This window comes from Phasianus colchicus, chromosome 5 (genome assembly GCF_987193195.1).
Source record: "Phasianus colchicus chromosome 5, bPhaCol1.hap1.1, whole genome shotgun sequence".
Classification (NCBI taxonomy): Eukaryota; Metazoa; Chordata; class Aves; order Galliformes; family Phasianidae; genus Phasianus; species Phasianus colchicus.
This window is the reverse complement of record NC_143440.1, coordinates 55,406,716-55,686,036: the sequence shown is the minus strand read 5'-3', so window position 1 is coordinate 55,686,036 and position 279,321 is coordinate 55,406,716. Positions and strand designations below refer to the sequence as shown.

At 44.3% G+C, this 279,321-nt stretch overlaps 6 protein-coding genes and 2 long non-coding RNA genes across 13 annotated transcripts; 4 read left to right on the top strand and 4 right to left on the bottom strand.

Annotated features, from left to right (window-relative positions):
• Positions 1–2,948: 2,948 nt before the first annotated feature.
• SIX6 (SIX homeobox 6) lies at positions 2,949–5,040 on the top strand. The gene is made up of 2 exons (XM_031605314.2): positions 2,949–3,520; positions 4,338–5,040. Exons 1-2 carry the CDS (start codon positions 2,949–2,951, stop codon positions 4,504–4,506), a joined length of 741 nt encoding a protein of 246 aa, XP_031461174.1. The 3' UTR covers positions 4,507–5,040.
• A 21,976-nt stretch (positions 5,041–27,016) lies between these two features.
• Positions 27,017–29,491, bottom strand: LOC116236594 (homeobox protein six1). Its single transcript, XM_031605306.2, has 2 exons — positions 28,822–29,491; positions 27,017–28,112 (listed from the first exon to the last, which is right to left on the bottom strand). Exons 1-2 carry the CDS (start codon positions 29,379–29,381, stop codon positions 27,824–27,826), a joined length of 849 nt encoding a protein of 282 aa, XP_031461166.1. The 5' UTR covers positions 29,382–29,491; the 3' UTR covers positions 27,017–27,823.
• Positions 29,492–45,086: 15,595 nt separating this feature from the next.
• SIX4 (SIX homeobox 4) lies at positions 45,087–52,780 on the bottom strand. Its single transcript, XM_031605320.2, has 3 exons — positions 51,604–52,780; positions 49,526–50,214; positions 45,087–47,062 (listed from the first exon to the last, which is right to left on the bottom strand). Exons 1-3 carry the CDS (start codon positions 52,449–52,451, stop codon positions 46,266–46,268), a joined length of 2,334 nt encoding a protein of 777 aa, XP_031461180.2. The 5' UTR covers positions 52,452–52,780; the 3' UTR covers positions 45,087–46,265.
• Positions 52,781–52,797: 17 nt separating this feature from the next.
• MNAT1 (MNAT1 component of CDK activating kinase) lies at positions 52,798–170,361 on the top strand. 2 transcript variants are annotated; one of them, XM_031605324.2, is made up of 8 exons: positions 52,798–53,251; positions 83,730–83,882; positions 85,551–85,624; positions 94,495–94,598; positions 98,110–98,250; positions 103,784–103,909; positions 133,033–133,154; positions 169,188–170,361. In XM_031605324.2, exons 1-8 carry the CDS (start codon positions 53,163–53,165, stop codon positions 169,306–169,308), a joined length of 930 nt encoding a protein of 309 aa, XP_031461184.1. In that variant the 5' UTR covers positions 52,798–53,162; the 3' UTR covers positions 169,309–170,361. The 2 variants fall into 2 exon arrangements, with proteins under 2 accessions (XP_031461184.1, XP_089997946.1); XM_090141820.1 differs by lacking the exons at positions 133,033–133,154; positions 169,188–170,361 and adding an exon at positions 124,572–124,757.
• A 2,248-nt stretch (positions 170,362–172,609) lies between these two features.
• TRMT5 (tRNA methyltransferase 5) lies at positions 172,610–177,921 on the bottom strand. 3 transcript variants are annotated; one of them, XM_090141819.1, is made up of 5 exons: positions 177,793–177,921; positions 175,538–176,187; positions 175,025–175,149; positions 173,457–174,108; positions 172,610–172,863 (listed from the first exon to the last, which is right to left on the bottom strand). In XM_090141819.1, exons 1-5 carry the CDS (start codon positions 177,795–177,797, stop codon positions 172,799–172,801), a joined length of 1,497 nt encoding a protein of 498 aa, XP_089997945.1. In that variant the 5' UTR covers positions 177,798–177,921; the 3' UTR covers positions 172,610–172,798. The 3 variants fall into 3 exon arrangements, with proteins under 3 accessions (XP_089997945.1, XP_031461183.2, XP_089997943.1); XM_031605323.2 differs by lacking the exon at positions 177,793–177,921 and adding an exon at positions 177,458–177,785; XM_090141817.1 differs by lacking the exon at positions 177,793–177,921 and adding an exon at positions 177,718–177,763.
• Positions 177,922–177,953: 32 nt separating this feature from the next.
• Positions 177,954–216,036, top strand: SLC38A6 (solute carrier family 38 member 6). Its single transcript, XM_031605321.2, has 16 exons — positions 177,954–178,097; positions 178,172–178,293; positions 178,616–178,689; positions 182,329–182,381; positions 185,181–185,220; positions 193,053–193,131; positions 197,891–197,973; positions 198,444–198,502; positions 202,662–202,727; positions 202,944–202,997; positions 204,432–204,511; positions 205,177–205,277; positions 207,964–208,088; positions 208,920–209,064; positions 209,179–209,273; positions 210,469–216,036. Exons 1-16 carry the CDS (start codon positions 177,954–177,956, stop codon positions 210,547–210,549), a joined length of 1,401 nt encoding a protein of 466 aa, XP_031461181.2. The 3' UTR covers positions 210,550–216,036.
• On the bottom strand, positions 197,879–201,802 carry LOC116236610 (uncharacterized). The gene is made up of 3 exons (XR_004168584.2): positions 201,711–201,802; positions 199,080–199,142; positions 197,879–197,964 (listed from the first exon to the last, which is right to left on the bottom strand). It is a non-coding gene; the product is annotated as an uncharacterized LOC116236610 (long non-coding RNA).
• Positions 216,037–235,277: 19,241 nt separating the features above from the next.
• On the top strand, positions 235,278–239,285 carry LOC116236666 (uncharacterized). 3 transcript variants are annotated; one of them, XR_016467365.1, is made up of 4 exons: positions 235,278–235,403; positions 235,851–235,951; positions 236,052–236,226; positions 237,765–239,285. It is a non-coding gene; the product is annotated as an uncharacterized LOC116236666 (long non-coding RNA). The 3 variants fall into 3 exon arrangements; XR_016467367.1 differs by lacking the exon at positions 235,278–235,403 and adding an exon at positions 235,487–235,654; XR_016467368.1 differs by lacking the exon at positions 235,851–235,951.
• The last annotated feature ends 40,036 nt before the right edge of the window (positions 239,286–279,321 follow it).

Below are 279,321 nucleotides of genomic sequence, written 5' to 3'. Positions count from 1 at the left end.
GAGGTTAACGAGGGGCTGCTGGGCGCTGCCCGGTGTTGGCTGTTCTTCCCACCCCCAGCAGAACCAGCGTGGTGGGGAACAAAGGCTGGGAGCTGGGGGGCGCAGCCCCCCGCCCCGCGAGCGGCTCTCGCTGTTCCTAATGAGGATTCATTTATTTAGCCTACAGTGCTGGCTTTCATTGAGGAGCCCGTCTCGCTCTGTCTACGGTCATTAGGTTGCAGCCCGGTTATTTCCCCACCAGATCATGCGCACGCTTAAAAATTAATTAATTAATTAATTTTAGCTGCAGTGTATTATTAATCATCATATTGCCGATTTGAATGTGCTCCCCATCCGCACAACATCGCCGCTTTCACCTCTCTGAGAACGTCTCGGGGCTGTTCCCACCAGCCGCGTCCGGGGATGCTCCAAGGAAGCCCCGTGCTCACCCCGAGCAGCTTCGGGGCTTTTATCCCACCCGACGGGACTATGCGAGATCCCTCCCTGAGCCGTTCAGTTGAAGCTTTTCCCCATTCCCTCGGAAGTGGATGGGGTGGATGGGACAAACATCAGTGTTTGAACCTCAGCAATATTTACAGATGTTATTTTCCCTTTCTCCCGTTTTTCCCTTCCTTTTCCCGAGAGGGTCGGTACACCCAACCCTGGTCCACAAAGAGAAGCCGCAGCGTCCCTCGTTTATTCTTTAAGTTTCTGCGGAGCGTTTCTGAACCCGAGAGTTCTGCGTGTGCTTTTCCATCTCCCCGGCTCTGTCGGGTTCTATGAAAATGAGCAGTATTGAAAGCTGCTCCATCCCGCTAGCTGTGAGCCTCACATAAATGATGTAAATGGCTCCGAGGGTTTTTTTCAAGTGAACTGTGTAGATCTGTGAAAATAATATCAGGGTTTTCCGTCAGAATGAGCTTAGCACTGTACTGAGGCGTACCATAATCTGACCCGACACCTCCGACCATCTGCGCTATCTATCTGCCTTCTGATTTACCAAATCTTCACGAGCAAAAGACAAATTGTACTTGATACTAAAGGAAAGGAGGCGAGCCCAGTGCGGCTCCGTTCTGCGGGGAGGTGGATGATGGGGGGAAAAGGGAATCTGCTTAATTTCGGGCAACCGACAAAGGAGGAGAGAAAGAAAAACAGCACAGTGATAATAATAAAATATTAAATTAAAGGGAAAAAATGAAAGGAAAAAGAGAGAGGAAAGTCAACAAGATATCAAATCATGGAAGCACTCCTTTGACAAGTGTTCCAGAAAAAAAAAAAAAAAAAAAATCGCAAAGAACATATTGAGCTTATTTCCGAATAGACGCTGCCTTTCCGAGCGTGGCCCCTCACGTTCCGAGGAAGGCATCGCCTCTGAGATGCGGAATAAAGAACGCGGCCCCGTGATTTGGTGCCTCCGTTCGGAGCCGCGCTCCGCGCTGCTGCCGTCCCCGCTCCGCTCCCAGCGCGGCCCCGCGTCGGGGCTCGGGGAGGAGGAAGCCGCGGGGAAGGGCTACCTCGGGGTGATCAATATTGCAAAAGATTCCTGAAATCTGCTCCGAGTCGCCGTCCTGACCTAGCGATGACTTCTCACTCCCCGCCGCTGTTCTCTGCGTCTGTTCAGGGCCACTCAGCCGAAAGCAATACGGTTTTAAATGTTAGGGGGAGGAATAAAATGATAAAGCTTTAATAGGGCAGAGAAGGGCGCTGAGCCTTTTGCAGATATTTCCTCGTAGTAACAGAGACGGGAAGTCACTGATAAGGAGAGACGAGGGGCAGTTTTTCCCTAAATCTCAGCCCCTCCTGCACTGCTCTACCCGCATCCATTGTCAGCGGCGCTCCCGGCAGCGCCGCTACAACGCAGCAGCCGATCTCTGTGCGATCCCTCCGCCCTGCTCCATCCCGCAGAGCCCCGAGCTCCGGGTGTGCAGCCCCGCGCCCGGCCCTGGGTTCCCGTGCCGCCCTCCTGTGCCCCGCTCCCTCCGACTTTCCATCAGCACCGGGGCCCGGTTCTCCGCCCAGCACTTTCCCACTCTGCCCGTGGGACCCCAGAGAGAGGGATGGGGACCCCCGGAACTTCATGGGGACCCTCCGAAAGGGACGGAGACCCCCGACAGAAGACAAGAACTCACGGGAGTGGCACGGGGACCCCTGGGAGCAGGACGAGGAGCCCTGGCAGCGGGGCGGAGACATGTCGGAGAGAAACAGAGAGCACCGGAGCGAGTGGGGGACCCCGGGAGCTGAACGGGAACCCTCGGGGACGGGACAGGGTGCCCCGAGAGTGGCACTGGGACCCCCGGGAGCGAGACGGATAGCCCCGGAGCCGATCGGGGATCCTCGGAGCTGGACGGGGACCCCACGGAACGGGTCGGGGGCACCCAGGAGAGAGTCGGAGACCCCTCGGGACCAGGGTGGGGACCCCTGGGAGCGGGGCGGGGACCCGGCCCGGGGCAGCGGGAGCTGCGGCTGTCGGGGAGGTGCCCCGGGCTCAGCGGCGCTGCCCGCCGCCGTGATTGGCAGCGGCTGACAGTGAGTGGCAGCCCCGCCATGGAAACCCGGAGCCAATCTGCCGAGCCCGGCAGCGAATCAGCCTCTCCCGCTGCAGCACGGCGGTGGCGGCGTGGAGCCGGGGTTGTGCCTTTTCTTTTTTCCCTTTTTATTTTTTTCCCGTTTTTCTTTCTTTCTTTTCTTTTTTTTTTTTTCCTTCCATTTCCCTTCCCTCCCTCCCCCCACGCCCGCCCTCCCCCCCTTTCCTCCATCCTCCTCCTCCTCGCCCCTACCCACCGCCCCCAGTCGCCGCCGAGCGCTCCCCGTCGCCTCTCCGCGCCGCGCCGCCCTCCGGCCGCAGCTCCCTCTCTCCGCCGGCTCCGGGCGAGGCAGAAGCGGGGCTCGGGGCGGCCGCCGGGGCCGCTGCCCGCTTCCCCGCCGCGGGGCTGTGCGAGCCGGCGGCGGGGGGCATCGGAGCCGCCTCCATGTTCCAGCTGCCTATCCTCAATTTCAGCCCGCAGCAGGTGGCCGGGGTATGCGAGACCCTGGAGGAAAGCGGGGACATTGAGCGCCTGGGGCGCTTCCTCTGGTCCCTGCCCGTGGCCCCGGCGGCTTGCGAAGCGCTCAACAAGAACGAGTCGGTGCTGAGAGCCCGGGCCATCGTGGCCTTTCACACGGGGAACTACAGAGAGCTCTACCATATCCTGGAGAACCACAAGTTCACCAAGGAGTCCCACGGCAAGCTGCAAGCCCTGTGGCTGGAAGCGCACTACCAGGAGGCGGAGAAGCTGCGGGGTCGACCCTTGGGGCCGGTGGACAAATACCGGGTGAGGAAGAAGTTCCCTCTGCCGCGCACCATCTGGGACGGCGAGCAGAAAACGCATTGCTTCAAGGAGAGGACGAGGCATTTGCTGAGGGAGTGGTACCTGCAGGACCCTTACCCCAACCCCAGCAAAAAGAGGGAACTGGCTCAGGCCACGGGACTTACCCCCACGCAGGTGGGCAACTGGTTCAAAAACCGCAGGCAAAGGGACAGGGCGGCGGCCGCCAAGAACAGGTAGGTGCTGCCCGACCGCAGGGCTGGCGGCCGCGGGGCCGGGAGGGGTTCGGCCCGGCAGGCAGAGCCTCGGGGCGGTCCTGTAAGGGCAAAGCAGCGAGGGAAAGCGGGAGCAGAGGGAAAACCCGACAGCTGAGTTTCTTTTATTATCATTATTATCATCACCGTCATCGTTCCTTTTAAAATATATTATTATTATTATGATTTATTTTATTTTTATTTTTATCCCGGCTCGGGCAGCCCCATGTGCTCTGCAGCTCGGATTGACCCGCACAGAGCAGGGCTGTGCGCTCCGATGGGGCGGGCAGAAGCCCTCCGGAACTGTGCCCGGACATACGGACACCTCGTTCACTGTGTCTGTCTGTCCGGAGCAGGGCCAGCGATGCGGTGTTCCGGCCCAATATCCCCGCTGTGCGCTAATTCTTGAAGCCACACAACAACGCTCCTTGGGTCACTTTTGGGTTGGTTTTTTTTTTTTTTTTTTTTTTTTCCTTTCTCTTCTCTCTCTTTTTTTTTTCTTCTTTTTTTTTTTTTTTCATTTTAACCTGGCACAATCAGGCAGGCGGTGAAGCGAGCGGCTCCCCTCGGTACTCCACGAGCCTGGGGGAGAAAGAGGCAAGCTTGTCACCTGCCACGTCGGGGCGATGGCTTTTATCGGCACCCCCAAAGCAGGGAGAAAAGCCCGAAAGCCTCAGCAGTAGGGCCGGGCTGGGCAGCCGGGCTGGGAGGGGCCGCTGCCCATCGGGGAAGGGGCTGCAGGATGGCGGGGATGCTCCGTGTGCCCCCCGGTGACGCTCGATGTGCCGCTTCCTTGCAGGCTACAGCAGCAGGTCCTAGCGCAGGGCTCGGGGCGATCGCTGCAAGCGGAGGAGGAGAGCGGCGGGGAGGCGGGGGGGGCGGCCTCCAGCCCAGCCGTCAGCCTCTCCAGCAAAGCGGCCACCTCCGCCATCTCCATCACATCCAGCGACAGTGAATGTGACATCTGACACCGAGCGCCATGACGAAGCGGGGGGAGCTCCCCAGTGCCTACCGCTGCGCCCGGAGCCGGGCTACGGAACCCCCCCCGAGCCGCCGGACCCGCAGAGGACTGCATTAAAACCCGTGAGAAAACAAAACAAAACAAAATCGTTGTCGCCTTTATTTCCGAGGATTCGCAGAATTCATGCCTGGAAAAAAAAAAAGAAAAGGAAAAAAGAAAGAAGAAGGAAGGAAGGAAGGAAGGAAGGAAGGAAGGAAGGAAGGAAGGAAGGAAGGAAGGAAGGAAGGAAGGAAGGAAGGAAGAAAGAAAGAAAGAAAGAAAGAAAGAAAGAAAGAAAGAAAGAAAGAAAGAAAGAAAAGAGAAAGGGAAAAATGAAAAGGGGAAAAAAGAAAAAAAAAAGAGGAAAAAAAAGGGGGAAAAAGGAAAAAAAAAATACAGAAAATGTTTTTAAAAAGAAAAAGAAAAGAAAAAGAATGCCAACTGCAAAATGCCCGAGCGCCCTTATCTGGATGGGGGGAGGCTCCGTGTGGAACAGGCGCTGTTCTCGTGGCTGGGTTTCGCTTTACTTTAAAGGGGTTTTTATATATATATATAATGTTTATTTACTTATTTAACGGATGGCGATGGTAGATTTTTTTTCTATTATTATTATTATTAATTTTTTTTTTTTTTGGCTTGTTCTCTATGTGCACAGGTGACTTGTAGAGCATGTGCAGGACGAAAAGTGTATGAAGCAGCCTAAAAACCGTAATAAAATATTTGGTGAACGACCTTCGGATCTGCTTTCAAATGACAGCTTTCGGCCCCGGGCCCGGCGGTCCGCGCAGCGCAGCTCCGGCAGCCGCGGGCACTTCGGAACCAAAGAGCCGCGTCCCGACACGGGGTGAAGTGTCGGCAATGGGGGGGTCGGGATGGGGCGAGGGGAGCGGCCGTAGGAGGATGCGGTGCGCGGGGAAAGGAGGGAGGAGGCAGGGCTGCGGTCTCTCGGGTTAGAGATTTCGGGGGAAGGAATGGGGAAAAGGAGGGGAAAAAACGAGGAGAGGAGAAAGAAGGGGGAATCGTGCCAAGGCGGGGACGCCGGGATTCCTCCCCGGTGAGTGCAAAGGGGCTGGAAATGAGCAGCTCCGTGCCCGGGCAGGGTCGGATCGGGGCGAAGTGACCCGAAATCCCAGCGCCGCGGGGTCACCCCCTTCTGTTTGACGGCTGTTTTTTTCGGCAGGAAAGCAAACGGCGGCTCCGAGGAGCAGGCTAAGCTTTCACCCTCAGCAGAAGGATTTTATATTATACAATTTGACATTGATCTTTAAATCGCCTGAGCTGTGCTTTTTTTGTCCGCTCGCTCTCATCGCGTTCGCCGTCGTGTCCTCGCCGAGCCTCCCGCTAAGCTGATTGCTCGCCGCCTTCCTCAGCCCGAGCCCGGCACAGCCCGGGGGGCACCGCCGCTTTCGGCTCCGTTTCGAGGCGATGTTCCTTTCCCCCTCCGCCCGCACCGCAGTGCCGCCGTTTCCCCGCAGCCGCCTTTGGTCGGTTCCGCGCGTGAGAGCCGCTTTTCCCAAGGACGGGGCCGGCTCCAGGTATTGCCGAGCTGCTTTCAAATCCCTTCCCGAGCCCCGGATTCCCCTCGGGGTGACATCGGCGCATCCTGGTTTGGGGAACGGGCCCAGGGCTGAGGCTCCCAGCTCCGCGTAGCCCACGGGGCTGTGCCCGGTTCCGCCTGCCGTGACCGGAGCCTGGCACCGCGTTTTGCCTTCCTCGGGATTTTTCTTTTTGGCCGATAGAAGCCGAACGGGGCGGCCATCGATGGGTTTCTTAGCCGGGAGTTTTGGGGAAAGCGAAAAAAAAATCCTGATTTCATCCCTAGAATGGAATCGGCTGAAACAAAGCGCCGTTAATTCATTATTATATATATATATATATGTGTATATATATATATATATAATTATTTCTTTTCCGAAGGAATAGGCGCAGCGCGTCGTAGTTTCTCCCTTGGCTTCTGCGGGCGCAGCGGTTGTAGCGCCTGGTTGTGAGGAATTAACCCTTTCCAAAAGACATATAAAGAAGGAGATAATTCCATGAACCCACACAGCCTGCCTCCCTGGGTTAGACCTCCTTCCTAACTACAAAAACCGGGATTTAGGCTCTGGGCAGCGACGACTGTTCGATATTTTCCGACAAAGGGTTGAAATGCCACCAGAGCTGCACGGTGCGCTCCGAGGCCCCTCAGATGTCCGAACCCACGGATGGGAGCACGGGGGGCCCGAGCAGCGCCCGGCCCCGCTTACACCCTCCAGGCCCCGGTTTCCCCCTCCGAAGCTCGGCTTTTCCTCTACGACCCCCGGAGGAAAATCCTACGTGTTTTTCCCCTCTGCTTTTTCCCTTCCCGCACCGAAAGGCAACGCCTTTCCCTTTTCGCATTTTGTCCTTTTTTCTTTTTCTTTCTTTTTTTTTTTTTCTCTCTCCTTTTCGCTTCGTCCCTCCCGAGGTTTCCGCTGTTAGAAAAATTATAATAATAATCGGGGGAAGGAAGGGGGGAGAGGTATTGACATTAAACACGGCTCTCAGAAAAGGGTCGCTAAAAGTCTGCCTTGACCCCTCTCTCTCCGGTTTAACAAAGAAGGAAAATATTGTATCAAAAGTGAAGCGAACGGGGAGGGCGGAGGAGAGAAGCAGCTTTTCCTCTATTCAGCCGGGGAGGGGGGAGGAGAAATGGTGGAATATTTCCGTTTCTTTTGAGAAGAGGGGCAGCCCCGAGCGGGGCTGAATGGGAAAGTCTTGTAAGCGGGCTGGGAGGCTGTCAGACCGCTCAGGGTAATCACCGCTAATGAAGGGAGCTCCGGCCCTCCCTGGGACAAAGGATGCTTACGAGTGCTCGCCGGGGCTGAATAGCTAATAAGTTCGCGAGGGGGAAAAATGAGCGAGCTGTCCGCAAATTGATTTTGAGAGAGCAAAAAAGGAGGAAAGCAAAAGGCTTGCAGGTTGGGGCGAGCCCGGCCCCGATGCAGCTGGGGACAGAAGGCTCCACTTAGCCGGGACGCATTGTTCCAGCCCCGGCCCTACAGAGCGGGCAGCAGGGAGGCCGGGGGGTGCGGGGGTCTCGGGAAACCACTGTGCTGCCCGGCTGCATCCTTCACTGCCCCGTCGCTGCTGCTCGCCGCTCTCCCGACTGCATTATTTGATTTTCAGAACGAAGTAAGGGTGGGCGTCTGCAGCCGTGCGAGGTATTCCCCCAGCTTTCCTCCAGCTCGGCTCGTTGACAAACGCCTTGTGTGGCACGGACTGGTGTGTCTCACAGCCGGGGGAAGCACGGGAGCCACTCGCATTTTGAACTTTTCATGCATCCAATTAAAGGCTTGGGAGGATCAGAGTGTGTCTCACATCCAGTTACCCCCAGATGATGCAGGGGTAATACCATGTGAGAGCATAATACCTCCAGTGATGCTCATACCTCTCCCTTAGGAATGCATTGGCTTCTATATGTATATTCTTATTTATTTCTCTTCCAGGAGATCCAAACAGAGGATGGAGGTGTGAGAGGCCACAGAGTGCCTGTGCCAAACCCATTCTCTCCCCATTTCCCTCCCCAGGACACACCTGGATCCTGAACCTTGGGCTGATCTTGCTGTGCCTCCTCTGGAAGGGGCGAGACCTGGCTAGGAATTAAGGGAAGGAACAGGCAGTGTTAGGCCCCCAGAGGCATGCTGCACTTTGCAATCCATCTGCCTTCATTCTCAGCACGGGCATGATGGAGAAAGCCCTTGGATTTTTGTTCCTTTCTGTTTCAGGACAGGCAGCAAGACCCCAGCAAGAATCCTAGAAATGGCTCTCCTCCCTTCAACATTTTCAGTCCAAGTCCCCTCCAAAACGCAGAAATTCTCTGGGAAGCCCATTTTAACCCTGCTACTTTCTGATCTGCAATGCAGACCCCATAAGAAATCCAGTCTGGATGGCAGTTTCCAACTTCAAACATCGTAAAAGTAAAGTGGGTTCATGCATTTGTTCCCTCCAGCCCTCCTTGGAGGCACAGTGACGCCTCAACTCTAAAAGCAGTGCCAATGCACTGTCCCCTCACAGCCCCTTCTTGACCTTGGGGTGGGATCTGCCCAAACACACCTTCCTGCAATATGGGCTCCTCTGGGAAAACATCTGCAGCACTTTTAGCTCACCATTGTCACAGCAGGATGATGCCACCTGGTCTGATGCACCCTGATTCAGGGGCTCTCCTGCTATTTTAATAGGTTAAATGATAAATCTCTCGTATGTTTTAGTATCTGAGCATGCATACAGCTGTACTAAACCATTTGAGATACTCCAAACAGCCTAAAGGATTTAGGTGCACATCCATATTTCACTTAAAGCTGTTCCTCCCAGTACTTCTCTGAAGTTCTGCCCCTCAGAAGACTTCCCATGGGCTGAATGCAGATTTCCTGCAGGAGATGCACAGCCTGAGCTGATTTCTGCATACCTACACACAAACACATTGATCAGCAAAATGAGCATTTCTTCAATAACTCCATAGTAACCCACAGTGACACATCACTGGGGGCTTCACTAGGGCAAGTGTGGAGCTTTGTTCTGCCATCCCCTCTTCTTTTCCATGACTCATTGACTGCAATGGAGAGCTCTACAGTGGGAGAGCAGAACGTGATTTGTTTCAAGTGAAAAATTTTGCAGTGTTGAATCTTCTTTCGATGTCCATCAGTGGCTCCACTCAGAATAAAGACATTTCTTCTCAAAGGAGTGGTGATGCAGTGGCACAGCTGCCCAGGGAGTGGTGGGGTCCTGTCTGTGAAGATGCTCAAGAACCATGGAGATGTGGCACTGAGGGATGTGGAAAGTGGACATGGGGGAGTTGGGCTGGGGTTGGGCTCAGTGATCCTAGAGGTCTTTTCCAACCTTAATGGTTCTATGATTCTATTTCTAGTAGTTTCACTTGGCTGGGTTACCTACTGAAATACACGGTGCTTCTGCCGAAGCAATTCTTGAAGTGCTTTCATAGCACACTTGCAATGCCAAAGAGTCAGGAGACCAGAATGATGGCTCTTCTTCCAGAACCTCGTACTGGAGGATGACTCCCCATTAAGAACAGTGAAACCAGCCACACATGGGGACACACAGGTCTGGTGTTTTCAGACACTTCGAGAGAACAGCATTTACATTGGAACCACCTCTTCACGCTGAGTGGTTCTTTAAATCAATTGGAAAGATCTGTGGTCCTTGTACCACATCACCTGGGCTCGTGGACACTTTCTCCTGCACTTGTTGCCCTCTGCTTCCCAGCACAGGCAGCAGCCACTGGGGACAGATGCTCCCAGGCTGAGGTCCCCAGTGCAGGCAGTGAGAGAGGGACTGTCCCTGGGTGGGTGACGCACAGCCCCTAATCCCACACAGCAGTAATCCAGCCCTGCCAATCCAGCTCTGTTGCCTGGAGAGACGCTCCCACCTCCTCCCCCTCCACCCATCCTTCCCAGCAAGAAGATCTGTGCAGTGTTAACCAAGATCAGCTTTCTAATCAAGCTCCCCGTCTGCAAGAGCTCATTCCTGCCTATTGACTGCAGAGCTGGATGAGACTCCTGGGGCCAAAGTTGAGCTTCTGTGAGTATTGTTCCCACTCATCTCCTTTTTATCCTTTGACATCACAAGCGTTGGAGGAGCATTGCTTACCAATTTGATTGTTATATTTAAGGCACTGGAGTATTTCCCAGCATCTTTGCTGGGTGGGTCACCCAAGAGTCAGAAGTACTCCCAGGCTGCAGCAGTGGGGTGTCTGCATGGGGAGATCTGCAAGCAATACCAGAGCAATACTGGCTGGTACTTGTCAGCACACAGTTCATGGCTCTTCACAGATCTGCTCATCTCTTTCCAAGTGTTTTTCCCAGTAGTATTTCAGCCTATTACCATGCAAGTGCTCATACATATTCCTACAGAAGTGTTTTAGCTGCACTCTGCCCTTTTCTCCTGGCTTTGCTTCTGCTGGACACTCAGTGCCTCCAGGAGCCAAGAGGTCAACAGAGTCATTTCTTCATCCAAAAGCTCTTTGCTAAATGAAGCCCCAAGAACCCCAAAGCTGAAAATCTCCCTGCTGGTTGCCTCCTTTGTGTGCATGGGACTCAACGGATACGGCAGCCTCAGGTCTCACCCACCCCAAGACTTCACAGCCCATTGGTTTTAGGGGCGTCATCTCCAAACGAAGTGTGTGTAGGCATGGGGCTTTAAACAGATGAAATATAAAAAATTAAGGTTTGTAATGCAGCCCAAGAGGAAAGTGAGAGAGCTGCTCTGTCTGTGGCTTGTTTTGTAGAGACAAGGATTTGTCCTCTTACTTATTGATGTCGCTAATTGCCATCTGAGGGCTGGGAGGGGAGGGCAGACGGAGCCCTTCTGACACCACTGGGCTCTGGGAAGTAATGAGTTTGCTGCAGAGTGCTGCAGTGTTGCACAGACACCCGGCGTGCTGCATCTCTCTGCATGTGCTCAGCCCTCGTATTTCAGAAGCTATAAATTTTGGACGTTGTCGCTTCCATGTGAGGTTCTGAATCTGAAAATTTGGACCTGAGATCTCAGATTCAGGGCATTTTTAAAGAGGAAAAGAAATGAACATGTTTAAAAAAAAAAAAAAAAAAGTGTTTTATTTTGGAAAATCAAATTTAAATCCTTCCTCTCGCCCCACCCAAGAACCCTTTGCTTTCCTGAAGCAAAGCCAAGAGTCTGCACACATCATGCACATATACACATATAGGGAGAAGGGGGAGGAGGAGAGGAGGGAGGGAGCTCTTAGTGTTTGGATGGAAATAAATGTCCATTGCAGAAATAAATGTGCACAAAGGAAAAAACCATCACAGCCACATTAGATACTGAATAAGTTATTTCTTTACACATACATTACGCATCTCTTTGTGTGACTGATATCTCTTGCATTGGAGCATGAACATTAACCTCCTGCAATTCACCTTGGTTGGCAAACTGTAAGAATCAGTCCACCTAAGATGGGTGTTCACATCTAGTTAGCTTCCTGCATTATCTCAGCTGGAGAGGTCACTAAAAATAGTTGTGTAGCACTTTAAATTTTCAACAGGGAGACTTTATTATCATTTAGATCCATCATCGTTACTTTACCTACCCTGGTTCTCCCAGCTGAAATAATGCACAGAGCTGGTAGTGGCTAAGTGTTTTCTGAGTTCATGCACTGATGAGCAGGACAGCTCGGACAATATCTGAACTGCTAGCAACAGCCAAGCGAGCAAGCTGCATGGGCAGTGTAACACTGCTTTAGTAAATCCCCACTGCTTCAGCTATTTCATCAGAAATGCCATTTCTTTGCTGCTTCCTCACACTGCACCGTGTGCAGCCCCGATCCTGCAGTGTGTAACCTCCACGTGCAGCATTCCTCAGCATCCCTTTGCTCCTGCAGGACTCAGGGGGCTGTGTGTGTCATGGGGGGGCTGTGCAGTCACAGCCACAGCACATGAGGCAGGGTGACAGCTGAAAGGCTGTTCTAACCGCGCTGCACTGTGGGTTGCAGTTGTTCTCTTTATTACTCTGAACCATTCCCTGTGCTTTGTTAGGGGTAAGTCACCTTGCTGAGGTTCTCCTGGCCTTCCAGGCATTGGAACTTGCTGCTCACATGTCACCTCTGTATGTCACTGTACATACACAGACGGTTTTTCTGCTTGGTTTTGTTTGTGTTATGAGGCTGGCTCAGCCAGCACAAGGTTCCTGGGTTTCACCTTCCAAGTGCATACATCTGAGAGCTCAGGGAGCTCCCAGTTTCTCAGCCCAGCATTACCCACCCCATTTGCATCTTTTGTCTTCAACAAAGCCACTGGGGCATGGCTCAGAGCAGCCACAAATGCCTTGGAGTCACAGCAAAGGATCAGAATCATAGAACCATAGAATCATTAAGGCTGGAAAAGACCTCCAAGGTCATCTTGACCAACCATCGAATGATCCCATCATACCCACTGCCCACAGCCATCAGTGCCACATCTCCATGGTTCTGGAACACCCCCAGGTAAGCAATCCCACCACTCCCTGTGCAGCTGTGCCACCCTTCTAGAGAAGAAATCTGCTGTGGAGCAGAAGGACTCCTTGGTAGCATTGCGAAGTGGATGTGATTAATAGCTTCATTTCTTTATTCAAAAGGAGTGTAATACTTATTTGTAGCATAAATAAATGATCTTTCCTCTAGCATGGGTTGCTGAGCTCTACGTTGCATCTTGCTATCATTTCACACTGGATCCCAACTCTGAAGATTAACAGAGAGGTTTTTGCTGACTGCAGTGGTCATTCAGCCAGATTCTAATATAACAACATGAAATCACCATTTTCAGGGGATGAATCAGCCAGACATTTAAAAAAAAAAACAAAACAAAACAAAAAAAAACAAACAACCCACCTTTGTAACAAAATGCACCGACCCTAAGAGACATCTCTTTCCATCCTTGCAATTCTCCATTGCAAAGACAGAAGAAGCAGTTCTGCCAGGCATCAGGAAAATCCAAGGATCCCTAAGAAAACCCTCACTGCCCCAGAGATGAGTGAGGTGGGCAGCAGCTTTTCTATGGGAGATGGAAGGGGTCTGTCTTGTGATGGGCACCAAATGGACAGGCTGTTAGCTGTGTCCATAAATGATGTTGGCCCAGATTTCCCAGTCCATGTGGTATGTAAAGCCAAATGACATCTGGTTGTCATGCAGGAGCTTGGGAATGTTCTCCACTGCCATCTTCTTCTGAGTGATGGAAGCAATACACACCTGGCAGTGCTGAGGGGTCACATTCCTTCCCTCATTTATCACATAGAGTAATTTCTAAAATGGAAAGGGCACTGTTGGGATTTGTTGTCCTGCAAATGACCATCCACGAGCAGAATCCTTCACTGAGCACTGCTGACACAAGTCAGGGCTGATTGTGTCCAGCTGGCATCCGAAAGAGCTCAGCATCTCATAGTGTGGCATTTGTACCACTTCTTCAATTCTGCCTCTCAGATTCACTACTGTAAAGCATCTGAGCTGAACATCCCACTGGGCAGCAAATCCTGCACGTCGTTCAAGCCCCCTCTGAGAAAATCTCTGCTCCTCTCCCAGAAGCCAACACCAGTTCTGCCACGGTATGAAAACTGCGCTGAAAATGCAGAGTTTTCCTTTGATCTTCTCCATACATTCCTATGAGTTTTCTCCTGACCCTTCCTCAGTCTGGTGAGTGTTTGGGGAGTACACATGGGAAGTCCCTGGGCACACAGGGTGCCTGGTGGCATCACAGCCTTGATGTCTTCTTGATGGAAGATACACGGGCAAATACAAAGGTCAGCACACATGGGAGGGCCTCAGTGCTGATCACAGCACGTTTTCCATGGAGTTGGTTGCTCCCCATGGAGACACTCCATGGACAATGCCTTTACTTTTTAAGGAGTTCAGAGCAGCAGGTGAAAGATGTAACTCACTGCTGGAGGAGAGCCTACAGCACTGCAAGAAATAGGGAAGGAGAGATCCTCCTAATGAATGCTACGATCTTTTCTACATTGAATTGCCAGCAAAGCCCATGAGGGTGTTCATGGTGGGACAGAGGGTGGGACAGACCCCAAAGCCTTGTGTGCCCTTTTTCCATTAGCCAACACAGTTAAAAATGGGTAATTGGACTGAAAGGAGATGGTACCAGAGGACACACAAAAAAACATCCAGAGGGAGGACTGTCTCTTTGCCTTTTGGGAAGGGGCAGCAGCTCTGTTCCCCATGAGATTAAGGTTAAACGGATTTGTGCTTGCAGGACCCCGGGTCTCTAATTGGTTTTTTCTTTAATTCCTGTAATCCTGGATGATTTGGAGCAGATGCTTCAAGATTACTGCCAGGGCCCAAGGGTGCCTGCAGAAGGAAAACAGCCCCTGCCCCACTGGGAGCTGGGTGTTGGCCATACACTCAGATTTGAGGGACCTGAAGTTGCTTTCCAGCCTGGTCAGCCCCCAGGTGCCAGTGCTGCAGATAGGAAAGATGAAAACATATGGAGTTGCCAGTGAGCATTTGGTTTTTTTTCTCCTTCCTGCTGCTCAGCACGTGTGAAAATCCCCTGGGTGTTGGCAGAAAGCATCGCACCTGGAAGCCCAAGGGGAGGGGAGGCTGAAAACACGCCCCCCCTGTCTGCAGCCCCATGGGTGAGATTTCTCCTTGCAATGAATTGAAGCTGCTGTCGTGTACAAGACCCTGTGCTTGGGCTCAGCACCATCTCACAGCTCCTCTCTGGGGGCTTTCCCAGAAAACACCAAGGGATTGAGTTGGGACAGAGAACCGAGGGTGAGTTTGGTGGATGGAGCAAATAATGATCAAGTTTTCCATATACAAACTGATGATATTTTGAAAAACAGCCTAAAAGCATCTTCTGCATGGTATAAACACACTGGAACAGGTTGCCCAAGGAGGCTGTGGATGCCCCATCCCTGGGGGCATTCAAGGCCAGGCTGGATGTGGCTCTGGGCAGCCTGGTCTGCTGGTTGGTGACCCTGCACATAGCAGGGGGTTGGAACTGGATGATCACTGTGGGCCTTTGCAACCCAGGCTATTCTATGATTCTATGATTCGATGATATAAACATGGAAGACATGTGAGAACACTCAGGTTCTGCAGGCCCACCAGGACTCCTTGCTTTGTGCTCAATGCCCCACGTAGGATGGCCTTTGGAAGGCAGCTGACTGTCCTGATACACAGCATTGTCTGTCCTGATACACAACATTGAGATCTCTGATCCAAAAGCTGACCTCTGTTCACCCATGCGGTCCAGCAGTAATTTTGCAGATCTCCAATGCTGCAACTTCAGGCAGTCATTTAGGCTAAAAACTCTTCTTTGATCTTAAGTATTTAAGAAATACCACGCAATGGTAGGTGATACCTGCACTATTCGTACTCGAGGCTGCAGGTTGGAAACATTGTATGGGATTACGTGAGGTTTTCCTATGGAGGACAGTAGGTTTGTGTCGCTTTGCTCTCAATGAACATCACCGTGCAACATTAATCACAGAACCATAGAATCACAGGATGGTTGGAAGGGATCTTAAAGCCCATCCAGTGCTATTGCTGCTGTGGGCTGAGTGTCCCCCCAGCTCAGGCTGTGCAGGGCCCCATCCATGGCCTCAGGCACCTCCAGGGATGGGGCACCCACAGCTCTGGGCAGCAGTGCCAGGGCTTCACTGCCCTCTGAGTAAAGAATTCATTCCTAACATTGAACCTCAAATCACCCCTCTTTTAGTTTAAAGCCATTCCCCACTGTCCCATCACTATCAGACCCCATACAAAGTCAGTCCCGGATCCTTCCCTTCCTCCAGGCTGCGCACCACCAGCTCCCAGCCAGTCTCTGTAGGAGAGGTGCCCCACCCTCTGAGCATCTTCGTGGTCTCCTCTGGGCCCTCTCCAGCAGCTCAGATCATTTAACCACAGGCAGCACGGACGGACCGACGGAGCCGCACGCCGGCAGCGCAGCCAGCAGCGCTGGGAGAGGCGGAGCCGGGGGAGGGCGGTGCTCGGAGGGGCGGCCGAGGAGAAATGGGGCAACAGCGCCCCCGTGTGGGGGGAGGGCAGAACGACGGGGTCACCCGCGGGCAGCCGGGAGAGGGCGGGCAGCAGGTTGGGTGCTGACGGGACGGGACGGTCTGCAAAGGGGCCGGGTGCCTCTCTGCGCTTGGGGAAGGTGCTCTGAGCAGAGCTGGGAACTCACTGTGGGGACAAGGAGTCGTAGAACCGTGGAATCAAAGAATAGTTTGGGTTGGAAGAGACCTTACAGCCTCTCCATCCCCACCCCTGCCGTGGGCTGGGTGCCCACCATCAGCTCTGGCTGCCCAGGACCCCATCCATGGCCTTGGGCACCTCCAGGTAGGGGCACCCACAGTTTCTTTGGGAGAATGCCCTCAGCATCCCAGTGTGTAATCATGGTTCCCACGGGATGCAGTCACAGTGCTTCTTCTTCATAAAGGGCGGCCCAGGAGGAGCAGAGCATCCCACACCTCCTGGCAGCCCTAAGGACAGCCCTAAGGCAGCAGTGGAGCCAGCAGGTGCATGGAGATGGGATCTATGGAAGGACCCTGGGGTATTGGTTTTGCTGGAGGATGAGGGGGAAGCAACAAAAGCTGCAAGCTGAATTACAATACATCAAATGAGACTCAGCTCCTGTGCCCAGGAGCCCACACAGGCTGGCAGCTGTGGAACTTTCCTCCCAGGGTGTGCAGAGATGTGGCTGCATCCCTACACTTCAACATCTGGCTGCAGTGCAAAGCAGGTCAAAGCTCACCTGTCAGAAATATGGGAATTGAGTTTTCTCTTTCCTGTCTCATCTGTGGAGTTTGCAAAATTGGAGCAGCCTTCCCTGCAGAGGTGCTGGGAGGTGGTGACTGTCACCTGAATGTGACAACGTTCCCCTGCGATGGAGATGCTGTGTCCCCATGTGCCTGCAGCCTCTTCCCAGCATTCCCCTTTCAGGTAGTGTTCCTTATATTGGTCCATGAGGCCACAGGATGAAAAGTAATGCCCTTAAATTGCACCAAGGGGGGGTCAGGTTGGATATTAGGAAACATTTCTTCCCAGGAGGAGTGGTGATGCAGTGGCACAGCTGCACAGGGAGTGGTGGGGTCACTGTCCCTGGAGGTGTTCCAGAACCACAGAGATGTGGCACTGGGGGACGTGGTTGGTGGGCATAGTGGGGATGGGCTGGGGTTGGACTGAACCACCTTGGAGGTCTTTTCCAACCTTATTGATCTTATGAAAAATCCCCCGCCTTCCACTTTTTGATGAAGGCAGTGCACAGGGGTATGGCATTGCGGTTGCACCCTGCACTGGTGGGGAGGAAACCAGATCCTAAGGTATGAGGTGACCTACAAGAGATGCCCCTGCAGACACATGGCCATTTATATGCCTGTGCTTTGTGTGCACCGATGGTTTCTGTGCCATCAGTAGGGCTGGAGCTGGAGCAGGATCCCAAGTATGGGATGTGGTGTCTGCTCCCACCATGAGGCCCAGTGTCCCATGGTTTTTCAACATTCTCTTTCATCCCAGGCCACAAGCAGGCAACACAGTGCCCATCCTCCCTGGGGAATGAAACATTCATAAAAAACACACATGCAGAAAACTGCACTTTATTGCCAGGCTCTTGGATGGGAGGGGTATTCCCTGCTCCCTGCAAAGCTGAGCTCTCCTACTCTTTCTGCTGGACCAGATGCAGCAGGGAGAGCAAATGCACTGTGCCTACATCCCAAATGCTTTTCCTTTTGGTTTTTCTCCCCTCTAAGCCTAAGGCATAATGACTTTGGGCTGTGTACGCTGTTCTTTTCCAATCCAAAACCAACAATATTTTGATACAAAGTTCTCAGCCCACTCTGCTTTGCACCCCCAAGCCTCCTCACGCTGTGTGTGTGGGGATGCTGTCGTGTCCCATGGCACACCTCCACAGATGGAGAGAAGAAAGAGCCTTTCCCTACCTGAGCGCCCGCTCCGTTATTGCACCGCTTTGAAGTCGAGCAATAAAAATCCCCATATAGAGGCACAGAGCTCCCTGAAGCCCTTTAAAGTCCCGAACACAAATTTCAGGGGAAGAGGAATGCAGATGAACCCCAAAAGAAGAAAATAAAGGGAACTCTGTGCCCTTGAGCTGGAATTAAGAATTTAACAGGGGAACCCAGAAGAAATGGGGCGCAGAGGTGGAGGTCCTACCCCCACTGACCCCAGGGAGCACAGCACTGCAGCTCTGGGGTGATGCTGACAGCCCTCCCCACATCCCAGCCAGGAGGCACCTTGGGAATGCTCAAAAACACGCAGGGAGAATAAACATCCGGGCGAGGGCTAAGGAAGGAAAGCAAAACAGTGGGAGAAGCCAGGAATAATAAGAACCAAAAACAAATAGAAAAGAGCTAACGGGAGCAGCGGGTCTAAAAATAAAATGAAAGAACAACATTGGGGCAAAGGGAGGGGGGGCAGTTCTGGGGCTCCTGGGGCTGTGGGGACTCAGCTCTGCTGGTTTGGGGTTCACCCCTCTCTACCCGTTCTCCCTTGTATTGGGATTCCCCAGTGGGGGCTCCCCAGGTCTCAGCCCCTTCTGCTCCCCCCAAGGTGGCATTTCCATAGCAGGACCCCAGGAGGTGCTGTCCAAGGAGATGCACTTGGGTGATCAGAGGTGGTACAAAATAAAACACTTTGAGTATCTCTGAGCCCTGTTTCTGGGGGGAGGAAAGGATGATTTTGGCTGCCCCATGCCAGGTACCAGCACTCAGACCTCTGCTTTCTGCTCTTGGATGGGCACCAGGACTGCAAAACCCATGGCCACCTAATTAAAACCAATGACAAATTTTAAACAGAGGGGAAACATTAATAAATAAATACCTAAATAATGGAAGACGTGGGTCTGAGCACAGGGAGCCAAGGAGGACACATGCCAGGAAAGCGAGACGCCTGCCTGCTTGGCACTGAGTGAATGCTTGGCCTGCAGAGATGCAGTGGTGGAGCAGGGTACGATGGAGAGGCATTTATGTCTTTGGAGGGACAGGAGGAGGAGGAGGGATGGGGGCACGTGTTGTTCTCCCATTCCCAGCTCCTGGCTCACAGCACACGACCCATTCCAGGCTCCATCTCCCCTGGCCCACTGCCCCAGCTCCCCAGAACACAGTGCAGGGAATGTGACTGCTTCTCCATCGGCTGCTTCCTTACAGCCCAGTGAGAGGAGCAGCCGATGCCAAGTTTCCCCTTAGTTTTCCTTTCCTTGTTTCATTTTGACTGAGCCCAGTGAGGGGTGTTCAACCCCACCAGCCCTGCTGGTGCTGTAAGGAAACACCATTCCCAAAATGCCAAATGGTGGAGATGCACCAATGCTGCACATCTCCTCCGGGGAAAAGAGGGTTGGGTTGTTTTGTGGGCAGCTTTCAGCCCTCCTTCGTGCCAAATGAACACAATTCATGCAATAAAAGGTAGAAGGCAGCCCCCAGCCCTGCCCACCCCCCATCTGCATGGCATCAGTGCAGCTCATGCCACGGGGCTGCACAGACATGGCTTTTCCATGGCAACATTCACTCAACTACAAATCCCATATTTTCATGGTGAGTATCTGATTTCCTCCAAACTTTCTGTTGTTTCTACATGCTGCCCATGCAGCCTGGAGTTGGCTCCTACTTGCATTTTTTTTACCCTGAATGTTTATTTTTCAGCAGCTATAACCTCCAACCTCCCTACCCGTTGGGTTGTTTTTTTTGTTTTTTTTTTTTTTTGTTTTTCCCTCTCTTATTTTTTCCTTCAGATTTCCATTCTTTTTTTTCAGTGTAGATGGAAGAACCACCAGAGAACACCAGCCATGAACTCCCCATTCCCTTTGGACAAAGCAGCTCTCTCCTTGACAAGGAGCTGACGGCAGCAGTGGGTGAACCAGGAGTGGATTTGGGGCTTTTTAGGCTGAAAACAGCTTGGGGGAGAGAAGTAGAAGTGGGCCACCAGCTCACCATGTCAGCACATGGTGCAAAACCCAGATTGTTCCTGCAGTGAGGAGCAGAGAGAACCAGAGTAACACCGGCTGAAGCCCCTGCAGGACCCACTTAGGCACAGGGATCATACAGTCACTATGGTCAGAAAAGGTCACTAAGATCACCTGGTCTGACCCCAGCCCACCCCCACCATGCCCACCAACCACGTCCCTCAGTGCCACATCTCCATGGTTCTGGAACACACACTGGGATGGTGACCCCACCACTCCCTGTGCAGCTGTGCCAAGGAGGACGTCCAGAAGAAAACCGCATCCCAGTATCTGCAGCGTCCCGGGGTGCTGTGACAACGTGGGGACATCCCATGGGTAGCTCTCCATCCCTTCGACCCAACATCGGCTTTGCCCATCGCCTTTCATCCGTTCTATTTTCCAGCGGACAAACCCATTCCGAAGCTGGGGAAGGGGCCAAGCCCCGGTTGCGAGGCCGAAAAACCGGCAGGGTCCCCAGCAAAGGGCCGCGGTGACAGCAGGTGGCACTGCAGCCCCGCGAACACCGCAGCGTTCAAGAAATGGAGGTAGAATCGTAGAATGGGTTGAGTTGGGAGGGACGTTTAAGGGCCATCTGGTCCAACCTTCCTGCAGTAAGCAGGGGCACCCACAGCTCCATCAGGTGCTCAGAGCCCCACCCAGCCTGACCTTGGGTGTCTGCAGGGATGGGACAACCACCACCTCGCTGGGCAACCTGTGCCAGTGCCTCACCACTCTTAGTGTACAACACTAATTCCTTATATCCATCCTAAATCTTCCCTGTTGTAGTTTGAAACCACTTCCCTTTGCTCTACCCCAGCTGACCCTGCTAAAGAGTGTCCCCTCCAGAAACCAGGAAGGCAGAGCAGGCAGAGCACCCAGCACCACAAACCAGGGCAGTACAGGAAAGGAACCTGACTTACTGTAAATCCTTGAATGTGAACATAGAATTAAACCAAACCAAAACAAAACGCCCTTCCATGCACTGCACAGCTTTATGCTGGCCAAAGACCTGCCCACCAGTGCTTCCAGCTGTGCCTGCTGAACACACACTGAAGCACATATCAGCATTGCAGAGCTCTCCACGAGCTCAGCCTTTATCTTTAGCCCTTCTTCCTTGGGGCTGTCTGATCCTATTCCTCTGGAGAGGAGACTTTCTGCTAAACGCCACCTTCCTGCTACCAACTCCCATTCTCCCAGCACTGCCCCAGTGCAGGGCCTTTTGGAGTGAATTTGAGAGATGATCATAGAAACTTTAGGAGGGGAGTCAGCTCTTTGAAAGGGTAGATAACAGCAGGACAAGAGGAAATGGTTGTGAGTTAAGGGAGGGAAGATTTAGGTTGGATGTCAGGGGGAAGTTCTTTACAGAGAGAGTGGTGAGGTGCTGGAACAGCTGCCCAGAGAGGCTGTGGATGCCCCATCCCTGGAGGTGTTCAAGGCCAGGTTGGATGGGGCCATGGGCAGCCTGGTCTGGTATTAAATGAGGAGTTTGGTGGCCCTGCATGTGGCAGGGGGTTGGAGCTTCATGATCCGTGAGGTCCCTTCCAACCCTGGCCATTCTGTGATTCTGTGATGCTGAGATCATTAAGGTTGGAAATACAAATAAAACTATTTAGTCCAACCACCAACACACGGGTTCAAGTTTGGAGAAAAGTGGCAGCCAAAAGGAAAAGGGAGAGACCTAAAGGAGCTGTGCAGACATTTTAGGGTCAGCCTCTCATGGGAAACCAGGACGGCTGCAGGAGGGAGAAGAAAAGGCTGTTTTTCTGCCTTTCTCCCTTCGGTTCGGCAACGCTTCCGCTGGAGCACTGCAGGGCTCGTTGTGATTCGCCTTCCAGCAGCTGCAGCACAGAGGAGTCAGAAACACGAGCGGTGCTGCTGAGCTGCGCGGCCCCGTGATGTTGTTTCTGGCCGGCAGTTGGCTGAGCTCATGTCTTGTAATTAGTGGGTGGGCTCGGGGAGACCACTGCGGCTGCTGATCTCCCGGGGAAAGGGAGAAAATGAGCAGGATTAAGGAATTTCAGAAAATTACAGGCGTTCTCATTCCGCGTGAGCTTTGCCAGAAACACTGAGCCCTGGAGAAGGAAGGGCTGCTGAGAGCTGCGTTGGCCGTGGGCAGGGCCAGAGGGCTTTGTCACCCATCACCCAACAACTCCGTGCGCATGTTGGGTGCCCAGTGTCTGTCTGCACAGGGATGTCTTCGTTCTCAATGAAGCCAAGCTGTTGAGGAGACACCACCACGTCCCCATGGGCCGCTGGAGCCTGGCTGAGCTCATCCCCTTCTTGCCTACAACCCACTGTCACTCACTGGGCTGTGTCCTGGTTTAGGGGTCTGGTAGGGGTCTGGTAGGGGTCTGGTAGGCCCTGTGCCCACCAACCTCCCCTGGGGGGCTCTGCGTGCCCACACAGCCCCATGGTGCTCGGAGCTCAGCACACCAAGATACAAGCAGTTCTCTGAGTGCCACCTCCACAGAAGCAGACTTCCCCCTCCAGCATCACCTGACTCTCGTTGGGATTTCCCCCAAACAACCATTTTTTCTAGCTTTTTGTTTCAAGAGGAGCCCAGATCGATGTGCAGAGCAGATGGAGCTGCCCATCTCTGTGCCCACACACGTGTCCTGCAGCTGCCTCCCGAACCACAATAGGCACAAACCCACAATGTTACTTCGACCTAATCCTGCTCTTCTACCCCATGGGGAGGCTTATGCAATGGGTCCTTCCAGTGAGCAGCTCTATCTCTACACATCCACATATCTGGGTGTGACATGTTTACATATTCCATCTCCTGCCCAGTGCAGACATTAATCATGCACTGTTCCACCCAAGCAGCCTTTCAAAGCACCCAACGTCCCACTGGTGATGACTGCTTCCAACATCCCCCACACAAATCCCACACCCCGGACACCGGCCCTAAAATAAAGAGTTTACAATGAAAAACAGCCAAGTTTGGGCAGATCCCTAAAAACCAGCCTGCTTTGGGCACCGCTTTCCCATGGCAGGTGGCAGCTGTCACCCCACTGGGACATCTCACCCTCGCTCTGGTGGCTGGCATGAGTCCATCAGTCTGCACCCACAATGAAGGCACCATTTGCTCCCTCTCCCCCAGCAGCCTCTCTGTTCCTCTCTTGTTATTTCAAGAAAATGGCCCTGTGGTTTCTTTGCCACATGAAAGCACCCCAGGGCTCAGGTGGACACTCTGGCTCCAGCTGAGCTGCCAGCAGTCCCTGCGGTTGGGATTTCCAGGGGAGAACAATTGTACCAGTGCAGATTGGAGGCACAGATACCCAGCTCAGGTGGGGCTGTATAAGCACAGATTGCCCCAGCGTGCACCAGGATGGCTCCGTGTGCTGCATTTGTTTTCCCCCTTATGGGTTTTGGGTTCTCCTGGTGATCACCACTGAAGCTCCTGCCCTGCTTATGGCTTTAATGGCATTAAATCACAGTGCAGGGGCCACGCTGCACAAACTGAGCTCCCCAGATAGGGAGTTACAGCTCCATCCTACCCACACCTTTCAGGTGCTGCTGCTCGTTTTGCCTCTTTTCCTCCTGTTTTAAAGCAACCTGATCAATCTGGAATAGGAAGATCTTCATTCCCTCCATAAATCTCTGATTTGTTCCAGTGTGATGTGACCCCTCCTTCCACTGAACAAATGCTGAAGCTTTGCCCTTCTGTGGGTCCTGCACCCAGCAGTGGGGCTGCATCCCCAGGGCTCAGGAGGAGCGCGCTGATGGTTTGCAGATGTGATTTCATTTTCAATTGTTTCTGATTTCCTTGGTTGTTGATTTTTTTGTTTGTTTGGTTCTAGAAAACAGACTATTTCTTCAGGGAGTGTTAGCCACAGGCCTCGTTGGGCATTGTGTTTTATTCCATTGTTTTTTGTGTTGTGTGATTAGCAATATTGAGTTACATAATGATAAGCCGTGGTGCCTTATTACAAGGCTGAAGGCACAGTTCCTATCCCAGCTCACAGCCTTCAGCCTGAGCAGGTAGCACAGTACAAAGGCAGAGGATCATGGAATCATATAATCACAGAATGTGATTACATTGCTTTGGAAGGGACCTTCAAGAACCATGGTTGGGTTGGAAGGGAGCTTGGTTGGCTGTCCCTCCTCCCCCTGCAGTTCAGGCTGCCCAGAGCCCCATCCATGGCCTTGGGCACCTCCAGGGATGGGGCACCCACAGCTCTGGGCAGCAGTGCCAGGGCCTCACCGCCCTCTGAGTAAGGAATTTCCTCCTAAATCTCCCCTCTTTCAGTTTAAAGCCATGAAAAAGCGGCTTGCGCCCAGCTGTTGGAGGCAAAGAGCTCCTGCAGGTAGAGAAAGGAGCCCCTCTGCCCACAGAGACACTTTCAGGAAGCTGAGGACCAGCGAATACAGGAAACTGTAATTGAGCTAAATCCATCTCTTTAACCTCATTATTAGGATTGGGATTATACACTTTCGAGAACGTTCAGCCCCCATGTAAGGAGCTGGGAGCAAATGCCAGAGGCTGCCCTGGGCTCCCCAGAGGCACCGTACAGACCCAGCACAGCAGCTACAGCTCATCCTTTGTGCACAGCTCCTGACAGAGGAGCACTCAGTGAGGGCTCCCACCTGTTCCCATGCACCACTCCTGCACTGCTCCCTGTCTGCTGCAGGAAAGCGTCAGCAAGGGAAGAGGGCAAAGGTGAAGTGTTATCACGGTGCACGTGCTAAGTTTTCTTTGCAGCTCTGTGGAGTGTTCAGCACCTCAGTAGTAGTCAAACAGCTGTTGAATGGGGCTTTGTCTATGGCTGGGTGAGACTGCCTGTCCTGTGACAGCCGGCACCGCAGAACTGCCTGCAGTATGGATGGATGCCCCATCCATCCCTTTCCGTGCACTATCCCAGCTCCAGTGCTCATCGGTGAGGTGCTGGCAGCCTGGTGCCTGGGCTGCATGAACACGGAGCACAGAGGTCCCCACCTGCACCATCACTCCCACACAGCTGTGAATATCGGTGGCCAGTCCTAAAATTGGTGGATTTAAACACATTGGCTGAGTGAGCATCTGCCATTCACTGCATGACCAGGGTGGTAGGACTGAGAGCGGGGCTGTACCTGCCCTGTTTTGGGAACGGGGATGGGGAGCTGAGCAGGAGCTCATGGCAGGGTAGGGGCAGAGCAGGCATGCTGTTTGCAAGTGCTACCATAGGACGATACTCTCCAAACATGACCTGGGAAATGAAAAGAGGAGAGAGGAGTGGGTGGCTTCCCTGCTTGGCACTGGTTTTTACACACCGAATTTCCTGCCCAGGGAATCTCAGCATAACCCCCAGTGCTCTGCAGGCAGAGGTGGGCTGGGGAGAAGCGGGCTCTCCGTGTGGCTCTGCGGGGCGAAAGGCACTTACGGTAGAGGTGACCTTTCCAAATCCCTGCTTTGGACAGACATTTCCAATAAGGGCTGCAGAAATGCCTGCCAGCCCCAGCCCTCTCAGCCTGCTCTCCATTTTCCTTCCATCCTCTCCAGGCTGAATTTAATCCGAGAAGGTTCCTTTGAGCTTTTGTGTGTTGCTGGGGGAGATGTGGGCGCGCAAGGGATCGCGTTACAACTTTCATTTCCTGAAATGTTTGAGGGAACATCCAGGGTTTTATCCACACATCAGGCAAAGTTGAGGGCTCAGGTTTCAGGTCTTGTCACTCAGCTGTCACCAAACAAATGAGCCTCTCAGAGCTGGAGACGGGGAGAGCTACCTGCTATTCATGACCCCAAAAGCAGGTGATCACTCATGGGAAAAGCAGGTAGAATTAATCATTCTGCTGTTCCCCATTTCCTCCCCTTTTTGGCTGACCTGGACACAGTGTGAAATCTGTCCTGGGAGGTGAGTGAGGGGGGTGAGGGGGGATTAACCCCTTCCTGCCGATGAAAGCAGAGCAAAGTGAGGTGAGGGCGGGCCCGGGCTGCTCCCCAGGGTGGCTGTGCTGTGACAAGCTTACTGCGAGGTCAAGCGCGCCCGGAGGGAGCCGACAGAAGTGCGCCGGGCTCCGCTTCCATCCTGCCCGGCCCCGTCTTTCCTTATGTCCAGCATTTACTTCCAGGGCCTTCCCTCCGGCCCTCCTCACCTACCTGCAAGCTCTCCCCGGTAGGGAATGCAGAGCCGGGCCGTACGCAGGGCTCTGCGGACAGAAGGGTGTTGCGCACGGCGCTGCGCGGCATCTGCGCGCTATTTGCGCTGTCCCGCTCTGCAGCCGACAGGCCTGGCAGCGGCTCTGCACGAAGGAGGGGGAGCTGGGAGAGCTGAACCCCCCCGGCTGCCCCCCGGAAGCGGAGCCTTAAGGCCGCCTGCGCGTAGGAAGCGCCTCTGCGCCGTTTGCTTTGAAAATAGCCCCCGGCTCGCGATACCCGCTTTGATTTGCGCGGCGCAGGGCTGGAGCCCCGCGCAGCGTTTATCCTTCCACTCCAGCGAGCTTCGTGACGGGGCCCGATCAGTGCCCTGCGACGAGCAACGCGGGTCCTCCGGCCGCGCTGCCCTCCCCGTCCCGTCCCCTCGGACCGGCCGTACCCTCCCCGCTTCGCCGCGCCCCGCAGCGCCCGGCCCGTGCGCGAAGCGAGCGGAGGGCCTCGCGGAACCCGTCGGGATCGGCGCCGCGTGCCCGGACGGGGCGGCCGCCGCCACAGCCGGGGAGGATGAAACTCGCTCTGGCGCTGTGACCCTGCGGCCGGAGTCGGGAGGGAGGAGCCGGGGGCAGCCGAGGAGCGCGGCGGGACCCGCTCGGGAAGAAGGCGGCCGAGAGAGACCCTCCTGCAGAGGGTGACATTTCTCCACGGCCCGAGATCCCGAGTACAAACACGGTGGAGCCTTAAATAAACACCCGCTCGATGGTGCAAAACGCGGACGCGGGGGTGTGCGGAAAGCGGCACCATCCGCGCCGTGCAGCCGGGGGCGGTGCCGGTGTGCAGCTCCCGAACCCCGACCTCGGCTCCGTCCCTCGGTGGTGGCACAGCGAAGGGGCAGCGGCGGAAGGAGAGCGGCTCCCACGTCGTGGGAAGGGAGGGAGAAGGGGGGTGTGAGGAGCCTCACAGAGAAGAGCGCAGCGTCGGGGTTCTGCCATCAGCGGTGTTTAATTTCGGCTGTTTGAGTACAATAGAAAAGAAACCTGAAAGCACACGCGAGGTCGGTAACACACACTCGAGGCAGACAGCTGCGGGCTCACTGAGAGGCAGAGCTGGGAGTTGGGGGGGGGCAGACAGAGAGAGACGCTCCTGCAGAAGGAAAGGGCCGTCCGCATTTATTATCGCTGTTGTTCTTATCCTAATGTGTAGCCGAATCGCTGCGTGTCCCGGCCGGGGAGCAGCACCGCCGCGTTAAGACATAGGCACTTGGTAAAACCCTCATACTGTCGCTTCCTAATTATATTTAGATATATTTTTTCTTTTTTAACTACATCGAAATCCTTCTGGTGAAGCTAAATATGAAAAAAAAAAAAAAAGAAAAAAAAAAAAGAAATGTAAACGAAAAGTTCCCCTCCCTCCTCCTGCTGCCACAAAGGGCCCTGCACTCCCTCTGCCTCTGGGCCGCATCAGTTGGGATTTATGGGGCGCAATGGGGATCCGAGGTTCGATTTTTTTCCCCCACCCTCTCCCCTTTCATTTCTCTTTCTGTTATAATTCCCGCTCACTTGAACTCGAAAGGCTGAGGGCTTTCTGCCGCTCTCTGCGTTTGGCTACGTGGAAAAAAATATCAATAATAATAATAATAATAATAACAATAAAAATAACGACAGTAGGGAAAGGAGTTGGGGGGGGGGGGACCGGACCTGGAGCTGAGACCGTGGAGAAGAGCCGAAGTCACGTTCAGGATCACCGTCCGCTATGTACAACCGAGAGTCCGTGTCCGCGAGCGGAGCCCTTTAGGAGCCCAGGTCCACCAGGCTGGAGGTGAGCGGCCCCAGCAGCGAGTCCTGGAGCTGATGGCCCGGGAGGCTGTGCGTGCCCGGGGGGGCGGGCAGGGAGCCCAGCGGGTACGCGGAGCTCCTGCCGTGAGCGAGGTTCCCCTGCAACAGGAGGACCGAGTTCTGATCCGGGCTCTGCGGGGGTGAAAATTCTTCCTCGGAGCTGGACATGAGGGGTTTGCTCCCGTCCAGAGGGGAGAGCTGGTTGGGTTTGTTGGTGGCCGCGTTGTTGTTCTCCGTGTTCTCCCTGCGAAGGCAGAAGCACAGCGGGCGATCAGGGCGGGGGCCTCCGGGATGGGGGAAGGAAGGGAAAAAAAAAAAAAAGGAAAGGAAAAAAAAAAGGAAGAAAGCGCCCAGTATGTTCCTAACGGATCGTCCCGCAGCTGCCGGGCTCGGCCCCTATTTAGACAGCTGCTGCGCATCGCGCGCCCCGGAGCTGCCGGGAACCGAGGTGAGGAAGGACGCGGGGACTCCGCCGTTTCTTTTCGTCCGTCTTTTTCATTGCAAAACCCAGCGCGGCCCCGCGGGCTCGGGAACGGCGCTCGGCGGGGCCGGGATGGATTCTCACCCCGCGGGGCCGCGGGCGGACGCGGAAGCGGGAGGAGATGCGGGCCGGGCCGCAAGAAACAGCCGCCCCGAGCCCACACCGCGCGGAACCGCCGGAGATCCCCTCGGGGCCGGCAGCTGGGCCGCGGCGCTCGCGGCCCGGAAGGCACCGAACAAAGGCGGGGGCGGCCCGGGAGAGCCGCCGGAGAGGAGGGGGTGGAAGGGGGGGTCGGTGTCCCCGGGCAGGTGGGAGCGGGTCGGGACCGCCCGGCGGGGGCGGCGGCTCGGAGCTCCGGTGCCGCGCGTCCGGCGGAGAGCGCGACGCGGAACGGGGCGTCGAGGGGATCGGGGCGGCTGTCCGCGCGGGGCCGGGAGAAAAAGGGAGGAAAGCGGGAGGGGAAGGCACGTACCTCTCCTTGGCCTCCGCCGCCCGGTCCCGCTGCCGCCGGTTCTTGAACCAGTTGCTGACCTGCGTGGTGGTGAGCCCGGTGGCCTCGGCCAGCTCCCGCTTCTCGCGGGGCGAAGGGTAGGGGTTGTGCGCGTACCACTCCCGCAGCACTCCCCGCGACTTCTCCTTGAAGCAGTAGCTCGTCTCCTCGCCGTCCCAGATGGTGCGGGGCAGGGGGAACTTTCGGCGCACCCGGTATTTGCCCACGGCGCCCAGCGGCCGCCCGCGCAGCTTCTCGGCTTCCACGTAGTGCGCCTTGAGCCAGAGCTGCTGCAGCTTGGGGTGGTTGTGGGGCGAGAACTGGTGGCTCTCCAGGATCTTGTAGAGCTCGCGGAAGTTGCCCCGGTGGAAGGCCACCACCGCTTTGGCCTTGAGGACGCTCTCGTTCTTGTGCAGGTGGTCGCAGGCCGGCAGCGACCAGAGGAAGCGGCCCAGGCGCTCCAGGTTCCCCCCCTGCTGCAGCACCTCGCACACGCAGGCGACCTGCTCCTGCGTGAAGCCGAACGACGGCAGCATCGACATGGCCGGGGCCGGGCGCCGAGGGGCGGCTCGGGGCTGCGTGCGGCACCGGGAGGCGGCGGAGGGGCGGGGAGAGCCCCGGGCCCGGGCCCGGGCCCGGTCCCGTCCCCAGAGCGGGGAGGCGCGGAGGCGGCCGCGGCGGCGGAGCGGGGGATGCTCGGCGGAGCGCCGGGGGGAACTTTGCCCCCGCTCCGCCGCCGCCGCCGCGCTTAAAGCGCCCGAGCCCCCGCGCCGCGCTGATTGGGCGCCCGCGGCTCGGCCCCCGTCGCGGAGGGCCCCGACCCGGCCCGGCCCAGCCCAGCCCAGCCCGGCCCGGCGGGCAGAGCCTCGGCACGGGCGGGCGGGGCCTGGCGGCGCGGCCCCGGCCCCGGCGCGGCTGCGCGGGTGCGGCTGCGGCTGCGGCTGCGGCTGCGGGGGGAGCTCCGGGCACGGCGCGCCCCGCACCCCGCGGGCATCTGCGCGGCTCTCCTGTTTCCATTCTGCTTCGTTTGTTAGCTTTTCATTTTTCTTTCTTTTTTCTTTCTTTTTTTCCTTTCTTTACTTTTTCTTTCTTTCTTTTTTCTTCCTTTTTTTTTTTTTTATTCTTTCTTTCATTTATTTCCCTTCATATACTTTCTTTTTCTTTCTTTCTTTCTTTTTTTTTTTTTTAAATTTCTTCTCCATTCTCTAAATTCCCCTCCTCGTCCCGTCTTCCATCACCCTCACTCCATGAATAAATACCGCTCGGCCGCACAGCGGATGCCGAGCGCTGAATAGCAGAGCGGAGGCGCGGTTCCCCCCCCCCCCCCCCCCTCGCACCTCTCCGCCTCCCCCTTCAGCCCGGGGGGGTCCGGGCCGGGACCGCTCAGGTCGGGAGAGAGCGGCCCTTGGAGCTGCCCCCGGGGAAGGGGGAAAAGAAAAAACAGCGGCGGCGCTTTCATTCGCCCAAATCCTCATCTGCACACCTCGCTCCAAAGCAATTATTGCAAAAATTAGAAAGCAATTAGGTTCCCCAAGCAGAGATAAGCTGCCGTCGGGAGCCTGGGCGGGCTGGGAGATGGGGACAATGCGCTGAGATAAGGGCGTGGATGAGGGTGTCTTTATGGCAGCGTTTATACGCGCTGAGATAAGCGGAGCGCTGCGCTTTGAGCACCCTCCAGCCGGCGTTTGGGTTCGCTCCGTGGGTTCTGAGAACAATCGAGGGGCTCTTGAAAACCTGTTTGTCTTCTCCGAGAGCGGGCTGATTTATTCCGCCGTGAGCTCCGCACGGCCGGGCCGGGCCGGGGAGGGCTCCGAGCTGTGGCCGGCTGTGCTCCCGCTGCCCCATCCCCGTATCCGATACCCGGCCCCGAACTCTCCGGCTGGACCCGGCCGGGTCCCTCCCGCCGCACCCCGGCTGCAGGCCCCGCCGCCGTCCCCCCATGTCTCGGTGGTTGTTTTTCCCACGTCTTTCTCTTCTCGGGGCGGTTAAATAAGGCGCTGCCGCCCGTCTGTCCGCTCTGCACCGCTCGGGCACAGCCGCGTCCCATGACCGCGTGTCTGCTAATTTTCCCTTCCATTTTATTTTAGTGCTTATGATGTTGCAGATGAAGTCTTAAAGAGCTGCAGTGTCCTCCCAGAAGGAATGTCTGCTTGGAACAGATCCTTATTGACAAGGCAGCTGCGTGGGGACCGGAACGGAGCCTTAAACCCGGCTCTAACACCAACTAATACCCTAAAGTCTGGAGCAAGTGCGCAGAATTACAGCGGTGGGCTCGGAGCCTCCCGCAGGAGCGGTGCCACGGCCGCACCGAACCCGGGACGCGCTCCCCACCCTTTTCCCTTTATTACGATGCGTTCCTCTTCTTATTTTTCCAAGAAAATTTGGGAAGCACAGACCTGAGGGTTCGTCCTTTCAGGGCTAAGGGGTGAAGGACGCAAAGCGGGGTCGTGGGGAGCCTTTTTTTTTTTTTTTTTTTTCTAACGAGAGCGGCTTCTCCCTGCCAGTCCTTTCCTAAGGCCGAACCCAAACGTTGGGGCTCAGCCCCGAGCGGGGCCGCACCGCTCCGCTCCCCACAGCGCCCGCGGATCGAACGGGGCTGTGCCCGTGGGGCCGCTCCCAGCCCTGTGCTTTACCGCCTGCTTTTCCTACAAAAAAGTTTTCGCTTCAAACCATCCGAAAGAAAAGTAAAACGGCACGGATTTCCGAACCTCACGCTCCGTTTAGCCCCATAAATTCAGACGAGAAATGATTTCGAAGCGCTCGAATAAAAGCAATAGAACGGAGCTCGAAGCGAACGGCCGAACAGCGACCGGAGCGGTTCTGTGCCGTATGGATCGGGCTCAACCCGGCTCCGCTCCTTGCGCAGGAGCGCAAATCTCCGCGAGTTTATTCGATGCGGAGCGGGGATGGGGATGGGGACAGAGCCGGGGCAGCGCTCGACTGTTTTTTTACCGATTTCGCTGGGGAAAAAAAAAAAAAAAGTACAGAAAGCATAGAAATCACGGCCCCCTCTGCCCATCCGAAATAGAAATAAACCTAACAAATAAAACTAAAGATCTCTATGTATTTTTAAAGTGCGGGTTTCTGGGGAAGAGGAGCAGCAGAAGGCAGCGCTGGGAGCGGTGTCCGATAAGAGCCGCGGGCTCTGGGCTGGAGCCGGGCGGGCGGTAACAGAACGCTGCCGATTTCCGAACCTTTCGAAGGCGAAACCCAAAACCGCCCCATTAGTCAATGAGGTTTGTGTTGGAGAGGGCTCCTTTCCCATCCACTTGCTGTTCTGAAAAATAGATCACATTTCGTTATCTTTAGTGAGAATCTGCAACGTGATACCGGATCCGCTCTGCCTTCCCCGCCGAATGCGCAGGGAGACAGCCCGCTGCCGGCTCGCCCCGAACAATAAGGATTTGTGTCGCCTCTCCCTCCCTCTCCCCCCGTATTATTCTATTTTTTTAACGGGGAGCCTTGGGATGGTCGGGGGGTGGGGGGGGTTACGACCCCCTCTCCCTGCACAGCGCTCCCCCGGTGCCCCTCTCGCCGGGACGCACCCCCGGGCCGGGCCACAAAGGGCCCTTTCTCCGTTCACTTCTACGGATTAAAGGGGATCACACGGCCGTGCATCCCCTCCGTCCCCCCGGCTTTTCTCCCGCACACCCCGTTTCCCCGCTGCTGACGGACCTCCGGGGGATGCTGCTGATTTTTTTTTTCTTATTTTGATACGTTTGGTTTTTTTTTTTTTTTTTTTTTTTAAAGCTCCCAAGAATTTCCTCCGGGGAGGTGAAGCCCTCCGGCTCCTCCCGTTCAGAGGAAAGTGCCGGTGACGGTAATACGGGGTGACACTAAACAAACAGTTAAAGCGGGGCTGCAAAGATGGAGTTAATTATCCCGTGAGCTCCATTTAAACCCAGACCAGGAGGGGCCGGTTTGTTTTGGCGCACGGAGCCGAGGAGCAGCGCGGCTCCTCCCGTCCCCGCCGCCGTCGATGCGGGCATACGGGGACCGAGCTCCGCTCCGGCCGTGTCCCCTCGGGCAGCGCCGGGCCGTGGGGCTCCGTGGGGTCCGTTCCTTTTGCTTTCATACGGCTGCAATCACCGAGCGGTGCCCGCGCTCCTCAGGTAGGTGCGTGTCCCGGCAGCAGCCCCGCAAGGCATTTTTCCCCCCTTTAAAGTCCCTTTTCCCTCCTTCTTTCTTTTCTTTTTTTTTCCTTTTTTTTTTTCTTTCTACCTTTCTTCCTTTCTTTCTTTCTTTTTTCCTTTACTTTTCTTTCTTTCTTTCTTTTCTTTTCTTTCTTTTCTTTCTTTTTTTTTTTTTTTTTTTTTTTTTGTTTCAAAGTCTGATATTAATAATCCCTCTATGCCCCTCTTTCCGGGTCATTACGGTACTGCTGGTCTCTAATCAATCCTAATGCGATGGCAATTGGAGTCTCTGATGAATGCATCTCAGGTTTCTTGTAATGGCTCTACCACATTTTCCTGGACCTCCTCCTTTAACCTGAGATGCCAGGGGGACGTCTCCGTTCTCAGCTGCTGATTACTTCAAGATGTTCGGCTGCTGCGGGGAGAGCGAGCGGCCGGGCTGCCCCCGATCAGCCTCAGCTCCGGGATGAGCGCGTTCCTAAAGCAAAAGGACCACGCCGGGGATTGAGCTCGTCGCTCCCGCGCGTGTCCGTGTGCGTGGAAAACCTTGCAGAAGTTCCCCCCTCCCAACACTTTGCGGCTACGGTTCCCCAACGCGACTCCCCCAAAGCTCCCCCCGGCCTCGTGTCCGCCAATACCCACGCGTGTCCCACCGTTCCCACTCGTTTTCTTCCCGTTTCTCAGCAGAACGGAATTTGCCACGACCCGAGGCGATGCCGGCTGCAGTTTTTTGCCCCCTTCTCACGAGCTCCCCCACCCCGAACGGGGCTGCAGGAGCAGGCGATCCCCGCTGCCACCCGCGTTCCCGACACGCGTGGGCCTCCGGCTTCCGCGCTCCCGGTAAATGCGTGTGAACTCTCGGCGGCGATCGGAAACTGACGGTCGCGTTTCCACGCACCGAGATGCGACAGAAAGAGGAATTCCCCGCAGAACGGCAGCGAGGGCTCAGCCGCGGCTGCGCTGCCCACGCGTGTCCCCACCTCAGCAGCGCTGCGGGTGAATCGCGGGCGAAAAACGAAACGAAACAGCGAACGGAGACAGCAGGGCTCAGCCCACGCGGGACGGAGCCACACGAGGGGCTGCCCACGGCGTGTCCCAAACTCACTCGTGTGCGCGTCCCGTCCGTGGCAGCGCTCCCCGCACGCGTGGCCGCACAGAACAGAACCGCCCCACGCGTGTCCCGGCGTGGGGTCGGTAGCCGCTGCTTCTTTAAGGGGTGGTGAGGAACGGGGATGCCCGGCAATGGGAGACTGAGGACAGAGTGGGAGCCGGCCACGAAAGGGTGGCTATGTGGTTGTTTTGCAGGGCCGGGGTTTGGGTTTGTATGTATGTATGTTTGTTTGTTTGTTTGTTTGTTTGTTTCCCGTGCTATGTTACAACGTTTGGTTGTTGTTTTTTTTTTCTTTTTGTGCAAAAAGCGCTGAAAATAATTTTTAAAAAGTGAGGAAAAAAAATGTTTTTTTTTAAAAAAAAGGAAAAAAAAAAAAAAGAATAATAAGGAAAAAAACTCCATTTTGGGTGGGGGCTGCCACTCCTCCCCACGTTGTGGCAGTTCTCAACCCACTCCCAGAACTCAGAACTCCGCTGCTGCTGGGGAGGTGGGGGGAGGACGACGACACCCGCTCCATTCTCAGTGCTTATCCCTTCCACGGTGCCTCATTTCCCCACTGGCACCTATGGGGCAGCCTCGTACACCCTTCCCTTTGTCCCTAGGAAGGCTCCATCCACGCCCCCAGTCTGGAAGATGCAAAACGCAGCATCGCGCAGTGACGGGTACCGCGTTTCCATACGGGGCTGTTTGCCTACGCTTTGCATTTGGGCACTGAGCAAATATTTTCTCAGCAAGGCGACTACACCCGACGTGGCCCGAGGTGCGATCCGCAGCTCTCGGGAGCGTCCCATCCCATCGCATCCCATCGGGTCCCGTCGCATCCCAGCCCATCCCGGTGGGTCGGTGGCAGCGTGGGGCGGAGGGGACCTTTCACCTCCCATTAGCGATGCCACCGAGCAGTGCGGGGCCGGGGTCAGCCCGCAGATGGCACGCGGTCTGCTCAGCGCCGCCAGCTCCAGCTTTGAAATTTTAGAGAGGGGAAAGGTCAGCTCATGTCGAGGCGGGTGCTGGAGGCGGGCGGGTGCCCTCCATCTGCCTCTGCCGCACCGGGGGATGCTCAGCCCCAGGGTGAGCAGGGAAGCACCGAGATGCTTTCGCCTCTCTTTGCCTTTAAAGGGAATTGCTCTGCCAGCACCGCGTTGTTTTTTTCTCCTTTCTCTCCCCGCGTCTCCCATGAGTGATTATCTTTTCCAGCAGCACGAAACAGCTTGCCGGGGGAATCGGCTCTGAGCACAGCAGATCAGAGTGGTGGATCAGCTCACCGCCCCGCACCGGGTGTATGATTTCATCGACCTTCAGCAGTGCCTCGCCTCCATGGAGACCGCACTCCTCGCTTCTGAGCCCTGCTGGGGTACTTCAGGGTTTGTGCTCATGGATCTCAGCGAGGCACATCCGTACAGGTGTGTTTTTCTCATTCCAAAAGAGGAAAAAGGCAAAAGTGTTGTATTTGTGTTTGGGGATATGTTTAGGGATATCGATGGGACAGTTCTCCCAGGTGGGGATGCTGAGCTTTGCCCACAGCCATCACCGCCCATATTAATAGCACCAAATTGAGCTCCTGGTTACCTGAGTGCCACTCTGCCCATTTAAACAGAGCTCACTGTGAGAGGAAGCTGGGTTTAGTCATAATTTTCTGCTGCTCTCGGATTGCTGCAGTCTGAAGGAAGCAACATACATTTAATGGGAGCTGAGCCGCACGAGGGGCAGGAGCTTCCTACCAATGAGGATCACATTAAATAATTAATTGCCTCTTGCCTCCGTACATTAGTGCTCTCGGCTACAAAAGCCATTCAGCTCCATGAGGCCCCAGGCTCTGAGCATGTGGTGTAGCAGCAGCCCCAAAGCCAGGGCAGCAGAGAGCCAGGGCACCAGGAACAGGGCAGCTCTGCCCTGTACTGCTGGCATATCCAGCTGTGCAGCTCTGCTTTGCACCACTTGGCACATCCAGATGTGCGTCTCCTTCCTCCCCCATCCTCTGCATGGCTCACATTTGATGGGATGGCACTGCTTCCAAAGGGTGGCTGAGAAAGCCAGAAATGTATTTATTTTACCCAAAGCCGGGGAGCTGAATGTTTGAGCCTAAAACCTGAGCACACAAAAGCAGCATGTGGGTCCCTTATCAGCAGAGCTCATCAGAGCAGCTCATAAGGAAAGGAATGGATTCCTGTTCCTCCTCTATTTGTCCCCCTTGCCCCGCCTGCTGGTCCCCCAAGCAGCCTAGGGTCAGTCTGGGAGCTTTTCAGTGACACCAGTTATTAGTAGAAACTTAATTCCTCCTATTTCATGGTTGGGTTGGATGGGACCTTAAAGCCCACACGGTTCCCATCCCTGCCATGGGCTGGTTGGTGCTCACCAGCTCAGGCTATCCAGGGCCCCATCCAGCCTGGCCTTGGGACCTACAGCTCTCTGGACAGCAGTGCCAGTCATTCCCAGACATATCTGTGAGCCCACTGTTCCCTTTCTTGAAGAAGTGAGGGCAGAGTTTTTTGCTCAACACAACAGATGGTCCCCGAAGAAGAAGTTTGGCTGTATCATAGAATTGTAGAACATCCCAAGATGGAAGGGACCTCTAAGGATCATTGAGTCCAACTCATTGTGAATGAAGCTCTGAGGTCCCAAAGCTAGTCTGGAGACCTTGTTGATTTTACAACAGAGTCCCTTCCCTTCCCTTCCCTTCCCTTCCCTTCCCTTCCCTTCCCTTCCCTTCCCTTCCCTTCCCTTCCCTTCCCTTCCCTTCCCTTCCCTTCCCTTCCCTTCCCTTCCCTTCCCTTCCCTTCCCTTCCCTTCCCTTCCCTTCCCTTCCCTTCCCTTCCCTTCCCTTCCCTTCCCTTCCCTTCCCTTCCCTTCCCTTCCCTTCCCTGTGGATGGGCACCAAAAGGCAGCAATGCTGCATGAAGGAGATCCTGGCTCTGCCCATCCCTGTGAAAGCTGAGCACTCCTTCCTATAATCCCTTCAGCTCCAATGGCACCACAGTGATTTACAGCTCTAATGCTTTGATCCAGGGCATGTTGCACTGTGGGACACGAGGGAGCTGGGAGAGAGGACTGGAAAGGGAAGAAGTCCATTGGTGGCCATGGCCATTTTGGGAGGATATGAGCACAGCCAGGTGGGGCCTGTTGGAGTTGAGGGAAAACCAACCCAATGTAGCAGTTTTGTGAGAGCGTGAGTGAGAGCACAGCAGCATAAGGACTATTAATAGGATTTACACAGATTAGTAAACTAATCTGTGCATTTCAGGTTGGATTCCTCATTATAGAGAAGAAAATTAATCCACATACCGTGCAGAATTGCCAGGCAGTGCAGTGCGAGCGTGATCTCAGTGCTGGGGAGATGGCTGCGTAGCTCTGCTGGTGACTGAACATTGCATTGTGCCCTCCTGCAGCCCAGCACTGAGAATGGCTTGGGTTGGAAGGGACCTCAAAGACCATCTATTTCCAACCCCCAGGTCAATGACATTTACCTTCAGGTCTCTGCCTGGGAGAACAAATGCTTTGGAGTGCTCGTGGAGCAGGGTTTGAGGCGTTCCCTGGCACAAAGCGTGTGCTGGATATTTCATTTCCCACCACTGCTGGGGTGGGTCTCATCTCCCTTATCAGCAGTAACTCTGCTGAGCACCATTTGTCACCACCAGGAGCCATTTGCTCGTGGTAAACTGATTTAAGGACAGGCACAGGATGCTATAGGGATCCTGCCTGCTTTGTCCGGGGCTGTGACTAAGAATACGCTTGAACTGCTTAAGAACAGAATGAGCCTTAGAGGTACTGGTTTGAAGTAGTACATTTTCCTTTTTGTTTTGTATTTATTAAATGCAATATACCAATATATATATATATTTTTCTTCTTCTTCTTTCTTTTACTTGTCTTTTTCAACTAGGAACTCAATTTTCAGACTAGTAGGAAGCTGTGGCCATAAAACCTCCTTCCTACTTCCTCTCTCTCACCAGTTACTAAATATTGCAGAGTTCATAAATTGTGAAAGTTGGCAAATCAGAACAGTGCTTCATTTTGAGACAGGGCTGGGGCTGTGAGACCCATTCTGTGCTGCCTGGGACACATCCCTGCTGACAGAGATGCTGGGATGTGCTCAGTTCCCCAAACCGTGGATAGGGAACAGCTGGATGTAAAGATGGACTCGTGGGATTGTGGAATCATTAAAGTTGGAAAAGATCATGAAGTTCACAGAGCCCAACCCCAGCCCATCCCCACCATGCCCACTGCCCACATCCCCCAGTGCCACATCTCTGTGGTTCTGAACACCTCCAGGGATGGTGACCCCACCACTCCCTGGGCAGCTGTGCCACTGCATCACCACTCCTCCTGAGAAGAAAAGTTTCCCATTCCTAGAAACAAGGGCCACCCAGGTTCCTGCTTGCTGGGAGCGGGGTGCCCATGCCCTCTATGTGCAGCTGCTGTCGTGACAGCTGGAAATGGGCTGCTGCCAGCAGTGTGCTCCCACATGGAGTCACAGAATGGTTTGGCTTGGAAGGGACCTTGACAATCATCCAGTTCCAACCCCCTGCTATAGGCAGAGACACCTCTCTCTGGACCAGGTTGCTCACAACCCATCTAGCCTGGCCTTGAATTCTTGGTTTGCTTGAATACCCTTGGTTTTGGGGCTGCTGGGTTTTGATTTTGGCAAGCAGGGCCTGCTTCTTTACAGGGTACCTCAAAACAAAGAGGTTTTGTTAAAAAACAGGGCCAGCTGCATGCACATCAATCGGGGTGATGCACACAGGAGCAGCCTCTCCCATCCCACAGTCGGGGTTCCTCCGCTGCTGCTGGTCAGCGTCAGAATGCGGCTGCGAACTCGGGGAAGAAAAGCAAGGGAAGAAACGAACGCAGCAAGCTGAGCTCCGGTAGAGGCAGCCCGTCCTCCTGCTGCTCTCAGGGGGCATTGCATCACGTTTGGCTCCTCGGGAGAAACGGGAGGCAGTGGGCAAAGCAACAGGGGGAGGCAGAGACCTGAGTTTGCTCTGCCACCGGCATCACCGGGCGAGTTCTGCTCTCGGCGCCTTCCTCTTAACGCCGCAGACCGCATGCAGCTGAGGGGCAGGGCCACATCTTACAGCTCCTGGATATAAAACCTATCGGCCAGGCTCAGGTATTCCGAATGGGGTCTTTCTGCCCGAGAAGCGGCAGGATGAGGAATTAGAGAAAGTTGCACGGGAGTTACTGAGTCCCCATCAGCACTGCTAGGTTCCTCGGGGCTGGGTGCAGCTCCTCAACATTTTATCTTTTTCCTTCTCCTTTCTGAGGCCTGTGCCAGCTTCGGCAGCATATAAAGTAGGTGCTATTTTTATTGAATCTGGCTTTAATGTAGTAGATTTTTCACACGTGTGTTGGTTTTTATTGTTGGTCTCGTTCCTGAACTTTCTGGCACCTCTGAGTGTAAAGTCAGTTATGCACACATTGTTTGGCAGATGAATTCCTATTTCTGGGAATCATTTTCCTTCTGAAATGTATTTCTATATTAAAAATGTGATCTGTATCCATCAGTGAGGCTCCAGCCCAAAGACTTCTGCAGCCAGCGATCACCGCGGTGGGGGGACTCATGCAGCCTTGGAAGGAGACCTCCAGTATCCAAGCCATGAACATGTTCATTAAGACCTTGCTTTACTGACCCACACTCTGCCTCTTAGAGCAGAAAAACTCCCCTCTGAGCCATTGCTAGGGAAAATCCAGCCAGAAACAGGGGATGAAAAGCAATCTTCCAGCACTGCCTCCATTCCCAGCTAGATCAGGAGCCCATCAGCTTCCTCCCAGCCGAGTGCCTACTGCTCTGGCAGCCCTGGTCCTCTCTCCAGCATCCTGTGTCCCCACACAAAGGGTCCCAGCTCGGGGTGAGGGCTGCCCACCCTTCTGGAGGTGCTGTCCCCCTTTCCCCATCTGCACACAAGCTGCCAGGGAACAAGTAACCGTGGCTGTGTGTGGTTTTCTCGCCTAGGGTGACCTGGAACACATCTGCAAAGCCCTCCAAAGTAGTAGGAATGTGCTCCGTTAGGACATGATTCATCCTGCATACCGCATGGGTGGCTGCTCAGGGAGAATTTTGACATTTGCATAGGCAGAGACTTTCTGCTTCTCACTTGCCCTCCTGCGCTCTGCCGGGCCGAGCTGGGGGCCGTGCAGCCACAAGTCCCTCCTGTGCCTGTGAGGGATCCCCCCCAAAGTGGAGCTGACCCAGCAGCTTCTCCCCCCTGCACCTACAGGGCAGCAACAGGAGCCCACAGGAAAGCCTCAGATGAGAAGCTGCTCCCAGCCCACTTGCGTTGGGTCAGCCAAGCTGAAGGATGGCTTCAGACCCTCAGCCTTGCCCCAAGCAAAGCTGGAACGGAGCTGCTGTCGGAGATCAATTAACTACTTGGAAACTGCAGCCGTCCCCCACAGGCAGGAAAATATTATTCCAGTCCTACTGCTCAGGCAAAACCTTTGCCATGCCAAAGGTAAGTGATACGAACAACAGGACTGAGTCACACACGCTGCTGCTGGGAAGGAAAAGTGGTTGGGCAACAGCACAATTGTCTCCTTCTACCTTCAGGGAGCTGGATTTGCTGTGGCAGCTGCAGAGGAGCCACAGGGCAGCGAGGGAGGGATGTGCTGGGCTGGGGGGCCTCCAGGAACACTGTGAGCAGTGCTGCATGGGGCGAGCAGGACGTGTGCTGCTACTGGGATAGAATCTCCACAGATTCAGCAAATAGGGATTTACCTACCCCAAACCAAAAAAGTCCTAATGCCAAGGAAGCTGTGAGTAAATACTATCCGGTCCCAAGCTGTAGGTAGAAATGTATTATGATAGTATTTAATTAGGGCGTAAATTTGGTCTGAGGCAGATTTAATACGTGGGTTTTATATGAAATAGAAGATTTATGGTTTTTAATTTAGTATTTTTGAAGCAAAGTTACGGGGAAAAAAAACCACATTTGAATCATAAGAAGAGCTCGTGCTACTTAGGGAGGCTTCACATCAGTTCTATGGTGAGCACAGGGGTTCACTGCTGCCATCACCCTCACAGCAAGCCATTACAAGCACTGATCCTACCTCCGACTGCTCTTTTAACACACAATTCAAAGATATTGTAGCTAAAGAGAAATATTTACACAAGATGTGTATAAATATAAAGTTTATTCAGTATAGTGTTTAGAAAAATAAGTTCACATCATCTCAGAATACAAATAAAACACTTAATTGTCCAGGCACAAACCCCTATTACAGTACAACAAACATACATACTTTAGATCTCTTTGGTTGGGTAATTAAGCACAGATATGTTTGATGATACTCTCTGGGTCGGCATCATCTAACAGTGCAGTAAAGACTTCTGATTATTCCCTCCTCTAACGCGTACATTCCGCTTCAATGTCTCATCTGTTGTAAGGCACAATAAACCCATATCGCAGAAATAACTGGTTAGTTCTGGACAAGCAGTACATGCAGCAAAAGAACAAACGTCCTCTGAATGTGAATCCTGAAAGTCAGAGGATTCACCCCCCTCCTTGAGTTCAGAAATGTAAGAAGCTAAGTTTAAATTATATGAAACATAAAAGTAAGATATAAAACATCCTTCAAGACAGTAACTGCTAGGAGATACAGGAAGACTTCAGGTCTCCTTGCTTGTAAAATGCCATTCATTTTGCTTTTGGAGTTACAAAATTATTACTGTTTTCGTGATTTGAGATGCTGCCGGACCACAGACAACACAGGCTCCATGCCCCTGGGATCCTGCATGTTTGTTTCATGCAGAACCAGAGGGATGTGTCCTACTGGTTGTTTGTCTGTCCTCGTTAAGAAAAGTGCACAGGCACTGGAAATCTACGTACAGGAAAAGTTCCTGTGCACACGGGGCCAAATTCTGCCTTGCTTAATTTAACTGCAAATTATTTCTGTCAATCCATCCATTGTTGTCACTGACCTCATTTGGATAACAACAATAAAGACGGTTCCAGCCTTATTTCTAGAGAAAACCGCTTTCTAAATGCATCTTCCTGAATCCACAGGCAGGGTGAAGTGATAAATGGCGAGAGGTATTTGCTTGGATAGATTGGTGCCGTTCATTGCAACTGTCTGAGCATCGGCCTTGTGAACTGCTTTGTAGTGTCACTGCAAACTGGGCCAAATCCATCCCCGATCCAGCTCCAGTGAAATGAATGGACCACATTCTCAGCTGGTGTGAAATGACACGAAAGTCAGTGAACTGTGCTCGTTTATCCCAGCCAAGGAGCTGGCCGATAGATGTCCACGACTGATGTGGCTGAAATGTCCAATTAGGTAAGACCACAGGGATAATGCTGCAAATAGTCCAGACAGAGCATTTGATTCAGGATATTTCTGGTTCTCTGCAAAAGTCTGGTGAAATAGAGGCAGCTTTAATTAAAGGTAGTGAAGAATAAAGTTTTTTTGTTGGTTTCTTTTTTTTTTTTAGCACTCATGCTTTATAGGAATTTGCTTAAACTTTAAGCGTATTTTTCAAAGCTGAGTCTGGGACCAGAAAAGCAGTAGAATTTGGCAACGTTTCCTGTAAGATTTCCAGTGGACTTACAAGTTACAAACATATATGAAGTTGAAATGATCCTTTATTCTCATCCACAGCGGGGAGGGAAGAGAAGTAGTAGTTGTGCTGGATAGACTTATCTTCCATTGAAACAACAGAACGTGACAGTAAGGGCCGTCCGTGAGATTCAGATGCTCACTGCCATTAGTATCTGTGGGAGATGAGCATCCGTACCCCCTGAACACCATGTAAAATCTTCAGTTGGGAAACAGTGGAGCAATGCCTTATTTACAGCAGCCCCAGATGCTCGATGGGGCTTTGTGTCCTGTCTATGCAGAGCAGTCAGCCTTCTTGCTTGAGGGCCGCATAATAAAAACCGACCCTTAGTTTACAGTAGGAGTAAAACTACTATTTAAATATCTACTTTAGAAACACTGTACCGTGCAATGAGTCTTTATATTGTGCATATGTACCTGCAAAAAAAAAAAAAACCCACGAGGTTCTAACTACATCATCTGGAGGGAATGACACTTATTTTCAGTGGGAGAAAAAAAGAGTAAAACATAATAACAAAATAAGTTACTTGATACCTGGAAGACGAATAGATTAATCTTACTTTGTCCCAAACCACTGCTTTTATGTACATCCTCCGCTCCCACGAAAGAAAGGGAGGTCTCCTATTAGAAGTACCAGGCACCCCGAGATATGCACCACTGTAACAGCATACACAGTTTTCACATCAACTGTGCTGCAAAGCCATGGAATTCAGAGCCTCAGTAACACCACAAATGGAAGGGAGGAGAAGAAAAAAAAAAGGAACATGTACTGGCATGACACCACAGTCTTTTCAGTTACGGAACCTGATGAATTCAACATTTGACAGAGAGCTCTGAAATGTTCTCTAGCTTGCCTCTAGAAACAGTCTGAGCTCCACAAACCAAACGTTAAGCCCTGAACAACTCCCTCAGAGCTACACACAGCTCCTGCTCTGCGCATACGTTCTCCACTAATACAGCAATACAGGATCCTTTTTTTTCTCCAAGAAGTTGAGCAATTCATGCAGATCAGATGCAGATACCGTTATCGTGATCATCATCTTTGTTTTGAGGGTGAAGGAGGGGTGGAAAACAAATTGTTCACGCTGGAGCCCAGCAAGGCACTCAGATAAACCACTGGAGCAGAGTTCTGCACCATCCGATTCCCTGCTCACATGGAGATCCCCTGAATGCCAAGACAAGTTGTGCCAGGGGAACATACAGCTCCATGCTCTGCTTGTGCTAATCTGCACTTTAAAGCACTTGCCTTAAACACCCTTTTTGTTTGGGTGCAGGTGGGAACAGCCAACTGCCCAGGGGCTGCTTCTGTTTGCAAAGCACCAGTCACTCCTGCAAAGTGCAAGCCTCGCAGGCTTGCTCTTCCCTTTCCCTGCACTTTTCCGTGCAACGTTCAAGACTCCAGCTTGCAGTGTAAACTGCAGCATTTACCAGCAGAGCTCAGCTCTGAGATTTCACACGCTGCCTTGCAAAACATGCTGCATCCAATATAGTGCAAAACAACAGCAAGGATGTCTGTGCCGTACGGGAGAAACCTTCATTCCTTAAAGGCTTTCCACAGAACCAGGTAATAACCAAGACAAAAACAGACTGGGATGTGCTCTCTCTATTCACTTTCCTGTCCACTCTTTTTGCCCAAGTGATTTTGTGTAGGGCCTGGCGTGGAGCCCACAGAAGTTTAAGAAAAAATTTCCCATCATCTTCCAAAGGCTTCAGCCCATGTCCCTAATGAGGATGAATACATGCCTTACCTACTGTATATATTCACATTAGAATAAGAAATAAAAATAAAACAGAAACACAAAGATAAACAGCACGTCGTTTTTATACGTCTGCATTATTATTATTATTTTAAAGCTTAAGGATGTGCTTTTCCACGCTACAGAAGTTTCTCTGGAGGAAAGGTAAGGGCTTTTCCACCTGCCCACAGCCTGCCTGCTTGTGCTGTCCCTGAAGGAGAGCAGAAGGGTGAAGAGAGAGGACACCCATCCACACGCAGGCAGGGAGCAGGGCTGCTCCACAGACCTTATGGGCAGCTGCAGTTCCCACCACCGGCCCCCGCCCTGCTTATTCTGGAAGGATTTATAAATCCACGCTTAAGTGCACTCCTGGATGGGGGCCTGTTTGCTGAACAGCAGCTGAAGTCCTCCCACAAGGGCTGCTGGGCCAACGGCTGTGGGGGAACATGGGACTCCCTTCCTTGGTCTGCCCACCAACCTTCCAACTCATCAGACCGAGGCCAGAGCCAAGATCTTTCCTCCTGCACTGCTCAGCCCGTGGTCCCTCTGCACAATCCTCCTGCCTCCAGCTCCCTGCACCACCACTCAATGTCACCCAGCCTGACCAAAAGACTCAACTCTTCCAAAAGATTCAACTCTTCTTACTCGTGCAAGTAGGGACCTGGGGTCAGCAGGGCTACTTGCAAAAGTAAGGCATCAGGATTCGGCCCTGAGGACGGAGATTTGCAAGTCAGTGTTTTTATTCCTCCTGCCACTGTGCTTTAGTAACGAAGATAAGGCCACTAGGAAGAAAGGCACATGGAATTCCATAAAAAATACACAGAGAAATAAGGTTCAACTAATTTGCAAATTACTAACAAAACAAACAAAAAACCCCTGAACACAAAGACAGAGGGGGTAGAGACAGGGACCTCCTGGGTTTGTGAGACTGGGAGCTCATTTTCTAGTTTCAGTGTGATTAACATTTTACTTTTACAGTCTATTGCTTGAAAAACTACAAAAAAGTAAAACCTTGTCAGAAATAACTACGTTTACTTCCTGCTCAAACAATAAAAATAAATTAAACAGCCAGAAAACGTTTTCCTTTTCAATGCATTGTGTCTAAAGTGAAAGGGAACATAAACCATAAATAAAATCCATTGTACTAATTAAAAAAAAAAAAAAAAGTCTCCTTGATAAGAACTGAAACAATATTTACATTCATACTGGAGAGAAAGCTTCCGAGTTGCATAATTAGAGTTTCAGATGATGCTTTTTTGGTGCACTGACAAAATGCTATCTGTAGCACCTCGAAACCTGTCAATGTTTGATGTGAGATTTTTGGTATGAACACAAGCCTGCTGGAAAAAAAAAAAAAAAAAAAAAAAGCAAACACACCAGTAACAAAATTAGTTAGGGTTTTGTTTTGTTTCTTAACCTCCAACAACAAAAAAGTAGCCTGTGAGGTATCGTCTAGAGTTCTTAAAAAATTTTTCAATGCCCACGGACTAGAAGTAAACAGCGAAAACAACTGCATCATTTCTACCTTTCCAGAGCAAGATTTTTGCTTTCTACCTACTGTTAGGAGTGTGTATACTTACTGTTGATAGCATGTTGCACTACAGAGAATCTAGTTACGTTATCAGCGCAGTAGCAGTAGCCAAACCTGTACCCATTTGCTTGGTACTTCCCCTGGCGTTTCCTTTCTCCTTTAATCTGCTTAAAAGAGAATACTGCATGCAAACCAAGTGTGGCAACCGAGACCCGTTGCCAGAGATTCCTCTGTACATCAATTCAGACCATTTAAATGTTCTTCTGCTTTCTTTAAAAAAAAAAAAAACAACAAAAAACCCACTCCACTTGGTGCTTCTTAGGGCCTCAACAGGAGTCTTATCTACTGAAACAGAAAGCAAGGAAAAAAATTATAAGTCTTGCATATCTTCATCCATCTGAACTGTCTGCAGTTTGGCAAGTTCCTTTTTGTCCGTTTCCAGTTCTTCACAAACCGTGTCAACCATGTTACTCATAACATACTTGGATTTCGAATCCAGCATCATTAAGCTGCCGGTTGATTTGCTTTCTGAATTAGGCAAGAAATTCTCTTTGACATCTGGTACAGCTTGCAGAACCAACCTGTGCTCTCGGACAAAATCCTGGTGTACCTGTGCAGAAGGATGGCTCACACGGTCTCCGGTCGTAAAAACGATTTCTCCAAGTGCGGGCTGTGCTGTAGAAATGGACAACAGATCTTGACTGGTAATGAGGGAGCAGTTCTGAAGAGTTGCATAGTTAGTGTTGCTGATAGATATCACGGTAGAGGTACTGGTTACGGGCGATGACATGGACTGGCTCTCAGAGATACCAGAGCTCAGTTCTGCAGCATTTAAAAGAGTCGGTGGCGTGAGGGAGAAATTATGTGAGGGCGTTACATTCACTAAGGAGGAGGCCAAGGACTGGAGTCCTCCGCTGGATATATTTTCAGAAGACATGTTTACATTGAGTTGCGCGTTCTGACCGACTGGCATTAACTGAGAAAACACAAGGCTTCTTTCCAGTCCTTCCTGCTTGACGGATCCCACCGCCTGACCTGAATTGGGAACTGTATAAACGACGGCGCTCGGAGCGAGGGGGCTGAAGAAAACCTTTCCTTGCTGCACCGTTGAAGAGTCACTTGTGAAAGTTCCTCCATCTGATGTGCTAGAATTTACCGAAACGTTATCTAGGGAAAAGGAAACAAAAGAGAAGAAAGTACAGATTACAGCTGTCAGAAAGCTCTGCAGTCGTTTTGCTGAGATGCTTTGGCAGTCCTGTGTTAGAAGGACATACACACAACATATTTCATAGCACTGTTTACTACAGGTGAGAGAAAAATTGGTAGCATGAAACAAAAACTTGTGTTAATAGAAACTGCATCTAGAAAGAGAAAATAAAAGTTGTGGTAAATCAGGTATCTTTCAGACTCACTCTCATTAAGGAGAGCTCCTAGCCACGTGATTAAAATGAACGTGCTTTGGCCCTCACTAGTTGCCACCACTCAATTTCTATCTAAGAATAGAAGCATGAGAAACTATTAAAGATAGTCGAGAGACAGATCACAACTTGTGTGTGGGAAAGCATAGACACGTCACACAAAATACACCATTGCTGGGCAGAACCTACCCGAGTGAACCCGCAGGAGGAAAGTTCAAACAACAATAACTTCTACCAGGATAACTATGCAGTCAGCCAAGCACACAGACTTATTGCCTTTCACCGTGCTTCATCACATATTGCTAGAAGCCTAACCCTCCTACAACCACCGTGTGGTGTAAAGCCACCCCAACCACCCTCTCTGAAAGCCATTGGACTGCTTGGGTGATGTCCTAGATAAGCACAGCAAGAAAATCTGGCCAGACAAGATCTGAATTTGGTTCTACTGGACACACCATGAAAGTGGTCATTGTAACCACCCCTAAAATAAGATATGCTGGCTCTTGTGACAGGGTCCCCCTTTAAACATCTTTCACAATAGGTTTTTACTAATTGTAATTTTAGGAGGCTAAAGCTGGAGATAGTGTGATTTTTCATTACAGCACCGAAGCATATGTCACCTGGGGGAAAAGTTTAGGTCCTCATTCATTTCCACTCATCAATCACGATGATTTTTTGGAAGATGTCACTTGTACATATAAACCAGAATAATAAAGCTGAGGCAACTGGAAGTTACCTGGCAATAACTTATCATTTACTGTAGCTTACTCAGTCTGCAATGCACTTCACTTGGAATAGTGGGAGCTATTCATCCTTTTCGTGTTGAAAAAAGAACAACAAAAAAAAAAAGGAGAGAAAACAAAGCAATATATGTGGATCCTGACTCTTCTCTGCACCAGACACACTGCGGATCAACCTCCTGATATTTTCAACCATGGGGAAAATGTTTAGAGAGTGGCTTATTATGCACTTTGGACTTTCCCATTGTCCCATATTTCAGGAACACAAATTTCTTTCTCACTGCTGCCAGCTGTCAGCTTATGCCTTGGAGCACGTGGATTACACAGCTTTGTAGTTACAGGTGGCATTCAGACCAAATGTCTTACCTTTTTTAATCTTGGTTAAACTAATTGTCAACAACTTCCAGTGACCAAAACTCACTGGAAAAAGTCATATTTTCAGCTCTTATGATTTTCTACCTGTTTAAAAAGCATTTGCACAGCCTCAGTATTACTACCTCTGCTGTTTTAACAGCAAAAAACAGTTAGCTTCCCATAACTGAAATTACCTAACAATATGATTACCAGTGTAGTGAGAGCACTCCTGGAACTACAGCAATTCATTCAAGTTTAATCATTTTCATAACCAAAGATACAGTGGTTAATTAGTAACAAAGTTGTTCAGTTCCGCTTTGCATCTGAGCTGCTTCAAAATAATGAAGCAGAGCCACTGCTGCATTTCCTACGCTTCTTCCTGGCTGGCCAGAAGTCTCAGTGTATGGCATTGTTAAGACAAACTCTGGCAAACTCAGGGAGGAGCCTGCACACTTGGCACATGAACCTGTGATGACATATTTCCCTTGGACAGAGGGCAGTTTTATCCAAATCCCCCTGCACTTTCTATCTACAAGCTATTACATATTCCTATTGTTTCCCTGCAGTTTATTCATTTTTAATTATGGGATAGGAAGTGCATGAGTGCAACTTGGTTTTGTTGTGTCTATGGCCGTTTAAAATTTATTTATGAAATTGTTTGGTTAAAAAACAAAAACCAACCAAACAACCACCACAAGAACAACAACGGCAACAGTTTCCAGCTGCTGCAGTTCTCATTTTTATAAACTTTCTCATAAAAAAAAAAAGGAATTTAATGGCACATGGGGAGTATTTTGATTTACTGAAATGTGTGAAATTTACAAATTTCTGTGAAGACTGATATCATAGGCTTGGGGGAAAAAAAAGCGTGGAATGAAGAGAGTGTAAAGCAGCAGATTTCCTTCCCTGCTCTTGATAAAGCAGTTCAGCTCTCACGTCACAGCCTACCTGTGAAAAGAATCCACACGAAAGGAAAAGGGACAAATGATGTGATGTGCTGCGTGTGGCTGGGGCCAGGACATGAAAGTGCACTAAAGGAAAAAGTATTATAGCTTTGTAACGTGTGCCCAACCCCGATTTTTCCTCACAGCTTTCCCTGTAACAAATAAAGCTTTTACCTTGAGAAGCTGCCACAGAAACAGGAGGCAGCTGCAGAGAAGAAAAACCAATGCTTCCGTTCAGCAACTGGCCATTTGTTCCTGAATTGGGGATCTGGACAATGCCATACTGGTTTATTTGGACAGGAGCAGTAAAAGTAACTACAGAGCCTCCATCTTGGGAAGCAACAGTTTGTGTGCTTTCCCTTTTCACTTCTGAGCTCGGTATCAATCCCGGGAAGGAGACTGGTATGTTGCTGGGGCTGAATGTGTCTGCTGCTGTGTTGGGGACCGAAGCCTGGAGGAGTTTGAAGTCTTTCACATCTTCCGAAGAAGACGACATGATGTCAGTGATGGACACCCCATTGCTCACAGCACTTGAAGTGGTTTTGGGTGAATTTAAAGTCACCGGTTGGGAAGCCCCCACGCTGAGTCCATTGAGAATGACACCATTGGGTCCTTGAAGAAAAGAACTACCATTGAGAAAGACAGGAGAACTACTGGCAGGCACGAGGTTCCCATTCAACAAGACACCAGATGAGCTCAAGGCTATTTTAGTGTTTCCAAGCTGCTGCATGTAGACGGGCTCCATGTGGCTGGGAAGGCTGAGGCTGGTGACTCCGTCGGACGAGCTGGAGAGCGGATGTGGGGATAAATCCTCCTGCCCCTTACTGGACTCATCCTCCGTGCTGGGGTTGCCATCTGATTCACTTTTGGGAAAGACGGAGAGATGACACCGTGTTACCAGAGAGCTCTGGACCAAAGGAACCTCCCTGCCGCGATATGGGTTGTGGGAGTAACCCCTATTTCCTACATTTTGCCTTTAAAGTGAGTCAAGGCAGAGGTTTCTCAGTAAAGAACACATCAAAGCAGGGCGAAACCGTTTTACAGACTCCTCGCTGACCCCAGCCAACCAGAGCCCACCGGGCCGGGCTCAGCCCTCCATCCACCGGACAGAAGGTTGCCCGCACATACGAAAGCAGCAACAGCAGCCATTTGGTACGGCGCTCCGCGGCAGCTGCGGGCCGGGAGGCTGCGGGAGAGGCCCCGAGGGGACACCCGGGGCAGCGCGGCCTCCAGGTGCCACTTTCGCCTTTTGTGCGAGGGGAGAACCGGCGGCGGGGCGGCCTCGGGAGCGCAGCGCTGCGTTTTGCTCGCTGACTCCACCGCCCTCCATCGCATTTTTCGGTCTTTCCCTCCCTTCCCTTCCCCCCCCCCTCCCCTTTGATGTGTCCCGAGGAGAGGAGGGGGGCCGCGCTGCACAATCGCGCCCTTGGTTGAGAAATGCCTTGGGGCCCTCTGCTTTTTTTTTTTTTTTTTTTCTCCTTTTTGTTTTTTTTTCTTTTTCTCCTCCTTTTTTTTTGTTTCTTTTCTTTTTTCTCCTTTTTTTCTTTTTCTCCTTTTTTTTTTTTTTTTTTTTTTTTTTCACTCCCCCTCCCTCCTTCCCGCGGAGGGAAGAAGGCGGACGGGAGGGGCGGCAGCAGGGAGGTCACCTCCACCTGCCCGAGCCCCCGCCGCGGCCCCACGCCCCGGGAGGAGGAGGCGGAGCGGGGCCGCGCAGCGCCGGGCGGAGCGGGGCGGGAGGGGGGGGGGGGGTGAGGGGGGAGGACGGGGCCGGGCGGGAGGGCCGCGCTCCTCCGCCGCTCGGGCCTCGGTGCTTCGCCCCGTTGAAACCCGAGCGGGGGCCGCTCCCGAATCAGGTTTCAAAACAAGAGTGAGCGGCGGGACCCCGCGCGTCAATGATTAACTCTGTCAGGAGGGACGGTTAAGTTTAAAAGAAAAGAAGAAAGAAAAAACAGAAACAAACAAGCAAACAACAACGAAAAAAAACCCAACAAAACGGAGAGGAAACAAACAAACATCGCTGCCCCCCCCCCGCCGCCCCGCACCATACGCACACACACACGCACCTCCCCCGCCTCACGCACGCACAGAGACGGCCGGAAAAGTTGTGCTCGGGGGGGTGCGCTGGGAGCGAGGGAGTGGGGAGGGGGAAGGAGGGAGGCCGAAGGTAAGCGCCATGTTTGCAAGGGAAGAAAGGGCCGGGAGAGGGAGAGACGGCGGCGGGAGAGGGGGCGGGGAGCGGAGCGAGCGCTCACCTTTTGGACTGCGTCTCGGACGGGTTGCGGTCCCGCTGGCGGCGGTTCTTGAACCAGTTGCTGACCTGCGTGAGGGACAGCCCGGTGATCTTGGCCAGGTTGCGCTTCTCGGCCGGCGAGGGGTAGCGGTTCTGCTTGTAGAGCTCCTTGAGGGCGTTGCGGGACTTCTCCTTGAAGCAGTACACCGTCTCCTCGCCGTCCCAGATGGTGCGGGGCAGGGGGTATTTCCTCCGCAGCCGGTACTTGTCCACCGCCCCCAGGGGTTTGCCCCGGGCTCGCTCCGCCTCGGTGTAGCGAGCTTTGTACCACAGCTCCTGCAGCAGCGGGTGGTTGGACGAGTCGAAGTTGTGGCTCTCCAGGATGCTGTAGAGCTCGGCGTAGATGCCCTGGTGGAAAGCCACCAGCGCCCGGGCTTTCATCAGGCTCTCGTTGCCACGTAGCAGATCGCTCGGGGGCAAAGACCACAGGAACCGGGCCAGGCGGTCCAGGTTGCCCCCCTGCTGCAGCGCCTCGCACACACACGCGACGTGGTCCGGGGAGAAAGCCAGGGGGGGCTGCGAGGAGGACGACGAAGAGGACGAGGAGGAGGAGGAGGAGGAGGGAGAGGCGGCGGCGGCGTGGTGGTTCCGGGCCAAAAGTTCCGTGTGGAGCAGGACGGGCTCGGCGCTGCCCTCCTCCCCGGCGGCGGCTCCGTGCTCCATGGGGAACGGGGCGGCGGCGGGGGGGGGCGGCGGCGCGGGGCTCAGCGCGGCCGCTCCGTCCGGGGGCACCTTGCCGGCGTCGGAGAGGATTTCCATCACATTTTCCTGCTTGATCGTGATCTCGTCCGCGGGGGAGGCAGAAGACATGACTTGGTTTGTTTTCTTTTTTTTTTTCTTTTTTTTTTTTTCTCCCCTCTCTCGGTGTCCCCTTCTCCTCCTCTCCCCCCTCTTCTATCTCTCCGGAAAGTCCACTCCTCCTCCTCCTGCTCCTGCTCTCGGCCGGCTCTAGCCGATCAGGTTTCCTCCCGGCCACGCAATAACCATTAACGAGAGCTGCTATAGCAAAGTAGTGTAAACGGGCTCCTCTCCGCGGCTCCCCCCAACGTGACTCCCGGCCCCGCCGCAATACTATATGGCACCGCAGCCTGCTGGCCCGGCCGCGCCCTCCCATTGGCTGCGCCGCCAAGGGAGGGCGGGGACTCGCGCGTCGCCATGGCAACTGTCAATCAAACGGCCCCTCTCTCCTCAGCCCCCCCCACTCCCTCCTCCCTTCACCTGGAGCCGCGCGGCCCCTTCAGCCCGTTCTCCTCAGTTTCCCGTCCCGCGGGGCCGGAGGTGGAAAAATAAAGCTTTTCTCCCCGCGCTGCGGCTCCCTTGAGGCTGGCTGTGAGGCGGGTGCTGTTCGGAGCGGTTCGTACCGGCCCGGCCCGGCCCGGCCGAGCGCCGCGCTGAGAGCCGCTGTGCGGAACGCGCGGGGCGGCGGGCGGTGCCGGGGGGCCGCTTTGGAGGCGCACCGGGCGGCGGAAGGCGGAAGGGAGCGGCGAGCAGCCGGGGGAGGAGGAGGAGGCGGTGGCGGCCATGGACGAGCTGGGCTGCCCGCGCTGTAAGACCACCAAGTACCGCAACCCCTCCTTGAAGCTGATGGTCAACGTCTGCGGGCACACGCTGTGAGTTGAGCCCCGGGGGTTACGTGGGGGCTGCGGGGCTGCCGGGGTGCGCCGGGAGCGCTGGGGCTGGGGAGCGAGCGAGCTCGTGTTGTGCGGGGCTGTCGGGCTGCTGCCAGGAGAGGATTCGAGGTATGGAGAGGAGGGAGGAGAGAAAAACGCGTTTCTGGTCGATTTAAAGGTTTCTCGGTTGTATTTAGCGGCCTTATGTATGTATTACCCCGCGTGTTCTGAATGAGTAATGCTTTATCTGAAGGTTTGGTGCTGCTTTTAATGTTGGGCAATCCTCTGCTGAGCGTGTGTTGGCGGTGCTTCTCCAGTACATCCCTTTTGCAGCAGGGAGGTCCTTACCGATGTTGTTCCTGTCCCCCAAAGCTGAACACGTGGGTAATTCCCGCTGCTGGCTGTATTGATGTAAGCACTGCGTGGTCTGAACACGTGCACTTATGGATCTGGAGGTCTTCCTCAGGTTCTGGGCAAGTTGTAAAGGTGCTGCTCTAAATTCTTTCTAGATACTCATGATAGAAACCCCCGTACTGCAGTAGCAATCCGTTCTGTTTTTTTATCTTTTTAATGTGTCTCTCCATCTGTCCCATTACATAAATGTTAGGATAATACATGTGTTTCAGACAGCCTAAAAAGCCCTGTGTGCTGATGTAATAAGTTACCAGGATGAAGAAACTGGATTGCAACAAGGGATTTATGCTATATTGCTTAGGGGTGAAAAGAAAAAAAGGGGGGTCGTTTTAATCCCTTTCCCTGATCACATCCTCTATGTCTATGCACTCACTTTTGCTGCTACCAGGGAAGTATGTGGGAGGGCAGCAGATGCTCTCCTGGTGGTGCTACAGTAGGAGGAAGAGGTAGCAGGAGTGTCCCTTTGGTAACAGTAATGCTGGCTGTGTGAAAGTGTAGCATTAGCACAAAATTAATTCAGAAGGTAGCAGCTGGTTTAGGCGTGGCTGTGCAGCTTGAAAATGATGATTCTCTCTGTCTTCTTTTCCAATGGAGATCAAAGCACTTCTGCTTTCAAGCTCCTCTAGAGCCACTTCCTCTAGAGCGTGTTTCAGTTTGCTCTCCTTTGGTTCTCAACCTTTTCTGTTATAGCTGAGTTTTTCTTGAGAATATCAGTTATATTTTGTGCTATTCTGGGGTCAAGCTTCCTGCTTGGCTGTCCTTGTTTTCTTCCTAGCTGCTCAGAGACTGCCCCTGCTTTCCTCAGCTCTTGTTCTTTGCAATTCTACATTTGGAATTGTTTTCTCCATGGCCACATTGGTGGTCTGAGCTCTTGCAACCTTGGGCTCGGACAGCCCAAGTGTCTGCAAGTGGAAAGAACTGTGCAGTGCCACCCAGCCTGACCCTGCCTGGATCCATAGAGGTTAGTTCCTCCTTTGCCTTCCCAGGACAGAGGTACTGCAACTTGGATCCACTGCCTTAAAGCATATGTGCATGAGGGTGAAGCTGCAGTCACTGTGTAGGTAGGATTTCTGTATTTCTTTACCTCTGTTGTAAGAACTTTTCATCTTGATGTGATTCAAGTGGGTTGCTTTTCTTCTGTAGTATCCTTCTAGTAACCCCTTTAAATTGGTGTTCTTAGTATTACAAGTACGTATTTCTGTACTATATTATTAAAACCTCCATGCTTGAAGCTGTTTCTTGGTAATGGCTTGCTACATGTTTTCTCTCTAAAATAAAAGGGACTGACTTCTTCCTATAGCATTCTAGGAATCTCTCAGTACTTCAGTGTGTACTCTTTTTTTAGTTTGTATGAATGTTAATTGATGTGTCAGAAGTCTCACAAAATCAAAACTATGTTGCCTCAAGTTGACATTTCTGTCTGCGCTGCTCTGTCATTGAAGGAAATTCTGTTCCCTTGACATGGTTTGTTCTTACACTGCATGTTGGCTCTTAACTGTGTTGTTATCTGAAATATGCAGCAGAAAGGTTGCTTGGCAGCTCATGTATTCCAGCATCATCCTAGGGACTGATGGCAACCCTGACCAACCTGTGCTACCGTGTGTATTTGGTTTCCTGCTTTGTAGGAGTCACTGCTTGTCTCCTTCTTCAGGCTGCTGGAAGCTGACGTGTGGAGCAGAAATAGTCTTTGATAACTGCCTGTGGTGGTTTTTGTAGGGTACACATTGCTATGTTGACCAGATTTGAAAACCATGAAGTACTCTTTTAATGCAGTAATGCCTGAATATTGTCCATAGGTGAAGATTAATAAATTCCCTGCAGCGCTGTATCGCCTTAATTGTCCTTGTTTGATGTTTGCTCAGGAGTTTTGAGGCAATTGCTCTGATGCGTTTCCCAGTTTTGGCTTGTGTTCTTGTCATTCTGTGCTGACAGGGATTTCATTAGCCAGTTCCTCTGACCTCGTGAAGGCTGATGCAACAAACCCTCTGAATGCTTTAGCATTACCTGTTAGAGATCGTGTTAACACACTCCTACTTAACTGCTCTTTCCTTCACTGCATGTGTTCTGAAGGGATATTTTGTTACCTACGGGTTGTTTCTTTCCTAATGTTTTGACTTTTCCTGGTTTAATAATTGTGCTATTCACTTTAAGTCACCTTCAGTTATTTGAAGTTATACAAAAGGGAATACATGCAGAGTCTGTTGAATTTCAAATCACTGAAGAGCTTTTGCCTGCTGTAGGGGCCTGCTTTGCAGGAGGGCTGGACTTGGTGTTCCCTGGAGGTCCCTTCCAGCCCCTACAATTCTGTGATTACACTTGGCTGAGATGGTTCATCAGAGAATTTCAGGTTTTCTGGCTTTCAGATAGCTTCTTCCTTGATTGTTAGTTCACTTTCTTTACTTTGTAGCCGTTCTACCCTTCTGAAGAATAGCAAGTGGTGCCTTTTACTGCTTTCTGTTGGCTCAGGAGTTGGAAATTTCTGCTTTCACTTTCTTAGCTAGTTCCTCCCCTTTGCTTAGAATGAAATTAGAAGAGACTATAGCTTTTTTTTCCCCCCTATTTCTTGTGTAAACAAGGTTAATCTCAAAGTATTTGAGAGCTTGTTGGGCAGTGTGTGTCCTGTTTGCTCCTCTTTGTTTTTTTTTCTTGGCAGATGCCTGCAGTGAAGGTCCTCGTTGCTACAAAAATTTGTGCTTTGGCCATTTTGTTGTTCATCCTTTTCACCTTTCTCATTTCGCTGATGTAAATATCTGGAGTAGATTGTATGTGCTCTAGTACCTAGTTAGCCTCCCATCTCTCTTTTATTGTGACCTAGACCCTGCCAACAGATCTGTTCTGCATCATAGCACCTATGTACACAGGTAGCATCAAGCACAGCGACACAGGCAGATAGGCAGAGGAGGGAGGAGCAGCTTTCTTGTAGCACCATGTGTTTGCCATGCTGAGTTTTCCCGTGGCCAGGGGGCTCTGGAATGTGCTCACATCCACTGGTGGTAGGGGTCAGAATACTGATAAGCACCTTGGTGCTGCAGTGGAGATAAGGGGTAACCAGATGAGTGCAAGAGGATAAGATTGAACATTCAGTCTTTGCTGTAAACATCTTTCAGGTTGAGCTGTCAGTGCAGTTCACTCTGATGGAACCATGCCAAACCCTACAACTATGGGAATACATGGGGGGGTATTTTTTTTAGTATTTTCCTTAGTTATTGCTGCTTGACCAAAATAACAAGAAGTGTAATACCATATGTTTTTGGCATTACTGTAATGTTAAATAAGCCTTTTCCACTATAAATCTTCCCTGTCACAGGGAGGGCAGATGATAAATTAGCAGTTAAAAGTTGTTCTAAGGTGGGACTTAGTATGGAAATGCTCAGTTCAAGAATAATGAATGTCGTTTAAAGTTTATTTTCTTAAGTATCACAGAGGTTCAAGGCATCACATGCTTGGCTTTAAAGATGCTTTTGCTCAGGGGAAAGCGTGTCTAATTACGGAGCAGTGCTTGATTAAAGTTCTGCAATGCATTATTTTCTAAGGTGAAGTGGTGGCTTTGCCTTCTTTTTAAAAGCTCACTCTGAAGAATTGTCATGCGTGCACAAAGGCTTTTGAATGCAGTTTTTGGTTTTTCGGATTCCTAATGTCTTTTCTGAATACATGATGCAGGGTGCGTGCTTGCCAGTGCAGTTGCAATCCACCTGGCTTTGAGACTGAATTATCTTTTATTCAATCTGCTTGAATTTCATGGCCTATGCTGAGTTTTTGGGGGCAGGTTAAGCGTATCCCGATGATTTACTTACATAAAGAGGAAAGGAAATGCGTCCACCAAGAAGTGCATTAAAAGAATGTTGAGGTTGTTACCGCAAACAGGGCAGGGTAAAGACATTTACTGTTGGCTGTAAACTTGGACCATATGGTCTCCCAACAATCAGACACAAAAGTCTTATGTAAAAAAGCAATTAATTGGGGCTGCTGGTTCTGCTTTGTTGTCCTGCTGCCTGCTACAGGGAGGGGGGAAACTGGTGTTTAAAGCTCCTTTGGAGTCAGCAGGGCTGCTCCAGCTACCTGTGACCTATCCCAACTGGAGGGAGGAAGAGTGGATGTCTGCAGACTAACAAAAGCACAGAAACTCCCTTTCCCCCCCAGGCGTTGTGCTGTCTCTGCAAAGTGTCCTTCCCATGCTTGACAGCTCTGGGAGATGGGTGTGGGCACTGGAGCAGCCTCTGCAGAAAGCTGATATCTTGCTTTCTGCTCCTGCTTTCATCCCTGTCCTGTGTTTGCCTTTGTTCATACAGAGCTGCAATATTAGATGGTCGTTAATGATTCTGCTTGATAATAAACTTTTCTGCTGTCGTCTTCCTGTCCACGAGAGCCTTATGGAAAGGTGTCTAGTCTCTTTATTAAAATTGATTTTTTTTCTCCTTTTCCCAGAGGGAGGTGTGTTTATTTCTCAATTAATTTGTTAATAAGGCTCCAAAATGAAGAAAGCATAACAACGCTTAGGATCTCTGGGCCCAGCTTTGTATCGCTCAGGGGAGACATCAATTCATTGGGTTGTGTTGTGGGGATTCTAATCTGCCTGCACCCTGTTACGGCTGTTCCAGGGATTCATTAGGGGGTAAGTGCATCCTCTGAGAACTCTAATTGAAGCGCTAACGGCTGCTAAAATGAAGAAACAGAGGTTTCATTATTTGCTTGTTTATTTTAATGCTAGGAGCACTTGGAGTTTTGCGGCTGTCAGATTCACCAGGAGTTGAAAGTATGAGCATCCCCAGTGAATTCAGCAGAGTGGATCTCATGCCAGCACGTGGGGCTGGAGTCATTGGAAGAAAAAGTCTGGAATCTTTGTGTTTAATCTCCTTCCAAGTGAAAGGATCGCTTGGCCTCCTGCTGCATTCTTCTCTGCAGTGTGGTTCAAGAAAATCACTGTCTTTTAGGGTGGAGGGGGAAGCCCCAGAAGTTGTGGAAAATAACATAAAACTGTACTTAAGCCAAGTTAAGTCTGAAGAAGCCTAATTAGGGGTAGGTAGTGAGGATCTGTCAGACCTGTAATTTTAACCTAAGCATGTGGGAACTGAACGCTTAAGTACATATTTGAGTTTTATTCAGCAAGTTTTTTCTTCCTAAACGAAGGATCTTAAATACAAGATGCACAAACTGTTGTATTCAGGGCTGTTAGTTGTTCCCTAGAAGTTTGCTGTGTGGTTTGTTTGTTTTTTTAAGGCCTCTGGGTTTTTCTACTGAAAAACTAGATAAGATGCTTCATTCTAACTACTACTTATGGATGACCTGGGAAAAACACGATGGAGCTTTTCACTTGGATGTGCCATGGGAGGTTAGGTTGGCTGACACTTGTTTGAAATAGTAGCACAATCAAAGCCTATCTGCGTCCTCAAAGGAAGAAGCAAAAAGGTAATTTATTTTTTAGCTGAGTATGTTCCCTCAGAAAGAGATTTTTTTCCTCCTGAATTATTATTATTATTATTTTTTTTCCTAAGGGTTGGGTTGAAAAGAACCACAATGATCATCCAGTTCCAACTCCCTGCTATGTGCAGGTCACCAACCAGCAGACCAGGCTGCCCAGAGCCGCATCCAGCCTGGCCTTGAATGCCTGCAGGGATGGGGCATCCACAGCCTCCTTGGGCAACCTGTTCCAGTGCCTCACCACCCTCTGAGTGAAAAACTTCCTTCTAATATCCAACCTAAACCTCCCTTGTCTCACTTTAAAACCATTCCCCCTTGTCCTGTCACCACCCACCCTCACAAACAGCCATTCCCCCTCCTGTTAATACGCTTCCTTCAAGTACTGGAAGGCCACAATGAGGTCTCCCTGGAGCCTTCTCTTCTCCAAGCTAAACAAGCCCAGTTCCCTCAACCTTTCTCAGAGTATAAAGATCTGAGTCGCCTTTCTTTGTCTTTTTGGAGTTATTCCTGTTTTATTAATTGAGATTAGAACTGACCCATCCCATGACTCTTCTAAAGCCTCTCCAACTTAGTCATTGGTGGTGGTTAAATCATTGCTGAAATACCCAAGAGGTTATTTCCTTCTGCCATCCAGTTTTGACAGTGAATATCTGCTTTTAAATTTGGCTCTGGATCATGGTCTAAATACTTCTGTTGAAATGATGTTAAAAATACATCTATTACATTATAATTCAAGCTAATAACTCTGTGGGTTTGTGAGGAAGAAGGACATTTGAGTTCTCTGTTGTTGCCTGGGCTTGAAAATGCTAGTAAGTGATATGCATAGGTTGAACAGCTAGGAAATTAAGCAAATATCTTCCTGAGTTGTGAAAGTTAAGTCTCAGATAATACTAAATTGTTGGGAGAACAGAATTGAAAAGACCATCTTAGAACACTGAGAAGTTGCATTTCTGTGTTCTTTGTCTGAGGCATTGGTTTCTGGTTATTTTTTTATTCCAAGGACAAGTGAAGGTGAAGTTTGAAGTAAGGTTGGGTCAGCATTTTGGAAATTGAATTGACTATTTCAGTGTTCAGATCTGCTTAGGAAATTAAAAAAAAAAAAAAAAAAAAAAAAAAGGAACCTTCCCTGATGATAGCAGAATGTGGGACAAGCTGCTGAGCTTGTGTTGTGGGCAGTTAGGATTCACATCTCCAGTTCCCTTTTGGATTTAATGGCTTGCAGGAGGTGGTGGGTATTTCTTCACAGAAGGGCTGCTCTAATAGTTATTACAGTCGTAAGAATTGATGCCAAGGGTGCACTGAGTTTTGTAATGATATCTGCTGGTTTTGGGTTATTTTTTATTTTTTTAATGTTTTGCAATAATTATTTGTGACAAGATCTGATCTAAGAGCTTCACAATAGTTCCTGCTGTACCTGACAAAATCAGACTTCTTTTTTTCATCTTTTGAGGCCCTGGATACGATGTTTTAAGTTGTTCTTCCTTTGCAGTTGTATGCAACATACATGGGAAAGAGGATGTTCATGTTCAGGAAAGAGAACAGGATGAATGATCAGCAAATAATCTGGTTTGATGGCAATTATGCTTCAAACTGGGAAACACGTAGGTAATTATTTTTACTGTTTTACTGCAGTCCTGCTCCAATGAATAGCACAAAGGTTAAATATATGTCTGAGCATTTGCAGAATCCTAGGCTTAATCTGAGCATGTTAACTCCTTAAAGTTACAGAGAAAGATAAGTGGTTCTACTGAGAGCTGGAAAACAGCGGGATGGTGCAGAATGAGGAGCAGGTGCTTTTTAAGAAGCAATGTTCAGGTCAGAGTTCTCAAGTCCTAAGAACGTTCTGCTCCCTAAATTTTAGTAATGCCAAGCAGTGTCAGCAGGCTGTCAGTTTGTGCCCAGGTTACAGAGAATTTCTGATTTTCCTAGACAGCAAAACTGAAGGGAGCGCTTCGGCTGATTCTGACACCTTCAACCTGGGAGTCAGCATGGGAAGTGCTGGGTCTGATCGGGCTGCAGGTTTGGCACCAGGATTTGTTGCATCACAAGAACTGCTGACAGTGCCAGGTTGAAGGAGGAAGACCTTGCTTGTTCCAGGCAAGTATGGGCAGACATACATACAGTGCCTTTGTCATCCTTGCTGGCAATGTGTCATGTGCGCGTCCTATAAAAACTGGTATCTTCATGGGGATCAGGAGCTGAAAAGTCTATATATGTAACTAATGACTGGATAATCTTTAACATGAGTATGAGAATAGCCTTGTGTAAAGAGAAGAGTTCGTGTTGTTCTGGGAGTAGCTGTCTGCAAGCTTAAGAAGATCACAAACCCTTAGTCCTTACGCACCCTGGGTGGCGTTGGGAAGGGCTGTCAGTGCTGGTTGTGTATTCTGATAACTGACTGATTTGCCGTGGCCTGGAGATGAGAAGCTGCCTTTAAATCCTCCAAATCCCCTTGTTCCAGAGAAAACAAACAAAATCTACATCCTGAGAAAGGGGATGTTTAGGACTGAGGGCAATACTAGGATGATGTGGTGTTGCTGTGAATGTTGTGAGCCAGGCAGCATTGGGGCAGTTTGGGAGCTGGAAAGGCCCATGCCAGTTGAGCTTAGTCTAGAATTACTGTATTTGTTTGAACCTCCTTGTTTCTAGTCTTCCAACCAAACCTGGCCTAAAGTCTCATTGCACAAATCCTTGTTTCTATTCTGTCTGTTTGGTTTTGAGGAAAAATGGCACAGGATGGAAATGCGGATGTGTCCAGAGCGAGCTGTCTCCATGTGGGCAGTACATCAGTAGTGCCTGAGTGCGGCAGCCCCCTGCAGACCTATTCCTTAGGATGAAATTGGGGCATGCATATGGGAAACTTTGCTGCTAAGTGAGAAATTTTGGAAAGATCCTTCTCTTCAGCAAAGAATGTGTCTGGGAAACATCTCATAGCTCTGGAGAAACCGCAGCGTTTGTAGAGGAGCTGGAAGGGGAGGGTGACTCCTAGCTCTACCTTGTGACAGTGAACGAAACACAAATGTGGAAAGGGATCTTGGTTGGGAAAGGAGAACGACTGCATGAGGATCTTAGGGAAGTGATGTGGAGCGTGTGACCCCAATACACTGCTTTTCCCTTGTGGGGTTGCAGCAGCACCCAGCATTTGAGGAATGCTTTGCAGAGTCCTGGAGCTGCCAAGTTCCCAAAGCCCCACATTTTCCAAGGGCTCACCTGCTGCTCGGGCTGCCCTGCAGAAGTACAGCCTGCGGAAATTCTCCTGCACTCCCTGGGAGCTGTGCTTTGAGCAGAGGAAATCCTACAGAGCGCTAATGCTAATCGCTCCCAAATCAGAAATGTAAAATTTGGGCGTGCTTCAGGCATTATATCAGCTTAATTTTCTTATCTGGTGATGTGAGGATAATAGTGCCTCATGGTGATTTTTGAGGAGGTCGGTTGCTAAATGCTCACTGTGCATGCCAAGGAAAACTGGAGAGGAAGGAAAAAAAGTAAACTTGTTGAAACAGGGTTTGAATGGGGAGAATAAACAAGGATAAAATGACATTGTCTGCATGCACATTGGTTGAATGTTGTCTCTCTGGAGGGCTGAAAGAGGTGGCAGTCCTGGCAAGCTGAAAAGAGCAGCCCTACAGCTCAGCTCCTGGCAGGCAAGCACATAGCTTGAAGGGGAAAAAGGCAGCGCTCAGGCCTTACACTGTGCAGGAGTGACGTGGCATGAAGCCTCCAGCCACTGCCTGGCTGGGCTGAAGCAGGCTGATGGATGCAGAGGGGAGCAGCCTGAGTGCCTCAGCCTGCCTTCTGAGGGAAGGGGTAACTGCGGGGAGAGATGGAGTGCATTTCTATCAGTGCGTGTGACCACCAGAGGGATCAGACCGCTGGGATTTTCTCTTCTGCAGTTTCATTCTGCATTCTTCCATGCAGCTTGGTTATGGGTGGTTTACGTACAGAGATTTTAATTGTCTGACATGGTTATAGACATGGTCTGACCTATTTATGCTGTGTCACAGGTCGACCTTTTTTTATTTGCTTCAGCCTGGCAAAAAAAAATAAGGCTGTATTTATGACTGCGATGCAGCTTTATATTTCTACTTGCACAAGTAAGACTTGATTTCCAAAACTCGTGGTATTTCTCTAAGTGGGTAGTTCAGAGATAACTGCATCATTAAACAAGAACCTGCACAGCCTGTGTTTTCTGTGAGCTGGGTCAGTTGGATCCCATTTCCAGAGTTCCAGTGGTTCCTTCCTTCTAGAGCTTCAATGATGTAATTGGCAAATGCATCTGAAAGTAATCATTCACTGAATGTAATGGACCTCCACCTCTTTCTCTTACACCTAATTAGTTCAGTATTTTATTCTGATATGGGTTTTAGTGATGGTGGAAAGATGCAAAGTTGCCTGAAGGAGAGTTGCCCCAGCCAATGTCTTTCTACCACACGTCCTTCCTTCACAAATATAGAAGCAGCTTTATCATTGAAAATTTAATGAAGCTTTCATCAATACAGTGCAGTGCCTCCCCTTTCTCTGAAACGTATTCATTTTTAATGAGCTTCAAATTCTAATTTCGGATAACAGGAACAAGTGAATATAACCATAAATCTGATTTGTTTGTGAACTACGTGTCCCATGTCATTTACAATTTGTAAAGCAGCCATCGATGACTGGCGTGGTGAAGCGTGGGAGGGGCTGTGCATCTCAGCTTCAAGCAGCTGCTATTTAAATCAGCTTTGGACTACATTTAGAAGCTGGTTTAAATGGTTTGTTTCAGACCTCTATTTTTTTTTCATAAAAATTAGCCCTGGGAAACAGAAGCAGTGACCTTAAAGCAATGAGGCTGTTGCCTGAGTGATATTTCAAAGTATTTCTGCTTTGTGGCTTTTCTTCCTCCCCCCTCCTTTAGCAAGCCTAAGGTTAAAAAGTACAATAGTGAGAAAATTTTTCATATATGTGGCAGAGCTGGTACTACTGAGCGAAATATAGAATTGTGTATAATGAATTGCAGAAGATGGAAACAGTCTAGGAATAGCTGTGAAAATATCCTGCAGCACTCTGCGCAGTGTCAAACGAAGGATTGCTGTGAAACATCAGGTCTTGTTGTGCTGCTTGGCTTGGCTGGAGGAGCAGCACAGCTCCTTGTGCTCAGCACTTACCAGGAGTGGAGCTACAGAAAAGATGGCATTGCTCTGCATTTGGTATGCAGTGACCACAGCTATGAGTGCATGGTTATATTTTCCATTAGAATGGGAAAACGTTAATGCTAAAACACTGTTTTGATCATGTGAAAATGCTTTACTGTTCTATCTGCATTATTTAATTTATGATCCTTTTATTGTTTCTCAAAATCATAATTGACATTTACCCATTAATATTTAATTTGTTTTGGAGGTTAATTGCAGAAAAAGGCCATATATAATACAATGCTCTCGAGTACAGAAACATAAAATATAATGACCAGAAACATTTGCTACTACACATATTACTGCCTTTGTAATAATACAGAAGGTGATGCAGAGAGTAGCTTCTTTCTCAGCAGTATGCAATTTTGTTTTATATATATATATATATATATTTATATATATATATATTAAAGAAATCAGAGTTATTTTAGTGTGACAATAAATTTATGCATGCATTGCATGTTTGTATCCTGATTGCTCTTGGCTGTTCTAAATTTCTTGCCTTAGTTTATTTGATCCATTGCACTATCAGGGTTAGTTTGGGTGATCTCCCATGTTGTTTTTTTTTCTTAATCTAACATTTTATGCACGTTTTGACAGCATCACAAATGAAACGCACTGATGTCTGCCAAACATATTACATGGATGTTCTTTCAGGTAGGGGTAGCAGCCCCAGAATTTTCTTCTGTCCTTGCTGATGAGGACTGAGAGAAGCTATGGCATCATCCTGCCTTATGCTGCTCGCTGCCTGCCACCAGCACACGTATCAGGGAGCCTTGTTGCTGTCATCCCCAGACAGTGGGGACAGGCAGGGCAGGAGAAGCCTGGCTTCTGCCTCCCCAGCCAGCCTCGTCCTGCTGGGATGCAAGCTTTTGCCAGGGGAAGTTGAGCAATGCAGCACAGCCTGCGGTCTCTGCAAGACCTGGCTCTGGTTGTTTTCTGGTCCCTAGAGTGTATCCCAGTAAGCATCTGGCTTTTTTACCTTCTGAATCCTGCCCTACCAGATTTGTAAGGCTTTCAGAGACTCTTGCTGTAATAGATCTGGTGTGGGCGATCTGATGTATCCTGAATAGGGAAGTAAACTTGCTGTTCCAGTCTGCTCCAGGCATTTTATGGAGCAGCATCAGATATGTATCAATGACTGACGTTTCCACTAGATATTGATTGGTATATTTGCTGAATTTCTGATGGCTAATGAAAAAGTTCAAATTCCTAATGAAAGTTCTTGTTTCCTAGCCATGCAGAGGAGAGCAGTGGGGCAGATGACAGCTATGTGGCAAGGCTGGTGTTCCCGAAGGTGGGCTCAGTTCATCAGGTGTTTGAACACCCACGTGGTCCATAGGAGCAGTGAAGTTCCTTATGTAGCAATTACTTTCCTGATCACTATTTATTTTCACTCCTGAAAAGTGTGCATCTTTTCTGATGGTTGCTTCTCTGTGAAATCATTTACTTAACACAGTTTATTTAAGGTAAATTGATAGCAGTAAGTTAGGAGTTTGTCTTAAGAGTCACTTCTCATATTTGGCTGGGACTGTTAGCAGTAGAGATTGAAGGTATTTGAGAAAGAACAGTGTGTGTTTGTTCTGTTTTTAAACTTTATTACTTCAACAGTCTTAAATGACTCTCCATCATCTTGTCCTGAGTGACACCAGCTATTTTACTTGCCAGTCTCAAGTGTGACCTGTTGTCTGGGTCAACTTTTAGTGCAATTTATAAGAAATATCCTAATGCAACCTCACGTTACGATGAGAAAAATTTGTAGGTTTTTTTGCAAGGTTGGAGGCACTTCAGCAAAAACTTGTTTTTTACTTTCCTAATTTCTGCAGGGTTTTTTTTTTTTCAGATGCTTTAAGGACATTTTGTTTGTTTATCTGGGGGCTCTTACAGTATATACTAATTGCACATACGAACTACGTTCCAACCTTTGTTTTGGATTCCAGAGCTCAGAAGTTAGGAAATATTAGAAAAAAGTTTTCTTGTTCAGTATGAGCTTAGTTCCTCTGTATATATGATAACATATGATTATTGGCATGGAATGCTGTTTTTTATCTTTTAGGGTTTGTTTTGTACCATATTCAGAGAACATTTTCATCTTTATTTGATAGCCAAGTATTTACTGAATGTTATCAAGCATCTGTAATGAATAATAAGGTTGTTCATTTCTTCCTTTTCTCATGGTACACAGTGACTCTGCGTACGAAACTTTTTATGCTTGTTTCTCATGCGATACAAAAGCCCTGATGAGAAGAATCAAGATTTTACAGGGATCTCAGAAGTGTTCTCTGGGGGAATGTTAGAACTTTGCCACTTACCCTTTTATTTTCCAACAAACTTTCTTCTACAGCAAACAAAGATGAGCATTTGAAAGCCTCATCATGACGAAAAGTGTTAAAGTTGGACTGTGTTGATTCTATGAATAGCTACTGGGCATTCCAGGAAAGGTATTTGTGTTCATTAAGGTAATTATATTTCAATTTTGCAGTATAGTTTTTAAGGTTTTTAAAGGTTTTATTTAGTGTTATGACATGGAGCACACAGGTGACAGGTAACTTGTGTAAAACAGTGTTCTGGGCAGCTAATCCACTGAGTCATCTCAGTGCTGCTGTGCAATATTAAAGCTGAAATTTTGATCCTGGGGGAAGGGAAACTAAGATAAAAAGAAGCAGTTGAGTTTGAAAAAGAGTGGGATTACTCTGGACATGGTGTCTTTTTTTTTTTCTTCCTCCCCCCCACCCCTTGTTTCACATCTGTTATGCCTTATGTCCCAACCCCACGAGCAGTTATATCTGCATGTTGGAAAGGCAGCAGGCTGCAATGCTGATGCAGGTACAGGGAGGAGGTGGGGATAAACAATATAAGGCTGTGTTACTACTAGAAAAAATACCTGTTATGTAACTGCCTCTCTGCCTTTTCTGTTGGTCCCCTTGTTTTCTGAGACTCTTTGGCACTCATGCCCCTTCCCATGCAGGTTTTGTCTGTGCATTTTTAAGCTGAATCATGAAGAGAAAGGTTGCACTCTGCCAAGCATCTGTGATTGTGCCCTTTTGGTAGTACTGTTACTGCTTGTGCTCAAAACATGGAGTCTACCTGTGCTCTGCTTCTAGCAAATACAACACGTGGACACACATTTGTCTGCTTTGTGCATGAAGACGTTGTTGACCATGCCTTTTATGTGTAAGGGTGACAGGAAGGAAAAAGTTGAGCAGCAGTTTGGTAAAAAGTAATAAAAGAAATTGCTGGACACATACGTGCTGACTTCCAGTTGAGTCTTCATGGTAAGTCCAGCTCATTGAAGTTCAGATATCCCCATTATTGCATGCTTGTCCTACAATGTGTTCCTGCTGCTTTTTTTTTTTTTGGCATGGAAAAGTGAGCCAGTGCAGGGCTGTGATCCATTTAATGGTTTTCAACTCCCAGGCAGCCAAATACAAGCTTTAGGATGTGAATGAGGGCTGGGAAGCCAGATCAGCCTAGATTTGAAAGAAGGATGAGCTACTGTAGGACTAGACTGCACCTCGCAATTGTAGCCATATGTGATGCTGGTAAAAATAATGGAGAAATCTGTATGCAGTGCTCTTGTGCTTCCTTGATGATGGCTTCAGCACCGCACCAGGAGATCAGCAGTCCTGGTGGTGTTTGTTCAGCATGAATTAACCATGTTGCTATGTGGCAGCCATGCTCCAAAACTTTGGATGTTGGATGATCCCACACAATTTCCCCTTTGCATTCTGTGGGGGTTAATGTGTTTGCTTTAGTTGACAGCCTGAGCATGCAGAGGCTCCGTTTTTCTTTTGCTCGAACGCTGTACAGCTTGGATTTGGATTTGGCTTAAACAAATCACAAGCAACCATCTTTTTGTATTGTGTAAAGCTTATGTTCCTGAGAATGAAAAGTTCATTTGTGGATTACTGGAAGTGCCGCAGTTTGAAAAGAGCTATGCTGGGGAAGATGCAACTTTTTGCTTGGAACCATGGTGAGAGTTTTTTAGGTCTCTTCGTAGGCCTTTCAAAGCTGAAGCAAAGGGATTCATTTTACATTGGCCTCCTGGTGTTGTCAACGGTGTGAATGAGGTGTTTGTGTGCTGTGTTATCCAGGAGGACGATCACTGTGTGGTGCTTTGTGTGAGTGATGATTTTCATTTTGCCTGTTTTTTTCCTACCTAAACGGAAGGGAAGACGATGCAAAGCAGAATCTGTTTTGATTGTGGTGGGACTGACCATGAAGCAAGTCTGATATTTGATGCATCATAGCTGTCATCACAACATGTTACTTCTGCTGACTTTTTTTTAAGCATCTTTCACATTGGTAGCTGAAAAACCCTTGCAGTCTCAGCTCATGAAAGCTTTGCACAGGGAAAGGAGATAGCCTTGAATTAGCTATAGTGTGAAAGGCAAACAAATTTGAGGGTACAGTGTGAACAAGAAAATCACAGTTTCCCCATGACTTGTTTAATACAGCGTCTCTCACTGGAGTGCTTGCTTTGTTACGTGTGTTCTTTTCTCAGTGGAGTGGCAAGGTGGGATGGGGAGCAACACTGAGTTTAGGTGATTGTATTTGTGGTTTTTAAATCTCTGTGCTGTTTTTGTTTCTGTTTGTAGAGTAGAGTAGGGATGGATCCTGGGAGTGTTTTGTGTGCATGCAAGTCATTGCTGCCTGTGGTTGGGAAGCAATCCCACAGCTCTTACCTGCTGTGTGCAGGTGCAGAGAAGGACAAGGAAAAGTCATGCTGCCTTTAGCTTCCTGAAAGTACTTTGTGTCCCTGGAGTGCTAAACTTGGGGTCCCTGCGAAGGATAATAGATGCCTTACAGGTGAGTCAGCCTTTTGTTGGAGGACCAGGTGCATGCTAGGACACACACTGGCATTCATCATATTCGTAAACACTGCTTCAAGTTGAGGAAGGCTTTTGTCTTCTAACCTGTTTTCCTTGGTGCTCTGGCAGTGACCGGCGTGACGCATTTTCCCCAGGTGGCATCAGCAGCCTGTGAAAGCTGCAGGAAGCATTTCTGCCATGCGACCTTTGGAGCAGGGTGATCTTCAGACAGGACGAGCAAAGTCCCAAAAATAGAAACCAAAAATACAGTTATCCATAGTTGTGCCTTTAGGACAGGGAATATAGGCTCCGTGTCTTCAGGCATCCCTTTGGGCAGTGTGGTTCTTCTACTTGTTTCTGCTCTGTGTGAATTTAATAGTTGATAAGTAATTCCCAGCAGCACAGGAAGCAGTGGTGATTTTCTGTTTGTTTGTTTGTTTCCTCAGTGGTGGAAAGACCCTTGCTGGTATTGCTGAGTGGAACAAAGTGGAGTCGTAGCCTGGTGTGCTGAGTTTAGACTCTCACTTCTATGAAGCAGTGCTTATGTTTCCCTTTCACAGAATCACAGAATTGCCAGGGTTGGAAGGGACCTCAAGGATCATGAATCTCCAACCCCTCTGCCACATGCAGGGCCACCAACCATCCCACCTAATGCTAGACCAGGCTGCCCAGGGCCCCATCCAATCAGGCCTTTAATATATATCATTCCCTTATAGCCTTTCTTTTTGAATAAGACTCGAATACTTATGTCTGCAGCAAAGAAGAAGTGAAAAGCAGTTCTTGATCAGTTTCCCTTCTTACTATGCTTTAGTGTAAGTATAGCCTCGCTGCTAGGGTTGCTTGCAGAAAGGAATGCTGGGCAGCCCTAAATCCACACTGGCTTCCTAAGTAAAACAAAAGCTCCACAGTTACATAGAAATTACTCAGTGCATCTAATAAGAATTTTCTCAGTTGTTTGAATCTATTTCTTGATTTCTCTCCTTTTTGTGTAGTGTGGATATTTGTGCTTGCTCTCTGGAGGCCGTTGTCTTGCGGGGCTTGAGTTTGTGAATGATAATGAAGTCTGGTTTTAAGCACTGATGTACCTGTGGGACTGTTCAAATGACGAGTATGGAGTGGAATCCAAAACCCTGAAGCTCACCAGAGGTTGACATTTTGTTTCCCCTCCTTCCTTGGCCTCCTCCATTCCCAGTGGGCTATGAAGCAAACTCCAGCAGTTGCCTGAAGGATTAGACCAGATTTTTTTTTAAGTAGCAAAATAGATCTGAATACAGTCAACTTCTGACATGTTATGTCTGAGAAAGTTAAAATGCATCTATAGGCTGTAAACTGTAGCGTAGCCAATGGTGAAGTATTGAGTTTTAACACGCCTCTTGAATGGGTACCCCGGGGATGGAAAAAGTGACTGAACCATATTGTCAAAAACAAAGAACAACTTTTGGTTTGGCCGCTCCGTGGACCACTTAGCTCCACTTGAAACTGGTTTTGCTATAGATTGCTGCTGCAGGAGCAGTTTGTCCTCAGTGTCTCAGCTGTTTGCTGTGTGGGTGGGGGCACGGTGCAGGTGCTGCTGGCACTTGGGGCTGTTTGTGCCCTCAGTGAGAAATTCCTGCCTCGCCAGCAGAACCAAAACATGCTATTATCTTATTAGTGCGTTCACTCTTAATGCATTAGCCCGCATTACACTTTAAGCTACCTTTATTATGTACGTTCCCACAGTTTTAACTCTTTATCATTTAAAGCTCATGAGAAATTGAGTGAGACTTAATTCCACCTGTGGAGTCTTGATAAGAGTTCGGTGTGATTGTATCTGTGTGATTGCAGGCTGAGAGGTGTGAGCATTAACGTCAGGTCTTCAGCAGACAAGGAGAGGCAGGAGATTCCTCCTGCTGCCCCTTCCTCCATGAGAGCACCTTCAGATAAAAGGTGAACGTTGACCATCAGTGATATTATATCTATGTAAGGGCTGATCAGCTAGGAAGTTTCCCCTGCCCTGTATTTTAATAGCTCTAACTTCTCTTAAAGAACACACGGTGTGCTTCAGTTCCATCATTTGAAAGTTTTGCAGCCAACTCTTTGGCAGTTTTGCCGACTATTGTATAAATTGCTATTAGAAGTGATATTTTTGTGGGTTATTTTTTTGTGTAAGCGTATACATCCTTAAACCACCTGAGTCATGCATTCTATTTTTAATATACAATGGTTTTGAAGACTCAGTGTGCCAGGATTGGTGCTGATGTAGTGTGAATGAGGTGACATGTAGAGGCCTCCTTGAAGGGCGGAAAAAGAAGGGCCAGTTACATACTCTGTAGGATCACTGAATTCATTTACACGTATATATATATTTTTTTCTAATGAGCACGCCAGGCAGGAAATTGTTTTGGGGTTGACACCCCCTGCTTGCACCCCACTGAACTGCATTGCTGGAGGAAGGTGACCATGGTGGGACAGCAGGTTTGGGTTTGTCTGTGGGTAACACCACTTGGGTAGCACTGTGTTGCTTCCCACCTTGAGTTAAGCCACTTTGGTAATGTGACCTGTCCTCTGTGTTGTTTTTTTTTTTTTTTTTTTTTAAGGCCAAGCATTTTTTTACAGGAGAATTTTGTTCAACTGGTTAACTCTGTATGTTAGATTCAAGTCATGCTGCTGTGAGTGCCACCAAACTTGTTTTACAGGGTTCTCCAAGAAAGCCATCCAGCCTGGGATTCCAGTCTTTGCAGCTGATCAGTAATGTAACAGTAACACAACAGTCTGCATGTAGCTGCTCTTCAGATTCAGCTGTTGTGCAACAGCCCCATAGTCACCAACTGCAGCTCCTGTACTGGGTTCTGCTTCTTGGGGTCTGCACAGCTTCTGTGTGAGCTTTGAGATCTACAGGCAGCCTGTGCCTTCCTCACGTCTGGATCCCTTTATGATTTGTGACTGGTAAACCTGGCTATGTCCTCTGTGGAAGTAGGTAAGATGGAGGATTTTCTGGAGAGTGCCGCAATGCAAAGCTTGTGCTTCCAGGTTTGAGGAGAACAGAGGTTTGTGTGGAGAGAGAACCTCAGTCCTGAAGCAGCCTTGTTTGCCCAGGATGTACCTGTTGGACATCAGTGACAAATTGTGCTTAAAGTTTGCAGGATTGAGCCCAATAATTCAGACTCATGTTATAATTCTCTGAAATGATGATAGTAAATAATTCACGATCTGGAATCTCCTTATAGATTCATTTTGTAGTCAAGAAAACTTCATGCTTTGTGTACACAGTTTGCTCTGGCCCGCTTTTGGAGTGGGCACCTCCACAATGTTAGAAACTGCTGAGATCCCTCACTTCTAAGAATCCTGTCCTTTGTGTTTTGAGGTTTCTTTACTGGACCCCCAGCCTCTTGGTCACAATTTAGAGGGCTGTAGCTTTTCTGAAGGATCTGCAGAATCCCAGATTTACTTGGAAAATGACTTACTATTCAAATGTCACTGGGAGCATTTGAAAACCATAAAACTGTGTGTTCAAAGGCTTCCAGTCTTTCTAGGGATATGTGCTCTAGGCTATATTCTCCTGATTAGTTTTAATTTGACTGCTTTTAGCCGTGCTAGATAGTATCAAGTGTTTATTGTGTGCAGTTTATATGGATAAGGAAAGTAGTAGTGGCTGTTTCTCAGACTGGGAACAATGTTTTTAATGCAGCTGTTGTGATCCCAATACAAAATAGGTGCACATTGTGGTGTTTATGAGAAAACCTGCAGCATTGTTGAATGCTTTGCAGCTGATGTTTGGGTGAAACAGATAAGCTCAAGTATTGTCTAGAACCGATCATCTGTGTCTTGGGGTATTTGTTTCCTTATGTATTTTTGACAGCCCTGTACTCAATCAGTGGGGACCTGTGGGGTGCAGAGCTGTGCTGCCTGGGTAATGATGGCTATAGGTTGGCTTTGAGCCACACAACCACCTAACAGTTCTGTCCTCCGACACGTAAAGAGGAACAGATTTATGGATATTTGCCTCTCTTCAAAGTTTTGGCCGAGAATTAGAATGTGAAAAGCTGGTAAATGTGAGGGGAGATGCAGCTGTGTGCCACCCTGCTCGTGTCCTGGGTTGTCTCTTGTCTGAGTGCTTGCATCCACTGCAGGGGAACAGCTCTGCGTGTGCTGGTCTGTGTGCTTTGTGGCATATAGTGTGTGTGGATAGAAGTACAAACAGGAGTATAATGCATCGTGCTGCTTTTTCTGTGCCACTAAAGGGAATAGAATATATAGCACATATATCTTATATATAGCACATACATTTTCATCCTGATTTAATAGATAATGTGCTGCAACTTTGGGAGAACAACTTGTGCTACCTCTTTGGTGAGTAAAATATTTACTTACTTTGTCATGTTTGATAACCTTTGAAGGTACCTCCAGCTTTATGGAGCAGGGCTGGGTTTTTGTCCCCTACAATCTTTAGGAAATGTTTGAGATGCCAGTGTAGCTAATGAAGGCCTGGCACGTGTCCTCCTTGTTTATATTTAATACCTTCCTCTATGAAGAGTTGCTCTGAATATGACCACTTTTCTTACTTTCAGAAAGTTTTGACTAGTAATACCAAATTGGTATTGACCAACTTGGTTAATGTATTAGAAGAGCAATTGCTGTTTGTTTTTAAGCTCAGAGTCAGGGAAAAATATGTGCTTTTCAAAAACTTTGATTTGATTTTAAATGATTACGTTTGCAATGCAAAGAAGTGCTTCCTAGCTGGCTTTAAGTAGGTTAGGATCTGTGCCACCCTTAAAAGGGAAATTGCAGACTGATCTGCTTGGTGGCCAGCATGGGGGGAGGCTTTGCTCTTTTCTCTCTATTTAAACAGAAAAAACTCAAAATGTTTATTTTTGAGATTGTTTCACACATTGTATATGATATATATTACATAATGCTGTATATATACATTGCATATTGTAGGGTTTTTCAAGACATCCCTGAAATATTTATCATGCTGTGTCCCACTAAGAATGTAATCTTAAGGTCTCTACTGTTTACGAAGCACAGTCTATATTTTATCTCATGCTGAGTAAAGATGTGATAATGGTTGTTTAGGGATTATGTGAAAATGAAGTGAGGAATGACCCTTAAAAATTGGTCGGAAGTAGGAGATTCCCAAATGAGAGGAGGGAGGGGGAAGCAGTTTGAATTGCTACTGCTGGGGTTTTCTGAAGGATGCTCCTTTGCACGTATGCAGAGGAAAATGGAGTCTGGTGAGATTAAAAAAAAAACAAAACACTATTTTCTTTCTTTTTTTTTTTTTATTTTTAGAATAAAATCTGTTTGGTTACAGATAGTAGAGGAAACCTGTAAATCTAACTTGCCTGTGGCATTTGGGGCAGATGTGCAGATATCGAATACTCAGTGGAAATGCAGGGAATGACCCCAGTGGGTCCTTCCAGCCCTGGCTGCGTGTGGTTATTTTGAAGTGAACTTGTTCAGCAAGCTGTGAATTGCTTGTTAGATTTTTTTAATGGTATGTATTTGGCAAGTCAGTCATTTCATCTTACATTTTTGTCTACGTTTTCAAAAATGGAAGTACACAAACCTTTCACTCTTCGTCATTTTTTTCCCTATTGCTAACCTTTCACTTGAGAAGATATTCACCCAAACCTGTCAAGGATTGAGTCTCGGTATGGATGCAAGATGGCAATAAAATGTTGGTCCTTTTTATTTTCCTTTAATGAACTTTTCTGCAGCTTTCAATATTAACCATAATTTAGGTTCAGCTCTGTCAGCTGTTTAAGGACTGTAAAGGTCATTCTTCCTTCTCTCGCATTCTTTCACATTGTTACATTGGTAGAAGCAAGAAAGCTTTAGCAAGCCCCTCAGAATATGGCTGTATGTCAGGCAATTAAGAACAGCCCAATCAATTGGAATTCCAGTAGAGAATTGGGATGGAGTTACCTACACTTACCTGGCAGACCTGAATCCTTACTGTTGGAAGGGTGCTGCTGCCTTTGACCTGTCTCACCAAATGGCAGCAGTCTTGAGAAGTGGTTTGTGCACTAAGTCCACAAAAGGCTGATGAAGAGGAGGGAATGACGTGGCTGAGGCATTATCACCACCTTTTGCTGCACAGAAACCATCTAGACTCATTTTGCTGAGACGTGTCACAGTGCAAAGTGTACAGAAGTAAGCATCAGCTAATGTATATTTGCTAACAGAGATTTTTTTTTCTATATGCTTGAATATATATCTGTTGTTTATGTATTAAATTGCTGTACTATCTGAAATAAGACAAGCGAAGAATACTTGCTTTCTCTCTTTGGTGCTGTTTTATCAGCTGCTAAGGTCAGACAAATAGAATGGTGTGATTTTTACTCTCTCTCCTTTTCCAGGTGAAAAAATTGACCCAAGTGAATCAAGCTTGGATCTCTGTGACATTCACATATTGTGTTTTATGCCAGATAAGATAAATGATTTGGTTATTGATAGGAGAACATGAATCTGTGTAATTTAAGAAAGAGTGCTTCAGTTTGACAGTTAGGAGTTCTGTTAAGAGCAGATGCTAGAACATCTGTGCTGTGCATGTTGTTGCTTTAAAAACAGAACTAGAACAAGCAGCTAGGACCATAGATAGGACTGGATGACCTCTTCTTCATTAGTAATTCAAATTGTTTTCTAAACACAACCAGGTCAGAAAGTCTTCCTCATGAGCTTACTAAACTCCATTGTGATTTTTGCAGTGCTCCTGCTCTACTCTCACTGTTGTGGATGGTAGAGACTAAGATTTCCAGTATGAAGCTTCTGACAACCGATTAGACCTGCTAATTCTAACTGTTATTTAATTATTTATGTAATTAGTATTCTTTTTTTAATTAGTGTACAGAGGTGTCTTGTCCACTCGTTGGTGCTTTAAAAAAGATGATCTCCCACAGCTTTGTGACTTTTTTCAAATGCATGAATTTGTTTGTGTTACCTTCTGTTTCTCTTGTGAAAGCATTTGCCTGCAAAGTAACCTTGCGTGCTTGGTTTAAGATATTCTGCAATAATATGACAGAGCTCTGGATCTTTTCTTTTTATCAGTTTTGATGAATAGTTGCAATCCTTTATCTGCTACCCTGTCTATTCTTCTTGTATTGCTTGTGGTAACTGTGCCTTGAGTCACCTTTCAGGAGGGATATTGATGAAGCAGTCGAGGGTACTCGCAAGTAAAGAAGATGCTTACATCCTATTCTCTTTCCTTATGTTTCTGGATCAAGCTAAAAGAATGTCAAGAAAGCTCTGGGAGAGGGAAGGGAAGGACACATTTTAATAGACAGCATTGTGTGCTCTTGAATTCAAAGCTTAGGAAGGAAACTTTTCGTGCTGCTTCCCAGAGGCTCTCTCCAGTACCTTGATGCTGGGTCCTGTTTGATCTCAAACAGCATCTCCTGGGGCCTGGCTCTGCCGGGCGTCTTCCACTTCAATTTGCTGTGGTTACTTCCACGGGCACTTGTGAGGAAGCCTTTTCCAGGGGAAGTATTCCTCCAAGGGCTGAGATGTCGCATCTCAGATAGCTTCAAAAGTGTGCTTCAGGCTGCCTGGAAATGTTGTTGGGTCTTCTCCTTGGAGACCTTCAGAAGCTGCCTGGGTGCAGGCCTGGGCACCCAGAGGGCCCTGCTAGCCTCAGCCATGCTATTGATTCCATGCTGGACACTGCAGAGGGCCTTTTATTCTCAAAGCTTTCAAGGCTGTGCACCTACATCAGCTGCAGTTGCTGCAGTGCCATCCTTGTTCTTTGCAGCCCAGCTGTTCTGCTGCAATGCTTGTGTTCCATACATGGCCTCAGCCAAGGGATCCACGGCTGTCAGTACCACCTGTGTGTAAATGCAGTGATGCAAGCTGCCTGAATGTGAATGCTGTTTGTGGGATGTCCTGACCTGTCTGCAGGAAGTCTGCCTGCCAGACTTCTTGGGGCCTGGAGCTCGTTCATGGGTTCTTCTTGTTCCGCTTGGAGATGGGATCTGCCAAGCTATTGAGGTACGTGGCATTACTCATACAGCCCTTCACCATCCTTCTGGGCACTGGCATCCTCTGATGCTGAACACAACTCCCCTTCCAGCTTCAGCCTCCCCAAAGAATGATTCTGAAACGTGTCTACCTTTTGAGACCTCTGGGCATAGCACGATATACTTATTGCTCTGACTGTGATTTTATATTTGGCAACATCCTGCTTAAGTGTTCTCACCCTTGTTGCTCGTTCCTGTTTTCACTCTGCCCTTTGCTATGTGCTGGTATAAGCATTTGTGAGCTATGCGGTGAACCAAATGGGGGACTTTGTCTGGCAGGAAAAAAACTCAGCAAATAACCGTGTGGCTGCACAAGTGTTTGTTTCTGGCCTGTGAGACATGGCAGCAGGGGAAGGATATCATGCATCAGGGTGAAGGGAGATGAACAGCTTCTTTGGAACTGTTGCTGGCTCAAGACATACAAATGCAAGTGTTGGCTTCCTCTGCTGAACATACAAAATCAAGGTTATGAAGACATTTGCTGCTCACAGGAATGGGAGTTGGTGTCTCACAACTTATTTGGTCACTGGTTTTTGGCAGCAATGAATGAAACTATTTATCTGTAACTACTTATCTAAAAGGAAATAGTTGATTGCTTTCTGTCATAAAACAGGAGCTAGCACAGAGCACTTTGAAAGCACAATCTGCTGTGACTTTCAAGCCAAGGAAACCTAATGGTTCTTCCTTATATGCTGCTCTTTAAGCACCAGCGGTGTTCTCAGTGCTGTCAGGACCATGGAAGTTGTCTTTGTTCCAGTAGACCATTCTGTTTAGCTGTTATATAGTACATGTGTCCACTGTGTTTGAATAGTTCAAGGAAACCAGACTTTTTTGTGTAGTTTTTATGCTAAGGGTGAAATACAAGTCAGTGCTTTTGGCAGAAATTTGGCTTGGTTCCTCCTAAAGGCCAAGAGAGAAGAGCCAACATATGCGGAGCATTCAGCAGGTATGCCTGCAAGAGATTGGTAAAGGTTTTGATTTTGAGAAATCTTACTTTTGAGATGGTTTTTTAAATGTCTGCATGCTTCCCATTGAGACCCCAGACCACTGTTGTTTTTATGGAAAACCTTGGGCATGTGCCCAGTTCTCTTGCAGATGTGTGTTTTATCAACTTTATCTTCTTACTGTCTGAGATTAGACATGAAATGTGGGAGTGTCTTGTGACAAGCCCTCAGTATTGTGGTCAGGATATCACATCATGCCTTTAATACCATTTTATTTTATTTTTTCCACTTTCTACTGTACAGCCTTATTTCCTTGTCTTGCTTCTACGCGCTATTGTTGCAATGCAAATTGCGTTGCAAGGACAAAAGGTAGAAGCTTTGTTTTAACTCAAGCAAAATATTTCTTATGACTACTGCAGGTCCCTAAAGTGCATATTTTCTATTATGAGTTTTAGTTTTTAGTGAGATTTCTGATATTTGCAGGTATTCTATAAGCCAATGCAAGTGAGCCAGCAAGGCCTGCCTTGGTGGTGCAGGAGCTCCTCCCGTGTCACAGCTGTCTGGGGCAGCATGTCCTGTATGGAGCTTGGTGTGAGAGCCTGAACTTGGGAATGGGTGCTGTGAGCCAAGGGGTGCATTGAGCTGGACCCCATGTGAAAGGTGTGTGCTTTGTAAGTTTAAGGCAGATGTGGAGAATTTCATAATTGTGTCTTAGGGTCAGGTGTTCCGTGGGCAGCTCCTAATCCTGGAAGCAACCAAGCCTGATGTTTATTGAGAGCCTGAAAAACTTGCGAAAGTTCTTACTGAAAGAGAATGAAATAGAAGAAAAGGGTTATTGACATAGTTGAATTATTATTTTAGTGCATGTGTTTGCCCAGTCGACTGTAATGGATTTGAAGTCGTTATTCTGGTGCATTGGGTAAATTCTCTATCGATTTTGGAATGCCTAGTCATTGTGAAAACATTTATTTCTCAATGCCATGCAGCTGCTTGTGAATTGTCAAGAATTGGCCTTTCAAGTATTGGCTTGTCATCTCGACTCAATTGAGATAAATGTGCCATAAGATATGTTTTCATTATTGTGTGCTTAACTGATTATGCAGCAGTATCTCATGAAGAACCACTTTTATTTAAACATCAGTGGAAATATTTTCTATGTGCTTGAGGGGTCCAAAAAGAAAAAAAAAAAAAGTCTCATGTTCTGAGTTAGTTAAGTTTCAGTTTGCTGCAAAACTCCCTTATCAGGTCCAAACCACTTGAAATGGTTTTGTAATGGAGATGTTGAAACACAATGGCTGGTGGAAGTGTTTCTGTTTATCATTAATTCATGCCCAATGTCTTTTTTTTTTTTTTTTTTTTTTTTTTGCTTTCAATGCCACTCATTCAAGGCTGTAGTTCAACCACAACCTGGTCTGCTTTCTGGTAAGTGCAGGTGGGATGAGCTGGGCTGTAGTGTTTGCAGAATGACCTGGGCATGTGTCTGGGTGTTTGGAAAATAGGGTTAACTGATGCTGAGTGTCTTTGGAATTTTTGAGGTATCTGGGTTCATTTCACCTCCTTCTTTCTGCAGGGGTAGAAGTCGTCTGACAGAACAAAAATGAAACAAAAGTCTATGCATGCATCCTTTTCCCCAAAGATATAAATAGTCTAAAAGAAAGATGCTGTGCTTGGCAGATGATGCTGAGAATTGACATAATACAGATATAGACCAAGTACCAGAACCTTTTTTTTTGTTGTTATACTTTGTTGTTTACAAGAGGGGTTAAGATCAGCTCTCTAGGGTCTCAGTATTTTTGTGAGGGGAAAAAAATAAGTTGGAAGTGGTTTCTGAAGTTCAGGCTTGCAGTGCATGTTACCGTGGGCTGAGCAGAGGGGGGCTACAGGCAACTGAATACAGCTCATAAAGTGTTACATTCTCACCTGTTGGTGGATAGGACTGTGATTTCTCCCCATAACCTGAGATGCCTTAGTGCCATAATGAGCTCTCTGACGTGTGACATTGCAGTCACGCTTCTTTCTCTTTTCTGTTTTTGATCCCTAACCTATAACGTAGCAGTCAACAAACCAATTGCTTTCATTTGGATCCCAGAGCTGCTTGGATCAATGAAAGTTCATCATTGCTGCAGACTCCAGGAAGAAGCTGCCTTCTAGGATGTACCCCTTAGTCCGTCAACTTGGTTTTGGAAAACAAACCTGCAACGGCCAATTGCAAATAGTAGATGAGCTCTTGGCTATGTGGTAGAAACCTCTGTGGGTTCTGAGCACTTGCTAAACGTACTGGAGGTTGTGAAACAAACAGGTCTGATGGCTGCATGCTCTACATTGTGCCATTTATGTCCTTACAGGACTCAATATAGTCTAATCTGAGCTGAACAAAAAGCCTGTGAATGTTCTTAGAAGCCTCTTTGATTTAAGAATGGGGATGTCTCTCTGTAAGCTATCTCATGTGTAGTTTTTTTGTCCTGTTTGTTTTTAACATTCCCTGTCCATAAATCAAGGATCATTCCAGTTCTGTAAGTAAATTTCCATCTGACATTAGAATTGAGGAACAAATGAAAACACTTTTTTTTTTTTAATTTTTGCTGATACTTTCCATTTGATTTGTTTGGAGTTCGAGTCTTGGCTCTGTATAGAAGTCTGTATCATTATGTTTTTAATCTAAACTTTTCCATAGTAGAGAGGATGGTTTGTTTTGCCTGTTAGTTTAAATTGCAGAAACATCTTGGTTATAAAAGCTGAAAAAGAGGGCCTTAGAGATTCTAAATACTTGATTCTGTTTAACGAGAGTATCTACTAAAAATAGCCCTTGTGAAGAAGGTCAGTAACTCATTCTTTAATATTCCCAGTCAACAGCAACAGCAATAAAGATTTTCTTTCTGAACTGATTAATGGCTGCGTATCAAAGCCCTGAAAATTTTTTGCTCTGGTCAGCAGAATCTAAAATTTAAAAAAGGAGAGTATTTAGTGCTCTGCTTGTGAGAATGGCTCTTCCTTTATTCTGTTTTGTTTGCTCTCTTGCCAGCCAAGCTAGGAAAATAAGCAGTGCTGCAGAGCTGCACTTGCGTTGGGCCATCACCATCTGTTTGGATGTGCCAGGGGCTCCCCTGCTTATCTCTTGTCCTCCCTGCACGATGTTTGCATGGAGGAACTTCTGCTCTTTTTCTGCAATGCATTTAAAACATTTTTAGTATGATCCTGAAGCCCTTGAACACCGAGATGTGTGTCAGGCATGCTGTGCTTTGTGCAGCCGTGCTGCCAAACCACTGAGCTGCTTTATTGCTTGCTGTCCTCAAAAATGTGCATCGCTGCAGACTGCTTAGGCTGAGCCATGCCTTCATGGGGATGAAAGGGAAGGCAAATACAGAGCAAAAACAAGGTCTGGTGTACTGCTATTTAGTATCCTGTCGTGGCTATTTTGTTTTTCCAGGAGGTGAGGTGGGCTCACTTGCCTGGAGTTCCAGAGATGGTTTTTCTCCTCCAGGAGCGAGGAGTTGTGGGACCCATCGTGCTTCCATCACTGGGGCATAGACAGCTCTGCTGGGACTGAGTTTGGGTCTGAATGGGTGCATTAAACCTATGGGGAGGTGGGGAGAAGGCAGGGCTTGGGCTTGGTCCCGTCCCAGCCTGTATAACCACTACTGTGTTCAAAAGGAATGAATATAAGCATGGATGTGTGTGAGTGAGAAAGAACTCAATCATCTGATACGGGATTCCCCTTGTGAAGTTTGCACTCATCTTTTTTTTTTTAATTTATTTTTTAAATTGAATTTTTATCGGAAAGCAGCTTTCTAGCCTTAGGAGCACTGCTCCCAGTTTGGGCAGGCACTGAAGCACTTGGATGGAGTGCTTGTGCAAGGAGGGGTGTTTTCCCTAGCTGGGTCCTGCGTAAACTTGAAATGTCTTTGATTTGGGGAAGAGAGGGGGGAAAAAGGTGAAGTAGTTTCAGGTGCTACTGTCTGTGCATAACGTCTCGCACAGGGAGACCCTGTTCTGTTGGTCCTTAGGCAACACTGTGATAAAAACAAATCAAACACCTGCGCTTGGATCCTCTTGCCAAGTTCTGGAGCTTTGCTCACTCTTTTTTGTAACTTAAAAATAGGAAGGAGGAGACAAGGTTGTTTTTTTTTTTTTTTTCTTTCCAAGTGCTGTGATTGCTGTGTTGAAAGATGTACAAACAGTGCTGGCTGCCAGAATGAAGGAGACAGTGAAACTGTCCTTGTGTGCAGGGCTGCTGCAGGCATGGGCCGGTTGTGGGAAGGAGAAAGAGCCTTTCCTCTCTCTCTTCCATTTAGTGTTGCTTAACAGTGAGTTAAAATACCTCCCTAAAGCAGCCTGAACTCATGTCCTCGTAACTTCTGACTTTCAGACATAGCTTGCTGAAAGGTTTGCTTTTTTTCTTTCCCAGCTAAAGTGTATTTAAATGCATTTGTTTCTCTAATCAGAGGAATGCCAGGGCAGGAAAATCTCTAGGTAAATCCAACATTTGCTCTTTAGTGCAGTCAGCTGCAAGATGCATTACAGAGCTGGAGTTCTACTTCTGTTAACAAGCAAAATAGCAGTAGCTTTTTGTTTTTTGTTTTTAAATTGTAGGATACAATCACTTTTGTCTTATACTTTCTAATCTCCCAAACAGCAGCTGGGCAAAACTGGTTGGCAGTAGTCAGCTCTGCCTCTGTGTGTACTGGAACCAGTCTAGTTAGGAGCTGGTCCATGGGGTGGAAGTTCTGTTTAAGATCCTTTGCAACCATGTCAGTATTGCTTCCCTTAACTTGTTTAGATTTTGTGCTGAGTTGAAGGCACAGCACAGCCCTTAATGTATGACTGTCTTGGCTTCAATATGCCCAGGTTATAAATAGACAGCCCTTACCCCCCTTGGCAGTAGGAAATGACTGCAGCAGGTGTTGTCCTCTGCTAGAAATTTGCACTTATTCATACCCAAGTACTTTTTATACAATAACTTAGCTCCTAGTGTGCTCTTCCTTTCTTAAATACTTGCTGACTTGCTAGTCAGTGTCATGCTGAAATCTTCATTAAGATAGAAGAAATAAAGCCAGATGGTATCTTTATTGTTGTACGCCTCTTAAGGCACTTATTTATGTGCAATTTTGAAAGTATTAACAGAAAGTGTAGGAGAGGGGCAGAACAACGGGTACAGGTAAAAATGGTATAGGGATTCCTTTGGGTTCCTTTCTTTGTATTGGGCTGGAGTTCAGCTGAGTTTTTGCAACAGTTCCTCCACAGTAATGCTGGTAAGGGCTTTGGAAGGCTCTGGGCAGGATCTGGTATCCCTCCTCGTGCTGAGAAAATAAACGGGGTTTTTTGTGTGGCAAGGTAGTGCTCAGAGTAAATAAGGATATTGCAGCCTGCTTCATGTGAAATGAGTTTGGTGTCAATAAACAAACTTCCTCGTGACACAAAACCCATCATTGTGTTTGGATTAGCTTTCAGGCTCAGCAAGGAGGTGAAGCTGTTTGGGCAGGGTGAGTGAATGCCTTTGTGCTGCTGAGGTCCTTTCCTTCCAGGCATGGTGCAGAGCCCCTGCTTCTGTGCAGGCGTTGGGTGCTTTGGGGGAAGAGCAATGGAGTTTGATGTGATGGTCTGCGAAAAGTGAAAGAAAGAGGAGATGTGGTGCTTGTTTAGAGAGTGTGTGCAATAAAAAAAGGGGGTCCATCAAGTCTTTCATCTTCTGTTTAACATGTATGTGCCTCTACATCCTTCTCCCTCAGATGTGAGAGCTGCGTGGAGCTGCTGTTTGTGAGAGGGGCTGGGAACTGCCATGAGTGCGATACACCGCTGCGCAAGAGTAACTTCAGGGTACAGCTCTTCGACGATCCTGCTGTTGACAAGGAAGTGGAAATTCGTAAGAAAGTGCTGAAAATGTGAGTGTCACCAGTTAAAAGATCAGAATATGGATCTGTTTCATAGCTCCCATTTTCAAAAATTGTCTTATTTTTCCAGTAGCTATTTAAAAACAAACCAATAAAAACTCCTAAAACCGAACACCATAACTTGACTCCATTTAACGTTGAGGGATTATAGAGAATCTGACTTCATGCAACAACTGAGGAATGAAGTCTCAACTTAGCCTGGAGGAATTCCTGCTTAGTGTTAGAAAATTTGGGTGTTTCTGTGTGGGGTACTTGGCGAAGACCTGCCTCCCAGATGGAGATGATTTCATGCTGAGGACCACAGCTGCTTTCCCTTTGAGGGGGTGAACATGGGAGTGGGGCAGAATTAGGACCTGGATTGTTTTGTTGCCTGGGGACCTGTTTGGAGAACTGAAGGCCAGTTCCCTTCCAAATGAAAATGGGCAAAAGAAAGGCTGTGTTCACACTGTTTTCCACACAGCAATTGTTAGCGGAAACCATTGCTTACAAGCATTGTGTTGCGAGACAATCATGTGGATTTGAGAGCTCTTGGAGTTGAGATAAATTACATCTCAAATTGCATCTCATGTCTTGTGGCCATGAAAAAATATTTTACGAGGAAAAAAAAGTAGGCCACTTGATGAGTGCTAAAAGAAGGGCTGATGGAATGTAGCAAACTTGGACAGAGGTGTGCAAGAGGGAACACACAGGTAAATCATAAGCTTGGCAGCCTTTGTCTAAGACTTAGTGAAGACTTAAACTAAATGAATCTTATGATATTGCTGAGATGTAGAAAAATTGCTTCACTGAATACCAAGATGCTGATGTGGAAAGTAATAATTTTGAGGTTTGATTATAAAGTCTACTGAAGCTAACAAAAGTTAAATTGGAATAAAGTCAACTTGGTTGACTAAAGACAAAAAGAAGCATAGTTAGCACAGAAAATGTTGTAAAATACTTGGCCTGCTTGGGTTTGCCAGATTAATTTTTAGTAGACAGAAAAAAAAAAAACTCTAAATTGGAACTGTGCCTGAGTTCTCAGAATTTGGTTTCTGTATTTTTAGGTGTCATGTGTCTTGGTCTGCAGAGCAGGCAGAATCTCAGTTATTTTCTTGTGAAAGCCTACGTATCTTGATTTTGAGAGCTTGTCCATGTTCTAGCCAGACTTGTTGTCCCTTTTTTCCAGCTACAAAGAGTTGGATAAATGAGTTCTGGAAGGATCTGTTGATATGGAGTAAGATAATCATGTAGCACTTTGAGTTTGCTGCTGACATAAGCTTTCTTTTGTTGGCAAAAAGCCCAACTCTGTTTTCCGATACTTGTACAAAAAAAGTTTTCTTGTGGGTGTTGCTGTTGTTTCTGCCTTTAGCAGGTTTTTTCATGATGACAGGTTGGCTTGGAATAACAATGAACTAGGTTTTGTGCTTCTGTTTACCTGAACTGCTGAAAAAGGAGCCTGCAAATAGTAGGGAAAGATAGCACTGATTTATACCAGACCGTCTCCTTTCCAAGCACTTCTGTCTCATTTTAAAGACTCTGTACGTTGGTCGGTTGTGGGAGCAACAAAGAACACTGTTGATAAAACTAGGTCAATACTTAATATGCTTGCAGCAAGAGCCTTGCTGAATTGAAATTTCATCTGTGTGCATTATATAAACGATTGTTTCTCCTTTCTCAAAGATACAATAAAAGAGAGGATGACTTTCCCAGCCTAAGTGAATATAATGATTTCCTGGAAGAAATAGAAGAAATTGGTAAGTCTTTATGCTTGCATTTTTGATGTGCTGTGCTCATGAGATCATAGGCCTTTATCTTGTCAAACTGCCTATGAGAATGTCTATGTTGGGTTCCTGTAATAGGATTTATTGTAGTCTCAGATGTTTATCTAATTACTTTTTTTCCTGTATGTTTTAACCGTATTTGCTGAACTGTAGGGCGTTGTGAAGTAAAAACATTTTATCTTCCAGAGGAAAAACACAATTCAAAGTGGAAGTAGTGCTTTATAGCTAGAAAAGGAGGGCTTGCAAGCGGTTGTCGGTGCTGCACTGGGAAAGATTAAACAGAAGAGAAATTCAAATTTTCATTATACGCCTCCATTAGCTTTATCTACCATGACAGAAGCCATATGGTGTCTTTCATCAGTTTTGCTTCTGCAAGTTACAGTAGTTGAAGCTGCTTTGAAGCTGATGACCTTACATACCACTGTGGTAGCATTTTATGTTGCTGTGCAGAAGAAGAAGGTTTAGGAACAGACGTTGATTTCTTTTTCTTTGGTTTAGTTGAAGTAGAACTTTGCCCTTTGGAAGGGGCCTATGTTATCAACAGAGTTTATTTTTTTTCTTAGTTAGGGTGACTTGTGATTTATGGTGGAGTGATGGATTTTGCTTAGAAAAACATGGATGTGTTCAAAGGAGAGGCTCCTAAATGGTTTGCTTCTTGATTTTATATACTTTTCTGTCCTGGAGGATGGAGGGGTGGCTTAAAATGTGCAAAAAAGGCAGTGAATGCCATTTGAAGGAAGTCATGGAGATGCTGCTTTTCAAAGGAGCCCTTGCTCCTTTTTGCACGAAGGCTTTTTGTAGAAACATATCCAGTACACTTACTGCTGTGAGCAATGTGTCATGTTTTTGTTGGCATCAGAAGGCTGAGGCTGGAGAGCTAAATCGTGTGGCTGGGGAACACCAGGCACACTCATGGGTCCAGATATCTGGAGGAGACAATGTGGGTGTAGTTCTGTTTGTATGGATGTTTGGATGGTGTAGAGGAAGGAGAGGGTGAATAGAAAGAATGATTACAGCTTAGCCAAAGGATCCTGGAAGAGTCTGTGCACGCACAGAAAGGAAAACTGCTTTGTATTTATGTAGTTTTAAATACAGGTTTCTCACTTACTGCTGTTATGTGATATTTTGGTACCTCCAACAAGGGAACTGAAGTTTTGCCTGAAAACTCCTGGACCTTGTCAATTTGTGCAGCATGTTATGATTCCCCAGCTCTTGGGATTAGGTGGTTAAATTTCAGATGATTCCAGAGCCACTGATAGCAATTTGCTTTAGAAGCAACAGAACTCGCAGCTGGTCCTCGTAACCTTGTGAAGAAGAGTGAATTTGTCTGTAATTGTGCTGGACCTGCAAACATATCATGTAGGAACTCAGTAAATGCATGCCAGGAATTGAAGTTAGTTGCTGGAAAGGGACGCCTAAAACACCTCAAAGATCTAGAAAGATGAAATACCTCTTTCCTTCAGCCAGGGTTGTGTGAGGAAGGAAGGGATGCAGTCAAAAGGCTCTTAATTTTCACAGTCACAGGAGTAATTTATGATCTACTAATGTACTGTAGATCCAGAATCCAGATGGCTTGTTAGATTCAATAAAGCATCCAAGAAGAATTCAAGCCCCGTTCTTTCCCATAGTCACATTTTGCTTTCAGACTTCACTGATTGTTGTCATCTCCCCAAACTTTCCTGCCTGTGTTCCTGAGCAGAACTCTCCAACTGACTGCTGTCTGATACGCAGCAGTAGCGTTACTTATTCAGCATTTTTTTAGGGTATGTTGTGTGTGGCATGGCAGAACAATGTGTTGGAGGCGCCTGCAACTCTATGGGTATTTTAGATTTAACTGGTAAGAGTAGTTATTTCCTTTTTCTTTGTATATGTGAATTGCCTGCTCGTTTGTGCACGTGGGAAACTGGGCTGTGGGAAGGGAAAGAAAGAGTGTAGTCATGCGGAGCAAAGCTCTGCCTCATGGGGCCAATGTATGGCAGGTTGGCAGTGGCTGCTGGTGATTGTTAGAGCCACCAGGTTGGGAAGCTAGGGTGCAGAGAATCAGATCTTCCCCTTTCTTTCTCTTGCCCCAAATTTCCAGTTTTTCTGTGAGAAGGTCAACGTGTTAAAAAGCACAGCTTTACCCTGTTTGCTCTTTGCTGGTAAGTTTTGGTTCTTAAGTTGAGAGGGGGTTTCAGATAAAGTAGTTGCTTGGCAGAGAAAATATGTAAACATGCTGTGTAAGTGTGCTTGTGTTACCCTGGCATGATTCTGATAGCTTTTCCAAATGTTTTGGGTAGATCATCTCCAGCATTTGTAGTGACTGCAATGGTTTATTCCATTGATGTGACGTATGGCCTCACTTGAAGCACATTTCCCCCTTTGTATCAGGAGTATTATAACTACAAACTTTTCTATTTAAAGAAAAGCGTTGGGTGGCACAGCAAAAGAGGTGGGGGAAAAGGTCAAACGTGGGGGTAGTCATATCTTCAGATCGGTGTTATAAAAAGCAAATTTTTAGTGGTTTAGAATGTAGCCACTAAATAATGCTTTGGGCTAAAATGTGTTATACAAGGCTTTAAAATAGAAACCACATTTTAATGCAGGCTTTCTCCAGAAGAAAAATCAGTTTGACTATTTGGTAACGTTGTTAACAGTTAGTTGTTATTAGTAGGGAGTAAAAATGAAGTGAACAGGTTAAAAGGTATCGTTTGGAGCAATGTGTGCAACGTCTATTGAAATAAGTCAGGTCTGCGTCCTGCTGAGAGGGGCAAGGTTAAACCTTAGAGTTTGCCACCAGGGTTGCACTCTCTGGACATCATACAAACTTTTCGTGTGCTTTCTACAAGATCTTCTACTTCCCCAGGGTATCTTCACAGCCAGTTCTTGAAAACCAGGTGTGTCAGCTTTCCAAAGCAGGGCCCGCCTCCTATCCTGTGTGTACACACTGCTTGGCACTGCTCTCATCATACCTGAATGAGGCCTCTAGGCATTACCACAACACAATTGCTAATAGCTATTATTGCTTTTTAAAACATTCAGTACATTCGTGTTAGAAGGAGGCTTCTGTGTTTGTGCCCCTTGGGTTCCAGGATCTCGTTACTTCTCTGGGACTTTGTGCAATACCAGCTGCCTGATGATTTGTTTGCTCAGAACATTTATCTAACAAGAGATCCTTGGGTAGACAGGATTTTATTATCTATGATCGCTTGTAGGTTATGTTGTTTATTGTTTGAGGGTTTTCTTCTGTGTGTAAAAAGATGGTGCTGCTGTTGCTAAGAATGGAAGGAACCTAATATGAAATAGGGTGGCTTTATCAAAGATCAGTTGCAGTCATCTCATCTGAACTGAGATTTCAGTATCATGCTGTTCCAGCCAAAGTGATCCTTCTTGGATCTGATGGGGATTAGTGATTCAAATAATTCAATTCTATACAAAAGTGTTTTTCTGGAAAATTGTCACAAGAAAAGACAACTGAAAATAAACAGAAATGTCTAATAATGCCTAACTAGATTTTTTTTTCCTGGCTTAATTTTGCATTTTAGTTTTTCTGATAACTTTTTTTTTTTGTAGTAATGTTGGTGGAAAGAGACCTTAAGATTTTGTTTCTCTCTTCTACCACCAAACTGCTCCCATCCTCATGAAAGGGTGAGGCCCCACACGTTTGCCCAGAGATGGAAAGCACCAAGCAAAGGTGCCAAAGCAGCTCTGGTCTCCTTGTGCAGACTGAGGATGTGGTCATGTCTCCACTTAGAGTGCTCTGCCCAAAGCACTTCTGCCATTCTCAGTCTCTAGCTGGCTATTTACAAAGATGATCATGGAAGAGTTCTTGTTAGTAGGGTAGGAGGAATATTCTTTATACCAAACCAATATTTTCCTTAATCCACAAATTTCTCTTTCAGAAAAGAGTTGGATGTGTGGCTGTTTTCCCACTAGCTGGGTTCAGCTAGAAGCACAGAGAAAGGAAGGTGAAGATTTTAAGAGGATTGTGGATGAGGAAAAAAGGATCAGAATAGGAACTGACTTTGTAGATCATTAAACTAATCACCTGCTGTCTCACCAGAGAGGCACTGAGCCTAATATTTGAATTACAAATATTTTAACATGGTAACATTGGTGTCTCTTCTAGGAGGAGAAATCTCAGATAGTTTTCAGTATCTCAGACAAGGGTATTTTGATGGATCAAATTTAAATTCTGCAGTGGAGTGACATACAGTGCTGCGTCTCTGCACAACTTACTGTTCCATATAATCCAAAGTTTTGGCTCAAATCTTGAGTTCCTTTTATAACAAGAAAATACTTTCCCATTTGTTATAGAACTGTGGAATAAATGTTGCTTTTTAAAAAGCAGTGAAAGTCTCCCTGCAGAGGCTGAATTTCCAAAGGAAGGAATTTTACCTAAATAGAATGAAAAGTTTCAGGAAAACACAATAGTCTTCCTGTTGTACTTCAACAGATGTCTCAAGGCAAGTCAATTTATAAACGAACCAGTGTGAGATGGATAAGTAGATAAATAATTGTTGCATACAAAACAGCTTCTGTTTCTTTTCCCTGAAGGTTTCAGACCTCTTATATCAGCTTATGCTATATTTTAACACAGACAAAAATAAGTCTGTCTTCTCTTTGAAACCTTTTCAAACTAGCCATCTGCTTTGCCAGTCATATTCAGACCTGTACCAATATTTTTTCAGGGGATATATAGCATTTGAGCCAGGGTTTTGTTTTTTTTTTTCTTAGCTCTTTCTGTTCTAGTTCTATAATTTTTGTCTTTTTTTTTTTAAAAGGAACATTTGGAAGAATTAAGTTTAAAAATAAATTTCTGACAAAATGCAAATAAAACCAAATCAAACAATGCGGTGTAGTTCTATATGTGTAGAAGGTAAGATGCTGAGTATTAGTTACTGTATTCTTTGATTTGATATTTGCTGGTTTTTAAATGCCAGGTAAGTAGTGGTGGGGGCATAGGAGAAGAGAAGGAAGTAATTGTGACCTAGTCCCACTTACAAAATAAACCTGACTATTGTGATTATAGGAATAAAATGACAGGTCTACATTCTGTAATTATTGATGAAGAGATGTTTGAAGCCCATGAAAAATAAATTAGAAAATATGTTGGAAGGTATTTAGGCTGACAGGTTGGCCACTGATAACTGCACAGTGTCAAAGAGCTCCGTTTGTTTTGCTGCTAGGATGTTTATGTAGGAGGGAGGATATTCTTTTCATTTATTCAAGGACAACTGTTGATGCTGATCTTGATATAGACACAAGCAGGTCTTCACACTGCTGCAATGAAACATAAATCTCCAGTATGTTAAGTGTTGAAATGAGGACCCCTTGGTGTTGAGGAGCAATAGTTAAGGGTGATTGGGACCAAGACAATGTTTCTTCTCAATGACAGCAAGGCCTGTTTAGTGGGAGAGATGTGTTCTGGTCTTTGAGGGTATAGGAGGTACGAATCTTTGCGATTGCTGCCCTACCACGTCCTCAGGTGATGAAGTAGAGTAAGATGGGCAGAGAAGAATCAGTGCAAGGAGATTTGGTTGCAGACAGAATTCTTCCTATGGTTTCCAGCCACCACAGGGAGGCAGATTAAGAAATAAACACAGCACTTTGCTGCAAGGTGATATAAGGTGATAGAAAGTATAAGGATTACTCACTTCTGTAAGTAGTTACAAATAAAGGCAGTAATCTGCATATGTCTAACATTTGCTTTCTTACCTGTTTTAAATCTTATGTTTGGTGTTTCACAAACTGAAATTGTGTATTGTTGACTCCATTAATAACTGAGGAAAAAAACAAACAAAAAAGCTCACTTGAATGTTTCAAGCAGCAATACTTGCAAAACCCAGGTCATCTGCTTATTGCTGGATTATTTTTAGAGGAACAACCAAGATGTTCAGGAGCCTGAGGCATTTTGGCATCTCATCTTGTTCCTCCTCTTGCACCTGAAGGTGGCATCTGGGCATCCTGCTAGCACAGCATGGCTCATGTGCTATTTCTTTCTTGTGTCGTCATTGAAAAGTTTACAGAGCTGGTGTGTGGATTTAAGTTGTAGGAAGTGCTGACATTCCCATGCAGCTGCTGTCATTGCAGAGCCTTGATCTGATTGTATGCCAGCATTTTCACATGACCATTCTTCTATGGTGTAATACTCAAATGTGAAGCTGCTTGTCAGCTGGGGACTGTAGACTAGAAACTGGAGGTCAGATCTTCCCTAAAATAATAAAACTTAGACTGAAATAGCGTGTTTTATTAAGGAAATGGTGCCAGGTCTGGAAAGCAATATGTAATTGCAATAAGAAACTGGAAATGTTCTTATAACCATTCTGGAGTGGGGAAAAAATACATTGAAATGAGTAATTTGCTTCCAAAACCCAAGGAGCTGAACTTTGAAAGTCAAAGAGCTCTCAGAGCGACGTGTTGGTTTGTCATAATGTCCAAGGCTCCACCTGAGGTGAGATCAAGACCCTGAGATAGGTGCTACATGGAGCTGTAGTAAGGAGACACAGCAGAATATATCCAGGAGAAAGGAAGCTTTATCCTCCTGCTTATGGTTTTCATATATGGGAGACCTCCAGTGTAGAGGTCAAGCGATCTGCCCTGGAACAGCAGCAAAGCTGGAACTTGAACCTGGGTTTTGATTCCCAATCGAATGCTTAGCCCACAAAACCAGCCTGCTTCTCTGATCCCTCCTGAAGTGAGGAGGCTGGGACAGGGCTGCAGGAGTTCTGCTGCCTATCAGGAGCCAGACTGAATTAAAATGTCTGTCCTCTTGATAATGCTTATTATTTAGAAAAGGGGAAAAAATAATAAATACAGCATTTTGTTTGTTTGTTTAAGGTTGTGGATTTCTTCAACTATATCCTGCCTAACCCTTTTTGCTGTGGTTCAAGGAAGGACTGAATGCTTCTGACAGAAATAAAGTGTTAGTTCTGTACTCCTGGAAAGAGAATGTTCTTACATTTCTATTACTTCCCTTACACCATCTCTGGCACTTGTCCATTGACTGCACTGAGCCAGTTCAGGTTACTGGAAGGTTTCTGCAGACACCATGGAGCACCCGGAATTCTGCAGTCAGAACAGGAGGAGAGGCAACTCCTGTGCCTGGGAGAAGTGTAGTCTGTACTGCTGGGTTAGTCCAACAGTAGCCAATGACTGCAGTCCTCCCCCTTGTACCCCCAGTAATTGATCTCTTGCTTTGATTTTATAGAATCACAGACTGATAGGGTTGGAAGGGACCTTAAAGTCCATGCGGTTCCAAGTCCATGCTGTGGGCTGGTTGCCACCCACCAGCTCAGGCTGCTCAGGGCCCCGTCCAGCCTGACCTTGGGCACCTCCAGGGATGGGGCACCGAGCACTTCTCTGGGCAGCAGTGCCTTACTGCCCTCTGAGTAAAGAATTTCCTTATAAAATCTAACCGAAATTTCCTCATTTTTCTGTTTCTCTAATTGCTCTCAATGGTCTTGCAAGTCGAGGTTATTGGTGATTTGTCTTATCTAGAGCCCTCCTGAAAATTGATTTCTGCCATGTTACCTGTGGAGAGAAGAGAAGAATAAGGGATGTTGATCTTTACCAAACTGGGATGTGTGCTGTTCTGATGGGAAGCGACACAGATATCGTTCTTTCCCCTTCTATTTCTCTCAGTCTCGTTTACACAAATGATTTTGCAGTGGTACCCATGCACAGGGTTCAGTTAGCTCTAGTCACTTGAGAAGACTAGGAACAGAGAACTAAATAAAATCTTCCAGTTCCTGTGCTGGTGTTTTCACTGGACTTCCTTCTCTTGCTGATTGTGCAATTGCTGTGTTGTTTTTCTCTTGGAAGGGACTCATCAGTGGCTGTGTAAATTTCTCTGCTGCTCTTGTAAGCTTACAGTGGATGTGTGACAAAGCACTTAGAGATCTTTGGGGAGAATGCTGTACATTTATGGTCTTCACAAGCTTTAGGGCTGTGGACGTGAGCCCAGCATCCACTCTTGATATCGAACACTGGGTGACTTCCCGGTGATAATGGCCTTCTGTTGGAATTCACTTGACCCCCAATTGAACTAGCGACCTAGAGGTGAAAGACTCAAGCACTGTATTGAATTACTGGTCATCCAAACCATCTCTCAAGCTGTTGATTATAGAAACCAATCAATTCTTGAGGTGTATTCCGTGCTGTATGTAGATAGTCAGGAATGTTCTGCAAAATTGTGGAGCTTGCTGGCCAACTCTGCTTGCTCATAATTATGAGATCTAGCCTGTCACTATCAAGAAGCATTGAAAGAATGTCATTTTAGCCAATTAATCTGGATGCATCTGCAGATTTTTCATAGTAAAGGTAATTGTACAGTGGTGCCTTTTAACTCATTGAATTGTGAAATTGATCTGCGTACCTGAAAAATCTGATAATCTCTGTAGTCCTTGTGCATTAGATAATCCTATGAAATGGAACAACTTAATTTCCAACCTTGCCTTAATATGTATGTGTTTAGTCAAACTTCATCTAGATGGAACTGCTTAACTAGCTAATGTCATTTAACTGGAACGTAGCTGCAACTGCTACTTAAAAAGGTCAGTCTATTACTGACAATATCATGATAATTTACATGCATCATTATCAGTTTCATAAAATAGGGTGCAAGATTCAGATCTGTCTCTAGTATGGATGTATAAACCTAAAGAAACTCTATTGGCTTCTGTTGAAGTTTGCGGGGATTTAGCAGGCTGCATCTTGCTCTACAAGGCATATCTAAATTCTGTTATTGTGATGATTGTGTCTGTTCCTGGAAGTGATGGAGTGCGTAAAAATAATATTTCTTTGTGATAGAAATGCGTGCTGATCTAATACTTTTACTTTCTGTCTTTCCAATATTTATGCAGTGTTTAACTTGACTAACAATGTGGATTTGGAGAACACCAAAAGGAAAATGGAGCTGTACCAGAAGGATAACAAAGAAGTCATTCAGAAAAACAAGATAAAACTGGTTAGTTTAACTTCTCTCCCTTACAATTCTTATTCATTAGCAGAAGAATTAAAGGATTTTCAAAGCAACATACTTTCTAAAATATCTTAAAAGCACGCCAATCCTGAAGGCACTATGCATACTTCACTTTGCATTCAAAAACTGCAATATGTTAATATTCTGTGATAATGATACTTAGTGCTGCTTAAAGAGATGAAATTGATAGTTGAAATGCAATTATCCTTTATTTTGGAAAGCATTTAAAAAGAGGGACAGGCAGTGAAGTCTGCATTTAATACATCACCACTACATTGTGCTGGCAGTCTCATTGGACAATATCCAGGAGAGACCAGCTTCATTCCTGTACTGGGACAATCGCTCCTTTCTCATCTGAATGCTAAAAAGAATCCAGATGCAGACATTATGAAGCTCCCAAGAGAGAACTGTAAAACTGAAGGAAAGCACAGGTCTGGCTTATGCAAAATTTAAAATGAAAGATGTTGAAACAAACATTTAAACTTTTGTCCAAGAGCTGATAACAGTAACATCGGGAACATTGTATATATGATCTATATGCAAAACACACAGTTCTTTGAAGATGCATTTGCTAAAATATGGCTCAGGTATCATTTTGTTCTTTAAAAATAAACTTTCAAACATTTCCTTCTGTAAGAAAAGTTTAATCTGTTAAGTACTTGTTCGGTGTAAAAATACACATTTTTATTGGTTCTTGAAGGAAAATGTCTGCCCAGACTGTGACTTAACAAGGTTTTGTGTTTGTATTCCAGTCGCACTAAGGACTGGCTTTCAAATCAGTAGGGGTGAAATCCTCACTCCCCTGAAGTCTGTGGCAAAACTCCCAGTGATTTCTTTAGCACTAGGATTTCACAGGAGGAGACTGGAATCTGAAAAATGTTTGTTTGAACCTCTTCCTCTTAAAGGCAAGGAAATTTCCCTAGGGGACCATCTCTCTGATCTGTTATCCTGTGTGTGACACTGTGCGATATCCTCTGCTTCATTGCTGGAAGAGACCTTGCAAATATTTGGATCTTATTTTATAATGTAGGCACAACCTCTAGCGTTGCCATAAGAATAGTGTGCTTTACCTGCTGCCCATCTTCCTGTTCATGTACTTGACTTGCAGACAGCCTGTGCACTAGCAGTGTGATCACATCAAGCAGCACAGTAATACTCTGTACACACCTAAACCCTCTGGGTCTTCTGTTTCCTCTGTCGAATGGACTTGTTGTGCTAGAGGCTGTCTTGTGGAAGCTGGGCAAGTCTGCATGTCTGCAGGTCTCCTGTAAATCTGGATTTTATTATTTAGTTTCAATTGTTCAAAAATAAAAGATTTCACATAGTTGCTATTACAAAAACACACAGTCTTGCCCATTAATTTACCCCTCTCCTGAAAGCTGAATTTTTTTTTCTCTAGCTCTTCATATCAGATTTTAGAATGCCTTTTCTCCTTGAATGGGAAAAGATGTTGTAATTTCAAGCCTAAACTTCTTATGGTTAGTCTTTGTCCCTTTGTTCCTGGACTGACAAATAAGTGTCCACTGTCCTGTTTTGCTTCTGAGGAAATGTTGATGTTTTCTGTCACTCTTGATACATGTTATTTTATTTACTTATTTATTTTAACCCTTATCCTGTTCCAGTTTGAATTTTTGTTCGGCAGGCAGAAAGGACCAAAGTTGAAAGCCATATTGGACCCAAGACCTCAGCAGTTTTTCTCATTTCTACTGGAAATATGTTGACATGAGTGTTCCTAAGGTTGTTTTTCTCTTGTAGCACTGTCGTACAAGAAATTCAAAATCAGCAGTGATCAAGTAGCACATCTTTTTATCTCTTCTTTTGTTTTGACTTTGCCTCGGGCCTTCACCATGATTGTCTTTATTTCTTCAGAGCATGGAACTGTGTCTAGACTAGCTTTAAGCTTGACACAACCCTTGCTGCCTGTTGAGCTCTCTTGTTATTATTGTTTTGTTTGGTCTTCCTTTCAGAAAGAATTTTATCTGACTCGTTTTTCTGTTATTGCTGTAGCCTGATCTAGTTTAGGTTTGTATATTAGTTTACTTATTCCTGGCTCTGATTATTCTCGGCTGGTTTTTCAGATCTGTCAGCACTTTCTTACAGTTTTGCTTTTGTTTCATTGCAAAGTCCAGGCAGTTTTTATGCATAAACATAGAAGAGGCTTGGAGTGTTTATAGACCTTGAGCTCTTAGTTCTGTTGACTGAACTAACTAGATGTATTAATTCTTCGAAATAACCTCAGTTAGCAGTGGGAGGATTTTTTATTATTTTTTATTGTTTGTTTGTTTCCTTTCATTGAATGTGAAGAGAAGGCATCTTGTTGACCTTCTGTTCACCAGTGTCACTGCTACTTGCAGAATGAAGCCATCATTCATTGACTCAGTGGCAAGCATTGAGATCTGTCAGCTCTTGTAACAGGGAGTAACTGGGCCCATCTGGGACCCAGCAGCCTGATATTCCTGCTAACAGGGTGTTTTTCAGCATATTCTGGCCTATGTCATATCACTATGCTTTATGATACAACTTTGGGTTGTGTTACAGGAACAGACTTTTCTAAGCTCTTAGCTGCAGAAATGTTCTGCTTAAATCCTTTCAGTGGATTAATCAACCATTTAAACTTCATATGATTTTAGTACTCTCTGCGTTTATTTTGGATCTCCCTTTGCTTCATTATTTTTGGGAAGGAAGATTTGGGAAGATGTTTTCTGTATGTAATTGTTCTATATCTTCTTCCCTTCAACTGGCATTCTTTTGATTCTCTTTTCTATATGACGTTGTTCACCTTGAATCTTTTTTTTCCCTTTCAGTGGTTGTTATTTTTTCAGCCCTTGTCTTTTTAGTTCTATTGTGAGTTTTAAATACAGTTGACTCAGTAGTTTTAAAAAGCTTTTTTTATCTTTAGAAGTTAACCCTGAAACAAAAACTCAGTCATCTTTGTCCTAGTAAGCTGTTTCTGTTCTACTCCTGTAGCACACAAGTATTATTCAAGTTGTAGGAAAAATACCTCACTTATCTTTACACCTGTAAGACGTTCATTCTTAAATATGTTCTAATTCATACACTTCTTCTATGTCACTGATAAACACGAGTTTGCATACAAGATGCAGCTGGTCTAGAAAGGGGTGACGAGGGAAAGTTTTGTGAAATTATATTTTCTGACACTTTTTTACTTCTCTTGAGAAGTAGAGTGTGTGGGAGCAAAGAGGAATGCCTTCATTTTACTTCTAAAATAAAAGAAAAAGCCATTGTCATTCTCTATCATTTAGAGTCAAAATCTAGACGGATGCTTTTTCTACTGCAGCAAAGTGAAAATCTGTCTTTGGGCAGTAAGAGAAGGTAGAATCATCATCCATGACGACCACTAAAAGGTAAAATTTGGCTGCTTTCCCATTGGCTTGGTCTGCCCTACGTCCTGTGATGGGCAAAAAAGTTGTAAGAGATCTCAGTCCATGCAAGGATGAAGATTGCTGAGAGTCAATTTCTCATGTTTCCATTTCAGACCCGGGAGCAGGAAGAGTTGGAGGAAGCTTTAGAGGTAGAACGACAGGAAAATGAACAGAGGCGACTTCTTGAACAGAAAGAGGAACAGCTACAACAGATGATGAAAAGGAAGAATAAACAAGCACTCTTAGATGAACTGGTGAGTAACAAAGCTGGAGGCTTTGAATGCTCTGTAGCAGAGCAAATACCAGATGGGTTTATATACATATCTTTCAGTTCACTGTGGAATTAACCCAGCTGCCCCTTTCTGTTTCCCTGCCTTACATGTTTTATACTACTGTTCTGTCTTCTTGCACTTATTGCAATGCTAGAAAAAACTCTGAACAGTTTTGGTAACCCAAGTGCTAGTGGGAGTGTGCTTCTGAGATATTGCAACTAGCTCATAGACTGAATGGACTCATTTGTCCAGAATTTCCAATGCTGGTCAGGAATTATAGGGAGAGCATTCTTGGATATTTCAGTGCCAAATTGATTCTTGATAAGTTGCAGAAGGCTTATTTGGATATTTAGAAGGTTTTTATTTCAGAAATGTCCTTAGTGAGTATAGCCACTGAATCAGTTTCCTTAACAGTTGATACTGCACTATGTATCTGAAGAAGAGATAGTATAGAAGTGTAGATTTCCGTTCAGCTTGACAATGTGAAAGCCACAAGATGCAGGTTTGCACTTAGATAGCTGATGCAGTCACTACTCCACCTCAAACATGATGTACAATGAATGAGTTTTGCTATGGTGTAGCGTGTGCAATTGCCTACTTCTGTTTCCTTCAGCTGAAGATAATTCCTTCTGCTGTGGTGTATGTCAGATCAGGCAATTTGCAAAGAGGTAGAGAGGAGCTACTTAAGTTGGTTCAACCATAATATGAAATCTTACCACTGTGTTTGTTAAGCAGTCGTGAATATCTGTGGCTGACAGTCTGGTATGCTGAAGCAAAGCAGTAATCAGGAGCTACTTCATGAGCTCAGCTACTTCTGCAGTAGAAAAATAAAGAACATGTATCAGTATTCTTGTGATTTAATTGAGCATTGGTCAATCCATTTTGAGTCAGAGCACCTAAGTAATAGGCTGGGTATGGATCACACAGGAATCTCTGTATTGGATCAGAATAAAGACTTTTTCATTCACTGTCTTCTGCTCAGCAGTGATGAGGGAGTGCCTAGTGAAGGGCATAAAGGCAGTGCTAGTCCTGAAACACTTTCCCGGGTTTCAAGGAGAGAGTTTCTCACAGGGAAGCTTGGAAAGAAGACCGGAGGCTTAGCAGCTTCCTGAACAGCTACTAGAAGAAGAAGGTTTCTTGCTCTGAATGTGTCGTGTTCTCTTATGATGGGCACTTTGTGCATGAGATGCTGCTTCTGATGTGAACAAATGTTGGATTTGAGGGGTGTATAGACTTCTGAAGAGAAACTTAACTCCTTCTAGAAATGGTCTTAATCTTGTTTTTGGCTTGCTTTGCTATCATTTCTTGTATTTGAAATGCATTGATGATATTTGGCCATAGAGAAGCTCAGAAAAATATTTGCTCTTCAATCAAGATTCACTTCTCAGTTTTTTTTTCCTGTATGTGTGTAGACATCCATGAACAAACATTCACACCTTCTATCACACCCAAAAACAGTCTGTGTATAACATGAAAAAAGAAATAAGTATGTGTGCATGTATTTATAGAGCATGCAGTTATGTCCGTGGGTGGTTTAAAGCTTCTTGGTAGATTTTAATTCAGAATTTCTCATTTCAGTATCTTATGTTAGTGTAACATTAATTCCTGCTTTGTACTCTTGATTTTTATTTCAGATGGAGACACTTTTCTGATTTTCCAGGAAAAGCAGAATTCTTGTTTGAGCCAGGGCATGGAGAGAGACTGTCAGTGTGCAATTCAGGGGTTGTGGGAGCTCTCATGAAGAGCTACTGTTTTCAAAGCCAGGGGTTGTGGAAACCTTTCCCTGGATTGTTTAAAGGAGCTGTTATTTCATTGTTTATAGTATGGAGCAGAGAAGAGCAGAAAGGTTCCCTGAGAGTCCTTCAAGCCTGTAACTTTGCATCCAGTAGTCTCTTCTCACTTTCAAGGTATAAGTGCTTGCAATCCCCATGATTAGGAATAGTTTGAGTAATGGATCAATTCATAAAAGCTGTACTGCAAACTCAAATTTATTGTCTCAGAAAAGGGATTTTGAACTGGTTTCTGACTTAGTTCAATCTTGCTCTAAAATGAAGTCTTAATTTACTAGAGACTAGTGTTGTTCTTTTACACAGCAGTTGGTTTTACTGGAAACGTACTTCACCAGATGGCTTGAGGTAAGAATGGTTATAAATAATCCTTAAAACATGACCCAAATAGGTAGTTTTAACTGTGATTGCATATGTACTGCTATTAAAATACATCTTAATATTCTAAAAACAACAGAAAGGTGATTTTAAAGACTGATGAGGGAAACTGGGCAACTTTAAGTTGTTTAAAGTTAAGTTCTGTCTCTGTTTGTGAAGGGGGCACTGTCAACTTAAATTTGGATCAAAACTTATTTTGTAATACTAAAGGTTTATAAAACCAGCATTAAGGTGTTTGTACAATGACTTATAAAGTCTCTGGAAAACCAGCAGTTGTTAAACAAATAAACATTTCCTGTGGTCTCTTAAATCCCTCTAATGCTGTGCTACGTATCTGAAAATGAATCTGATCATGCTTAAAATTGAAATGTGTGCTCTGCTGAGAAATGTGGCAAAAGCAGGAGCAATGTAAGAATTAAATTAAAAAAAAAAAAAAAAAAAAGATCTGTGGTGTTTGATGGTACTGTACCAAAACCACAAGGGTTAAGCTCTGTCTGCACTGATACCCTGGTATCAATGGCAGAAATGCTGGCTTGGCAGGGCTGTGAGTAGAGGGAAGTGGGAATGCCAACATTCACCCTTTGATTTCAAATGCTCTGTTCTGAATGCATCACCTGGTGTTTGGAACCTGCAGCCGTGTGACCTGGCTCTTGTTGATTTTTTTTCCCCAATTTTTTCTCTACCTTTCCTCTTTTACTGGATGTTAAGAGAACACTTAAGGCATATTTCTTGTGCAGTGTGTGCTCTCTTCCCTCTGCTTTGAGTGACGGACAGGTTTTGGGCTCATAAGAGAAGAACACCTGAACTGAGCGTGCCCGTGAGCTTTCAACAGGAGAATTTTGCATACAAGTATACTGCCCTGTTTTCAAAGAGCTTATAATTTAGATAGTCCAGAGGCAAGGAAAAAGGCACAGAAATGCTTGGTATTTAAAATGTTGTGCAGCAGGCTCTGGGTTGCTCAGGTCTTGCAGAAAGGTCTGGCCTTGAGGCCGAACCTTCAAGAGCTTGGCCTCTGCTGGGAGCAGAGGGAGGAAGGCTGGCATGGTTTGGTGCAAGGAAGATCAGGTTTTGTGTGGCTCATGTTCTGCATGCTGATGGAAGAGCAGTCGTGTGCTTCAGCTCCAGTGCTGCTCTGTTACCTGTTGCCCATTTTGCTTCCCACTACTCAGTGAAGCAGATTTTATATAACCTTCATTACAAGTGACCTCTTTTGCCATAAAACCTCACACTTGAAAAGCACAGCACCTCGTTGTAATTTAGGCTTGTAGTCTCAAATGTATTTTACATTTTTATTAGAAGAGATGTGTGGTTAAGTTTTTTTTTTCCCCCCTCTTTTAAAGCCTCTAAACTTGGGCAGTCAGGGTTTAATAAAATATTAAAGCACTTCCTTTATTTACTGCATAAACTCATCTGTATACAGAGGTTTATAGTGGAGCTCTTAGATGTCTTCTGTGATGTGGGACTTGCACTTACCTCTTCAAGAGCCTGCACTCCGCAGGTAGGAGCAGAATGGCACTACAGCACTTGGCAAACAGGCATCTTCCCCCTGGGCCATGCAGTAGTTTGGAATCACACAAAGGTCAAGGTGTCTTAAAGATGTCAAGCATCCACCTTTTGCCAGAGCCTCGGGCTTCTTTAAACATATTTCAGAAACTTTTACATGTAAGTAGCTTACATGTTGTTTTTTTTTTTTTCCCATACAGAAAATTGCTAGTGTGAGTAAGTGCTTACTTTGATTTCTGTTTCTGTGTTAATAGTTAACAGGAGGACTATGTGCACGTTAGAAAGGACAAACAATCATGAATGTGGTGGCTTGCTGGCACTGTGGTGATTTCCCACAGTTGTGTAATCTGGTTACCAACCATTGTGCTGATGTGGAACTGTTAAGAAGTTGGTATAAAAATTGGTTTCCTTTATTGTGCCAGAAATGCAGTGAATGTTTAAGGAACGTGATGTGGTCAGATGAGCTAGAGAACCCTAGAATGTCAAATCTGGAGATTAGAAGAATCTACAATCCTTGAAGTCCGAGAGCCAGCAGCAGACAGGGTCTGCAGGATGGCTGTGGGTGTGTGAAACGATTTGGAGACATGGGCTGTCAACTAAAGTTTTTGTGGTCCAGATTTTCTCCCAGCTGTACAAAAATCTTATCGTTACAATTTAGATTTTTAGATCTCTTCCACCTTGGGAACTGCTGAAATATCAGGAAGGTTTCGTGTCTGATGTTTGCCGTTCTGGAGACGATTTCCTGTGAGATTTTTCTGCTTTTAGCAGTTGCTACCTTGTTATGAGATGAAGTGAGTGTAAGAAAAGAGAAGAAAGAGGAGGGAGAGTGATGGGGGAATAATAGGTGTAAAACACAACCTTTCTTCATGAGCACTTGCAGAGATTTCTTTAGGTATCAGCAAGGCATCGTGCAGCTTTAAAAAGCTTCCAACTTCTTCCTCTGAACTGTTCTAAAATAAAAATGAAAATCACAATTCAGTCTGCTGCAGCATGGTTCACGGTTCAGTGTTTGCTTGGTTTGAGTGCTGTGTGAAGAATGGTACCCTGCAGAACTCTGGGAATAATCTATTCTGAACTTCTTCACTGCTTTCAGCTTCACTTCTGTTGTAGCCTGGGAGCCCAGGGGAACTCGGTGTGCATGTGGAGAGTCACATTAGTTTATTAGAAAATTGGCCAATAATTTCTGACTCTCTCCATAATGTAGTACATAGATGTATGTTAATAATCATTCTGTTGTAGCCTAAACATGAGAGTTTTAGTAGCTAATTTGCTTAACTATTCGTTTTATTACTTTTATATATTTTTAACAAAAATTGGCTGGCTTCCCTAAAAATAAGTTGGTGAAGGAGAAAATAAATATGCTGTTGGTTGCACTTACAATAGTGCCATTGTGCAAAGCAGAGCAAGGATCATTTCCAAACGGCCTCAGGTGAAATCTAATGGGAAACAATTTCAAACTGGTCTGAGTTCATTGGTAGAAAGAATGTGTCTTAGATAAACATCTGATCCAAGTTATACTGCTTTGTATTATTCCTTCTCTGATTAAGCTTTTATTTTTATTTTTTAATTTTAATAAATACGGTCACTTTGGCTGGTTGGAAAAAGAGCCTGTTACGTTGTCTTTAATGTGGATTCTATAAAAGTGATTGTTTGCAGGTTACTCTGATTTATGGCGTTACTGCAGCTTTTTCTTTCTGTAAACTCTTCTTTTGTATAGAGGATACTTAGCATTACACTGCTCTGCTAAGGATGCCCTTTCAGATACAGCTTGCAGTTTTGAAGTGTATGCAGCGTTAATTAGTATTTCTTGTGGTTTAGTATTCAGGTGTTTACTCTTATGCTTACAGGAGAGCTCCAGTCTTCCTGCTTCGCTGCTTTTGGCTCAGCATAAAGACAGATCTACTCAGCTAGAAATGCAACTGGAAAAACCCAAACCTGTCAAACCAGTCACATTTTCCACTGGCATCAAAATGGTAAGTTTCTTCCTTTACTGTTTTTAAGCATTCTTTAAAAATCCTTGTTTCTGTCTTTTTTTAAAATGCCTTTCAAAAGACACAGTATTTCCTGATTTGAAATTTGAGATTATTTTCACCAGAGTGGCATATTGTATTAAATAATTGAATCTCTATTTATGTAATTGGAAAAGAACAGTCTGCGTATTTCATCGTTCTGCTTCTTGGAATACATGAAACCTTTTCATCGCACAGTTGTCTAAAAACAAGCTGTACCTTTTCCTCAGCAACGCTGTGCTGTATGTTGAATTATTTTGCCCTCTCATTTGTGTAACAATTCTGGAACTTGAAATATTTAAGCAAAAGACTGCACTCTCCAACTTTGCTCTGAGCACTGAAATAATCTGTGAGTATGGATAGACAACACTGAAAGTGATGCTGAGTGGTTTGGCATGCTATTTTCATTGCTACTGAAGTCTAGGAAGCAGCAAGTTTTTTTTTTTCAAGTGTTACTGCTGTAGTCACAGCTAAAGATCTGTCTTCATTCCTGCGTTTTGTCTCAACATGATACAAAGTTTGCATCTAGTGGTACGTGAAAATGTAAGATAAATAAATCTAGTTTTTGGGACAGAGGAGGGCTGTAGGTGGAGAGCGAATTGTTATTCTTTTTTGTACCTGACTGGTTTCCTGCTTTTTACAAATTCCTGCTCTTCTCTTAGTCTTTGTTTTTTAGAGTTGATAATGCTAAATGATGAAATGATGGGTCTTGAAAATAACCAACACTCCCTACCCTCATGGCAAACCAGAAAGTAAACAAAGCAAAAAGTAAGCCCTGCAAACTACTCTCCCATCAATTAATCAGTTGGATTTGTCAAGGATATCTGGGCTGTGTTCGTTGTCTGTTTCCTCCAAAGAGTTTGCACTGTAATAGCATTTGCAGCTTACTTTGCTAAAAGCAGTGTCAGCTCTTGCAAACTCATGCAGATTGTTCTTTTGCATTTCTGTAGTGTGAAGCTCTGTCATCTTCCTTTTTCTTCTTACAGTCTAAGACTTCAGGGGTAGACAGGTCTTCTTTGTGGGTTTTGTTCTGTGTGTAGAAAAGCTGGTAGGCAAAAGTGTTTGTGGATGCTGCTTACAAAATATTCCACTGGAATTCCTACACTTGCTGTTAGAACATATTCTCAGACATTTTTAAGCTGTTTGTATTTCCAACTTTGCTTAGAGAGTTAAGTTAAGCTTCCATGTAGCTTAACTACATGATGAGGACAATGGAAGTACTTTACGATTTATTTGTAGATGGATTTTAAATAGTATTAAGCAATTGCAGACGTTTCAAATCTGCAGCCCTAAGTAAACTTCATTCAAAAATGGTAAAAGACTTGGATGAGGAGATTTCTAACATTGTGACACTTAAATCTTACCATTTACAGTAAGAAGAGATACTCCTCTGATCGTTGTTTTGTCTGTGTTCAGAAGTGTGATTAGATGACTGCTTTTATTTGTTCAGTTTCAGCTGAATGAACAAAACCCTCCACCCTGATTGATCTTACATATCTTAAAAAAAAAAGAAGTGTAAGTACAGTTAAAGTGAAAGATAAAAAAGTGAAAGTTGAGGATATTTGAAGTTAGTGCCTCGTGTTCTGTGGAAAATGGATTCATACTGATTAAAATTACAGATTTGCTTGAGAAAGTTGCCTATCTCCATATTTTCTTCGTAGGATGCCTGATCTAATCATGTAATAACATTACTTAGAAGTTTATAGAACTGACATTGGACAAAAAGAAAAATACTGATACTCTGCATGGTAAATGAATTATCTGGCTGACTTGTAACGCCTGTTGTAGCTGTTGGTTACCACACAATGGGAATATTTCTGGAAGGGCTGTTCTGCAAGGACATAGTGCAGTGCTGGGAAGCAGATGTTGCATTTCTATGGGTGACATGCAAGTTGGCAATTTTCAGGGCAGTTTTGGCAAGCTGGCCTCCTCTGAATGACCTGTGTCTTAATATGGCTAAATGCAAAATTATAAATAGAAGAATAAATATTGGGCCCTGTGAAGAGGACTTGGAAGTTTAACTAACCATACAAATGAATCTGACCCTCAACCACAGCACTGCACGTGAACCTTGGGTATATAAATAGTACTGCAATAAAATATGAAGGGACTTCTCTTGAATGCATTGTTGGGAAGACTCATACACTGAAGCATTCTGCTGACAGTTTTGAAAGCAAGAAAGTTCATTCAAAGGTGGTAGGTTATGCTTTGTGCTGAGTTCTGCCTGTAGTTCATGAGAAGGTTATGCTATGACTCAGTGAGCAATAGGCACCTCCTCGCTGCAGAAAAAGCCAGGTCTGAACAGCCCAACAGCTAGTGTAGCAAGAACTGGTAACCTTAGTTAAACAAATAGGAGCTTAATAGAAACTGGAGAAACAAATAGACCTCAGAGTTCACAATGTTCCAGTGGTTAATTGGCCTCACTGTTAAAATTGACTGTGGAATGTGATGAAATCTCTAATTCTTGATGTTTTCAGATCAGGACAGGGATGCCTCTTGGAAAGTTACCGTTGTCAAATGCAAGTTTTTCAGCTCAGAATGAGTTCATTTTGTAAAAAGCAGTAGTTGATTATGTGTGATTTGGTGCAGCTGATGAGGTACTGACAGCACTGGATGACATCCTACCTTGAGACTCACCTAAGATACATAATGTGTTCCAGGTCGATTGTTTTTCTAAAATCCTATGGTACACAATCTGCCTGCTTTCAAAATTCTGTTCTGGGCTCGCCATTAAAGGTTCTTGCAGCATGCAGATGTACATTCATCTCTTTATTTTTCTCCACATGACCTTTTCTAGTGGATGTTGTCTTTAATTTTGTTCAAAGGAAGGGAACCTGGGTAAAGCTGGCTGAGATGCTGGCAGATCTGGAACTTCTATTTACACAAAGGCTTTACAAACATGCCAGTTGTGGCAGTGCATTTTTCTTTTTCAGCTTGAACATGAGTGTTTTTCCTGGGATGGTCATGGTCAGAACTGTTCTTCAGCCTGACTGATAATTGGATGAGTTTCTTGGTTTGTGAATTAAGAGGCATGCCCATTCTAGTCTCTTGGGCTAAGCTCAAGGAAGTTGGCTCATTTAAGGTGTCATATAAGTGCTGTGGAGTTCCTGTGCTTACAGGAGGGAGGGAATGGTGTCCCTGGTAAGCTGAGCAAGAGCATCCCCTATAGCACAAGAAAGACAGTTAGATCAGGGGATAGAGTTTCCATCTTCATTTTTCATTTTATTAAACTGTTGTTTTTCTCCTTTCAGGCAGGAGTTGCTTTTTTATTTGCATTCTACTGGATCTCATTAATATTTTAAATTGATTTCAGTACGTTGTATCTTCCATGCTTGAAGCACAGCCACCTGTCAGTGTGATTTGGCCTCCCCAAGTGGGGATGAAGGCTCTTCAGAGTTTTCTGCTCATCACACTTATCATAATAAGGAACAGGATTTTAGCATATTTGAATATGTAAAATATTAGTCTCATTATATCTAATCTCATCAGTATAAGCTGCAAGAGAAATTATGACAATTATACTTAGTGCAATAATGCTGAAAATATTGCTTACCAATGCATGCACTTCAGATTTTAGTACCAGACCAAAGAAGAGCAGTGGTGTTACTAGAAATGAATACTGTTTCTAGGGCTTATCAGGGTGTGCAAAACAAGTGTCATGTTTGGGAACAGAACCATTCTTCCATTTCTTGGTGTGTATAGTGACCATTTCTGGTTGGGAGATGGCTTTAACTAGTTTTTAAAGTGGGAGAGGTGCTCTTATGCATTGTATGTTAATGGATTCCTGCTTGCATTTGTACATTGCCATTACACTACAATAATTTTTGTGAATCTAGTGTTTACAGGACTGTGGGAGCCTTTTGGTGCTTGTAGTTACATGCTTCACAGTACTTCTGGGGTTAAAAACACATGAAAGTGTGGAGATATTCAACTCCTTTTTAATTCATCATGAACTGGGAATGTGCAAACCTCCGAGCCTGGGACCCAGCTATTGATGTGTTTGTAGTAAGTCCAAATGAATCCCTTAGACTGGCCTGAGTGCATGCTATCTTAAGCCCATTTCAGGCTGCGTGTCTTCTTCCTTTTCTGTTGCTTTTTGTTTTACAGTGTCTTTGCTCCCTTTCCCAGGTCCCTGGGGATGCTTAGCCTCCAGTGATAGTATTCTTGAAGTAAATTCATGTAGTTAAAAACTCAGTTTCCTCTAACTGGATTGTCCAAGTATGTAGAAGAGCGTGGGTGTCCTCTGGCCTGTTACCACTTGAGAAAGCTTTCCTTCTGCATTTCGTATCCAAATACCTCCAAAGGACTATAACATCTAATTGATCATTCAATATCTCTCAGGATTCCTGTTTTATTACTTAATGGCAGTGGGAGGATTTATTAATAGAAGTATTAGTGCAGAATACATGCTTCGTCATCACCAAGATGGTCATTATGAATTTGCAGTTCAAATAGAAGTGTTGGGGAGGGAGGGAAGCAGATGCCCGGAGGCGATGTACTCGCCCAGGATTAGACAACAGAGCAGCGGCGGAAGGAGGAATAGGATCCAGCCCTGCTGAATTCCTGACCTAGTGTCTCTTCCGCTGAGCTGGGCTCCATCTCCTGTCAACAGCACCTCTGAATGGCAGCAAATTAAGAGTGAAATATCTGCTTCGGCTCCTTTACTGTCCATATCACAGCAGCGACGTTGCATTTAACTCAGTGCCTGAATGTTATCAGGGTTTTATTCCAGTCGCCGTAGTTTCAGACTGTTTGTAGCTGGAAGCCATGAGAGCAGCATGCAGGCTGAAGCAGTCAGAACTTGCAGGAGGCAGCAGTCAAATCAGTATTTCGTTGAAATGAATCTTTGTCAGACACAGGATGTCTAGGACACCTCAGGAATGCATGTTACTACTAAACTGAGCATAACATGTGCTAAGGAATGGATTTCTTGTGGCGTTACACTTGCTGTATTATTCTAATGGGAAATAGCATTCTTATTTTATATTATGTGGAGCTATTTCTTTTAAAACGTTGACCTCATCAGCTCAGGTCAAATTAACTGTTCTTCATTATTGCCTTGTCCCACAATATTGCTTCCTGTGCAAACAACTGTTCAGCAGCGGCTCCTGCTTTTCAGTCTGTTTCTTTTATAGCTCATGGAGCAATTATCCAAAATCCTGTTCCAAACACAAAAAAAGTCTCTCAAAATACCTTTTTAATAAGTTGTGCTCTTTCAAAGCTGCTTAGACAAATGCCAGGGACTCTGAGGTAAGTGAAGTGAGTGCAGCACTTCTGTTCAGGCTGCGGCTGTTCTCCAGCTTTGCCATCCCATCTGTGTGGCAGGGAACTGTTTCGGCCTCCCGGTCTTGCTTTCCCAATTTTTACTGCTCTGTTTTGTTTTGGGTTTTTTGTTTGTTGTTTTGGCTTTATTATATATTTATTATTGATGCTGTTAGAATTTGCCTAAAGTTTAAAATAAAGTAAAATCCAGCCGTTTTCCTTCCTTTGCTGTTAGCTCAGCTGTTGATCTTCTGGCTGAAACACTTCAGATGGAACTGATTTCTTTGAGATCTGTTTGATTGGTATTTTCTTTTTAATCTTCATCGGGCTTGTGTGCCACGCATGGCTTTTTTTGCGGCTGGGCGGAATATTTATCTTTTCATAGCATGTAGTTGTGATTCTAGGCAAAATTGCAGCACATTCTCAAGTGAGAGTAATGTGTTCAGACATACAGATTCTCTCAGAATAGGCACGCTAGTTTTAGGAAGCATGCATGTAAGGGTAACATTTTTCAGCAGCACTGAACGTTGTCTAGAGCTCCATCAGGAGTCAGCTGTTGAATCTGAACCACGAGGCTGCTTCGTTCCCCTCGTGGCGTCGGTGCCTTCACACACATGGCTGTGTCCCAGCTTAGGCACAGTGTGCTGGGCAGCAGCCCCGTGAAAGAGAATCCTACTGCAAAGGAAATAGGATGTGTCGGTGAGGGGATTTGTTTTGCAGTGCTTTCCAGCAGGTCTCTGGGTGAGATACTGAAAGAAACAGCACTTCTTTGGAGTGGACATTCAAGGGTTGCACGTTTGGTGAGCAGGTGCACACGTGTGTGGGAGTCTGCCCTTCCTCAGCACTTCATTGTAACTTCTAGAAAGTGGCTTTAGCTTTGACTTTTTGCCATCGTTAGCAGTAACTTGTTTTCAGCAATGATCATTGCATTGATCTGGTGGGAAGGATATCTATTTCTGATAAGTGAAAAAGGAAGAAGAAATGGTGACTGCTGGATCTCTGATAATACATATAGAAGTCAAATGTATGAATGAAGGGACACAAAAAATGCTGAATGGCAGAACTCAGTTTAGGGCTAACGTGCTGGATTTTGAGTGCTGTGACCTATATAGTGCTCACTTCAGTCCCAAAGGGTTATATATACAATGTACCTGTAACTTCAGAGTGGTGTGATGGAGAATGATTAGCAAATATATTAGTAAATATATTTGTTTCACCGAATCTCTAGCCTGCTATTTAAAGATGTGATGTTAAGCTTTGAATGCATACATGCAGAACTGTGCTTAAATATTTGAACTCTGTTTTTGAAGTGTATGCCAGGTACACTTTATTTAAAGCTGTTCTATCATCAGAATGCTTCGTGTGCACTCCAACCCACAAACTGAGTCTAAAACATTTAATTGGGTTCTGGACTTGCTGTGTAATTACTATTATATCAAAGTGTGTAAACATTAAGCACATTATATTCACTTAATGAGTGTTTTTCTAAATGTAGGTAAGAAATGTTTTTGGGGAAAGAAAAGCAAAGTAAATGATAGTATTTATCATTTCCCTTCCTTTCTTTTATATGGTGTTGGCCTTGGAAAAGGAGACTGGATTTAAAAAAATGTGGTTCTATGTCTTGCTGTATCTCTTTGCAGGATTATTGTTTGGAATGCCTTAGGAAAGATGCCATAGTCAAAATTAAACAGTTTGGTGCACAGGCATAATCAGAACCACTTGCCCTGATTCTGTTTTATGGCTGGGCTCTCTTATACTGCTCTGTTAGAATAAATATTTGTACATTCGCTTTAAGGCTCCTTTCCATGGCTAAATCAGCACATGTTTATATACACATACAGTATAAATACGAATTCAGCCCAGAAGTTTGCACAGCTGTAATGAGTGGAATTTGGTGAATGAAATAATGCCAAAGCTGTTAATTGTACAGGAGCAAACAGTGAGACAAATGTATATATTAGTGAAGTTAGTGGCTCTAGCTAGTGGTGTAGTGTATCTACCCTTTATCGGATGCTTTTTGAAATGGAAGTTCTTCCCTTACTTATCTATTTCTCCCTCTTCCTCCATATTTAATTTATGGAGTTGCTCAAGGGTTCACTTGCCTGACTCTTCAGTATGAAATTTCAGCAGTACATCTGTGTGTCTCAAGCAACAAGTACCTTGCTTTAGTCACACAAAACAAGTGTTTCTTAGGAAAAGGCTCACAGGGAGAAGGCTGCTGGGGTGCTTTGGTCAGTCTCTGCTCTGTTCCTTTGCCTGAAGCAGCACTGAGAGAAGGCAGCAAGAAATGGCCTCTGGGTTCTACTGTAGGATGCCAAGTTCCATCCTGACAACCAAGCAGAACTAATGCTTGCAACAATTGCACAAAGACACACTGTAAACTGATCTGAGGAAAATACCATTTAAATCAGATTGAGATGTTCCCATTTCTGAGTCTTACAGCTCTGAATAAGCTATTGCTTGAGTAGGTGTTACTGTGAGCAATAAGGAGAGATCTGACTGAAAGAAAGAAGGTGGCTGAGAGGGAAGTCCAAAAAAACAGCTGGCAAGAAAATAAAGAATAATAAAAAATTTCTCAATCATTGTTTGTTTTGGAAAGATCATGCTTTAAGCACATGGAAATACTTTACACTTTGAGAAGTGCTGACTTCCTACATGCCTTGAGAAGGAACAGCAAATCATTCATATAATGTAAACACATTAATAGATTGTTCCAATATAACTTTTTGGTGCTGCTGTTCTTTTTAACAAGATACGATTTAGTGTATGTATGCCATTTTGATGCTCTGCTTTGGCCAAGAGTTGCATGCATCATGAATACCCAATATTAAAGTGCATGTTAAATGAACAGCACAAAGGTATCGAACCACATTTTTTAATGCAAAAGGTTGAGTAGTAATGCTTGATGCTTACTTAAAAGTACGCATGCCGGATGGTAGAGAGAGATTCAAGGAGAGGTAGATACCTTTAATGAAAGCATGGTTGTAACCTTCTCATTGTATCCTGAGTTGGAAGGGAGCCGCAAAGATCATTGAGTTCATCTCCTGAAATCTTGCTGGAGATGATATTGAAAATCAAGAGAGGACGAATTCCCTCATAAAGAGTGGAACTTTTGGCCTAGGAAGAAAAATGAATAAGATGCAAGAGTTTGGTACCAAAATTGCAGATGTTACTTGTGGAATTGCATAATTGCTGTGCTTGTCAGAGGTCCTGAGGTCGTGAGTCCTCACTTCTGCTTTGAGGATTGGGTGATACTTAAGTATTCCTGACAGGGACTTGTCTAACCTGTTCCTAAAGACCCACTGAGGTGGAGGCTCAGCGGTCTCCCCAGGCCACCTCTGATAGCAGCTCATGGCCCTTGCCTTTACCTTTTAGGGCAAACTTTATTAGTGCATTTCCTTGACACAACGCAGATTCATTAGTTTGTGTTCTGTCTTCACAGATGAAAAAGCACGTTGCTCTCCGCCTCTGTATAGAAACTTCTTGTGTACTTCAAGGTGACGGGGTAATAGGACTTCACAGAACTAGATGTTTTAGAATTTACATCTAGAAGAGTAGTTCAGATGTCTTAATTGCTGTTTAAAAATCAAATACTTGATTTCTTTTGCAGTTCTCTGCTAGTTTGCTTTACAGACTACATTTATCAAGTGTTAAAGGACTCTTCAGAATTAGGAAAATTAATTTACAGAGAGAAGTAAAAATATCGAAGGAGCTGTACTAAGAGCAAAGAAAGATTTGGAGGCAGTTAGTCATGTTAAAAGATTGAATTTGTGTACGTGCACAGAGAAATGTGAGCTCTTCTTGCCATAGTCCCATTTTCTTAGCACTTGTCTGCATTTTTGAGAACGCTGCAGGTTTTCTTTTAATCTTCTGTTTCTGCTGATCAAAGCAGTTTTGTGTGATTCCTTGATCCTTTCTATTGTTTACCTGAGGGAGGGCTGACAGCCTGGAATGGCAGAGCTGGGGAATGGGCTCACAGATTCCTCTGAGTCAGCTGTCAGCTGGATTGCATCTGTCTTGGAGACACTTGCCTCTTAGGCATGTGTGAGACTTACCTCACAGATTAGTTTTATTCTTGACTACTCCCATTTCTTATAAAGACATAGAGCTGTCGCTATTATAGAGCCTCCAGAGGGCTATGAAGAGGAGGGCTACAAACAGGAGGGGAATCAACTCTTTGAAAGGGTAAATAACAGCAGGACAAGGGGAAGTGGTTTTAAGTTGAGGGAGGGAAGATTTAGGTTGGATGTCAGGGGGAAGTTCTTCACAGAGAGAGTAGTGAGGTGCTGGAACAGCTGCCCAGAGAGGCTGTGGATGCCTCATCCATCCCTGGAGGTGTTCAAGGCCAGGTTGGATGGGGCCATGGGCAGCCTGGTCTGGTATTAAATGGGGAGGTTGGTGACCCTGCCTGTAGTAGGGGGTTGGAGCTTCACGATCCTTGAGGTCCCTTCCAACCCTGGCCATTCTGTGAAGATGGGGAAAAGTCTGGAGGAGAAGACGTATGAGGAGCAGCTGAGGCCCCTGGGTTCGTAGGGGCCAGAGTGGAGGAGGCTTGAACCCTCTATCTGACTATGTTGTAAAGCCTGTTCACCTTTGCAGCATTGTTAGAAGGTCTCTTCTTTGCCTGTGTCTTCTTCCTTTTTTGTCTCTTCTTTGCTTGTATCTTCTACAGATGAATTTTGCCCTGTGTTGTCTTTGAAATTTGTGGAGAGTTGAAATGTTGTGCAAAGAGAATCTAAAGGACAAAAGGAGTGACTGTAGTGGGAAATGGTCACTGGAAGATACATGGTGGAAAGTTCAGTATCCAGTCCTGGTAGCGGTAGCAATGGTGTCAGGATGGAGCATGGGTTCAGGGCATTTTAGGGATGGGGGAAGCACAGGGCAGAAGACGAGGGATGGAAGAGAAGGAAGGATTTTGATAGGAGATGCTTTGGAGAGAACAAAGAGATGGGAAACGTGGAGTTGTCACTCTGGGAGGGAATGTGGGGCAGTATGGCAGAAAGGTGGGAGAGTAGAGTAAGGGGGAGCAGGAAAGGCTGAGGAGTTCCTGTATGGGGTTGGGAATTTTAAGAAAGCTCAGTGATGGAAGGACTTGGGGATTGGGGGTGGTTGTGGTTTACTTGGTAGACAGCTAAGCATCACACAACTGTTGCTCATTACTGTACTCCAGTAAGATAGTGGAAAGAACTGGGAAAAAAAGTGTATGAGAATTCAGGGATTGAGATAAGGACAGTTTGATAAGATAGAAAGGAGGAAAAAAAGAGACCACAAAAACAACCAAACCCAAACAAGCAATGTACAGTGCAATTGCTCATCACATGCTGGCTGATGCCCAGCTAACCTCCAAACAGTGGCAGCTTTCCTGGCCAACGTCCCCACTTTTGATGTTCAGCATGACACCATATGATATGGGTTATTCCTTTGACCAGTTTGGGTCAGCTGTCCTGGTTCTGTCCCACCCAACTCCTTGTGCACCCCCAGCCTTCTTGCTGGTAGGGCAGCACGAGAAGCTGAAAAGTCGTTGACTTTGTGTAGGCACTGCTCAGCAGTGACTGCTATTATCGTTACTATTTTCTTTTTAAATCGAAACCATTGCACAATACCAGGTGCTATGAAGAAAATTATCCCAGCTGAAACCAGGGCAAGTGTTCTGTCACACATCTGGCTGGAGAAGTTCCTGTGTAAGGTCTGATCTGGGAGGGCAGCAGGATTGTGTGTGCACACTTGGGCAGTTTTGAACATGACATCCCACTCACATTCTAACAGGGATTCTGGCTGTAGACAGGGGTGTATATGCAAGACCTCTTTTTCCCCACAGCATCTTCTGTTTTGATTTTATCTCTGAGATGCACCATCTTTACTAATACCTTAATTTCCTACTAGGGAAAAAATGTTCAGCATGTCGATTGAGGCCATGCTGGATGTGCTGTGTAGCATCCACTTCTTTCTGCATCTATGCTTGCATGTAAGGCAGCACCGTAGACAAGTTACTCAACTTCTGAAGTTTAAAATAGCATATTAACAAAATAAAAATAGATTTAAAAATATTTTTCAAAGGTGTACTGGGGGCCTGAGTTTCCAGTAGTCAGCCATATAGGATGCTCTCATATTGTACTAGGATATTTGCAGTGAAAGATATTTTGGATCAAAGAGACGATGTTCTGTACCAAGAAGACTTCAATAATAATTTTCCTGTAGAATGTTTGTTCAGGTGCAGAGGGTGGGAGAAGGGAATATTGTTTTAGGCAATCAGTGTTGGACATGAAAAGGTAAATTTCCCTGTGCATACCTAGTCTGGATTCAGTGTGTCAGTCAGGGTGTTGCTGGAAGGAATTATTGACATCATTGGCTGCTAATGAAAGAGAAGTCATCTTCCTGCAGGAGCGTGTTGGTCTCTGAAAGTTTTGCTTGCGTTCATTCCTCCTAACTTTTTGAAAGAAGAAAATCCTAAATACAAAATATATCAGTGTAAAGAAGTTATTGTCTTAGTTTATTTGTTTTACTTTGTCTAAGCATAGCTGCTACACAGGTAACTGTATTCTGGGGAAGTGGGAGAGCCAGGTGTAACCTGTGACGTGTTACAATTCCATCAGAATGTGTGGCAGAGCAAAACATCCTCAGCTTCTTACAGAGAAGTCACTAACGAAGTATAAATGTTGCATTTTATGTAGGTTCTCTTTAAAACTGTAGGATAATTAAGAATATTTTGGAAACAAAGAAACCTGCTTTGACTCACTCAGACAAATGTGAGTAGTGGTACGGACAGGAAATGGGGGGACAGAGAGCACATATGGAACAATCCCTCTCAATTATCTGGATGGAGGCCAGGACACTGGAACTTGCAACATTTGCAAGGATTAGTAGAACATGAAATGATGGGTTTGTGTCAGTATAATGATTCTTGTGTTACTCTGGGATGTTAAGAAGATCCTGGGCAAGGTAGATAGTGCACCGAAGGGTTGTGCACGGGGAAGTGTTACAGTGGTACAAGGAAGGGCAGGTAAGTAGGTTGGAGGGAGGAACAATTCGGAACCGAAGGCTGTGGGCAGGAGTGAAGAATCATGTATTTTTAGATCTGAGGACAATTCTCTTGTTTCATCTCTTGAAAGAGAGGCACGAATAAAGGCAGTGCTGCTCTTTTCTCCAAAGCAGAGAATGACAGAAACGTGATCCCCTGTAAGACTGTCACAAGCAGTGCTCAAGTAAACAAGACCTTTTGCTCTGTGCCGTGTAGACTTGCTGACAGATCTAAACGGGATCGATGTGGGCATCTGATCCTTGCCATCATTAGGCACTCTTTGGCACCAGGGTTTAGGGCTGCCTGTATTTGTGTACCTGTGGGCATGCAGACACAGCTAGTCGGGGGGAAAAAAGCCACATCCATCCAAAACTATGTATAAAGCTTTCCAGCTGTAATGCTGCCCCTAGAGCAGTAGGATCTTAAGGCTCATGCAAGTGAAGTCTGAGGAATAATCCATCAGTAAATATTCAAAGAAGTTTCTGCCTTACCAAAAGGGCAGCAGTTTCTGTGAAAGCTTGATGGTAACGATACTGGGAGTGGCACCATTTTCTTTGCTTTCTTTTGGAGCAAGTTTTGAGCCGGGTCATAACTGCAGTTCAGAAAAAGCATAATCCAAGGAGCTTTATCGTAAGGATTTCCCACCGGCCACTGGCACACTGTCATATGGATGAAGTTGGAGGGCTATCATGTGGTCTGCTTGACAGAAAAGAACTTGGCACAGAATTTCAACATCTATATCCTGGTGTTTAATGTCTGTTGGCACTATCTTAGCTGTGCGTGCATACCAAGGATTCCCTTTTGCATTTGTTCCTACTAGTGCATTATTAGGGTTTTATTCATTGCGTGGGGAGAGGAAGATGGCTTGGCTTCAGAGCTGATGGAAGGATGTATAGGGGATTACAATGGAAACTATCTGCCTGCTTCATCTTCACCCATTCAGTTTTCACTTATTTACTATGTATTTCTTTGTGAGATGCCATGAGCTTGAATTCCCATTTTGATTTATGTGGAACCTAGAGCCTAGACAGGATTAGTCCATTCAAGAAATTGAAATGTTTGGAATAATAATAATAATAATAAAAACACAACAACAACAAAACCCTAACACAAAAAAATACCTTTAAGCATAATGTTGCATTAGTATAGTTTTACTGAAAGTGTTGTGTACAGCTTCTGTTTTATGCTGCTTTTTAATACAACTTACATCTGGTTGGTTAATTTCAAATACAAAATCAAACAGATGTGACTCTTAAAGCAAAAGAAGTGTTCCTGATAATTGTTGTACTCATTTAAGTGTTGGTTGCTCTTAAACCTTGAGTAAAATAATGGTTGTAACTGGGCCTCGTTTGTTTGTTTTTGTTTCTATGAAGAATGAAGTATAAATACAGCTGAATATTTATTTTTAATTTATTTTTGTTTATGGAAAGCTGCACGACCTCTGCAGCTTTTCAAAATGTAGAAATTCTTCTGTAGGAAGAAACCTCTCATTAGCACTCAGGATACTTGATTCTTAAGTACAGCACTGCATATCATGCTGGTTTATCTTCTATTATCTTCAGCCTATCTCTAAATCCATCTTAGTGGTATATTATCAGGCTTGGAAATCCATGATAAAGTAGCAGATGGGGACCTACAGAGGGAAAGCAAATTTAGTTGGTGAAAATTCTTGCTGCATGTTATGTAAGGAAAACTGCTGCAGCTCTGAGGCTCTGAAAGTGCAATAGGAACTTGGGAAAGATGGAATGGTTGGCTTTTTTTTTTTTTTTTTTTTTTTTTACTTTTATGGGGAAATCTTCAGAATTGTGCACTGTTGTGTTTGATTTTGCTGATGGAAAAGGAGGAGGAAGAAAGCTAAGGAAAGGCCAGGGGAGACTTTAGGAAAGCCATACCTGATGATCTGTGGGTTAGTGAATGTGAGACGAGGAGAGGGACATGGGCTCAGGCTGAAAAAAGCAGACAACTGCCAAGGCATTGTCACTTGTTTGTGGCTGCTCCCACTGCAGGGGAAAGGACCTTTTTAGGGGAATTCAGAGATTTAGATAAGAAAGTGTTTGTTTCAATCAAAATACTTCGAGTTGATTCCACGAGGCTATCAGATGAAGCTAGTTTGAACATGAGTTTTTGGAATAGAGTATTAATGCAGCTTTGAGTGGTTTTTGTTTGGGTTTCACAGTCTTCCCTAACAGAATGTGTTTTGTTGAAAAATGAATTAGGAAATGCTAAGGAAGGGTGGATAATGTGAATGATACACTTTCTGTTCTGTTTTAGCAGGTTCATTGAATTTATAAAATTTGTCCCTTTCATAATTTATACTTACGATTTACATTTTAAAATTCAATTAATCTTCTATTTTATTTTGCATTGGGCTTGTGAAGTATTAAATTGAGAGCAAGGAAAATAACTTTGTCAGTGCTTTCCTACTCTTCTGAAATCTAATTAAAAAGCTGCAAATGTTGTCATTCATCATTTTACCATAGGAGTGTGTTTCCTATGGAGACAGTCTAATATCCTGCAGCAACTTCATGGCATTAGAAAAAAATAATTAATGTCCCCTTTTAAGGCAGCGTGTGTTGCTACAACGTGGAATAATACTTCAGTGTTGTAACTGAATGGTGTGCTAGGAAACACCAGTGCCTCGTGTATAGTAACAGGAAGTATGAATATTATTTATTAATGACAAGAGAAAACACCTTCGCACACGCTTTTTCCGGGCATGTCTACATTTTGGTAAATGACAATGAATTTTAGTTGCAGAAAATGTGGATAATAAGATCATTTTAGTGTTTATTATGTATATTTAGTGTAATAAAGAAAATCTGTTTATTTAAAAGCCTTTAGAAGTTGTAAGAGATAGAACTTCTCTGTATGAGAGGGATGACTGTTGTGCAATAATGCCCCTTCATTCCCCTTTCATAATAAATCTCAGCAGAGTATTCATCTGAAGGGCTGGATGCCAAAAAGAACAGGTTCGACTTGTCTGTGAGGATTTACACCACACTAAAATGCACAACTGCTTTTGTAGAGGTCATTGTGAAGGTCACAGAGCTCACATGCACTGCTGAATGAGAGCAGCCTGTAACAATAGCGTGAGCGATTGGTCTGTGTGAAATCAATATTTAAAACTTCATATGAAATGTAGCAATAAGCTGGAGTCTTTAAAACACAGCTTCAAAGCCTGTTTTGCAAGAGCGAGTGGTCTTTTCTTCCAGGAGTTTGCATCTCGTACCCTCTGCTGATTGTAACTCCTAGATGAAAGTGTAAGATTTTTCTCAATTCTTGCCAATTAACATTGAAATAATTAAGTATTTTTAGTACAAACACTCAGATTACTAACAATTGCATCAGGATACTTTCTCTGTCCACTTAAAAAAAAAAAATCAAATAAAGCCAACTCGTTATTGCAGTGGATCAAGTTCCCTGAAACTGGGAGCAATTTGTTTTAAAGTAAGGTCTGGGATTGACCATAGGGTCACTATGTCTTTAAATAAAAGATGATGATCATTTCAAATGGCAACCAGCCATTGGTGTGGCTTAGTGTAGAGATTAATTAGTAAAATTTGGAATGCGCTACAGCAAATGCAGCTGATTGGCAATAGCATGTGGAGCAGCAACTGGTGGAAGCCTTGTGCTGCTGGGCAACAGAGGTATTTCCAAAAAGACTTAAGAGCACTGTGATGTGTTATTCTTTAAATGGAACTGAACTGATTGCATCAAACGAGCGTTTATGCAGTTTAGTAAATGCAGAAATTAAATAAATCTGATGTAGATTGCAAAAGAAAGATTTTCACGTTCTTTTGATGTAAGGTGCGTTACATATTGATGCCCCAAATGTCAGTTTACAGAGGATTGTGATTTGTCTGCATTGCATTTTGTGATTTTGTGATTTTTTATTTTTTTTTACTATGAAGACAAATGTTAGATGTACTGTCCAGCACTGAGGTATGATTTATTCAAATAACACACTGAAGTAAATACAGTTAATTCAATGACTATTACAGTGAATTGCTTCTTCTACTTCTTAAAATAGCATGGATTACTGCGGCTGTGTGTTTGTATGATTTATAACTGTCTGCTATCTTCTTTTGAGTGTTTTAAAGACATAATCAGAGAAATTTGGAAACTGTCTGTATAAATTAGCTTCTTAAGGATGCTCGATACAGTTGTTCTGAGTAATGGACCCAATTATACATAATCCCTAATGAGACCGTTTTCTCAATTTGTGTAGGCCTTGGAACTGGGGCCCAGATAATAAAATAAAGATGTTTTATGTAATGAATTACTACTCTTAAGGAGGTACTCGGAAGCCCTGTCTACTTCTTAAAATCTCTCTTGCTTTGTATTACTCTCTTGATGCCCACCTGCAGTTAAAGTAAGCATCTGTTTTAATTAGTTTCAGAAGTGGATGTTTTGTTCGAAACTGGCCCAAGCAACTTGAATATTCTCGTAATATTCATCTTACTGTAAGCTTCCACAAGTCTGCCTTAGTGGACAAGCCAGCCTGATCACGGCGATAGTCATGTTAAAATGATGATCTAAAGCTGGAAGAGGATCTTGATCACATAAGATGCGGATCACCCTGGTTCTGACACAGAAAACCCTTAAGCTATGAAACGAAGCAAGCATGTCCTCATGCTGGCTTCACTCTCAGCTCCGTTACTCCATCCTCGCTGCATGCTCAGCCCTGAAGGCTACCGATGGCCAGCGACACTCTGTGGGCCCAGCATGGCCTGAGTGAGCTGCTTGGCTTTCAAGCAATGTCCGTGGGCTGCCAGGGGACACAGAGTGGGGATTGGGGCTGTCAGAGTGCCGGCTGCTTCTCTCAAGGCCTGTTTCTGCAAGCCCCTGCTTCCTAGGCCATTGTGTTTCCTGCCATCGGTAATTGCAGCCGAACGGATGGGCTCAGTTTACGCAGTCACGTTTAGGCTTGCTGGGCTTTGTTGGACTGGACTTGCAGGCCGCCATCCAGGCGAAGCGATCAGCATGGGACTGCTTCTTTTGCCTTCTGTGCCTAAAATGAGTAATTTTCGGTAATGTTGATTCAACTTAGCATCTGTGTCTAAGCCCCAAATAAGCATCTGATGAAATTTCCTCATAGCAAATAGATTTGTTGGCTTGAAATGCTTTTGACTGAAGCCTGTGTGTAAATGCTCACAGGATGGGGCACTATAGGGTGTTGCAAAATGTGCACTGATAGCATTCGTTAAGAACTGTGTAATTATTGTGCTGGATTGCTTGTGTATTAGGGGAGAGACTTGGTCTTGGACTTGTATTGAGACTTGGTTATTCTTTAGACTAAATAAGCAGTGTGCACGTACTCTATAAACAACCGAGTACATTATAGATTATAATAAAAAGTAAACTGCAACATCTGATAGAAGCAAATGTAGGTAAGTTCTGTGGTGTGTTATCATGGCAGAACTGCTGGTTTGCTGTGACTTATCTGGCTGTATGACTTAAAGAGTATACTGGATGGTTTCCTTTAGTGTGTATTTAAATCTAAGATATGGAAGATTAAACAAAGGCTGAATTTCCTTGTCTGGATAGCAGCAAGCAGTTGCTGTGACTCCCAGCTTCTGCTAACGCCCCAGGGCAGGCTGCCACAGCCACTTGTGCAGCTGGGTCTGGGATTAGACAGCTTCCTAAGGTGAGCTGTTTTCCTTGCAGATCTCTCAGATGCTGCAGGTACCAATGCTCTATCCTAGCAAGGGACGTTTCAGCAACACAGTGGTGGCTGTGAAAAGGAGATGGAGAGAGAAAACTTGATACAGTATTGTGGTTTAACCAGGACCCTAGATTATCAAGCCAAAGGCGAAAACATGGCTTTCAGCTCATTATTGATTAGAAAGGTGTATGCCCAGAGTTAGGGCAAAGCTAGTTAAGCTGGTGGTGATTTAAAAAAAAAATTTTTTTAAAGCTATCTATTGTTGAAAATACAATTTTCATTACCTTTCTTGGCAGATCTTGGAGACTTAAATAAAAAAAGTAAAATCCCGCTCTGTATAAAAACAAATGTGCTGAGAGCTTCTTAAGCAGCTTGCAGTGAAATTGGGGCAGGGGAGAGGAGGAGAATACTTTATTCCTCCCTCCCTTACCCCCCACATCCCCCACCAACTGCCTGCTCTTGGGAAAGGAAACACAACAAAATATCATTATTCACAGTACTCAAGGCTTTCTGATTTGCTCCCATTAACTTCACTGATACGGTATCAGTTACCCCATGCCGGTAAGGAAGGGTTAGTATTTCGTGTAATGGAGTGGAACAGCAAAGTAGATGTACAGCAGCCCAGCGTTGCTGGGTGGATGGCTTCCAGGTAGATGGAGATTTGGGCTGATAACTCAGAAGGCAGTTCTTCGTAGCTGGCCAGAAAATCAGCTTGGCTGGTGAGTCCAGAATTGCATGTGCGTGTGCTTAGTCAGTCTCTTGTGTACCTGTGTGATTGTACCGCTGATTAAACTCAAAGGGCTTGGCAAATCCTGTTTGAGTGGGAAGCTTGAGTGCAAAAACTTGCCTAATTTACTTTATTTAAATCAATATAATCCTGCTTAAGGCGTTTTGGAAGGCACATCTGAGTGAATGGTGTTTTAAGTTAACACAGTGTCTTTCGTGTTCACAATAAAAGCTAGTTTCATTTGAAAAGGGTGTGCTTATGGTTACCTTACACAAACTTTTGCCATATTAAATGTAGAAGGACTCAATTCTCCTGCATGTATGCATTGTCTTTTGTGAAATTTGTACTTGGAAGATTTAATATCTTCAAGTTTGCTTTATGATCGGCAATTCTTTGAACTCACAAACAAGAAAGTGTGGATAACTTCAAATGGATATTTGAAGTCTGATTCTCAGGAATGCATATGTTGATTTTTGACCTTACAACATGAAGTTTGATCTCTGTCTTAAAACGGAGTATTCTAGAGGAAGTGTAAATAGAAGCTGAACTTTTTAAAGATACCTTTAAAATATATTCTGTCTCTTAAAGACGGGAACTTTATTCCAGTTTCAAACCACAAAGGTCCTGATTCAGCAGCTGATCTCTAATCAGCAAAGCTCACTTCTGTCCTGTTATTTTCCTTTGGGGGAGACAGATCTGTAGCGTGTTTGACATGAATGTAACGTTTTTGGTAGCTGTGAAGCCTCCATAGAATAGAGAAGGGCTAAGGGTGGAAGCTGGCTGAGGTGATTTAGAGTTTTATATAAGCACGTAAAGCTGCAAGTTGTCTTGTTGTGTTTGGTTTTGAAATGCTCCTATTAACTACTTTGACATCTCGCTTTTATTCTCAAACATCTGCTTTAGATTGTTTGCCATAAAAGTGTAAGAATTAATCTTGCCCACATTTTTGTTATTGCTACCAGAAACCAAACTATTTTTATTATTTCTTATGTAGGGATTCGGACTTAGTAGTTCAGAGTTGAGGAGAAAAGGAGCTTGAATTTTTTTTCTCTCCTGCAGGTAAAGTTAAATGATAATTTTCAAATGCACAGAGATGTTAGATGTGGCTTTTTAAACCGTGCAGTAAGCTCTGCTTTGCTTTATTTGGCTCAATATTTTGAGTTTTAAGGGAATTCAAATGATCAGCTCATTTTGGTTTGTTTCTCAGAACAGCAGCTGCCCTGAGCCAGAGTTGGACATTTGCATCGTGTGTGGAGAGCTCAGTGCCTATTTTCCTGCATGGAAATAACATACGGGAAAGCTTTCATTTTTTCTTTCATATGTTTAGTCCTTTGATTAACAAATGCTTTAATATTTGTTCTTGGAGCTTCCCTTTTCTTGGAGTACAGCTATTTTGTGGTGCTTCCTTGAGAAGAAAGAAGAAACCACGGCATGCGATTGCAGTGAAAGCCCTCATCTTTGGTGTGCTGCATCTGAGTGGTTTCCCTCTGAATTTCAGGGCATCCTGCTGGTGTGGGTTCATCCAGTACTTATTTCAGAGCTTATCGCTCTTCCTACAATGGAGGTGTTGTTTTTAAGGCAGAACTGTCTTGTTACGAGCCTGGAGCAGGAAATACCCACGCAACCTCTGTAACTCGCTGGAAATGTGATGTTTGTGCTGCAGTTGCTTTCACAGCAGTCTCCTCTTTCAGAATCTGTGGCAACACTTGTTTGTTTTTTTTTTTTTTTTAATTTGAATACAAGTGTTTTAGCTAAGGGATTTACAAAGGAGCCAGTGAGCGAGATAAAACAGATGAGGCATCTCCTAATGCTTTAAATAGATAAATAGGCTTTTTCTAGGGCTAAGTGAAATAAGCGTGTGACTGTGTTGCTGTTCTGCTGCCTGCTTCTCTTTTCCTCTGAGTGAGCCTGTAGATTTTTCACAGCAGGAGCTGTTCCTTTTTGCTTGTTCTAGGGATGCTTTAGATGTTTCTGGTTGTTGTGCTTCAAGGAGCCACAAAGCTGCAGTCCCTGGAACCACATGCAGGGCTGTGCCAGTATCTGAGTACAGAGGGACTCTTCGTGCAGCGCTCCTAGGAACAGCCAGAGCTTGAAAATGGAGCTGCTGGTCCTGGGAAGTTCTGGGGATCCTGTGCAAAGTTCTGCTAAGATTCAGGTGCCACGGGAAGTATAAACCACTTGGAAAGCTGATACTTCTCTGTAATTCGGCTCCAAGTGTCATTTTGCTACACGCAATTAAAACAGAGATAGAAAATAAACCTCTCAAAAAGGACGAAAGAGTGAATTTTGTGAGTATTTATGAAAAAGTTGCTTCTGCCCCAGAGTGTTTCATTTAATTTGTTAAAATTAACGTGCGTTTACAAAGAGGTTCATGAACTGTGTACTACAGTGCTTTCTGCATGCAAGTGAGAAAAAAGGTTGGAAAGAAACTCCTTCCCACTCTCTTCTAAAAGCAGTAATTTGTAAATATGTTGCTAAGAGGTTTCAGTTTTCATTTAAAATTTATAGCAAATGTATAGCATAAATATTTTGAAGATGGCTCATGTAATGCTAATGCCTGGGGATGCTGTCTTCATTTTTCTGCTGTGGGGCTGAAGTTGTTCTGAGTGTCTCCTCCCTGCTGATTGTTCATTCAGACTTTCTCTTCTCCTATTTTTCCTATTCTTTCTTGCTTCCCATCTGCCTTTATTGTCCTTTCATATTTCATTCCTTTCTTTGTTCCCATTGCTATAAAAACTTGCATGCTTACTTTTGCCAGAGAGTTATCAACTTCTAGCAGTCCCTCCTTAAAATCTAGCTATTCAAGGAATCTCACTTTATTTCTTTATCAGTCAGACACAAGCTATTCTGGTTGTGGTGTTCTGCATCTTTATCAACCTTTATCTGTGGCTAGGCTGTACGCTCAGCGAAATAGGGAATATGTCTCAGATTTTCACACATGGAATTTCTCATCTTCTCTAGACTGAGGTCAGCTTTCTGTTCAGTTGTGTTATTCTAAGCAGTGTTTCTTTAAAAATCATCCTTCAGACCCTGCATTCCTTAAGAATGAAATTGTGTAGCTGGGGATATTTGCGGTTGAGGAAACTGCTGCAGAGGATCCCAGGAAGGAGCAGGCGATGGGTACAGTGATATATGGCTGCTCATGATCTGCTGTCATGTTCACCAATAAAGCAGCTATGTTTTGCAAGTTCCATTGTTCCCAGGAATTCACAGAGTTACAGTGCTAAATTATTTTCTTGCATAATTGAGGCATCGTATCAGCCTAACACTCAACTTCACGGCAACCCACCAGGAACAGCAGCAGGTTCAGCTGTGCTGAGGCTCAAGCAATTGTTGCTGGCTGGTGAGTGATGTGTAGCTATTGCTGTGCTCTGATCCCCATTGTGTGCCTTTTCTTCTCTGAAATTTACGTGTGGTGATGCACAAAGTGGCATTTGTCAAATTGACTTCTATTTCACATCCCTTGAAAAATTAGGCCCTTCATGTGAGTATTTAAAGCCGTATAATATTAAGGCCTATAATCCTGTAATTAGACTGGCTACTGCAGAACTTATGCTGAGTTGAGAGCCAAATCAAAATGATTGAGGCTCCAGAAGTCTGATGGTAGAAATGTAACAAAAGTTTGCTTAATTCTGCTTAATGCTGCAGTATTGACATAGCACACTGGGAAATAGCACAGAACATTGACACCAAGTCACCCTCCACGAAGCTTGCCTCTGGGCTATGGAAAGAAGATGCTGGTGTGCCATGATAAGCATGATGTGTTGCACTAAATGGAGTATATGCACGGAGAAGCTGAGACCAGGTTGGGAACAACGCTGAGCAAGATTGAGAAATGAGCCCTGAAAACCAGGGTGCTGACCTGTTGGCTTACGAGTTGCATGAAAATGTCATTGTGTTTTAATCCTCTCTTTCCAGAAACGGTGCTGTCTTGTGTACAGTGCTGTCCTTTGAGCGCTGAGAGATTTTGAGGAAAGCTTGCCAGAGCTGTGGAGTCGCTGCTGAAAACGAGTGCATGACTCTGTCCCACAAACATCCAGCCTATCCCCTGGGTTATAGCTGTGCTTGACAGCTTGCTGTGAGATGCTGGTGGCACACAGTGTCCATCCACAGATGGAAAAAGGGTCAGAAGACTTTTCTGTAGAGAGTAGTCACTAAATCCTGATGCTGGCACCGAACCAGAATTGTATTTCAGCTTATGCAATGGACGTAGACTTTCTTCCAAGAGATTAGAGAAATGTGGCTTTTTGGCAGGAGCTTAAAGATAAGTCTGGTCAAGTAATTATTTATGTCAGAAAGTTGTAAGGAAAAGCTTGGAGGCAAGTATAGCTGAGCACATGCAACTATGTGGTTAATTTCCCAGATACAGATTTTCATGTAACTGACCACATATGTGACCGTCTTTGGTAGCAGCTTCTTCTGTGCTGATGATCTCTTACTGTGATCTTGCCATTTGTAAAGAAAGCACAGCTTTTAAATCCATTTTGGCATTCAAAATGAAATTACTGTGGGGGAAGGGGGAGAAAAAAAGTCTACATCTGGTCATATTGGTAAGAGGCATCTGAAATCATGGGCTCCCAAGGGAAGTGGGATGTGGGTCCTTTATCTTTGTCCTGCCACACATGGTCACATTCTTCATTTTGGGATCAGTAGCAAAAATTGCATGGATTTTGATGGTTTCTGTGTCAGATCATTTGTTCTCTTTCTGCTTAGCTACTGGGTATCCCCTTAGCACTTCTCACAATTGTGTAAAGGAATTGAATTTATTGTTGGTTTTCAAAAGCAGAAGAAAGAACAGTTGGTTTCAGATATTTGAGTGCTCAGAAAAACCTCACTGGTGTAGGAATTCTAGGCTAGGGAATGGAATTATGCATTTTAGTTTGACATTTTTCTTGTTTATTTAAAAAAGCTGTGGAAGACAGGGAGGGTAAAGGTTAAAATAATATTAACTGAGCCCTCCAAATCTATCAGTTTCATTCTCCTTTTCCTGAGTATTACTGTAGTCAAACAAGGTAGTTAATCAGAATCAGAAAGCCACATTAGCATTGCTGACATGGATTTGTCAATAAAGTGGGGAGGATGGAAACTGAAAAACCAGCTCTTGGCTCTGACTGCACTGCTTGGGATATTTGCATTAATGTTGTTCTGAAGGAAATTCTATTAACGTGAAAATACCTCCAGAAAAGCAGAGTCGTGAGTTTAAAAATGAAGTAGTTTTCTAAGATTGCTCATGCTGAAAAACTGCAGGAATTTCAAGTATTGTTTTACCATTCCTTGCAAGCATTTGGATAATGACAGGCTCAAGTGCAGTTGCAGCGAGAGGAGTTTGAGCTGAGTTCTGCAGTGCTATGTATGGTTGAGCTGCAGCAGTCGTGTCCTGGCACCCCGTGCTGTGCAGCTCCATCCCTGCTTGCTGTGAGATCCGTCTGTGCAATCCAGTGGGCAGAGAGCCTCACCCAAACCCAGCACTGCTGTGAGTTGAGCCAATGAGACTCAGCACATAAATACTGCTGTTGCTGTTATCCGTGTGCGTGGTGCCTTCTGTTAGTGTGCTGATAGCAGCCCTGGGGACGTTCTTAAGCAGAGGGAAATGTAAAAAGCAGAAAGATTAGCCACACCATCTCAGCCAGCCACCGCTAGTACAGAACCATGCATTGCCCAGACAAGTTTTAATGACCCCAATCTCTGGCTTCTGTCTCTTGCCTGGGGATGTTTTTGTGGCATAACTGTTCCTCCTCTTTCCCCTACTAGTGCGTTCTTGGTGTTGTCATTCTGCTTTCTCCTCCTCTTTGGCACTTCAGATTTCTGAGAAGGCTGCTGCTTGTTTTTCCTTCTGCTGCAGAGGGAGGGAGGTGCAGGAAGGCAGTGTAATTCTGGCACCAGGGAGAGATGAGAGGATGGGAAGAAGTTGGAATGCTGCACCTTGAGCTGCAATTTCTGGACTTGGTGTGTTAAAAAATCTCTTTCTGCAAGCAGGCAAATGCTGACACCTGGCATTTGCCAAGCCTCCCTATTCAAACTAATGCTCTACTAGACTGAAGTGGGCTGTGATGTTTCCTAGAAGAGCATTGTTTGGTTTTACTGTTTTTCTTTGAGATAAGCTTCTTGCCACTCCAAGGGCAGCTCTTTGCATCCATGTATATAATCTGTGAATCGGTGTTTTTGTTTTTCTTAATGCCATGTTGCACCACAGTCTGAAACAAACAAACAAAAACAAATTCCTGTTTTAAAAAATTACAGTTTAAAATTAGAGCTCTCAAACAAGGCATCTCAAAGAGCAAAAAGAAAATCAATCCTTTTTATTTGTAGCACAGAAACATTATTTGACACACCCCTCACAACTCAGTCCTCTATTCGTTCAATCTAAAACCATACAGTACATGAATGGAAGTCAGTTGCTCACAAATCCGTTTCTGTGCAGTCTTCTACATAAGGTTATATGGATAACAAATGGCTTAGTTCTAATGAGCAGTGTTTGGTGGTGATGGTGTTTTTTTGTTTTTTTTTTTGAGGTTCCATACATTCCAAGATGTAATAGGCAGCTACAATGCCTAGAATAATTGCAGAGAAAGACTTCTATGCCATGAAGATAGAGGGTGGGAGGGAGAAGAGGCAGGAAAATCTGTTGTCTGTGTTCTTGGAAGCCTTCTCTGTCTCCGTTTGGATGCTGTCAGTTTCCTTTACACAAACATTACAGCATCCAAAGGGAATTAGAAATACTTACCCATGACCACAACGTCAGTCTTAGGTTTGTCAGGAGAAAGTAATGCAAAAGCAGAATCTTGAACCTAGTGCCTTTATTTTGGTTTTAGCATGCTAATAAATGTCTGCTGATGCTGGAAAGAGGTAGGTCTGGCTGTCTAGGTGGAATACAGGAAATTTATAAATCTTACCTCATAGATGCGAAATGGTTTGTGGATCTGTAAAAGTGCCTTCTAAATCCTAAGTAATAATTACTGTGTCTTGTGATGTCTGAAGTTACACAACAGACATTTACACACATCAGTATAGCAGTCATTTGTGCAGTGGCATGGGACAGAGACACAAAAAGGGGATGCTGCTGGTCAGAAGGATTTTAGCTGCCTGTATTGGTCATACTGAACCTTTTAACTTCAGCAACATTTACTGTAAATGTATCTTAGCCCAACATCAGTGCAGAGATAAAGGGCGATGTTTTTTATTGGTAAACTTTTACTGACTTCTATTGCAGCCCCTCTGCTCAGTGTGCAGTGCTCGGTGTAGGGCCCCCCATGTAATTGTGTGGGGCTGCACAAGCAGGAAGCAGCCTGCCCTGAGCTGCTGTACGTCCAAAATACCTACAGAGTGATGTGCTTGTGGGGTTTGGCTAAGATTCAGCTGGGAAAATATGTCTTGTGACTCCTGTCCTTCCCTCAAGCCCATTCCCAAGTCAAGGAAGATGAAAATCCAGTTTGTAGGAAAAAACCTATACCTAAAGGCCAAGCAGCTATAGGGCAGTTGCAACAGGCAGTTGTGTATTTTTCCCGTTGCTAAGTGGAATTTAATCCATGTTGCCAAAGCCCATCAGCTAAAGTTGTGATTTTTGGGAAAGGAAAACAAATGAGCTGTGTCATACAGCTGCACCATCTCCTTGGGGTAAATGTGCTGGCCAGGTCCAAAAAGACACAGTCACTTTGCCATGCCAAAGCACACGGCGCTTCCTAACACTCACACCTTGGCCTGGGATGGGAATGAGGAAGTCCAAGGAGAGAAAGAGCGCTTTGAGACTGTGCTTGATAAACCAGAAATGAGCTGCCTGTGTTTAATGGTGAAAGTAATTGCCTATTGGAGCAACTCACTGACGGGATGTCTGAAATCTGTTAGTCTGGATTGGATGCTGTTCAAAAGGAGCTTTGCCTAAGCTGCCAGTTGCAGTCCTTGGGCACCACAGAGGAACATGCTGGCAGCCCAAGGATGGATGGTGTTTGTACGCAGCCCTGCTCTCTGGGACAGCTTGGTGTGTTGTTGTTGCAGTATGCATCTCACTGAAGGATCCTGTCGTGGCTCTGTGTCTTTCCCCTGATGTTTAGACCAGTGCCTGCCATGCAGTTGGCACGCTGACCTGTCAGCCTCTCAGTGTCCAGATGCAGCTCACCTGTGCTTAACCACCGTGAGAGCAAAAAGACACTGTGATCCCTTGCAACCTCTGGCACATTGGGAATCCCACAGAGGAAGATGGATGAAATATTTTCATCCTGTCCTACCAGGATTTCCCAGACAGAGATGGACATCTGCAGCAATATGAATGGTGAGGAAAAGGACTTGTGATGAGCCCAGTCCGTTTGTCAGGAGCCTTCCTGTGCCTCTTGGCCAATGTCAGCAGGAGTTGCTCTCATTAAAAAAGTGTTAGGAATGCACCAATGGCAACTCTGTGAGCAGCTGTTCTGGTGATGCCCTCCAGAGATGTGGCTCCTGCAATCTGAGCTGCTCCCTTTTTCCACACACAAGTAATTTCCGAAAATATTTATCAAGGTTTTGATCTTTGCCTGAAACTGAATTTTCTTTTCTCTGGCTGGAACAAAATTCCTCAGGATTTGGAAAGAGTGAGACTTTTCACTCACCAGATGAGGATGTACACATGTAAAATGTTGATGTGTATTTCCCATTCACTTTGGTTGGAGATGCAATGATTGTTAAATCTTTAAATCTGAATGTCTCATTCAAACGTTGGTTTCTTACAATGGATGTTATCTGCCCACATCAAGATAGCTACAGAGTATGCTATTTTCATGAACTTGAATGGATTGGAAATTGACAACTTCCAGCAATGTAAAAAGAGACCCTGCATTTGTATCTCAAAACAAACAAACAACAACAAAAACCAAAAAACAACCATGTAAGAATATTGAAGTTAAACTGTTAACCTTTCTTGTCCTGCTTTCTAAAATGTGTGGTTGCCTGGTTCTAATGCTGTGGCAATATCTTGTGGCACAGAAACGAACGTGCTGTGACTGCGAATGTTGGAGTGACTCATGGCTGACTTGAGAACTTTCTCCACAACACTGTTTTGTTTCCAACACTGGCACACCACTACCAGGAGCTCCTCCTGCCTTGTTGAACAGTACAGAAAGGCCACAGCTATTGTTTCCATCACAAGCACAAAGCCTTGTCAATGGAAATCTTGAGCCGTAGAGTTCAGCCTGGATCCACGATAGGACATCTCAGGAAGGTCACTGCCCCCAACCACAAATCTAATTAGCAGCTCTCCCTTTCTATTGCCTTTTTTTTTTTCTTTTTTTTCCTCCTGTTTAGTTAATTTTAACCCAGTGTCCCACATGAGGAATCTTTACTTTGCAGTTGAGGGCGTAGGTGCATCTTGAGGAGCCCCAGGGAACTGAAGCTCAGTAAGTGATCACCAGTGGGAGCCTGGGTTAAACATGGCATTACACCATGGAAAGTTTCCAATCTCCCATTGCAGACAAAATGTCTACACGAACAATACTGCTACTTTCCTAAATTCCTGCATTTTGCAGATGTGAAGGTCAGTTTCTGTAGGGGAAGCCAGGCTATTTTGGGGGAGTTCACAGTGCTCTGTCTTTCTGCTGCCGCTGCTAATTTTTGTGAGCACCATAGAATACAGTAGAAAATTGAAACTGTGTGAAAGATCAACAAATCAGTGTAGAATGTCACGCAGCAACATCTGTTAACTTTGGCTCTATCTCATATCCTCCTGACCCCTCCTTTGCAGCCACAAGTCTCCTGTTTTGTGAGAGCTTGGAGTGATAGGGACTTGGAGAGCAGGGGAAGGAAAGTCTAGCAGTTTCTCAGTGGTCTGAAGGGCTTGCAAAAGTACCGTGTGGAATTAAAATTTTATGCTTGTGTGTTTCTGTATTTTTAGTTATGAAACAAATGGGAATTTGCTGAATGAATTAATTGTATTGTACCATAAAAGTCCTATCTGGAGAGCTGTTATATACTGTAGCTTACAAAGTCTGCAGAGAGAAATGAAAGAGGCTTCCCTTTCTAATGAAGGCTTTCAGGAACTCATTGATTACAGAATCTAATAAGCTTGCTCAGAGACATTTGTTTGATATTACTTCTGATAAATGAGATTTTTTTTACCTACTGGTAATTTTACCAGTGACACTGGAGGCAGCTGCTCTCTCTAACAGTAAGTTTGTCAGCTATAAAACTTTATCCTTTCCTTCCTATCTTGTCCAAATAGCTACATATAGTGAAACATGAGTTCCAAACTGTAGATCACAATAAAAAGTTCAAATCTTGAAGAAATGAGTGATGTGATAGACACTGTGTCTTTATTGGGGATGGTCTTTGTCCAGACCAGCTAAATGCTGTACGCTTGTTCTTGCAATGCATTTAATAAACAAGACTTTGACCTGCTTTATAGACATTTATTTATCACTGCTTTTTTCATTTTTTATTTTTTTTTTAAACAGGGTCAGCATGTTTCGTTAGCTCCCATTCAAAAGCTGGAGGAAACTTTGTATGAGTATCAGCCTTTGCAAGTGGAGACATATGGACCACCAGTTCCAGATCTTGAAAGTTTGGGAAGACTGGGGTAAGTAACACTGCAGATTTTCATTCCCATTTCACAGCATTAAATCTGAGATGGCTACTATCTTTACTTTCCCAGCACGTAGGTATTTTTACATATATATATGTATGTGAAGGATCTTAATGAAATGTTAGACTTCCTGCCCAACCAACCAACATTTTGTTTGGGTGGATAAGCTAAAATTTTTGGTCTTCAAGCCTTTATAGATCTATTGAGAGCTGGACTGGATTGCATTAGTGTTTTTAAGGTTGTCCTTGGCAGTCGCAGTGAAGTAGCTGTTCATTTTCAGTTGCACGGTATTAAAAAAGAAATAAATAAAATTCTGGGGCTTAATTTACCCAGCTGTAAGCCAGTAAAAATATTAAAGTTGGGCCTTTTGCCATGGAAAAGGAGTAGATTTACTTGTCGACTGCTGTCTACAGTCGAACTGCATTTGTGAGAAATGAAGCACAGAGCTTAACTATGTCAAAAAGTATAATGCAGGGCTGGTCCAGCAGCTTGGCAGCACTGTGGTGTGCAGCCATGTTTGGAAGTGAGTTTGGGAGCATGCTGTGCCTGGGTAATGGAAGCTTGGAAGGCCAAAAGTGACGTGTCTGCCCTCTGAAGAAGTGTTAGTAGCTGAAATGCCACCTGAAAACGTGTCACTGTGAGGATAGGGAGTATCCCCAGACTGGTTGTTCTGACTTCCAAGGTCTCAAGCACTAAGAGCTGCTGGAAAGTGATGTGGCAGAGTGAATGAGAGATCAGCAATGCAAGAAAGTATTTAAACAATAAAAATTAGCTATTTACCTTCATGCTTATGGGAAAACTGAAGCCGGAAAGGACTGAATAAAGCTGAGACACTTCAGTATGCAGATTCAGACAGCACTGAAATCCAAATAGGGATTCTGACTAGTTCAGTGGCACAGACAGAATTTCATCTCACCCAGACAATGATAGAGGTAGATTGACTTTTTAAAACAAATATGCAAAGTAATGGTGATGTAGAAAATTCAAGGCTGTCTGGAATTGAGGTTGTCTCCATTTTTATTGTTTCTATCCTTATGGTGCCTGTAATTTTTATTATCTGTTCCCAAGCTTCCGAGACCAAATATTAATTAGCAGTTTAAATTTGGGCAGAGCCAGATTCAACCTTCACCACCTGTTTGGATGGAGCACAGCTGTGAGGGACCTCCAGTGTGATGGGAGCCTTGGGGCCCTCTCAGCCCTAAGCCTTATCACAAATGGAAATGCTGAGGGGGAGAAAAAAACTTACTTGTACCATGAGGGTTTTCAGTGTCCATCTCTGTGCTCGTGCCCTGTCAGGTGAGTGCTGGCGTCCAGGTCCAGCAGGAACACTGCTGTCCACATTCATCTCATCTAAATATCTAACCCTATACCTTCGGGTGTCTGAAATACCTTAAACTATGCAGGGCTGTTCATTTATGTATTTTTATTTCTGTGTTTATATGAACTCATGTGCATTTCCTGTTGATGATGAATGCTTAACTAGTGTGCTTTGATCCCAGGTTTTTGTTATTTTTTTTCTTCAGGCAGCTGTTTGCAGCTGCCTCAGTGAGGCAGAATTGCTGGGCACGATGTTATCTATTCCTGCTAAAGACTGCTAGTTTCCTCTTAATTTGGACTCATATAAAATCAGGTTCAGTCTAAAAGTATTTACAGTTTTTATTCCTTCATCTTTGGCCCATTTCCATCATCTTTCTGTGAGAAAGAAAGCAGTTTTCCACAGTCCTTCCAAATTTGTGAGTATTTGCTCAGTTTGTGCTGTTGTTACTCATAAAGTATAGCAACATTTGTTGTTCCTGTTAACAATTTTGCAGATTAAAGTTTGGCCATTTATTGCTGCTAAATAATTCCCTCAAATGTGCAGGCTGTTATCATCTGAGTTTCTGGAGCTGGAATTATTGCAAAGATGCTGCCAATCTGGAGGCTTTGAGTTCACTTCTGTTAACATAATTAACGTCTTTGTTTTAATTTATCTTCAGAACACTCAACAGAATGAGTGTTTTAAATATTCCGACCTTAACCTTTTACATTCTGGAAGACTTACTTCAGTTGTCAGAATAAGTGTTGCTTGTTCTTTCTTAGTAAGCTGCTGTAATGAAGGAGACAGCTGGCAGGGAGATTTCTAGCAAAACTGGAAAAAGGGTGAACCTTTAAGAGATCATTCAGAACATTTGTTAGGGATCTTTTCTAACTAAAAAAATAAATATCATGTTTTAAGTTGACTTATATTATTTGCTCTTTAGACTAACAAAAATTCCAACAATCCCCACCAACTTTGTACAGTCCAATAACCTTGACTCTGCATCATCCCTCTGCTCTTCTGTTTGGACTTTACTTGTTTTGCAAATAACAAAATTATGTTCCAAGTGGCTTTTAGAAATCTGTTTGTAGTTTCTTTTAAGACTGTAAATTTCTTTAATTTTATTTACTGTAGGAAAGCATTAACATCCATTTGATGCATATTTTTTTTTTGCTGTTTTATTTGTGGTTTGACAGTAATGAAGAAACAGATTTCTTTTTTTTCTTTTCCCATACAAAGGATTGGTAGTAAGTACAGGACAAAATCCTATCTGCCTTCCAAATCATTGTTTTAATAAAAGACTTTTTTGAAAGAACAACATATAAGCAAGAATCCTGACATACATGACTTTCTAGGAGCAACATGTATTACACTAACTTGTAGACAACATTTAGCCTTTAGGCAGAGGAAGTGAAAGAAACTTTCTCAGATAGTGGTGCCCTTGACTCCATAGTGGTGGGGTTGCTGCAAGGAAGTCCTGTGTTGTTTCCATGAATCCCTCTGAACATGCTGTGGCCAGATGGAGATGATTTGATCTTGGTGGCAGAGAACACTTCATGTGCGTAACGTGGCTTAGAATAAGCAGGGAAGACTTGCCCGTGAAGTTCACAGAATCACAGAATGGCCAGGATTGGAAGGGACCTCAAGGATCATGAATCTCCAAACCCCCTGCCATGTGCAGGGCCACCAAGTTAAAAAAGACAGGTGTAGAGTCCTACAGGTGGGGAGGAATACCTACAGGCACGTTAGGGGCTGAGTTGTGTTGAAGAACCTTGGTGTCCTTGTGGAGAGCAGGTTGGCCATAAGCCTGCAGTGTGCCCTTGTGACCAAGAAGGCCAGTGGTAGCCTAGGGTGCATTAAAAAGAGCATAGCCCAGCCAGGTCAAGGGAGGATCTCCTCCTCTATTACTCTGCCCTGGTGAAGCCACACAGAATCGTAGCATCTCATCTGGAGTACTGTTTCCAGTTCTAGGCTTCCCAGTTCAATAAAGACAGGGAACTTGTTCATTTTTCAGACCAGTTACCTCCAGCTTGGCTCCATCCAGCAAGCCTTTGGCAGAGTGCACCTTCAGGCAACCAGGGGCTTGAAGGAGCCATCAGCAAAGGGCAGCTTGGTATCAGGTGCTGAGATACTGACACGATTGGCACCTGCCTTGAGATTTGCTTTGTGTGACATTCCAGTGCCAAAAGGAATTTTGTGTATCTTTTGTCAATTCTGAATTTTCTTGTTAAAAAAAAAAAAAAAAACCACATTGGCCACTGTCATCTCACCCTTCTGAGATTTTACTTCTGTTTCTCCTTTTTTACCTGGTGTAGTTTCAGAGATTAGTTTTGTTTCCTTTGAAAGTATGCTCATTCAATATTTCTTTTTCAATATCCTATTTGGGAGCCAACATTTCTCCATTTCTTCCTGTTCCAAATGAGCTTCTGTCGATTTTGTTTTTGGAAGTTAACTTGGGACGTGCCACACTAGGAGCAGAACATCCATGGGCCACATCATTTGTTTTTGAGACTGTTTGGGTTGGTGTCATTTGTCTGAAGTGGAGAATATCATCTCGTGGTTCAAATCAGTCCAAGTCTGTTGAACTGCCTAAGTCATGCAAGGCAGTCAATCTGGGGATGAAGGATGTGTGGCTGAGAGAGCAAGAGTGCCCAAATGCTAGGGCACTTGCTGCCATTACTTTGCCTCTGGGTATCCTAAGAGGAGCCAAAAGGATCTGTCTTTTTTATTTTTCCTTTCCTTTTTCTTTTTTGTTAATGTTCTAGCTGAGCACACTGAATTTGTCTGTGCGGTTAGAGATCTGGAATAGATAGAATTTTTCTTACTGCAAAACAGAAGAAATGAAAAATAAAACAATCTGTCATGCCAAGTAGTGAAAGAGTGAAACAGAAGGGGGATGGAAATCAGTTTCCTTTCACATGTGAAGAGCTTTGTTGATTTAAATATGCTTGTTTCGTAGTTTTGATTTTAAAGAATAATAATAATAATGCAAGGATAAAAATGATGGTTTGTTTGAGGTCCTGAAAAATGTAAATTCATTCTTTGGATGGTCCATGGGGTTAGCAGGAGCTGCAGCACAGCAGTCTCACCAAGTAGTTACAGCTGTGGGAGTGCCACGCACAAGCTGCATACAACATAACTGTACATTAAAAACCTGCTTCTGCAATTAACGTTTTGGATAAAGAATTCTGTGTCTCAGAGTTTAAAAACAGTCTCTTGTAATCCAAAATAGCTCTTACTCTAGCATAGCACAGTCCTATTGATGCCATGCTCACAATATAGAGGTAATTTACAGATATGATTAATTATGATTTCTGTTAGCACTCAACTACAAAATCCTCAGCATTAACAGGGAACTTTTGTGCAGATCTTGTAAAGAAACCAAGCCTGCTCTGCTTAAAATAAAATGGTGTTTGCCTACTTAACTTGGTCTGCAAAGGTGCATCCTGAGTATTTATATCTGCTTGTAAAAATTGAGTTTGCTCCAAAAATATTTGCTTTTCTTTAGGGAAAAATTGGTCTTCCTTTTGATGTATTGACTTGTTTTCATCTATTACCACACTGCTAGGAGTTCTCCAGTCGTTTAGTGCCTTGTTTAAGTGTGATGCAAAAACAAAGGTCAGTGGCAAACACTGGTGAAGCTATTAATACACCTTCGTAGTTAATTTAGAAGTTAAAATGAATCAAAATGTCATTTTAAGAATTGAGGTTCTGAAGGAAAATCAGAGTTTGGGGGAATTTTGTACATAGAATGAATATGTTTTAGCCCACTGTGCTTTTTGTAACGAGCAACTGGATTGATCCATTCCTTTCTTCCTTAGTGTGCAACATCTCAGTCATTTTAAATGTTGAGTGAAGATGAGTAGGCTGGATTTCATATCTGTTACAACTTTGTTAGCATTTAATTTTTAGCCTTCATTTCAAGTGGAAAATTTCTGCATATTTCTTTGTTGTACAGTGTTGCAGTGTAATTTGAAACACATGTAGAGTTCTGGCACTTAATCTAGAGATGACTAGTTTAACTTCTTTGCTGTCAATCACAACTGTGTATTTTGTTTTATTTAATTGAGGCAATAGTGAGAATGCTCTCCAGACTGTTCTCAAACTGGTCAGTTTCTGCACTGCATTCAAGACAGGAAAATAACAGAATTGATTTTGAATGGGTGACAGGACCACTGAGTGTTAAAAGTTCTAACAGGTGATTTTTCACATCTGCTTGCTTTGTGATTGAAGTATGCAGATATTTCTTGAAAAGCCAAAAACTAAGGGCTTATTTGATCTTGACCCATTGATTTTGAACACTGAATTCATTCTGCTGCTTCGAACAGAACACAGTTTCTCATTAAGCTCAGTAGTCAGAATCAAAAGATTAAGAGCAAGGGGAGCTTGTCTTGCTTTGAGGGCACTGAGAGCACTGCACTTGTTCTTACAGGAGTTCTCCTGGCTCTCAAAGCATATGGTCTGAGTTTCCCAGTGCCTCTTGATGCAGGGTATCATGCTCTGTTTTCTGAAGTCAACAGAAAGGTTTCTGTTGGCTTCGAGGTACTCTGAGTCAGACGCTTAATGAATGAGAATTGGCAGGTAAAAAGTGATTATTGTTTTACTGACACCGTTCCTTTTACATACAGCCTTTAAAAGTAAATTGTTTGTTATACATGAATAATTGAATGAAAGCTTATGAGTAATGGTGTTAGGCATCTGTGGATACATTTTTTTTTTTTAATAATGAATAGGGTCAAATGTGTTGTTTTTCAAGAGAGGCTGGAACAAGGAAATACACCTATGTGTACACTATCTATCTGGTTTGATGTGGAAGCTACCTTACACTGGTTTAGCATACTGCAGATTTTTGCAGTAAGGTTCTGTAATGATGCAAATTCAATATATGGGAGGTATATTAGCACCAATTTTTTCTCCACCCAAATGGAAATCGAGGAAAGGAGCACAGCCTATGTTAAGTCTGAAATCTTACTGTTTAAGAAATCAACTTTCTGGCAAAAATGTCCATGAACATTTCAAACGACACCCTGTAGTATATGGCGTTTTGCATGGAGCTCTTCTGTCAAGGTCATTAGCCATTGAATATATTAGAAGTGGACTGCTTATGAAACAGAGTTTTACTTCCTGCCCGCCCACCTGTGGGTATAGTGTGGGTTCTGTAACTGTAAAATGTCTCGGGAGGGTTATAAAAGCAAAGAATATGGAAAAAATATAAAGAAACAAAGAAGGAAGCATGCATACACCGTGTTGTTTCTTACATTTAAAGTTGGCTTTAGTTATATATGTACCACTAAATTAACCTCAAAAGCTGGCCATGACAGCAGAATGTCCATGGTAATTGTTTTTGTTGGCGTGTGGCTTCAATATTAACTCATCGATCTAACACGAGTCTCTGTGCTCAGAGTACTGGTCTGGTAATGTTTTTTTACTTTTTTTCATGCAATCATGGAAAAAATATGTTTCTGCTCGAAGCAGTTGTCAAACAAGCTTCTTTCATCGACAATCAGACACAGGGCAGCTGAGTAAGGCTGTTTAGTCTAGAATAAATACTCGAGAGATTACAAGGTCGCTGTAGGAAATGTAATTATACCATTTATTCCAGAATAGTCTTTTTGTAGTGTGGGCTTGCAGAACACTAAACCGTGCTGTTTATTAAAATACATGTAATATATAAAAAAAATAATAAATCAGAGCCTTAACATATGGAATGAAGAGCTAACTGTCTGGCAAACCGTACAGCGGTAACCTGGTAAATATTTAAAATTGCTTCAAAAATCAGGATGGTAGCATTGCTTTTATTGCTGCTAATTGGTAGGAGGCAAACCCTGAACCCTCTCTGCAGGTGTAGAGGCAATAGTGCTAAGTAGGCAGCTGAAACACCATCAGGCAAAACTGTCTGATGATGGATTGTGATGTGACAGGAGGCATCCTGCAGATGTGTGGGCCAAATGCACTGTTTTAAGCACTCTTTTGTGTTTCACCAAATCAAAGCATTTTATTACCAGCCTCTTACATAGCTGATGGTCTGTGATCTGTACTAGCTCTTATATGAAAGCCCGCTGCTGCTTTCATCCTTCCCTTCACCCCTACATTGTTGTCACATTCTGTATGTGGTTCTTTGGTGACTTCATGTCCACAGACTTCACTCTTTACTTGTTCTCCATCTGCTTAGAAAAATATATTTTTTGTGGAAGTTATTTTTAGCTTTTTCACTGCATCTCTGAAACTGTTGTAGGTTTGAGGTCAGTATTTTTTGTGCTCCGTGCTTTTATCTACACTTTGTTTCTCCTTCCTTGTTTCTCCTGCCCTCCATTGTGTTGCTTTTTCGAGTCCTTCCTTCGACTCCTAGGCCAGATGGATTGAGGACTGCAAGTTACCACAAGAAAAATAATATGTTTTGCATGGGCAAGCATGATCTTTCCTGTAACAGAAGAGCCTCAATGCCTTCAGCTTTTGTAGCTCTTTCCAGGACAGAACCACAGAATGCTTTCTTGAAGACCAGCGATAAACTGCAAAAGGAATGCCTTAGTGATAGAGGAGCAAGAAGAGCAAAGTCATTTGGATGATGGATGGAGAGTATGGGAGGGCAAGGCTCAATAGCTTGCTGAAGAATGAGGGAAGAACCACCCAGCATCTGAGAATCACTCTTGCTTTGCACTCTGACAGGGGGATGTCATGACAAGGAGTTGTTTAGGGAGATCCTCAGCAAACACTGCTGTGGCTTTCTGAATGGCCTGTTTGAATAGACTGATCTTCTAAATGAATTATTTAGTCTCAGATGCAGTTGAAGCACAAAGGTGAGGAGCATCCTGTTTTGAATTTGCCCTCTAAGGTATTTATGGAAATCCACTTTTACCACTGAGTGGTAAAAATGCAAGAAGGATGTCTGAAAAGGGGAGCGTGAGTCTTCCTAGACCCTTCAATGCTGCTGTTTCAAGAAGGATGGGTATATAATGAAAATTACTAAGACTAAAAGAGGCAGAAAAACAGACCCCCAAAAGAGGAAAATAAAGCCAGAAATAATGCATTTTCTTGACTCTAATGGTGATGAACATAGTTGTAAAACAAAAAATGCGGTATTCCAAATGAAAATATTTGGTTACGTATCAAATGGCTAAAAAAAATGATAAATTACAAATCTTCTGAAATGGCAGAGAGAAACGCAAGGGAGATGCGTTAAGATTCAAGCAGCATTTCAAGCTGTTGCTCGTGATTCTTCTTTTACCTTGCTACAGATAGCTTTGTTCCAGCATTATTCTTGAGAAGAGGTGTCAACAATGTTTAAAGTTTATGTGAAGGGTGCAAAGAAGTTGGATTGAAGAGTCTCTTCCCAGAGGAGGATACCACTAGCCAAAGTCAGTAATCTCATTCATTAAGTTGATTCTGTGCGTATAACTGATTTCACACCCAATATTCTTCATTTTTTTCTGGTTTCCTTTGAAGAAAAATTAAATGCAGGTCTTAAAACTGGAGAGTCTTAGTTTGTATCTCCCTCCATTGCAGCAGTTTTTGCATCTGTTCACTGATTTCAGTCAATGCAACAGCAGAAATTTCAAGGGTAAATAGGCCCCAAGCTGCTGCATGAAGAGGTGTTGGGTCTTAGGGGTGACTCTAAAAGTGCATCTGCTGACAAAAAGGCTGCATGGTGAGTTTAGAACTTATTGGATGTCTAGAATGTTGCATGGGAATGAGACACCGTATATATGTCCTGTCTGCTGATGAACAGCTTCAGTCAGAGCTTGCAAGCACCCATGAGAGCCAACGGTTGGAAGTCAGGCTGCATGAATCGTGGTTCTTATGGCACTTCTTAAAAAGAAAGGAGAGGAAAACTGAAGCTCTTTGGAATTGAAAGCTGTCCAAGGACAGGTAAAGGGTTATTAGCTCAGATGTATTTTGTATCTGGAGACTTGTATGTTGGGGCAAGGGGTAGAAGAGGAACCCAAAGCTTTGAAAAACCAGCAGCCAACCAAAAAGCTCACAGCTGTTCTTAGCTTTGTGTTTCAGATACCTTTGATTCATTGTGAACGCTGAGGACACGAGGTGCTTTGAATTCAGAATCTCTTAAATGCCGGTGTTTGCAGCGTGGGGTACAATCAGTGGGAACTAAAAATATTAGTCATGTATAAACATCTGCTGCTTTTATTCCAAATCACAGAATCTGATCAAATCAGCCTCTGTGTTCCATGAATGAAATGTTACTCGGTCACCTCACACCCACTTGCATGCTGTGTTACCCAGAAATCTCACTGGTGATGCTGAAGTTGGCTCATGGCGTGGTTGCAGTGATTTGCCTTGACCAGTAGACTCCATAACACGACCAGGGAGGGTTTGCCTTGAGCCCTGAGCATACAGCAATCTTCTGAGGACTGGTGGTACTTAACATACAGCTAGAGAAGTGCTTGTTAACTCAGCATTTTTGAAAATGAGCCTTTTCTTTTTCTCTCTAGGGTTAGGGTCATGCTCTGTGGCTTTTTTTGTGTGTGTGGGGCTGCTTACAGTGGGTTGAGGAAAGTACCTGCAATTAAGTTGGTTGGCTGGAGTTTATATATACACATTTAGGAGCTGATTTTCATCATTTTGTTTTTTTGAAGCATTGGTCATAGTAAGTTGAGATCTGTTCCAGGTAAACAAACCGTGCAGTGTCAGGCTTCCAGAAGGAGCTGAGTTGTTCACTTCTCATTCTTCAAAACTGAGGCGTTCAAGTTAGGCCATGTTTCTAATAATGAAACAGCGGTTTGAACATAATCATCCTTCACAGATGAACTATTGCTCAGGCATGAAGGTAACACCACCGTATTTTCATTTCTTAACCCTAACTGGTATTAAATGTAAAAACATAAATCCTTTCCAGTGAGAGAGGAGAAGGGGAGATGGTTTTCATTTGGCATAATTTCCTGTGAGACGTAGTTCTAAACAAGGCCCATATTTACACGAGACAATACAGTTTTACATGTACTAGTGTATCCAGCGCATTTTAAAATTGTTTAGCCAGTCCCAGGTATTTAATACTTTCACAATAAATGTGTTTAATAAAAGTAGATGAAGTTTGAAATAATTTTTGAATAATTTTACAGTAGAAACACCAGTTAAATCAACTCCATTGCAGTAATAAATGTCACAAAAACAATTAATTATACATGCTTGCCACTGCAAAATCAATTGTGTAACTGTTCTTTTAAAACTGACTTTTACATTACTAAATCCTAAACACTACACTTCTGTAACTTGTCAGAATCAGGTTTTGGTTAATAGATATTTTCAGTGATGTAATGGGAACTTCTGGCATGGAGTCAGAATATAATGGACTGTGATTAATGTTTTAATAAGCACTTTTCTTCTACTTATGATGCAGCAGTGAAATTGTTTCCTGCTTAGATTGATAGAACAGCAGGTGTGCGTGTACTTGTTTTTTCTTTAAGAATGAGTTTTTCAGTTCCTCTTCTTGAAAATATTTAATGTTTTTCCTCAAGTAAAACTCTGCTCATTTGGGTTTTTCAGTTTGTTTGTTTTAAATCCAGCTGATATTTGTCATTTGGATGTGGAGGGTGCCTTGGAAACGTTTTTGGTGCTTTGAACGATTGCTTTACAAAAGAGGAACCTCACTTGTTTTAAATAGTTCTGATATATTGATATTCTCTTTACTAAAAGAATTTGTTTAGAAATAGTGTTGGAGTAATTCAAAAGTGTGTGAGAACCAAGTATGGTGTTGAAAATATTAGCAGGTTAGATTTGTTATTGAAGCTGACACAATGTGCATGCTACATGCTTGGTTACTTTTGCATTGGAAGAGATTGTGGTGTTCTGTATCTTAAATATTTCTGTTAAAAAAAAAAAAAGTTCATTTTAGGCATTCTTTGTAATGACCCATCTGTACAGATTTGTCAGTGCAGCTTTTTTACTAGGAATTCAGAATCCTGATGGAACAGCAGTGTTTCCTCTAAGCCAGGTGAGCTTGTTCCTTATGCTTTAAATGCCTTCCAGATACCAGGTGATGGTTGTCTGGCTGTTAGTCCTGTGTGTAGCACAGAGCACAAGGATTGCCTTCTGTTGGGTTTGAAGTAGTCTGTCTTCCCTTCTCCTCTGCCCTTGCAGTTAGTTGCTGACAATATGCAGCTATTTGAGAGGCATAGGACAGCTAACTGGGATTTGTCAGCTACCTACAGGGCAGCCAGGTCAGGCTGCTATTGGTGACAGCCCTGAATAGCTTCTGTCCTAAATCACAGCATGGCTGTGGCTGTTGGCAGCACATTATGGTGTCAGGCAGGGAGAGATGGCTAATCCCTTGCTCCTTGCTTGTTGATACCCCTTCAGCTTCCCAAGTGCAGATATTGGCAAGGTAGCTCTGGGGCCGTGCTGCAGAGAGCTGTGCTAAGGACGTGCTAGGAAGAAGGGGCAGTGACTTTTCATTCATAGAATCACAGAATGGCCCCGGTTGAAAGGGACCACAAAGATCATGATGAAGCTCCAACCCCACTGCTACAAGCAAGGCTGCCAACCTCCATATCTGATACTAGACCAGGCTGCTCAGGGGCCGCATCCAACCTGGCCTTGAACACCTCCAGGGATGGGGAATCCACAACCTCTCTGGACTTCTCCAGAGAGGCAGGATGTCCCTCCTGGGTAGGGGGCTGGGAAATGCTCATAGTAGGGAGAGATGTTGGCTGGTAGCAAGGCATGTACCTGCGCTGAGAGCCAGGAGAAGGAGTCCTTCTTGGAGATCTGATTCTAAAGCTGCCCAGACGTGGATCTGGGTACCCTGCTCTGGGTGGTGCTGCTAGATGGACTCAGAAGTCCTCCAGAGTAAACCATTCAGTGAGAAATGGTGTAAAGAGACAGTCCTGTGTCTTGGGTATTGGTGGCTCTAGCCCCTTAGGCATGACTCCAGGCACCTCTGCTTTCTTGTTTCAAAATGATAGGTGAGCCTTTCTGGAAGGGCAGAAGAGGTGCCGTGGTCCTGGTTCTAGAACAATGACTCTTTTTCTGTTGTCTATTGACATTGATTGGGATTCAAGAGAAGAGGTAGTTTATCCATCTTTTCATTCCCCACTCCACTCTTGGGAATCTTATTGGTCTCTTTATTATTAGGAGTGTCAATCTACGTTACAATTTTTCTATCAGCCTTGGAAAAAAATGTGGATTTTAGCATATTCATGTTTTTAGTATTTATTGAGAATTTCCCAGAGAGCCTCTATACGTTGGTTTTACGCCAGCTTTGCACGCTGGGGTAGCATCTGTCTTGAATAAAGTATTTGCATTTCCTCTTTTTGCTACCACTGCATTTTAGTTTTCCCTTAAAAAAAAAAAAAAAGAAAAAAAAAGATTGAGAGGTGACTGCTGGCTGCTATCTTTATTTCCTGATACTCTTCCAGAAGTCATGAGGAAATGCTCATGAATAAGGCCAAAATAAATCTACACTTCTTCTCCCCTTCCTGTCATTAGAAGCTTTCCTCTCTCCTCCTCCTCCTCTTTTCACATTTAGGCCTTGATCGATTGGGCAGACTTCATTGCTCTGTGGTCATTGATTCTGTTAATTGTCAAAAATTATTCCAAAAATGAGAGAGCAGAGCTGTGCTCTGAGGCCATCTCAAAACTTGGAAGCGGAAAGGCTCTGCTGTTCCAGGCTCTCCAGTGCACAGTTAATTTTGGAATGAAAAGCCCTACAGATACCGAGTCTGTGAACAATCTGAAACGAGAAAAGAAAATTCTGCTGTTATTTTTTCTTATTCCATGTTCTAGGTGCATTCTGCTTTTTTTTTTTTTTTCTCTCACCAGAAGAGAAGCAAACCCAGTAAGTATTATGGAGAAGGTGAAAGTGAAAGTTAGGCTGGACATCAGGGGGAAATTCTGTACAGAGAGAGTGGTGAGGTATTGGAACAGCTGCCCAGAGAGGCTGTGGATGCCCCATCCCTCGAGGTGTTCAAGGCCAGGTTGGATGGGGCCCTGGGCAGCCTGGTCTAGCATTAAATGAGGAGGTTGGTGGCTCTGTATGTGGCAGGGGGGTTGGAGCTTCATGATCCTTGGGGTCCCTTCCAACTGTGGCCATTCTGTGATTCTGTGAAATACAAAAGTTTGCTTTCAGGTCTACTGTGAATGAGAGGGTACTGTGCCTAGAGGAGTCCAGGCTGTAGGAGCTGCCTTGATCTTTTGGCTTTTGAGTAAGGTAGTCTCCCAATGACTCCTTTACAAAATATCTGTTCACTGGGGTAAGAGTTTGACTAGATTACTGGGAATGGGGTTTTCCTGGGAGTTGTTGCTGCTGGTTCACCTTCCCACATTTCAAGGCAGAAATGTTGAAAAACCAACTGGAGCTATCTGCTCAGATCAGCTGCCCACCCGTACTGCGGTAGCAGGTTTTGGAGGCTGAGACTTTTAGATCAGAATCTGCCGCTCTTAAGAAAATCAGTATCTTTTAATACTATTTTTATCCCCTTAGAAAAATAATTCCTGAATGAAGCTCAATTTGCTGAGATCTAAGTACTATTTCATACTTTCCTCATGCACGTGTGCACCTCTTGTGTCAGTGGGAATGGTGGTGGAGCGCTGCAGTTTGTTTCAGATGTCAGGCTGTGCCCAGCATCCTGCTCAGCAGTGGCAGTGACACCGGAGGCTCTGCACCAGGCCTCAGGAGAGCTGATTTCACCACTGTGTTGCTCTTTGTAAGCTTGAGAAGGTTACCAAGGTCAAATCTTCACTAAAATGTAGGGTGGTTGTATGCCTGAGCTCCTTATGGGCTGTCCTTTGACTTTCCCACTGGTGTTTTGGCTCATTATCTGCAAAACTGGAAAACTTGCTTTGGAATATCAGTGTTAGGAAGTGCTGATTACAGTAGAGGAGACCACATAAGCTGGAATGACTGAGTGGAGGTGGTAACACAGACTACTGGTATTTTCAAAGAGTAGTGCATACTGTATTTGGACTGCTTTGAAGGATGGTTAGTTGCAACAAACCTCAGAATTTTGTTGATTCATGACTTATATTTTGTTTTTATTCAGCATTTTTTGCCCTTTCTGAGGGCTCCAGCAGCTGAAACAGCACAGCCTTGCCACACAGCAGTTTCAGCTGAGTCTGGTGTTTGAAATGGCAACACTGCTAAATGTTTGTGACTTGGTTTTAGAAGAGCATTTTTGCTGCCAATTTCCTTAAGAAAGCAAAAACAATATGTAAAGCAAGAAATACAAATAAAGGAGAGGTTCTAAAATACTTTTGATGTTTAAAAAAAACCACAGCAGAACAAAGCAAAAAAAACCCAAGCCCAACATGCTAAACAAAAATGGTTCAGAAGACATGCTAAATTTAGCAAACTTTTTGGAGTAATAGGGAAAATAGTAATTTGGAGTAATAGGAAAATAACATTTAAATAAACACGTACTCCTGAATTCCCATCACCTTCTTTCATTTCCACTTTTTTACAGTGCACATCTAAATTCACAGATTGCCTTTTCTATTAATGAGTTGTTACCAAAAGTTTTGCTTTTCCTCTGGTCAGAGGTTTGGATGCTAGCAGTGGAGCAGCTAGCACATGGTAGGGGGAGCAGAGGGACAAGGAGAGCTCCCCAAAAGGCTCCACTTCCTGGCAAAGTGCTGACAAAACTGCAGTGACACTGTTGATTTCCCAAAAAAAGAGAGTTGACCTCAGGGCATCGAGAGTAACTGCCTTGGAATCGTGCTCTGTGCACTGAGAAAAGCTATAATTCCTGCTGGTATTACTTTATATATAGAAATGTGTGTAGGTGCATATATGTATGTGTGTATATCATTTTACATATCCAAAATAATATTGCTATTACTGCTGTTGCATTATTAGGTGTTTCTGTAGGCATGTCAATGCATTAAGTGTTTTAGCAGCCACAGATTAAGATAGGTGTCTTGCCCCAGAAGAGAGACGCTAACACTTACTGTACAGCTTCATACAGAAGAACGGTTTGAGCACTGAATAGACAAAGGTTACATTTTCTGGGGCAGCTAATTGAATGAGGAGTCTGTCTTGCTGGTTTTAATGAACTTGAGGCTTTGGCTTGATTTGAAAAACATACTGGCTAGGGGTAAATAGGCCAGAGTATGAAAGGTGTTGGAGACGTGGTGTTAGTATAAAGGGATGTGCTGGTGCGTGGGGCTGAGCATGCTGTTTGGGAAGGTGCAGCAAAGGCAGAGGTAGATGGCCATGCTGGGAGAGGGATCAGATCTGTTCCTGTCACAGATTCCTGTATAGCTTTTGTTAAATCAGGTGGGCCAACGTCTTCAAAGGTGACAGCACCAAATACCTTCGGATTTTGGCTTCAGACCTTATGTAAACCTCTCCCTTTACATTCCCATGCTTGGCACTAATTTGTCTATGTACCCACCTCCTAGGCTGCGGGAATAACTAGAGCTCAGGTTCTGTAAGTTGGCCACTGTTATCTCTGTTGTTTCCAGTATTCATTCATTACGTACAGCTGTGTCTCATGTGCCCTGTGTTCGTTACTCCTGGCTGTATGACCTTTGCTATTAACGTGTCTTTGGTTGGAAGCAGTCAGTGTTAGGAAGCGCTATGGACTAGTCTGAAAAACTCATCTGTTTTCTCAGTGCCTTCAGATTTTGTGACAGCTGCACATTTTACAAGCAGCGATTTTTATATTTTCTTTCAAATAGTAGATGAAAGCTGGTGAGTATCACTGAGATAAAACGAGATCCCTGCAGGGAAAATACCTCATCAGATGATGAATCCCCATTCACGCTTATTTTTTGTGATCTATTGGTGTAAGCTGTGCTTAAATCTATTTTGGTGTAGCACCAAGGAAATAATTTTGAATGCGGTCCTTTAAAGAAAAGCCGCTGTGTTTTTGTTAGAAACCTAAAGGTGAGCTTGATCTTTCCTTTTTGTTGAGGTGAGTGACTGAGAGGTGTGTTAGATCTTGGGGGGAAGAAATTGGAGAGCTGTGTTGGCTAAACAAACACGTAGGTCAGTGTGGAACATATTCAGGAGCAGTGCATTAAATGGAGTCGGAGCTTTTACACTCTGGTGGAGTTAAAGGACAGTAACTCCAATGAGAAAAGATGACATTGTCAGGAAGATGACTCACAGCATTTCTATTGAAATCTTAGTATATCTTTTTTTTTCTTTCTTGAGGAAAACACCATAGAGTGGTTATTATTATTTTTTAAGTGAGGAATTTGCACAGAAACAGATTTAACCCTTCTGAAGAGTTACAGAGAAATTGTCTAGAATTAAAGTCATGGTAAAGTATGGGGGCTGTGTTTGAGACAGCTTCCAGAGCAGCTTGGAGCACAGGCATGGCCAGAGTGTGTTGGAATACCAGAGGTGGTCTGGAAGAGCCAGCTCTGCTTTTGCTGTGTGTTTTCCTTCTCCATGGCTCCCGCTAGCAGAAGTGATGTACTATGAGAAATTCTTCATCATTAATGGGATGAGAGCCAACATCACATTAGCCTATAGTGGATTTGTGCGCCAAACTATTACTTAAGCCTCTGAAAACCTCCTTAGCTTGTCCTGCTGATGGGAGGAATCAGTATGGTCCTGTGCCTCTCTTCCCTTAAATCATGTTAGCAAGCTGTCAGATGTGATGGACTACGCTGGCTTGACCAACCTGCTGGAAATCACTACCTTCCTTCTGCTAGTAAAGTGATTCTGTTCAACCCTTTTTCTCATCAAAATGTCAGAGTGGTTTTGGTGCACAGAATACCACTTTTTACTGCAGAATAAATCCAGGTGACTGTTTTCCTTCTGTTCTGCTCTGTGGCTTCAGAGCTGAAACGTGGGGTTCCACAGAGCCTCTGATTCTGCATCCTATTCTGCTGTGTATTCATTTATGTTTTAACTGAAAAAGTGCATTAAGCACACAATATTTGTTATTTTCCTGTGCTCTTCTGCATTTAATTAGGAGGTCTATCCATTGATATACGACAAACACAGACGTTAAATTGGGGCTAATGGAAAATAAGTCTGAGCAAGAATTGCAGTGAAACAGAATGTGATGAGATCTGGCAGCTGGTCTAATAATGCCAAAGTTTGGTATGATCTGTAATCTAATGACATTGTGTTGTATGATGTTGCATAAAGCACTAATATTTTTGTGTAGTCTTAACAACAAACAAACTTGGTTGTAGCATCCAGTGTGCATATTTGCATACAAACATAAGTACACCTGTTTGTGACTGTGTTAAAGCTGTAAGCCAGACAGTTTCTTTAATTTCTCCTCAGTAATGAGGTTTTATATCTCAGTGATATGGGAAATTAAGCACTCCAAGAGCACAAAGTGGGGAAATTATTTCACTTACCTTATTTGACTTCGCATACAGGTGTTTATGATAATACTCGAAGACTAAAGGATCTTCATAATGAAATGGCAAATTGCATTAATAAGTTAAAATGAGCTCAAGTACAAAGATGTACTGTATTTCAACATTTTAGGCGAATGTATCTTACTAATTTAGTAATCACTCACCTCCTGTCTTGCAGTTTTTTGAGTTAATGTAGCCAGAGAACTCCCCTTCAAAGCACAGTAATTTCTTTAAAACCTGTTTGATCTGTCAAGTAGGTGTAGAAGTTTGTGTCAGACCCAGAAAGATAGCAGATTCAGCTCTGACAGACTGTACAAATACAGCAGAGGTAATTGACTTAGCCAGGGGAGAAAATTCTTCCTCCCAATTATGTCAAATACCAGACAGCCTTTCAGAGGTGGAAAGAGAAACGTACCTAAAGTACAATACTGGCATAGTCCTTTACCAGTAGTGCTTTTAATGTGCTTTTAAAAAAATTATGATTATTTAAGCATTTAAGGGTAGAATAACAAAATCAATCACCTCAACTGCATCTTTGTTTTGGGGTTCCCAGTCCTCATATATCCACTGCCTGTCTGTGGCCCTGTGATTTTCTGCCTGAGGTGTAAAGACAAACTTTCAGGATTCTCTGTGAGGCAATGAAGTCCTAGATTTTGTATTCTGCTGGGTTTTAGTGGTTGTTCTTCTCTTGACTTCATATTGGTATGATTTAAACCTCTTCAATGTCTACACATTTCTGTAACATTTTAAGATTTTAGTATTTGGATGGCGAAGGGCTTCTTATTTTGTTCTTCAATCCCTGGTCTGGACTACAGTCTGTGTCATACCTAAAGCTTTGCTATTTTTCTGTTCCAGCAGCATGGGATTCTTTTGCAGAAATTTCCTGCCAGTGGAGGAGGAGCTAGCAAGGCTGCCATGGTAGGGGTTATTGTTTGAGGAATGTGACTCTTTTCTCCCCACTCTGACACCTTTTCTTCCCACAATTCATTTTTTTTGAGAGAGGAAACCTGAGGAGGTTTTTCCACTGCAACTCGTGATAAGCGATACTGCCACAAAATGATGATGCCAATAAAAAGGGATTCATGTAAATGACTTTTTATTCTGTATCCTCCTTCTGCTATTGTGATGCATGACAGATACTGGTGATAGGCAGCATTTACTCATGCATGTTTATGCACGCTTACATTTATATGCAAACACACAGCACATCCAACAGGCTATCTGCAGAACTCTAAAAAGGGTCTGTGTCTCTGATGTATCATAGCTCGTGTTGTCAGATTGGGTGACCAGGCTGCATTCCATCTCTCCACTAAGTACTACAGGTGGCTGCACGCTGCCGCAGACAAAGATAAAATTGTTGTAGGAATTAAGGTTTTCACAGGCTAGGGAAATACTGACTACTCTGTGAGCTTTCTGTCCGCTGCTGCAGGAGCCCTTTAAGTCACCAGGGCCGAAAGCGGATGCATTACTAAAGCTGCAGGGTGATGAGTGTTTTTCAGAGATTGATGGGAGATCTGATTATTATTATACTTTGAGGTTATTTTGTTTGGTTATTTATTTTGGCTAGTTTTTGCTTTACAAACATGCTCAGGAACATTCAATACAAGCCCACGGTACTCGACACCGTGCAGCGATTAAAAGCTGTGTGGAGGAACATTCCGTGCTGCAAACTCTCTAGAGATGGAGGTTGCCATCTTTAAAAGAAGGAAATAAAATAGCACACATAAATAACAAACTGCTCTGATCAGCTCCTTCTTTCTCTTGCACTTGACTCTCTCCTTGCTAAATGTGGCAGCGCTATCAAAACATTACGTTTTTCTGGCTTTTCCCTGTCAGTGTCACTGTTCCAGTCCTTTCAGTGGAACTCTATTCAGTTTGTGGATACCAACATTTCCTCATTCTTGCAGCTGGTTTTGCTGCCTTAAAAACAGAAACACAGATATTTTCAGATTGACACAGTATTGATCATAGCTGCATTTGGTTAAATTTGGGATTAGTTTACACAAGTTGGTGATGAAACTTCACGTGATGCTCTTTTGGACATCAGGCATTCATTATCTCTAAAATCATTTTTTGAGAAACTTTGTACTGTCACTAAATGTACTTCTATGAAAACGAACTCCTTAGTATAAGTAATTTAGATTTGAAGTCATGGTAAGTTTGTTTTTTTCACACTTCTTGGAATATGCTTTCACTTCAGCTAAACAACGTTCTATTTAAGGTATAAATTCAAGAATAATTTTTCTAGTTGTGGCAGCAAATGCTGTAACACTGCACACATCCAATATTTATTTTCAGCAATAAACTGGCTATACTCCTAGATCTTGGATGCAGCTTTCTTGTTGCTGTCATCTCAAGTGAGGGTGAAGGGAGTCTGTTTCTCCTTTTTTGAAGGTGGTAGAAGCCAGCAGATACCTGTTTAGGAGTAAGTTCATGTCCCCATTAACACAGCACTCTCATTTAACCTACATCAAATTCAAAATGGGAACTAATTAAACCAATCCAGTCTGTTTCCCCAGTGCAAGAGGGGGACAGGAAGGGGAAAGGAATGTTTTTATTATGAAGGAGATCAAACACTGGAACAGGTTACTGAAAGAGATGGTGAAGCCTTCCTCCTTGGAGATCTTCCAGAAATTGACTGCCCTGACTCATCCTGCCCTGAACAGACTGATGTGCCTTGCAGCCTCAGTGCTCCTCTATGGCCTTTCTGCCCACCTTCTTTGCCCTCTGCGTGAAACAATGATAACATTTCACCAAACCTCAGCATTAAGGTATGCAAAATATCTCTCTTTATAGAAAAGAGAGTATTTCAATCATATCAAAGACTTCTAAACCGGAATCTATCTGACAGTGTCTGTCGGCATTACGTTCTCAGTTGCTTTTTGCAGAGGCCTCAGTGGTTGTCCGTGGAATTTCACCCCCAAGTTTCTGAAGTGGTGTTGTGGATGTTAGTCACCATCAGGTGTGGCCTTGCTGGTGAGAAACGAGAGGAGTTGCACTGGGGGGAGGAATGGTGAGCGATATAGCTGAGTCAACCTGAGGTTTCAGAGAGATAGCACACTTCTAAATTGGCTTTTTGTTCGTACACCACAATCAGTTTCATACTTTCCCTAATGGGTTTGAATGTTCCCAGAATCAAAAAGTGAACTTGGATTTTATCATGCAGGCAGGTATTTATACAGTTGGCTTGTCTATTGCAAAGTAAATTGTGCTTGCTGCTTTGTAGCAAAAAGCAGTGGTGTTTGTTGTGCCTTTGATCTCTGTAAAGTGCTCTGATGTGGTGAGATCACCTTGATGAAGCACTAACAGGTCTTTCCTTCTATTTTTTTTATTTGAGTTGATGTAAAAGGAAGAAGGAAAAATGGAATTGAATGCAAGCTTATTGTGATAATTAATTTCAGAAAACAATTAGTGTGTTCTTCGAAGTTGCTGTACAGGAATTGGTATCGAAATAAGATATTAGCTGATTACTTTGTTAGTTTTCACTGAAAATTAAAATTTCAACTTCTAACTATAGGGCAAGTTTTGTTTTCCAAGACAAATAATATAGAGCACTGACTTCCTTTTCAGAACTAATTCCCTTCCTTGGTGTATCTGCCTGCATGTTTTGATTATCCTTCCAGATACTACTTCAAAAGATGTGGGAAGGAGAGTACTCGTTCCCTGAAGGTTGCCTTAAAACAGTCCTTGCTTGTGTGATACTCAATGAATGGAGTATTTCCATACGCCGTAAAACTTTATCTCAAAGTCAGTCTTGAGAAGTTAAAATAATGGTAAATATTCTGTAGTCTAACTCTTGCAAGGGCTAAATAGCCTGGCCTTGATCCAGGAAGGCACTTAACAATGTGCTTAATTTTAAGCGCATTGAATATTCTTACTGGCATGAGTGAAAAATCAATGGCACTGCTCACATGCTTAAAATAAGACATGTGCTTAAGTGTCTTTCTGGATCTCAGCCAGGGCGTTCGATGTGAGAGATGTGCTGAACTCTAACTGTGGGCAAGAGCTAGTAGCGTTTCATTTTGCTTGTCTTGTGTGTTTCTGAAGAATTCATTGATATTGTCTGTGTTTATTTTAATTGGCCTCCATTTCCCATCTAAGCCCTACCAACTCCAAAGCACTGGGAGTAAAATAGATGTGCAACTTAGGGTTGTCAAACAGCTTGTCAGGGATAGTACTTAGACTGTATATATTGCTATCAAGCAGGAACTGAACTTCAGAAAAGCTGGGAAAAGATGAGGTGAAACATGATTGTTTTCTTTGGTAGCTGAGGTTTTAATATAGGAAAGAAGATGAAGAGGAGAGAATAGAAGGGATGGTGACACATCGCACCTTTTCAGTTGATATAGTTGCTGCTTAGGAAACATTAAAGAATGCAGACAGATGCATTAATAATCTGCTGGCAGTGGCTCTAGCCTTGGCAGGTAGGCTTTCCTACCTACTACTGTTTTTTCTGACTTTCAGGCAGCAAATTCCAATGGGTGGCTTGCTCTTTTACCCTCCAAATGGGCAATCAGATGAGTTGTCGCAGCCAAAGTAATTTTTACTTTCTAACCAATCCTTCCTGTTTTTTCAACAGCATCTTTTACTGCTTAGATGACAATTTCCACTGCTGACAAGTGTGAATGATAAAATACACTATATTTAAACACTAAGAGCCTCCATGTCTAGAGGTGCAAAATAACCCACTGCAGTGCTACCAAGCTCTTCCTTCATTGGCACCAGCTACTCCTGCAGAACCCACTCCTCCAGCACTGTAAATCTGGGAAGTTACTGGTTGGCAAGTATAAAAGCAGTGGAGCCACAGTGATTTGGAAGAAATCTTTGCTCTCAACTCTTACTTACTGTCAGAGGAAATAGTGTAATTTTTCCTCACGTCTTTATGTTTTTGAACACCTAGGCTTTGCCTGGTTTTCACTTTTTCTTTCTGTGTTTAGAGCTTCCTGCTCACATCTCACGTTGACTTTTGCTTTCTTTTCTATCCAGGTTGCTAGAGCCCACAGTAAATTCTTCTTCATTTACTGCCTTTGAGTTGTGGTTGCTGATATTTTTTGCCTTTTTGAGCAGAAACTAAACGTTTTGTTTCCATATTTAGACTAGATGAGAAAGAAACTTTGAGCAGATAATAAAAAAGTGGCCAGAACAGACGAAAATGAAGCATGAGCATTTTTCAAAGGGCAAATACATAAAAATAAACTCGTTAAACTGTGGAAGGTCATATGTAATTATAAAAATATCTCCTGAAAATGTTTCCCCATTAATGAACAGCTGCCACTTTTAGGAGACCTCCTTAGCACGGAGTCTTGAGCAGTTTGAATGATTTTTGTAGGCTGTTGGTTTTTCAGCTGTGGCAGTGTGATTGCTGTCATAATCCAACCTTGGCTTCAAGTTATCTTTCCCAGTAACTAGCTGTGTATGTTTTTATTGTGGTGTTGTCCTTGTGACCATTTCTGTCTCCTAAACTGTGAATTTTTCTTCTACTTGCATAAAATCTTAACAGAATTGCCTGTCACTTAAAGAATTTCACCTAACTAAAAAAGATGCAGTTCATAGTTCAAGTGCAGAAAGTGTGCCCAGGTCCAGGAGTAGCCAAAAGTCTTAAGTCTAAAAGTGAATCTGTTTGCAGGTGTCTCTAATGTGACAGAGGCTTCTGCCACCTAGTGTTAATGTGAGTTTTTTCCTCGGCAAGGTATCACCAGATAATTTATTAAATACCATTATTTATGAATGATGATCCACCCACACAATTGCAAAGAACTCCTGCAAGCATCCAAAGATGCAATTTCTTCACCAGAGGGTTTCAGAATCAATTCAATCGGTGTGCACAACTTCTTAGACATGTTTAGTGAAGCTACAGTTTGCAAGGTGGGTCAGATTGCTGTACAAATAATCCGTGGAGAGTTTCAGTAACTTTGAATGTTGCTCATGTGCAACAGCTCTGCTAGCACTTTTCTTCCCCAAGTAAAGCTGGTGTATTCTGCCTAAATCACTGCTCTCCTGCTTTGATGTCTGTATTCCTGCTGGTTCAAGAAGTTGTATTAAACCTTCCGAAAGTAGCAGTAAGGTATAAAAATTAATTTAACAGAAATTGTGTAGACATTTAACTCATTGCCTGTTTTAGAAGAGTGAAATGCACATCTCCCACCATCACGGTTTTTTTTCCCCTCTAGAAATTCCACTGGGGCACAATAGAGACAGACAATAAAATCCAGAGAATTACACCCAGATTTCACAATAGAAACATTAAACTTAAAATAGAAAAAGAGGCTGAATAATGTTTTGTACTCAAGCCAAAAAATAATAGCTCCTACACTGCATTGACAGAAGTTGATCAGAAGAGGCAAGTCAAGGAGAGCGTACCCCCTCTAATAAATGAGAGCTGACTTAGTAGATATGGGGAGGGCTGAGGTACCTAACACATTATTTGCCTCAGCATTCACCGGCAGCCGGGGTTCCCATGCCTCTCGTGGCCCTGGACCTGTAATCTGGGGTTGGAGGAGCAGCATCACTCCCACTCCGAGACTACTTCATGAGACTGAATCATACAATGGTTTGGGTTGGAAGGGACTTTTAAGATCATCCAGTTCCAACTACCTGCTATAGGCAGGGACACCTTCCTCTAGTCCAGGTTGCTCACAGCCCCATGCAGCCTGGCCTTGAATGCTTCCAGGGAGGGGCATCCACAGCCTCACTGGGCAGCCTATTCCAGTGTCTCACCACCCTCACAGTAAAGAATTTCTTCCTCATATCTAGTCTGAATCTACTTTCTTCCAGTTTAAAGCCATTTCCCCTCATCCTGTTGCTTACCTGCCCTTATACAAAGTCCCTCCCCAGCTTTTCTGTAGGCCCCCTTCAGGTACTGGAAGGCCACTATAAGGTCTTCAAGGTCTTCTTGGAGCCATCTCCAGGCTGAAAAGCCCCAGCTCTCTCAGTCTGTCCTTGTAGGAGAGATGCTTCAGCCCTCTGATCGTCTTCCTGGACCCACTCCAACAATTCCATGTCCTTGTGTTGGAGGCTCAAGAACTGGACACACTACTCCAGGTGGGGTTTCATGAGAGCAGAATAGAGAGGCAGAATCACCTCCCTTGACCTGCTGGGCTCAGCAGTCTCTTTGCAGGTTGTTGTTTGAGAGCTCAGCCAAAAGGGTGCACATGGCTTAAGCAGATGCTTGTAACTCTTGGCCCAGCTACGTTTTGCAGGATAAGCCCTTGTTTTACCTCCTGCCCTCCTCTCTTTTCTCCCTCCCACTCTTCCAGCCTTCCTGAGGAGCTAATGTCAGTATGGCTGGGAGCTGTAAGCTTGATCCTTGCCATCAGTTTGAAGTGCTGACTTGATCAACTGCACCCAAAAAACTCAAAGACACAAAGTCTAATGCATTTGAGCATTAGTCAGCTGCAATACCAGGCAGGCTGTCTTTTTCACCTTGTTTTGACCTGAGCGGTCTCAGCTTCTTGAAGTGGTGTCATTCAACCTACAGGATTTTTGCTTTTGACATACATTTTTTTAAATACTGCCTAGAGAAAATAACTTTGGGTTATTTTTTAGCTTGCTTTGTGCTTGTAGTTACTCATTCAAGATAATTATTAGGTTTGGCTGCTTACTTATCTGATCAGTATCGGTGGTTAGAAAAGCCTCTAGAAATTCTTGTGCATCTTGTACTGCTTTGTTTCTGAGTCATCTTAAACTGGAAGTGGCATACAATGCAAATGTGTTGTGTTCTGTTGGAATGGAGGATTCTGCATTACAGTGAAAACAGAACAGCTGACCTGGGGAGACAGCATTTTCAAGGTTGAGATCTTAGACATTTTTTGCTTTGTTCAGATGATTTTTTTTTTTCCCATCAGGCAATTTCTGCAAATCCTGTAGCAGGGGTAAATGCATTTTCTGTGTCATTTGCAGTCCTTTATGCTGATGGGAAGAAAGGGATGCTTTTTAATTCTTTAAGTCCATCCACAAAAGATATCAAAAACAGAAGGGAAAAGTTGCAGTATGTCCTGTTCTCTTCCTGGAGGTGGTAGTGGCTGAGTGCTCTGCTCACATAGGGTTCCAGTTTGCTTCATAGCTGCATAATTTGCATGGGGCTGGCTTGTTAGGAATCTCTTTCATGTCTCCTGCTCAAAAAGAAACGTGGTTCATCAGTATGGATTGCTGGCTGTGCACTGGGGGATTTATGGTATGTGCTGGCGTGTGAGGAAGTCAGAGAAAAAGGCAGAGAGTGAAGGAACAGCGGGGGATTTTGATCTTAAAGAAGAATATGTATATACAAAAAGGACTTTCAGAATAAAAGTTGTGTTCGCTCTTCTTGCCTGCACTGGAGATGCTATATTCCAGGAGCTGAACCCGGGGAAATGTCTTCCTGGTCACAGGGATGGTGAGGTGATGACTTTTAGACTGAACTGACTCCATCCCTAAAAGATAGGTCTGTGAAAACGACCCTGACTCAGGTAGCAGGCTTCAAAACAATGGTTAGCATCTTCAGAGTGATAATAGTTACTTAAAGATATGCATGTTCTTCTGGTGCCCTTTGTCCTAAGCACAGCCTGCAGGAGGAAAGCACGATTTTGAGGGCAAGGGGAAGTGAAAAATCTGAAGATCGAGCCATGCTGAAACATCTCCACAGTGTGTTAAAGCTGGTGACTTTGCTGTTATGGATGCGATGGCTTATTGGTGCTTTTAGCCTTTAAATGGGAAAATATGAAATTATAGCTGAGAAAACTCCCTCCATTCAGTGACATTCTTCCCAGGGTCAAGTATGAGCGGAGCCCGACTTAGTCATAGACTAAATGTAGCTGCAGTTCAGCAGTCCCTGGGTGAAATCCATACCAGCCATGCAGAGCGAGCGCTTTGCTGGATTCCAGCTGGGACTGCAGTGTCCTTGTTACGCGGCGAGGTTGCTCAAGGGTGTCAAACTGCTTACTTGCAGTTGTTGGAGGAGTTTCTGCATTGGCTGATTGATTTACTGGATCTGGAAGTTCAGACCTGGAAACCTGAGCGAGGGAGAATGCCTGGGTGGTGGTGGAGGGGCCGGGTGTTGAGAGGACGGACAGCTGGCAAGTGACCTCGGGGGGGTGACAGATGGGGGACCAGGTGCCCCTCGGAGCCCTCCTCACTGCTCCACTTGCGAGGGCACGGCCTGCGGAAGTGGCTTGTGCTGAGGGAAGGCTTCCTGTGAGCAAGATAACCCTTTCTAGAAATAAACATTAACCATTTGTTCCCGGTTAGGTATGCAGGGGTGATTAATCCGGGTGGCTGCTTGGGAAAGGATTTAAGCAGAAATCAGTTCAGTTGGAAGAAAAAACGAATCATCCAAATGGTGGTGGTTGGGTGTGTTTTGGGGATGGCGTTTGGATGCTGGAAGCAGTGTGTGGTGCCAGGATGTGTGGTGAGCAACGTGTTTGCACAGCATCATCAGTGCAGGTTTGTGACCAGTGTGGAGCCATTATGAATGACTGAGAGTGATACAGAGAGGGATGTGGGTGTAAGGAAGCCCCCAAGCCATTGAAGAATCACAGAATCATAGAATGGTGTGGGTTGAAACAGACCACAATTGTCTTCTAGTTTCAGCCCCTCTGCTATGTGCAGGGTCACCAACCAGCAGACCAGGCTGCCCAGAGAAGTCAGCATGTCACTTCCAAACAAAAAGAAACTGGGAAGCCTTTAGTTTCCCTCCGTGCAGAGGCTTAACGTGTTTGCAGGTTCTGCTTTCCATTTCCCATTTTTATTTTAAAACACTGTGTGCTAACACGAGGAGAACATCAGAATAATCACTGTCTTGGATTTGCCCTGTAACAGCACAGAAAGCTGTAAGCCGTGCCGACTTAATCGCGCTGGGAGTGTGGTCCTTTTCTCTCAGTTTGGTAAATGATGGCTGTGGGGTACTCTGCCAGCTTCAGGCTTTTGGGTTGTTTGTTTTTAATTTAGAAGAAAAAACAAACAGCAGTGTGACCTTTATCAGTGCTTTAGCTTTTGAAAGTACTTTCAAGATTTCCTGCATAGGCTCAAATGCCCGAGTTTACCGCAAAGACAGGAATGTGCTAGCTTGCACTGCTATTTACGTAGGGGTAAAACAGTGTTACACCTTGTCTGAAGTGAGGCTGTCTAGTCACATATTAAGAGAACCTGATTAAATGTGGCATTTGGTTATTATCAGAGTAATTACGGTGACATCTGTGGTGCATTCTGTGCTCACATGAAATGCAGGATGGTTTTGTCAAGCCAGCTCTGGATTTACATATATGAATTCTTGAATGTAAATCTCTGACTTGTGTAACTCCTCAATGGAATATGAGGTTAATTGTGCCTTAACATTTTTAACATACCGTCCACAGGTGTAATTGGATTTGTGGTTTCTTTGAAAGTGAGACTGGATCAGCCTGCGCTGTTTAAGGGCGTTATGTCCCATGGCAAAGTGCTTGAAGTCTCTGTACAGTCTTTATGTCTATGGTACTTGATGGCTGCAGTCTTTCTCCACGTGAAATGGTGACACTAAAGCTGCTGCCTTTGGGTCAGGACTCTGCGGTGGGACTCAGGTCTCTAAAAACAGCTGTAGCAGCAGTACCTGCAGCAACCAGAAAAATTTGAGATAGCCTTTCCATCCCCACCAACTATTAGCTTTTCAGTGGAGATGTTTGTTATCTGGAGAGTCTGGATTTCATTGCAAAAAGAGGAAGTGCTCAGGGAAAATGATGTGGGAAAACCTGGTTCTGTTCTCTTCCTCTCTGCCATGCATTTGTGTTGTGATGTGTGAAAGAGGCTGCCTTCTTTGACTTTGTATCTTGGAATCTAAAGATATTTCTGCTGCAAGGTTCACTGTTGTACTCACCAATGCCATAGATAATTTGTAATAAAACCTCTGATAGAGGTCAGTGGATGTCTCCTACAGTTTATATGTGTGCTTCACCATTAAAAGAGGAAACGGTTTATGTGAAACATCAAATTAAAGTGCCTTAGTTCCTATGTTAAACACTCCAGAGATCCTTTTATAGGCCCAGCAGCAGCTTCCTGATGAGGAGGAGGAGGAGCAGTGAGCTCTGTAGACCTGCTGCTGGGTGCTGCAGGGCTGGCTGATGCAGCAGGGCACATGTGGATTTGGGGTCTGAAATGTCTGCCCTTTGATCCAAGGGAGGAAAGAAGTGTAGGCAAGGAGGGTGGAACAGCTCAGTGTGGATTTTAGCCTTTGGAATCAGAACTGCTGTTATCACAGACAGCTGCTTCGTGGCTGTTCTTTCCAAGGCTTTGCCTTTCCTACCTGTGTAGGCAGCAGAGCCCTGTGCTGTTTGTGTTAGCTGAGATGTGCTGTGGCAGACCTGTTGAATTTTAAAGAACTGTCTTGCCACCTGCTGTTAATGTGCAGCTTCTCATGTCTAGAAACACAGCATTTGTAGCACATTGCCATTTAGAGATGGAAGATAATCAAATGAATTGCTTGAGGTCCTAGATTTCTTCTGTTGATTTGGTAGGTTGGATTTTTTGACATCTCTGCTAGGAAGAGCTACTTTTGTAGAAAAGACTTTTCAATCTGAGAGACTGAAACTCCAAAGTGTTTTTTCATAATGAAGGTTTAACAAATGGCAGTGCAGTGGAGCCGGTAGGCATCTGATTCTGTAGGGTTTGTTGCAAGATGAGGACTCTGATTTTAGCTTGTTACAGAAGTTGGCTGGAGTTTCTCTCCTAGAGTAAAGGGGAAAAAATACTAAACAATCTCAGTAGAGAGATGTTTATTTCAAAGCAATTCATAAAATCACTAAGGTTGGAAAAGACCAGTAAGATCACCAAGCCCAACCCGTCCCTCAGTGCCACATCTCCACAGTTCTCGAGCACCTCCAGGACAGTGACCCCACCACTCCCTGTCCAGCTGTGCCACTGCATCACCACTCTTCCTGAGAATAAATTTTTCCTCATATCCAACCTGAACCTCCCCTGACTCAAACTGAGACCATCATCTCTTGTCCTGTCATTAGTTATTCAGAGGAGTCCACTGAAACATCATCGGGGCACCAGAAGGTCTGTCTGCAATTCAAGCATTGCATTCAGCAGTAAATTTCGTGGGCTTCAGCTCCTAAAGAAGAGAATTGCTGCTCCTTTCTCCCTGTTGGAGGCACAGCGGTGGCCTTACAGCCAGGAACAAGGCTGCTACACTGGTCATGTTCTAGTCTGGATGAGAGGAGGCACAGCTGAGTCACGAGGAGCAGGTGACAGCTCTGCAGCCGTCCCTGGGGCACAGCCACTGTGGATGGGCTGAGCCAGCTTGTGGTGTGGAAAAGACAATGACTGTCATGTTCCTTTCTTTGTGCTGGGCCTAGCGTTCGTCTGACACTGCGGTAAGCAATCTCAGCTCCCTCAGAAAACCAGCTTAGGGCAAACAGTGTTATTAATAATCAGCAACCAGACCAATTTACCGAGCTGAACCTGCACTGGTGGAGCTGCTGTCTGCAAATGGGATTGAAGTCTTGCTGAGGTTTCCTGGTATTTATGGTAGCTCGCTGTTGTCCGTGGCCATTTTTTTTTTCTGCAGCCAAATTTGTATTGTGGCATTTAGGCTGACTTTTCCTTGTACCCTTGTGCTACAGGCTGCATTTGGTCTTGTCCTGTTGCAGGACTAACAGGTGACATAATCTGGTTAAAAATACGTTTTCTTCTGCCTTGGGATCTGCTGTATTTGGACCTTGTTGCACTTAGCAGTTTTTAGACATTCACACTGATGGCTGCAATGCTGTAAACAGAGCAATCCAGAGGCATTGAGAAACAACAGAAAGCTGTTGGCTTTTGCAGTGGGTGGCTGCACGCCTGCTCACTGGTGCTTGTAGCAAACCCCACACCACAGTAATTCATTGTCCATCTTATTGTCTTCATACTCACATTCCAATTGAAGTAATGAAAACTGTTAATTACACCGCATTGATCAACCCAGTGACATCTTGGTTCCTGGAGACAACTCAGGACCTACTCCTTTCTGGTGAACAATTTTCCTCATTGAGCTCTACAAGAGATTCCTCCCTTTTGGTCCTTGTTGTCCTGGGGGGTCAAGGAGAAGAGCAGCTGATGGAAGCCTGACCCTGGGGGTTGTGCAAGGCCTGCAGCAGAGATGGAGCTGGGCCTGCAATGGTTGCCTTCCAGCTGGGTTCTACATTGCAGCAGGCTGAGTACAGGCTGGATGTTTGTGCACCAGTGATAGCTTGTTTGTTTATAAAATCTGAATGTAATGGCAGCGTCCAGAGAGTGTCTGTTAAAATAGATGAAAGACGGCTTTTTGACTTGTGAGGACTTGGGATCAGGCCTGCACTGAGTCTGTGCATGGTTGAACTGCAATTCTAGACTGCTTTTTTGATCACCAGCCTTTCAGGTTGTGTTTTTGTCCTCGGACGTTATAATTTCTGAGATAGGGAGGGCAAAACTATTCTGTGCTACTACCTAGCAGGGGCCTGTTCCTGAAAGAGTTTCCCAGGCCTATTTAATGAAGAGTAACAATGAACCTGGTTTATTTTGTCAACAAATTCTGCTTTGGCTGCATAAATCACGTCCTAGAACCGGTTCAAGCCAAGACGAAGGTGAGTGAAGAGCTCAGTTTCTGTCTGCTCAGAGGCTGCAATATAACCCAGGTCACACATCCCTCAACAAAAAAACTGCCCAGAGAAAATCCAGTTTGTGCATCTTCCATCTGATAGAAACCACTCTCTGAAAGAACACTCTGAATAATGCATTGACAGCTGATCTTAGAGACTTGATAAATCTAAGGGAAGTACTGTCTCAGGAAGAGTCAGGAATGCAGCCTATGTTACTTCGTTACTCATGCTTTACACAGTTTTCCAGAGTAGTTTTTTGCTTGCTTTCATGCAACCAGTATTTATTATTTAAACGATGAATCTGGAAAATATCCCAGATCCAATGTCTGCACCATTACTTTCTCTCTTGGATGCTGCACATAATCAGATGAACAGTAAATCTATTCTGTGGAATAGAATTACAGTATCTTTTCTTTGTCAAACAACTTGTCAGTGATTTTTCTTTTCTCCATCTCCTTAAAATGTCTCACAGATTAAAAAGAAGTGAAATCTGTGTGCCAAATACGCAGTGCTGCACACATACCTCCTGTAAGGCATCTGCAAATACACCAGTGGGAGTATTTTTATCTTGGTCAAATGGGAGTGATTGTGTGAAATAGCCCCATGTGCTTACGCATAAGGGGTTTCTGACTGGTGGGTGGAGGGAAATACTGCAGGTTTTTTTTTTGTTTGTCATCTGGGTAGTATTTTTAGCTTGATTTGCTTATTTGATTGCACTGTCTCCAACTTTCCTTGGACACTTCTGAAGCCTTTAACGAGTTTCAGTAAGACAAGTGGGAGAAGAGCCCGAGAGATGCTCCCAAAGGCTTTCTGCATGCCAAGTGCCACTGGGGAGGAGAAGGGAAAGCCAGAATGTGTGACCCCACAGAGGACGATGCAGGCAGAGCGCAGCAGTCCTTTAGTATGGAACGTTCCAGGTGAACCCTTCCACTCGCACCATCCCCCAGAAGAGCATCAAAACTTGCATCCTGGTATTTGGGGGCCGCATCAAAGTGTCCATAGCTGTGTTCAGCTCAGATAAATGGGCCAAGCTTATCCTTTTCTTGCTCCTCTAATGGTGAATGGGGAATGATGCTTTGCTGGTTCCTGTGGTTTCCCTTTCTTTGGGTTACAGAGCAGGATGGGTCAGACCAGGATGGGAAGAGCAGCAGGAGCTGGTCAGCAACCAGCACCATGTTTTCTCAGCAACCTCCTCTGGGGAGTGAATTGAGAGAGCTCCCATTTCCACTTCAGGTTCAGTCAAGAACCATTACAGAAGGTGTCTTCCTTGTACCTTACTTTCACATATAGAATCATGGACTGGTTAGGTTGGAAGGGAAGAGAAAATATGATGCCCCATCCCCAGCAGCATCAGTTGGCTTGAGCTGTATGGGAACCACATCCCGGAGCGTGGTGAGGATAGAGGAGATGCTGAGGTGATGACAAGGACGATACGGGGTGACACTGTGAGGCTCTTGGTGTGACTGGTGAGCAGGGCAGGAGGAGGCATGGCAAAGGCTGCTCAGACTGGGACCACTGAGTGCCTGCAACATCTCAGCCTGGAAGAGGCAGCCCAGTGAAGGCAGCCTTTGAGCAGTGAGGGTGTGTTGCCAGTGATCCCAGGTGCTGCTGTGTGGTGTCGGGTCCCCCAGCCTTCTAAAGCAGCAGTGCAGGGAATGCAGCTTGCTGGCATGCTGAGTGCTGCTGTGTGGTTCTCTGGCGGCTGCAGTTGTTCCTGATGAAGTGATGGTGACAAGGCCCTGGGAAAAGAGAGAACAGAAAGGAAGCCCAACCCCAGCAACGACCAGCTTGGTGCTGAGGCTGAACCAAGTGCAAATTACACCTTTTTCCCTGAATACAGGAGACTTTTTTTCACGTGGCGATGAGAAGCTGAAGGTCAGGAATGAAAACCCCTTAAGGCTCATGAAGAACAAAATACGATGTGTTTTAACTGACGTGAAAGGTTAATGGGGAAGATCAACATCCAAGGGCTGCAGCGAGGGGAAGGGGCCTGCTTGGGCAGTGTGACACAGAGCACCAGCTCTGCAGTGAATGGGAAGTGTGAAACCGTGGAGCAGGGAGCACACGGCTGGTGAGCCTTGTTCAGAAATAATAGCACAGGCTTTTTTTTTTTAATTTTTTTTTTTTTTTTAAACTTCAGAGCTTAGTCTGCCCTCGGTAAATACGAGTTACATTAAAAAACTGCGCACCAGAAAAAGCAAACCTCTTTTTCCTGGTTTCTGCTTATAAGATTTACAGGTACTTAAAATAAACCTATGAAAAACAGACCCAGTGTGCTGGAATTTGCTAACTAGTCAGAGCAATTACCTCCAGCTCCCAGGACCTAACTGAGCTTGACTTTTGGAAACGAGACTTGGCAGCCGCTTCTTCCTGGTGCTGTTCTAAAGGTGCAGATGAAAAGAGTTGCTGACCTCTGCCAGAAACCCCAGGAATCCAGTTCAGAGAGACGCTGCAGCGATGGGCATGGCAGGATTCAACAGCACAGATGGGGATCGGCGTGGAAAAGCCGGCGAAACATTCCCTGCTCATTGTGCGGCTGCAGCGTGGCACATTCTTTGCAATTGCCTGGTGCACCACAGTAATTAAATGGGTCAAGAGCATTAGGTTTAGATACTTAACAGGAAAATAAAGATCTCACTTGTCAGCCAGCAGCGCGTCGTGCTTGTGTCACGGGAGCACGTTGCCCTAGGAAAAGCTGATGGGAGCCTTTCTGGCAATAGCAGTTCTGTATTGCTTTGCGGAGCGTGTGCCAGTTAACTGGAAATGCTGTAATATCTGTAAATCAGGGCTTGTTGTTGTTAATACCCCAATTTTGGCTGACCTAAAAAAGGGAAACAGTAAACTCTGCCTCTCTCTTCCTTCAGCGATGTATTAGAAAAGTAACAAAAAATGCACAACCAACCTTGGTTAATATAGAAGGGTAAAATAATCCCTGTTTTCTCTGGACTGTTCTGTACAGGAGTGGAAAGTAAAGCTTGTGTGATGAAATAAACATGATAGAAGTGCAATCTCTCTGCGATGGGAATTGGTTTTATAAGACTCTCTGGTTTGGAGGGTGGAGGTAGTTTCACACCAGTGCTTGGGAGGAAATTGGTACGGTCAGGATCCTTCATCATTCCTGGCTGAGGAAGGAGCTCCTGTTTCCCACAGCAGTTGTAAAAGGCCTTTGGGAAGGATGAGATTTTCCTCCAAAAATACTAAGGGACAAGTAATGTTCTTTTCAAACATCTATTAAGGCAGAATGCACTCTCCTACACAACAAGAGCTCTCTGCAGACTGCCTTTCCTTACAGAGTAAGAGATGACTGCTGTATCTGTAGATTCCACTGTCAGCACAGGGTTTGTGCCCTGATGCCAAGCAGCAGAGCTCATCTCACTTCAGCCATTATGGGCAAATTGTGCCTTGGTTTTAGCATCTTATCAACAATAGCTCAGCAGTGTTGCTCGTGTCGGTGTGTTGTGGTTGGTAGGTGCAAGAAATAGTTTTTAACTGTAATTAATCATTTTTAAGTAACCTCTTTTTCTACACATTTATGGCATCAGTGTGTATGACTGTTTATTATGTCTTACCTATAAAACCTGACCTGTTTTATATACTCTTTATGGAAACAGTGTATAGTCGTAAATTAAAAGATGCAACTGTTTTGGATATTTTACTGGTGGTCTTGTGTTTTCCTGCCAGAAGTGCAGCTGGTTTAGGTTTCTCAGGATAGCATTATAAAGGGCTGTATGTGTTTTGCAAGTCGATGCTTGAATTGCCAAGCCAGAGGTGGAAGGACTTCCCAGGACCAACGCTTACTGAGCGATGAATCACAGCAGCTCTCTGAAACTCAGTGACTTACACTGCAAAGCAGTTCTCGTTTGTGATATTTTATCTGGTGTTTAAAATGTGAGATATTCTGCTAATCGTGCTGGGCAGAGCCTCTGTCTTTTATTATTTGATAATTCATTTGATGCAGTTTGGGTGTAAAATGCTGAGAATCTGTTCTGATGTTTTCTTGTGTGGGATGCAAGCACTGTAGGGTTACAGCACTGAATGAAAACACGCAGCCTGCTGAGCAGATGCCTTCCATTGCAGCTCTCAGTGTGTGCAGCAGCTGCATTTGGGCTCTCAGGAAGGAGCTGAGGCATCTGCAGGTCTGCCTGGTGTGGGGCAAAATCTCATGGCTCTGCAGGCTGGCCATGGTGCTTAATGAAGGGTGAATTTTAGCTGAAATGTTGACAACTGCCTCATCCTGATGCAAGTTCCTGGTGTCCATAGGCTTACTTCAGAGACCCATCAGACTGAGAGCAGAGTTCAGCCCTGTTGTTGTCAGAGCAGCATGGCTGGATATGGGAGTGCCTGGCATTAACTGCACAGAGCTGAAACCCCGTGACTGCTGTGGGGAGTGTAGGAAGCCTTGTGCTGGCCTTGTCACGGTTAGAAGGAACTGCTAAATGGGAAAAAAGATGACCTCTTCCCTAATGAGCACAGGCACTGCAGACAGGCAGCTTCTTCCTCTTTGCTTTCATAGAATGGCCTGGGTTGCAAAGGAGCACAATGCTCATCCAGTTCCAACCCCCTGCTCTGTGCAGGGTCACCAACCAGCAGCCCAGGCTGCCCAGAGCCACATCCAGCCTGGCCTTGAATGCCTGCAGGGATGGGGCATCCACAGCCTCCTTGGGCAACCTGTTCCAGCGCCTCACCACCCTCTGTGTGGAAAAAGTTCCTCCTAATATCCAACCTAAACTTCTCCTGTCTCAGTTTAAGACCATCCCCCCTTGTCCTATCACTATCCACACTTGTAAACAGTCTGCTTTCTCCCAGAAAAACATACCCAGCCTCACCACTGGAATTACGAAGGTGTTTGACAAGTTTCTTTCTGTGCTAACATAATGCCTCTCACTGTTTCAGGTACTTGAACCACGTACGAGCCGCTTCTCCACAGGATCTTGCTGGGGGCTACACTTCTTCTCTTGCATGCCACCGAGCCTTGCAGGATGCTTTCAGTGGTCTCTTCTGGTTCCCCAGTTAGCCAGCGGACACCAGCTGCAATAAGGGGATGCTGGACGAGATGAGGAGCAAGTTAAGGTGGCAGAGGTTGGTTAAATTGCTGCCATTGCACAATGGCTAAGCTGCAGTCACTTTTCTGTGTAAAACCAGCTGTGTTTAAGTGCTAAAGGAAAAAAAGAAGACTGCACAAGGGCTTTGTAAAATGGTAGATACATTTTTGTGGAGTGGGAAGCTCGTTAGTCATGTGGCACTTTGCTGAGGGAGGCTGAAGCAATAAGCCACATCTAATGGAAGATGTGAATAACTCAGCTGTGTATGTTTGAGGTTTAAAAAAAAAATACACTTGTAAATTTCTTTAAATAAAGCCAGACTTTTTTATTAAAGTTTGTGGTTTAACTCTTATTGCAGGGTTTTATTTGCACAAGCATTTAAATGCCATTTTGATTATAACATTTAGTGTCAATATTCGAGCCTACATTGTATTCCCATAAAACTGGCTTCCCCAGCTCAGACAAGTGGGTTTTTCCTCCTGCCAACTGGATGAGACGGGAAACACAGGAACTGTGCTGACACGATTCCTGTGTAGGATCCTTCCTGATGTCACTTGGTTGTTACCTTTGTTTGGAAAACAAGCAAAGTTGTAGCTGAAAGTCTTTCTGCTGTGTTCCTCTAAAGCAGTCAAGGAGACCTGTATATGCTGCTGGTTCCTCCAAGTAGTCACAGTTGGTTTTGTTTCCTTAGCTATGTTTGCACCTTCTGTGTCAAGTGTGCAGGAGCTTCTTTTGGCAGGGGCATCCTCTGCTTTGGCTGTGGGATGAACCTGGCCACTCCATTTGCTGCTTTCATGTGTCCCTTCCCCTCGCTCAGGCTAATTGCAGCAGGAGCAGGGTGCTGTCTTGGGATGTTTTTTCCATGGATGTGTATAAATTGCAGGAGACTGGAAACCATTCGGGGCAATGTGTGCCTCTAGAGTAAAGCCTGGACCACATTTTATAAGTCATCCATGAATACTTGTTGAATACTGCTGTGAGCAGCGTACTGACTGAATGTATTTTTGTCTGAGTTGTAATAAAGAGAAGAATAAGCTCCGTTCCAGACTCAGTGCTTCCTTTATTAAGGACGGGGGAGGGAGGTGCCAACATTTTCTCTTTAAGTCCTGTTGTACTGTGCAAAGTGCTGTCAACAGGTAACGCTGAGGTGCAGAAAGGCACAGCCTGCTGAGTGCTGCCTGCCCTGGAGAAGGGAGCGTTTGGGCCGGGTGCTGCAGACCTCAGCTGTGCAGCGCGTGTTGGAAACCACTCGTACTCTTCTTGTAGTCTGGCCTTTTCAGCCTTCTGTCCCTGGAGGTTCTGCTTCCTTTCCTCTCATCTGTAAAGCCTAAAAGTTTACATGTCCTTGATTTATCTGTTCCTCATCTCACGGCAGATGGCTGCCACTGCTGCCAGATCTGTTTGCTGGTTTCCCTGGCAGCCAGAAGCTCTGGCAGTTCCTTTGGGATTCAGCTCAGGCTCCTGGCAAGGAGAGGCAGCAGCCAGGGGCACTGTGCTGTTCTGTGCTCACCTGGACCTGAGATGCACCCTACTGAAGATCCAGTTTCCATTCAATCTGTACAGCCTCAGCTTCTTAACCTAATGAATGCAGAACTGCACTTGTGTACTGATGTGTACCATGTACTTCTGCCATTTGGCTGCACGCTGGCTAAATTTTGCTATTTAAATGTGCAAGGTTTATATGCAAAAGTTGTCGCTGCACACAAACATGAAAAAAACCCCTAATTTTAAGTGTAGTTAAATGTAATCCATTCACCTGCATGTAAGCTCATTCTGCTATAGCATATAATCCTTAAGTGAAAAAACTGCTGAGCGCTAAAACCCTCCCTGCACAGGGAAATTTTGGTCACATACTGAAAATCAGTGTAATGTAGCCAGCAAAAAGGTGATCAAACCCTTGTTTCTCTCACTGCAGTAGTGCCAAGAAGCCCCAAGCTGGGATTGTGAAGTAACAGACACAAAGGGCTCTGCATTCTGTCAGTTACAGGTCATGGAGTTAGCTCAGCTCAGTGGGTGACTGCGTCGTGCCAGGATGGTCAGCACCCTTATCACCGCCACGGTGTTTATGGAGAGCTCTGAAAAACAACAGCAGCTTTGCAATGTTTGTGAGAAATGCAAAGAGAAGCTGGAGGAGAGCGTGCTGTGGTGGTAGAGAATGTATCAGACAGCAGAGATAGCATCGTGGCCTGGAGGCAAGAGTCCAGCTCCTGCTCTGAGAGGAGCCGTGGCTGGTAGGATATGATGTGACTGACACTGACAGAAAGGACAAATAGGTTAAAGTCACTGTGATACCATTTTAAGGCCAGTGGAGGAATGCTGGGGCTGGAGTGGCAGGCTGGGGAAGCAATCTGTACAGCTGCTTTCAGATAGCATGAGTGAGTCATCATGGTTTTTCTTCCCCCTAGTTTGATAAAAGCAATCTAGCAGTAACCAGGCTGTATAGCCAGAGGAAAAGGAATGTAACAGAGCCACTGAGCAGGCTGGTGAGCACCAGGACATCAGGGTATGGGCTCCAGGGAGGAGGATGAGGGACATCTGGTAAGTGTTGCTATGAGTGAGCTTAGGCTGAAGGAAAGTATCCGAAACCGAGAGCGTGACGTGAGTTCTCTGCCCAAATAAATTGTCTGCGGTTGACGTTGCCCAACAATAGTTTGGATAAGGAAGAAAAGGAAATTAAGGGCAATGCTTTATTGAATCCCTGCAGAATACTAGCAGCCAGTCAGAGATCATCCAGAGGCTGCATCAGAAGTAGGGGACAGCTTGGAGAAAGCACAAACGGAGAGGAGAAAGGCTCACAATGAGAGGAGGACCCATCAGCTACGTACTGGTTTTCAGTCTGCTGCTTTAACCAAAACGTGTACAAGTGTGCAAATGGCATTAGAGTAGCTCCTAACCCCAACTCAATCTCCTAGTGGTAAAAAGCATTTATTACTCCAAAAGCCCAGGAGCTATATGTGGCTTCTGCTGCCTCTCTGTACCTTAGGTCAGCCTCTGAAGGGCTGCCTTGCTTTCAGTAGAGCTGTCTGTGCCAATGCTAAGAGTAATCCAATATTCCTAAAGACCATTTATCAAAGAGAATCCTGATCTGTGCTGTAAATGAGGGGGTTACACAAATCATCCTGCTTGGTCCTACAACATGCGCAAAGGTGTTCTCACTGCAAACTGTACTAAAGTAACACTGCAGCACAGAACTGTCCCAGTCTGTGTCACTGAATCATGACAGGGTGTGAAATAACAGAGTATGACAATACATTTTTGTACAAAAACAGTGAAGTTTTATTTATTGCAGTAAGAACAGTATCAATCTGGCAATTGATCCCACAATTGAAAAAAAAAAGAATGCAGGAGGCAGTGCTCATAAAGGAAGGTTATAGCACACTGTGCACAATTGAAGGGAAGGACTAGAGGTAACCTAAGCACACCTTATGCAAACTAATCAGGTCGTTACCAGAACTCTGGTTTTCAGCTCTGTATGTCTTCTTCAGTAGAATCCTTGCAGGTACGCAGGCGCTTAGGGGCTGGTTTTTCTAGAAGAAAGTTGGAAAAGTTCTTTAACATGCAATAAACAGACGAAACTGAAGCACAAGCCATGCAACACATGGGACTGAACTAGAAGCAATGAGCCCAAGAACAAATGAAGACTGTTACAGCAATAAAGGGAAGTCATTCCTTCATAGACTGCTGAAGATGACCCTAAAAACACCTGCACTGAGCTGCATTTTGACCTACATCTCAGCACTGCACATAACAGCATAAAACTGTTTTGTGGCAAGAAAACCTTACTAAAACCTCCTTCCAGTTCATGTAACTGCAGATGGAAAGCTTCCCTATCCCAACTTGTCACATTGTGCCAAGCTCAGTGTCACTGAAACAGCTGGTTTCTACAAGAAACAAATGACCAATTTGTTGGTCACTGAGGATATGTAAAGGCAAAAGCTCTGCTTTATGGCTGTGGGATGATCCTATGCAGTTCATGAAGGCTCCTGCTGGGATCAGAAGTTGCTGATGAAGCCCTGCAGCTGTGGCACACACATGTTTGTGGCACATGTGGCCCATGGACTGATGAGGTGGGACAATCTCAAACAGCATAAGTACAGCATGAAATCCACGTGCCACTTACCTCCAGCAGGGCAGGGCCTCTTGTACAGCACGTCCACTGGGATCTGGAAAGTTATGCACAACATCTCCTTATTTGGAGCAACGTTTCTAACCAGGTAAGTAGAGCAGCGTCCCTCTAGGGAGGCTCCCAGCGCAGCCTCAGCCCGTTCCTGGATGTCTTTGGTTGGGTTTTCGTGTTTGGAGAAACCATAGCAGTGCACTGTGGGGAGGACAGCAGTACTGCAGGGCTCTCCAACTAAGAGATGCCTGAAAACATCCAGAAATTCAATAGCCAAAGCTGGCAAGTTCATGACGATATGAAAAGCTGCTTTCTGCTCTTTTACAAGTGTGAGCTCTTTCCTTAGCTCTTCTCTCACTGGCCCCAGGAGGAAGTCCCTGCCATCCATGTTGAATGCTTTTATTTTGTTGTCTACTTTGTTTAGCTTGCAGTTGTGCAGCAGCCAGTTGTAGGATTCTGGATTGAGATCATTTGCAAATACAACACACTTTTTCTTTGCTGCTGGAATAGCAAAAGGTCCAATCCCAGCAAAGACATCAAAAAGGACATCACCAGGCTTTAAAAGCTCAACGATACGGCCGTGTTCTGTGGAGAGACGGGGGTTCCAGTAGACTTTAGCAAAGTCCAGTTCATATGTGAAATTATTTTCTTTGACCTGGAAGACAGAAACCTTTGGTTAAGTCTCTGTGTTCAAATTCCAGACACGTTAAAGCAAAATCAGTAATTAAGACAGCTAAAAAACAAAAGCTAATGTGTAGATTGACATTTGTCCCATTGATAGTGTATGTGCAACGTGTATAAACAGGTCTGCTCATCATAAATAGCCATAAGGAATGTTTCAGCTGTCAATGCAGATGGCTGACTTATGCAGTTCTTCATCACCAGGTGGATGTGAAGCAACAGTTTAAAATGACCATACAAAATAAAATCTGAGGCTTTTCATGAGCTTTGTGGCTGTCTGACAACTCCATTATTGAAAGCAGATCTTGGGAAGATGCCTCAAACCCTCCTTAGCACAGAGTCTACACAATAAATAAGTGTCTGAGAATGATACAGTACGAGAATGGCAGCAGTCAGCCAAATCCAGAGCCACTGGGAGCCAGTTGTGCTGTCTGCAAAAACACCGCATTTTATCTCTTTAGGTGACAGAGTCTGGAAACAGATCCAAGCCCAAAATTCAAGATGACCCTTATCCTACCAACAGAACTAGAAACAAACTGTTTATTCAGACAGCAGTGCAGTGCAATACAGTGCTCTCTTCACACCACTACACTGAATTGTGTGGCTCTGAAGTAACTTATTCCAATTCACTGCAACGTTTGCTTTGCCAGCAAGAAACATACTGACGTGGATTGGCATCCTGTAGTGTGCACTCAGTGCTGTACCAGATGTATGTGTAATGAGCTAATACCATCTGCACAATATTTGCTTGTCACTTCTGACTTGACAATTCAAATGCCTTCCCTGTGCAAGGGAATGGCCATAACGGTGTCTACCCACCACAGCTCTCCAGTAGATGGCTTCAGGTTTTAGCACGTGAAGTTTACAGTAAGAGGGGAAAAGTCCTGTACCTTGGTTACCAGGTTGCTCTCTCCTGCAAGCACTTCCATTTGAAAATTTCTGTATGTGCTGTCAATAATATTGGTTTTATTCACCACACAGGTGATTCCTGGATTCTTGTCAACTATAACCTGGCCTGAAAAGAGGACAGGAGATATTCTGGTTAAGGAACTACAACCTCTTAATGTTATATAAAAGATACAAACAGTGCAGTATACTTTTACATTTATAAAAGCAAACATACATTACAACAGCCCCCCCCAATGACTGCACAGTGCTGGATCTCACTGAAGCACACACTTATCCCCAACCCAATGCTCAGTGCAGTGAGACCACAGTTACTGTTCAAAGAGTTGTGTCTTCTGTGTACAGGTAAAGCATCAGCACAAAGCAATTTAATGCCAAAATATAAAAGACTGGAGTCGTTGTGAGTTCTCTTAGTACATGTGGTAGTTTTGGGTAGAATAATTGTAAAAATATCTTTGGAAATGAAATAACTTCTTTGATGAGGGTTGTTTACCTACCAATCAAATGTCTGTAAGGGAGCTGATGGTCTCTCAGATTCACGTGAGCGATGTGACCAACACGGCTAAAGCCAGAGGTGACATCCTGGCCTTCAGGAAGGACTGCTCGTAGGATCTCCTCTGACTTGAAATTCTTGTAAGTCAGCTCCAAATTGTACTTGGACACCTCAGGACTAATGTGAAGCTGTTTTAATACCTCTTTCTCTGACTCTCCCAATGAGAATTCTGGTACTTTATGAGGATCCAATATAACAAGTTTGCTGTCTTCATCTTCTGGATCCTCAACCACTCGCTTCAGTCCGGGTCGCTGCAGTACCGTCTGCTTTAGGGACTTCAGCAAAGTATGGACAATTTCTTTCTTTACTTTAAGAACTGGAACAACGAGTGTCCTTTTAAAAGCCTCTCGGTTGAGCAGCGTCATCCCACGCACTTCAGGATGCGGCGAATACAGTCCTGGGTTTGTGTCATCCTGCACTGTTTCAGGCATTGTGAAAATTCTCCTCTTCTGAACTACTGCAAAGAGTGCAGGTATTCTGCCAGAACGCTGTGCCAATAGCATCCAAACTGCTGGAGATGATGTATTTGATGCAGCTGGCCTATAATGATTAGTTTTCAGTAGTCTGGCAGAATATCCAAATCCCCATAATATCCTAGAAAAGAAATCATTCATTTTATAGACATTATGTAACCATTCCATTAAAAAGGCTGCAAATCATATGGATTTGCTGTTCTCTTTAACTAGAATTTCCATGTGTACCAGGGAATCCACAATAGTTTTGTAAACCTCTTTATTATCAATTATACACGACAAATTTCTGTCCTTTTGCAAGCATATTTTTAAACTTAACACACTAACTGACTTTAAGCAATGAGATAAGCATCTCTTGCCAAAATACAGCGGGCTCTCTTTATTCTAATAAATGCAATATTAATCCCAGTAAGCCAAATAAAAAATTTCTACCGTCTTGATCCCACTGCCGGATCCCTTCTGCCTCTGATAAATGCATTACCAAGCAGTGGTTGCTAGAAAACAACTATTAGCAACAGTGGTCACAGCTGCTCAGTAGGAATTCCTGCCTCCATCTCCCAGCAGTACGGGTTGCACACAGTACTGCCTTTGCTCCATGAACCGCATGAGAAAGGCAAAGGATGAAATGGAGGATTCTCCTAGCATTACAGAGAAGCATTAGTAATGTCTGCTCAGATGGCTGAACCATCCTCCAGAGCTTGTTCATAGGATGTGGACTTGAAAAGGAGCTCTATGCTTCTTCAAGTGGTTTCCTCTACTAGAGACAGGCTGAGGGGTCTTGGCTGCTCCTAGACAGGAATGGATGATGCTGGTAGCATTGGAGGCTGACGCTGCCCTGGCTACTCAGGCGATTTGCCTTAAGGCTGGTGGTTGAGGAGAAGGCAGCTGCTCCACTGGCCTGCACACTATAAGATGACAGTTGTGCCAGACGAGGTTCTGGTTGGATATTAGGAAAAATCTCTTCTCAGAAATAATGGTGATGCAGTGGCACAGCTGCCCAGGGAGTGGTGGGGTCACCCTGGAGGTGTTCCAGAACCCTGGAGATGTGGCACTGAGCAGTGGGCAGCGGGCATGGTGGGGGTGGGCTGGACTTGGACTTGGGATCTTTGTGGTCTTTTCCAACCTGAATGGTTCTGAATCCATAACACAGCTCCCTGCTCCTGCCCTGCAGACCCCAGTGCTCCCCACATCTCCACACCAGCTCATTTTCCTCATCCAAGCCTTTTGGCACCGCACGGCTCCCTGCCCTGCTGACTCAAAAATGAGCACTGCACGTAGGTGTGCTCAGCTCGGTGCATCCCATCGTCTCCCTTCGGCTCTCCCCTTCCCTCCAGCTGAAGACCGCCGACCCAATTAGCACGGATCCCCCGTTACCACGATTTAATATCCACCACGCCGGGCCCAACTGGAAGTCATTACAGCGGCACCGTCGCGAGAGGAACGACAGCATCGGCTCCGGCAGGCCTGCCTTCCCGCCGCTGCCCCAGCGAGGCCTCTCCTCCCCTCCCACAGCCACGAACGGAGCCGTGGGGATTCCTTCAGACCGAGCCGAGAGGAAAAAGGGACGGGGGAGGGGACACGGCCTCGGCGCCCCGAGAGGCACCGGGCTCAAAGCACACACGGCCCCTCGGGCTGGACGCGAGCCTCCCACCGCGGAGTGCCGGGTCGCCCCGCACGCGGGCCGCGCGTCGCCATGGTTACCGCCCCCCTTCATTCCCGCCCTCACCTCATGCCGAGCCGCTCCGCGCGTCGGCACCCCGTTACGTCATCAAACCGCGCCGCTCCGAGAGCCGGGGGGCGGGGCTCGACGTAAGCCACGCCCCCTTCGCCACGCCCCCCTCCCTCGGCGACGCCCCGCTCCGCTCAGAGCCGCGGCGCTGCGCGGCCATGGAGGCGCCGCCGCGGGGGGCCGAGCGGGGCTGGTACCTGTCCGCCCGGCGGCAGCGGGACTGCGGCCAGGGGGAGGACGGCGGCGGCGATAGCGAGGAGGACGACGAGACCGCGCCGCTGCTGCCGCCGGCGTCGGGCAGAGTGCGTGTGAGGGCGGGGGGCGGCGGGCAGGGGCGCCGTGCGGGCACCTGGCGCTGAGCGCGCTCTCCCCGCAGGGCTCCTCGCAGCGCGGCTCCTCCTTTGGCCTCTCCGTGTTCAACCTCATGAACGCGATCATGGGCAGCGGCATCCTCGGCTTGTCCTACGCCATGGCCGGCACGGGGGTCCTGGGCTTCAGGTGAGGTCCGGCGGGCGAGGAGCGGCCGTGGAGCAGCGGGGGGAGCAGCGAGTTGTGCTGCGCGGCCCGGCGGGGTGCGGGCGCGGCGTGCGGGGCTCGGCTCGCTCAGCGCTGCGTGGGGCTGCCTGCGGGCTCTCTGCTCGTGCCTCGTCTCGCCCCCGTGTGCGCACCGTACGGCCGCTGAATGGAAGGCAGGAAATGAGGAAATCCTGTCTTGTGATAATTTTTTTTTTTTTTTTTTTTTGCAAACGGAGCGTTTTTAAAGATAGAAAAAGCGCGTTGTTCTGCGGGAGTTCCTCACGTGAATGCGTTGTGCTTCCAGCGCCCTGCTGCTGATGGTTGCCGGCCTCGCGGTTTACTCCGTGTTCCTCCTGCTCAGCATGTGCACGCAGACCGGTAAGTGAGGGGAGCTGTCCCACAGCCGTCCCTTGGCAGCCTTCCCTCGCCTGGTCACAGAATGGCCCGGCTTGAGAAGGACCTCAAAGATCATCTAGTTTCATCTAACTGTTCCCATTTGTCATTAAAAAACCCCACAGATTCAAAACGCCTTATATGAAAAGTAAACACCAAACAAACTGATTTATTGCCAGTACTGCCTCGCTGGCTTCTCATTTATTTCTCTCAGAATGCACCTGGCATATTCCCAAGAAGATAAGTCTCCTATTTCTCCACCCAAATAATTTTGGTGTGAGCTAGACCGTGCTTTTTTGGTTATCTATATGCAGTCTCAGTGTTGCTCTCAATAAGCAGCCAACTGCCATTATTCTAATTGTAACTCATTTATCCACTGTTTGGAGTGAATACTGGTCAGATTTTGTTATTATGCAGACTTCATAGATGTGTGTTTTCACAGCGTTTCTGATAGTGAGAAGTGCAGTCCTTACTTAGAAATTACACTGCTTTGAGAATGTCCAAACAGGAGATCCTAACATTTGAGCTCTAGTCTGCTGCTAATATTTTAATTCTTGCTTGTTTTAATTGTTACTGAACACCTGGCTGCTTCCTTGAGTTCCAGCACACAAAGGCCTTGTCTCAGTGGGAAGCCTCCATCTCTTCCAGAACCTGGTTATTGTTTCCATCTCATCTCTTTTCCCCTCTTTTCAAAGGTGATGGGAGAAAGCTGCATTCCATTCCTTACAGGCTGTGCTTTCTGTAGCTTTGGGCTCTCTGATCTTTGCTTCTCGATTCTCCTTAGATCTGCTGCTCCTGTCTTCAGCTATTGAGTGATCTGCCTCGTGCACTCCTTAAAAATCTTCTTCGGAGGTAGGGCTACGTCTGTGTGTGATGTTGGCTGCTCAATGACTTGTGACTCACTGGCATTCTTTTTTCTTTCTGAAGCTTTGCTTGTTAGAGAGGAATCAAAACCTGGGATAAATAGCTAGAAAGATACATATTAAAAGAAAAAAAGATCGAGATAAGGGGTGAATCTTGGTGATGTTTGCTCACCTCTTAAGTTCTGCATTATATAGGCACTAGATGGTATTGTGCTATTATCTGGTAAAGTAATAGGAAGATATCCTCACAAAGAACTGCTGGGGGTGAAGGAGGGAGAGGAGGAAAACATGGAGACCTGATACGCCAGCATAGTTTAACTCCTCATTTATTTATTGTCAAAGGCAACGCATCACTTCCAGAATGCATTTTGGAAACGCACACGGCCAAAAGCAAGGAGTAGCCCTAAATGAGGGGGTGAAGTACTCCCCTAGTCTGAAATGAGCACCGTGTGGTCAATAAGTAGTTAGCACCTCGTGCTGATGGGCATCCCAGCTCTGAGCTATGCCCAGGTATCTCTGCTGCATTTATGGTTGCTGTTTTGAAGGGTGATGGCGGTGATTTTATCGGCCGTAGTTCCTGTAAACTACTGAAGTAAGTTCACATTAAATAGCATCCCAGGCTTTTCCTTGGAATATTCACTTGAAAAAGGGAGATGTGTGACCAGTTGTGCCTTTCCAAAGTGAACTTTGTGTAAATACTTCCAAAATAGATCACTGAGCGTTTTAACATTAAGCATGCGTTCATTTGTGAACAGTGTTACGGTATTAAGCTTAATCTGTGGCAAGGAATGGGAGAGTGGTGTTAGTAGTTTTATATTGAAAAAAGTGAGCTAGGAAAACTTGAAGGGGAAAGGGTAAAGAAAAGCCTTATGGGATTGTTGGAAAACTGTTCACTCAGGTATTTAAATCATAAAAGTAATCCTAGGAAAGAGCCGACATGTAAAGCCCCTTCTGCAAAGGAAGCTTTAATATTAATTCCATTTCAAACAGAGCAGAATTTAAGTGCGGGCACTTAAGTTGTAGTTTGAAAACAAGGAAGTGCCTTGAGTTTGTAAGTGATGTTGGTGTGGGGTGGCTTTGTCCTGGTCAAATGATTTGTGAGGCCAAATGACTTAGAAAACAAACAGTGCCGTGTGTTGGGGTTGGGTTGGACAGGGTTTTCTTCTGGTGTTAATTTGGTGCTACAAAAGCTGTATCAGGGCTTGGGGTGGCAAAATGCTGTAAGTGGAGGAATGAGGAATTGAAGGGGGATGTCCCGTGAATTTTCATGGCTTTTTGCTTTTTTCCATTTGGAGCTGCTCATGAGTTTTGCCTGTGCTTTTTTCACCAGTTTAACTTTGGGCTGAAATGATTTCCATTAATAATGCACAAGAAATGAACCCGGGCAGGCAGAATGTATTTCTGGCAGTAGTGCTGGATATTTTGTTCCATATACTTTTTGAAAGTACCAAAGTAATTGATTAAATATTAACGCTTCCTCAGTGTTCACAGGACTAAACTGATTCAAAAACCAGAATAGCTACAAAAACTCTTCCAAGGCTTTGTGTTGCTGGTTTGAAATTCTGTGGAAAACACTTTTTTTCTTGGTAACTCCGTGTGTGTGTGCGTTGGGTATTTGTTCCCATGCAGTACAAGCAGCTCTCAGACATACTAAACACTGGCCTTCTAAAATGCTATTTATCTGCTGCTAACTGCTCTACAAATGTAAATCGAAGAAAAGAAGAGGGTGAAATCTAGTAATAGACAATGAAATGTATTAAATATTTAATATTGCAGCCCAGGGGTGCCCTGGTACGGAGCCGCCTCCTCCCCCAGGCCTCATGAGAAAGGAACAAGCAGCAGGAGGAGCAGCTGTAGTCCACCAAGTGGAACCAAGGAAGGGGAGGCGAGAGTTGCATCAAGAGAGCTGTGTACTCTGGAGGTTAATTTTACCCTTAGAGGCATTTACAGCTCTGGGCCGTTCTCTGGAGTATTCATGCTTTTGGTATCGCTAGAGCTTCTAATAGCTGAATGGAAAGCAGCACTGGAAGACTTTAATATGATTTCCTCCTTTCTGAGAAGGGATGGTTCTGAGTTGTTTTGAGTATTAGAGGTGAGCTTTGCTGCTCAGGAAACCGCAGGCTGTTGTGGTGTGATTAGTTGGGAAGGTGCGAGTAAGGGCAGGCTGCTTGCTTTGCTTTTGCTTCTGCTTTGGTTTGGTTTTGTTTGTTGTCGTCTGCTTTTTGTAACAGATTGCAGCCCAGGAAGGTGTTTACCTTCAGCAATGTTGGAAGCTTTGTTTTTGAAAGCTGCCACGATGGTGATTGATTGGTGTTTATGTTTGGGGAAAGATGAAGGCATGTTTCTCTTATTGTCTTCACTTAAAAGCAAGCATACACTTAAGAAATAAAATCTAGAAATAGCTTGCCTCTAATTCTTGAGACTAATAGCAAAATTCTTCATCTGTAGTGTTGCTTGCAAAACTCTTTGGGAAAAGGCAGCCTGCTCCTAGTGTAGTATTTTTACTTTTTATACAGCTATTTTTAATGGTACACTGAATTTCTGGTGAGTCTGAGTGGTCGGGCAGATATTTTGTAGCAAGAATACAAGTATATCCTAATGCTATTTTATAAGTAGACTGTATTATAAAATTGTCTCTGAATTGGATCCTGAGCTTAAAAAAAAAAAAAAAAAAAAAAGAAAGAAAAGGCAAAGCTGGAGCTCTTGGGTGATTTTTGCAGTTAGGAGTATTTTAGCTTTTTTATTTCTTTCTTATCAACAGCTGTCACTTCCTACGAGGACCTCGGCCTGTTTGCGTTTGGATCAGCTGGAAAGGCAAGTGTTTGTCAGTGCCTGTGTGTTTCTTTTCTTGCTCTCCTACTTCTGATATACAGCTGTTAATTACATAGTAAGGATATATGGATGCAATCTGTGTAATTGGTAAAGTTCTGATATTGTTAAAAAAAAAAAAAATTTAGTTCCCCAAACCAACTTTCAGCCAGTGTGTTGTGCTGTGAAGGTCAGCAAGCTGTATAACAGACGCTTCTTACATACAAGTTTTTGTGCTCCTTTCCTGCCACTGTGCTCCTCTTACTGTCTTTCCCAGTGTCTGCTCGCTGGCTCTGCACTCAGGTCAGCTCAGCCATCCATTCCAGGTTGCTCTCAGTCCCGTTGCACCATTGCTGTAAGCTGTTAAGAGACACCTGGGTGATTTACTGCTGCTCTTGGAGGTTCTCGTAGAGCTCGACGGTGTTTGCCTTTCATGCAGTTTCTACAATATAAATAAACAGGAATGTTTCATGCATGTTAAGTTTTTGGTGTAAACATACTCAGCATGTCAGTTGTGCCATTTTAGTAATGGGAATTGAATCTGCTTTTCTTGATGGACAGTGTTGTCCAGTAATGTGAAATACTAATGGTAAATACTGTGCATGTAATACTGTGACTCTATGCTCTGTTTCATTTAAGTGATTCTAAAAGCAGGTTTGACCACACAACTGCAATTTCGATAGTTTTCTGAAAAAAAAAAAACAACTCTTTAAATGAGTTCTGCTTAACAGACTGGAGTCTCACTTCTATTTTCATGTGAGAATTAAAACTGAGCTATTAGGTATAAGCTGCCATTAGCATTAATGAGCAGATAGCGAGTGCAGTGTGTGAGATCAATATCTATTGAGCAGAGTTAAGATGTGATTGCCCCCAGCAGATGATTTCATACCATTCTAACATCAAAATTTATCATCTTATTTTCATGAGAGGGGCTGTGGGTACGTTAACCACACGCCATTAGGTGCAGCAGTCATTGAAACACAGGGCGTAAGGGGGCATTAAAATGTGATTCTCCCCTTTTCTGCAGCATAGGGAGAAACACAGGGAAGCAATTCATGGCAAATTTGTTATTTGGTGGATATTCCATGTTATCCAATGAAGGAGGTATCACAGCTTTACCGTGGTGATTTTATTATTCTCCCTAAATGTGACTGTTTTGTAGTTTACTATTATAAGTCGCTTCTTCTGCTAAAAATCATCAGTTTTTGGTGTGTATGGATTGAGGTCAGTGGTTGGGATGTACCTGGGTTGGGAAGCTGTTTGGATTAAGCAGAAAGCTGGAGGTCACCGAGCCTTTCTGGAGGAACCCATGTTTTTCTGCAGCACTGACCTTTCTCTGTGGAAGTATCTGTGATGTTTGTACATCTTGATCAAACAATGGAATGCAGGACGCTGGCTGAGAATTTGCCAGGGATAAACAAGGTTTGCCATTGCTGTGGCTGCCACTAATTGTTTTATCTCAGGCTCTTTTCTCCATTTGCAGTCTAATAACTGTAAACCCTGCATTTGATCTCTGCTTCCTGAATGCATTGCTTTTAACTGGTGCTATTGATTTTTAGACTCTCCTCATTTATCACGGTCATTTTGAATTCCAGTGTTCTCTCTGAACTTCTCTCAGCTTGGTCAGGCACAGATTGCACAGTTTTTGCTTCTTTTGGTTTCTTTGTATGTTGTGTTTATTTTTCCCTCATCCAAGCCATCCACTAATGATAGTCGGAGCATTGTAGGATGGTGCTTGAACTGGCACTCTGGGCTGATAGTGAACTGCTGGTAACTGCTCCTGGAGTAAAGCAGCTCTTCACCCATCCAGTGATCTCATGCTGAAAACACTGGTGTGATTTGTGAGGCTAGGGATCTGCAGATGGAAGCTTGCTGACTCTCCCTCTCCAAAAGCACGGAGCGTTTCTTTCCGTCTGTGGCAAATGACAATACGCTGACGTTCAGCTCATTACAGACCTGGTGTGCTTTTCTAACTGATCGGCTGGGAAAAATGGCAACTCTGCTTCCAGAACTTATTTGGTTTTCTTCCACAATTGTGGTTTGATTTCATTTTTTTCAACGTATTTTCCGGGCTGATTTCTGGTAGTAGAAAGGTGCTACTATGTAATGATGTACGGCACGAAGGACTGTACTGTGTAGATGAGGGCACTGTTTCAGATCTGAGCTGAAACTAAAACAGTGGGAAAACTTCACATACGGCTGCCCGGGTTTTGTCAGTTGGAAGTTAACAACTGTTTATATTCAGTCAAGTATTTGTTTGCCCTATGATTGTCTCTATATTTTATATTAGTCCAATGTGAATAATAGCAATCACAAAAAGAATTGTCTGTCTAGTTTATAGGCTTAGAAAAAACGATGCTTGTGACTGTTAATATTCATAGTTATATGGAGTGAGGAATAGTTTGTGTAGATCATCTCTGCTGTCTGAGTGCCTTTTCAGAGGCAAAGGATGATTTTCCTTTCTACCTGCCTGATATCGATTGAAAAGCACTCATGTTCTCTATGATTTTAAACCTGATCTGCAAAACAAAGCTTTGCCCTTTTGCTACTCTTGTTTTGTCATCTCAGAATGAAAATGCTTTTTTTTTTTTTTTCCTTCAGGGGTTGCTTTGCTTTTATATTCATTTGAGGTTGGTTTCCATGTGTTGAACTCTTGGTGAAGCAGAAGATGCCTTTCCTTTCAGTACTGGTTGCTGCTTTTGCATCTGGTCTGTTTAAGATTATACGTATGTGTTTTTATGACCGTTACAGGCATACGACTCCAGTTATCCTTACCCTTTCTAAAGAAATCAATTTTTTTTATAGGTCCTTGTTGCAACTACAATAATTATCCAGAATATAGGAGGTAAGAAACTTCATACGCTCGATTTTAACTGAGTGGGGTATAATCTCTACAGTCCACAAAACTCCAGAAATGCCGAAGGCAGTAATGAAATGAAAGCGTTCTTAAGGTTGTGATTAAAAAGATGTAAGATCTGTGTGATCACACAGAGCTGAAGTGCTGTGGTCATGGGGTAGGTGGGTGTTTCCTGGGGGGCAGGTTGTATGCCTGCTCTGCATCCCATGGTGTGGAGGACATCCGTCAGTTGGCACTGCTGGCTGGAAGGGGGCTGCAGAACTGTCATCTCCTCCCTGTTCTTCTGGACATTTGTATCTTGGAAGCTGTATTTTTTTTTTTCACATCGTGTGTTCTCTTGGATTTTTTTTTATTTTCCTTTGGAACTTGCTGATACATCTTAGTGATACATGTAACAATGGAAAGCTCAGCCGTGACATTCCAAATGTGCTGTATTGTGATAGGTTTTTCCTTGTTGGTTCAATACCTTGGATTTCAATACTTTCAGTATCTTTTGTTTTCCTTAATGCGTAACAATACAATAACACGAGCTGTCTCTGCATTAAAATAATCAACTAAGCACTTCAGGTATGTTTACATACTGGAGTTCGAAGTAGTGGAGTCCTTAGAAGTAAATCATCCAAAAGCCAACAGTGTTTAACGGAACTATTTTTATTTTCTTTGGCTGATTCCTTTGGATGTTTTGGATTCTTTCATTTAGGTGAGGAAACAGTGTGAAGGTTCCCTCCTTCCCATTCTCTCCTACGCCCTCGAGACACACATGTTTACCTGCAGTGCCAGGAGGAAACAACATTCCAGTTTTGTTCTTCTTTCCTTTAGTTATCATCTGTCAAGTCCAAACAATTCAGTGATCTCTTGTTACTCCGTTGTGGCTTAGTGCTAGACCAACTAACTGCTCGTATGATAACATCAGAATTTTTTGTTATACTGGAAGCTCCTGTAATAAAAACTGCCTGACTTCAGCAGCTATTAAAACCCCTTGCATTAGCTTCAGACAGGAGCGAACATTTTAATTGCAAGATTAAGGATTATTTATTCACATGGTTTGTAGAGGATATTCTGTATCAGTGAACAAATGTTTTAATTTCCTTTCCCGTTCAAGTGGACCTTTTAATAAATAATACTGGGTGAGGGGGGGGTATGCAGTGCAGGTTCTGGAGATCTGGGATAGCACACAGGGCTCTGTGGTCAAAGGAAATAAGGCTCTCATTTCTTCCTCCTAGCAGTTCATAACTTTCTCTGTGTCATTTTTAATAAAATTCACTTCGGTAACTCTAGAGGCCTGTGCTGGATACGAGTGAAGTGCTTATTCTGTCCTTTGCAGTGGGCCTCTCTGCCAGCAAGTGGGGCCTGCTCTGCCAAGCACTGCTTTTCTGTTCAGCTGGTCAAGGGGGAGGGTTCTGCAGGTAGGAAATTCTCTTTTGGATGTATTTGAGCACCCTCATTTTGGTGGAAGTGTTCAGAACTCTCTCGATGCTTCTGTTTCCAGTGGCAGTGTTTTTCGTGTCAGCGTTTTGTGGATCCTCAGCTCTTGTGTGCAAAGATTTCAAGGAACTCGATTTCAAATACTGAAAGAAAGCAAGCTGGCCTTTCTTTTCTGAGCTAGCTGAGGTAGGTAAAACGAAGCCAGGCCCCAGACTTTGAGGAAGCGCGCTTGTGGAACTGTGGGTTTTCACACACAGCTTTGGCACCTTCCTCCACGCAGAACACGTACTGTGCTCTCGTTGCGCTATTGGTGTGAGGAGCTGCCTCAGATCCTGTGTAGCATTCGGATTTCTGTACTGTTTCTCTCTTCAAAAAATGCCTTCTGTGCTTTGACGCAGCCCGGGTTGGGGATGAAGGGCTTTGTGCATCTCTCGCTGAGCCTGGCTGCTTGAAGAAAGAAAGGAAAATCTCTTGTTTTTCTGGCTCCTATGTATTTTAAGTGGGAGTGATGAAACTGTGTTTACCCTGAATGGGAACCGTGCTGCAATGAAGGATGAAGCTTCAGTTCTGCCCTTTTACCTTTGTGCAATGAGGTGTTCCCCTCCTTTTGTTTTATGGCTGTTTGAAGGAAGCACTGTGTCTGGCGGGCAGAATTCCAGGCTCTGTCAACATCTTTAATTCCAGAATAAGGCTAAAAATAAACATTGTTTTCTGCTACCTCCTCCATCATCAGACCTGGGTACATTGCATCATGTGGGATCTGATTTCAAAGGTGATTGGGGAGCACTAGATAATGAATAATGATTTGTGATTAAAATAAGCGACTGCGCTGGGCTCACTGTCACTCGCAGCATTTTTAAAGTCGGTTTGATCACTTCTAAAAATAATTGAAGCTCGGAAGTGATTTACATTCATTTGTGGCAGAGAAAGCTTTTAGCACGCATGTAAATACAGCTAGGCTTTCTCATTTGTCATCTTTGCTCGCTTAGAAAGAAAGCCTGAATTGCAGATTTGCATTTGACATCCTAATTGCCCATTAACGACTTTGCGGAGCTGATTTCTCTACCAGCGGATACCCCGAGGCAAAAAGCACGGCTTGGATTTGTGGAGCTGCAGGAAAGCTGTCGTGGTACAAATGCAGAGCGAGGTGATCTGAAAGGTCCCTTCCGACCCAAACCATCTCTAGGTCTGTAAGTGGAGCAGTTTCCCAAACGCACATTTCTTGCCGTGCGGAGGGTTGTAGGACCAGAGGATGTCCCGTGCTGGAAGGATCTTCGAGCTTCGCTCTCCGCAGCGGCTCAGCTCCCGGGCGCCGCGCGGGGCTGCGAGCCGCCTTGGGGGCAGCAGCGGCGGCGGCTGAGGGCTGCTCCGACAGCGCCACCTGCTGGCCGCCCCGCGCTGCTGCCCCGGGGCCGCTTTTTCCCGCCTTTCCCCCCTTCTTTTTTTCACCCCTTTTCCCTGTGTGAGGAATACGCGCGCTCCCTTTCATTACATGGCTAACAACAAAGCGAAACAAGGAGCTTGTTTTACCAAGTGAATAGAGCATTTTTCTTTTCTTTTTTTTTTCTTTTCCTCCACTGAGGGTTCCTCGATTCTGAAGTTTAATTATAAATGTATTTAACAAAATTCATCTTGAACGTAGTGAATATTTTGAGAGAAACGAGAGATAAGACGGAAACCCTTATTTTTCTAACCGGAGTACAGTACTCTGTACAAAAGTTTGAAAATAAACAAACAGTGCAAATCGTGGAAGAAGAAAGCACACCTTGTCACATGCTGATACCTTAAGAAATTACTGAGCTGCCATTAAGGATGGAAAGCCTCATTCTGTTTTCAAGCAAACTCAAATGTTTGTTTTCACAGCGCAGTTTGCTTTTGACCTGACAGCCTAATTACCTTCATTGTTTCTCAGTGAGGATTTCCAGTGCAGAGCTGCCTTAATTAAGGGCAGGTTTGTGTGCTCCCGTGCTGTTTTCCCATTGCAGTTGGTGGTTGTCGGGATGGTTTGTGCTGCAGGGAATGCTCACCCTGCTTTAAAAACAAAACAGCAGAACTCCTCACCTGCAGCTGTGCTTTGGAACATGAATAGCTATACGGAAAACACTGCAGTTCTATTAGCATAAGTGCAATTAAGCTAATGACATCTTAGTAAAAGAAATCTGCTGTCTGTGTGTCCCCAGTGAAAGAAGAGGGAAATAAGGTGCAGCTCACTTTAGCATAAGTGTGCTGTGAAATAGGATTTATTCTGTTATTTCTGTCCTTCAGCCTCTGATCTTTTCAGTATTTAGGGGAAAACAAGGATCTTATTAATGGAACTCTTCAGAGGATTAAGAGTTGCAAGCATCTTGATTAATCTCCATCATCTCTTGGCACCTGGGAGGAATCTCTGTCTCACCTAGATGAGAACCAGAATTGCTCTGCTTGTTCCTGGTTCCCAAACCAGCATAGCTCTTTTTCAGTAGAAGCTGCAGAGCTGATGCATTTGTGTGGATAACACCCATTTTCACAGCTTGCCTCTCCTGCTTAGGGAGATTGCAGCCTGGTTCCATTTTTGCTCAGCACTTAATGGTGTGAGATGTCTTAATAGCGATCTAATGTGATCAGCCGTGCTGGTAGATTAGGAAGACTGATCGGGAGATTTAGAATCCTTCCCTTGAGTGAAATTATATGGAGGACTTTATTACCAGCCATTTTCTAAGGAAGGAATGAATCTTATGTTTATGCATAAGTTTAATGTATATATATTCTCTTGCATTGTTACCGTGGATTTCAGCAGCTGATCATTTTTTGATAGGACAGTAAGGAGACATTACTAGTACTTTTCTGGTAACTAAAACACCAGTCATGCTCGGACTGCCCCTAAAGAGGGGTTTGGGGACAAACTTAAAAACAACCTCAGTTTCTCTTCTCACTAGCAACTAATGTTTTGTTCAGGTAGGGGCCCTCGTGGTGAGTGTGAAGCAGTATTACAGCACAGTGAGGGTATTTCAAATAATATCTTCATGGTACATACAGTTATAGAGCTCAGCAGGTTGTAATGTAGTAATGAAAGTGTAATGCAAGTATCCTTTTCTATATGACAAACTTTTTTTCATCAAAGAGTCAATGCCAAATTTCAGAATGTGACAAAGTCATATATGTATGTATTTTAAGAATGTAATTTGCGGCTTCCAAGGCAGTGCTAAGTCTATTGAATGACAAAGTAGTAAAGTGATTTTGATTCCTGCTGAATACTGTTCTAGTATCTGAATATTGATTTTCCTGAATACAGAACTTCAGACTCACTTAGTTTCCATCAAATAGCTCTTGGTGCATATTGAAAGTTACTGTAAGGCAGCATCGCTGCTGCAATATCAGTAGCTAAAAACGAAGAAGTGAGCAAATTGAGGTTGCTCCAGTGATGGATATCAGCACCTGCGTGCTGCCAAAGCCTCAGGTTACAGCACTGAACGCCCTTTGTTTTGCAGGAAGCCTGCCTCACCCAGTGCTCAGACAGATGGCTCATTCTGCAAAGAGGTGATATAAGGAAAACAGGCTGCTGGCTTTGAATTCAGGGGATGAAGTGGGGTGCAGGAGCAGTAAGTTCTGCTCTTGTACCACATGTGTGAAAGGGGGACAAACTGAAGGGAGTGTTACTACTGATAGATTTGAATGCTTGAATCCTAAGGACTAATGTAGACCTGCCAGGCTTTTTATAAGATGCCTTAAAAGTTAACCTTTAAAACATTACCCTTATCTTGCAAGTGACAGGATGCAGGTTATTTCCAGAGTGGAATAAACCAGAACCCAAGGTATGCTTCATGTTGTGCTCACTTGTGGCACAGCGTAGCCGTGTGACTCTGGCATCTCTTCCTTCTGCTTTAATCCCACTACCAAGGGTGACTGATATTCAGATGTTCCAATACTACTTGGCACTGATTTTCATTGCAGGCATCAGGAAAGTTAAGTAAAATGTCATGTTTGGATCAAAAGATGAGCAACTCTTCCTCAGCCACAGCACATGCCCTTTATTTCTACCTAAGTAACTTCAGCTTTGAGAAACAGTCTTCTGCACTCAGTTTGTAGTGGGACATGTAATTTGTTAACGTCTGATCTGTTCAGAGTCATTTATTCAGACTTCGTAGAATGCGATACAGACGTTTCTCTCTTTTTCTTCTGTCATGCTGGGTAAAACTTCCAGGAGCTGTTGCTTGTGAGAAGCATGAACTGCACTACAGCTACATTTGTAAACTACAAAGCAAGCAGGATTTGTTCTGTTAAACTGTATTTAGTGAGGGTGTCCTGCTCAGGTTTATTTAAGAGATTTGTGTTGTATCTGAACAGCAGGATCTAAATAGAATTGTTATTTATTTTCTCCATCTTATAGAACAAACGGGAGGAGATAAATTGGCAAAAAAAAAAAAAAAAGTCTTGTCCCATGAGGTTGTTTCTCGTATGCACAGAGAAAGGAAGAGAGATGGAGACAAATGTTCAGCATGTGCAAGACTCGTGGTGCATGATTGGTTCCCAACTCCAGAGTGGAATCCAGTGAAATTGGACTCCTCTTTAAAAAACAAAGAGTGAGTGCACAACAAAGGATAAGTGATCAAATGATTAGCCAGAGGCTAATAGGAATGTGAGGGAAGAGTGACAGATTGCATGGTAGGAGGAAATCTGATCTGGAAATTGAAGCTTTCTGCAGCTGAGCTGCAAAAGAACTAATTTTTAAACCTTTCTGAGGTGCGTAAATATATCAAAATTCCAAATTGCTTGTGTACAAAGCATTGTGCAATACAAGAAAGGAGGCTAATGGGTAAATAAATTTAATTATACTTTAGAGGAAGTTTTCTTTTTTCACCTTCTGATTTTTTTGACCATCTCTCTTTGCTTAGGATGAAACACCCACTCCCTCCTAGCTTAGTGTTAATTTTCTTACAAATTCTGGTGATTTAGAAATGCACATGCTGGAAAGGTCTTTGATCTTTGCAGATAGGAGAGTAAAATGGGGCAATAGGTAACACACCTTGCCAGGTGTAAACAACAGCTACACGTCAACAGGGAAATACAGTCAAATCCTAGAAAAATCAGAGCTTTTAATTACGAAGAAGCGAATATTTCCTTATTTAGTGACCCACCAACTGTTTTTAATTTAACCTTGCGGTAGGTAGATGTCACTTTGCATTAATGCAATTTGCTTTCTTTATGGAGACCACATTCCCTTTCTTCAGATTTAACACTGGCTGCTGCAGTACAGCAGTGTCAGAGTCCACGCATTTTCCAGGGTTCAAAACATCCACTCTTAACTCAGCATATGGAAGTTTGCCGTCATACATTTTTCAAACAAATATTATTACTGGAGAGCATCAGAAAAGGAAGCACAGTGTTCTAAACTACCAAACAGGTCAGTAAGATTTGAATGCAACAGATGAATTTTCATCAAGCTTTGTATATGACTGAAGGCGTTTGCAGGCGCAGTGCTGACATCACTTGGACAGATGGCAGTCAGTTCCCAGCAGGCTGTGATGTTTGCTGGAGCTCTTTGTAATGCCTGATGTTATGAGTAATTCTCTCTTGGTTGCTGGGTTGTACAAACGTTTGCTGTTTGTGTGAAAGCAAAAAGTGACAGCAGCAATATGTGACGTTATCAGGGTAATAGAAGTTGTGATAAAAAAATGTAAGAACTCTTCTATATTTATGCCTTTTTTCTGATTAAATGTGCCTTTGATCATTTCATTGAGCAAAGCAGAAAAATGGCACCATGAAGTAGTGCTTGGATTTACTTGTATGCATCATGACTTTCTGATGAGTACAAATATAAATGCTCTATTTCAAATCATCACTCCTGCAGGATTAACTAACACTTTCTCTTCAGATTTGTAGTTCTTGTAAATACAGACATGCAGTATATAAAGAGCCTTTCAAGTCCCATTCTCGTGTTTAGATTTGCAGTGCCTTTATTTGGTGTAACAACAATTGAACAACAACAAATAGAAAGTATTTTAAAAAGATCTGTTGTATTGATAGAAGCAAATCTCATGAGTTACTCTCATCCTCATCAATGTCTACTACAGAGCTGGGAAGAAGTGCTGCAGCCCCAGTCTGTGCAGATCTATGTTGCCAGGTAAAGGGTCAGCCTGCTGCTCAGTATTATTTTGTTAGCCCTTTGGATGATGTTTTCCTTGCTTCAGGACTCACGTCATAACTGCCTCTCTGGAAGCATTAGCCAGCATCAGCATGGTATTCAGTGATTTACAGCTATTTTTAAAGGAAGCATATGAGAAAATAAATGTTGATTCCGGTGCCACAGTGTCTAATATACAGCTGAGATGTTCCAGTCATAACTGTGCTAGTTAAGCCATGCTGGCTGTTACAGTACTGCTGTTCCTGTGCTGAATCTGCTCTGCTTCTGTTTGCAGCTATGTCATCTTATCTGTTAATTGTGAAGTCTGAGCTTCCTGGTGCTGTTGCAGGGTTCTTAAGTGGAGATGAGAGCGGGTAAGTAAAAATGCTGCAAGTATTGTGAATTTATCTTGGTGAAGAAAGCAGCTCAGGACTGCTGGAGGAGATGGGTACTGACACTTCCTTCTGATCTCACATGCTAAAAAGTTACTTATTTACAGGCATTCTTGGAATATGAAATATTTGGTATCTGTAAACCTTCTGCAGCGCACACACAGAGTGTGATTCTTTCCCATCAGACAACCTTAAAGTCGGTGGCAAAACTCCATTCAAAGAAATCTGTAAAAATTTGAAAGGGAAAGCAGGAAGGGATGGGAGGGAGGGGAGGAGAAACATTTAAACTGCTGTCATGTTATCACTTAAAATATTTCAAGACCACAGTATGAAATCTGGCAGACATTTAAATTTAAATATTTTGTTGTCTTGCTCCAGTAATTGGACTTGTCTTGGGAAAAAGGCCAGGTTTCCAGGCTTGGTTTATAATTCCATAACTTGGCTGCCAGTAAAGAAATTATTCTTCACAACTGAGCTATAAAGCTGTATGTAATGTGTGTCCCTCAGATTCCTATTAGAGCTGTCACAAGGAATCTGTGCCTGCCCTAGGGCAAGTGCTGCAGCTTCAGAGCTGAAATCTCTTATTCAGGTTGTTGTAGTGCTGCTGTTATCCCTGATGGTGTATTTCACACTGTTACTGCAGTTTTTCCAAGCTGATTTTTTTAGGTGTTTTGAGCTCAAACTGGATTGAAAACTCTGTAGTTTTCTAAAGGCTGTGTGATGCTTCTGCTATGCTTTCTAGGTTGAAATTGTTTTTTAAAAAGGCACTTTAGTTCAAGTCCTATTTTTTCTTTATTTCCTTCAATTTTATAATGTGCTTTGAGAAATTGTGTGGTGCTAACCTCACTTTCTGTCTTCCTGCTCTCCTTTTGCCCTTACAATAATGCATATTTAGTAAGGGCCTAATAATAAATGATTATGTTTTATGTGCATGTCATTTTTGCTCTGTTAATGCAAGTTTTCCAGCTGTGATAGTCATCAGCTTTTCATTTGGGCTTTATTACCTTCTCCTTCCAAATTGTGCTTTCAGCTCTCCTGTCCCATACAGAGTGCTGTTGAATCTGCTGCTTTATCTGCTCCAATCTGTTCATTGCCATCGTTTGCACGTAACATCACTTATGTTGTTTTTTTTTTAATTTGATGCCAGCTCTGTTTATGCAGATGGACTTTTCCCAACAACGACACAGTTTTAAGCAGCTTATGAGCACTTCTAATAGGTAGAATCTGAAAGTGCCCTGTGTGTGCATACGTACATATGAAGGATTGTTCTGTCTAAAGAAGGCAGTATAAACAACAGATGTATTATGCAGATAATGCTCTTTATCAAAGGTCTTTGTGCAGCTAGCGAGCAAGCAAACAGGTTAAAGTAGCTGAACCAGTTACTACAAATGGGCTGAGCCACAGTAATTCACACTGCACTGTCAGCATGAGTACCACCCAGGCTTTTTCCTGAGGTGGAATTGCACTTTGGGAATGAAGTTCAGTTTTGCCTTTGGAAAGAGCTGAAACTGTCCATTGCAATGCCAGCTGCAGCTCAAGTGGTGCGTTCATTTTCAGCTAGAGCCTTGCCTGGTTGCTGAGAGCTCTTCTGCTGAATGGTGTTTGTTTGACACAGTTTGACTCCTCTATTCTTTGCCCTAGCAGGTACTTGAGATGCAGCAGTCAGTCAGTATTCCAGCTTTGTGGACACAGCTGGCCTGTGTGTGCCCACTACTGTATTTTGTCTATATTGCCATGATGGATCATCATCTGTTGCTGCAGTACACTTCTGATTTCTTAACTGGAACAGATTGCCCAGTGAGGCTGTGGATGCCCCCTCCCTGGAAGCATTCAAAGCCAGGCTGTGTGGAATTGTGAGCAACCTGGTCTAGAAGGAGGTGTCCCTGCCTATAGCAGGGAGATTGGAACTGGGTGATCTTAAAGGTCCCTTCCAACCCAAACCATTCCATGATTATCATAACACTGGAGTAGGTTTTGAGTAACAGAATGTAAATCGTAGGGAATTTTTCAAGACAAATAGGCAATCAGTTATCAGGACCAAGTAGCAACTTACGTATGCAAAGGGCATAAATATTGCCTCATTTGATTAAGATCTTTTAACTGGGCCTCTTGCTTCCAGATGTGGCTGCACAACTGTTCTGTTTCTGTTCAGCCCCTGTGGCATCTGATATGCTGCCATTTGGGTGCAGGATTTATCTTTAACTGGAGTTAGAAGCTGTCAGATGTGTCAGTTAAACTGTCTGTGTGAAATGTTTTCTGTGCATATACCAACCCAAGGCATGTTCACAGGAAAGTCATTTTGCAAATTGGATTATTTTTGTAGCTAAAGGTAAGCAGGTGTGCGTGCATTGGAAAGGATCAGAGCCAGTGTTTAATATATTGATGTGTTAAAAAACAAAAACATGCAATGTAAACACTTGTTAATTGCAAGTTGAGATGTTTCTGTCTGTCTGCGTAAGAAGAATTCCACGTAGTTTTGATGACATGAACATAGCTTCCAATGAGGATTGTGTTAAAAAGTTGTAATTCGTGAGCCCTCTGTTAACATTTAATGACCCTGTCAGGAGGATATGATTGATGCAATTAAGTTGTCTTGCTTGTGTGTTACATAATTGGTATGGACTGAGAGTCAGATCCTAATGTAGAACATATGAATCCCTTGTCCTGTTGCATTCAGGAATGAAATTAAAGCAATTTATAAATGTCTGCTTTCAGTTAAAACTGGGGGAGGGATGGAGGAGGAACATCTGCATGCCAAAGCATTTTCAGTAGAGGCAAGGATTTATATTCCGTATTTCATACTTGGAATGTTTTTATCATATGGGATTATATTTGTGGATTAACTGATTTTAAAGGAAATATAGAAACATTTATTCTGCCTGTGGAAAATAAGTGTATTTCTACAGCAGTATTCTGGGAGAAAACGGCCGCGTTTTTTGACAACTGGTGGTCCAAGATGGTTCTCTGCTTTCTGTTGATCTGTTTGTTATTTTAAATTTTTTTAGTCAAGGATATTCTGAAAGTAAACACTTTAGAAAATTATTTTTTCTCCTTCACCTCACCTCACTGCAGTTCTGCTCTTTTTGTTCCCTTCGCCCCCCGGTTTTTTTTTCGCTTACCATGCAGTAACCAAAGTACTTTCTTCCTTTGGCCTGCTGAGCTGCAGTGGTGTGTATGGTGTTGTTACTTCAGGGTTACTTTGGTTTGGAAAGGGGAAGGATTCCCTCAGCACTGACATTTCTCCATTCATTCGTATCACGTGTAATTTTTTGATGTTAAGTGATGCAGCCAGTTGGCCACAGCGCACGACGGTGCTCCATATCTGTCTCTGGTAATTCTTCAACACAGGTGTTTGCTGCTTTCCGTATGATAACTTGAGGTGCTGCCTGTTTATTAGGTGCTAACCATATCCTGGACTAAATAAACGTGGAGGTCAAAGGGCAGGGTGTTTATAGGTAGTAAAGTCGAGGGCTGATGTGCAAGATGTTTATCAGTACAGGATATGGCCAGTGCCAAGTTCGGGGAGCCACCCTCGAGATGTTTCTGTTTCTTAACAGCTTACACATCTGTGCTTCCCTATGCTTAGGAGATGAGATTTTGGTACTGAATAGATTTTTTTTTACAGCATCAAGACTTCATATGCCTCCATGGTGCTTTTTACATCTGTGTTTTTATATGAACATTACAGCAGTTTCCATCTCTTTTGTGCTTTGATGGTGTTGCAATGAGGATCACTCTGTGCTATATTAAAGACAAGAAAGTCTCCCTTTTTGCAGTTCTTTGTTATATTGCCTCTGGACAGCAAACGTTACTTCAAATTAACAGCAAGCTGATTGACTTGTATGTTTCCTCTAATATTTGACCTGTGCTGATTGGAATAGCAAAATTTGGGTGAAAAGTTGCTGTGTTTAGAAAATTTAAACAGCCAATCGATTGGCTTCTGGGCTGCTTGACTTCCTGTTTCACACCTCCTGGAAATGCTGAGAAGCAGAGGACACTCAGAGGGTGGTGAGGCACTGGAACAGGTTGCCCAAGGAGGCTGTGGATGCCCCATCCCTGGAGGCATTCAAGGCCAGGCTGGATGTGGCTCTGGGCAGCCTGGTCTGCTGGTTGGCGACCTGCACATAGCAGGGGGGGTTGAAACTAGATGATCATTGTGGTCCTTTTCTATGATTCTGTGATGATATGACATGTAGGAACGATGAACAGGAGATTGTGCAGTAAGTGGGAATGAGAGTTGCATCTTTTTCCAGTTGTGGAAGTATACAACTCAGTGTCACCCAATTTGAGATGCATGGAACACTGTGGGGATTGGACTTGGTGATCCCCAGAAGATCCCTTCCAAACCCTGTGGTTCTGTGATAGAAGTACTTCTGCTGCAGATCGGCATGGACAGAATGCCCTTGCACTCTCATCACTGGTTTGAGTGGAGGCAAAGTTTCACATATGGAGCTGCTGAGAAGAAGCTGTACACACATCAGAGCCTTGATCCATGCAGATGGAGCATTGCCAGCATGGTGGTTAATTATGGGATGGTGCTCTGCTTCTCACTGTCTGGGAGCTCTATTTTATATCAGTACAGACACCGGGAATACAAGCGCATGTAAATAGCATGTGCAACTGAAATTATTTACTGCTTCTGTCCTTAGTGGTTATTTTGTCCAAGATGGCAGTTTTAAAGTAGAACATATTTTTTAGGCCTCGTGAATTGTGGATCAGTCACAAGTAGCTTTTCCAACAGGTCCTGGTACCTCGATGGGAGACTGCTGCTACTCATTACTTGGGTCTGCATTGTATTTCCCCTCGCGCTTCTTCCTAAAATCGGTGAGTAATTAAAGGAGAGAAGCAAATATTATTCTACTTTAGTAGCAATTACAGTTGAAGACTTTAAAACCTTAATGGGTTATTTATTTATTTAAACTGGCAGGGGGCTGGCCATTGTGGGGGCTGCTTAAGTTGTTGTACTGTGTTCTGCCTTCCAGCCCTGCCTAGTTAACCTATTACTTGGGTTGCAGTAGTATTTTGTCTGCAATACTAAAATAAAATCTTTACAGCAGAACATTAAAGAGCTGCATTTACTTACAGCATGCCATTAGTGGTAAGCCAGTTCTAATTCTGCCCTACAAAACTGCATAAATGATCTGTGACAGGCAGTTGGAATGTTGTTATTCTGAGTCCTAAGCCCCAGATACCAAGCACTGTAATAGAAAACATGCCTAAAATGTAAAGCTTTAGCTGTACATTAGGATCACTTTCCTTATAAATTCTCTTTTATTTTTACTGTTATTTTACAGGCTTTCTTGGCTACACAAGTAGTTTATCATTTTTCTTTATGGTGTACTTTGTGCTTGTGGTAAGTTAAAAATCAGAGCAGAGCTTATCTATTTTTTTTCTTATTGTTTAAATGTTTTCATAAGACTGTTTTGAAATGAATTGTCTTCCTCTCTTCTCTTCCATTTTATGTAGCATTTAGTTTTCTTGGAGTTCAGTATGTGCTCACTTGGACAGACTCTATTTGTTTTGCTGAGGCATGGAAATGTGTATGAACTTTCAAACATGTGAAAAGATTTAAAATAATTATATTTTGGACTGGCAAATGCAACAATATTTTTGTTTTGCTGACAGTGCACTGAAGGGAGCTGGCACACACACTTTTGTTTCCCTGCTAGTAACAGAATGGAATTTTGTTTGCTTAGCTTCTAACTATTACTTACTGCAACTAGTGCAGAAGAAAATTTAATATACTCCAAATAAATTAGATTTACATGTATGATGGAGTGACTGGGTTCAAAAAAAGGCAAGGAAAACTAGAACTTCATTAAGACAGTTTACAAGATTCATTAATACGTCAATGACCTTATTCTGCTTTCCTGCTGAAAGGAAAGGTTCTTTTCTCTAAGCCATATGGGTTTTTTGACCCTGATGCTCACCCTCTCCAGGCCCTTCTGAGGTAGATGTTTCCAAATATCTCAAGTGAGAACTGCTCGGCTGATCTGGGAGGAAAAACATACCTTTAAGTTGCACCATTTTTTCTCCTTACAGTGAATATTATGTGAAGGCACACGTGTAGTAAATGGCACAACCAAGCTACTTGCACTCTGTCATCCAGGTAGATCAATGGGAATCTTTCTGGGGAGCCTGGAACAATGTTCCCCCTCTCCCTCATCATTCTGGCTTGCATTGACTTGCTTTTAATACCTGCTTTACAAAGGGATAAACAGAGTTGAAGGCAAGTTGAACAAACATGCCATCCGGGAGACCAAGGTAATCCATTAGGAACTAAACCATGTGATAAAACCAAACTTCAAAGCTGTCAAAACATCACCCTGGGGTATCCCTGGAGAGCTGCAGTGTTTGGAGGACCTTGGGAAGTATTCTTCCAAAGCTTAGCATTGAAGAGCAGCCACAGCCTTTCAGAGCTAATGGAAATGCATTTGTAATATTTATAAATTACCTTAACTTTTGACCTCTTCCCTAAAATTTATCTTAAAAGAAGGAAAAAAAATGCTGGAATAGGTCTCAGGGTGAAGCTACTTGCAACAGTTTCACAACAATTTCAATTCCTATATTTGGCTGTGAATTTGTGCACATATCTGAAGAAAGCTTTTCTAATGGGGGAGAGCACTGAAAGTAATTTGGGGCTCAGATAAACAAGACTTGCATGCAGCTGTAACTGTGATGATTTAAGCTAGGATTCAGGTGTGTTTCTTTGTAACAGAAAGGTGTGTGGGAAGTTCTAGGTAAGGAGCACACAGTGATATTTAAGGAGAACTAATACTCTTTGCACAGTATTTTCTCTGACTTCATCAGACATTGAAACTCAAACGCATTGAAACTCAAAGACATTAGCAGTGGTTTGGTTTCCACATCTAATTGCTTTGAAGTAGATGGCATGTGCTGTTGAAATGCTGTTTTCGTTTGCACAGTGTTAATTTCTGTATGGCAGATACATTTTAATTTATTCCAGAAGAAAGCTGTGTTAGTCATATGCAAGCTGTACAGTTATATTTTACATACAAAATAATTCTGTGCATTTTCAAGTGCATGCCATCCGTGAAGCCTCTTGCCAGCAAGCCACAGTTTTAATACAGCATGTGGAAAAGATAGGTGTGATAGGCAGTGTGTCCTGATCAGTAGGTCTGCAGATTCTGCTCTGTGCTCTGCTATGGGGCCTTGGCAGGTCACACACCTCCTGTGCTTTGCTGTCTTTTCCTGTAGAGTTAATGCACTGCTTATAGTCCTCACTTGGAAAGAATGAAAACACCAAGATGAACTGATGAGGGAGAAAAAATGTGTATGTATTCAGTTGTTAATTGAAAGCCAGATTCTGTGAGGTCCTGAGCACTTTCTCTTGTTTCTCATTGTTGAATACTTTCCCGATGTGAATCCTAAATGAAGAGAAATGAAACGTGATCATTGCACTTTTTTATTGCCTCTTCTTGCTGTATTGAATATTGGTGAAGAGTAAAACCAGATTTTTTGGTGGGAACAGCCCTATTGGTAGCTTGTTCAACAAAGGTGTTAATGATTCCTAGTGGTATTTTTCTGAATCTCTTGTTTATGTTCCCAGAACAAAATGTGATGCAGATTGGGAACCTGCCACATGTAGTGAATGATGTTATACACACAGCCCGCCTTTGCTGAGTGCTGTCAGGACTGCTGGAATAAAGGGATTCCTGTTTCCATCCACAGGATAATAAAAAGCAACATCTATTAGAACGTTCTGAGAACTCTGAATCACAGAATGGCCTGGGTTGAAAAGGACCACAATGATCATTTAGTTTCAACATCCCTGCCATGTGCAGGGTCAACAACCACCAAACCAGGCTGCCCAGAGCCAGTGACTGACTTTATTTGCAGCAGTGTTCGTGCTGTGGATTTAAAATACTTTGTTTTCATCAGAATCTGCCTTTAGGTTTTGCTTTCTTTCTAAGTTACAGCCAAATGTTTGTTACTCTCGAAAAACAGTGCTTATTTGGATCAGGCTGCACAAACAATGTAAAAATCTCTTCCTGTTGGTGGCTTCGTTAGAGATATGAAGTGTACTGCATTCAGTAATCCAAACAGATTTGAGCAATTAAGAGGGCAGGGAAATAAAATTCTATATTTAAAATGCATTTAGTGCATTTTCTATTGTCTCTTTTTATTTCCGTTTCAATTTGTTGAAAATCTCTATTCATGTCCTTTTAGAAGAATGTTCTCCAGTTTTTGTTGTTGGCTTTTCTTTCTTCCCCCTCTGCAGTATTTCTACACAGTGTTGCCCTTTAGCAGAAAGCCCTGTGCCTATCCATTGCCAAGCACAGATCACTTTCCCCAGAGTTTGCCTTTTAGCTTGTGCACCTTCACGCTGCTTAGGAAGCCTGTTCAAATCTTAGCCAGAGCTCTTACCGATCCTTTTACTTTGGAGCCCTCCAAGTCTCTCCTTTATTTCCCTTCTCTGGGTACCTTGCAAGTATGCAGAGATCTCCTTGAAAAACTTGTTTCCTTCTCATAGAATCATTCAGGTTGGAAAAGACATCCGAGATGCTCAACCCCAACCCACCCCCACCATGCCCACTGACCATGTCCATCAGTGCCACATCTCCATAGTTCTTGAATACCTCAAAGGAGGTATTGCCACTGCAGAAGCAGCATGGTGGGTACCTGCTGTTTCCTTGTCCCACACAGGCAGGCTTCTCTTGGCCTTTGTGACACAAAGTTCTCTGGGAAACACCACTTGGCTGTGAGCAAAAAGTGGATTCCTTGAGCCAGAAGAAACGCTCTCTCCCTTGTTATTCTTCTTGTGGATCTGAGTCTTTAATTAAGTTTTTAATTATTTGCTCTAGGCTTCAAAAGAATTATAACCTCTAAAGCCAGGCATCTACAATAGGAAATTAATTAGGGTGAGAAGAGCAATGCCACTATCATTTTAAACAAGACTCCTGAAAGAGGAGGTAACATTGCTTACTTTAATTTCCCTTTGATTTTCAGCCCTGTTACTTGGCAGTCCCTAAAGCAGCAGGGTGTAGCTAAAGCCCCAATGACATTCCGGGACAATAATTGCATTTATTGTTTTTCCTTTGCTTTCTAGTCCACACCATATGTTTCTGCCTTTTAAGATTAGCCCTAGGCTCTGCTCTATATCTGTTAAGGGCTTGTCTGCTTAGGGAAAGGGCCTGGGACAGCTAACACAGCAGCTATTCTGTATGGGAGGTGGTTAGCATGGGGCACAGAGAGAGTGAATGTGGAGCACCGGTTGTATTTCAGCTAATGTCATAGCTCATTTCAGCACAGCACCTCCAGACAGGCAAGCCATAAGGCTGCCAGCTGTGCTTAGCCAGCAGCTGTGTGGAATGGCACTGACAAGCTTTGCTGTCAGGCTCCCCTTTCTGTAGCCTATCTGCCTACCAGTCAAGTTAGTTAATTTACTGTGGGTTTAGCTTCCTGCTTTGTGTGCCAACTGTCTGATACTTTAGCTATGTGCATCTAAGTGTAACTTGATTTTGGGGTTATAATCCGTGCTGTCTTTGCAGATTATGATTAAAAAATGGTCCATCCCTTGTCCTCTACCTCTGAGCAGTACAATAGAGACTTTACAGGTAAAGTGCATGCTGTTTGGAAGTTCTAACATTTTATTATTAACTGTAATGCTTTTTTTACATTAACACTTTCAGAATTACTTGTTATTTAAATTCCTTCTTTTCTTAGCTATCACAATTTTACTATCAAGAAACCAAAACCTTTCATGTCTGTGGCTTGGGCTCATTCTTTCCTTATGTTTTTTTTTTTTTTTTTTTGCCATATATGTCTTACAGGTTTCAAATTCTACTGCGGATTGTAAAGCAAAACTCTTTCATCTTTCAAAAGAGGTAATCTCTATTAACAATAAGCTAACTAAAGGCGGGAGGTGTTAAAAAATTGGGGTTTAAACTCTATCCAGGGTAAGCTGAACATCTGTAAAACTAGTTACAGGCTGTGGAAATATTTCCTATACCTACTGCCAAGTGTTTTCCAGTCTCGCTTTTTTATGCGACGGCTGGGTGTCCAAGTTAGCATTTTATGAAAACGTTTTGCAAATGTGAACAAAGAATGAAGTGTAACAGATGCAATGGTGCTGAGCCTCAGGATGCAGTCGGATCTGGGCGCTATCTTTGCCCTCAGCTGGAATGCAGTGCTGTTTGACTGTATGCATGCATTTAGATCCTTAAAGAACAGGTTTCCTGAAACTGCCTGGACATAAATTTCATTTTTACTTACTTGGAGCTAATTCTTCAGTTCTCATGCAATCTTATGCATTTCACTGGATGTCAGCTCTCGTATTTGTTAATTAATGTGGCTTTTAAATTACGTCATCACCCAACAAGGCTTGCAGAAGAAGAGCTATCAGGTAGAGCTCTGGTTAATTTGGGGTAAAGAGAATGGGGATAAAAGAGGAAGAAGTTTGAGATAGGTCTGTAGCATATTGAAATTCAAGTGGGCCACGGTTGGTAACATTTGTCTGAAAGAACAAAACTCCAACCCCAAAAAACTACCCCAATGTCAGACAAATGTTAAATGCAGATCAAAGAAGAAATTTTGCTTTGGCCAAAAACAAGCACCATGAGGATCCAGCTTTTTGTCTGGCCTTTGTGCTTTGTAGAAGTTTGGAACTCATCTATGTTGCGTTTTGCCTTTTTCAATTTTATCAATTGAAAGTGGCATATTTTTACCAGCATGGGCCTTGTTGTAGTTTAGCTTATTCCACTTGGCAATTGAAGCAGGCTATACTAGATGATTCATCTCTTCTAATGTAAGTTTTTGAAATAATATACCACTAATTGTGTTTGATACAATCCTAGTTACGTAACTGTCTTAAAACTTTAGATGGTAAAGCACATTATGTTTTCTGGAAACTGTATCCAAGTATTTAAGAAGTGGTGAGAAAATAGGGAAGTCAGGGTAAGGGAGACAGTAATTTGACAGGTAGCTAAGAAAACTTAGAGAGTTTCATGGATAATACACCAGCCTTGGGGAAATTCCTACTCTTTTTACTTAATTACTTGCCTTCTGTTGACGTGCTGCCCAGTGACCTCTCCTGATCATGAAATACTAAGCTAAGAACAATGCCAGAAGAGATGCTTGTTCAAGAGATCCAGTTCTACATAACAACTCAGAGGCACCATTCTGTGTTACAGAGATTTCTCTTGAAGCATTAAATTGAATGATTTCCACCGTCTTTCAAGGCTTGCACTGAATTCATCCAGATAATTTCCCACCCATCTGTAATAACAAACAACTTACAAGGTGTTTATCTTCTCTTTTAGAGTGCTTATGCAATACCAACCATGGCCTTCTCTTTTCTCTGCCATACCTCAGTCTTACCGATTTACTGTGAGCTCCAAAGGTAATGTGTGAGAACACATGCAATATTCAAATATAATGGGAGCATTCTGTTCTATCTTCCTAAATTAATCTTGAGTATTATATTTTCAAGTTAATGACATCAAAAACTGCAGCCTCAATCACACTCATGTTTTTTGAAAATGTACAGTTCTAGTCTGCACTGGCTTATCTTCTTTAACTGGAGAGAAGAGTAGCAAATGTGGTTCTATCACCAATGTCAGTACATTGTCTTGGCCATCTAGGGAAAAAAGGTCATTTACTAAGGTGCTCAGTAGTTAATTTTTTTTTCTTTATTATCTGTATTTCACCAGATTCAGTGCTTTTTTGGCCCAGATCCTGTATAAATTGCTTTTTTTATTTTATTAAAAATCAAATAAATGTACAAATAAATCTCACTGGCAGGCATGGCAGAATTCCTTTCCACCTGGGAACGGTGCAAGATGTCTGTGACAAGTGAATCTTCACTAGGAGATCAAAAATACTTTAAAAAGAACCATGTTACTGAGAGCACAGTCTTCAACAAATACTGTGTGTCCCTAAATTACGAGGTTGCTTTCTCATAAAAGGCAGGCTCATAAAAGGTTTTCTAATAACGTAGCTTATGTTGTGTTGAATGGTCACAATGTAGATGAATCAACGCTGCTTTTTTTTTTCCTTTCCTTTCAGTCCATCCAAAAGTAGAATGCAGAATGTAGCTGTCACAGGAATTGGCCTGAGTTTCATAATTTACTTTATGTCTGCTTTGTTTGGGTATCTGACATTTTATGGTGAGTATATTTTTCAAGTATTCTAGAGTGTGATAGTAAATGGTACATGCGTTGTCTTTAGTGCTTCAGGCTTGCTTATGCATTAATACACTTGGATCCTCATAAATCTCAGTCCCATGAAGAATCTTGCAAAGTGTTACAGTGCCATTGACTTCTCAACATGTAAGTGCTGGGTTTATGCTCAAAAATACTCTGCATACAAGATATGAATGTGACCCATGACAAGCTACGCCTAATGCTGGGGAGACATGAAGTTTTGCAGGCATGCTTACCTTGTCTGATACAGCTTGGGAACAGAGCATGTATTGCTTCCTTGTTTTGCTTTTCTAATCTATCAGAACTAACACTAGCTATTTCACTAGAAATCTGCTGAAAGGAAATTTTAGGAAATCCTTTCCTAAAATGAAGCTTTATTTTAAAGGATTGCACAAAATGAATTCTTCATTATGCTTTTTTTTTAACGTGTAAGGTAAAGGCAGATAAGAATTAACTGGCAACAGGAAACTTAGGAGGACTGAAACAGATGAAGGATCAATCTAATTTTGTGTCTTGGCTTCAGAGGAGTGACAAAAGGCTAGGAAAGAAATTAAAAATGTAGAGCTCTAAGCTTTGATCTGGGCTTCCCAGCACATGCTTCCTATCTTCAGTAAATTGCCTTGTATACATTTCCTGAGTCAGAAATGGTGTTTGTTTGATGCACATACTGAACCAAGAAAAGCACATTTCTTAGAGATATCATCAACACAGCACTTGAAGAATATACCTTTTTATTTTCCAAACAGAAGAGTGGGATATAAAACTCCCCTGACCAGTTCCATGGATATCTTTCAGTTCCATTTGCTCTAGAGCTGACATGACAACGTACTTCAGTACCGGTGTTACAGCTGTGTTTGGACTCTTCAGTGCATCTGGGTGCAGTTTTACAGTTGAGTTCAAACAAAAGTGTGGGGTGGTGTTGCATTTTGCCAACACTCAGATGTCACAACACTTATCTACATAGTGGCTCTTGTTTTTTAAAAGATCCATCATAATTTTGACAGAAGTAGGTGAGTGCCTCTTTTAAGGGACAATAAGACAGCAATACTACAGTAATGTTACTACAGTATACAGCAATAATTTGTCTTTTAGCAGCTAAAAATTGCAAATTTGAGAGGAATTTTGCACCTTGTTTCCCAAGCATTACTGTATGTCTGACCATAACTTCTGAAAGCATTCCCTTGACACAGAATCCTTTGAAATATTAAGTGGGGAGTTTTGAAGCCCCTAGTAGCATACAGGCCACCATTACCATTGCTGTTTCCATGTGACTTTGTAGGGAATTCAAACTTGAAGCATCACTCTGAGAGATTCAGCAGTCAGTCTGGGATTACCAACTGTCTCCAGGTCACATCTCAGCAAAAATAAAATATAAAAATTCATAGAAACTGACCCAGTTCCTATTACCTTCCCTGCCATCATTTCTTTGAGGCAAAGCCCTTTGATGGCAGTCTTTTAGTCTGTGTCACCGTGAATATTTCTGGTTTTCTGCAAGGAAGATTTCTTTCAGTAATTCTTAGACTCAAGAGCCCAAAACACCAGAACCAACAGTGAATGTCTGCAAGAGATTACGTTTTTCCCTTCCAAGCTTCTGCTCCTTTTTTAACTTTCTGCTTGTCTTGTTTAATTCACTTAGTTCTTTAAATAGGGGGAATCTGTTTTCTGTTCCTAAAATACCAGTCCAGGAAAATGTAAAACATTTTATTTTAAATTGAAAACAAAGAAGGAGTTCCTTCTTTGAAATGAGTCATATTTCATCGTTCTGTGGCTCAGAAGTTTTGTACTGTTTTCTGTGAATTTGAAACTCAATGCAGCGCCTGGACTTGCGTGGAAATTTGGTCTGTTCTGAAGCCCAGCAAAGCACTCTGAGTGGGAGGAGCATACAGACCACTTCCAGAACTCTGACTTGCTCATTGGAGTAGTAGTGCTGCTTACAGCATTGCTAGAGAGTTGTGATAGAAAGCTTAAGCAGTCCAGATGCATTTTCTTTGTTCATTAGTGAAGCCCCTTCTTAAGTTTCAGAGCCTTTGTCAAGGCTCAGTCAATCCGGTCATCCTGACTTTAATTAAAGCTACATTTTAATTTGTGAATAGTGCTTTTTGTTGTCTGTTTAAAATACTCCTATAGGAATTGCCTAAGGCTTCTGGATACTGACATCTGTATGTTTTCTTCAGTTCTTTGAGATATTTTCAGCAGTTTTCTAGGTTTTACCTCTGCTGTTTGCTCATCCCTTCAGGCCACTGAAACTTGTCTTTTATTTTAAGCCTAGCTAACATGGTAAAATTCATATAAGGTTAAAAATTACCTTACTAGTGAAAGGATTGAAAGTTTCAGAACCTGTATCTGCAAGCTTGGAATTGCTTTCTTTTTAAGCCTTCCTTTTCCATATTTCCTTCATCTTCTGTTAGATGGCTTTTAGTTCAGCAGAGTCTCTACAGGATCTTGCCTCTTGCACAGATTGTTTTCTGTTTTCTCCAGGTTGCAAATCAGTTTGAGCTGGTTTATCAGTAGTGCTTATATACAGTCTCCTCCACTGTGTGTTAGTCACAAGCAGATCGGTCCGTTTGAATGCAAGCTTCATACATGTTGCTAATTATTTCACGTTAGTTCTCAGATGATTTAGAGAATAATTCCTCTTTCTGCTTCTCAGACAAAGTGGACTCTGAATTGCTGCGAGGTTACAGCAGTTACCTGCCACATGATACTGTCATCATGACTGTTAAACTGGCCATACTGTTCTCCGTGCTTCTGACAGTCCCTCTAATCCACTTCCCAGTAAGTACTCCTCTCTGGCATAAGCAATGCTAACACTAATGCTTTGCAGGCTGTAATATCTGAGACACATCTAGTCCTGTGTATCTTATTCACTTGTCAAGTGATTGATCAAAGACCACATATTTGCATATGTTCCACAAAAGCTCCAAAATAACAATGAACCGCTAAGCTGATTTGTGCTCTAGAGACAGATTTCAGATTAAAACTAGCCCACAGCATTGTTTTTAATTTAGAGAATTCAGAACTTCTAAAGTTTATTTAGTTTGATTTTTTTTTTCTCCTAAATTGAGTTTTGCTGAGTTAGGTTTTCATTTCTGCCTGCACGCACACACACACAAACACACACACAAACACACTTATACTTGAAAACTCAATTTCATCGTAAATTGAAAACACATATTGATTTATTTCACTGCAAGAATACTGCTTTAGCTTATCAATACCATGGAAGATTTGAGAGAATTCATTCAGTTATGACAAACAAACCAAAAACAATAGTCAAAACTGCATCTAGGTAAGTACCCTGGATTACATACCAGTTGGCAGCACGCTGTTGGCCCCCAAACCTTTACTTGTCCCAGCAGGAATTGTTCTCAGGACCAATGGCCATGTGATAAATATTGCTTCAATTCTGAAGTTAATTCCATGCAACAGAGAGGAAAAAAAACGTAATTTAACTATTACTAAATGATTTTTGCATTTTGAATTAAAATGCTCTTTTGTATCTGGTATGGTAAAATTCTTTATTCAATTTGTGAAATTGAAATAAGATTAAAAAAGAAGTACATGTGTTCATTTACCCATTCAATGTTTCTTTTCATTTTTATGTAGGCGAGGAAAGCTGTATTGATGGTGTTTTTCTCTCACCTTCCCATGTCTTGGATTTGCCACATCCTTGTCACTTTAGTTCTGAATACAATCATTGTTTTGTTTGCAATGTATGTGCCAGACATTAAAAACGTATTCGGAGTAGTTGGTAAGTTGTTGTGGGTTTTTATTATTATCTTTCTCTTTGAGAAGTTCAGAATTACACTGAGTTGGTATGTTTCAATCGTGCTCTGAGTAAAGTCTTACTTTCTGGTTTTTATAGGTTCAACCACATCGACGTGTTTGCTTTTTGTGTATCCTGGACTGTTTTATCTTAAACTTAGCAGAGAGGACTTTCTGTCACCACACAAACTCGGGGTATGCTTTTCCTGTGCATGTGCTAATTGTATTTAAAAAAGCTCATTTTAGATACATTTTAATGCACTGGAGAGAATGTAATCTAATGGGCAAAGTTCCAGCTTTCAGTGCAGTTCACAAAATCTGTGAGCGTTTTCTTTTATTGTTCACATTAGCTCTGCTGTGTCTGAAACTCCTTTTTTACAAGACCTCTCCAACCAGCAGAGTGTCTGTATTCTGGACTGTTGATCTGAATACATGCTTTTCTCTATAGTTTTCAGATGTCATTTTTTAATCCAGTTTCTCCGCGGTTTTTACGCATTACTCTGATGTTGTTTGGGCAGCTGGAACAAAGCCAAACTGTGTTTAAGTGAAACAGTGTTTATACTTGTTTTCTATTTAAGCCTTCTCAAAACCATGTTGGTTTTTTTCCTTTATGGTTTCTCTTTTGGCACATTTGGTTGGGTTCTAATTGGAATTTGTGCAGCAGCCTGCTTTTTGCACTGCAACTGTGCTTGTTGTCTTTTTAGCCATTGCTCAGCCCAATGTCATAGCAGTGTCTCAAATCATCCAGGTTGGAAAAGACCACTAAGATGCCCAAGTTAAACCCCAACCCACCCCCACCATGCCCACTGCCCACATCCCTCAGTGCCACATCTCTGTAGTTCTTGAATACCTCCAGGATGGTGACCCCACCACTCCCTGGGCAGCTGTGCCCCTGCATCACCACTCTTTCTGAGAAGGAATTTTTCCTAATATCTAACCTGAATCTTCCCTGGTACAACTGAAAGGTATTACCTCTCGTCTTAAAAATGGTGACAAAGTGCCTATGCTGTGACCATCTGCCATCTCTATGACTCATAGGACTGCTCTCGTGTGGATGAAATTGGGAACCTGAAAGAAAATCCAGTGATGATGCTCTTTCAACCATTTTGAGTAAAATACAAATTAATTTTCTTCATTCATTCACAGTTGTGTTTATTCAAGCAGATCTGTACACTTCTCAGGTGAACAGTGCAAGTGAACCAAACCATTGTGAGAATGCCCAGTGAAACTATCCCTGAGCAGACTTAGTTTCATTTCATTCTAAGCAGACATGTTATGTTTGAAGACTAATTAATTTGCAGCATGAAAGATTATTTTAAAACACACTGTTTAACCCTGTTCTTACACACTGTTCTTCAGTAATACAGATTTTTTCCTTCTTTCTTCACAGGCATGTGCATTGGTTATTTTTGGTGTTTGTGTTGGTCTGCTCAGTTTAATTCTAATAATCCTCAATTGGATTAATCAGTGACGCCATGTGGTTACTGTCCACAGTGGACTTCAGGAGGACAGCAAGACCCAGAGATACGGGCAGCCTACAGAAAGCACTGACAGCAACCATCTTCAGAACAAATAACACTTTTTCAGCCTGTTGTTGATGTTCCTTCATTACTCTTGAGTCTAAAATACTACTTCTTAATGATGCTGTTATGGCAGGTAAAAAGATCTCTTGATAATTCCTGCTACACAAAGATGGTTTGGTGCACGTGAATGAATGAGAACCTTAAGACAAGTTTTCTTTTAAAGAGAATGAGGTGGATTTTAAATCAGTTGTGATGTGCATATAACGTATTATCTTAGCAGTAGAAGACTGCTGCTACTTCTATAATTTCCAAAAGTTCAGCCAGTTGAAATTAGGAACTGACTGATTCCAAATGTTTACCCTAATCTATCCTAATACAGATTCAGAGACCGACCATCTTAGCCCAGTTTAATGGGCACATCATGATAATTGTATTCTTGTTTATTACCTCCTGTGTACTTGAATCATATTGAAGTAATTTTTAAATTAGCAGCTTTTGCCCATCCAGCATAATAAGTTCTTGCAGCATTAGTGATTTTGTTTGTAGTTAATAATAGATCACTTTCAGTTAATTCAGTATTATTCAAATTACCTCAGTATTCCTGCCAGTGGGAGACTTTTCTTTTTTTCTCTCACTCCTATTTCTACCAGCATTTCCTATTTGAAATACAACATATCTGTGTTTTATGTACTGCTGTGTGTTTGGACTTGAAAGGTGGCATTCTGCTGTCCTAAAGGCAAATGAAATTTTATGTTTGTGGACCCTTGATTTTACCCCAAATCTCTAAACATTCACACACCCTTTTGTAATTGTAATTTTTTTCTGTCTAAATGAATCGTGAATGCAGTTTTCAACACCAGCTGGGCTTTGTTATGTATGGTATGGGGTGCCCACCACAAAAGTTCCTCATATCAGCCACTGCTTTCATTCTACTAATATCATGGTAAGCTTCCTTAAATTTCTACCATCAGATGGAATCTGATGTCTTTAGAATAGCCTAATCTCTTTAGAGACTATACCCTGAAGAAGTCAAGCCTCCGTAGAAATGCCTTATGTAAAGTTCAGAAATCAGACCTCAGACCCGAACTGCAGGATTTAGAGAGTGGGAAAGTTCTTCATTATTTCCAGATGCAGTATTTCTTTTAATTTAGCTTAGCACTTTTACATCTGAGAATTGGAATGAGATACAAATGAAACATAGTAAATTAATCATCTGTGTAACATGAAAGAAGTTAGTGTATGACATTTATGGAAATGTTTCTGTCCGTAAGGTGAACAGTAAATTAGTTGACTCTAGCTAGAAAATCCTGTTGAAACAGTTCTGTTAATATGTTGACATATGTTTTCTCATTTGAGATAGGGAAGACGCCCTAGAAACTGACATTTCTAACCTCTTAGCAGCAGGTCTGTCTTTCTTAAGCTCCTGTGCAAAACTGGGGCCAGAAACTAAAAGTGAGAAATAAAGCTACAGCAAAATCATAGCTGTGCTGTTCCCAAAAGCACTTCTGCATAAAGAGTCGTATTTTCCAGTGATGCAGGAGAGGCAGCATTCAGTCTTTTAAGTATTGATATTTTATTTTTGTTAATGTTGTCACAATAACTGGTAACTCAGCTCCTCACTGCTGGTGGCTGTAGAACAACCTGAAAATTGATTTCAGCTTGGAAGGACTTCACTTGTAAGCTGACAGCCTTGGGAAAGCGTGGCTGCCTGTGCCAGTGGCTGCAGGGAGCACTGGGCTCTCCAGAAAAGGATGTGCCAAATTCAACATAACCCAGAGAGAATGTGCTTGATCCTTCCCTGTGTAATAGGGAGGAACGGAAAATAGCAGAGTTGGAACCACCATCTCTGTTCCTGAGCTGGCAAGCTATGCCTTCTCTGACTTCAGTGCCAGCAGATCACTCAACTCTTGGGATCCGTAAGATGTTTTTCCCTTTTGATAGATGGCCTGCAGGCACCCAGGTGGTGTTGGTGTGCAGTTGGTACTGCTTCAGGAATCCTTTTGCCTGAGGAACGTTCTTCTGCTTAGGAGTTTAATACAGAAATAGACTCGAGTGATGAGACATAGGAACTAATTCAGAAGTTTTGTTAGGATCCCCTTTCTTTATAAGTCTGTACACTATATTCAGAAAAAGATTACAGGTGTTTTTATCACAAAGCTTCTTTATCACAAAGCTTCTACCTGGGGTTCCATGACACAAGGTGAAGTCGCCACCAGAAACAGCATGTCCACTCCTGGGTAGACGCTCACAGCTTCTTCCTATGGCACTGGCATGGTGGTGGCTCCTGCTCAGTTTCACTAGCAGAAAACCTGGAAAGATGATGAATTATCTGCCAAAAACTGAATGAAGTGAGCTCTCTTGGGGACAGGAAAAGAAAGGAGAATGGAATTGGATTGCCTTTTTAAGGCCACAGCAGCCATTAGATCAGTGTTTTTCTCACAAACTTCACTCTCCATCTTTTGTGCACTTGGGATGCCTCTAACTTGAGAGCTCTCTGGCCTCCTGTGATCAAGGGGTTGGTCAGACAGTTACTCAGCACTGTGTGAATATCAGGGATTGGGGCTGTCCATCTTGCCTTTGTCCTTGCAGTTCACCTTTCCTTTTCAGTTCTTGATAACCAGGTGTAGTCCCTTCTGCCTGTGGCTGCCCTCTGATAGCTGTGTGCTCCCAGGCTTTGTTGGCTGTGGGGATTCTGCCAGGCAGAGCATCTCTGGCAGCAGTGCAAAAACCTGAGTATGTATTTCATATGAAGTGTACCTTGAGAAACCAACGATAGCTGCAGATCAGGAAATGATTTTCTAACTGAACCAAAACTTAGGAAAACAGGAGACCTTACATTCACATCAGTGAATTGTAGGTATATTTTGTAAGATGCTAGAAATTAGGAGGAATATTTCTTAAAATTGTGAGGTTTTATGAAAACCATTTCTCATATATCATGGTCTCGCAGCTTACTGTTGAATAGTAGTTGTAAGACATCATTGCAGGCACTTTATTTTAAACTCTGAACAGCAGGACTTAATGTGGAAGATTTACATCATCTGTGAAGGTGCAGAAAGTTGGCAAGATTCTGCTGAGCTTTTGCTCTTTGTTTCTCCCAGAGAAAAAAACTGAGTCTGCCCTGCACTGCAATCCCCTATGCCTGCACAGTTGGGTTTGTGTGCATCATGTTAAAAGATGGAGCTGAGAAAATGCTTGAAATAAGGTGTTGGTTTTACAGCTGATTCCTGTAATGCTATGGAAATTACTGCATTATTATTTTTAAGCTCTGGGTACATGAGTCAGGCTGTTAACTGACTGCCCTGGTAGGTAGCATTGGGCTGATGAATACCAGCGTGTGAAGTTAATGTTCCGTGAGGATGAAGGGAAGCAATTTGCACCTCTGCTGGAGCTCTATTATTACATTTTGGCTGTGGTGCAGAAGGGATGGAAGCACATTGGTTTGCAGAACACTTATCTTCCATTCGCAAAAGAGTTAGAAATGCTGCTACTTTTAAGAAGGTCCTATGATGTGTGATTTAAAACCTGAGGAGAGGGGCAGAAGGAGAGAACTGTTGCTGCTAAATTTAGGAAAAGGTGCATGCATTTTCCACAATTCAGAAACAGAGTAAGGACACTATTTTTAGTCTCAGTTTTCCCCAGACTGTTTGTGCATTATGTCCGTGTAAGGGTTTCACTACAGCAGTACACAAGCATGAGTTCTGTTGAGCTCCACTCTCACACTCACATGCTTCTAAATTTATTTTTCTTTAAACTTGTATACAGATTTGTTGTTGTTGTTGTTGTTATATTTCCAGATTGTGAATTTCAATGGTTATGCTTTATCATGTGTATACCTTTTTATTTTCTGAAGCCTTGGCTAGAAGGATCCTGTAGCATTTCTGACCTCACTTGGAAAGGTTGCTTTTCCCCAGCTGCACAAGGAGAACAATGTAAGAGATGAAAATGAATCAGTAGCTTTTGATTTGTTTTCTCTTGTTCTCCAGTTTCCATTCCGTGCCCATGTAAAGGCTGCTCAGGTTTCAGATGCACTGTGGTTAGCTGGGCTGGAGGTGTCTCTTATAAACAGCACTGAAAAATGGAGTACTGCACACAGAATGCTTACAGCCTGTGTGTGCATTGTGCTCTATGCTCATTGTTTATTCCCTTGTTCTTAAGCATCTTAATTCTGATTTTCACTGCAGTTTGTTTAAAATTCTCTCATGTCCCTGTGCACTGTAAACTGAACCTTGGTGATGCTGTCTTCTCTCTGCCCCTCCTTTCACCTTCCCCTGAGCACAGAGACACAACGGTGCAACAAGATCTCTGAGCTGCTAGGGCAGATGCTACATCCCACCCTGCTTGTAAACGAGTTGTTTGCATGGGAGAGGATGCAGGCTTGTTCTTTATTGCTGTATTTCTGACTGTGCACAAACAGTTGTCGTGGTAAGGATCTGGAAGTCAGTGCTCTGAAAGCTGCAGTTTGTGGAGGCTGAGAGGACTCAGAGGAGCCATCTGCCCGCATGTACCTCCATTAGGCAGCAATAAAGCAGGTTATAGACCTGGGTGGGCCTGATCCAAAATGGCCAGTCTTTTTAAAAATAATTTCACAAAAATAATTTTTAGGATTATCTCTATGGAATGTGGCAATTTTCATTAGCATCATCATGCAGATTCAGCAAGGCATACAACATGTGAGGACAGAGCTGTGCCCGTTCTGGATACAGGTGATCATTTCACCTTGAACACAGGTGTGTTGAGCTGGCTCCAACGCTTTTACAGAGCCAGAGTGAGGTTCTGAATTTGGAATCCTGCAAATTCAGCAGCCTGGCTTCTTTATTTTGCTTCCTACAAACAGTAGGAGGAGATGGACATTGTACCAGTGCATCCCTGCAAAGACATGAAGATTAATCACGTTGTTTCCAACTGTCCCTACATACCGAAATGAAGATTAACGTTAGCTTAGTAGTGGGCATCCTAATGCACTCTTAATTAAAGCTTCAGCTTCAGGTCAGTCCAGGATTTATAATAATGTTGATTGCTGTAGAACTCCTCTCCTAATTAGATTTAACACTTAATACAGAATCATTGCTTTACATTGCCTTTGATGTTGAAAGCATTCATTATAGTTATTCTGCATTCCATGGAGCTTTGGGACACATCTACTTCCCAATGACTGCCACTGTCAGGCAGTTTCCACTGTTGAAAAAGAGCTGCCTAATTTTTACAGTTTGTGGTGATGTTTTTAGTATTTGTGTTTTAAAAGTGATCATTCAACTGTGCTTCATGTGGAATTCGTTTTTTAAAAAAAGTCATCTGTATGTAAAAAATACCTCGCGAACGTCTGATCTCTGTGCCATGCATTTCCTGTTTTGAGTTCTTCCTCCCACAGATTTCTATGGAGCAGCGTGGTATGTTCCAAGAAAAACAGAAAATAAAGAACAATGTTTGCATAACTCATTTGCTGCTCATCTTTGCTTCCTGTGCATAGTGTGGAAAGCAAAATGAAGCCGGCGCTGTGCTCTGCTGTTGGTTCCAGAAGTGCAAATTTGTTGCTGTTACCCCAGCTCAGGCTGTAGCATCTCCACGGCCAAGGAAAGATGGACGACTGCTTGAGGAAACTGCCTGGGAACCACGGCATCATGGAAGGGAAGGGCCTTCTGTGCTCCCTGACAGCTGTCCTGGCTGCCGACCTTTGTGTTACACACCGCTAAACCCTTCAGTATGAGGCAGTGCTGAACAGGGTAGTTACATGGACCAACCTCATTACTCTGCTACGGACTTGATTCCAGAGGTATAAGAATTGAAGCGTGCTCATTGCATGGAAACGAGCATCAGCAAATTTGTATCTCATTTATAAAATTCACCCCAACTAGAATTGGTACAAATGGCCCCACAGCTGCATTTTTCATGTGTGATGCAGAATTTGGTGTTGCCCTGTAGCAGCTGTTCATACTTGTTGGTGCTGCTGAATGGGTCCTGTCCTGGCTTGGCCTTCCTCTCGCCTCCAGCATTGTCACTTGCATGCTCGTGGTTCACGCAGCAGCCCTGGAAAGCCAGGCAGCTCGCTGCACCTGGTTTAGATTTAAGGCTTGTTTGCACATGATGTCACACTCCTATTGTCAGTACAGCAAACATTTTGGGAAGGTTTGCATTGTTGAGTCTTCACAGTAATGCCTTAACCATCTGACTTGCATTTCAGTTTTCTGGCATGATGTAATAATCAAAGGCACTAGATTTATATGATCTATGGGAGTCTGATTGGCCCGGATTGTAGAACTACTTTTCTGGAGACCAGTGTGGAAATTAGGGCTCCATTTTGTCATGTAGCAAATGAAGGATCTAGCCAGAGGAGAGCAGAGAAATTTGGAGACTGGGTCCATGCTGGAGCCTCCATCCCAGGTAGTTGCACTTGATATTGGGATTTTCACATTTGGTGGGCACAGCGAGGATGGGATGACATTTGAACTAGATGATCTTAGTGGTCTTTTCCAACCTTTGTAATTCTATGGTTCTATGCATGGGGATGGTGGAGGGATCTTGGATGTAGGGCTCAGATCCTGCAGGGCTGGAGCCAAGGGCCAGGGAAACCTCAGGTCCTGCTGCCCTCTGTTCTTCCCTGCTCGGTTTGGCTCTGTCCTCTGTCCTTTCATTTCATGCCTGATCCAGAAGCAGGGCATTAGTTGGCATTTTCCCAGCTGGTAGGGCATGCTGATGGAAGAGCTGTCTAGAAGCCATTTGCTGAAATGAGGTTATTAGAAAGTGTATGAGCTGCAGTGCTTCTGCACATCTTGATATTCCAGAGGTTGATATTTCACAGAATGAAATCCCTCGTCTTTGGAACCCATCTTTCCAGTTTGAATCGGAACCACGGAAATGCCCAGGCTGCTGGGAACCTGCAGAGCAGCGGTGTCCTTCCCTGGAACTGCTGAACACAGAGCTCAGCACGACTTTCTGCATCCATTCTCTGCAAAAAATGTTAAAGTGCAAGAGAGAGCCATTTGCTGAACCTGCACATCTATTTTTACCCCCCTTCTCTCTAATGTTCCTAGAATAAATTTCTTAGTGCACAGCAGGTTGGGAAAAAAATAGTGCTGATGGAATCCATGCTATCCCCATTGTGCTGCGAGGAGAGATATCAGCTGCTTTGCTGACCTGTCAGTTGCACAAAGCTGCATTCCAGGTACTAAGGCCATTTGCTCATCATGCTTTGCTTGACGAAATGGCCACTGGGGTTTATATATAGACCTGCTTGCCCTGCCAAGTTGCCTGGAATTCCTGCAAACTGAATGAAAGCTAGAAAGGCAGCTTGAAAAATAGAGCTGCTAATCTGCCGGTGCCTCTGGGAGAGCCAGCTGGGATGTCCCAGGGCTCATGGCCTGGTGTCCTGCTGGGGGTGAAGCAGGTGGTGCCCCACTGCAGATTGGGGGGTGAGAAGGGGCTGGGGGGATATTTATAGTGGGGATGAGTAGCAGCTTCGGGGCTGTGAGGGGCATGAGCAGTCAGGGCAGCTCCCTAGGGTGCAAATATCTCCACCCCAATACAAGAATCTGCTCTCATACTCATGAGTGGCATGGTAGGAGGTAGCAACACCTGATATCCATTTAGGCTGTAAGCTTGTGCCAGTAGACAAAATTGCATCTTTGAAAACAAAAATTCTTCTTTTGTGGTTGTAGAGCAGACCTTGGTCATACCAAAGCAAAGCAAAGCAAAGGTGTGTTCAGTGCATTGCTCTGAAACACCACGCACACAGACTGTGGGCCTGACTCAGGGTTTCCGTGCTTGGGTTTGGTGATGCCATAGTGGTTCTTTCAACTTCATTTGCAGATGAACTTTTGAATGATGAGCCAGTGAGGGCAAGGAGATGGATGGGCTCTCCAGTCACACGTATCTTGTTTGCTTTGTTTTTCAGCCTGCCCTGCTGGCAGCTTTTCATTCCTCCCAAGAATGTTGATGCTGGAGGCATGAAACTGACAAAATGAATCCTTTGTCTCTGCAGTGAAATGTACTGATCTCTGAGTGCATCAGTGGGCCCCTACAGCACAGACTTCATACGTGTTGAAGTGGGCACACAATTCCCTTGAGTTTGGCCATGCTCAGTCTTCATGCTGGAAGAGGTTGGTTGCCACACTGCAGGCATGCCTTAATTTTCTCTAATCTGCTGTTGGCCCAACCATTCAGTAGATTATGATATTGTTAAAGATGTGAGTAAAACACTCCTTTTTCATTAGGCTCTGTTAGTTGGACAGCTTCCCATGGTGCTTTTAAAGGTCCATGTGCTTCTCTTGTTGACCCGAGCCGACAACAAGTTCTGCCCATTGGTGAGGAGAGAGCTCTGTGTGCACCCCAGGGTTCAAGGAAATGTTATTTACATCTCTCTGAAGAGTTTAACCATTGGTAAAACCTAACATCAACAAACATCAAGCTTGGTAAAAAAACCATCCCAAATATCCTAGGTAAATGAAATCCATGGGGGATGATGGGAGTTTCTCTTGAACCAAAAGGCTGTGGTGGGATATTGCTGCTCTTCTAACACCAAGAGCAGCAAGTGCCAGAGAATCATTCAGGTTGGAAAAGACCTCCAAGATCCCCACGCTCAACCCCAGCCCACCCCCACCATGCCCACTGTCCACATCCCTCAATGCCACATCTCCACCGTACTTGAACACCTCCAGGGATGGTGACCCCACCACTCCCTGTGCAGCTGTGTCACTGCATCACCACTCTTTCAGAGAAAATATTTCTCCTAATACCCAGCCTGAGCAAAGACAGTAAGAACCAGGTGTCCTTAACACGTCTCCTTGGATGTCTGCGCTGGCAACAACAGTGTAGATTATTTTAAGGGATTTCCATTGAAATTCATAGTAGTTATTATTCTAACAATTAAAATACATCCAAGTAATAAACTTCCATGAGGTGGCCTCAGCTAAAACCTCTGCTGCAGTTTGTTTGTCTGAGCTGATACATCTGCAAGAAACTCCTGGGGCTGTGTTACACTTTTAATAGATGATTTAATAGAAATTGTGAGGTTTACTCACAGATGGGCACGCTGTGCATTGGTGGTGTGGTGAAGTTGGTGCCCTGCAACTGGCTTGTTCAGCGCAATAAAAATATATTGGGTTCCCGAGATGTTGACCAATGGGTTTGGGAAACAGATGATTGATTCCCACAGCTGAGAAACAGGGATTGTAATGTGTTTTGCCAGAGGAGACCAGTTTGACGGATGAGTTCATTTAAGGATTATGCTATAGATAGAGCTGTTGACAGAATAAATTTGTTTTTATTTTTCATCAGTAGGTATAACACAAAGCAGAACTAATTGGAAGTAGTTTCCTTGTGGCATCTGGTTGTGTTTCTTGCTTTAAGTCTTTCACACGCTGTAAAATTACACCGAAGGCTTTTCTTCACTTCGATTCGCTTCCCAAGTTTTCCATCGCTGCCTTTCTAATGGGTTCCCAGTGTGCAGGACATGGTGAGAATCAGTGAGGAGCAGAGCCAGGGGTTTGTTTCTGCTGATTGCACAAATGTTCTGGTGCTCATCACCCACCCAACCTCAGCAGACACTCCGAGGTGTCCTCACCGCACCGCTGATGGCAGAGCCCAACCCTGCCTGCCCTTCCAGATATTTCTGATGGCATTTTAAGCTGTGACCTGCACTAAATACCATTCCTGCATACGGCCCAAACCTGGGAGGTGGTTATGTTTACTTGGGGAGGTGCTCTGAGGTTGAAGGAAGGTATTGAGTTAAGATCTGGAAATAGCTTTTCGGGGCGACCAGAGAACAAACCCCGGTGTTTGCTAGGGGATATGGCTGGCTGTGGGCTGCTCATCATCCCCTGGCTCCAGCTGGGTGCTTGCAGGGGGGTCCCAGCCCCATGAGCCCCCCAGCTATTGGCGGTCCTTGTGGGGGCTGCTGAACTCGTGCAGGCTGCTGGTGTGGAAATCTAGGCTTTGTGGTTCCAACCAGCCTGACAAATTTGATCTGTGGGTTTGGGCTGGGATTTTTGTGTATTTTTATGTTTTGTTTTAAGTTTTTTTTTCTTTTCCAGTTGTGGTCAAATAAGAGTTTTCCAGAACTGACTCGTATAGGGCCAAAGAACAGGAATGCAGCAAGCACTGCAGCGCCTGCCAAACGAGCAGGGTAGTGGTTGCAAGGGAGAAAATATCCCTGGGTTCCACCGGGTCCAATACCTGAGGAGACGAGTCCATGTGATTTCAGGATTATGTTTCAGGTTAAATTCTAGCCTTCGTTTGGCCCCAGACCTGAACTTTAAGTCCCAGCCAAAACATAATCCAGATCTGAAAGCCGGCTATTGGCCTATCTTCTGCTCATCATGTGTGCAGTCATTCAACAGAAGCTGAAATGTGTTTTCTCTGCCAAGAGCCGTTGGTTTCCAAACAACTACATCAGCGCAGTGAGTGATGGAGTTTCCATCAACTGCTGTAGGCCAAATTCAGTCATCTGCATTCAGGCCTTGGCAGGTACGGAAAGTTGGAGTTGTCACCAAGTTTTATATAAGATCCTACTTAACTGCAATTTTTTGTTCTGTGATTTGGTTCTGTTAAAGCTCGTGGAATGGCAGACGGATGGGAGCTTTTCACCTCTTTGCTAGTGAGATTTTCTTTTCTTTAATTGACCTTTACAATAATTTAGTCTAAGCTTGGATGTGGGTTAAATATAGCTGGTTATTTTCACCCCGAGTATGTAATACACGAAAGAACCTAGGTATCCTTTGAATGTGTTTTGACAAGAGCTGTGTCTGTGTGCAGGTATGTATTTATAAACATTTGCACTGGGTGCACTAAAATGTCACTTCCAAAACCAAGAACTTTCTCTCCTGTAGCAAAATATTTGTGCAGAATGCAGTGTTAGGTTTCCAAAACCTGGGCAGTCCAAAGAGAGAAAGACACTTCTTGGAAAGAAGCTACCAAGGAGGGGAGCTGGGCTGAGCCCTCAGTAGCTGAGAAGTGAATGTGGGGTCTCTGTCATGTCATAAAAGCACAACTAGAAGATGCCTAAAGGCATTGCCCAAGAGTGTGCTCAAAGCAAGCAAGAAGCAGCCTTTCCCAGCAGGCCCAGGGCACTGCAGAATGCCTTGCTGGTGAATGTTGTGGTGCCTAAAGCATTGGAAGGGCAGGACTAACCAAACTCACAGGGAGCAGAGCAAGCAATGCCTGTTCCCTTCTTGCAGAAGTGCAGATCCAACGTCTGGTTTCTTGGAACTAAGATCCCAGAAGCTTCCTGCCAAACCAGCACAAGGACACCAGTCGCCAGGAAAGCCAACCCTTGGTGTTTTGAATGCATTGATGAAAGGAAGGCCGTGAGTTCTAGGGACAGACTTGGAGCCTAGGGTGAGATCCGTGCTCCAGCGATGCTCACTGTCCTGCAGGTTGCACTGCTGGAGATTTGTTGGAACACATGCTGCATGCAGATATGTACCTTGAGGAGATAAAATGGGGGGACTAGAGCTTGGCCAAGTCCATTCTCAGACAGTAAAACATAACCCCTGGTCATTTCATCTGACAGCCTATGATCAGGGATGTCAAATTCCCTCCTCCTAGGACTGCTGCTGCCTCTTTCCGTGGGGTGGAAAGCCCATTAGCTCAGGCTCACCGGTGCCATTTGGCAACTGTGATGATTTACAGCAGAAAAGACTCACTGCCTGCAACTGTCAAGGCAGGTTCTCCAACTTAATTTGAAATAGTTCTGCTCCTGCAGATGATTTACTGCTCAAGAACGAGGCTTTCATTTTCTGTCTCTTTTCTTCCCCGTTTGCCTGTGACAGTCTGGATCCCAGCACCAGAGCCATGATGTCAAGAGGATGAGATGAAAGCCACCCCATTTTTCACGAGCCCTCACAGGCAGCTTGTAAGCAGATGACTGCGTGGCCAATTGCTGTGTCCATTTTGCTGGCACCTCCAGCATTTTATGTGGTGTCTGAACCTCAGCAGGCACCTCACGCCTGCTAATGGCTTTGCTAGTCAGCCAATCAATTGGTTATTTATGGCAGGCGTGTCTCAAATCTGTCAGGTCAAGTTTTCCCACCCTGACGTATTTTGTTCAGAGGAGGACATAAATCCTAACCTGCCATTTGCAGCTTAAACCTTCAGAGTGTGAAACCAGTGGGTTAAAGTTTCCAGTGATAGCAGCAAACGGTGTTTTAAAGAGTTGTCCTCCTGACTCTTGGGGACTTGGGCACTTGGGCTGAGTCATGAATCAGGTGGCCTTGAAGGATTTATGGGCATTAAACTCTCTTTTTGGTATCGTTTAGCTCTGAAGTTTGAAGTCATAAATGTGGAAATTGAGACCTCTCTGCTGTTCCAGTGTTTTCCTATTTAAGGTGTTCTGAACAATCATAGCAACATCTTTACTGGGTGCTCTGAAGTGAGAAGCAAGAAGAGGTGCAGAAGGCCATTACTTGCAGTTTGATCCTGCAGCTCCAAACTTCATAAGCTCATGCATGGAAGGATGAAGCACTTGTGCAAAGCGAACTCTGGATCTCATTATCAAGCCTGTAAGACCGTAATGGCCCAGTTATTTGCAGCTGCATATGTCTGGGTGCTACAGGAATACAGTTTGAAGTTAACCAGAAGAATTTCCAGTCTTGAAATGGTTTGAATGCAAACTACCAAAGAACAGCTATGGATAGAAGCACCTACTCTGCAATGAGGGCAATTCAGTCAATCCTGAGGAATGGAGCAGTTCCTGGGCATGCCATGATAGCATGTTGTTATTCATCTTCGTCCTCTTTGCAGAGCTCTCAGAGGCGCGTTGGCCCGCTGAGCAGCAGTGAGCCTGTTGTAAGCACAAACATGAGGACGTGAATCCAGCCCTAGGAGTTAATGGTTCTGGATCCTTTTCCCCAAGAAATTCAAGTCTTCATAGAATCACAGAATGGCCTGGATTGAAAAGGACCATAATGATCATCTAGTTTCAGCCCCTTGCCATGGGTAGGGTTACCCAATCACCAGACTAGGCTGCCCAGAGCCACATCCAGCCTGGATGAGTCAGCATCCCCTTGACACTGACTCTTCCACCCATGCAGTGTGATCTGGGGTACAACAGCTCCGTAGTTGCCATGTGATGGACTGAGATGCATTCATTTAGATCTGTGCTCCGGAAATGACAAAGGTCCACATTCTTCATGGCATGGAGGACTTCTGCAGGTAAGAGGAATGAACTCCAACTAGAGGTGACTCAGTATCTGCAAGGGCATTCTTCTGTTTGCAAATGGAGACCACTTAAACTCAGCCAGTTTTTAAGGCATGGGCATTTGAGAGCCCACACACTGAAACCAATGAGAAAATATAAACACCAAAGTGTTAACCCATGAGTGACCTCTGAAACAGCTGCCCAGGGAATGAGGAGCTTGAAAAACTTCTTTTCGAGGCACTTCTGTGGGTGATTTGTTTGCAAAGAGTGGCGATGCACAGATGTACAGATGCCTGTGCATGTTTATAGCTCTGTAATGAGAGTCATGGCACCTGAGCAAGAGCTGGTGACCAGAGGCTCCTTGGCTGTGCTGTTGTGTTATCAGCTCCTCGGCTGGGCAGGGAATGGCACTGTGTGTGGTGGGAAGTTTTGAAAATGATTTTCATCAGCATGATTAAATACTTATTACATGAGTCAGCCATACGGGCTTCATTAAGCCAGTGAACTCAGAGGAGCCTCCTCATCTGTTTATGAAAGCCATCTGGAACCACGGGTTGCTCAGAAGAAATAGGATGGATGGAGCGCAGTGTGACAGGAGCTGAGCTCCACTTGCAGAAGCCGCACGAATCCAACATGCTCTCTTCTTTCTGTACAATTCTGGGCAAAGAATCGAGGCCTGAGATGACTCAGGCAGCAGAACCTTAAATGTACCCTGTCGGGATGTGACACAAACACCTTTTTCTGGTGGCAGAATGTTATGTGTCTTTAAAAATACAGACGTGAGCATGGGAGGGAAATGTACCTTGAAAGGAAGAGCTTAATGAACTTTAACCGGCCTTCCAAGATCTTTATTAGTTGCCCCTTTATCAAATTAAATTCACACTGTGCTAGGCAGCTTAAGTGCTGCAAGCTGATGTCGTGTGCTAAGTGCCAAAGTAGGCTTTAATTGGCTGTTTAAAGGAGGAGTGGGGCCCTGCTGTGCAGCACATGCACGTGTGCACTCACATGGAGCCAGGCAGCCCTGAAGGAGCCTGGTGTACATCCCCATGGCATCACAGGATGCCCTGAGTCGGGATGGACCCACAGGGGTCATTGAGTCGTGACGCCTTTGGTGATGCATTGGAACAGGTTGCCCAAGGAGGTTGTGGATGCTCCATCCCTGGAGGCATTCAAGAACAGGCTGGATGTGGCTCTGGGCAGCCTGGTCTGCTGGTTGGCGACCCTGCACATAGCAGGGGGTTGAAACTAGATGATCATTGTGATCCTTTTCAACCCAGGTCATTCTATGATTATATGAGTCGAACCGCACAGGACTGCCCAAACTTGATGTTTCTGAGAGTGGTGTCCCATCACTCACTGAGCTCTGGCACTCAGAGCCATGCATGCCCACTGCCCTGGGCAGCCTGTTCCATGCCCACTGCCCTCTGGGGCACAGCCTCTCACACTTGGGGTGGGATGCTCACTCGAAAATGTCACCCGTGGAGATAGCCAGAGGTGGCTGCTTCAGGGCAGCTTACCTAAGCGAGGCCGGGGAGCCTGCTGGTGAACCAGACAGGGCTCTCATCAAGATTTTCTGTATTGGTCACAGCTTAGTTTCATAGATCACAAATTAGTCACAGATGTCAGCACGAGTATGCAGAGCAGTAAAGGTCAGGTGAAGACGAGCAGGTCGCTTGTCCTTCAGAAGAATTTTGATCTTAAAAATACACTCCAGGGGTACCAGCAGCAACTGTAGAGTGGAGATGATGGAGCTCTGCCGATAGATGGGGAGCCCTCCTGGGCAGGCGGGGGCAAATACCACCAGGATGACCCAGGTGGGACCACGCAAGGCAGCTGCCTGCATGGCAAACTGCTCTGACCCTACGTAAGAGGAATGGAGATTGAATCACAGCGGTGTTTCTCACTCCTGCAGCGTAATGAGGGTGAGAGTGGTGCTGGAACTTGCTAAATTTGAACAGTTGTTTTCTGTTAACACACGACCTTAAAAAACACGATTTGAGAAGCTTGTTAGGGAGCGAATGTTAACATCTCGTCCCTGTGCAATTGAGTCCATCTGGGCCGCAAGCTGCCAGCCCTCTGTGTGGCTGCATCCTCCCAGCCTGTTCCTCTTCCTCGCTCTCCAGCACTGTGCTCAGCCTTAAATCCAGCTGGATTGGGGAAGAGGGTCCAAAAATCAATGCCCCACAGGCTGAGAAGCAGCTTTCAGCCCGTCCTCCACAAGGCCCTGTGTTTGGGGGGCAATGGCCTTTGAGCATCCCTCTGCTCCCAGGCAGCAATGGTAGGGCTGGAAGGGATTTGCACTGTGCCAGCAGCATCATGCACCACAAAACTATTTTTTTTTTCACACCCTTCTTCATTCTGAAAGCAAGAATTTGTCCTCTGCCAAGAAGCCTTGAGGCAGATCTGCCATAAAATCATTAAGGTTGGAAAAGGCCTCTTAGATCATCTAGTCCAACCACCAGCCTACCACCAATAGTGCCTGCTTCCTCTCCGTCTCTCTTCTCTTTCCTTGCTTCCAGTGCCAGCCCTGCCCTGCTTGCCTCCCACCTCCTAATCCCTTCCCTCTCCTACCTTCTTCCTCCCTCCTCTTGGGGCTGCCTGTCTCCTCTCTGCACCTCACAGCTGATTTTAACTGCCCCCAGAGGATGGTTTTCATGCAGCACAGAGGCACGGAGGCTTCCGGCCCTTGCACCAACCCACGTTCTGACATTAAAGATAACGGATACAATGGAAAATCAATGGAGAATATGTAACTTTATCCCCTTCATAGCTTCATATTGCATTACACTGTGGCCTTCGGATGCATAAAAGTGATATATGGCTGAACTCAGCAGAAAAAGAGAACAAGGGAAACAAATATCTTCAGTAGGGATCACAAACTGGGTATAACCAAAATGGCCAAAAGGCCCAAATATCTTTACTTTCCGTGTGTGTGTGAGAGAGATTTCTCTATGTAATTATTTTCCAGTAATTTGTGAGAGTGTAAAAAATAAATCAAGGCTTTGTGCATATTGCAGATTTCCCTTGAGCGAGATAAAAGAGAGAGGGAGAAATCGATAAGGACTGCTTGAGTTTCCAGCCTCAGCCAGATGCCAGACCTGTCAGAAATACTGCTTTTTTGTATTATATCAGCGGAGGAAATTATTGCTGCTGTTATCTGCCCTTTGGTCAGGAGCATATTCTGCACCTTGGCTAATGTGCCTTTGTGGTGCAGCCACCTGCACTTTTTCGAGGAGTTCATCTAATTACGGGGTAGATGAGTCAGGCTGCATTTCCTATGGGCTGTCTTCAAACATAGGAAGTTATTAATACCGATTAGCTGAGAAAGTCCAGGTCTTCATCACGACGTTTCCTGGCTAATATTAGGCACACCTTTTATACTTTAAGGTGTGATGGCTGATAAGAACCAGTAGTGCTCCGGATGGGGTTTTACAGGAGTGGGTGCAGCATGGGATAGGCTGCCCAAGGATGTTTTTTTCCTAGAGCTCTGAATCAATTCTAGCAGATGGGATAGAACAAGAGCAGAAAACTGAAAGTTGAATGCATAGCCTGGGATGTGTGAATCCCTGGGGAAATGATGGGAGCACAGCTCTGCGCTGTCTCTGGTCACGGTGCCTGGAAGCAGCAAAGTATTGTGAAATTTTCCCTTCAATAGAAAGAAATATATCGCCAAAGGAGAGCTGATAGGTCCTGAGAGACACTGCTGTAAGTCTTAAGCTTCTTGTTTTGGATGGAGTTTAAAGGAAATTCAGCTATTTAATGGGAATTCAACAGCCATAGCTGAGAACTTGGGTTTGGGCCTGCAGCAGGACACTGAGGGGAATAGATGGGACTGAACAAGGCTGGGCACCAAGGGCTGTTTTCAGGTTTTCCAGCAATTTGCAGACCCACACTGGGCCACCTGCCCTTTGCCTGCCTTGTCTGTGCAGATCGCAGAGCTGGGGGCTGCTGGGGGCATCTGAGCTCCATGCTCAGGTTGTGGTGGCTCCCAGGTCTCCCACACCAATCTAAGCAATGCTACTTTTCATTGGCGTGGGTGAAGAGATGCAAAAGGGGCTATACCATGGCACAGGGGGTGAATGGATGGGACCATGATGGCAATGGTACGCTCACCTCATCGCTGAGCCATGGGTGGTGGGAATTGGGGTCATCCATCTGCCCCAATGGAGTGACCATGCCTTGGTTGGAGATGAGTGGCATAGCCCTGACTATGGGCACTACGGGTGGTGGGTGTAAAGAGGAGGCATGGCTGGCCCCACTGTGACGACAGGGACTTCACTGGTGTGACATGGACATTTTCCTGGTAATAAATCAGAAGGCAGAAAAGAGAGGAAGGTGGACAGATGGGCAGCACCGTGGGAAGTTGCCCATGCCATGCAAAGGGGAAAACACACCAATGAAGGAGAGCAGAATATGGAACACAGCCAGAAAGCACTTGAGATACGTGTGATTTTACCTTACAAAATAAGTAATAAAGCCCTAGCAAACAACATTGGAAGCCACACAGATGGTGATTAAATGCTTTAAACATTCACAGAACAAATCTTGTATCACAGATGTCTCGCTGTCTTACCTTTCTGATTCATTTGACTTGTGCAGGCCGCAGAAAAATTGTACGTGATGGTTTTCCCTTCTCTGTTCCCTCTCCTGAGTTTACAAAGCCTGCCAAACCTGGAGACCTTCACAGACATCGAGAAGGAAAAGCTTCCTGCCTGGCTGGATTTTGCATTGCTTTCTCAGCTGTGCTCTGTTTGTTACCCAGGTTCGTTCTGCGACCAGAAGGTACCACTGCACACGGGCACACAGCCCCATGTCTGCTCTGGAATCTAGGGAAAATTGATCTTATGTGAAAGGATCGCATTCTCCTCTCACACCGCGCAAATGCCTTTGTTAAGGACCGTGGCATTGCATGAGCACAGCCTGGTGAAGGCTGGGAACTGGCTGAAAAAGCCTTTTCTCACAGTGTCCCCCAGCTTTATACTCCTCAGAGTGCACCATGCAAACAGGAAATTATGCTTCCTTTCCCCCTCAGTGTCCTGGCTTAGATTTCAGCTCCTCCTGTCTAATATCAGCCAGGGCAGATAAAGTTATTTTACAGGAAGGAGTCGATGCTTCTCCAGAGCGTTTTTACAAACAGTTTAAGTAATGTTTTTAACATTATCTCCTGCTAAAGGGATAAGTATTATCCCCCTTTCACAGGTGTGAAAGTCAAGGCAATGAGGTGCAGCAATTTGGTCATGGTGTTGAAAGGAAATTATGTTGAACTGGCAGCACCGAATTCATGTAATGTATCCCACTTCTTGACTGCAGATGAGAGCTAATGCTGTCATGCTCTATAAATATCTGCCATGCGGGCTTCATGTGAATGCAGAGAGCCCTACCCTTCCCTCAAACTTTGATTCAGTGTCTGAAGGTATCCTGGTAACTAGTTTTACTGTATTTGGTCTGAAAGCCATAACATGAATCACACACACTGATCTGGAGAAGAAAACTGCCAGAAATGGGGCTTCTGATGTTGGCGCTGCTGCCCAGCCCTAACCTGTGCCTGTTGTGTCTCAGTTACAGATGGGATGGAAAATCTGAGCTGGTCTGGCCTGAAGCCTATCCCAGATCTGGATTCTCCTTTTCTCTCAGCTGGCATGTGAAGTTCTGCACTGCCTTGCAGTACAGAAAAACAAGATACTCCACTTCTGATTGCTTGAGCTGGGATAGAGCTGATGCATAAAGCAAAGCAGCGTGCACAGAAGCAGACCAGAAAGGGAAAAGTTCAGTGTGAAACTCCTTCTAGGGAATCAGGAAAAGACAACAATAGAGGGTAGCAAATTGGTTTTGCCCAGAAGCATTTCAGTCCTAAAGCAAATCCAGAAACTGTTGTGAGTATATGACACATGACTATTAATAGCAAAGTTTACAGCAGATTGTGACAGATTGAGGTGACTTTTAGGCATCTGAAGCCACAGTTAACTTTCACAGAGCAAAATGGGCTGCCTAGTGGAAATATTATGGTGTAGTTGGGTGGCAGCTTGCTGCATTATTAGAGATGCCAAGGGTTTCTCTGCTGTTTGTGCTTGAAATGAGAAATTTTGGGCAGCTTGAAGCTTATGGGCTGAGCATTTCTTTGTTTGCTTGCTTTTGTATTGCTGGGGTTTCTGTATGTGCATATTTTAACTAATGCAAAAATAGAGACTCTTTTATTGCAACATCTCACAGAATTTTCCAGCTTAGCTGAGCCAATTTCCAAATCAAAAGGATAAACCCTGATGAAAAATTGGCCTCTCAATGTGAAATTGTTCGTTGTCCACATTCCATTGGTTTTGAAAGGAAAAAGTAAAGTATTTCTATTATGAAAGAAACACACACTTTCAGGGGGAGTGCAGCCATCCTCTATGACATGGTTAAAAAGACCCATGTCATGGGTGTCAAATTGAGGACTGTGTTTTGCCACCAATTTTACTCACTTCTCCTTGCCTCTTTTTGTGTGCAGAATACAATCATATACACCCAGTAGTATGATGGAAATGCAAGGGAATTAAAAACGTCTTTGACTTCCAAACCTCCTCTCATCTTTGAGAAGATGCCAGGTCTTGTGTTACTGGTGACTATGAAAATAGAAGCAATATGCTGCTGGAATCCTGGAAGCAGAACCATCCTGCACAGCCTACCAGTACTTGTGAGTACAGCCAGCTCCTGGCCTTGGCCAACTCTGGTGGCTTTTCTGCTGACACAACATGGCATCACTAGGTCTGTTCTGACCCATGTGCCATAATCCTACCAGCACCTTGTGCTGTTATTGGCTGCTGGGGGATCACCAACAAAACCCCTGCAATCAAAGACATCCCAGAACAAGGTAAAGGTGACCCAGGAAAAAGGCATCACCCACTCCAGTCTTGCAAGAAGATTCTGCCACCTCATCATCTTGTGTGATGGAGATTGAGAAAGCTGGCTCTAGGGTGTGGTGTGGCTGGTAATGGGAATATACCTGTTCCTTCTCTCCCTCCCACAGCCTGCTCGCAGCACTATGGCCTTGGTCCCTGTGAGAACCATCATTCTTGGTCCCATGAGTATGTTGTTGATATAGGACCGGTCTTCCAGTTCAGAAAGGACAGGGATCAAGTCGAAGGAATCCAGCATGGGGCCACAAAGATAATAGAGGGCCTGGAACATCTCCTGTGAGGAAAGGCTGAGAAACAAGGGTCTGTTCAGCCTGGGGAAAAGAAGACTGAGAGGGAATCTGATAAATGTTGTAAATATCTAAGGGGATGTGGAAGGCAAATGGATGAGGCCAGGCTCTTCTTGGAGGTGTGTAGTGATAGGTCAAGGAGTAACAGCCTAAAAATTGAACAGAGGAAGTTCTGTACAGACATGCAGAAGAACTTTTTTATGATAAAAGGTTACCCTGAGAGGTTGTGGAGTCTCCTTCTGTGGAGATATTCAAGACCCATCTGGACGTCTACTTGTCTGACCTATTGTAGGGAGCCTGCTTTAGCAGGGGTTGGATTTGATGATCTCTTGAGGTCCCATCCAACCCCTGCAATTCTGTGACTATGTCTTACATCATCTTCCATCAGTGGGGGAAAGAGGGCTTTAGCCCTTTGGGATGTCACCTGGGACATCGTGAGATGCTCTGGAAACAAGCAGGAGATGTTCAAAATCCCAGCAGCTCCACAAGATGCCCCATAGACAGGGCAAGAGTTACTTACAGAATTACAGAATCGTATGACCTGTGTGTGTGTGTGAAGGCACTTAGGACCCCTCTCTCCTCCTAGTAATACTGATTCCTTCCAGCTTGAGCCAGGGTGATTCAGAATTTTGTAAAATGGAGCCAGAAAAACTACTGAAGGAGTCTTAATTATAAAGCATGTGTCTACCTTTGCACTGATTTATTTTGCAGGTGACACACACTAGGCTCTGTGACAGGGATGGGGGAAGCCCAAAACCCCACAGTGTTTTTATGGTGTACATATTCCCAATCAGGTTCTCAGAAGGAAAAGAGCAAAGTGGGCAAGTTCAGATAAGCAGTGTTTGGATCGTGTCCCAAAGGGAATAAAAGACTCTAAGGACTTTCAGGAAAGAACAGTCATACAATATCCCAAGTTGGAAGGGATCCATATGGATTATTGAGTCCAGTTAAATTGATATGGACAGAAATGTGGTGGTTTCTGGTTCTCACCCCCCTTTGCTATGGCTTGTATATGCTTTCCTTACTATGGTTTTTCCCCACACACAACTTCAGCATGAATAGCATCAGGTTTGAGGGGGGATGAGAGGCTGCCCTGCACACTCATTTCTCAATACAGATTGCGTGCATCTTCAGTCCTGCTGCTGCCAGGACAAACCAGCAGAAGGTGAGTGAAAAGGTTACAGTTATTTAGTCTAAGAATAGCTTGATTTAACCTGAAAACATCTACAAATGTGGCGTTGAAAGGAGACTGGTGCATTTGGTTATATTCCTCAAACTATGTGGTGCTTAATAACGCAAAAGATGATGCAGCAAATTCCTGCTTCTGCAATTGCTTTTTGGGAACTGAAAGATTTCCTGACTAAGGTGACAGAAGGTCACAAAGACCAATGAAGGTCAGTCTCCTTGGTGTGGGAACTGGGCCAGCTGGGGAATTTGGCTAACACAGGACATTTGCAGTGTGTTTCTGTGCCCATCCATAATTCAGAAGTGTAAATAAGGGAGGTTTTATCTTTTCAGATAATGCAAAAAATCCTCAAAGGTTTTTCAGTTTTGCTCAACACTGTCGTCTAAAAAGCAAGAAAGCTGAATTGCACAGACGCTGTACAAGTTCTTAGTACATAAACTAGCACTAACCTGGCCTGGCAAGAGCTTAAACTGGAAGAAAAGTAGATGGATACCCTGCTTGAAAGTGTAGAAAAACAGAAGAAATGGGTGTTCTTGGTACAGTGAGGTCTGCCAGGATGAATGTGCAATGGATTTATTTACGTGGGCTTTGACACCCAGGAAAACAAACACACACACACAAAACCAACCAACAAAATACCCAACCACGTGGCTGCAGAAAAAGTCTCCCACCATACAAAATAACCCAGAACAGAATTTCAGAAGCATCTGATAGGAGCTGCTCCCACGTGCACAGGACAGAGGAGGAGGTGACACAACGCTGAGGTGTCAAACTATGGAGGGTTATGTCATGAGGTGTGCTGGCAACTGAATGTGACTTTGGGTTGGAAGGGACCTTTAAGACCATCCAGTTCCAACCCCCTGCTAAAGGCAGGGACACCTCCCTCTGGAGCAGGTTGCTCACAGCCCCATCCAGTCTGGCCTTGAATGCTTCCAGGGAGGGGGTATCCACAACCTCTCTGTGCAACCCGTTCCACATACGAATACAGCTGGGATTTCCTTATGAGATCTGGAAATAGGTGTTGGAAAATAGTGGTGAATACAAAAGACAGGAAGATAAATCCTTACACTTATTGCAGGACGAGGCTTGCACTCGTTCAGAGAGATGGCTTTCAGCTTGAAAAATCCCCATTAATAAAGAAGCTGCAGTGGGGTATGTGCCTTTCTTCCAGCTTCTTGTATCTAGCTGATATCCTGATGCATGCCAAAGTCTTTGAAGGGAAGCTCATCAACAATTTATAAGTGGTCTGTGGTAAGTCCAAGACAGCCCATCTGAAACATAAAGAAACGTGAGGTGCCCTCATAAGAAGTAATTTACTTTTCACACATTGTGAGGCAGCACACCGGGGATGGAAAAGAGCTACTCAGGTTAAAGCATGGAAACAACTGGGTATAAACTGCCCAAGAATAAAATTAAATTGGAAGCTGGATGAAGTTCTGTCCCGGGTATGTTTTTATAGCAGAAGTGAGAAAGAGTTTATGAAAGAGACAGAAGATTCCAAGGAAAGAATAAATATTCCTCGGGGACTTTCTGAAAAGACAGATGGAACAAAAACAAGTGGGAAGATCAAACATCCCCCAGGAGACTTCTTCAGAGGAAAGCTTGGACTGAACTCGCAGTATGGAAACACCACGACAAAGAAATACGGCTGCCTGGTCATGCTGTCACTGTTTGTACTCTGTCCATGCTCCTTTTCCCTGCTTGGTGTGTTGGCCCAACAAGAGACAGAAGACGGGCAGAGCATTCTGTTCTCTGGGAAAATAGGCCCCCAGGGAATGTATTCAGTCTCAGGTGGCGGTGGTGGCACGGATGGGGCCTTCTCTTCTCTGAAGGGGCTCTTTATTTAGTAGTGGCTGAAAAACACCCATTTGCTTTCAGAAAATCCCTTCCCCCTTGGTCTCATGTCTCCTGCTGAGTGCACAAGGTGCCCCATCGCGTGGGATGAGAGTTTCTCTTATGGCGAGGCAGGTTTCCAGTTATAAAGGAGGAAGACAAATCTCACATATGCAGCACAACGTGGTTTTCCTTCGGTTCCATACCCCTACTCTCATTCTTTGAACAGCCACCTCTTCTGATCCCTGTCTGTTCCCGCTCTCAGTCCACGCTGAGTTTAAGGGACTCTTCTGCCATCTGAGTGAGACCTCCCCAGCACTCTCCTACCCCCTCCCAGATGCTGAGCATGTGGACAAAGCCTTTGGTGCCTCAGTAAACCTGGGGTCAGCCCACACCAAGCCTTGCGTGTGTCCCTAGGAGGGGAAAGGATGATAGCTGCTTGCTGGGATAAAACCCAAGCATTGCACGTGCAACGTGAACAAATGCACAATAAAACTCTCACTTGATCACAGAGCTGTATCTGATGTTAGGAACCAGTAGAGCATGCAGTATAAACAAGTGACTTTATTTCATAGCACGTTCTCTACGTCAGAGCACAGAATAGTGGTGAAGGTTTTTTATTTGATTCCAGAAACAAGATTTGCTGATAACACAAGATCTAGCTCTCACCAGTATTAGTTTCTGCTTCTCCTTAGAAATTACTGTGACTTCTGAGGTTCACGTGCCTTGAGAATTTGGCTTAGCATGAAGAGCTGCCCAACAGCTGTAAACCTTAATGCAGCCACAGCCCTCCATCAGCAGTTTGAAGAGGAACTGGAGCCCATTTCAGGAGGCAGCAGAGGGTTTGTCACTCATGAAAGCCCCATGCCTTACCCAGCACTTGCTGAAGGCCTTGCTGGCCTTAGGAAAGAATATATGTCATCTTTAGTTTTGTTTTTTAAACACCACTGGGGTTAGCTTCTGAATGCCCTTGTAATCCATAGGCAAGGGCTCATCTGTGGGGTTCTATCAAAACTGACAGGCTGCAAGCAACTGAATTAGCAATAAAACCTTTTTATGGCATCAAATCTTCTGCTCCTCCTTCAAAATGGTCAGGGAAAAAACTCTAAGTTGTTAACATGCATTTTTTTTTCAGCATCCCAAGCCTATAGCTTGGATGGAGCAATAGTAGGTGTGGAATTACCATCATTTTTCCTAGGGTGCCCCTGGGCTCAGGCCACCTGTACAGCACCTGCAGACAAATTGCTGGAGGTCATTAGCCTGAAGGCCTCCATCTGCTGTCAGCTTCCCCTCCTCATTTATATCAGATCCTGAGCTCTGGGAGAGGGATACTGCTGGGCATTTTGTTCAAATGCAGGGTTCTTATGTTTTTGTCTGGAGTGGTATTGAGGATTTGCCTATGCTTCAGCTGCTGCTGTTTGCAAGATGGGCAGGAGCCCCAGGAATGCTACCAGCAAATGCTGCATCTCAGGTAACACTGAAGTGCTGATATTCTGAATGCTCCCTTGTTTTTTTACTGAGCTACACTTGCTGTATTCTGTGGTCAGCCCTTAAATCTGGTCAGTTCCCACCTGTGACACCATGCACAGAACATAAGTATGTCAAAATAGAGGGAGTAAAGTAGTGTGATGTCAAGAGTCAGCAAAGGCTGGGCCTCAGGGGCTGGTTACTGACTAGGGCTTGTTGCTTTGATCTTGCTGTGCTATGTGCTGTGGGGTGTGTGTGAGTAACAGTGGGGCAGCTTTGGGAGATGCTCCTATGGGACAAGCCCATGGGAGGGGCACAGTGTACATGGGGATTAAGTGGTGCAGGATGTTGGACTCGGTGTTCTCCATTTGATCTTCTCTCTTAAGCTGTGGCTTGGGGAGCACTCATAATCCCTTGGCCCTCCTAGAAGAAAAAACTTGAATCCTCACAGGTTTTTAGACTGATGGGACCTGAAATAAGGAGCTTCCACACGTCCTCCTGAGCCAACCAAGGGCGTATGGCCTTCTTGTGAGATCTTGGCCGTGGCTCAGGGTATGTCTGTCCTGCATGAGGTCCCAATGGAGTTGCTCCTTGCTATCAGCTCTGCTATGGGCTCAGTCAAGGACACTGTGTGCTGTGCCTTTTATTTCAGAGGTGATACTGAGGAAGAACAGCTTCCATGAGGAAAGGGGCTGCACCCAGCTGGCATCCTGCAATGCAGTTTGCTTGGAGGGGCTTGCTCAGAACATCGTGGTCCTTGTGCAGGAGGGTGAGGAACTGCTCTGGTGTGTCAATTGGAAATTGAACAACCTTCAGTGTTTTCAAAGGTTGGCTTTCCCAATTCTTCTGGCTTTCAGTCTTGTATTTAGCAGCTATACCTTTTATCAGGGAAAGCATGTCAAGGCAGATTCCTGCAAGAAAGCAGAACTCCGGTGTTATTCTGCAGAGGCTTACCATAGGATGGCTCTTCCTTTTAGTAAGGAAAAGTTCAGGAGCAAGCCCAAGCCACAGGTTTCAGATCAGGATCCAGGCTTCTTTAAAATACCCTGAAGCTGGGAGGTGCTTGCCCTGGAACAAGAGCTGGCATATGGTCAGCTTGCTAAAGTAGTCCTGCCCAAAATCCAGGCTTTGGACCCCACCCTCCAGGCTCATGCCTATTTCTTAACAAAAGTACAAATAAAAGGTCAATCTCATTTTGCCTGAAATTTTCACTTCACCACACATTCTGTTTTTCAGTTTAGCTTTCTTAATTCTTCCTGGCTGCTGCAAAACTGCTCTTCTGACCTCTCGTGCCCTCTCACCCAGCAGCTTTCCAAGCATTGTCCTTCAGGGGTTAAGCAAAGGAGCCCTAAGAGAAATTGCCACTAATTAACTTTGACAGTTGAAATCCTTGAAATTGCTATTGAACTTGGAACCTTGTGTGCTATTGTTCTTTGCTCCTCTGTTGGAGCTCTGTGTGATGGTGGTTTGGATGGAAACATTTTTGGGCAGGTCCTTGGAAAAACAATGGGAAAAAGCCCTTTCAAACAACCCCATGGAAGCCAGCAATGGCAACGCTGACCAGAATTTACAGATATAATGTCATGCATCTGGAATCAAGGGGGAGATTTCCTCCCACACTGGTGGCAAACCTCCACCTGTCCCTTAGGGCTCAGGGAAGGAGGGAGCAAACTCCTTCCAGGCCTGAGAACAAAGTGGTGGTGCAGTACCACCTATCCAGGTGACAGCTGAGGGTTGGAAATATAATTGAAGTGAAACTGGTTGTTGCCTTCAGCCTAGCAGTCAGCTGCCACTTATAATCTTGAAAGTGTGACTTATGGCAAGGTACCCTCCTGAGGTACTTTTCCAGTCCTTTTCCTTGTATACGTGATGTGCACAGCATCTGCAGAAAGGATGCAGCACTCGCTCTGAGCACTGAAATCTGCTTCTGGTTGGCAGCTTGCAACTGCTCTAAGGATGGCACAGAGAGAGTGAAAACAGAAGATGATAAAACCATACCAGTGTCAGTCACTAGCAAGCAATATTGGCTTTGCTGCATTTTTATTCACTCAGTGCAATAGAGCAGCTTCATAAAATTCCTGTGCCATATTATTTCAGCTGATGAAGGCTGCCATGCTCTGCAGAAGCTAGATCCATAGCAGCACCCCATGTCCTAGCATAGAAGTGTGCCTGGGTGTGAGACAGACAGACAGACGTGACTTCCCTTCCACAATATTAGGTCTTATGTTGCCCATTGCAGTGGCTAACACAGCTTTGGTGAGTTTTGACATTTCAGCTGGAGCTGGATGAACTGTGTAATAAAATAATAATAAAAATAATAGAAGAATATGAATCCTGTAAATCACTACTCTTTTTTTTCTTTTAGGTTCATTTAGCTCTGTGTTCATGGCCAGCTTTTGTGCTGCAACAGAATGCCTCACTCTTCAGCTCCCAGAGGTTCCACTAAAACTGTTGTTTCCTTTTTGATTTACGACCACCTTTGTAAGACAGTTCCTGTGCTATTTCTGTTCAGATGAGGAGTTCATGGAAGTTGTTATCAGAGCGTATTACAGCACTCAGTTTCCCCTGACTTTGGAGACAAATGAGGAAGCAGATACTTGGAATCCTCTTGTGTTAGATTGATGTACTTTTATTTCTTTTGAGCCTCTGACTTGCAGCTGTGGTTGCTCTTGCAGGTTTATCAGGCCTCTTACATTAATTTCAGTGAGTCTGGATTGCTGATTTTACTTGCTTGCTTTGTGATTAAAGCTAACAAGAGTAGATCACAAGTTCATGCTGTGCTTCAGGATAGCAGAGTAACGACAGTTCAGGCTTGGAAAATGTATTTCTGAATCAGTTTTGTACTGGAGGATACACCCATTTCTTTGCATAATTGCTTTCCACATATTTAGGAAGCTGATGAGATTTGCTCATCAGGAAGGAAGCACATGTCAAACTACCTCTTCTGCTCTTAGAAGTTAATTCATTGTCTTGCCATCTGTTAACTTATTCTGAACTCAAATTCCCTCTTGTACTTGATATAGATATATCTATAACTGGAAAATTTAGTTTTCTGTGAGAAACTTTAAAATAGACACTTCTGATGATGCAAGTGCAATGGTGTACAGCTCTGATTCTAACTCTCTGGATGCTAGAGGAACTGGGCATGGGAGCAAATAGGGAAAAACAGCAAGAGCCTGGAGCTGCAGTCAGACACAGAACCTGACCTTGGGAAAATAACACAGGAGGGCAGAGAGAATCCTGGTGGGCAGGTCGTTTGCATAGGAGCAGGTGATGCCCCACCTGTTACTTGATGCCTGCTCTGTTCAGGGAAACTACATTTGGGTAATAAGGAGGATTTGGATTTACAAGGAGGCTTTAATTATGCAGTTAAAAGAAGAAATTCATTTCTCTTAAAATTAAGAATGACTATTGTACACTAGCAAACTACTGGTATATAACACAGCAAGGACCAGCAGTAGGAGCTGAGCAGTACAGAGCTGTAGTGCAATCTCCATAGCGTGAGATGACTTCACTTTTGCTCTCTCAGACCTCTTTTAGGAGAGCAGCATTACAGAGATGCTGAGAAATACAGCTGCTCCCCTCTCCATGCAAATCCTGCTCGCTGCATTAGAAAGCAAGAAGTGAAATTGGGAAGCCAGCTGCCTGGGGTCACTGTGCTGCTGAGCCAGCATGCAGCTGAACCAGTGTGCTGCTGTGTTTTGACATGTCCTCATGTGCAGAGCATCAGCCAGGATCACTCAGGGCATGTGTCCTCCCACCATGATGGTCACATCATGAAGCTGTCCAAACCCATGGAAAAGGAGCATCAGCCTTTGGTCCATGGTTGTTGTTAATGGCTAGAAATGTTCAATCTAGCAAAGTGAGGTAAGTGTAAAGTTGCTATATGGTGGAAAGCTTCCAAGTCTGATCCTGCTGAGTGCCCCTGCTGCTCTTCGGCCCGAGCCCAGGCCCTGGTGGCAAAATCTACCCCACAGCAAATATTTACTGTGATGTTGTAGCCCCTCAGGGCAGAAAAGGGTTTATGATGGAAATGATGATGGAGCATTAAATGCAGCGGTGCTCGTGAGCAGCACAGCTATAACAACAACCCCAAACCAGTAAATAGGAAAAAGGCCTTTTCTGTCCAGATGGCGAGGCAGGCAATACAGCCCTACCGTAAGCAACACCAGAGACTTTCCAAATCCTACTCCAAATCTTTTAATCCCTTCAGTCCTTAACGGTTCAAAATTACATCATCATTTCCTCCATTTCGGATGGGGCTTTGCCCCTCCTGGTTCGTAGCTGCAGTCTAATAAGGCTCATACTTATTAATCTTAAATGGAAAAATGTACGTCAAGTCAAAACAAAGCACAGTTTCTAGATCTCCACAGGGGTGTGGGGGGCGTCTCATAAATCTGTGTGTGATTAAAGGCAGCTGCAGATTGACATGGACATTCTGAGCCTGTCAGTCCTCTGTGTGATGTATAGCTATTGCATCAAGCCAGCAGCAGCAAGCTGAAGACAATGAACCTCCCACATTTCCTATTTGTATTGCCAAGGATTTGGAAATTGATGCCTAATCGACCTTGGATTGGTAAGGGTGTAAGGGCCCTAACCCCTAGTAGTTCTAGGCCTGGTCATTTATTCTGAGATATTTTGGTCTCTTGTTTCACTAGCAGGGAAATATGGCGAAGTACAACAAATTCCTTTCTGGTAACCTGAGAATCTTATTTAATGGAAGAAGCAAGAAGTGCTCTGCAACTATATTAAATTTTCAGGGTGTTTTTCACTCCTGCCCCCAACTGGCTGGTGTTAACATTTTTTTTCTAATGTCCTTGAGATTATAGCAAATAGCTTGCAGGGGGGGAAAAACAACAACCACACTCCCCAAATGGCTTGGACCACATCCTCAGTTGGTATAAACCAACACAGCTCTCCTTTTTATACCAGCTGAGAAGCCTGGGTACTGCTGCTTTTATTTTCGGCTTTACAATAAAAGAGATGAATTTTTGCTCCAAGTGACATCATAAGTCAGCAGGGAGCAGGGAATGCATTGGCAGATCTGCAGAGGGTGCTGAGCATGGGGTCCAGCTGGCACTAGCAGCCAAGCATCAGGGTCCAGGAGATGAATCCAAGGGCATGGCCTTGCATTTTTTTCTCCTGTTTTTATGAACATCAGAATGCTCTGTGTCCTTCAAAATGGAAGGAGGAAAAATGAGGAAAATATGTCTATAGCATGTTTCATTATAAAACTTTTGCCCCATCCTTGGAGGTGTTCAAGAGCAGGTTGAATGGGCAGCCTGATCTAGAGCTGGCAACCAGTCTTCAGCAGGGGTGCTGGAAATCAACAGTCTTTAAGGTCCCTTCCAATCAAAGCTATTTTATGGTATGATATAAAACTTGAATGATTTGAGAAGCATCTCTTTGTCTGTGAAGTCCTGCCCATGCAGATATTTCTAGGCAAGCACTGATGCTAGAGACAAGTAACAGGTATGTGAGGAAAGGAGAAATATGTAGCTGATGGAAATTATCATGTTATACCTCCAGGGTCAGCACCACTCTTGCAGTCAAAGCTTTGGCTTGGACACAAGTAGTTCAGATGTTTTTAGTTCCCTGTGGACACAAGAGCAGCTGAAAATTGGGATAAAACAAAGCATCTCGCACAAGCAGTGATTACATGGCTGAAAACTGGCTCAGGTCATCATCCCTCAGCCCTCTTGGAGAAATCTTCCAGCTGGAAAGATCTGAGCAGCTCTCAGCAATTCAGAGCCTTCCCCACAGCACAAACAGGAGAGAAGATCTAGCTTAATTCCAACTTTAAATCTCCATGCTTTTGGTAAAGTCACAGCAGTAGCACAGCCTTATCTATACCCTCTGCAGGACAATCTCATCTCAAGAGGTAACTAGGGCCAAGGTCAATAATTCCTTTATCAGCACAGTATTGAATTTGAAGGATGGATCAACATTTGTCACTTTTTCTCCTCAATTTTAGGGAGGCAGTGAGATTTATGTAGATATTGCAATGCTTTAAAGGAGTATGGAAAAACCACAAAGCTAAGCCAGTTAGTCAGACTTCCTTCACAGCTTATGAGGAAACATGGATCTGCAAAGGGTACACACAGGGCAAGGAGTCTGAGAGGGGAATTCTGTGTGAACTGGTCAGCAGGAGAACCTGAGGTGGTGTTGTAGCAGGCATCTCTCCCTGACTTTGTTAAATACGCCTGAGTTTCAGAGAGATGTTTTCCTCTGTCAGTGTTCTCAGTTCACACACTCCTTTGGTTGTGCTGGTTATGGTTAATACTAAGGATAAGGTGGCCCCAAATCTGAAGGATGAGTTTTGATGTCCAGCGAGCTTCGCTGGTGGGTAGTAGGAATCCAAGGCACTTACAGGATACAAAGCGCAAAGAGCTCATGAACGGGAGCCTGGAGATCAGATTTGGTTTTAAATGCAATATGCAAATCTCTCAAAGGTCATGGTAAGGACTTGTTTGATCAGAAAAAGAGGTATTTGGAGGTCAGGGGCTTAGACGTTATGGTGGTCCCAAGTTAACAGACATACTGATGTTAACGTGAGATAAATGAAATGGCCCCAGTCAAGTCAGAAGGACTCCAATGTGCTCCAGAACAACTTCTGGAAAAGCTGACTCTAGGTTTTAGTATTTGCTAACTGAAAGACCTCACAGTTTACGTGTTTGTGGGGGTGAAAATTACTGCATAGAAATTGGAAGCAATCTTTTCAATGGTGAGTTTTTCAGAGACAAAGCAGAGGTGGAGAGCCTGAAGTTCACAGTCACCTTGTTTAAAATGAGTAATTGTTTTTTGGGCAATTTCCCCACACTTTGACAAAACCACAATGCGTATTTCAAGAGGTTGTAGTATGAAAACTTCTGCCTGGCCCTGGTTACCTGACTTGGCAGCAACTTGCCTTAGAACATCGCAAGTGTGATTAATGAGGAAGAAGGTGTTGAGAAAGGGAGCCAGGGAAGATGGGGATTGATAGCTTTTTAGCATGGACGTCCTCATAGCACTTACCAACATTTCCTGCTTTTAATTTATCCTCACATTATTCACCTGGAAAGAAAGTTCTTAGGTTTATGCACTTCATTGGAACATGCTCTCTCCAAGAGATGTTAGCTATATTAATGTGGGAATGGTTACCACTTGGCATCCATTTTAATTCAAACACATTGGTTTAATTCATCCTTGTTGTAGCCTTCCCAGATCATGGGGTTTCCAGTACGGATGCATTTGGCCCAGAGTGCTCAACCCTTTTTGGCTCCAGTACAGTCTAAGATTGTTAGTTTCATATCCCCTAAAGGATAATATTCTTCCTTGGGCACAAAGCCCATTTAGGTCTTGGTGTACCCCTAAAATAGGCTATAAAGGGTAGTTGTGAACCCTGCCCAGGGCCTTTCCTGATCCTGTCAGTACCTTTTTGGGCAGTCCTTTGAAATGTTTTATTTAGTGATGGGATTGGTGTGCCCTACTCAGATGTGAAAGGTTCAAGGCTTGAGTCCTGCTGCACAGCTACCCTTCCTTAATTTTGGAAAAAGAATTTAGCAAAAAGGATAAAATCCTGCCAACCCCTTCAACACATTGCTTATAACAAAAGTGTGCATTTAGCCACTGTAAATTAAACACCTGGACCATTCTGCTGCCTGGAAAATGTCCTGCATGGCTAGATCTCCAGCTTGCCCAATGTTTGGGTACAGTTGGGAAATCTCCAAAGTAAACTCTTCCCTTCCCCTTTGCAGCTGCCATAGGTTCCTTGTTCCTTAGCTGCACAAAGCTCAGATACTGCTTGCTCTGTAGCTGCTGACAGTGCCCTTTATGGACAGAGGTTTTGGATAACATGATGTGGATCCATTGCTGCAGCTTCGTATGAGTCTGAACATCACCATGTAGGTCTTTAGCACAGTGCTATGGATGACTGTAGCCAAGGAGGAGAAGGGGAGCAGGAGAAAGGGTCAGGAATGTGTGCAGAGTCTGAAATGACTCTAGGCACAAAACACCACAAAAAACTGCCTTCAGCCATGTAAGTCTGAAGTGACTTTGGAGCTTTGCTGTCATGTTTTGCTGCTGTTTGGTGAGATGTCTGTACCAGGAACAGACACAGAACCTAGCATGACTGGGTCTACAGACTGGGATGTAGGAAGCATATGTGATGTCTTGGGGCATGGTATTCTTACAATGTTGAGTTAAACACTCATTTCTCATTTGCAGAAAGGAATTGCCTTGCTCTGGTTGTCACGTAAGTGCTTTGTAAAAGCCATGGTTTTGAAAATGCTAAGCAATTTTGGCCAATACTCTTAGGTGCAACTATAATACAAGGTAGGAAGAGCAGCAGTACTTAATGGAAGTCTCCTTCAGGAGGGGAGGGAGAGCCTTTCTTGAGCAGAAAACTGCTGTAAGTCTGTATTGACTACAAAACTAGACTGAGGTTCAAAGTAAATATAACTTTTGTTGTTTTTACTATGGGCAAAAATATCCATTAAGTTCTAATAAATATTAAATGCAAGTCTAAATGACTTAAGATTCAAGAGAAAATCAATCTCCCAGATGAGAGCAGCCAGTGCAGCTCTCACCATAAGAGGTGGGCCATACGCCCTCATAGGCAACACAATTACTCAAATGATAAAACTGCGCTAAGCCAGCGCTGATGATAATTTCAAGGGATAAGTATAGTTATTCTGGCTCACAAATAAAAAACAAAAGTAGTTGAAAGTTAGACAGAGCAAATGGATGATATTGAATCCTCCCTCTATTGTTAAACTGTACAAATCTATTGCTTTTCTAATAAATAATCCCAGCACAGAGCATTTTCTTGCCAATATTTTCTGTGGTGGAAGCCAAGCCAGAAGGTTCTGAAACCAGCATATTGGCATGGGTGTTTTTTTTCTCCTTCTCCTAATATACCATGGAATCTAGTTAAATATTTTTCCACTCCTTGCTTCTCTCTGCGTCTTCTGGAGAAAATGTGAGTCCTATTTCCTCATAAAAATATCTTAGCATTTGACAGGTTGGGTGTCTTTGATCTTGAAATGTTTTTGGATGATTTTTCTCCCCCACTTTGACTTTGTAATATAACGCTCCATAAAAAGTATATGCATATATGCAACTTTAAAAGGGGATCCTTATTTGAAATTAAACTTTTACACCAATTAACCTCCTCCCAGCGCGCTATAAAGTGCAGTAAAAACAGTGCTCTTACAGAGACCCTTGCAACTCTCAGACCGATGCCTCACTGGCTGTGGAACCCAAAACATCTGCTTTAAATTAGCTCTGATGGAAGGTCTACTTGTAAATGCATGACTTAATCAGCCTTACTAAAGTAAATGGCACATACTGTAGCAGAGGGTGCTTCAGAGTCAGACTCAAACCTGTCTTTCTTTTGAAGCAGAGAAGGGGAAGAAAGGGGGGCACAGAGGGGGCAAACTTAAAACCAAAGGCGATTTCTTCTTTTTTTCTTTTATGAGCTGACATTACCAGACGTGTGGCTGTACCATAGCCAGTCTAACTCCCAAGCAACATGTGCAGCTGTATGGGGTAAGGCTCCCTCGCTCCTCCCCATGCTCGTACATCCTTATTTTTGGGCTCTGCATTTGTGTAGGTGTGCTAGATAGTCCTCTGGTTTGCCTGCAGGCTCTTTCCAAGCCTCTCTGAGAGCCCAGCTTGTCCTGAGAAGAGCATAACAGCAGCTCAGCCAGATGATTTTGCTTGCAGATGAGTTTCTATGCAATGTTCAGGCTTTGATAACCTTTCCTAAGGGAAAGGAGCAACAGGTTTCCTGTTGGGTTATAATGGTGAGGCTTGAGAAGGGTGATCCATTGCAGAAGGTCTTCATGAGGCTGAGTGAGTCGATAATAAAAATGACAGATTAAATTCAGAACAAATATAAAGTAATGCATTGGAGGGTGGAAAACAATCCTACCTTTATCATAACTCAATGGGCTCTCAGCTGACTTAACTGAATGCTGAATGAAAATAGCAGTTTGAGGTTTGGAAAACGTTAAAAAAAAAAATTAAAAAAAAAAATTGAATGATTAGGAGAGGAATAGAAAGTAAAACAGTAATGCCTCCTGCACTCTGTGGCCATGGCTCGTCCACATCTCAAATGAGTGTTCTGTCCCTTCATCTAAAAAGGGATACAGTAAACTGGGAAATGTTCAAATTAGGGCAAAAGGGATGATCAAAGGGTTGCAGTTACTTTCAAAAGAGAAATTATTGAATCTGGAAAAGAGACAGCATGGGGAGCTTAGAGTAAGACAGAGGTCTGCAACACCACCAATGGATGGAGAGGTTGAGCTCATGGTCAGCTGCTCACAGTCTTCAAGACAAGCACTACAGGCCGTTACATGGAGCTAGTAAGAGCCAGGTTAAAAATGAAAGGGTTTCTTCACACAGTGATGTGTTTTCAAGGGGAGGATGTGTATGAACTTAGAAGAGATTAATAGATCTGGAAACCAGGAGATGGCACTAGAGAAAATGCTGATAACTAGAAAATATCTAGAAAGGAGCAGAATATCTAAGGAAAAATTTGAAATGAGAGAAGAGAGCAGAGAGACAAGATCTGAGCTGGACAGGAGCTGCTTGCACTCATAAGGAGATTAATATAGATGTGGAAGATGCAAGGATTCAAAGTGAAAAAGATAAGAGAGGCTCAAGGGTAGCTGTGGGGGAAGATGTCAGGTATGGAAACTGCAAGAGATTGGAGATAGGAAGAAAAGATAGTTTGTTCTTCAGAGACTTCTTGCATGTGCTGCATAGGGAGATTTTATGGGCACAGAAAAAGTCACCTTCCAGTACTTGCCAGCTCTCTAAGCTGAGGAGCACAACAGCTATTCATCAAAAGGGCACTAGAATTGTTTTAACACAGACCTTGTTTCTCCCAGTTCTGTATTTGTTTGAAAGAGACTGTTTTGAATAAATATATTTTTAAAAAAACACCCACAACACAAACCTGAGGCTTTTAGAAAACGTAGAAAAACTCAACGCGTTTAATTGTATTTTCATAAGTTACAAGCAATCAAAATAATGACATTACAGTGAGAAATGATGAGCAATTGTAATAAGAGGCTGTTCGACTGGTCCCGTGTAATACAATTAACATCAGCATTATTATGACTTTTTCTGTATTTTAGAAATACCTGTACTTAGTAAAAGAGAAGTTCTCAAACCGTAACTGGATAAACTACAAACACTGGAAAAGAAAGGTGAAAAATGGGGATCTATGATACCAACAGTTCTACGTTTCTCTTTACATGGAAATCTTTACTGTCTGCAGCATGCTTCATGAATGTATGTTATGATGAATGAGATTGGGTCCTTGTGGATTCAATGAAACTTTAACATATGCTTAAGTGCTCCCTTAATTCAATTTAAGGCTTTTCCAACCCAGAAATCATGCATTAATACAGTTTTCAATGTTAATTTAACATTACCATTGATATCCACATGTTATTGAAGTGGATAGATAAAGACTTAGAGACTGAGACAATTAGGGTCAGAGAGGACCAACAGTTTATCTAGTCTTGTTTAGCAAAGAGTAATCCACTTATGAGGGGTAACTCTCTTTTGAGACCAATAATTTGTGCCTGGCACAAGACTAAACTGGGTTTGGCTGAAACCTCTTTTCCAGAAAGCCATCTTGTCCTAATTTGAGCACACAAAGAGACAGAAAGTCTCTCGTTTTCCTTTGTGATAAGTCCCTTCAGCTGACTATGCTATCTGTTCAGTCTAGTTGGACTTCATGAGGTCTCTTCCAAACTTTGTTTCTATGATTCTATGAATATTTCCTTCCAAGAGTTAAAAATCTTTCTTCTACCAGTTGGTTTTGTGGTGCAAAGCCTTTGTTACTTGGCATTTTATGGAGACACAAATGTACTCCCATTAAGAGACTTCTTGGTCTTCTGTTTGGTTTTGGTGAACCAAACGTGCCAAGCTGTTTAAGAGTCTATTTATTCTCTCCAGCCCTTGATCAGCATTTTTAGTGCTAAAACAAGATCACAAAGTGACCATTCCCATTCACGTGACTTACTGTATTTTAGACTGCATGTCCCACCCCATGCAGCCTTGTGACAGCCCTGCACTCTTGTTCAGTAATCCTCTTGATAGGATATGTGAATAAAAGGCTTAGTGGGTTTTCTTGTTTTTGTTTTTTTTCTGAGAGGAAAGCAATGAAACATAGCTAGTGCATGTTGGCAAGCAGCTTTGTCTTCCATTTCCTCTGCTGAGATGCTTAGGACTCTTTTCTGAACTGCTCTATGCTTTATCATACAAAAACATGGTTCCTCAGGAAAGCCTTCTCTCCTTCTGCAAGTTCCATTCAAAACAGAATGAAACCAGAGTTAAATGGGAGCTTACAAATGCCACTGTATCCTGGGGGTCTGCTCCTTGCTATCAATCCATCATTTCTTTACAGTTCATTTCCAGATGTGTTTATTAGGAGCTATTCTCTGGTTACACCCTTCGTTATGCAATAAATCAGTTGCTTCTGGCCTGCTTGGACACTGCCCAGTGCTCCCAGTGCCATTCCTGCCAGCCCTCACAAAATGCAGCGGGCTGAGCCATACCTCAGCAAAAGGTCTCTAATTGCACAATTTTGTCTTTTTTTAATGATATTTTCTATGAGAGAGCCAAGCTAGGGGTGACCATTTCCATTTTTGGGGTTATAGATATTGTAAATAATGCCCTGTTGCTGTTTTCTTTTCATTCTCCTCCGTGTTGTTTCTGTTTTATTCATTATATGTGAATCTAAAGAAGTATTTATTTAGCGTTGGTCTTTTAGCGTTAGAAAGTGGGAGACACAGATTGCTTGTTGCTCATGTGAAGTTGTTTAAATAGTACTTTAAAAGACATTAAGCAGCGTTTCACATCAAAAACCACTCAGACACATGTATGTGGAAAGATACTGACTAGACTCATATTTCCTGTATTAAAATACTTGTATGAAAATGTGTACTTTTCTGATTTATCAAGCAAGAAAATGACCCTCTGGAGAGTTTCTGGTTCAGACACGAATACCTAAACAAAATCTTAGTGAATCATTTGAAACTGCTAGAATTTTCCATATGAAGACCATTATAAATGTATCGATAGTATGGTGTGTGCGTATTCAGTATATGACCAAAACCTGTATCACTGCACTGTCAGCTCTTGAGATATACAAGTATAAATGCATACAGGAAAGCCAAGAAGACGTGCAGAGAATATCAATTCCTGACTCACATTTGGTTTGCTACATGCCGACAAAATATTTAGCTGAACTTATCTCCTCAGCTCAGAGCCATAAATTTCAGCTGAAGTAGGAGGAACTCCTTTTCACGTAATTGTTTTGCACATTTAGAGACAAGAGAACACCAGAGTAAGACCCACTGAGCAGATTTTAGCAGATAATTTGACCCATCTGTAGGATTTAGTAGTAGGTTGAAAGATGCCACAATGTTTTAAGCAATTTAAAAGTCACGTGTCTATTTCAGCCCTTAGATATAGATGCATAGAAAAGCCAACCAGATGTTATAAGGAAGACAGGGAGTTGTGGCAGATGTGGGAAAATCAGATTGAAAAGAGATAGGGCAGCACACAGATTTTGGCATTCAGGTCCTGATCTAAAACTCAATGAGGCTGATATAAAGATTCCTATTGTTCTCAAAGGCTTTTGGTAGTATATCCTAAAAAACATTAAAGGCAGTGAGGCACAGAGATGACAGCCAGAGCGCCTGATGCAGTTACCAGCGCTTTGACTTAGGCCTTAAAGGAGCTGAGAGACAAACATATGGACAATAAATGTGTATGTGAGTATGCATGTGTGCATGTGTTCAGTCTGGGCTTTATGGAATTACTCTCTGGCTTTTCCAGTTCAGATGAAGTTCACTTCTGTCAACCACCTTGCTGTCCCTTCCAACAAACTGCCATTGCCTGATTGTTTATCTCTCTGTGCTTGGAATGAAGCCTAGGAGGAGATGCTTCGACCAAAAAGTGGCTAGGATGCTCTGAGAAAGCATGATGGGCTAGGTGTGCTGCTGGTCCTGCAGTGAGAGCTACAGCTTGTTTGGCTTCTCAGATGTAGAACTTCCTAAACTGTAAGTAGAAGAATTACAAGAACAAATAAATCATAGAATTATAGAATGGCTTGGGTTGGAAGGGACCTCAAAGATTACCAAGCTCCAACCCCCTGCTGCATGCAGGGCCACCAACCTCCATATCTAAAACTAGACTGAGGTAGTTAGATATGGAAAAGAAATATTAATTAGGCACAAAAGAAAGAAAGCTATGACTGTCTGGTGGGCTGAGGGCTTGGCTTGTGTAGGAATCTCACTGTATTAGCCCTGCTTACAGATACCTTCTGCAAGAAAACTGAAATGCTTTTGTAGTAGGAGAAGAGCCTGCAAGGAGAATCCAGCTGGGTACGGCCATATTTAGACCTTCTGGTACACACCACCAACAAATGTGGCCTCTGGTCAGCAGGATGAACATGTGGGATGTTCTGGAGATGGCTTGGATGAGGGGTTCCCCAGAAAGTCTAGATGAGTCCAGCATCAACCTTGCAGTAAAACTAAGTGGGAGGAAAATCTCCTTGTCTATGTGGTTTAAGTTTTCATACTGCTAAAGTTTTATTGTATTCCAAGTGTTTGAATACTGGTTGCTTTTGGACACTTTTATAAAATCTCTCTTTTAAAACTAATTTATTCTAGGATGCTAAAGCAGACAGCACAGGAAACAGCTTCTAAGCAGCCAGAGATGCAAAACCAGATGCAGTGGTAGTGCTACCTTCATGGTAGGACTTGATGCAGAAGGGGTTTCTGAATATCCCCATGTGCTGGGACATGGCAGAGGTTAGGGGAGAAGAAGGCCTTTTGCTTGTCTAGTTTGAGGATGGGCTTCGCTGGTGGACTGTCCCATGTGGAGACTCCTGATGATTTATCTCTGGTTGTGGGTAGAGACACTTCTCTGTGCACGAAACTCTGGTCAGTTTTCATGGCAGCCATGGCATGGATGTGCAAATGGGATGTACAAAGTGACAGCTGCCATCTTGTCTGCCTCTGTGTCTGGTGATGCTTTGTGGCATGGCCTCCATGAGGAGAGCCCACCTGTGCTGACAGGAGGGGATAAGAACAGCCCCCCTGGTTGGTTGCCCAGCCTACAGGAATGCTTTTGGTGGGTCGGAACAGACAACCCCAGGTGGTGAAAGGGAGATCAGGGTTTCCAAGTGGGAAAGTGCCATGAGTTGTGACTGCTGTGTGGGGTGGGAAAAGCTGATAGGGACTGGGGTGCATGGGATGCAGTGGGCTGTAGGGATGTGAAGCAGTGCCTGGAAGGGTTGGGTTCTTGTGATTTCACTCAGGCAGACAGATTTAGCTCTCCTAATAAAGATATCAATGTCTTACCTTACATTCAAATTGTCTTTCAGCAGACACAGCTGAGTTGAAGATAACCAATGCCCAATTCAGGTAGAATCATTGTTTCTCTTCCCTCAGGTTGTCAAGAGACCCGGGCAGGGAGGTCATCCCTCACAGCATCAGAGCAGTTGGTGACAGTCATCAGAAATATGCAATCCCCTTCTGAGCGTCTCATGGAGGAACTCATCTCTCAGGCTTGTTTGAGTGCCTGTCCCATCACAACAGGCCTAAACTGGCAGCTTTCTGTTTCTCACACTTCTGCAGCTCTCGGTAGGAGTGTCCACATCCAGTGAGCTAGGGAAATAGCACCAGGAATTATGTACGTTTTCTTAGTCAGTAGTGAAAAATATTCCCTGATGGACCCTCAGATTTCTAGAGCTGCATTAAGACAAGGCTGATCGGCCACTGCTGGAACAGCAGTGAACCGCAGGATTTCACTCAGGCTATTTGTAATGGTGAAGCACTGCAGGCTAAACATCGTAACAAGTGACATCGTGCAAAAGCGTGTCTTTAACTAACTGTTAGTGATAGAAAGTGAAGAGCCTAGCTAAAAGGTCCTGTGCTTCTCTGTCAGGCACGAGTGGCTCTAGATATCCTCCTTCAGTAACTTCAAGGTTTGTAGACCTCATTACTGTGTTTGTTGTTCCATATTTGCCTTCCCTTACATATCTCACCACTTCTTCCTTTTAGTTGTTAAAATGTACGCTAAGATAGGCCAGGATGAAATATGTAGACCGTATTTGCATGTGGGATAAGCTATAGAAACTCCTCCACAGTTTCCCTCTCAGTAAGTGGGCTTTGTGACATGCACATAAATCTTTGAAGTATGTGTTGAGCCAGCTGCTACATCATTTAAAAATAGTTAGGTTGGTGCCAACAAGACAGATCACTCAACTTGGGGGCCATAAACAGAAATCAAAGGCATGCATTAGCAATGCCCCAGTGTTTGCATGGTTCCACAAGGAACCCTCTGCCCTTTCTAGCACGTATGTGATGGTGTTACAGAATTTTCTGCTGTCACTTCTATAATGTATCGATGCCATCCATGCTCAGCGCGGTGTTTTGGAGGCTGTATGAAGGCAGAAGACATTTTCTAACTTTGTATGTTAGAGCTGCAGTTAGTTTTTTTGGCTTCACAATAAAAGAGATGTTTTGAGAGTACTTGTTCTTATATCCCCAGCAGCTTGGGTGATGTGCCATTTGGGTATTAAATACTTGAAAGGGTCAAAGCTTATGAAGTGGTCGAAGGGAAAAGGAACAAGGTCAAAAGTTTAAGCCATGATACACGGTAGGCAAGGAGAACTCATATTTTAAGAGTCTAGACAGCATATTAGCAGAGAAAGCTTACTGTGTTGTACTGTTTATGAGAGTTTTCCATAAACTGCAAAAAATATTAGGAATGCAGCATAACCAAAGCTTTGCCTTTTCCTGCTGAGAATAAATTGTTGTGCAGTTTATGTTCAAAGAGAACGACACCTATATAGACTTAATTTGAGTGGAGGGGTCACAGGGCTTTGGGGGAAAAGATGAAAAAAACAACAACAAAAACAAACAAACAAAAAAAAAACAACCCTAAAACACGGCTGTTTAAGATGATTTTTTCCCCCTTCAAAAAAAAAAAAAAGTGATTTATGTATCTCTCTGGAGAAAAGTGTAACACAGCCATTCGTACTTTATAGCAGATTTAGGAGGCGACTGCAGTATTTAGGCACCTGTGTTTTTTATGTTCATATGTATATATTTTTGTGTTTGCAGAATGAAAAATATAGTCTTGATTCATTTACTTTGCTCAGCTTGTTTCAGGCTTTTTTTTTTTTTTTTTTCTCACTGAATAAAAAGAAAAGTATGTGGCATTTTCAGTCCATAAATCTTACTTGCTGTGGGCCAACTTCTGCTCACAGCTCTTATTTAGAGTAAGTTAATGAGGCCAATACATACCCCAGGGCAGATCTTGGACCTCTGAGGCTATCTAGGTAAAGCTGCCTAAGTGGAAGGATGCTTGAAGCACTGCCTTGGGATTTGATATACTTGGGTTCAGTTCAGCTCAGCTCAATGATGTGACCAGGGGAAGTTGCTTCCCCTCTTTTAGGCTCCGTGATGGGTTTGAATTGCAAATCTTTCTTTCCTAAGGTCACATCCTCATCTTTTCCTTTGCATTGCTGTGGAAATGGAAACTGTGGATATTGCAACAGAATCATTACGGTTGGAGAAGACCACTAAGATTATCTAGACCAACCATCCCTCCATCACCACCACAGCCTTCATGTTAGATGATTCTGGTCTGACATGAATGCTAATTCTTTTGGGACAGGGACAGCTTTCTTTTGGTTTGACTCCTTTCTACAAGCAAGTAAAATTGTCTAAAATGGTCTGTTAATAGCAGTGCCATTAACAAATCTCATTATTGATGTATCATACTTTTAAAATTTATTAGCACTATTCAGGTAATCCTTACCAAAACTCACTTGGGAAACACTGCCCTTGCCCTTCAAGTTTACCTGTAGACTCTTAAGTAAAAACAGAGTGCTGAAATTCTGTGAAGTAGCTGCCCACATGGGTACATATCTGAAATATGACTGCCATTCTATGCGAAACACCTCAGCTGTCCCAGTTCTGCCTTTCACTCAGACAGATTGACAGCCTAAATTGTGAACACGTTCATTGTCTTCATGAAGAAGATGCCCCAGTCTGGACTCTTCCCTATAGAACACCATCAATTATCTTTTTCAAGGAAACAGTATTCTCAGGGGATTGTTTCTGAGCTCTAGTTCAGGAGTTTAAAATATTGCAGTGGGGTGTTGAGAAGCTCCCTTTGGAGCACAGAGGAATTGTACCATAAGTATTTTGAGTCATGCTTCTACTTACCTGCAGGTGTTTCATGTATTACTGAGCAATTTGCTTAATCTTCTGTGTACGTTGACCTTGTAAGGTTATCAAGTTCAGTTTGATTGTGGCTGGATTTGTATTTCGTAAAGTTGAGAGCATGAGAATAAGGATAAAAATCAAGTGAAACTGAGAAAAGAAAGCAAAAGGTGGGAAGAAATGAAGATGTGGCAACTATATGAAAGAGTAGAAAGCGAATAGAGAAAAACTATTAATAAGCAAATATCAGCTATATCAGGTATTTAACAGTCCAGCCAGATCCAGCCTCATGAGATGCGTCTGATCTTATACAGATGTTTTGATGCTGTGAAAGTGTTCTAAATTTGAATGAGATGTTCTTATTGCTTGTGTACGTGTGTGATCTTGGAGCTTCATTGAACAGGGGCTGAGAGGAGGCAAAGCAAGCAGCAGTTCTCTGCCAGGTAGCTGGGATTTGAATCCCAGATAGGATTGTAGTTTACAGTGGCCCTTGTAGCAAAGTCAAGACACCTCGGGCCTTGTTAATGGTTTATCTATCTCAGAAAGAAAAGGGAAGTTTTCTTCTCAAGAAGGTAAAGATGCCTGAACTTCTAGTAAGGTAAGCTGAGGAAATTCACATAGAGTAGAAACCTTACCGAGAAGATGAGACAGGATTTTTAGCAATGTGCAGTGATGAGTCATTGCAACTTCTATTAATGTAACTGGCACGTATGTAAATAAATTGACATGTGCTCCTCTGAAAAGTTAGCTCATGAGATCAGTCAGCAATAATAAACAGAGAAGAAATGTAATTTCATAAGATTTCATAAGAACAGTGAGCCATGGCATTATTTTCCAGGCAAAAAGGAACAACCTGGTCATTTCCAATGGAAGAAATTGCTCTGAATCTTACAGATTGTGTGTTAGCTCTACGTAGGTATATTTTATGCGCTTCAGAAAACATGTTCATTTGCATGTGGTTCCATAGAAAGGTTTGCCAAAGAAATCTGTGCATTCTCTCACATTTTGAGGACAATGTGGTATTTAGATGTACGTTTGGAGCTGGGGGTGTAAATCAGCACAGCTTCCTGGAGGTCAGTGGAGCTTCACTGTATAACAGCAATTGAGGATCTGGCCATGTATATAACAGGAGCTGGATGAAATCCTTTCATGTTTCAGGTGGTGTTATACATTAGCACCATAATGCAGGGCTGCCTTTCTCCCTCCCCTCATAAAACCCTGAAACCTGTTGCCTGTTCTGCCCTTAGCCACCCATTCATAGTTCAGGCACCCCCGAGTCCAACAACGTACAAGAAGAAACTTGTGTTTGGTGAACAAAAGCTGCTGCTGCTCTTAGGGGGGGGACTTCCCAGATTTATGGGTTATCCTAATAAAATCCAGGAATGTTTTAAAGGCAGTAGCGTGAGAGACCACCAACTATTTTGTTGTTGAAGCCTAAAAGAAAAATCTATTATACCTAAGACTGACCCTGTAGCTGTTTCTTTTTGCAGGCTTCTTAAAAAAGTAAAAGGGCTGAGTTTTTACAAGGGTGCTAATGGATAATTTTAAATTACACTGAGTTTGGACGTTTATACACAAGTATATAGCAAACAGATAAGAAAATAATCTGACTTTGGACACTTCACATCTCCTTTCTAACAGAGACTGCAGAAGCATAGAGTCGTGGAATGGATTCAGTTGGAGGGGACGTAAAAGATCACGTAGTTCTACCCCCCTACTCCCACAGAAGTAAATAAAGAAGGACCAAATCTTGATGGTATAGTATGACCATGTTTTACTTTTCTAGATGTTTCTCAGTAGTTCCTGGTTTCACCAGTGTTACGAAAACAAAAATGCGTGCATAAAATATGTCAAATATTATTTCATACATACATCTTCACAATTCTTCCATGAAACAGGTCACAGTTAAAAAACAAACAGGATTTTATAGTAGAAAACTGAATCACCAAGACTGTACACCTCAAAGTAGTTCAGAGCATAGTTTCTCTTTGGAGTAACTGTGCTCCCCATGGCCAAGGCTGTGTAAGAAGATATGAGGTTTAGTATTAAATGGGGAGGTTGGTGGCCGTGCATGTGGCAGAGGGGTTGGAGATTCATGAACCTTGAGGTCCCCTCCAACCCTGGCCGTTCTGTGATTCTGAGCCAGCTGAGTTCTCTTGAGAGCCCAGCCAATACTGTACACACAAGCTGTCGTCTGTTTTAACACTTGTCCCATGGAAAGGTAACAAAGCAGTTGATGTCCACACTTAATGGAAGTGGCCAGTGGCTGTTGACCTGGGCATGTAGCTTTAAATATATGGAAAAAAATGATAATAGGTTTGGTAATGGTACCCTAAATTAGGCTCAGTGATCCACATCTCTTCCAAGTTCCTAGATGGTCACATCATTGTGCAGCATCTCCTTCCTCAGCCAGACTTTTTGCCACTAATTACAGCTTTGTTGGTTGCAATGTTAACATTTCTACCATGAAGAATTGCCTGTGGAGGATGTGGAAATAGAATGCATATTTTTCAGGGGTGAGGATTTAATTACCCAAGTGTTGCTTGCTTTCTCCAAAGTGCAATGCCTCTCTCAGTGCAGGATGATAGATGTAATTGAGAAGATCTGAGCCTAGCCATAAAACTCACCATAGCCCTGACACTTGAGATATAGAGCCAGGTTGTCAAACTCTCAGACAAAGAACAGTTGTTCAAAATACACGGAGGAAACCTGCATCTCTGCATGTGAATATCCGCCACGGTGCATTTGGTAGCCTAATTTACACCTACAGATCCCACTAAGTATTTATACCGTGTGCTGATAGTGAAGGTTACAGGAACACATCGGAAAGAAGGCCTACAGAGCTGGCTCCTTGCCTTACCAGTTTAGAGGAAGATTCCTGCAGATTTGGCTGTTTCTAAGTTACACTTCAAATAGCATGAAAACGGAAATTAAAAGTGTTGGATACGTTTTGGCCTTATCTTTAGGTAGTTTCATTTAAATTAATATGTGATGCGTGACGTGGGATTACCTCTTAAAACCCCCTTGTTCCTTTCCTGCCTTAAATAAGAAGAGAAGGAGGGACAGACACAAAGCAGCAGTGATCAAGATCTAGAGATTTAAAAATCAGCTGCTGTGCTTAGTCCTGTGTATTCCCCCATCTACCCACACGTTTATTCTCTTGCTCACACAGAGACAGAATTAATGCATCCCAAGATGCAATCATGCATCTGTTTTATGTATTTGACTAGTCACTTCAGAAATATTTTCAACTCGTGGGGAGCATTTACAAGCGTAAGAGAAGGAAAGGTGACAAAGAAAGGTGAAAGTATACGTTTGCCAGATAAGAATAATGAGACGTAAGCACTGTGGACAAAAATCCACTTCTCCGTGATCCATCCTGTATGTGATTCCCAGTAGGGATTCAGTGATTTCACCTGGAAAGTATTGAGAGGTTGTAAGGAAATCCTGCCTGTTAATAGGAGGCGCAGGTAGGAGTCGTCTACATCCACATCTACAGTAGCACAGATTTATACTGCTTGGTTTGGAGGTATTCTCAAGCTGTCAGTTATAGTGGGCCAGCTGCTATTTGCTGCTCATCCAAAGCAGCACATGACAATATGAAGCAATAGGCAGGAATGTACGAGGCAGGATAATGTCTAAATAAAGGGCCTTGTGGCCTTCTAGGCAAACCCTTCGTTTCCGCAGGTGAACTTTGGCCATAATTCCTGCTCATGAATTCTTAATCTCCCTACTAAAAAGCACAGACGTTGTCCTCTCTCTGCCAGCACTTGGGGCTTATTTCCACTCTTTTAGTCCTGTTTGCTTTTAGTCTTACCGAGAGCCCTGTCTTAATTGGCCCTCATGCAAGTGCAAGCTGAAGATCTGCCTCTGCTCTGAGCCCCTGCTTCTTTCCAGGCTACTTAAGCTAACAGGGTTTTGTCTTTCCTTCTAATCTGGCTAACCCTACTGACTGGGCTGCAGATGAGGAAAAGTGGCTGACCACAGAATGCTGAGAAGTGAACTACCTCTGGTTTCCTTTGAGTCCTTCTCCTGGTCCCAGAGGAATGTGTGCAGGAGGCCAAATGTCTCAGGAAGCAGCTGCCACACTAAATACTTCTAGCTGGGGGTCGGTCCTGAGATGGTGGGAAAGTTGAACTGGTTTGGAAAATGTTAGTGAAATCGCTGTCGAAACCAACTTAGCAAAGAGCTGCCACCCAGCTCACGTTTCAGGGGCTTAGAGGAGATAAGGAAACCCCCTAAAGAGCAGAGGCATGGAGCTTTTAGCACTTGCTAAGTCAAATATTGTTTAGGGTAAATAAGCAAAGCTGCGATGCTTCATTACTTTGGAAGTAAGGTGATTTTTTTTTTTTCTCCTCCTGAAAGATGACAGATGATTTTTTGCAATGGGTTGCAATGTCAGAAGAAGATGTCTGCATTCCTATGTTTGAGAACTGCAGGGTCAGAGAGGGACTTGAAGCATGCTGTAGGCTCGGAGATTTTATTCCAATAGAGCTTTGGAGCAAGGCTGCATCCAAATATGAAGAATACATATTCATGACAAGGGAAGAAAAGCTAGTTGCATTAGCAGCTTGCTCTATTGCCTGTCTTGTATCCAGAAAGCTTCAGTACTGCAAGCACAAATATTGGGCTTAAAAAGCAATAAAAAGGTTTGATTCAGCCTATTTATATCTGCCTATTTATATCAAAACTCATCAGATGTGAACTGTTTACTCTGCAATTAATGGAGTCTTTGGGGATATAGGATACATTATTTGATCTTTGCTTTTTCTGAGATAAGTGATATAGTTTAGGAGGGTCATAATCACTTTTTTTTAGTCTGAACGTAAATTCTCATGAAAACAGTGTGTTGTTGTCATACAGATAAACACACAAAGCTCCTTTGAGGAAAAAAAAAGAAAAAGCACCTTCCTAAATTCTGATTCTCCTGATCCCTGGTGAGTTTCAGGAGGATGGAATAAACCAATAGACCTATGTTTGCAGAGCAAGAGTATTTGTATTTTAAGTGTTGCAGGCAAGACCGACCTCTGCAGGACAAAGTGAACAAAGTCTAAGGAAAAGCAGACTGAAGTGGCATGAAAAAGCAAACGTTTATCCTTAGTCTGGAGAAAGGCCTTCCTCTCCTCATTTTTCTTGAGCTGAACTCACTGTTTACAGAACAGGGCAGAGGAGAGTTCTGTCAGCTCCAACCTTTCCTCCAGGTGATGCATGACGTGGTTGTGAAGCTCTTGCTGCTGGTTTTATTCATGGTGAAAAACTCCTTGCAAAGTCATTCTCTGTCCCTAAGGCAGGCAACACTTTGCTGTGAATTTAATGTTCACACGATGGGGAAACTCAGCCTGATGCCACAGAATCATAGAATGGCCTGAAAAGGACCACAATGCTCATCCAGTTCCAACCCCCTGCTATGTGCAGGTCACCAACCAGCAGCCCAGGCTGCCCAGAGCCACATCCAGCCTGGCCTTGAATGCCTGCAGGGATGGGGCATCCACAGCCTCCTTGGGCAACCTGTTCCAGTGCATCACCACCCTCTGTGTGAAAAACTTCCACCTAATGTCCAACCTAAACCTCCCCTGTCTTAACACAGAGGGTGTTAATACTTTTGTAAGCCCCCCAGAACCAAGCTTGAGATGGGGACAGGGTGTGTGGGTCAGTTTGGGAAGTGTTTCTCCTCAAATAAACTGATATTTAGTTTAAGCCTTTTTTTTTTTTTTTTTTCTTCCTTCACCTTTAGAGTCCTGGATCAAAAAGTTGCCTTGACTGTTTTAATGGCTGCTCTGGTTCTTTTCCCTCTAATTACTTGCCAGTGCCAGAGTGAGTTGTTCTTGTACAGTCAGCACCGCAGATTCTTTTGAGACCCCAAATCAGTGGAATGAAACCTAGTAAATCTCACAAGTTGCTCAGTGAGCAGTGGAACTTGTGAAGTCAGGCTTCCTGTGCCTCTTCAGTGTGGATTCTCTGGTGTCTAATAACACCAGTGTCTCTGAAATGATTGCATGTGTGTGTTCTCTGGTGGCTGATGAGAGGTGAGATCACACTGTGGCTCTTTTTCCTCTAAGATATTTCTAACTTGGATCTCTCCCCTTTTCCAACGTGTGTTTAAGAAGTAGGAACTCAGTGTGTTTGAGTCCTCAGCCCTGCTGTCAGATTTGCTTGAAGTTATCAGACAGTTTTAAGAGGGAGAGGGAGTGAATAGCACAGACTGATGCACACACAGACACATGTCCAGCTGGGTGACCATGGGCTGGCCACTGAGAAATGCAGCACTCAACTCTATGCTGCTCTTCTGCTTTTCTCTGGGTAGGCTGACAGGACAAAGAGGTTTTGCTATTCCGTCAAGCTTTTAAATATACAACTGGATAGAAAATGTAACAAAAGGTTCAAATCACTACGTACAAACTAGCACCAGAGAAGTCATGGCAAAAATGTAGGAGTGTTGAGGAGACAGTCATACCAAAAGTGTTGCTTAAGGATGCTGCTCAAACATCCATTGCTTGAATTCTTTAAGCTAAGTGGGTACTGTTCTGAGGAAAAGCTGTTGTTTTTATGAATGTTTAACAGCATGAACTTTACATGTCCTCCCAATTTTTAAAAATAACAAGATAGCAATACTGACATCTGGGATCTAGATGAATTGCAAATCATTGTTCTGGGTATGAGGGTGTCAGGGAGAAGTTCTGTGCTTGCATTACGCTATTATGCTGCAGATTTCATTTCATTATCACAGTGATTCCTTATGGCCTAAAAGTCTTTTTTACATCACTTTCTAGACTTTGAAGGCTGGGGGAAAAAATGTTATTGATGAAATTGAGCTTTAGAGATGTGGTTTTAAGTGCCGGAATGTTCTTGGTTTTTTTCATGTTCTTGCTCTTTGGCATTGAGAAACACAACCTTGGTTTCTGTTTCTTTTGCAAGGGACTGTTAACCTTGAATTCCATTTCTGCTAGTCGTTTTCCAGAGCCACAACTGACAGCAGATACCCTAAGTCTTGTTTGGATGTCATGTTTCTAAACCTCTGCTGAGTTTCGGGATTTGCATCTTATCTAAGTCCCTGCTGTCATTTGTTGTTCACTATCCCCTGTTACAGTCTGTTAGTCCCCTTATTTCCATCATTGTTGAAACTGCACAAACCCATAGGAGGAGAATGAGCTTTCTCCCCCAAAGAACCAATTGCTTATACTTCACATTACCTTCACGTTATGGCCATCAGCTTGCTGCTTTCATTCTCCTAACCCTGCAGCATTGCATGGGAAATAACTATTTTACTTCAGGTAGAAAAAAAAATGACAAACTGTGAGCACACACATTTCCCCTTCCATAGACAGTAGAATTGATGAAAGTTGGGCAAACCACATTGCAGCTACATATCAAGAAACTTGACCAGTGGTGTCATGGCTAGTCATCTGACAAGGGACCACTGTTCTGCTCCATGCCAACTGGCAAACACCCACCATAACCAACGCAGCAGAAAAACACAGCAATGCACAGTCCAGAAATACCTACGTTATTCCTTATATTCCCACTTTGGCCTTTTACTGACAATTTAATTATGACTTTAATTATTCTTCTGTAGTTTGTGCTCAGCAAAAATACCTTGGAGCTGATCAAAACACCCGTGCTTTCTGGACTGAGGCAAAGTACTGAAGTAATTGATTTGAAGCAGGATTTTGCTTAGGTTGTGCCGCAGTTGCTGGGCTTTTGAGCTGCATCAGTTCCCTTCTTGCTTCCATAAGGCTTTCTTTTTGAATCAACTCACTCTCTGCTCCACAGCCATCTGGCTTCCAGCATTTTCATCCCAATCCTCTTCATACACAAGTGCAGATTACAGGAGTTTGTTCCAGCTCCAGATAAGTAAGTAGTAGCTGGATCTCTTCTCACAGCTGCCAAACCACCACAGTCCATCACACGAAACACAGCACAGCTATGCATCACAACCTACAGGGCTTTGAGGTACTTGGCCTGCAGCCCCTATGTTGTCAACTCACGTGTGTGCAGAAATGAATACTGAGCAAGAATAAATATCCCAGGCTCCCAATAGGAAAATAAAAGAAGTGTCTGCAAAGTTGATTACAGCAATTGATGTTTTCTTTGTTGAGGATGTTGCATTTTTGCTATTCCACCAGAAAATTTGAACCAGCACTAGTTAAACATGAGGAGTGGGTTTCATTCGTCCATATGGAAATGCCGGCAGTGTAGTCCTTCATACTGTGTTAATGCTGCACGTTTCTTTATGGCCCGTTGAGAGAGAGGCACATGGTGTGTGATTTATCTTATTGCAGACCTCCAAAACACTTCAGATGGACTAGGACTGGAAGTGCTTCACTGTCTCCAGTGGCTGAAGGGAGCATAAGTGATTATAAAACAGACGTCTAACTGGAAAATTCACTCTAGCTCCTCAGAGAAATAAGATGTGAGAATGTCTGCAATCTGTTGATTTGGGTAATGCATTTTTGCTCACCGTGTTTAGGCCAAGCACCGACTAGACATGAGCATCTAAGGGTGATTCTAACAACCAGGTATTTGCAGCTGTGACACTGTTACCACAGGCTATAGATCAGAAATTCCTCCAGATCAGTTGAAATGTGCTTCCCATCAGTATCAGGTAAGGGTATGTCTCTTTCCCTTCCTTTTTGATTGGAGGGAGGGGGACGCGGAGAAAGCCACATCTTTTGCAATTCAAAACGGCCAGAGTTCCCATCTGACTTCCTTACAGTACGCTGGGAACTTATGGAACAGAGGATCTTGTTTCACACACATCTGTCTTTTTCGAACCCACATCACCACAATAGCAAACACTCGGTTTTAGTGACCTCCTGTGCCAATACTTCTGTCTCATTGGGAAAGGAAAGGATTTTCCTCACTTGGCAGGTGAACGTCTAGATTGTGTCTCATATTCCATCTTCTCAGAGCCAAGGCTTGCAGAACATGCGTTATGAGGGCAGCAATCTTAAGGCCTCAGGAGAATAAGCCAGTGTTATTAAACCTGTGCTTTTTCCTTTTACAACAGTATTTTTCTACCTGTGGTCTCTGTGCCCCTGGGAGCCTGTAGAATACTTTCAAGAGGTCCATGAAAAACAACCAACAGAAGCAAGCCCATTGTCAGTCGGTTTAAATTCTCTACACAAAGATCCATACCTCTTCTGTAAAAATTTTAGGGGGCTTGTTAATTGAAAACTGTTGAAAACTGCAGCTCTATAATGTCTCGCGGAGTAATTTTTCTAAGTGCTCAGATGCATGAAAGGTCAGAGGGTGATTTATTCTAGCTCGGTGGTTAGCACAGTCACTCTGGGAACAGCAGTTGCTCCAATAAGCATTTAATTATTTTGTACAAATGAGAGACTGAAAAAGACCTACCTCAGATTATCCGATAGTGCATTAAAGAAGGAAAATCTCCAGGAAGATGAGAGGCTCAAATTGGGCAGGAAAAAATGTGAAGGTTAGTACATCTCTGAGGAATGTTCCTGCCCCCTCAATACTGGATATAATAGAAACACATTTTCACACATCTCTCTTCTTGATGTTCGGTGCCATGTGGGATCTGGTAAATGTTTCTCCTTGTGCACTGCTCAGTGTTGGAGAAGCTGCACGCACGAGTGTCTTTGAGTGTGGTAACCTCAAGGAGGGTGCTGAGGCTCTGGGTTTGTGAGTGGGGCACCAGAAGATGTGTCACGGTGATGCTTGTCACGATGTGTCTCAGATCTTTGACATGAGCAATAAGGGCAAGACAAGGAGAAGGACAGAGCTCTGGGTTGGATGTGCAGAGTACAGACGGTGTGGAAAGAAATAGGTTAGACTTGTGCATCTGATGGGGCTTTACAAAGAAGGAGGTTTACTGCTGCCCCACAATGTTCTTCCTGTTGGGCTTCCACGAAGCCTCCCAAGGAGAGGCAGACAGGGATAGGCTTACAGTTCTAGCAGAAATGGTACTTGGTTAAAAAAAAGAAAAGGATCAGCTTGGAGGTTGAATAGTTTCTTATTCCTAGAAAGAGCTATAATGGAAGTCAACACAATCTACCACTTCCCAAGGGCTTTGTTATACCATTCAGACATGCTGAGGAACTATAATTGAATTTTTACTATAAACTAGTGTTGAGAAACATGTTTCTTATTTAGGTCAATTCATGTGTCCGTGTCCTTTTTTGCTTCTTTGTTAGTCAATAGAATTTCTGTTGCTGCAAGTGAGAACAGGAAGATAACATTTCAAGTGGGGAAGGGCAAACCTCTGAAAGTTCACAGACCTCAAAATTATCAACCTATTTTGGGGATTTGAAAAACAAAATGTTTACCTTCACAAACTTGCTTTGCCTGTAACTTGAACTCATTTTAAATTTCAAAAACAAACAGATCTTCTAGGGAGCACATGTATGTATCAAAGAAGACTGATGAAAGCAAAGCAGCTACAGATCAGTCCGCAGCAAAGAATTTGTGTATGTCCTTCCATCAAACATTCCAGTGTTTCCTCTGTTTTATTTGTATTTGCTGTATTTATTGTTTGTATTTATTTATACGTTTTTGTTTGTATTTTTTATATTTGTTGCAGCCTCTCTTTGTTTCTCTTTTCACTCATTTAAAGTTTCCACCTATTGTGTCTCTGCCAACTCCTCTTGCCTGTGGGCTGCATTTTCTAGCAGGAGGTTCTACTCTGTTTAGAAAACATGAATCCAATAATGAGGGAAGGAACTTTCAAGCTTCACTTATTGGCATCGTCAAAGAATTTGGACAGTTTCAAACCTCAAGGGAAATATAGCTCAGAAAGCAAATGTTTAGATATGCTGAGGCTTGGATGAAGCTTATTCTGCTTAAGACTTAGCTTTCTTGTCAATGGCATTTTGATTAAACTTAAACCTGAGTTGCTTTTGCAGGCTGAGTACTGTTCATGTAAGTGAATAGGGTTCTTATTTGTATTACTGCAACAACCAAATAACTGGTCAGAATAGGGAGATTTTCTTTATAGAGAAATGAGGTACTGAAAAGATGAACTTTCATCTGTAACTTGGTATGTTCTGACAGTCATGCATTTGATTTCTTAGCATTACAGTTGTCTGCTAACACAGAAGGGCTGGAATGGGAGTTTGGAAACACAGTGAGAAGATTGCTTTGCATTGTCTTTGATACTATATAGCACAAAAACAATTTGGCAGCAGTAATTTAAACAGTACTTTGAATTAAAAACTTTTTTACTTATTGAAGAACAAGAATATGATTCTATGATTCCATGAATATTTCCAAATTTTGCTTTCATCTTTATGAACCCCACTCAACATAAGTGTGTTTGTTGTGGCTTTTGAAGAGTTATGTTCTATTTTTTCATTTATTCAGAAAGTTTTGGCACATAGCAGTAGCAAAAAATGAATGCTGAAGAAAGGCTGAAGAAAGCTGAAGGCCATAGAAATCTGTGGATATATTCTCACCCCATTTGCAATGGGTTTGAGTCAAAGCTTCGTGAAATCATTCAGAGCTTTCCCTTTGACTCCAGTTGTCTTTGGCTCATGTCCAGTGAATGGGGAGCCAGTTGATTTGTATTTCTGACCCCAACTTATTTTTATTTATTATGAGTGGACACCAGCTGTTTCTTTGTTGTCTAAAATATACTGTCTGCCCTTGAACTTCAACATTTTCCTTCCAAAAGGATGATTTAGGCTTTGTCAACAGTTTGCCAAACCAGCAGGCTACCTTATAATTTTGGACTTCCGACAGACCATGAGTGGCTAATCTCCCACCCAACTTTGGACAGATACATAAAGTGAAATATGAAAAACATTCACAAGGCCTTATGAGATGGAAGCACTGATAGACAGGGCCACAGTTGGTGCGTACCACCTTTGCTGTTACTTTCAATTAACAGCCTTCTTGAGGAGAACCTGGATTGGGTCTCTCAGCCTTACTTCATTTAAGTTGATAGTCCTCAGCATCCAACAGTGGGACAAACCAGATTCCTTAGCTTTGTTTGTTTTGGCCTACCGTGTCTCTTTATGAGGAAAATGGTCAAAGTAAAGTGCTTCCTCTGTGTATTTTGACAGGAAACAGTACTAATATGCTTTCCTTTTGTCGTATGCCTTGCTCTTTTCTCCCAGTGTTGTTTAAATATTTTCAGTCCAATGACATATTTATTAACCCACCATTCTCTGCATGGGGTAAGACTTTGATTGGCCCATCTGTAAAGACTCTCGGTTAAGGTGGTTTTTTCAGCGAGAGTTAATAATATTACTACTATTCACGTAAAACTCTGAGACAATCTCTTTAAAAATGGAGCACATTTATCTAAAACAGCTGGTTAAGAGAGCATGAGGGCCCAGCTAGAGTCGGCAAGGTCGGGGGTCAGGGTTAACACCAATCTCTGTGGAACTTTGAAGCTGACATTTTACAGATTATATGTGTCTCAGTGCACAGTGGGCATGGCATATAAATTGGTCTTAGAGGCCCCTATTTGTTCTCTGCATTTTTATGAGCCCACAGAGTTGTTCTTTGAAGCAGCACACACAGAAAATAAAAACTCATTTTAATGTTGTGGAACTATTTGCAGTAAATCATGTTAACATCCTGGCTTTTCTTTGGAGAGAAGTAGTGTGCATTTTCCATGTTCTTGGGTGCTGCGATTGCTTCAGATTTAATCCTGCAGTTTTCTTTTTAATCTCACTTCATACTTCTCTTCTTTCCTGTTCCCTACTTTGGTATTTACATGGTTACTCTGTATGACTGAACAAATTTAAGCTAGCAAGGACATCCTCGTTTTGCTTCATGCAGTGGCCTAGCTATTGTTAAGTCCTTATTCTTTTACCTATCAAAAATCCTCTGGTGCTGTAAACCTCTTGCTATTATATAGTACTGTAGCCTTACGAGAAAGCATCTGATTTCAAAGAGACTAAGTTCCATTCTGGAACTAATTATATCATTTACTTTATGGATTTTTTTTAATTGCTAGGTGTTTAAGCTGGAAAATGCTGAATTCTGGAGGGCCACAAGGAACCGACACTGCTAACAGAATCTGCTGGAGGTATTTTAGCCACCTAATTAATTTTCAATAAATGCTTCCAATAGGTAATTTGCTTCTGGCCAAATGTAAATCAGCCGGAGACAAATAGGGTTAAAATTAGAAATGTGTGATGGGGGCAATGTTTATGGACAAAATAACCTGGCACTCCTAGAAATAACTTGTTGACAGTAATAGAAAATTAGACCACACAGATGTTAACAAAAACTAAGCTTTGCATGTTGCATGGCCCCAGTAAAGTTCCTCCAGCTGGACGCATAACTGGTTCCTGTGTGAGTGTCACTACAAAAGGCCTGCCTACCCTTAATTTTCCCTTGGTACGGATTGTACCTAACATGGCCTCTGTCCTTCTCTGTCTGACATGCTTCGAAGATGCCTTCTCTCTGTGTTTGTTTGCGAACACAGACCTTACTGTCCACTTGAGACCTCCAGAGAACCTCAGAGACACCCCAACTAGCAGGGATACGCTCTGCAGAACTCCAGGCTTTTATGTCACAGAATCATAGAATGGCTTGGGTTGGAAGAGACCTCAAAGACCATCTGTTACCAACCCCCTGCCATGGGCAAGGTTGCCAGCCACTGTACCAGGCAGTAGATCAGGTTGCCCAGGGCCACATCCAGCCTGGCCTGAACACCTCCAGGGACAGTATGCCCTCTAGCCTTAGAAGTCATCTCTTTAAAGGCACATAGCAGCTGAAACACAAATTCCTGATGAATAATGTTTTCAAACTTTATTCATTAGTAACAGTGTTAAGCTACTTCAACTTCTGAGAAAAATTCTGAAAAAATAAACATCTTGCATATTTGCTTTTTTTTTTTAAGTTTCCTCACCCCTCTCACGCTTTCTTCACTCACAGCCTTCTAATTCTGGGATAAATTCCCTTGTCTTCTCCAGAAAACAAGGTCAGTGTCTATTTCTCCCTAAAAGGGCTGGTAAGAGATTCTTTTTATAACTTCCACCCTCTGTGCCAGGTGGCCCTTGGGTGGGTAAGTCAAGTGATTAGGGTCTCCCGTGAACCAAATTCTTTAATAGGACTTTTCCTGCCCTTAAATTTAAACTATAAAAAAATTAGTTTGTCCTAGATAGTAGGAGACTATCCACAGAGACTTTCATTTGAAAAGAGGGCTGTTAGGATTTGATGCCTCGTTATTATGGATCTCATGTCACTCGGCTTTCTAATTTAGAATTAATTAGACGGCTTGATTCAGAGAACATTACAGGTTTGGTGTTACTTGGTACTGAGTGTACTTGTGAGCTGTGGATACTGGAACAGCCTTCAGATAAATAGGGAGATCTCTCAAAGCTGACTTTCATGTGCAGACTAGCAGCAGCTCTAATAAGACATGGTGGATTTGCATGACATTGCTGACCTGAAACACAGGTCACAGATAGCTATGGACTCAACAAATATAGGAGCTATTAAGGAAACATAAGGACAAGTCACCTTTGGAGGCATGCAGTTACCCTTCTAGAAGAAAGCACGCTTGAATCTTTAGCGTTATCTGAAAGTGAAAGTCAATGGCAGAAGCTTGCAAGTTATATAAACTTCTCTAAGCATAAAGACGGCACAGCAAATGATGAGAATTCTCCAGGCATTTTCCTAACCTCTGTTACTGAAAAGATCCTCGCAGGATCTTCCTGAACGTTCTCAGTATCCTCCTGAGTTTCAGAGGATTCAGGTCTGGCCATGCTCTGTAGATAGGATCTCTGTCAAGTTCAGCAAGAGGGCTTGGAAGCAAATTTGCTTGTTGGTGTAGCAAGAGTTTTTGAAACTATAAAATCATGAGGGGGTCTGGAAAATTTTGTTCATCTTTCTGCAGTCTCACAAAGTTTATTTCTGTCACTTTATTTTTCCGTGATGGCCAGTGTATGGAAAATGGCAACATATCAGACTCCGTTCCTGTCTCTAGCAGCCCCAAACAAGGTTGTGTGCTGGCTCCCACGCTGTTTTCCTTCTTTTTCTTGGCCGTGCTGGCGGAGGCCTTTTGCTGACATTGAAAGAGGAGTATTTATTTAGTTCTGTACCAATGGAAAGTTTCTCCATCTGCAGTGCTGCTCATCAGAGATCTTCTTTTTTTTCAAATGACTTTATGCTGGTAACCTGTTCAGTTGAAGGCATTTGTTTAAGCAGTGACCATTTTGTTGAGTGGTCAAAGTGGTCTCCTGACTGGACAACAGAACACACACTACTGCTTTTCTCTGGTCCAGGAGATCTTTGCTGGTTAGTAAGAAAGATGACATTGAAGGCTCTGCATGCTCATGAGATTAGCCATTGCATGGCTTCACACCTTGGCTGTGGTCACAACTCTGTAGGAGAGCAGGCTTGTGAAAATAAGTAATAACAATGCTTGTCAAAAAGTCCAGCTCATAATGCTCCGACCTGGTTATAAGACATGGGTAAAATATTGTTGCTCCATCAGAATATCTAAGTTATATAGGCTGTGTGATTGGGCTTGTCCTGTTTGTGAAGTTAAATGATGGGAGGAAATACCTAATACCCAAATGTTGGTATATTGACATTTTTTCCTCACTGAGAGCTGAAAATGCCTGGACTCCTTACTATATGGCTTGAAAATTCTTAAGGAAATATTTTATGATTAAAAAAAAAAAAACACACAAAGAAAACAGCTGTTGCAATTTTGATGGAATAATGCAAATCTGTCTGGAAAGTGTGCTGCATTGACCCCCACAACAGAGCAATGTGGTGGCAGCAGTGCTGTGTCTTTGAAATAAGCTCAGAGTTGTACAATAGCACTGTTCCTTGATATCCGGATTAATTCCACTCATCCCACATCCAGCTACACTTACAACTTTTTCATAGCCCTGGTTTCCAGCATAACTGGCCAAGCAGAACATTTTCTGAGTTCATTTTTGCATAGATCAACAGGAGCCTTCAATGTTTTTGATGCAATAGCAAGGAAGGTAGATAAGTGCCTCACTCAAAATGAATTGTACATCTTGATGGAGAATTTCATTATCAAACAGGTATTTTAGATGGGTTCCCCACAGTGATGTTCTGAAGTAGTTTAAAAATGGATAAAGGAAGCAACTGGATTGAAATGCTGTGTAGAGATGAGGACAGACCGTCACCTGGCATAAATGTCTATAGCTCTGATGAAGCCCGTGGAGCCAGACCATTTTATACTAGATGGTGATTCAGCCCATAAAATTGTCCTTCTATTTCCACTGGTAATTATGATCCATGCTTTTGAAATTCATAGTCAGGTGAATAATTCTATACTTAACATTGTGACTAGTCATGCATTTGAGGGTTACAGGAGGAGGGAGAAATAACTATAAAGACCAATCTGAGAGCAGTATCCCTCAGAATCTGATTCCATATGGTATTTAAAAACTATTTTTCTGCTTTATCACAGAGGAGATGAGTTGGTTAACCTTGAGTTACACATAATAATCAAGACTCAAACAATCAATGATGTCTTATAGGAGGTCTAATTTTATAACCCATTTACCTACAGTAGTGAATTAGGTATGTTTGCTAACATACACAATCACAACGTGAGAGCTCAAATGAATGAAGTTACTGTGAGCTCTTTTCACTGCTAAAACGTTGACTACTGATGGTGATAACATCAGAGAATTGAATCAGTGTGGGATAATAGAGTCTCAGCTTTTGGAGAATGAGAGATTTTTATTCCTAAAATTATGTTATGGTAAATAACAGCAAGTATTTTGTAATCTCAGTGCTAACCAGTACCACAGGTTAGTTAATAAGTTACTTAGCAATTGCTGGGAATATTTTATTTTTGAATTTATGGACATTTGATACAGTGCTGAATCTATATACTGCCTTTAAATATAAAAAGCATAACAAAACTCTACATTTTCTGCATTAAGCTAGACATATTTAATTAGCAGCAAAGCGTGAGGCTGGGAGCCAGGAGGTCTGGGTTGTAACTGCTGCGGGGATCCTTTGGAAGCACTCGCCTTGCCTGTCACCTGGGAATCAAAGTCTCTCCAGGGAGGTTTTGCCACAATGGAACTTAATTTACGGGTGTTTTTAAAGCATTTTAAGGGGCTGAAATGGGAGGCACAGGACAAATGAGAATTGTGTGGAACTACTGCACTTTCTAATAACTGTTAATGATGGGCACATTATAGAAAGTTTATAGAACAGCCAGGTATTTCTGTACACACCAAACTTATAGCCCATTGCTTCCAAAATCAACAGAAATCCCACACTAAACCCAATGAAAGCAAGAGCAATCCTTGTTCTTGGCCTGTGTGAAAAAATGCCGCAAGGGCATCTTCGTAAATTACATGGAATTTTAATTTTAATCTGAAGACAGGCTCTTCTTGGGTGTTGTGTACAGATTTACTTTGCTATGCTATTGCCACCTTCTGTATCTGCTGCCAGTCACAGTTCATTTGAGCTCTCATGTTGTGATTAAACACACTGAGTGAATGAATGAAGATGGGAAATGCCAGCGTCCATAAATCACACAGCCTGCCAGTTGTTCTCCATTTGCTTCCTCCTCCTCTCCCCACACCCACGATCAATGCTGTTTCCTGTTTGCTTCACTCAAGTGGAGGTGCAGCCTGATCCTGCCTAACTATACACGATTTATAAAGCCTCTCTGTTCCAAATTTACCTTTTTTTTCCTGGGGAAAGCCTGAGTGAGCTCAACTGAAATGCTCAGGTGACTCAAATCCAATTGGCCTCCATCAGAATTTCAACGGTAGGGAAAAAAGATTGAGTTTTCAGCCTTCAGTTACATAAGGAAAGCCATTAACTTCCATGTATCTATTCCCACGTGTCCATCCCAGCACTGGCTCCTTCTCCTTGCCAAAGAGTCTTTCACTTCATTGCCCATAGAGGAAAATGCAAGGAAAAGCTGGTGCTACATTTCAGCCATGAGTGGTAAGATAAGAAATGTGCTCTAGCCTGCTGGTATCTGTTTCTTTCTTTGGAAGAAGTTAACAGACATGATAAGTGAAACAACAACAACAAAATGGTAAATCACTCGAGGAAAACTAGATCTCTTTTGTTTTGTCCCAGAGCGTTTCATTATAATCATAAACTATAAGGTGTTAAAGGGGTTAACAGGCTCTCAACTCATTGTCAACTAATTATCTTTAAGGTGTTGTCATCACATACTAATCGCTGGGTTCGTGCCAGTTCCACCGCTGGGAGGTGCCCAACCCCAGGGTGACCTTCTCTCACCTAACAGATGCTTACTTCATTAACTTCAACCATCACTTGCCCCCCAAAAAAAGCTTTTAGGAACTTTCATCTTTTTAAAAGGGCAGGGAAAAGAACCCTAATAAACTGGTAGCCTGGTTAGCAGTAGGTGATAGCTTTAGCTTAAGGCACCATGGGTGGCTAAGATGTATGAGAAACAGATGTAAGGCCTTTGGTGATAGGTCTGCACTTTCTATTTATTGACAAATGAAATAGGCAATAGAAGGCAATTAAAAGCCAATGATTGCACACAAACAGTGAAAACCGTAACAGCAGAGAGGAAAGAAAAGCAACAACACTGTGCAGCTCAGCTCGTTCTGGGCCAAGTGACACTGAATTGGGAAGCAAAACTGTGATTTCTTGTTAAAGAAAATGCTTTGAATTTGAAGTTGAGGAAGCTTGATATTTGTTCTCATTTTTGTGTTTTGCTTTTCCCACAACACTGCCTGGTTACAAAGCACTTTTCATTTGTTTCTTTCATTTGTTTGACTCTAGTGGACTTCAAAGGGTTTATTTTAATACTGCTTTTAATTGATGCAGTGAATGAGAGCGAGAATCAAACGTGAATAAGCAGCAACAGGACAGCTCTTTCTTGCTGTGTCTGAACGTGTCAGTGGTTTGACATCAAACGGCAGCTTTGATAACCTCTCTGGATTTAAATGTGTTCTTAGCAGGCAGGTGAGACTTGAACATGAGCAGATAAATTCAAATGCCTACACTCAGTTTCTTCTAAGAGAGAGATCGATCATTTTTTTTTTGCATCTTCTGTCCTCAGGAAATAAGTCTGCAAGGTCATTTATCTCTTAAAGAACCTGAGGAGCTGAGTTCTGCTTGTGGGCTGACCTCCCGACCCTGGAACATGTAGATAGGTAATATGGGGAAGAGGAGATCTTCTTTGTAGGCGCTTTAACAACCATTTTATACCCAGACCTGGGATAACACCTACTTTTCACTTAATATGTTGAAGGTGCAAATCCATTGGCCTAATTTAAACGTGCCTTTATTCTGCAAACTATAATTTTGCACCAGAGGCAAGGGGAAAAACAGCTCACCCTCCCAGGATGATGTTACGGCCAAGCAGAATCTCATTAAAAATCAATTCCTCGTGTCCATAAAACAAGTTTATTTTATCTTGTGGGAGCCTGCTGTTAGCGCTCACACAGTCCCATTGTGTGGAATGCTTGCCTCTAGTTGTATGCCAAGCTGCACAGTGTACCATTAACGAGTTTCAGTTTTATGCTAAGCTTTTCAATATTTTTGGTGTCATTTACTGCAGGTTATTTTGCCAGCATGTGGTGTCTTATAACATATGTTATTAATAGTGATGACATGTTTAGGTTCTGAAGGTTTAAACGAGACCTCCAATATTTACATTTATAAAAACGGGAAATGATGAGAGAAGGACTGTGATTGGCCACTGAAGGCTCCAGCTGTGCAGGTATTCATCCTAACCCTTGCAGGTCAAGGTTTGCTGGCCAACTGTTACAAAAACATAACGCAAAACACATTTTGTAAGCGCCACAAAGCACGTCAATACATGTTAATTATCTATTAATCTGCCCTTTTTGCAGAGGACAGGAGGAGGCACACGTTTCTGACCTCGTGCTTCACAGTACCCCATATTCACAAGGTGTATGGGGTGATTACGTGCCACCCTGGATGATGCAGGGGGTGCCCTACTGAGTTACCCTATTTAATATCACAGCTAAGTGGAGCTTTCTTACTGGGGCCATGCTTGTACCTGCAAGAAAAACAAGACAAAACACATTCACTTCAAACTCAAAGGTCTGACTTAATGCACTTTCTGTTTTCTTGCAACGGATTAGGAATACGTGCATGTTCAGTAACTGCAGTTCTGTTGACCTGTAGTAATTTCAGCTTCTGTAACTTCATTGTGTCTCTGGATCTTTCATCTACAGGGCTTTTAGATCTCTGTTTATCTGTGCTTCCATTTCAGAAGTTGCTATTTGGGATTTTTTAGGCACTGTTATAATCAATAAATAATGAGGTTGTAGAAATTAAGAAATGCCAGTGTTGAAAGCTAGGAAGAAAACACGAAATGCTGAAAATATTGTGAATCTGGCGTGTGTCTGTCTTGGGGGAGCCACAGCTCTAAGAACCAGATTTAATTAGGGCAGTAGTCAATGATGACTACACTGTAGATTATGGTGCTTAAGTGATGCTTTCTAATGCTAGAAAGTGATTCATGTTTAGGAATGATAAACACAGAATCTTAAATGAATAATAACACATTCAGTAGTAGCAGAAGAAAGAGACTCATTTCGTATTTCTGCTGTGCCTAAAATTCCTGGGCTAGGGTTTTCAGAAGGACACCTTTGGTTTTTTTAGGCAGCCAAAAGCTATTGCCTTTGCTCGCTTGGATTACCTTAGAAATCCCAGTGACATCAGTGGACGTTTTCAGTTATGGATAAAAAAAACCAAAACTACCTGACTTCACATTTTTCCCTACATCTGTATTTTCAACTTCCATTCCCCCAAGAAAACTTTTGAAAAGTGCTGTGTTAGACATAGGGTGATCCATGTGTGGGACAGCCACAAGGAACAAGGTTTCACAGGTCATGTTGTTTGCAGCAGCCCTTGATGGTAGAATTCCACCCCCAGAAATTACAGCTGAATTTGGATTCAGCATCATAAGAAAACACCTCTGAACTGGAATTCTTGCACTATGGTCAAGATTGTTCCACAAAGTTCCCTGTAAGGTTACACTGGAACAGGTTGCCCAAGGAGGCTGTGGATGCCCCATCCCTGCAGGCATTCAAGGCCAGGCTGGATGTGGCTCTGGGCAGCCTGGTCTGCTGGTTGGTGACCTGCACATAGCAGGGGGTTGGAAATAGATGAGCATTGGGGTCCTTTTCAACCCAGGCCATTCTATGATTCTATGATAGACAAAGAATCATTTGCTCTTAAATTTGTTAAATAAGTCAGGAAATATCACTCCCCCCCCTTCTTTAAAATAGTTAATTGTTGCTGTTTTTTAAAAGTAATATTCATTGGAGTTTTTCAAGACAACCAAACAAGCCAGGCATCTCCTGTTGGTTTTCACTGAGAACTCAACAATTCAATCATACTTTTCCTTTAAAATCTTCCTTACTGGTATGCAAGCATTCATTTAGGCAGAGCTAATTATGGATGGAGGAGGGAAGCAGAGCATTCACGCAGCTCCAGGACCAGGAGCTCAGCTGGGTGGTGAGCCAGCTCCTGTCCCACTGTGCCACTGCACTCGCAAAAGCTGCTCCTGCATGTCGGCTTCCAGCGCTGCAACGCCAACTTGAAAAATGAAGCTGGTGACTTTTTGTTTTATTGTTATTTATCTCCTCTTCTTGGAAGTCTCCAGGCTGGCTAGAATTTCACAGCAAGGCCCCCTGAAGTCAGTGGGAGTGAAGTGGTTGGAGTTGGAAAATTTGGGCCAACTGGAATGATCTGATCTTTATTATTGATCCTCCTGGTTTGCACTTTATTGCTGTTTTGGGAAGTTGTCACCACTTCACAGAATCACAGAATCACCAAGGTTGGAAAAGACCTACAAGGCCATCCAGTCCAACCAAGACTTAAGTAAGGCATCCCTTAAAAACCTTTCAGATTTCTGGGAGCCCTCACCTTTCTCCAGTTCATCTGTGGGATAAAGGAAGGAAGTGTCTGGCTCGCTCACCTTTCCTGTCTGTGTCTCCTCTTCAGCACTTAGAAGACATTTCCTCTCCTTCTTGGCTGGATTTATTTAATCTCAGCTGGTCTTACAATTAGCAAGTATCCCTCTGTTTTAAAAGTATGCCCCCATCTCCTGTTGCCTGCATACGGCATCTTTCCCAGAACATGCAGCCCCTTTTGTCTCTTCATTTCAAAATGCACCCCAACTTTCTGTTCTGCCCTCCTTTGTTAGGTGACCCCGAGAAGCTCTGAAGAGATCAAAGTCCCCTACTTTTGTTCTTTTTCCTCCCTGCCCTTGTGTATTTAGCAGAGTTAATAAAGAAGGTGGTAGTCTTCTCTTTGTCCAAGGCATTTGAACAAGCCATCAGCAACATGTAATGATCCCCCTTTCTTTTTATTAGCCAAGTGCAAAGGCACAAAACTTTCTCTGATCACCTCCTGTAAATTCTGGGACACTGCAAGCCAAAGGGAGCCAAGAATGAAAAAAATCCCCAGCTCAGAATGGAGTTTGCAGCCTCTCAGCCATGCACTGAGCAGAAATCACAAGCTGCGTGTGGAGAGATTGCCCAAATTGTCACTGAAGTTAACGTGAAATTTTATAGTCTTTCCCTAGGAACGTATATTACTTTAACAAAATAAAAAGACTTTCCCCTTATCAAGCATTATTCTTTAACATTTACAGTTTGCCTGACATACAGGAGTAATATTCCATGGTTTGCTACAACTTATAAGTTTATGACCCTTCTGTGGCAGATCAGACTAAACATAATTCATTCACAGCTACTTAGTGTTCTGGGAAATAAACCCCTGAACTTAAATAACTATAGTGTGACCTCTGTAAAATATTATTTATGGGTTAAGAACTATTATTATGTACATATCAAGATGTGCCAAAGGTTATAAAACAAACACTAGTCAGCAAACTGCACTGTTTACTGGCCTAGTCACTTGTGGCTTTCTTTCTGGTTACAGTTCTACAAATATATGTAAATGGAGAGAAATATTACTTGGCTGCCTCGGTAATTAGAATGACGTTGATGCTATGGAACATGAAGGATTCAACAAGAAATAATTTCTATTGTAAGAAGAATGCCAAGGTACAACACTGATTGCTGCAAGGGTGCAGCCTTGTCAGAATCAGCAGGGAAATGACAGCTGTCCATCTGCTATTTGTTTGTAATTCAGTCCAACCAATGTAGGGGGAAAGCTCCAGGCACACACATGCTGCTCCAACAGGGAATGTCAGATTCTCTCTCTGATATCTAACAACCCATGAGAAACTGGGGAAATGTGTGGTTGTGCAATCATTGCTCTGCTTGTTCGTGTATAACCCACCTATGTCAGAACACATCTTGTGCTCAAGGCTCCTAAAGTGTTTTACAGGCAGAGCTGTATAGACACATACATCAGAAACATTCATGTTATTCAAAAACACATCATATAATTTTATGTGAGAAATCTGTCCTAGTTTATTCCCCCCTCACCACTATCCCCAAACTGAAGTTTGATTGGGAAATGAACCACTGACTCCCTTTGGACAAGTTTTATAGCAGCTGAGCACAGTGTTGCAGCTCTGATCCCTGTATCCCTTTCTCAGACAAAAAAGTTCCCTGCTGATGCCAGTGGGGCTGCAGTAATTACTCAGTGAGGACAGATGTATCTGCACACATGTTTTCCTGTCTTTCCAATCAAGTCAGTGCTCAGAGGACAAAAATGCCTTCCATCCTACTCTGTCTTTATGGTTTCAGGCAAGCAAGGTAGGTGCTAATTACTTTGTGTGGGGAAGCAAGTAATTTTTTTTCACCCTCTGAAGATTTTTTTCTCCTTTTTTAACCTTATTTATTTATTTATTTCCTTAAACTACAAAAATGGCTGGTGACCCTGCACATAGCAGGGGAGTTGAAACTAGATGATCATTACGGTCCTTTTCAACCCAGGCCATTCTATGATTCTATGAAACGCTGAGTAAATAAGAGAGCTGGTGGCAGAAGAGCAGATAGCCCTGTGGTAGGGCATCCAGGGAGATGCTGAAGACCAAAGTCCAATTCCTTTTGCCAATGTGGGATTTACACCCTGGTGCACCATATCCCTTGGTTGTGTTTAGTCTGCTGACCTGTGTCTGATGCTGACCAAAATCTCACCCTGGGCTGAGCTGCCTTTCCCCTCAGAGCTGAGAGGAAACCAGTGCTTTTCCCATCATAGGGTTTTGATTCAGCAGAATCTTTTAGCAGAAAGATTCCTTGCTGCCCTACCAGTTAAGCATTCTTCTGTTGTATTTGCTGTGGGGACGTGAGGGACCTCAGGCCATTACATATCTTAACATTTCCTTCATAACATGAACCCTTGTATCAGTGATACGTGTGGAACAAATCCAAATACTCACAAAAGCTGTTGTATTCATTGGTTTGAGGCTGTTGTTTTGTTTTGTTTTTAAATGATATTATTGTATATTTTTTCCCATAATATGTTCTAACCTGGGACAATATTGTGCTGTTTGATTGACCTAGCATCTTCTGTTCGTATTCCATCTTCACTGATGTTTGAAGAGCAGTGAGCAGGGAAAGACTGTAGGAAAGTGGATGCTAATGGAATAAATCAGAGAGGAAGACTTTTCCTGTGGTTTGTAGTGTAAGAATGCAAATTAAAGATTCCAGTTTAGTAGAAAGCAAAACAGATCTTAACATCAGTCTGGACAACACCAGAAAAAGGAGGTTCCAGGAGTGGGGAATAGTAGCCAAGAGTCCTTTCTTGCCATTGAAGTGAGCTGGAGTTGCATGAATTCAGTAATTTTCAGGATGACAGCCCTGACCTGGATGAAAACTAGCACAGTGAGTTCTAGGAGCCAAACTGCTCACTGAATCCTTCCCAGTTTTCTTAGAATATGGCAGGTGCAGACTTAGCCACCAGTCTGAAGGCATATAGGAGGAACTGGAACAGTCAGAGCTGGCAGATTTGGTTTCCAGTGACGTGGAAATGAGTGGCATTTCCAAATATTTGGTTCTTTTTGCTAAGTCATAGCTTAGCTTAATGTCTGCTCATGCTGGTTCTTTGCTGTGACCTGCTTTAGTCCAGCTGTGTGGCGGGGGACATGGCTTCCAGAAGAGCTGTTTGTATCCTAGCTGAAAAAGCAGAACACAATGAGCCAGGGTGTGCAGTGCACATACAGCATCTGGGAAAGCGTGAACCAAGGAGGAGAACCCTGGTAGGGTAACTGGGTGACCTGAATCCTTCTCCTGGCTCTGTTCCACCTGCAGGGTGTTGTGGGGACAGCACTTTGTCCTTCTTTGGTCTGCTTTCCTTCCCCCTTATGCCTGATGATGATTGCAAGTTCTGCAGGACAGCCCACTTCCTAACGCAGGGCAGTCCTGTGCTCATTTGGTTCCCCTTAGGCACTGCTGTAATAGAAATAATATTACAGATCTGAACATTTTTGCTCTTATCCCTCCAATAAAATTAAATATGTATTTTAAACGTGAGCTCCTGTGGGCCTCCTGCTGTTTTTCATTTACTCCCCAGGGTCATTTGCAGCTTTGATTGCACGTGAGGCTCTAACAGTTACATTTCAGGCCAGAGCTGTTAGTTGAAAGCACAGCCGTACGCGGCGTGGTGCGGTCCCAGCCTGCCCAGGGGGCTGCTCTGACTGAACAAAGTCAAATTAAAGCCCGTCATAAAATTACAGCATGCTTTTCTGTAAAGTTTGCCTTATACTTTCCTGGGTCTGGCCTTCAGGTTTCATTAGGGACAGCATCCAGCTGAGCTCCTGGCTCGGTACCAGTGTGCTGAGGGTACCCTCTAGTGGAACAGGCACCGGGAGCTACC

Excerpts from the sequence above, each read along its gene's own strand:
- SIX6 (XM_031605314.2), top strand. The coding sequence starts at position 2,949 with ATGTTCCAGCTGCCTATCCTCAATTTCAGCCCGCAGCAGGTGGCCGGG. Across the intron at positions 3,521-4,337 it reads GCGGCGGCCGCCAAGAACAG|GCTACAGCAGCAGGTCCTAG; the intron begins GTAGGTGCTGCC and ends GCTTCCTTGCAG.
- LOC116236594 (XM_031605306.2), bottom strand. The coding sequence starts at position 29,381 with ATGTCGATGCTGCCGTCGTTCGGCTTCACGCAGGAGCAGGTCGCCTGC. Across the intron at positions 28,113-28,821 it reads GCGGCGGAGGCCAAGGAGAG|GGAGAACACGGAGAACAACA; the intron begins GTACGTGCCTTC and ends CTGCCTTCGCAG.
- SIX4 (XM_031605320.2), bottom strand. The coding sequence starts at position 52,451 with ATGTCTTCTGCCTCCCCCGCGGACGAGATCACGATCAAGCAGGAAAAT. Across the intron at positions 50,215-51,603 it reads TCCGAGACGCAGTCCAAAAG|TGAATCAGATGGCAACCCCA; the intron begins GTGAGCGCTCGC and ends CTTTCCCAAAAG. Across the intron at positions 47,063-49,525 it reads TTCTGTGGCAGCTTCTCAAG|ATAACGTTTCGGTAAATTCT; the intron begins GTAAAAGCTTTA and ends CCTTTTCCCTAG.
- MNAT1 (XM_031605324.2), top strand. The coding sequence starts at position 53,163 with ATGGACGAGCTGGGCTGCCCGCGCTGTAAGACCACCAAGTACCGCAAC. Across the intron at positions 94,599-98,109 it reads AGAAAAACAAGATAAAACTG|ACCCGGGAGCAGGAAGAGTT; the intron begins GTTAGTTTAACT and ends TTTCCATTTCAG. Across the intron at positions 98,251-103,783 it reads AAGCACTCTTAGATGAACTG|GAGAGCTCCAGTCTTCCTGC; the intron begins GTGAGTAACAAA and ends TTATGCTTACAG.
- TRMT5 (XM_031605323.2), bottom strand. The coding sequence starts at position 177,780 with ATGAAGGGGGGCGGTAACCATGGCGACGCGCGGCCCGCGTGCGGGGCG. Across the intron at positions 174,109-175,024 it reads AGAGCAACCTGGTAACCAAG|GTCAAAGAAAATAATTTCAC; the intron begins GTACAGGACTTT and ends TCTGTCTTCCAG. Across the intron at positions 172,864-173,456 it reads GAGGCCCTGCCCTGCTGGAG|AAAAACCAGCCCCTAAGCGC; the intron begins GTAAGTGGCACG and ends ACTTTCTTCTAG.
- SLC38A6 (XM_031605321.2), top strand. The coding sequence starts at position 177,954 with ATGGAGGCGCCGCCGCGGGGGGCCGAGCGGGGCTGGTACCTGTCCGCC. Across the intron at positions 202,728-202,943 it reads GTACAATAGAGACTTTACAG|GTTTCAAATTCTACTGCGGA; the intron begins GTAAAGTGCATG and ends TATGTCTTACAG. Across the intron at positions 209,274-210,468 it reads TGTCACCACACAAACTCGGG|GCATGTGCATTGGTTATTTT; the intron begins GTATGCTTTTCC and ends CTTTCTTCACAG.